Source organism: Blennius ocellaris, assembly GCF_963422515.1.
Source record: "Blennius ocellaris genome assembly, chromosome: 4".
Lineage (NCBI taxonomy): Eukaryota > Metazoa > Chordata > Actinopteri > Blenniiformes > Blenniidae > Blennius > Blennius ocellaris.
In genome coordinates this window covers 5,774,477-6,062,834 of record NC_137653.1, presented here as the reverse complement: position 1 = coordinate 6,062,834, position 288,358 = coordinate 5,774,477, and the positions used below count along the sequence as shown (strand labels likewise).

Genomic DNA, 288,358 nt, shown 5'->3' with positions numbered 1-288,358 from the left:
TGTTGATTGTTATTGTATTGTCTCATAGCAGAATAAGGTCAGTCTCCTTTGAAAAAAGCCCACATTCTCAATTGTTTAGAGTTTTGCAAAGATGCCAAATATAAACACATTTATTTTCTTGTGATATGCAGAGCAGGAGAAAGACCCCCAGTTTTGGAATACATGGGCTCAGCAGACACTGAAGGAGGCTCTGACGCAGCAAAAGCTTAATCAAAACATCGCCAAGAACATCATCCTCTTCCTCGGAGATGGTAAGTCACAGCATCATCATCTTCACAATTGTCAACGGTTGTGAAATACCTTGTGATAATTGGTAGAGGCAAAGTTTTGTTGCTCAGAGAATTCGATTTTAGTGAGCTCAACACGGAAGACACATTGTCAGTGCAGGCCTTGGCTTCCTTTTAAGCAATTTAATTAATGTGTTACTTCAGCTCTCATTGTTTTATTAAAAAAAAAAAAAAAAAAACCTGGTCATGTTGTCAAAAATTAATACAATGTTTCAGACGTTTTCTATTACTGAGGTGAAAGAACACCAGCAAAACAAAACAATCCTGCTGCTGTCAGGTCACTGGGCTTCTCTTTGCGCTGGGTCACCCATTGGTAGCACAAAACACTTTTATCCTCCGTTGGGCCTCCGTTGGCTCTCTCTCTTTCCCTCTGTTTGCACTACAGGGGCAGCGTGGCATTCTTGCACACCACTGCATTCACAGTCTTGTTAACATAGTTATAGAATAACAGGCAAAAAGTATAGAGAACAAGAACTGAGGTTAAATGCAAAGAGGGAGGGATTATCGGACTGGAAAATCATTCTCAGGCCTTGACTTCATCCCAGGAACATTTACGGGATTGTGTTTAAGTCATCAAAACCCAGATGGCTGTAAAATCTATTCCTCTAGGAATCGCAAAACCTCATGTTCTTTGAAACGCGCACAGCTTCAAACGCGTAGAGAATTCCTCCACTTGACCTGGGTCAAAATAATTTGTTTTCCCTTGCGAAGATGATATCCACAAGCAGAACAGTCCCATTAAAAGTGGACCACAAATATTTTCAATCACTGCGACCCTTTTTTTTTTTCCTGAGATGTAACCTGATAATCAGTTCCCAAATGTCTGTACTGAACTGGTGAACACATTCATGTCTTCTACTCCTTTAAAAGGAGTTCAAAATGGCTTTATTGGGGCTGCAATTGTGTCGGGATTAGCAGTCCTGCTTTGCAACAGGAAGGACCCAAACCCAGACCCAGGTTCCTAACTCGGGAGCTTTTTGTGTTTCGATTGCATTTTTCTTTTTATCATTGCTTACTCTAAATTACCTGAAGGCTTGGGTCAAAGTTTGTTAAGCACAATGTAAGCTCTCATGTGGTGCTGACTCCATAGCCCTAGTACGGATGGATGGATGGATGGATGGAAAAATTTAGGTAAACATAGCGATCCTGGATCTACAGTATATATGGATAAATGAACTCTGCTCGGGCTTCTGGGTGCAATTTCAGGAAAAAGCTCATTCCGTCTAAGAAGCTGGTTGTAATTCCATGGTTCCAGCTTATTTAGGATGGTTTTAGCACATTTAAAACTTTACTATTATAAAATAACACAAGCAGAAGTCATAAAACTGACATTTGTTCTGATTTGACTAGTTACAGACGTACAGTAGAAGGGGATGTTTTTCTTTTTTATTGTTTTCCCAACATGTATTTCTTAGAACAAGAGGTTTCCTCTTACTGGCTAATGCGTGTCAGCTTTGGTTATGTTTGTTGTTCTTTCTTCTTTCTCATCTTTTTTTCTCTCACTTTTCACACAGTTTTTATTGTAACGTGAATCTCCGAAAAACCCTCTGCTTGACAGCAGTTGTCTTGATCTAGAATGTCTATAAAAGCAAAATGGCTTGTTGTGTTACAAACTTGAGGCTGCAAATGAATTGATTATATGCTTTGTTCGTGCTGAGAACGAAAAATTGATCCTGAAACCCAATGTGATTTTGATGCTTAGGGATGGGCATTCCCACGGTCACTGCTGCTCGAATCCTGAAGGGTCAGCTGAACGGACAGAGCGGAGAGGAAACGCAGCTGGAGATGGACAAGTTCCCTTTCGTATCTCTGGCCAAGGTCTCCCTACTACACAGTATGGCAAAATGTATTGATCTTGCTGCGGACATTAGTGGCTTCCCGATAAGGTCTGTGACCGTGGGCAAGGTCACATGCCCTGAGCATTATGTTACAGTTTCCACAATAAATACAGACACAAATCAACAAATTCTTTCTTCCTACTGAACGTAATCAGGCAACAATGTTGTTATTAGTTGTCCCGTTATACATATAAACGCTTGAAATTAATAGCCAGGGAAGTTAAGTCTTCCCTCTGGTGTAAACTGAGAATAATGTCCTGCTATAATCCTGCTGACACAAACTGTATTGGGATTATATAGAATGATTAGTGCTAGAAGATTTGCTCGTTAACAAATGGTCTCACCATACAAACTTGGAGCCCATAAAAATCGCACAACAGTCTAAAGTGACTGAATCCAACCTCGTGACAAAACTGTGCGTTTCTCCAAAGCAGTGCGCAGTGTTTTACTGATCAATTGATTAGTCTTTTAAGGGGCAGAGATTTTCAGCTTGAGTCAATTAAGTATCCAAACAGTTTTTTCTTTGGACAAGCGCTCCAAATAATATTGACTTAGCCGCCAAATTTAAAAAGCTAAACTTCTTTACTTTTTTTAATTAATTGATTGATTGTGTTTGCACATTTAAAAAAAAGAAAAGCTTTTCACCTATAAGATATATATAAAAAAACAATAATTGTTGTATGAGTCAGTATAAATATGGAACAATAATACCCAAATTTCTGAATGCAGTGTATATAATGTAAGACTGGAGAGCCACAAAGAGCGAATTGAAGTAAAAGAAAAAAAGGAAAAGAAAGAAAACGATGATATAGATTTGGAATATTGTTTTGCTGGCTGGCCTTTTTTTTTTTAATAGTTTTTATAGTAGTAGTTTTACATTTTTTAAATATCTTTTTTAATAATAACTTTGTCCTTTTTTCTTGTTCTAAGAATAAACCCTGTGAACTATCTGTACTAAATTACAGAGATCGTTCACAGGCGGAATTATTACAAACTAATCCGACCGTATGTCTTTCGTCATTGCAGACGTACAACACGAATGCACAGGTGCCCGACAGTGCCGGCACAGCCACGGCTTACCTCTGCGGGGTGAAGGCCAACGAGGGCACGGTGGGGGTGAGCGCAGCCGCCGTCCGCTCCCAGTGCAACACCACTCAGGGCAACGAGGTCACTTCCATTCTCAAATGGGCTAAGGATGCAGGTAAATCGACATTAAAAATACTCAAGAAAAAGAAACCAGATCAAATAGTTTCAGTTTTTTTAATAACTTGGATGTAAGTTTGTTATTTTCCAGTTGTTTTGGATTATGAAATGTCATGCCAGTCATGACTGAGGTAACTCATTTTTGCTTGTAGATTATATTAATGTGAAGTAAAGTTTGAGACTCAATTGCTTGAGGGAAATACTTTGAAGTGCATTTTCCTTTTTACACTATTTCTACATTCTCAAATATATATCCTTTGAACCAAAGGACCCTCGAGAGAAATTTGTAAACATAATGTACTTGACCAGAAAGGTTAACTGGAGAAAGGAGATGACTCACTCATAATTTTTATTTGACACCTTCTCTTTTCTGCCACGTGTCGTCTGCATTTCATTAAAATATTGTATTTTATTTACTATTATGTGAATAATGTTAATAATAAAATGCTTTCACATGTGTTTTATTCAATTACAAGTTAACTGATGTATCGTCGGAGCTTGAAAAGTAAACGGCCTCTGATTATGATGAATGCTTTTATCCATCAAGGGTGCATATAATCACTTTGAACATATGTTGTGTAAATGAACACTTTTTGGGACAAAACACTGCATGTCGGAGGCCAAAACCAGGCATCAGCACAAATGTACTGCATGGCTGAGTTAAGCATTAATGTTTTACTTTATTCAGTTAGTAATTGACAGAAAGGCCATCTGTGTGGTAACAATGATTCATCCATTCAGCCTTGGTGGTCCCCTATGGTGGTGTGCATCTCAGCGTGAAACTTCAATGCCTCTTTAACTAAAATGATGCAGCTTCCCTGAGCCTGGATTAAGAATAAAGGTAGATATTTTACGTCCCCTGCAGGCAAGTCGGTGGGAATAGTGACGACAACTCGAGTCAACCATGCAACTCCCAGTGCCTCGTACGCCCACTGCGTAGACAGGGACTGGTACTCTGACGGTGAGATGCCGCCTGAAGCCCTGCAGGCCGGCTGCAAGGACATCGCCAGACAGCTCTTTGAAAACATTCCCAATATTGATGTGAGTCACATGGCAGCAAGCATCGATTACTTGCTGATTTTGCAATTTTGTCTTATTATAGTTGTGCTGCCATTCTGTCTGTGAAAATCACAAATGTTTAGCTCCATATATCCTTCCATCCATCCATCCGTCCATCCATCCTTAGTACCATAATGATTGACTATATTGTTTGTATTTATAGTAAATTCTTGGAAAACTACTTGATAGTTTTCCCATTTCAATTTAGGCAAAAATTGATATCAAACTCAGATGGACTTGTGAGAACTTTTTAATCTTCTACATTTCTACTCCAACTTTGTCCATTTTCTCTTTGCATGAAATTAGGAACCAAGATTAATGGCTTTGTACATCTGTGTTTCCTAATCTGTTTTGTGTAATGACTCATTTCTTCATGCTTTTTATATAGTTACTCAAATCAGCAGGTTGCATTTTGCAAACTGTCACTGTGTGTAAGTACAGCCTGCTGTGGCAATTATTTGTAAATCAGACGACATATTAAGCAATATTATTGTTTTGAATATAATGTTGGAGTAAATATATTTTATTCATACATTAAAAGTGATTGCATTCATTTGATGTTGTACAGTTCTGGTCTTAAAGGGCTACTATCATACATGTTTAGTACTCTCTTTGATAAAAATGGCTTATTATCGGGGGGTTTTCACACTTAATGTCAACACTTTCGTTAGATTTAGGCATGTTGGAATAAGAAACACCCCAGTCTTGCAGAAAGAGTCACTTCCAGAATCAGGATTGGACAACACTGTCATGATTATTTGCAATACAAGTTTTCTGTGTATTTTCAGTTCAGCTGTGTTGTGTGTGTTCTTATGTGACGTTAGTACAGTTTTACCTTGTCACCCACTTTCATGCAAATACTGAACTAAACATAAAGTGTAACTACAATATAAAATTGGTTGTAGGTTTTTAGTGTTTCGTGATTTCAGTATAATTTTTTCCCCCATTGCATACAAAGCTGTATGGGCTTTTAGATGTAAAATTATTGCAATTAAGTTGCAATTGTGGGTTTGTTTTTTTTTTGTAATTGTGACTCCATTTGGGAATATTTCAGGTGATTATGGGTGGCGGAAGAAAGTACATGTTCCCCAAAAACCAATCGGATGTGGAGTACCCTAACATACTGAAGCATAGCGGCACGCGCAAAGATGGGAGGAACCTGGTGGAGGAATGGATTGCCAAAAAGAAGAATAAGGTGAATTTTAATCCTTTTTATTTTCCCATTCAGCCTTTATTTACCAAATTACATTTCATATATTAGTGAAAGTTCAAAGTGCTGCACATGTGTGTTTTTTGTTGTTGTAGAAAGCCCATTATGTATGGAACAAGAAGCAGGTCTTATCGCTGAACCCCAACAACGTGGATTACTTACTGGGTAAGTCTCCGTGTCATTATGAAACTTGCCATTGAAGTGTAAATGAGGAGCCGTATGTGTTTGCATGTGCCGTAGGCTTATTTTAATCGGTAATATTTTGCCTGCACCATCTATTATTGAAGGTCTCTTTGAACCTGGAGACCTGACGTACGACTTGGAGAGAAACACTGAGACGGATCCTTCACTGACAGAGATGGTGGAGGTGGCCATCAAGATCCTGAGGAAGAACCCCAATGGATTTTATCTGCTGGTCGAGGGTGACCGTTTAAATCTGTTTTAGAACTGCATGGCTGTGTTCTGCTCTGTGGCACTTTTCTACAGATGTGACCAACTGATGTATTGCATTCAAAAAGACCTTGACTTGAGTATCACAACCTTTTTTTACTTAAAAGACAAAAAGCAAGACAAACCATGCCATATATGTATATATTTGTTTCTTCATTGATGTAGTCAATGTTGTTGATCATCTTTTGTTTATAATTGGGGGTATGAGCCACAATTTTCCTGGTTTTCCCAACCAACTCTCTCATGTACACGTGCACTTCGCCAATTTTGTGGAGGTGAAATCCCAAGCTGAGATTTTTAACTCTACTGTTGCACTTTTCGTGTATGAAACAGAGATGTGATCAAATTAGTTTGGAAAACTTTGACACTGTAAGACTCAACTGCAAAAGTGTACCTCTTTGCCAGGTGGACGAATCGACCACGGACATCATGAGGGCAAGGCCAAGCAGGCTCTGCATGAAGCCGTGGAGATGGACCGGGCCATCGGGCGCGCACATCTCTTGACCAGCATCCATGATACACTCACTGTTGTCACCGCAGACCATTCTCACATGTTCAACTTCGGAGGCTACACACTCAGAGGAAATACAATATTTGGTATGCAACGGCATGGACGTGACAGAAACACTGCATACTTTATACCTGTGGAAGTTCATGACTTGTGAATTTGCATGCGCCGTTTCCCACCCGCAGGTCTGGCTCCCATGTTGAGCGACGTTGACCAGAAGCCATTCACCTCTATCTTGTATGGGAATGGACCAGGTTACAAGCTTGTCAGCGGAGTGAGAGAAAACGTCTCTGCTATTGACTACCGTGAGTTCAATATTCCAGTGATCATTTATGTGATGGAGAACAAAGAAGAAAAAAGTTCCCACTCTGTGCACTTTGGCATTTCTGGCATTTCCTATTTTCCCAAAAGGTTTAAAACAAAAAGTCTGCTGGACATCTGTTGGGATATGTGTTGTGAGACAAAACTTCACAGACAAGACTTTGTGCTTGGAAAAATAAATGTTGGATCGTCATGCGGGGGATTTTCCCTGCTGAGAAATCACCAACCAGTGTTAGCAGTGTAATACGTCATCATAAAAGCAGAAGATACTCCTCTCGTAGGCACATCAGTTTCCAGTTACTTCTTTTCAAACCTACCACATCACATGTTTGGTCTGTTTAGAAGTCTGAGCTGTGTTTAGTTCCTCTTTAATTCAAGCCACACCAGTTTGGTTGGAAGCAGACTGAGGCATGCATTTCAAACTGACTTGGCCTGCTTGTTTGTAGCACTCTCTTTTCTGTAAAAAGAACAACCTGTGTGTGTTATGTCCGCCAACAGGAAGAAACGGCCCCACTTTTAGTTAATTGGAGAAAATAGCAGTGATTCATTTGAAAATGTATGTTGTCGGTTGACTTGAAGAAAGCCAAGTTACATAAGGTAAACAATAACAAAAAATAGGCAAAAAAGCTGCTAGTGTAAGACAGTATTTTACTTTTATGAAATATCTAGTAGATTTTAGAATAACTACTGTTGTGAAATTTTGTGAGACGCATCCAAGGTGTCGATCCACAAGTCCCAATCCCTCTGAGGTTGACCAGACAGTGACACATACCTGTCTGTAGGTGTGTATGTGTGTGTGTTTTCATGGCCTGACCTTGGCCTGGTCAGTCATTCCGATTCATTTGTCATCATGTCGGAACTTTTCACGTTAGTGGTCAACCCCGCCACCTTCACAACTTTCTCACTCCTCCTTCCTCCACTACACCTCCTTTGACAGCAGCTCTCCATTAAAAAAAAAAAAAAAGACAGAATCTCCCCACGTCTTTACAGTTACAAAAAAACCAAATTTCTTTCTAAAATCTGTGTCGAGCAACACTTCCACAAACCCAAACATTCAGAGATACAATCACCATCCCAAATAGATCAATGCCTCCTCCACAATCTCAAACCTCTTATCATTAAATGAACCTCCGTCCAGCCACTGAGCCTTCATCTTATCAAACACAACAGAAGTAAAAGAGAAAACAAATCTCCAACCTTGGGCCCTGCCGACCAGCCCAGTCGGTGTTGAACTCATCAAACTCTGAAAATTCTCAACTAGATTGAACAGTGTACTGGGTGACACGGTACACACCTGTGCCGCATTATCTGGGAATTCGGTTGCACTGGTGTTGTTGGCGGATTTTCAATGTAATGTTGTTTTTGTTTACTAGTTTTCTCTATCATGGACTGATTCTTTTCTATTAACACCAACACCAACAACAAAAACAAAAACAACACCACACGAGACAACCACATATCTCATTCACAAAATGAATAAATCTTCCCAGCATCTTGACCCCCTCTTTTTAAAAAATTAAAAAAATCTTAAAAAGTAGATTTAAGTTTTTCTTTAGCGTGAGAGAGAGTGAAAGTTACAGTGTGCGAGCTGATCTGCAGTATCCCACTCACAAATGTTTGTCTTCAACAAAGTTCAAGTGGACCAGCCTCATCACTAGAAACTCTATTCCGACATACACGCCTGTGACTCGAATCAGCTGGTCAACTCGAATCCAGTTCGAGAACTCAGAATCAAAATAAGAAAATCCCAACCTACACAGCCACCAGACCAGTCTTTGGCCACTAAGTTTTTCCAAATAACTCCATCACAGTGTGACGCATGTTTTTCTAGAATCTAATTCCAAGGATCGCTTCAGGGTCCAACCCTTCAGTCACAACGGCCCCCGGGGCGGCCTGGAATCCAGGCCCAGACAATAAAACGAATACGTGTCCCTCGAGTCAAATCCGAGAGAAAACACAGTTCCAACCCTTCCCCTATAACGCCCCCAGGGCAGTCTGGACTTGGAGTCTAGACTGGACACTCCTTCGCTTCTCTCAATCACAATTCCAAATGTCAATTGGAATTTTCCAATGTTTGTTTTGAATTTATTTTTGGATGTGAAAGCTGTGTCAAAGGCACACAGTGTCTCAGGGTGACACGGTAGTTAAAACTAATTGAAGTCACAATAATCCATATCAATTACCAGTCATGACAGGAGAAACATTAAAGATTTATCAGTGCTGCCTCGCGTGACCTTCACAGTACTCCATCGACTTAATCAGCTTTTAGTTCTGGAAAGGACTTGGCCTCCTACTCACCCGACCAGGGCTGAATTCTTATAACCAACGTCAGAATTAAAATTCCACAGTAGACACCAGGCTAAAAAAAATAACTGCTTCCTTTTATTTCAGAGGAAAACAATTACCAGGCCCAGGCGGCTGTGCCTCTGAGCATGGAGACCCACGGAGGAGAGGATGTGGCCGTGTTCGCCAAAGGACCTCTGGCACACCTGCTGCATGGGGTCCACGAGCAGAACTACATCCCCCACGTCATGGCATACGCAGCCTGCATAGGTCAAAATAGGGAACACTGTATCTCACATGGTGGAGCAGACGGATTAAAACCCGTTTTGTCCAGCATCGCTGCACTTCTCACAGTCACTCGGTTCCTGTGCTGACCTTCCTCAGATCACCTTCTGTTTATAACCACTTTTTTTAACCCCTCTTACATTTCAAGATTTTGAAAGGTTATTTTTCGCTTTCTTTTGTTATATCATCTTTACACAATTTCAATAATGGGACCACTGTTAGACATTTTTTGTTGTTGCTGTAATACGTAATTGACTGATGAAACGTTCAGTGTATTTGCTTTTGGTAATTTAGCCAAGTCTGTCAAAATAATGGCCTAGTCATCGACTGATCCACTGAGGTGATGAAAGTTTTTTCCACTGATCACCATGAAAAAACAATATCTAAAATTATGATTTGTTTAATAGTTTATTCCCAATGTTTTTTTTTAGGACAATTTCACCTTGTTCAATGTAAACCCTTTTGGTTTTGATAGACTGGATTTGCAGATGTTGTCAAATGTGCAGTTACCAAAAATCTACCTCACAAGCTTTCAAAGGATCACTTGCATTATAATTATGGCCTGTCAAGAATTAACTGTATGGAGTAAAAAAAAAAAAAAAAAGCGAACAACTGAATGTGTAAATGACAAAAAAGTAGAATATATCTGAGTTTCTATTCATCCAATTTGTGCACCATCAGAGAAAAGCCCACTTACTATCGTTCTGTCCAATAACAAGCTGTAAACTGTCATCAGTAATAAAGCAATTGTGTCGGTTTTCTGGACCTCTTGTGTTTTTCTGGCAACATTTTGTTATTTTACACTTTCCGAAACAGTTCTTTCTGTCAAAATTTCTTTTGATTCCACCACAATGTGCTTTCATTTGAGATTTTTTTTTTTTTTTTTTACAGCGACTCTTAGAAGTAACACAAAACACAAAAAAGGGAATGGATTTCAAAAATCGTTCCAGGAAAAAAATGTGTTACTTATTTTCATTTCGTGCAACATTTTAAAGCAAAACAGTTTTCTGTTCACACACGTGTGAGTTGTACTTTTCCATTTCCTCTGTCGAAGGCTGTGTGGAATGTGAAAACACTGGAGCCACTGATTCCTTGGCATCATGTGGACACTGGAATAACAGACGACTCGTGACGGCTGAAGCATGAAAAGACAGATTTTAGCATAAGCATCTATGAAATTAAGTCCTGGTGTTGTCACTTCTGCTTTCCCTAAATCGGCACTCATAAAAGCTTCTTGAGAGGGGGGGGGCACGTCATGCTATTATGTAAACTTGCTTCGCTGATTAGGATTTTGCCACTCTTCCTCTTGGCAAGGACAAGTCGTTGTCCTGTAATCCCGCTATATCTTTTCTACTCTAGATTCCGACATAGATGACGACGGGTATCAGATTGTTATGAATGTTCAAGTAGGGTTTCAATCTGCGAATTCCTCTCGATTTTTTTCATGACTCATGCTGCGTCTTATATTTTAAGTATAATGAAAGCATCTGAAAGCAAAGAAAAAGGGCCTGATTGTGGGAGGAAATCCAAGAGGAAGTGGACCAACATTGCAAATATTTCTGACCAATCAGTGCGTAATGAAGGGCGTGACCAGATTCCTGGCAGACCAGAGTTTGGAGGGGTGAGTGTGTTGTAGAATCTTACATTGCATAAGAGCATTTCCTGCACAAACCGATGAAGACTGGACTCAATGTAGAATTAATTAAAGAATTAAATTAAAGATCTCCCTCTTCCTCCCATTGAGTTTTAGTTTAGTGTGGAGAAGTTGAGTGCAGTTAAAAAAAAAAAAAAAGGACAGGGTGGTGCAAGTGTGAAGTCATGTCACTCTAAGGAGGGAATGAAATAAACGGCTCAATTGATGGGGTTGCTGGAAGGGTAGGAAAATGGCGGCTAGGGTTTTTTCGCGATTGCTCTTTTAGTAAATAAAAGAGAGTTGCTGCAATGATTCAAACCTTTTGCCTGCATAAAGAACCTTTAGTGTTTTAATGGCCACCTTTGATCACTTCAATGCTTCACCGGTGGGATGTCTCTCACACTGAATCCAAAACTGAATTACCCTTAAATTAGTTGCCCAGCACCAAACCACCACTGGCCATTGGTCTCTGCAGCAGCTCTTCTAATTCGATATGAATTGTGACTAAATTGTCTTATTTACTGATAAATAGGTACACACTGGAAAAAGCTACAGAAGCTTAGGGAGGATGTTAAATGTAATGGAAGCAATACACTACAAGTGAGAGTGGCAGCGTAGACCACCATAGGAAACCCTTTCTCTATGTTAGTTATTATTAACACCACATAGTTGAGTTCAAACAAATCCTCAAATCTCCTTTCAATTGAAGATGACTATCATGCTATTTCAATTAAACATCAAATGGAGGCCAGTACAGGGCAATCTTAGAGGAAAACCTGTTTGAACCAGCAAAAGATTTGAGACTTTAAGCAGGACAACGACTAGAAACATACGGCCACAGCTATATTGAAGTGGTTTACATCAAAGAGTATTCATGTGTTAGAATGGCAAAGACAAAGTCCAGACCTTCATCCTCTTGAAAATCTTTGGCATGAAAATTGCTTGTTTACTCACGTTCTCTCCATCCAATCTGAAGAATGAGTGAAAATTTCTATCTCTTGATGTGAAAAGCTGTTAGAGACACATCAAAACATTCACAACTGTGATTGCAGTGGCTCTACAAAGTACTGACTCTGGGTACTTTGTAGCTCCACCGTGCAGCCACCCTGGCTCGCCAATACAAATCCTCTGTTAGCAATTGTATTTGTTTCTCCATCGTAGAAACCTCCACATCCAGTGCAGTAGATTTCTCACTGTGGCCTGTAGATGCACGCTGACGTTCGTTGATGGTCTGCTCATGGGGGCTTAGCATTTCTTACAAAGGCTCAATTGCAGTCCAAAGCTCCTCTCTTTCTTAAGTAATTTCTGACTGCAGGTCTCGGGACAGCCGGACAATATTAGTGCAAACTTTGCGTTAATAGCTCTCATATTGCCTGTCGCTGATGGAGACCTGCAGCTTGGTTGAGTTCAGCAGCATCTTTGGGTGGGATGGTGACGTCTCTGTGTGGCAGGGGAGGTTTTCTCCTGTAAAGTTGCCATTTGCAGTTCACAGAAAACAAACAAAAACCCCAAAGTGTAAAATATAGAGCTTGCCATGATGGACCCCAGGAGCGGAATTCTCAAAAAAAACCAACCCAAAAAACTATGTTAAATTGTCTTAATAATCGCAAAACTGCAGAACAGTGGAGCAACATGTCTTTCGTGACTGATGTTCCAGCGACACATCCAGATCACTTTGCTAAATCCTTCACTGTTCATTCCATCAACAGCAAGTCCAAGATTCAACATGAGGACGACAGCCGCTGACGTCCTCCACTGAAGTCACTTTCCTGTCTCAGCTGGATGGCGTGTCGACACGGTGAAAGTGGCCTCACCAGACATACAATTTTCTTTGCCAAGTTATGGTCTCTTTTGACTTCGTATCACAAAGCCATATTTAAGGCTCTTGCAATTGCAGTTACACCATAATTTTCAAACCTTGCTCTATATGGCTGTCATGGAGCCAGAACGCATATAATTTTCACCATGGATATACGGTGGCTTTTTAAAAATTATATATTTTAGCCCTTCTACCGCATTCCATGCCAGCTTTAGATCACATATAAACATTTTGTAAAGCTTTGAGTTTTTTTTTTAATAGTAACCATAATTGGTCTCTTCAAGGGCAAGAGCTGACTGATTCATAGTGTCTGATCAATGGAGTAAATAATTGTGGGGAAAACTGAGCTTTGCAGAAAGGGTTGAAATCCAGGAAAGGTCTGCATAATTAGCAGGGGTTTCAAGGTACCGGTATATTCAATAATAAAACCCCCCCCCCAAAAAAAACCCAGCTATTGGAAATCATGATTGCCGATGTCAAAAATCTCCATTGCGTTAAATCACCAATGTGTTTGTATAAACAACACATTGGATTTCAGGGATTTATACAGGTGAACTACCTCATGTGCTCATGATTCACAGGTTTGACATGAAAAGACTTAATTGCTTTACTAAACTTTCAGGCTAATCATGATTGACTACTTACTTTTTAATCGGTTTTATTTCTTTAGAATGCTAACAAATGATTAAAACAAATGTATTTGTGTTACTTCAGCATGAAATGTGAAATCCTTTTTACCAGAATATACAGTTTCTTTCAGAGCATCTTTCATCTCAGTGGTATACATAATCATTATAACAAACACCATGCACAGACGAGTTTCCACCAACTTGAAATAGTTCATTTAAGGCCTGTTGCATTATTTGATTAGTTCTAAAGATATGGAGTAAACGGTGCACCTCGGTTTCCTGGATGACTCAGTAAGTTATTAATGGCAATGTCCCCTATATTACACAGTTTATTTTTTGGTTGGGTCTGATTTAAAAAACAAAACAAAACAAAAAGAAAAACTTGCTTTACTTTTGAATCTTGATGGTATTTAATATGTAAATATACTTCTGCATTCCTACGTAAATGTTTGACTAAAACTGGATTTCAAAAGTAAAAGTGAACATGTAAGCTTGTAGTTCTTGAAACTAAAATACATGGTGTAATGAAGGAGTCTACAGATATACGCTTTCCGTTAAATTATTGCGAAAGTGGATGCGAAACTCCTGTTGAAACACATAATGTGGTAACTGAAAGATTCTGAACTGAATGGGAGTGGAATTGGTGGAAATGTGTGTCTGTCCAACCCAGTATTGATTGCAGGTGGAGATCCCACAGTTGGCAATGAAGATTAAAAAGTCAACCAACCCAACATGAACAAGATCCAACAGAAAAATCAAAAATGTAGATAATTTCAAAGAGAAGCTGCTGCAAACTCCTGTCAGACAGTACACGGCACTGTCATTTGAAAATAATACATGTCAATTCATTCTCCATTTGAAGGGGCTACAGTTTTCTCAGCTCATTGTATCAGATATGAAAATAATTATTTCCAGATTCTGGCTTGAACTCTGTCGCTAACTTTAATTAAAATGTGACATTTGCTTGTGTACAGTCCCCGCAAGAAATGGTGGAATGGAAAAAAAAAACACAAAAAAAAACAAAAACTGAGCGTTCTCTGTAGATATGGATCTTGATTTATCTTGAAAAGTTCTGCCAGTGTCATCAAAGTCTCGCTCGCCCTGAAATGAGTGACATGAAATTACTCATCAAAGACTTCACTGTGACAGTTCAATACTATGCATTCATCCCCTCTGCCCCGCGCTCTTTGAAATGGTCACTTTTACTTTGAGTTCTGATGTTTCGTATCACTCAAGCTTGCTTCTCTCTGTATCAGGCACTGTCTTACAATCTGTGTCATGATATTCAGACCTTTGTTTCACTGAGAGGAGGGCTGGATAATTAAAAAAAAAAAAAAAAAAGAAAAGAAAAGAAAGAAAAAAAAAAACAGGAGCGTGTTGGGATTGCGAGGCTCTGTCAGATCAAACTGAGAAAGCAAAACGAGGCTGACAGCGACTGGACTGCTGCATGAAAAAGGAGCGGTGAGGCTGCAAGAAGATGCTAATTCTTTTCTTTTCAAAGCAGAGATCTTTCTCAGGGGCAAAAATGAAGATGAGGCCCCCCTCCCCCTCCTCATCCTCCTCCTCATCCTCCTCCTCCTCATTTTTGTGATCTGGTTCAGCTGAGTGCGCTTGATAAAAACGACAATGATCCCCACCCACTCACCCAGTCACTATGCAAACGACTCCTCAAAACCACTGTGCAATCTCGTTTACTCTGTCACGGAAAATAAACTTATAACAGAGGGGACCACTCGCAGTTTCGCTTGCAAGATCTTTAAACTACATGATACGTAAGGATACGTGATTCGTATCATCCACAGTTTCCTTCCATATTGCTAGACATGTTTATGATGTCATACTTTCTCATCATTTCCCAACAAGGAAGGGATGAACATTTTCCAATAACTTCCCCCAACAGCTTCCATCGGTCCTCTGAGGGCAGTGACCATGAGGGATAATCCCCATGCAACTAATGAGGGGAGAAAGAATCAGGTCTGGACCCTGACTTCACTTCTACCCATATTTTCATTTGCTCTCTCTCTCTCTCTCTCTCTCTCTCTCTCTCTCTCTCTCTGTCTCTCTAGCCTTCACACAGCCTCACAGTCATGATAATGGCCTGAAATACCCCCACCCCCCCAATGCCCCCACCCAAACAGTGCATGGCATGAAGGCCGCAGGAAATGAATGAACTTGAGAGTGAGACCAGCCATAGTGGTCACTTTTATGGAAGAAAAACTTGGCAATAAAGTCCCGGGAAGGATAAGCTCAGCAAATCTACATCCTAATGAGACGCAAAAGACATTATGCTTTTGACTTGGTGTCTACTACCCGGGCACTAAAAGAAGAAAAATGCACAGACATAAACCATAATGACTGCCATTACAAATTAGACCCATTTACTAGTATTGTAGCCTGGCAGTTCATCTGTGTGTTTTTGGGGTCTTTAATGAAACAAAGCCAAAATCTTTGGGTTTGTTGTAATGACAGTGAGCTGCAGTGATTATACAATATATTTCCTCTGTCACACATTGCGACTGACTTGCTTATAGTTCCTGTGTGTCGTCTATACTTGTGTCACCGGCTGCCTTCGCCATCACAACGGTTCTCCACCTGTTCCTGTTTCCTCTAGTTCCTGAATTGAATTAGCTTTATAAGAGAGAATGTATGTCTTCTCTTTGTCTAAAGTACAATCTAAAATCACAATATGATGCAGAATGTTTTTTTTCTTGTTGCAACAGGCAGATGGTTGCATCTCTATGAAGCCAAAGATTTGTACTTGGCCAGCAATGTCTCTCGTTTACTGATGTTAGGTTCAGACACCTGATATAACTTGCCTGTGTAATTACGTCCAGTGAACCAAAAACTACAGGCATTCTTTCACCGACGGACTCATATAAACAATTTTTTATGGGAAGAGCCTTTCATGTACAAACACACACAAAAAAAAACAACAACAACAAAAAAAACCCATCAGAAACTAACTCAATCATAGCATTGTTGTCACTACAATTTAACTGATATTTTTAAATCAATTTAACTTTTTTATACTGGAGTAAGACTGTTACTTGATTTCACGTGTCATTTGTATCTGCCATAATTCCTACAAGTCAACAGGTTGAAATACTTACAGGCCATATGAGCAGCCCTCATTATCAACCATCAGTTTCCGACTGAGAACTAGATGGAATCTCTCTGGCATCTCCAGCTCTTATACTAAACTAATTTGTTGTCCATTGTTTCTAGTGACACAAGCTGTGGCTACAGGTCACTTGATTAAACACGTATCCAAATAAAATTCTGTCATGTAAACAGTTCTGACTAAATTGATTTTGTTTATGATTCGACCAGAAACCATATGAAGCAGACATCAGATTACAGAATCTTTTCCATGATTTTCGATCGGTTTGCTGTATTCCCATGATTCCCTCTCATGTCAATGTAGACCAGACACTCTCACCTGGCCTGCTTTCCCCTTTCCCATCTGCTGCATTCCCTCGGCTCCCTTGACTCATTCAGCTCATCAGCTGCAGTATAGATACTCACAGCCTCCCACTTCTCATTTGCCAGACTGTTTTTGTTTGAGTGCTTGAGTTTTCCAGCGATCTGTTGAACCTCCTGATTCTGTTTATTCCCTACTTTTTGCTGCATTCTCAGCCTGTTCTAATGTTTGTCCGCCTGTTTTCTGTTCAACCTTGAACTGACTTTTTAAAATCATATAAGAAGAAAGTTTGCTTCCATAAACTGTCTATTGTATCTCCTATGAACTGACCTTCAATACTTTGCTGTGGAACTTGCCGCTGCTTGATTTAATAGAGGTATCTAAGTATTATGTTGGGTCAATAGTTGACTCTGTCTGCAGGGGAAAAGTCATGAGGCGTTTGCTCAATTTCTTAAATTTATATTTCTATATATAAAGCAAACCTCACAATACTTTGCATGAATGTTGCATGACATTTTAATCAACTCCAAAAAATGATGAGTGGTGGAGTGGAAAAACCATTGGCAAAAGAGTACTGTATATGTTTGCAGCCTGTAACACAAAAGTGGCCATTGGATGGTAAATAATAATAATAAATAATGTACAGAAGGCCTGGATGAAGAATAATGTATAAACTGTTCTTTATCCAAAAAAAGACTATGAGCTTCAACTTTTCCAAACTTGAAGGCAGAGCTAATTTTCCCCTCAATTCTAAACATGAAATATCAATTAATACAATATAATAATAATAACAATCAAAACAATAACACAAATTTATGTAAGACAAAATTATTGATTACGTATTGATTATGTATAACAGAAGTAGTTGACCTCTCTTTCAGAAAATGTCAAAAAGCCTTCTAGTCTATTCAGTAGTTAGTTTTTTTTCTTTTTAATGATTTCTATATGTAATTGTTATTAAGAGGATAAAGTCACAAGCTTGTGCGCAGTTGTAATGTTTGGTTGTGTAAACTGTTGATTTTCCTTTAACGCCAGAGCTGGGTAGAAATACAACAAAGAATGAAGGTCAAAAGGTTAAATATGTATCAGCAGGTGCAGGATGCAGTGATCAGCAGAGTTTTTATGTTCCGATGATGGGGGGGGGGGGGGGGTGTCGGCAGCTGCTGAAAGTAACTAAAAAGTAACTTGTAATCCAAATTAGTTACTTTTAAAAACAAGTAATCAGTAATTGGATTCGTTTTTGAAAGTAACTGTGGCGACATCGGTCACAGGCTGACAGTGTGAATGATGAATGAGGCTACACAATGACGGTGAGACTGAAAGAAGTGTGAGAAAATGCGAAAGAAAAAAAACCTGATTCTCTTGTGTTTAATTCGATGTAGAAAGGAGATCAGTGTTTGCGTTGATGATGTGTCGGGCTCCAGCTCCCTTCCCTCCCAATACCACATGCAGACTTTTAAGTATTTACTCTGCTGCTTGTTGGCTGCCTGGACAGTGTGAATGAACCCAAACTAGCAAGTGTACGTTTGATTTAAGACCCCGTGCATTGTTCTCTTGTTTCGTCTTCCAAAACACGTTCTTGGCTGAGAGTGAACTTCGGACACTGTTTCAGTATGCAGTTTGCATTTGCCTGTGTTGTGTTTGTTATCTGGAACTTTTTATGTTGGCTCTGTGACTTGCTTTTCCTGTTTGTAGATCTTGTGTCAATAATCTTTCTGTTCTTAAAGCTTGGCTTTTTTTGTTGTTTGTTTTGGTTTTTTTTGTGTCATGCACTGGGGCCTCTCTTCAAACACCATATCTAATCAAATACAGACTTTCAAAAGGACTCTTTATGTTGATCTTTTTTGGTTTGATGAGTGACATTTTTTTCCAATGCTGTGCAACAACTATTTTTTTGTGTGCATCATTTTCAGTTTTGCGCCAAATTTCACTAAACTGTGTTGTAACATTGAAATTCCCACAAAACCTCCACTCCTTCCAAAGTAAATGCTTGACAGTTTACAAGTCATAGAGAGAAATTATATTTTGCGCCCACAAGATGAGAAACACCAAACCACCGAACACAGATCTTATCGAAGAGTCCTACACAACGAGAAAATTCTAACTTGTTGTTCTTTCCATGACACATCAACAAGTCATGAGTACAAAATGCGAAACAGGTGCAAGAAACTTTCTTTCTTTCTTTTTTTCTTTTCTTTTTTTTTTTTTACATTTATCGGTATGGTTTGTATGTTTCACCCCTGCACCATTTCATTTTTTCCTCTCACGTTCCCAGAGAGCAGAGCTTTAAAATGAAGGCGAGGCTAATCTCTTTTATAGTCTCCTGGCTCCCACAGACCCCATCTGCCCTCTCATTTCAGTTCTCCGTCACCTCCCCCACCCAGTGTCTTGACTCCCCTCCACTGCTGCATGCATAAGCTGATCTCCAGTGAATGCGGCACTATATCCCTCTCCCCCCCCTCTCCATACACCTCGACAAACCCCGAGGTATGGAGGACGCCAAGTTAACCTTTAATGAGCTTCTTAAACCACATTAAAGAGGACAGATAGGAATCTAATGAGGCCTGGCTCTGGAGCACATTAACGATTTCAGGAGCGTGTTCATCTCACTGGAGCTTTTCTTTTGAATGAACTGCGTTCTACTGTAAACAAATGTGGCGTGAAACACAAAGCTCAACATCACAGCAAGAAAACGACCTCATAAACGTCGAAGGATATCACACGTTTAACAACATAAACAGCAAGGAGCACTCCTCCACCAACATAGAATGTTTTATCTGCCTGAAAGCAAATCCATCCATCTTCTTTTAACCTCTTTATTGAAGCTAGGGTCATGAGGAGCTGGAACCTATCCCATCTGATGTTTGGCTAAAGACCGGATATAACCGCAGACCTCTTACCAGCGCATCGCAGAGGGAATCACAGTAAACACAAGGGGAATCACAATCGTCTTGTTGCAACAAGCTCACGCTACTGAAAAACAGTCAAGAGAATGTATTACAGGTTGTGGCTTAGCAGATTTATCCGATATAGATGAAGTGACCTTTTGGCTCATTGAAGCTTTACAGCAGCAATCCACTGGGGGTTTCTGGGGAGGATCAGCTACAACAGGACAATGACTTGTTTTTAAGCTTGCGTGTGATGTTTTCTAGTTCAGAAATAACTTGACTTTAGTCAATGAGTTATAGCTAAGGTGGGACTTTGTCCTGTCATGTAGTCAAAGAAAGAAGAGTTTTAATCGCATCTCGACACTGATCTCAACAGAGGTCTTCACAAGAGAGTATCAGGGGCTTAAAAGAAAAAAAAAAAAAAGCAATCAATCATCCTCAGGTCCCTCAATGCCAACTTTGTTCCAGTGAGTAATCACACATGTCTGGATCACAATCTGGATTGCTAGAGTTCAGATTTGTTGCCACATAGCTGGCTTCAACTTTGGCTGATGTCCCAAAACTGCAACGTTAATCTGATGGTTGCGGGAGAAAATGACTCGCCGAATACAGTTGGGTCTCAATTAACCTGACTGGTGAACCCAGAGCTCGTTTTCCAGAGGCTTCGACTGTTGTTAATGCCCCCAATTAAAAGACAATATTTGAGGCCTTTTTGCATTGTCACATGGCAATTAACAAAAGGCCCTCTTACTCTCCATTTGCACGGAGAGCTCCTCGTTGCTCATTCACTACGACGGCGTATGAAAGACTGCTTGAAATGCGGCTGAAACAGAGGATTCTTTGATAGGCACTAATGAGTCGCTGCTGAGGATCCACCAATTTCAGAGCCAACCTCGAGGGAAAATCACCATACGGGCTTTCCTCACTTCGGTGGTTCAGGAATCATGCGTGAAATCAAACCACCAGTTTTCTGTCGAACAACCTTCATAAACTGCGGCTGACATCTGTTAGTATTGAACCCTCTGGAGCATGAAGGCTTCATTTTTATGGACGCCAAAAGACTATGGTTTAACCCTGGAGTCGGCCTGGTTACAGCAACCTAACCTATTGTCAGTCTAACTTCGTCACGTCCATATGAGTCAAAAAGTAAAAGCCCAGCGCAAATCAGTATTTATAAAGAGTGTTTTCGATCACAACACTGGAACAAACACCCGTCCCTAATTTGTCCATCGGGATATAAGTGAGATTAATGAGACAAAACGCTCATGATGTTAGTATGCAAAACAGAGAAGAGAAAAGGCTGAGCACATCAGATTCCCGTTGTTTGCATTGACTGAGTCAATTGATTAAAAATAAAGTTTCATTGGTATTCTTGACTTGTATTTGCATATGCAATTTTTGTGGAGGGGGGAGGGGGGGGGGTAGAGTTTCATTTACATTAAAAGTGGGAACAAAATATTCTCTTGACTGTTTTCTAAATTCCTCCATTTTTCCAGATACATTTTCAGCACCGTAAAATGAAAGAACATGTGCGTGTGTTGAATTTGAGACAGAAATCATAAAAACCTTCTTTGAAGTCATGACTCATATTGACATCTTTCAATGCGTTGTGCATTTCCCCGAAGATCATTGTCATTATGCCCCATTCCCATCACAGAAGTCGTTTGGGAATCATCACAACCAGGATGAGATTTGCTGGGAGGGATGGGATTGATAGACCTTCTGGTCTGCCTCTTTAATCTTGCCACTGCGAAAGGAAACAATTTATCTCCCTCTCACAGTGATCAAAACTAATTCCCCAGCAGACCAGACAAAAACACACCAGATACATGCATTTTGAAATCCAAGTAAAGCAACACTGTCAACAGTGTTTTGAAAATTATTGTTTTCTATGTGGCCGTAGTGCAATGATGTTTTGTTTTTTTTTCTTTCTATTTTCAGGTTTCAGTCTGAAAATGTTTTTTTGTTTTTTTTGAATTCCACATCAAATGGAATTTCACACAAAGCTCACAACTGATGAAAATGTGAAGTGTTCGATATTCATGCATTCACTCATCTTCTATACTTCATCCACACATTGATTTTTTTGCAACTCTTGGCAATGTTGCGACTGTGATGTGTTGTTGAATGCAACGGAGGTTACAAAAGTTTGACTTGCATGTGTCAGTTTTATTGCTTAAATGCGCTCACTTTCCCTGTCATCTTGGGTTTCGGAATAACCTTTTGTATTGAGAAATGTGTAAGGAGTGGGAACAGGGAAAATGGTGTGTGTGGTTTCCTCAAAAACTCGCTTTCTTGTGTCTCTGCTGTCCAATCCTGACGAATACTGAATAAAGTTGCTCATTCTAGTCAACTTGAGCAAAGTTTGTTTGCCAATCCAAATATGTTGACTTATTATTTGGAGAAACTGAATCACACAATATCTGAAGAGTCCTTATAAAGAAAAGTATTCTTTATTTTAACTTCAACTTTGAACTGCACAAAAAAAAGTGTTTTAAAATACTGATGTCATCATCTGTTTAAGCTTCTACCTTGTGCGTAGCTGTATATGCTGTACACATACGCTTTCTAAGAGTCAGCCTCCAGTCTCCTCTACTTGGTCAAAAACAAGGGGAAATTTTCCTGCGCGTCAGAACCAAAAATCAGAAAAGGACATAAAAGAGCATCATAAAAAGTCCCTCTGTGATGCCCAGGAGCTTTTCCCAAGACTTCTCTGTGTTGTTTTGTTGCTGCTGCTGCTGTTTCGTGCTTCCGGTTCCCTGGAAGACTCAAGCTGGCTCCTATAAAGTAACTAAAGACATCTTGCCAACGTCGCAAAGTTATATAAGACCTATTCATGCTGGTGGTCTGTGTCAGCTGTATTTATATAGCACTTTAAAACAGCTGTGGCTGATGCCAAAGTGCTTCAATGAATAGACTAGTAATAATTATAAGAGTAAGCAATACAACTGTAAAATACAGTAAAACAAAAAATAACCTCATGGTTAAAAGCCAAAGAATAAGAATGGGTCACAAGATTGATTTTAAAAGTGGACAGTGAAGGGGGTTGTCTGACAGGCAGTGGAAGCTCATTCCACAACCGCCAAAGCTCTTTCCCCTTCTGAGCTTTGGTTTAGACCTTGGTACCTCCAGAAACAGCCTCTCTTTTTCCTGTGTTGCCCTTGAATGTTGATGATCTGTGTGGTTTATTTATGATTATCTGATTCCCCGTTGGTTCAGATTCCCTCCCTGCATGAACAATGAAGAACGATGTGATCTAATCTTTTTAATTCAGTTAAGTATGTTTTGTTTGTTTGTTTTAGTTATGCATGTATGCATTTGTTTTCCTTACTTGACTGTGTAGCAGTGTCAGACAGGTTGCCAGTACATGTAATGACTCATCTATAACACCCGTTCAATCTTATTCACTCGCTAAGGGGAGAGGACATTGTGTGAAAGGCGACAGAAAACCACATGTACACCTGCGGACAATTAAGAGTCAGCAATTGACCATCTCTGCATAGCTTTTTATGTTAGGAAATAAGAATAAGAAGACACTCACAGGAAGCACGACTTTTATAATGAAAATTCCCAAAGCCGGAAGTGAATCAGGCGAATCAAGAGAGTTTGTTTTAATATTATATAATTCAACCGTCCAGTTCCTATAATAGTGTATCTACTGGCTGACATTAGGTGAAAAGCAATGTTGCCTCACCAGTCCTTTTAGTGATAATTCAGTCATAATTAGTAAGATAGTGAAATGTTCAGTACTCTTAACCAGAAATTAATTAAGTTTTCATGAAAACCAAAGCTTGCTTTAATCTCTTTCAGACTGGTTTGACTCATTTGGTAATTTGCCAGCTTTTTAGTTCACCATTTCCTTTGAGTAACGGTTTCCACTGGGAACACAATGTTGTTGTTTTTTTCCTGTTCCGTATTGTAGATTCCTGAATATCTCTAGGTTTCCTCAAGTTTTACACAACATTCCAATGATCATTCAAGAACAGTATTTTTGTCACCTTGAGATATTCAGGGGAGATTTTGAGTTGGACAAAGAGGGAAACGTCTGAAGAGGTCAAAGCTCCAACTATACTTGTAGCATAATAACCTTATTATTAGACCATTGTGTTTTCAGGTGTCGAGATGACCCTGGTGAAGGGCACAAGCCAAACCCACAATGTTAGTCTAATAATAGCTGCTGTGATTCCTCTATATATACTACAACCGGGGTTTTGACCTTTTGTGATTTTGAGATGAAATGTTGCACTGACATAATAAATAACCTTTGTAATGAAATGCATTTGCTTTAGTGTTAAAATGTTACAAAAAGGTGGAGTAGGATCTAACGTTCTGGCCTCACAATAAAAAGACCGGGTTTCAGAAGGATGTAGGTGCAGGAAGTAACAAGCACCAGGTGTTTGGGTGAAGTGAGGGTTTTATTAGTAGTACTCAGGTTTACAAGAGTCAAACCGAGGCCCAAGACACAATAACGATACAACAAAGGAGTGCCAAACAGGTAATGCCCAATACTAACTATACAATGATTGATTTAAGCTAAAAAAAAAAAAAAAAGGCAGCTTCTCTTCTACAAAGCCATTAATGAAAGGTTCAAAGAACACGGTTATCACACAAGTGGCAAAATGGAAACAAAAAAACCCCCACCTAATTAACTCAAATCAAAACAGCTGGTCCCTTCACCAAACTGCTGGACGACAGAGCCTGTTGACCAAAATTAAACTAAGATGCAAATATTGTAAAGATCGGAAGTGGCGCTGAATTCAAAAGATCACAAACTAGTCTAAACACACTCCAAGGTTCTCTGTGCAGACTGCACACCAGTTTAAATGGCCTCAGCTGGTGGGCGGAGCCGAGCCAATCAGCAGTCATCTTCCAATCAAAGTGCTCTACATCAGGACAGGAGGAGGAGGAAGTCGGTGAGGAAACCTCTGTATGGTACAACACATGGTAACAAACAGGGCTGGATGGATGGACGCTAGAAAAAAGAAATGAAGCAATCATCTCCCAGATTAGAACTCAATAATTTGAGTCTGATCAGATGTGCTCTGTCAAAACACTGTGATGAGTGTGTAAAGGTCGCTGTCAAAACTCTTAAGCTACTTTGGGAACTTTCAGGATCCACATAAAGTTGGGCCTATAATATCACGGTTCATTCCTCCAACTTGGAGACAGGGGCAGAACAAGACACGGCGCATTTGTTAAATCCCTTCTCCGAGCAGCATTTTGTCAATCACAGCTTAGAAAGTTTCTGTTCAGACAGCCTTAAACTTTGTATTCCTGAAACCCAAATGTGCACGAGGCTTTACGGGGTGTATGATTCAGTTTATATCATTTCTACAGCTTGTCAGTGTCTTTAATCTCACAAACAGAGCTGCTAGGAACAAACGCAACAGTGTGTTTTTTTCTGCTTTCACATGCCACTGCAAAGGAAAAGCACATTGTTCAGCTCAGCTAAAACATCAAGGTGAGTATATAGGAAGACAGATGGTTTGCTTTTCATGCACCCTCATCCTATGCATCCTATTCAAGTCCAAATACAGTTTTGTGTTTCACTTCCTGGCTTTGGCGTCATGAGTTGGTCTGTTAGAAAGGCAAACTTTCCCACAAAAGAAAAGCAAGTTAGACGGTCTGGGAAATATGAAATGTGTGAGAATTTGATGGTGAGTTTTCATGGTTACGTATGTTCATTGGCCCTTATAGAGCCTTTCAGTGTGTCCTTCCATGTTAAATGAAAAGGCCCCAGCAGATTGACCCTGAGCCAGAGGAGACGTACAGCTCAGGAATTGGAATTGTTTCTTTTATCAGCCTTAAAAAGTAAAGAAAAAAATAAACAATGTTATTCAGAAGAAGTCAAGGAGTTGAAGGATGTGTGTTTTCTTATGGCTTCTTGAAACAGGAAACAGGAGCAATGTTACTGTGACCTCTGATGTGTCATGGTGCACTCCTGAACACGATGGACGTTTTTTTGTCGGGGCTGTAAACTGCAACATGGAGATGAGGCTAGTATGCAGAAATGCGGAAGGTATTATCATAGATAATAAGAAAAGCATGCTTTGTCCAAAAGGCTCCTAAGTAATTGATTATTTTCAATTACCTGTGAGACTGGAGGTCAGTCCTGCAACTCAAAATATGCAGAACAAGCTGCAGCCACATGGAGAAAAAGAGCAAATTCTATTGAAGCTGACAGAATATAAAACATTTATAAGTATTTTGAAGTAGTAAATGTCTTCTTCTAAACTTTTTCAAGCCTTCCTATTGCTATTTTGCATCAGTGACTTGATGAATAGTCTTGCACAGCCTATTTGTTTATATTTTACAAACACTATGAACAAGCAATATACAGCATCACCATCAAGTTGCAATACGTGGTGAGAAAATATATTTGTAAACTGTGCCCTCTAGTGGACAGGAGACGGAATTAACAGGATGATAATAAAATAAATACACATAGAGTACACAAAGAATATACAATATATTATTTCTATTCTATTAAATTGGTCCAAGTATAATTACTGACAACTTATCCAACTACCAAATTCTAAAGGATGATTATTTTATAGCCTCAAAATCTTCACGTCACAGTTGTAGAAACACTCCTGATTTATTGTAGACAACAGACGGACATAGAGTGAACTTCTAAATGAATATACTCGGAGGTAAACGAAAAGAGGTCATTAAAGATATGACTACTGTTTTATATTCAACTCAAAATGAAAATAAAACTTCGGGCTCGTCCGGGATTTGAACCCGGGACCTCTCGCACCCTAAGCGAGAATCATACCCCTAGACCAACGAGCCACACGACCAACCCTAATCAAGATATGAAATCATAGACAAAAACTCGTAATGACCACGTCGATTTTATGAATGGTTAAATCAGCCACGTCGAATTCCAACAGGAAACCGTGGTTGAATACCTTTTTCATTAACAAAACAAAAATCTTTTTCAATCACTCGCCATAACTTTCTATTTAACGCCTTCAAATGAGCACAAGAGGGCGACATTTATCAAGGACGAAAAAAGGAGCAGTAGCAGTCAAAGACGCATTCATGCAGAGGATAAACTCTTTTGTACTTCCGTTTTCGCTTTTTAGCCCGAAACACTGTAAGTTTCCTAAATTAGAGATATTCACAACACGCAAAGCATATAATCTCCGTTTGAAAACACTGGTGTTCGTCCATCATTTAAAACACATTACACTTGAGAAATTCACCATGTATTTGGACAACTAAGTGCAGACTGCAGCCACAAAATCCATAATTTGTCATTATTAAGTTCTTCATGACTTCCAATACAAGACTATAATCAGTGTATTCAATTATTTATATTGCATATGAAGCATCCACATTAAAGTTTTAAGGACATGGTTTAACAGCAATATATGTAGGCTACAGTGATGGTGAGGCACAGATCTGATTCCATCAAAATCTGTAACAACAAGCTGTATTGTGTGCTACTTTAGCGTCCTCAGAAGTTAGGAATTTGTTATTCATTGTACAATGATTATTCATCCGTTTAGAGTGAAAATTAAGAGCACCGCCCTCGCTTTATTTTATCTCACTCTTTGTTGTTGTGTCTTCTTTTCTGTACTCTGACGGCAACAGTAACGCGTTACTGTCAGAGTCGACCATGTTGCTTGTTTGTTATTGTCCTGTGAACTCTGTAAAGTAGGAAATGGTACCTAACTAATTTGAAACTACCATCACAGCATTATTTATTTATTTTTATTTATTTATTTTTTGGGGGGTATAATTCAATTGAGGGTTGTGTTATTACATTAATTTCTATTTTTGGTTTGCACAATTCATTACCCACTGAAAAAAAAAAAAAAGTAAAACATTACCTTTACAACTATATTATTCAGCCACACAAATACGCACACTAGCCACGGGGACTCTGAAGCTGTAATTGCTGTTGTTTTTCACCTCCATTTAATCAGGCCATTAAATCTTCCATTAAAGCTGCATTTCCAGCAGATTTCTAGGTCAATGGGGTCAATTTAGACCAATGTGTGCAGAACAGGGTGGCTCTCAGTGATGGAAAATTTGGCTTTGGTGATGTCTGCTATCTACATGTGACAACTTTGATGACTGTAAAACAGTTGAAGTGGGAGGTAGGTTGTGATGCCAGAGGTAATATAAATTAGTGTCTCTGTCTGTTCATCTGTCAAAAGGAATTTCAGCCCATCATGTCAAAGTCATGTTAAATTACTGCCACAACCACAAAACTCAATACACTCACTCAGAATTGTATTTATTTTTTTGGACGGGGAGGATTTTTAAAAATCTTTATTGACAAGTGACTACATCAAGACCAATCAACAGATAAAAAAAAAATAGGGAATAAGTCTGGCCATTACACAACTTCTTTCCAAAAATCCAGTATGTTCACTGCTGAGACATGTTGCCCACTGGGCTCGGCTGCTGGGTGATAGGGCTTGCTTTGTTCGGTTCGTGGATGTCTCATGCATAGAGATGTGGAAAAAACAAAACAAAAAAACAAACTATAGAGGACGATGCCCCAGAGGGTCTCAGCCAACATGGTTATGTGTATAGCAGATGGCAGCCTCACACCAAGCATCCATAGCAGGAGGGGTAGGCACATATTTCACAGGGATCTGCAGGCGTGATGATATACACTACGAAGCAGAAAAAGAGTGGAAAGATATTAAACAACATTCATCTTAGCTGAAACTCATTTTGTTCTCAGTTTCATGCAATGCCGCCACCATCAGTGATGATCGGGGGCCGGTTCGGTCTCGGTTGGGCAACAAGTGTGTCGTCTGTGTCCTTAGAGGTTTTTAGGGCCCTCGGAAGGACAATTTGTTCAGTTTTTCACGGTCCACATATCACACATTATCATCCAAATTGAAAAAAATATCATATTCACATAGGGACTGTTTGAAGAAGTTCACTGAGGCTGGATATGACTGTATTTATTAAAGCTCTCTTTCTTTTTAAACCTTAGAAAGTGAACATGCCTGATCACTTGGTCATGTCAGACTCGGGAGACACCATTCTGCCCTCCACGTGTTTCAATGGAGGTAATGGAGAGGGTCAAGCATGCGCTTGAGCGACAGATGGTCCTTGAGATTTGTCCACACAATCAGCCTTAGATTCTTCACGTTTTTGGGAGTTCTTGCTGGGGGGCAGGGATGAGCCTCTCCTCCAGGTACCAGGGGATTCTGGCCTCCTGGAATCTGTGCTCTGCTCCTCCACTGGGCCTCTCACCATTCCAGGGTGTTCTGTGACACCAACCTCCTCTGTTCCCAGAGGCGGGGGCTCCATCTGCTGTGGCTTTAGTTCGACGCAGCCGACGCATCTGAGAGAGAGCTCACCAGACGCTGGTCCAAATCCCAGTGTCTAAAATCATCAACGGCTCTGTTGAGAGGCTTAAGCTTCCTCAGACCTTGAGGAATCACCCACCCTTCTATGTCAGCCATCTGAAACCTGTACGCTCCAGCTTTCTGGCTCCTCCATCACCTCTCCTCCTCCTCCTCATCCGCACATCTTGGAACTACAACCAGCATTTAATTATATCAAAAAAACTGGTGGCTGTTTGCCGGATAGGGCGGAGACTGCGGTACCTGGTGGCCTTGACGAGGAGTCCTGGAGGACATTCTTGACCCCCAAGTCATAGCTGACCTCCATTGGATATATCGAGATGAGTCTGGGCCGTCAGGAGTTGATCAGCAATGATGTATAGGTGAACATTAAAGGACACTGGATTCCATTAAAAGTAAAGATATTTAAACAAGAAATTAGATGTATTTGTGTATGTTGTAGCCCTCTTTGTAAAAGATATGACTGTAAAATTGGTTTGCATTTCTGTAGCTTTATAGCAGTGTTAAAGATGGGAAGTATAAAATCGACTGACCAACTAAATATTTATACAATGTGGAAATAGCATTGTTGGGCCTTTTACAGAAATCCATTCAGAAATATATCATAATTGTTCATTTCTTTTACCTGGTGTGTGATAATGATCCATTTTAATCTACCTGATAGTTCTGTCACCTTTAAATGCCACAGAGTCTTTATATGCACTGACTCTAAAATAATTACAAAAAAGTATATACATATATATATATATATACATATGTAACAGTACAACTTCACTTAAATCATTTAGCTTCTCAGTTGCTGCTAGGCATATTTTCTTATATCAGTGCAGAGGTGAATTCCAACCTTTTGTGCATTAATTAATCAGCTGCTGGATGTCTTGCTTCAGATAAGAAAAAAATCATTGTGCTGCTCTATATTCTCATTATCCATAACAAACTTCATATTGGGCGGCTGATTTCTACAAAACTGAAAAAGTAGTGAGCCTGCAGCAAACTGGCTGATGTGTATGATGATGGTCAAAAGTTTTCTTTTTAAAAAAAAATCCCCATTGACTGTTAAATCTCTGCTTATCTTATAACCGCCAGCAGATGCGTAACGATGTAAAGCGCTTTAGGACTGCACAGGCAGTTCAAAAGGTCTATATGAGCGACATTAATTTACCATTTATCATTTAATTTGTTCCATTTGAGTGTGCGAGTGCCAAAAAGCAGCACTGCTATTCAGGGAAATTACTCTACATTGCCATTTTGTGGGGAAAAAAAAAAAAAATCCCCATTTCTTTTTACATTTACATCACTTTCAGGAACAAGAGCACCCAGATCTGTGCATTATAAATAGGGAATTTAATGACTGACAGAGCAAGGACTTATCTTAGAGGCAAGTTTTAACAATCACTTTAGCAATCCTAAGCCCAAACATTCCAGCTATAGTGAGCAAACACAATAGTGGCGTCTCCACTCTATACATAGAGTGTTCCCAGAAAGTTACGTTTTCCTCTATTTACATGACGGTGGGAGCTGTTTTTATAAAGTTGTGTTGTTGTAAGTGGCTTCGATCCACCCAAAACGCAATGGAAGTTTAGCATTTTTACATGAAAATGTCATATGAAAGGCTTTTTTTTGGAAGAAAAAAAAAGTTCCAGAAGCATATTAATGTCAGCAGAATTCCACTGATAATAATCAACAAGAAATGTTCCAATTGCTCCAGTATGCTAAATATAGCTGTGCTTTTACTTTTTCTAAAAAAAAAAAAAAAGTTCTTTCAGAAAGTGTCTTGCTTTTTTGTCCTTGATGTTGTTGTTTTTAGATTTGCATGATTTAGATCATACAAAATCTGAGGATTTAACATTAGCATGTCAAATTTGTATCACTGTGTAAACCGTTCTCTATAAAAACACAATTTAAATATAAACAATCGTGCTGCTAATAATAACAACCCTAAATCGCTTTTGTAAAACCTTAACCCTCCATAATTTTAGAGAATAATCTTGTGACAATAAAATTGTGCCAAGTGTGCATTCAATAAAAAGGCAAATCAGTAAAATGAAATAAAAGGAGTAAAGACAGTTTTCTCAGAGGTTTACCAGGACAATCTTAATGAAGTCAAAGCACTTTGTAAACAGTTTTCAGTGTAAATATTAGGTTTCTACATGTTTGTGTATTAATGCACTTTTTTTCTCCAGTTTAAGATTTGCTAAATACAACAGCTGCTGAGGGAGATTATGTTGTTTTATGAAAAGTGAAGCTGTGTGTGACATATTTCAAAATCTTTACATCTCCTGTGGGGCCAATGCCTTTGTGCTATTATTGGATAGCGGAACAGGAAAGTATTGATTGACACACACACACACACACACACACACACACACACACACACACACACACACACACACACACACACACACACACACACACACACACACACACACACACACACACACACACACACACACAGCCTGCTTCAGTCACTCTGTGACTTATTGACAGTAACAAAATGCCAAAAATACCAATCATGTTTATACATTATTGATTGATGACGGAAAATATGAGACATTATGGTGTGATCAAACTGTCTTTAATTTTTTGGGGTTTAAAAATTTGCTTTAGTGCTGCGATCATATTATGACTGAATATCCAATATTGCACCAACATAACTGCTTATCCAAATATCACACATTGAGACACGCAGTCAAGAAATGAGCCGGTGTTTTGATTTATATGTCAGCATCAGACGGAGCCCCGGGAGGAACACGTTCTTACCTAGTCTTGACAAAACAATTCCAGCTCCTTTAGCCTGGCACACTGGCTGAAACACCTGTGGTAGCAGAGGGTTGGCGCACACAGCAGCAACGCTCGTCTCAGAGAGACCGGGGCTGACACTGTCGTCTAAATCCATCAGCTCCTTCAGCTGCTTCACTGCCTCCAACGGGAAGCTCCTGTCTCCAACCTGGAGGGGGAACGACGGGAGACGGTTTCAGGCAGGCAGAGAAGGGACATTTGAACCCTTTTGAAAAGAGAAGAACGAGCTTTTGTAACAGGAAGCCTCAAATATTTATTTATTGGTGTGAAACACATGAATGGACTGGTAATTATACATAGAAGCAGAAATGAATCGCAAGAATAGCAAATAGCAAGAATCAAAAACAGAGAGAGCGAAAACAATAAAAGAGCCGTGTGTGGGTGTGTGCGTGTCAAGCCATATTTCTAAGAACAAGCTTTACTCACCTTCACCTGCACACTCAAAGCTCCAGTGCACAAACAGATCGCCAACACAAGGCCAACACAGAGCGCTCCCATGTTCAGATGATGCAAGACGTTGTTCAGCCCAGAGTTGTGTTTCTCCTGTGGTCACTGTATATCTATGTGCCCTCTTGTAAGGATTCGAACTGAGCAGTTAGTGATTTATTAACAAACAGAACTCAGTGTGAGGAGAGTAAAGATAGGAGCCCTGATCAAAGATAACAACAGCCATGTAAGGGAATGTTTTGAATCTTCTCTATGGACGAGCCACATTGCTGTAATGCATTTACAACATCCACGTGCGCGTTGTGTCCTCTTGACAGGGTGAAAAATCATTCTAGACTTTGGGTTGAACGCCAGCGGGACCAATGCCTCGGCGGCACTTTACAAACACAATAAAACACCTCGTCTCTCTCTCACAGATATTCATCACAAGCCGTCAGATAACAGAGTGGCCCCACATAAAGCTGAGCTAGATAGGTCACTTATTTCAACAGCTGCTATATTTACAAAGGATGGCACATCAGGATAAAGGTAGCAGTTTCTTCACAGTAAAGACAATCTAAAAACAACAGTTCCTCTGTGTTTAAAAAGTTGGAATCATTTTTCACAAATTGTAAAGGTCATCGCAATCCTTCATCCATCGTCTCAGATCCGCCGTACCGGATGATTTAAAGTCACTTTTGTTTACATGCTGTAAAATGAAGTAAGATTAATAAGGCCATATCATGAATGTATTTATCTTTTCTGATGTAATCAAGTGAGTAATGATGTTGCTTACTTCTAATCTGACGGGCAAACTTCCAACAGCATGAAACAATATCCGAAAAACATAAATAAAACAAAGATTTACTAAGATTTAGACAAACAAAATGAGGGAAGCTGAGTCAGGCTGAGAGAAAAGGTCGTTTGTAAGTGAATCATTTTTCTCAATGATTCCCTGTGATCTGTCAAAGGATATAAGATATTGAAACACTCACATATGCAGACACACGTGAAATATCAGTCAATAAAAAAAGTAATAAGTAACTAGACCAGCATTGTTTGGAAAGAAAGAAAAAAAAATCTGCACCCATTTTCCATTGACATTTCTATAAATAGGCATTATGTAACTTTTAACTGATGGCTGGTGTGTGTTTCAAAACGCTTGGGGCACACGCCGTCACTTTTTAAAGTAGAAGCTTATAATGGTTTTATGTTCACACTTGGAATTCAAGAGTTTGTTGTCTGCAACGGGAAACATCAGAGAGAAGTTGCCAGAGTTAGGTGGTGGCTTCAGTTTGTGTGATATCGGTTTGACTCCACGATGGAGCCCTTATCTTTGGCATGAAAGCCAATATGTTTGAGGTTTGTTCACTTGATTGTGAATATAACATCAAAGGATGCTGCTTCCTATTATATACAAAACGAACGTGAGGTACTCAAGTCAATAAAAGTTTTGTTGTGTCAAGGAATAAAGGTGAAATATGGTCATTTCCACTCGCATTAATCAACCAGAACCACAGTTCGCGCCCTCGTGGCGTCTCATTATTACTTTAATTATGGAATTTCAGGCACCAAGAGCGTTGAGGACATTGTCGATGCAGAAGTGGTATGCAGTGAGTCCACTTCTACTCTGGACTGACTAATGAGCTGGGTTGACTGCATGAAATAAATTATTCACAGTCGTGATCATTGACATTCTGTGCTTTTGAGTCTGATATGAAGGTGAAGGGGGCTTGACGAGATATGTGTGTTGTGTTCCAGAGGTATAGGCCAAATGCTCCAGAAATAACTCGTGAAGTGGATTGGAAAAAAACAATAAAGGCAAAAAAAGAAAAAGAAAAAATTGCAGGTTTAAAGGGGGCAGTAGCATTAGCCCTGCACACACAGGCAGGACTCATCAGGGTGTGGATGCTACGCAAACTAAACATGCTAAATAAATGGACATTTTGACATATATTTAAATGAGTATTTGTCATTGGTGCTATATAAGTAACACTGAATTGAATTAACTTGTGTCAGCGTTTATCTTTAACCTTATACCGTGTGACTGAAAGATCCGTCTATCAATGCATTGTCCTTTTCATCCCACTTGGGGTCAGGAAGTTGTTTTTTTAATGGTCAAGGTGAGACACCCTCTGACCGTAATCTACATCTTGCCATTAGTGGGAAGCAGAATTCAACACTGGAACCATTTCTTTAAAAAAAAAAAAAAAAAAAAGAAGCTCAACAAGAGTCTCTAATCACATTCATTGAAAGGGATATTTGCAGGCAGAAACATGGAGGATTGATATATTTTTGTCAGATCTTGACATCAGAGGAGAATACTGTGCAATTATAGACTCATGAAACGCTTTTCTCTCTCTAATAATCGGCATCGAACTGTGACACATAGTATCTTTCATGAGCTGTTTAAATTTGTATTTTGTAAATGTGGAATAGATGTCGGTATTTACAGTCTGTTTTTTTGCCTTTGCTGTTAATGTCTTTAAGTATTCATTCAACAGATGAGCGGCTCAATCATTTTGCTGAAGCATACCAATTCTTTGTTCAGCTGGATGCATAATCAACATGTTCTTGATTGCCATCATGTTCGAATTAAATTATTCAGCTTGTGGAATACATTTGTAAGAGGGCCTCTAGAAGGCCACTGTATACAAAAAGGCAGGGTATTGGAACTGGACATGTATAATCTCCCTGAAAGATGAGGGTGCTTATCACAACAACACTGTGTACCCCCAGTCAGTAAAATGCTATCAATTTATATGATAGTTTAAATTTAAGGATGTATTTTGAGTATAGACCCTTGAGTATAACATGTCCTTTGGTTTTTCACAATATCTACTTTTACTACACTTTTATTCCCCATGTGTCCGCACCAAAGGCGACTAAGACAACAAAGTTCTTTTCCATTAATGATCCAAAAACCAGTAAATATGATTGACATTTTCATCTGGTTACAACAGACGCGACACATTGTTGTACATTAACATCTGTTTCTGACGTTTTTTCAGGCCCGTATTACATTTCCAAGCCATAATATGCAACGGAATATTCTTTCTCCAGCTTATAGTGTATGAACATTAAAAAAAAAAAAAAGTGATAATAAATGAAATCAGAGGATGAAAAATCACAATGCATGATTTATGAATGAAGGCTTTTTATTCAAAAAATGTTAATAAAAAAGAAGATACTTGCAAATAAGAAAATGTTGGTTTAAATATGTAATGAAAGCAAGGCAAGGTTCAAATGTAACAAACAAATATAAAGTCTCAAAATATAATGTTTCATACAGAACTGTAAAATAAAATGGCGAATGTACTACAAAGTAACAGTTTTCAAAACATTCCTAACTTTGTGTGATTGTTTCTTTTTTTCTTAGTTATTTTTGTTTTGGTTTTTTTCTCGACATTTTGGTCAATTGTGACTAAAAAGGGCCGTTGGAACTGAGACAGAACTTCAAGGATAAAGTCCTCGTTGCATCATTGCAGGCTAAAAAAAATAGTCAGTAGTTAATATATCTTTGAGGGTTAGATGAAAATTAATCACAAGTCTGAAGCTGAGCAAGAAGTGTGGGGTTTGTCGTGTCTGTTCAGCAGCCAGCGCAGGCAGCAAAAGCGCAAATCTCGCAAACGTCCATGGGAACCAGAGCTGAAATGAAATGAAAGACGACACATCAGCTCTGCAGTCACCCGAAGTATTCATACTCATCCGTAGTCATGTCATGTTTTTCTTAAAAGTTCAGACAGGCTGTTAAAATTCATAATCCTCTCACCTAGTCTGGCGAGTGATGCAGATGCTCCTCTCTGCTTGCACAGTGGCAGAAACTCCTGCGGCAGCATGGGGTCAGCGCAGAGGGAAAAGGAGCCTGCCCTCATTCTCGGATTTTGTTGTCCTGTGACGTAGTAGCTCTCCGTCAGCTCCTGAAGCCTCCTGACGGCTTCAAGTGAGAAAGACAATCCATTCTCCTGCACAGAAAATGGGTAAATAGTGACATTAAAACCCCTCCGCTGAACTCATCGGCTCTGCCTGCTTGTAGATTTATTTATGAGGTTGCATACATATGAAGGTGGAATTTACACAAGTTTACAACAGTCTGAGATTAGCCAGAAAACATAGATATGCAGGCTGCACAGCTCCCTCTTCTAAACGAGCAGAATGTCATCATGAAAACAACAGTCAAATCTTGAAACTCACTTGGACTTGCACGGCTTCAGAGGTGCAGCTGATGGCCAGGACCAGAAGAGCAACAGTGGCGATCGCGGCCTTCATTGTGATGATGATGATGATGGTGATGCAGATAGCAGTTTGCCTTGAAGTGCTCAGCAGGTGCTTGGCTCGGTGTGTCTGCCTTCCCTCCGTCCACAACCCTTACCAAAAAGAAGTATACTTCAAGTATGTAATATCAAGTGTACTTAAGTATACATAGTATACTCTACCAAGTATACTTATATTTGCACTAGAAGTTTACTTACAAGTATACTCCTTGGGACTAAATTGGCCCACTTGTAGTATACTACAAGTATACTTTAAAGTATACCAAAAGTATACTTAAAGTAATCTTTTAAGTTTACTTGTAGTGTACTTCTGATATGATTGAGTATACTTTTATCTTTGAAAGTACACTTTTCAGTATACTTAAAGTAATCTTTTAAGTTTACTTGTAGTATACTTCTCTCTTTGAAAGTATACTTTACAGTATACTTAAAGTAATCTTTTAAGTTTACTTGTAGTATACTTCTCTCTTTGAAAGTATACTTTACAGTATACTTAAAGTAATCTTTTAAGTTTACTTGTAGTATACTTCTCTCTTTGAAAGTATACTTTACAGTATACTTAAAGTAATCTTTTAAGTTTACTTGTAGTATACTTCTCTCTTTGAAAGTATACTTTACAGTATACTTAAAGTAATCTTTTAAGTTTACTTGTAGTATACTTCTCTCTTTGAAAGTATACTTTACAGTATACTTAAAGTAATAATACAAGTTTACTTGTAGTGTACTTCTGATATAATTGAGTATACTTTTCTCTTTGAAAGTATACTTTACAGTATACTTAAAGTAATGATACTTACAAGTATACTCCTTGGGACTAAATTGGCCCACTTGTAGTATACTACAAGTATACTTTAAAGTATGCCAAAAGTATACTTAAAGTAATCTTTTAAGTTTACTTCCAGTGTACTTCTGATAAAATTGAGTATACTTCTCTCTTTGAAAGTATACTTTACAGTATACTTAAAGTTAAACTTGGTATTACTATTACTACCAATACATTTCAAGTCCACTACTTCGTGATACTTCACCTTTATGCTGAGAAAATAAAGTTAAGAAAGCAGCAAAGCAATTTTGTTTACATTTATTCAACATATAGAGAATTGTAGAAATTGAACATTATAACAACAGATTTGTTCAACAGGAGGAAACAAACTTGAGAACACAAACTATTCTGAACATGTTTTAATTGTCTGTTTTAAGCATTTACTTGCTTGCTTGTTGATGCTTTTTTGAAGTTTTCGTTGTTGCATTTCTTTCTTATTATTTTTCTCACATCTGGAACGCTCATAGATGGAAACTTGGACTGAGCATGCCCTGTGAACACACACACACACACAAAGAAATGAACACTTGTACTGTTAGGTGAACTCTGACACCACAAAATCTTAACAGTTCATACTTCAATTAATAATACTGATGTGAATCATTTTTTTGAATATCAGATTAAGCAGACTTTTAAAATTTGATTGATCACAATAGATAAGTTAATTTTGATGTAATTAATTAACAATAGGTAAGCATATAATGCTTTAACTGTACACCCATGATGGAAAAAGGTATCGATTGTCAAATATGCAAAACAAGCAGCAGGGTTTATTAATTTTAGACAAGACTTCTATCTTTTAACACTTTTCTTTATAGCAAGTCAAAATGTCTGGATGTACAAAGTTAAAGTTAGTGCACTTTGAAATGCTTAAAATGGTCTTAGATTTTGTATGCAATGAAAGAAACGTGAGATTTCCATCAGAAAACCATCCATTGGTACTTTTGATATATATGTGTATACGTTTATAAATAGTCAAATAATAAAATAGAAAAGTGCAACTATTTTAGCGAACTCCTAATATTGTATCATTGATATTTTCCTGACGACCTCCAGAAGTCCACATGGCAGTTTGATCCTCCTGGTTTAGACCAGTGGCTCTCAAATTGTGAGGATAACGTCTGCATGTCTCCTGTCACTTCTTCCTGTTCTCGCTGCTCCTTGTACACACAGTGACCAACACATGATTTTATGTGGAAAGCTTTTGTAGCTACTCACAGGTGAATTCCTCACACCTTTTTTTGCTTTTTGCTGCAGTTTTCCTTACTGATTCTGCAGACTTAACCCTTTCCCTCCCGTGCTGCATCAAAACAACAATGGAGAACTAAGCAACGGTGTAACGTGTTAGTACAATTTATTTTGATATTTAAAAGTAGTTAAGTACACTCACCAACAATGGCATCAAGTTTTGCAGCATCAAGTTGTGGCTTGGACTCCACATCTTTATGTGCTGCTGACTGTCTTCCGGTCAAACTTGAGCAAGCGAGCGTTTCTCTGCCGAAGATAAGCACAGCAAGGTCGCCGATATAAACTACTAGCAGCCCCAATAGATTGCCAGATTATTTCATAAATTAAACAAAAAATATACAAATTACCTCCAAAGCTTGCTGTTCCATGAGATCCTTCTTCAACTCTTCAATCATTTGATTTGCAGGACAGGATGAGGATGCTTTTTTTGTCTTTTGCTGCCAAATAGATATTTTGCATGTTAGTATTTGGAAAGTATGAGTGACCGGCCGATATTATCAGCCGATTTTTGTAGTTTTTACGTGTATCGGCATCAGCCAATGCGGGCTGCTGTGTATGTCGATCTGCATTATTTACAGAGGTCTCCACAGGCAGCTCCATGTTGCTGGAGACGCTGCATGTGCAGTCTCAGACCATACAGAGATGACATGAGAGACTCAAAAATCACTTGAATATAGGAAAGATTTACTTTTCATTTTCATGACATGAGGTGTATGATTAATCGGTTATAGAGCTTTGTATGTAGTCATACTTTTTTTTTTTTTATAATGTTTTACCTGTTTTGAATGCCTTTCGGTTGCTCTTTCTCCATCCACTTGCTGTTGGCCGTTCTCTTTCGTTTCTCATTATCGTTTGGTCTTTTCCAGATATCTTCTCCTTTTATGAAGTCCTCTCTCTTTTTACACAGGTCAGTGTAATTGTCTATGAGAAACATTAAAAGAGTGCAATGAGACACAAAAATGCACAATAATGAATATGTCAACTCAAATTTTTCACATGCAAGAAAACGTCACCATAAACTTGATAAACTGTTCACACATATAACTTTAGACAATCATATTGGTATATTTGATTAACTTAAACAGTAAAAATTATTGAGCAATGTCATAATTTTCCCAGAAATCTACATTTATGCCAGTTTGAATGCAATTTAATGCTTTATAATGACATTTAAGGCCTTGATTTCAGCCCAAAAGTGCAATTGACTTGACAAAAACCGTGTAATAAGCCGAATACGCGGTGTTGTAACATATTTTTTTCTGGAAAGGTATTTTACTTAAATAAATATATAAAAGATAAATCATACATATACTGACCGCTGATCATTAAAATCTTCGCTGGAAACGTCCTTTGGCCGTCTTTTTTCCCCTCACGTCCGCCTGTCCACTTGACGTTCAACCAGCCATCTCCATCCTCCAGATTAGGGCACTCGTTAAAAGGTTTGGATGACAGTTGTTTTTGGTCGTCCTCCTTCATCCATTGTATTGGTCCCACCTCTACAGCCTTGTCTTTAAAGTAATAAATAGCATACGCCATATCATGGTTTTAACACACCTATCTCGTCGACGAGCTCCCGTTTTTCTTTTCTTTTTTACTTCACCTGCAAGCGCGCGAACGTTTGAAGGAGCGCGAATGAGCTATCGCGAGATCTCTATGCAGCGAAGTTGGGTCGCACTACGTGTAGTACCGCGAGACTACCGTGTCGAAATGAATGCTGGGAAATGAGAAGGCAGAGAGAAGAAACGTGAAGCGTAATGGAGGATCGTGGTACATTTTTGTAGCGAAATCATGGCAAAACGTTCGGGACCGTACAAGAAGTACTTGGAGGATGGCACAGAACAAATCCCGAAAAGAACACGGAACAGATGCAAGGAAGCAAAGGTAAGTTATGAACGACAGGTTACTGTTGTCTTGCAACTGTGTAGCCTACTTTGTTTTTTACTCTGAAGCAAAGTGAACAAATACGCCCATACTTTTTTTTTAAATTTATGTCGCAGGCTTTTTGTCTAATATGTTCACAAAGTGACCCCCCTCCCCCGAGAAGAAGGCACATGGGCGGGATCTTCATTGTAGACTTGACCCTGGCCGGGCGTGTAGTTCAGTCGTAACCTCGCCTTTGGCTCTGATGCTTATGGGATGTCAATCAAAGTTAGACCCTCTTTAATATACAAGCATTAGAAAGTGTACCTTACGAAAACCCGCCTGGTTTCTTTAATTATACCTAACACATGAGGGGCATGCTTTATCATATGTGTTCAATAAACTTATATTTCAGCAAAGTTAGGAGTCATACTATGCTTTGGGATTTGAAAATATGATGTATAAAAATATTTTATTAGTGTTTGTTTTAATCGAGTGGCTCTGTGGGATTGGTAATTCAAGAAAAACGTTTTTTGCCCAAACTTTAAATATGTCAACTACTAACATTTTGGGTGTACTCTCTTGTCTAGGTCAATGAAGATGGGGGAGATGCTGGTGACAAGCTCTTGTATCCTGGTCCTCCGGGAACTAAAGGAGAGACTACTGATGCTCCTGTCCTTCCGGTTGTGGCACAATTTGACTGGTGAAGCAGTGACTCATTTGCTTGAAATGCTCAACATTGCCTTTCCTGGTTTGATCCCATCCTCCAATTACCTGTTCCAAAAAGAATTTGGAAGCTCATCTACATATGAAGTACACTTTTATTGTGAATGCTGTTTGAAATACCTTGGCATTAGAGCTGACTGTCCCCGTGTATGTGATACTTGATGCAGATGAACACCTGAAAAAAGGGATCTTTATTCTTGTTATAGGGTATAAGGATTTGGTCATCCTCCATGGCAGGTAGACATCCTAGCTTCACATGGGCTTGCCATTGGAAAACTATGTGAAAATCTAAGTAACTGCTTCTGGTATTACAGGCGTATTTTGGTTACAGCTGTTTTGTTTCACAGTCTGAAAGTCTATGAACGGCTGAAAAAAAGATTCAACAGTGCTGTATCTTTGAATGATGGTAAATTGTGTTTAATTAATGACTTGGTTGTCTTTAAAGAAAAGTGTGCACATGAAAACCCGGGATACTGTGCATGTAGCAAACATTCTTGTGTGTTGGTAGAGAAGCTGAGTAAATCTAACAGGCCATTGTGTAAAGATTCAAAGATTGATGTAGAGAGTACTTTCATTCATGAAGTTAAGACTGGAAATGTGTATGTCATTTGCCCTTATAAGATATTAAAGAAATGTGTTGTTGTTGAGACTGATAAACTGTATGTTGTACCTCTGCCAAATCCATATGAACGGGATTGAAAGAGCTCATTGTCTTTAATAAATGTTCCCATTTTATGAGCATTAATAAACTACCTGATAAGTTATTTTTCTCCTTTTTCCATTGTTATAAAATAGGTGGTTTTATGTGCCATTTAAGGGTTGGAAGTTGTTTGAAATAAACAAAAAAAAGGTTATGACACTATGTAGACTATGAGAAACACCAGGTTCACTTAGGCTATAAACTTATAAGCCACATACATACTGACCTTTTGCCAAAAAAAATCAAATATCGGATCGATATGATTTGGATTATCTTACAGTATAGTATAGTACAGAAACAATCTAGCAAATGTGAAAATATATTAAATGGGCTACAGTCAAAAATACAACTGCAAATAGTTTTATATCTTGTCATATTTCATTTTAATAAGATATACTCAAGAACAAGTATTATCTAAATGTAAACTTTAGTGTAAGTATACATATAAGTATAAAAGTATAGCCTAAATTTTAATATACTTAAACTTTACTTGGTGAAATGTACTTCTGATAAGTACAAGTGTAGTCTAAATGTAAGTAAACTTTAGTATAAGTATATACATATATAACATTGGCATAATTATGAGTGTACTTAAAATATACTTGGTGAAGTATACTTCTGATAAGTATAGTCAAGTACAAGTATAGTCTAAATGTAAGTAAACTTTAGAATAAGTATATATATAAGTATAATTATTAGTATACTTAAAATGTACTTGGTAAAGTATACTTCTGATAAGTACACTTAAAGTAAACTTGAAGTATACTACCTTGATTTTTAGTATACTTGAAGTATACTTGAATGTACTTCTTTTTGGTAAGGGAAGCCGCCCTTTTAAACCCTTGTCCCCCTGCGGCTCGGCCGTCATGTGACCCGGTGAGTTACAAATGGGAGCAAAGTTTTTCTCATGGGTTAATGAGTAGTTGCATGACTTTACAAGGTTGTAAATGTGAAATCATAAATTTTACTTTGACCTCATCAACTATCTGATTGCTTTTTTTACAGCCCTTTTGCTAACTTCTGTTGTTGACTTTGGTCAATTGATCACACCTACGAAGACGTTACTTCAAACTTCTGCGATGACGACTGAGCCACGCCAGCCCATTGCTGAAAAGTTTAGTCACTCATGTGAACTTCATCTTTATTGAGTTTTGTGTAATATGAAGAAGTGTCTGTCAGTAGTGAAAGGCATAGTAAACCATTTGATCATCTCTGGCTCAACCTCAGTTATTAAAGCATTACTGAACAAAGTACGCTTAAAATTTGCATCTTGTTTTTACTTTTGTGAATAAAATAGGGCATAATCACATAAATAAAAATAAGTACATCTTTACGATTAAAAAAAACAACAAAAAAACAATCTTAAACAGATTTCTAATTGGTCTTGTACCCTGATTGAGTTAATGAATGGTGTTCTTAAAAAATATTTAAATAACCACCCATACATCCACGAATGACTTTCAAATGCACTTAAAACACATTAGAGTCACACTTTAGTATTCTAATGAACATTATATGATTGTACGTTATATAATATTCTTTTATCTTAATTTGTTTAATCTTTCAATGTCTTCTTTATCAACAAGGACTGTTTTGCAAAGAGTCATCTGATTATTGATCCAAACATAACAATAGAGAAACCATTAATTTCTCAGAAAAAACACAAGATAAGAGATAAGACCAGGTTCTATTAATCACATGTGGTTAAATCGTGCATTGAGTAATTATTCAGTAAAATAAATATTCACTTGAAATGAGGAAAAACACCATTTTGTAACTGTTAGTTTTTTTTTTTTTTTTTTTTGGGGGGGGGGGGGGGGGGGGGGGGGGGGGGTGTTGCATCTGCTTTAAGCTCCACAACATCACACAATATGTTTCATAAAACAGACGAAAAGGTTTATTAAATTCATGTGAAATACATTCCAGTCAAGACATTGTCTTCAAATACAATAACGTGCTCAACTGCACCCCACTTGACTAATGCAAACCGTTCAATCTATATGCAAATATTATTCCATCCTGTACGCCTGCAGCGTTGTCATTAGACTGTGACACAGAATACTTGAATGGTATTTACTGAATACAGTTTCAGCCAATTGTCTGCTGCTCCTGCCGGAGAAAAACATCAAATTATATTGATTTAATTAGCCCCCCGAGTCTAGCTGAAACTAAATAAATCATTTGTTAAAGTATTAAAAAAAAAAAGTTTCATGTGTGAAAAAAAATGAATTTTTTTGTTGTTTAATTATTGCAATTATGCAACAATGAATCTACAAATGCACCACCAGGTAAGTTGAAGTACTTTGCTTTGAGTGATCTACAGCTCTTCACTACATATAAACACATCAGTTGTCGCAGCACCTGTGACCTTCTATTACTGAAACAATATCTGATCATAACACATCTCAAGGGCAGAAGGGGAGCTGTGAGAAGAATCGATTCAGTTCAGTGTCTCTGAACACACACACACACACACACACACACACACACACACACACACACACACACACACACACACACACACACACACACACACACACACACACACACACACACACACACAATAGAGTGTGGCTGTGTGGGCTGCCGAGGTCAAATATAAGAAGATTTTAATGATCTCATCAGACAGGATTTCACACACAGTGTGTGACAGATCTATTTACCTGCCCAACACAATCAAATTCGCTCAGCAGGTCTGGGGACTGCAGGCACCTTATTTTTACCAAATTTTATTGTGCACTGTGTAATTTTTTTTCTCTTATCCTGCTTTGCCGCTACTGTGACATTGTCAATTTCTCCGTCTGTGAAATTATTAAAGGATTATCTTATCTTATCTTCTCAGGCTTAAAAAAAAAAAATGTTTTCATGAAAATGTGACGACTGAAAGTCAGAAATCTTCTTGTGGGAGGCTTGGAGACGTAAGTTTGTAATTATCTGTTAAATCTGAAATGACATGGCTAATACATTTGCATTATTACAGTACATTGAAATCACATCGTAAAACAACACTGATGTATTTGATCATTGCATTGGACTCAAATCCAGACTGAAGTCCTGCATGTTTTCTTAAGTTACTTCAGCTTAGTCCAACCAGCCAAAGAGTTAGGTTTACTTCGGTTAAGAACCTCACAACTCAGACTTATTGTGTATATTTTTGATAAACCCTGTGGTTGTCCAAAGGTGCGCCATGCTTTTTGCCCAGTGTTAACTTGGATTTTCTCTCTCCAGAGCACATGCACAGTGAGAACATACAAACTCAGCACAGACTGGGTTCCTTGTGATTAGAATAAAACAGTGCTCTTCGAGAATAGTTCTCTTTCTTGATATGACAGTCAATTCTTTTGGACAAGCAGATAAACTCAACATTTCAAACTGGTTGGCTTTTAAAGTAATATGTTGATGATACAACATTGTAAATACAGAACAGCTTCAGTTCTTCTAGCCATGAGAAACTGCTAAACCTCGGTGTGAATTCAGTCAGTTCCACTTCACCGGCTGTCTAGTCATTGTTTATGACAGTATTTGTTTATTATCATGATCCAACTGTTGGCATCAAACTTTATAGGAAGTCCTATTATCTCACCTGCAGACTTTTTATGGGTAGAGAAGAAGGAATATTGCATTATAGCACTTTGTGATGAATTTATGTGTTAACTTTCATTTGCACATAAATTCACTGGAGTTGATGGATTTATGCTTGATGGATTTTTTATTTTTTATTTGACATGTTTATTAGCTTTATGCACCTTTTTCTCAGCCTGAACAGCTCTAAATGCTTTATATAACATCAAGTTTAAACACTGCCTAATTATTTTAAAAAAATCAATAGGCTGTTTGAAAATGTTTAGGCTACACAGCTGATGCTCATAGCTCATACAACTTGATGTATATTAAAGAATGTTTGGGAGTCAATTCATGCCATCACAATTTAGAATTAGGTTTGCAGAACTTTAAAAGTGTTATTGATATTGTTTCTAGGTTTCTTTTCTCTTGCTTTTTATATCTGAGCGTAAGGGACTACATTGTCTTTGGTGTGCACTTTAGTTTAGAAGCGGGATTACTGACTGAATGTTACTTATGTGAAGTGGGTTTTTAGTCATGTCAGGCGCTATCTCCGCATATGACAAATGGCAGTGTTTCAAAATCAAGTGAGGAAAGTGTTATGGTGATCAGCAGTCAGACTTCATACCGAGATCACCCCGCTTTGCTTTCATATTGAGGCTTTATTGGAGAATTTACATGCTTTCTCTACGTGCCTTTAAGTGCCTGATTTACTGAGATCCGACATAAAGTGTGCTAATCGCAAAATAGATTTCACTTAGAGTATGTGTGCATTTTTCAGCTGATTCACTAAGAATAACATATATTCAGAAAAGCAGAATAGATAGGGTGTGTCATTTTGGGTGTTGTAATTTGCAATGGCATACTGACAGTAGATCAGCTTCCGCAATGTTTGGTTTGAGCCTCAATATTAGGTTTGTTTTAGTAGGTCACCCTCTAATATGGCAAGCAATTCTGAGAAGAAGCCCAAGATTTTGTTTGTGTATTTGTTAGTCCTGGTTTTAGTAGTTGGCTGCTCAGGATGTAGAATACCTGTTGCCTATGATTGGCTGAGATAGCCTCTGACATCCTGTGACTCCAACTTACTTAAAGCAACTGAAGCTGGATGGATGCAATATAAATTTAAATGCCTTGGTTTACATAATGATTGAAAAGTTTTAATTCAAGCTATTTTCCGGGGGACTGTTTTCCTTTCCCATCTTTGGAGGAGCCTGAAGGCCCGTAGTTGCTCATGTACGGCTCTGATTATCAGAGCAAAACAAGTGCTAGACCATGAATAGTTTTCAAGCTATTTATCATTTATTGGCTCAGTTCTAAGTATTCCCTCACAGTGTGATAATAGCCCATATAAATTTATGTGGCCTAAATCAGGGATGGGCTGCTTTGCTCATTGAGAGGGCCTGGCTATGACTGAGCACTTTGTATTAGGATTTTAGAAACAAATTCCTTAATTACACTTTTGATATTTTTCAACGTAAAGTTAGTGACTATTACAGGAAAATACGCAGTGTTGATATCTGGTTCAAATGTGGGTGAAATAACCTTCCTTCTCAAAATCCCCAGTGACGTTTGTATGCATGCATTGCTCACGTCCGGTCTTGATTGTCGAACTCCTGCCCATAGTGCCTCTCCCCATTTTACGATGGCCCCCTGTGACCCCCGTCAGATAATTGATTTATAACACCAGAAGAGCTCAAATAAGGCCAGCGTCATCCTCTTAAGTGTTAGTCATTTGCGCATCATGCAGCTCAAGTAGACATGTGGGATCAGTGGAAGAGACAAAGCTGAGTCTGCACAGTTAATCAACAACCTTTTGTTTCGGGTAACAAAGATTTACCTCATGAGTTTCGAAATCTGCAAAGAGGCTAATGTGGCGGAAACATGTGGGCGGTACAGTGTCACGTACAGATAAGGTAAAAAAAAAAAGCTTGAGATGTACATTAATAATAATCATATTTTTTATTCTTTTTTAATATTTATTAAAATACATTTTTGGCTTTTAGATTATATGATATTTTGAACAAACTATTGGGAACAGGTTTAGCATATGAAATTTGACCAAGCCTGACATTTTGCTACACTCTGTAATCTCCTCCCAGGGGGTGCCCGGTGGTCAAAAGCTAAACATGTTTGATTTCATTCTTCCTTATATTGATTTCAAATGAGCTTTTGTTGACACCTGTCAAAACACATTTCTGGCGGCTTCATGAGGTGAAAAATAACCTCAGAGCCATGGGAAAGGGCAATCCTCTCGAGAAGCAAGACTAATGACAAGTGTTTAAGGGCAAGGGGAGTAAATCATCAGCCAAGGGTGTCAACAGAATATCTTTGACTTTCTAGCTGACCCTCCTTTATCACAGATGTCTTACTGCAGGCAGTGTCTGCCACAGTTATTTTATTTTACTGTTATGATGCTTGATTTGTTGTTTGGAACAAAATTACACGTTTGCATTTTATGAAAAGAAAAGGTGTGATGAGTGTCTGCTGCCTGGAACAACGTGAGGCCTGAGAAAACTCACAACTCGTCATATATTTTCTAAAAGGTCAGTAGACTGCATACTGACTGAACCTCTTCGACCTCCTTCCTCTTCTTCTCTACTCCTTCCTATAAAATACAAAAAAATCATTTTCACTCTGAGGTTAACTGCAGTCTCAGAAACATTCCATCTACATTACCTGTCTGCTCACAAAAAATGCTACAACAAAAATAGATAACATGAAGAGCTGCATGGCTCCTACCTTTTTAAGTTTCAGTTTTCAAATTCTGAACTGTTGCACCTCTCATGTTTGAAGATTGAATATGCAACTCGGCGAAGGTAGTTTCATTGTCATAACACAGAAGACTTTGGAGTTAATGACTTTGTGATTTTGCCGGGGTTGTCGTGTTTACTTTTGGCATGAGCCTACTTAATATCTAATAATTTGTATGCCGAAGGTGGACTCTAATCAAGGGCTAGACAGATAATAGCAAACAGCATGCGTCTGACCATGTTTCCGCCCACGGTCCAAGAACAAGTGTGTAACGTTGATTGGTGACCCTACGTTTCCTGTGGGTGTGACTGTCTCTCTGTGTTTACCCTGCGCTGGAGTGCCAGCCTGTCCATTGTGTAGCACGTCTACACCTTAACTGAGGTCAGCTCCTGGATAATGATGGATAAGGATAATGAATGTATGGATGAAATGCAATAAATAGAAATTGTCCTTTTAGAATATCAAACAATAAAATAATACAGTCACGTGTACAATAGTCACACAAAGCTATACTATAGCTAATTTAACAGTAATCGATGATTATTTTTGAGTAACTTTCTCAACTCATCTGTCTGGGAAATGTAATGACTGTCATCGCTATTACACTCGAGAGTTTAGTGATGTTGATATATTGTTACCAGAATAAGGCTTGTGAGCAAATTGAACATCATAATCCTGCAATTAGCCAGCTGGCAAAATTTTCACTCACACAGGCCACTTCTTATCGGAGTCTGTGTTTAAAAGAGACTTTTGTTGACACATCTGAGGCTGTAAACAGGTCGTGCCATCCCCGTCTACCAAGTTATGTCACAGCGTTACCAATAAAAAGATAAGAAACTTCACAGTGTAATAGCCTGATACACTGGGGGAAAAAAAATATTGTTTAATCTTTTGGACCAATGAAAGCAACACATGGAAAAAGCTAAGCGGCAGCAAAAACATTAAAAAATAAAGTAATTTGACAAGAAGTGTGAAAAATTATCGCAACAAAAGTCCAATGTAAAAATGTGAATACATGTGGAGTAATTCACCTTTGATTATTATATCCTACCTTATATTCTTTTTGTGCAAGGATTGTGCAATATTATCTTTGTTCATAACTATTATCAATAAATGTGCAAAAGTAAAACATTTACTGAGTATTTATGACTCTGTTCACATTACTTTGCTGTGCTGCTTTTTCACAAGCAATAAATACAATGTGGACTCTGGTAATACATTTATTGTCACAATGACTCCTATTTAGTCGCTGTTCGTTTTGCTCACAACTCGACAATTATATCAACAACGAATTGAATGTCGCTACTTGAAAAAAGCCATTCTCTCAACTTTATTGAGAAGGCTCACATTCCCACTGGACATGTTTTATTGGACTGGAGCCAACAGTCGCTTTCAAAAACATGCAGTGTATGACAGGAGCTAGTGTTGAATTTATTCCCAGTCAATTTACCCCTGCCTAATAAATCACTATTGTTTGTTTCACCAGCAGCCTGGGCGTCATGTTCTTCAGAGTATCCACTGATACTGTCCCGAGCTCTTTACTTTTCCCCTCATATCCTCTCTAAAATCTCACGGGTAACAATGCAACATATTTTCTGTAGATGACTTGTCATATTGAAACGATGTTACAGGATTTTTTTTTCACTTACAAACATTATAATGACAGCTTTTGTCACAAAACCTTGGTGCATGGAAATTATTGGCAACAACAAAAACAGCGAAAAAAGAAAAACAAAACAGACTAAAACAATTTTTAGTCTGTTCATTGTGTGTATATATATATATATATATATATATATATATATATATATATACGCTCCGGGAGAATATACCAACTCCCCAACCAGAGATTGGGAACAGAACCCCAATGAGTGCGGAACCAACAGCGCTGAGCGAGGCAGCAGCTGACCTGAAAGATAAAATCATGGCGAGAATGAACACAAGGCAACCCCGACACCGATTGCAACGGCTAAGTGAAGTACCTTCAGAAAGTCTCCTGGAAACTGTGAATGCAGCAGTTAGAGCGATCCCTACCACAACAATCACTGAAACCAATGAGCTGATATACACTTCAGCAGCAGTGATCCTAGAGATGCTTGGCTATAAGAGCAACCATGGGAGCCATGAGAAACAACACCCACCATGGAAAAGACGGCTGGAGGCTAAGATCAAGGCAACACGGAAAGAAGTGAGTCAACTGACAGAGGCCCAGAGAGGTGCAATGAAAAGGCCGTTACCCAAGAGGTACACCCAGATGCCCATACCTGAAGCACTCGAAACTGCCAAACAAAGACTCCAAGCCTTGGCCAGCCACCTAAAGAGGTACACGAAAGACATTGAAGCCAGGCGAATAAACAGGCTGTTCGCAACGCAACCTGCGAAAGTGTACGCTCAGTGGCAGGGTAATAACAGCAGAGTAGACCCACCAAGGCTGGAAACTGAAAGGTACTGGAAGAGCATATGGGAAAAAGAGGCAGCACATAACAGCGGTGCTCAATGGCTGGTGTCTCTGAGAGAGGAGCACAGCAACATCCCTGAACAGAATCCAGTTACCATCACAGCGGCAGACATCCAAGAAAGAGTCTCAGGTATGAAAAACTGGACAGCACCAGGCCCTGACATGATCCAGGCCTACTGGCTAAAGAAACTCACAGCTCTCCATGAGTGCCTGGCAGCACAAATGAACCAGCTGCTCAGAGATGGGACTCACCCAGAATGGCTAACCGAAGGGCGAACAATCCTGATCCTGAAGGATCCCACCAAAGGTGCAGTCCCATCCAACTACCGGCCAATAACCTGCCTCTCCACAACATGGAAGCTCATGTCAGGCATCATCGCGGCTAAGATGAGTGAGCACATGGATCAATACATGAGCAAAGCACAGAAGGGCATTGGTAGAGATACCAGAGGAGCCAAACACCAGCTCCTAGTTGACAGAACAGTCGCCCAAGACTGCAGGTCCCGCAATACCAACCTGTGCACTGCCTGGATTGATTACAAGAAAGCCTACGACTCAATGCCACACACATGGATCACTGAATGCTTGGAGCTGTACAACATCAACAGGACTCTAAGAGCGTTCGTTGCAAACTCGATGAGGTTGTGGAAAACCACCCTCGAGGCCAATGGTAAGCCACTTGCACAAGTGTCCATCAAATGTGGCATATACCAAGGTGATGCTCTGTCCCCACTGCTGTTCTGCATAGGTCTGAACCCCCTAAGCCAAATAATCAACAAGACAGGCTACGGATACCACCTCAGGAACGGGGCCACGATCAGTCACCTCCTCTACATGGATGACATCAAGCTGTACGCCAAGAGCGAACGGGACATAGACTCCCTGATCCACACCACCAGGATCTACAGCAATGACATTGGGATGTCATTCGGGCTTGAGAAATGTAGTAGGATGGTAACAAAGCGAGGCAAGGTAGTCCACACTGAAGGGGTCTCACTCCCAGAAGGAACAATAGCAGACATTGAGGACAGTTACAAGTACCTGGGAATACCACAGGCAAATGGCAACCTTGAACAGGCATCAAGGAAAGCGGCAACGGCCAAATACCTCCAGTGAGTGAGGCAAGTCCTAAGAAGCCAGCTCAATGGCAAGAACAAGTCCAGGGCAATAAACAGCTACGCCCTGCCAGTGATCAGGTACCCTGCGGGTATAATAAGGTGGCCAAAGGAAGAGATACAGACCACGGATGTTAAGACACGAAAGCTCCTTACCATGCATGGTGGGTTCCATCCCAAATCCAGCACCTTGAGACTGTATGCTAGCCGTAAGCAAGGAGGCCGAGGACTAGTGAGCGTGAGAGCCACTATCCAGGATGAAACATCCAAGCTCCATACGTACATCAAGGACAGGGCTCCAACGGATGACATACTCAACGAAAGTCTCAGACAATGGCGAGATGAAGAGGTGCTGGAAGAGGGACCATCATGGGAGGACAAGCCCCTACATGGGATGTACCACCGGAACATAACTGAAGTGGCTGATCTCAAGAAGTCCTACCAATGGCTAGAGAGGGCTGGCCTACAGGACAGCACAGAGGCCCTCATCCTGGCTGCACAGGAGCAGGCTCTGAGCACCAGAGCCATAGAAGCCCAGATCTACCACACCAGACAAGACCCAAGGTGTAGACTGTGCAAAGAGGCACCTGAGACAATCCAGCACATAACTGCAGGGTGCAAGATGCTGGCTGGGAAAGCTTACATGGAACGCCATAACCAAGTGGCTGGCATAGTGTACCGAAACATCTGTGCGGAGTATGGTCTGGTAACCCCAAGGTCACAGTGGGAGACACCCCCAAAGGTGGTGGAGAATGACCGAGCCAAGATCCTGTGGGACTTCCAGATACAGACAGACAGGATGGTAATGGCGAACCAACCAGACATTGTGGTGGTTGATAAAGGGCAGAGGAAAGCAATCGTGGTGGATGTAGCAATACCAAGTGATGGTAACATCAGAAAGAAGGAACATGAGAAACTTGAGAAATACCAAGGGCTCAGAGAGGAGCTGGAGAGGGCTTGGAAGGTGAAGGTGACAGTAGTGCCCGTGGTAATCAGAGCACTCGGGGCAGTAACCCCCAAACTGAAGGAGTGGCTACAGCAGATCCCTGGAACAACCTCGGACATCTCAGTCCAGAAAAGTGCAGTACTTGGAACAGCAAAGATACTGCGCAGGACCCTCAAGCTCCCAGGCCTCTGGAAGAGGACCCGAGCTTGGATTAGAAAAACAGGTGACCGCCCGTGGAGGGCGAGAGGGGATTTTTTAATTTTTTTATTTGTACCTACATTGTAGGTTTCCATACCTACAATGTATTCAGAGAAACAATGACACAAGTCAAATCAAAGTGCTTTTTGTTGCTTCCCAGTGAACGTGTTTGATCTGTTAACTGTTTGGGTCTAAGAACTTGCAGATCCAGTTGTACTTTCAGTTGGTTTTGATGTTATCTTATCTGTTACAAGAGGAAAAGAAGGAAAGAGTTAACGCCAACATCCAGCAAACACAAAACTATGAAGTCTGTGTTTATCTGACCAAGTGAAGTAATTTATTAGTGGCACTGATTAGAAGTAACAAACTGCTTCTGCACGTGCATCACTTATAGACTCCAACAAGTTGTTTCTGTTTGGGTTTGTGTTGATTGTATGACCTACATATGAAAAAAAATATCCTAGCATATGACTTAATATGATAAGGAGTGCCGACCTTGTTAGGACTTTGAGATTTTTGACCAGAAAGCTAATGAATTGTTTTAATATTAGTGAGAAATTAAATATGATGAAGAACAATTCCAGCTAAATTGTTGTGTTGATGATGTAGCCTACGGGGGTTTAACATTTACAGACAAGGGATAATTAAAAACATATTGTTTTTTTTAAAATATAGATTGATTTTCACACATAACAATTCAGTAATATGTCAATCATTTTATGCCACAGAGAAGCATTTGAGTTGACTAAAACAAGCAGGAAAAACATAATACACGATCATTACATACTGTTTGAGAGAACAAAATATTGTGAAGGTGAATCTATCATCTTAAGCAGCCTGCAGATATTATGTAACACTAGGAATTGAAGTGCAGTTTAGCTCAGCTATCAGAGCCCCTGAAGCTATGTTCGGACCATGACCCACAGTGATTAGATCAAAAACCTAATGAACATAACCAAATTACTGCATATAAAACTAATAAAAGTCTCTCTGGCATCAGCCAGAGGGTTTTCAGACATTTAGTGGGCTAATGCATGCTACACTCCCATGATAATGTGGATATAAATGTCACATCTAAAGGTCAGTCTGAATGATGATATTAAAATTTGCCCACTGCGCCTTTAATTGTCTGTTGGGATATTCACATTACACCCAAAGCACAATAGTTTTGAAGTACAATTGGAGAAGATGAAAAAAAAAAAAGAACAAGTGGAAATGTTCAACTAAAAAGTCAACCTTAAATGATTGAAAAGCATCAATCTTTTTGTCCACGTGGAACCACGGTGTTGCCGCCGAGTGGTCGGCTTCACTCTACATTATATCGAGGCACTCAACTCATCAGGAGAGCCTCAAAGTCGAGGTGCTACTCCTCTATGCTGAGAGGAAAAGGTTGAGGTGGTTTATTAGATTAAAATGCCCCTCGGTCACTTCCAATTATTGTTTACCAGCCACGTCCCACTGCGAGGAGGCCCTGAGGTCGGCCCAAGACTGCTGGAAAAATCTTATCCTTTGTTTGGTGCAGTCGCTGAAAGATTTGGAGGAAGTTGTGGGTGGGTGGGTGGGATGTTTGGGCTTCTTTGTTCTCCAAACTGCCACAGCAACCCCATGTGGATGAGAAGAGAAGAAACTTGAAGGATGAATGTAGTGTGAACAGCTCTATTCCGAACAGCTCTATTCCCACTGAGACGCTCATTGACATAGATAATAAATTCTGCACTATAACAGAGAATCAGTTATATTTTCTTAGTATAATAATGCCTGATCTAATAGTATAATAAATTGTGCTTCATTATATCAGATGTCTATGGTTTATACAGCGGGAATGTCCATCATGTAGAATTATTTCAGCTGGAGGCTGAAGAGGTGAAAGTGATCACTGCTACCTCTAATTAAAACCAGTACAGTGAATCAGGATAAAAAAAAATACATATATATTTTCTGTATTTTTTTTTTGTGTATTTCAGCTGCAGTTCTGAGACAATGGAACAACTTGACATAGCACAGATTTCTCGATCTTGTTTAAATTTTTTTTTTTTTTTAAACTATTACTTACTTTGTGTATAGCAATTTAGTTCCCTGCAGTTTTTTTTAATGTGTTATAAATGAAGATAGATGAGATTTAACTGGATGATTAATGAATGCAAGCTGACAAACTGTCTCTGAACATTAAAAAAAACTCCACACTAATGATTGGATATATTTGAAAATTGTTCAATAAATTAATTTTGAAAAGTGATTACTCATCGAGCTCGAGTCATGTTGTTTTTTTGTTCTAACATGTAAAAAGCCTTGATAGTGTATGAGTGTCTTGATTTGCAAGAAACAGCTATAGAGATACTGTTTTATTTATTTATTTATTTATTTTTTAAATGCTGTCAACCTTTTTAAGAAGAAATGAGTCAGAGATACCTTTTCAATTGGAGACTGAGATCAAGGTTTTACCGCCAGTATATGATCTGGATGGATGGAAACACACATTTCATCTTGTGAAACTCAATCATTAGCAGTATTTTGTTGAGGAAACAGTGCGCGGCTTTATGCCATGTAGATCTGAGCAAACATCTCATTTTCTCTCCAGGCAGAGGTTCCTGATTGTTCTTCTGTAAATCATCACCTCAAAGCAAACATGGGCTTTTGATTTATGTCTTTGGTGTATTTTAGATCCTCTTTTCAAGGCTACCTGTGAAAAGATTTGTGTAGGACAAGGCCAACATATGATAAAGATAAGCGTAACTGTTGTGAGAAGGCCTGTGAAAGATATATTATGTCAAGATGAATAGCCTTGCTGTATCTTCAATGCATTATGCTGATAATAATAGTGCATTCATTGCAATTATGTGAATGAAGCTTTTGTATGTACGAGCTTGCTTTGTCTTATTTCTCACAAAGAGATAGGATAAGATCGAGGCTATTGTGTGCGTGCATATCTTTAAAGTGGCTGTCAGGGTCTGGACTATACAGGGGGAAAGAAACAGACAGGGAACAAGGTATAAAGACATCACAGGACTAAAATAAGACAGGAGACAAAGAAACTGAAGACCGACAAAGACGCAAACAGCCTCAGAGTGAAGTCATGAGATAGAAAAGACAAAAGAGGTGAGGGAAGGAAAAACAGTGCAGACCTGCAACGCAAAATCAGATACGAAAGAAACGTCAATACGAAGACATAAACTGTTAGAAACAAACCCAGCAGAAGTGTGGTATTGAAGAAGAACATGCATTTGATGGCAGTGACCTAATCACTTAATGATTATCAAGGCGGAAATACATCATAACACTATAATGACTGAATCGACAAAAAACAAAAACATTTGAGATAAAAATTGTATCACACACTGTATTTAATAATTATGGAATAGTTGAACTTCATATATGTGTGTTCTCAGTTAGCTTGTGCCATTTCTGTAACTGTTCTGGCCTTGATGAAAAAAGAAGGTTCCTTCACATCATGCACATCACAGGACCCCGGCACAGCATGAGGAATTGAAGTCTATTCTAAACAGTAGCTTCGGCAGGTAAAGTACAAACAAACCCCCCCCCCCCCATACCTCACAATTTGTTTTGTTTGCTTGTCTAACGAATATTTATATAAAGACTATTTCATATCGTGAGACACATTTGAGAGTATGCTGCTCATTTCAATGCACCCTTCAGGCCTCTATTCAGCCACCATCCATCTTACGACAGCCGCCGCTTACTCTCGATTCTATCAAGGCTGGGTATGAATTGAAGTTAAGTGTTGTTTCCAAGTTCTTGTGTTTTTAGAGAACTGCTCAGTGGTGTGTGTGTGTGTGTGTGATGGTGCAGATAGAATATAAATTATTTAACCAGTGAAAGTGGCTGCCATGCAAGATGCACGATACATCCAATGGGGTTCAGTCATGCTCAAGGACATGTGGACGTGGAGAGATCGGGAATCAAACCTGCAGCCTTCCAGTGGAAAGACAAACACTCTCCATCTGTTGCATGCACATTTTAATCAGTGTATGTCAACGAATGTACATTCCGAAGAGGGACAGTGGATCAGTTTGTGATAAACCATGTCTTGAAATGAGGGGCGACTTTTCCTCAAAGGATGCTTAGGAAGACTTTGAAGATTCCAACATCTAACGTAGCCTATATTTCACAAATTATTTTCGAGAATGTGGAAAAAAAACCTCACAAAACCTTGTGTTTCAGAATAGGTCCAAGGTTTGTGTTTGATCTTCAAGCTCTCTAACGCCGTATTAGCAGCAGACATGATCCTGTTGCCCAGGAATACCTCCAAAAACAAACACTGCCCAATGTTTAATGCTAATTTCATCAGTTGAGCAGCTTTTATGTGCTCACAAATTAAGAACAAAATGATAAAAATGCATGTTTCCTAAAATATGGGTGTTTTTGTCTCTGGCAAATGGATTGAAAATGTATGAGTCAGAGCAAGCTACAAGCACTTATGTGTGAGAATAATATGATGCAGACGAAGACATGTATATACACTGAAAGGTTGATCGGTCAAGATGTTTGCGTCTCTACATGTTTGTAATTTATCTCAGCTATTTTCTTTTATTATTATTGTTGTTATTAGTTCATTATTCCTTTTCTTTCAATCTGTGTGAGAGCCGACAATACTCCCCATATCAGCGAAGAGCTTGTGTTTGAAAATATAATAATGAATAGCTACTTTAAACAAATCAGAATCACTTGACAAAATTGCACGGATAAGCATTTCTCTCACAACTGAGGGATGTAACTTGGTAATACATCAAAGCTCACAGTAAAGCCTGTAACCTTTTGTCTCACCACTTGAAATAACTGAAATAATCTGATCTGGAAGGATCAAAATTATAAGACAACTTGATAAATAACTTTGAATATGTAAATAAATGTAAAAGTCATTATCTTTTAGTAATGTGAGCAGCACTGCATCTGTGGTTTGAGCTCTTTGTGACGAGGTTCCCTACTCGGACAGATACAAGTTGTGCTGAATGAATTCCTCTATGATTTGATTTTTTTTTTTTTTTTGGACACACAGAGGTCTCTGGTGCCTGTGTCACTTGAATTTACTGCGCCCTCTGTTGGCTGCCTCAGGTATCGGGGCAATTGCAGCGCTTTTTTTCCTTTCTGTGCATTGGCAGAAAGTTGCAATCAATAATAATGTTTGCACCAGATAGATTCAAGGTCATCGTCACCATGGCTGAGTTTCCCTCCTTATCAAAGACAGCAAATGGTGTCATCGGCTTGTTTTGTCAAAACTGACAAAATACAGTACTTCTTAAGCTGTATTTTGAATTGTACGGCTGATGAATGAAGACATCCTCCCAGTTTTATTAAAAAAAGCAGTTGTCACTGGGCTGCAGAGTGGTGTTGTTATAATTTAACATATTCATTATAAAATATCCATTATATAAACAAAGAACATAAATAAGGAAGTTCTGCTTGACAAATCTTTGAAACCGGTGTTAAAGTGGGACCATATGGATATTATAATTGCTTTTCTTTTTTTTCTTTTTATTAAGTACGGTGTGTCAAATGGAGACTGTGAAAAATAGGTGACTGGCAGTGACAAACCTTCAGAAAAAGAGAAAAAGCAACACCTGACTCGATCATTAGTGTTCTGGCTTCACCTCGGCTCATTTTATTTTGTTCTTATCTTTTTTTAATGTGTTTTTTTTTTTTAAGCACTTGCATCATTAATTCAAAAGCCAGATGGACACTAAATGCTCTAACAGCAAAGGACATTTTAACTAGTTCTCAACCAAATGGTGAGCACATGTGAAGCATGTTACATATGCATGGATGTCGCTCCCCTTCTGCTTCTATGGAAAGAGTCCATGTATTGCCTGTTTTGACTAATAATATTCACAATCCTCACTCATTAAATGTGTAAAATTTAAAGGAAGCAGTTCTACAATCCCACTGCAAAGCAAAGCAACAATGTTCAGAAGTGGAAATGTTTTTTTTTTTTTTTTGTTTGGCTTGTTCTCTTTTCACAAGGGCAGAGCAGTCCTCCGGGTAACAGACGTTTTTTCTTCATCCCTTATTTTATTGGCAAATCCTAACAGCATCAAGGTGCACACAAGAGGGTGCAACTACACACCTTCACTTGCATCCTGAAAACCTCTTTCCTGGTTATTCAATGGTGCTCTGCCTTTTCAACATCATTTATGTTTTCTCCGACTCGCATAATTTCCCATCATGTACAATGTTCTGTCTGGTTCACAATACATTTTTTTTCTCCTATTCTGTTCCTTTTTTCAAGGCTCATTACCACAGACTACATCTTTCTTTCTTTCTTACAAAAAAAATCAATCTTTAAAGGTTTTCGGTTTAATACTATTTTATTGAACTACCAAAGCAATAGGCAATGTTTGATTATATCAAAGCATTTCTACAATCTCACCCAATAACCGATTTCTTTCTTTGTCTACTCAGCTCAATACTGAGTTCCAATGTTTCAATATAACAAAATATACCTCTGCCACACATCACACTGAAATGGTAAAAAAAACAAAACAACAAAATCTTTCCTGCTCTCCAGTCACACACACCTGGTCTCATTAGCCTGGAGGCTATATTTCCTCCTAATTTCACCCCAAGGTCTACCTAGTGGGTTAACAAAATAACTGCACAATATCCAATAATATTGATTGATTGATTGTTACTTTATTGTCATTGTACAGGTACAGGTACAGGTACAACGAAATTGCATTCACATAGAAAGTTTTGGGGAAAGAAGGACACATGAGGTGAGGAGAGGAGGGAAAAAAGGCAGATTAAAGACTGTGTTCTGAGGAGCACAGTCTGTAATTGGGAAAAAAACCCACCTCGGGCACGTTTAGCATCAACACAGACAGGTTACATTTCTCGAGACAGCATTTGGGATACATGAAGGGAAGTTCTGCAGTATGTTAACATCCTGAACATTTTTTTTACGAAACTGAAGCTCTACCTGCCACAGTGGATCTCTTGTTGCTTCTCAGTCTACAGAATTTCTTTCTTATTCACGGATCATTTCAATGAACCTCTATCCTCCAGAACAAGCTAAGGGCCTGAGGATAAGTAGGTTAAACTCAATCTCAGTTTTGATTGACATTTCCTGTAGCAAATATGCATATATGCATATATACTCTATTAGCAATCTGAACAGTTCAGACATTGTAAAATAAAAACACACACACACAAAAGAAAACAATGTACTTTTTATCTCATGGGACCATTTAATAATGCAATTCGTGTCAATGTGACAAACACACAAAAACCAACAAGCAAGTTTGTTTCCTACAGTGCACTATTTTCAAATCTCCACAGATACATGCACCCGGCGTTCTCTTCTTCATGCCAGAGAAACCCCAGAAGCCTTGCTCGTCTGACAATGTCCAAGTTCAAGAATCCTCATCCTTTCCCTGAGAGGGCAATTAGTTCTGCAGCGTGTGAAATTAAAAAGAAGACATATGGTATCCAATCATGGGGCAACAAGCAAAATAAAATTACCCCCCCCCCCCTCCACAATTTATTTAAAAGAATGATGATGACAAAGAAAAAGACATTTTATGCATTTTAGTCCTGCATCTGGCCTTGACATGGTGGTGGAGCAGGTGTAGAATGTTTTCTTCCATCAATCTAGCTTCCTTCACGTAATTCACTCTAAACACTCGTCATTAAGGGTGGGGCCGGCGGTTTTTACGCTCAACAGTTTATTCTTATCCCTAAAATAAATACAAGTCCCGAGAGGCTTGATGAAATAAATTTCTAACTATTCTCATAAAAGTGGAAATCCAGATTTAAGTCAATTAAGGAGCTTTCAATAGAAATACATAAGTCGTCTTTTAAAGCGAGTTCACTTGGGTTTCAAAGGTCAGTTTGCCCATCGACAGTTCATTCCAGGTATTTGTATCGATTTACCACTTCCAGAGCTTGGACACAGATATTGTTCTTGAATCAGTCTGATCCTGAGCTCCTCCATAACCAGAATTTTAGAGTTCACGCAACAAAGCAGACGGACACAATATTTTCAATAATCAGTCACGGTCAGTTCTTTCAATTGTCGTTTGGTCTCGTAAGAATAAGATGGAATTAATGACAGAATCAAAGAGGTTAAGACCCGCATGGGATTATTCTCACAATAAGTACCCCATTAAGAGGAGAGCAGGTGGTGTTACTGATTTTAAAAACAAAAGCTTTAGACATACATTTCATACCTCAGAAAATATGAATGCAAGTGAGAAAGAAGTTATCCATCTATTTCAGGAAAATTGGGAAGCTATACTGGCGCTGAATAAAAATGACATCATTGACTTATATCGTCAAACACATTTTTTGGAGAGAATAAACTCAAAGTAAGTAGGTTGTTCGTGCTTCATTAAATGCAGACACAACCGGAATAAATATTCAGTCTGAAATGCTGCAGTTTGTTTCCATAAAAACAACCTAATTTGTAAATGTTCTGTTTTTGTGGGTGATGATGGTCGCATTTTATTTCCAACTGAGGACGGCAAAGATTAATGCATTATGCATGAAGCCACGTTTGTGAATTGACTTTGCTTATGCATATAACCTTTACTGTGAGAAAGCGAGGACAGCGGATCCAGGGCCGTATCAGTCGGGGGCTCGGTGTCAGCGAATGTCAGTCAGGTAGGTTGCTGGAGTATCAAGGTGTGATATGGAGTTCGTCACTGTGGCGTCACATTCACATTGTCCACAGTTGCAAGCCGACATTGGAACAATGCTCTTTGTGGAACATTTGCATTAGAAAAATAAAGTTCTGCAGTTTTTTTGTGTACATTTTTGGAGTCATTAAAGGTTTATTTTTCCAAACAGTAACATCTCCGTCTCAAAGGGCAAAGGGCATTTAGTTTTGAATTGTTCTGATTTAATGAAGATAAGTCTGGTTTTCAGGGACAAATTGTAGACAGACTCACACACATAATGATGTGATACTAAATGAATCCCTGCACCAAGCCAGATTTTTCTTTAAAAGATGTTATGTGCCCTGTATTTGAAACAATGTGCAGACACATCTCTTGCAAGCATGATAACCAATTTTTATTCACAATGTCCAATTTTACACAATAGCATTCACAGTATGTTGTCTGACTAGGTTTATTTGTGTTCGTATTCGAATTGAGACATTGTGGAATTGTTTTATAGAGTCAGTGTGGTCAAAATTAACCATGCATTTATTCATTAGAGAGATTTCTTTTTTTATACTGGGGCTGTCAGCAGTGTTTTCTGTTAGTCCCCACCAAAGGGCCAGTCTAGAGTCACAGGTGATTTTTGGAGAAAAAAGAAAAAAACACGTCTTTGATTTGGAGGAGGAACTAAAGAAAACTTGAGGAGTCGAATAGGGAAAATACAAACCTTGTTTTTCCTTCTGCGAGGTGACAGTGCAAACCACCGCACCACTTTGACAGGGTGACTTTATTCAGATCTTCAATACATAAAAATTGCATTGACTTTACCCCTTTCTTTTGCCCTCACACAGTCAGGCAACCTTGGCCGGGAGTGAGCAGGAATGCTGCATTGTGGGTTTTACCATGTTAGAACAAATTGTCAATCCATCTCCTGTCACTGAAAAAACAATTACTATCATCAGGAAAAGTTGCATAAGCTCATTGGACACTTGCCGTACATTAAACTGTAAAGACACAAGAGTGGGAACCTGGATTGGCAATAGTTTCTGTTCGTTCAGCATGAAAGCACATGTGTGAGAAAGAAAAACGATTTAGATTCCCTGCCTATAATCACAGACCATCAGACAGCATGCTGAGAGTGGAGTTTATATTGGCACTTCAACATGTAATAGGCATGATGTTTCAACGCAATAAAAAGCAGGGAACACTAAATGGACCGTTTTCCATGTAAACTGGTGACTAACTCCAGATTGCATGAATGGATGTTAATAACTAGTGAAAATGTAGTATATGTGTGAGTATATATATAGTATATAAATAAAAGGTTAGGAAGTTTGTCAAAGAGATGCAGCTCCACACACACTCTCCACACTTCTGCTATTTAAACATTCAAATCAGAAAACTGCTCCGTTGAGGAAACCCACGGCCCTCGGTTGCTGAGAGATGTTCTCTTCTTGGCCAGTTTCTAAGAAAGAGCCCCACTGTTGATGTAGGCAAGGACTGAATTCTTATATATAATATGTGGATTTATTTTAATTTGCTCTATGTATCCCAAAGAGGCCACATAACTGCTGTGTAAGAGTTAAGATGGCAGGCTGTGGACTGGCGGGTGATATGTGGATCTTTGGGATTTTATAGCAAATATACTAAATGAATTCGAAACGTTTGTGGCTCTGGAGTGAACTGGTAGAGATGAGCCTTTACTGTGGGAATAGTGGAAAACTGATGTCTGATCCTCAGCCAAGATGTTGAATTTCTATTAAATTTTTCTACTTTATAGGCACTTTATGCACATCTTATTTCAGACTGTCCCTGTATTGCTTAGAATGACTGCCTCTGAAGGAGGACTGAATACAAATTGATGTTTTATACATGGTGATTCTAAATTGACTGTAGGGGTGAGCAAGTGTGTTTGTCTGTGTTCACCCTCTAATGGAGTGGCAGCATTGTCCCAGCCATTTTTTTTAAACACTGATGATACCATTGACTTTGGATTGTGATTCAGAAATAAAAATAAATTGATACAATTGTGAAATGTTTTGGTTTTTGATAATTTTTCAACATACATCCAGACTCACTTTATTCATACTAAAACACATGACCTCAACCGAACGTTAAAATAAATTCATAGGCTGCACACAATTTTAAAATCCACAAGCAAGGACCACTACATAGTCCTCGACCTGTTTTAACACCAGCAGCCACTGATCGGAGGAACACGTCGTCTTTTAACATGAAAAACAGTAAATCAAGAGTCGACTCCAGCTAACAAAGGTCATAGGCAGGTTCCAACAAGGTCACCAATACACAGATACAGACTCAAAGTGGTCCCTGATGTGTGACGTGAAACCACGAATAAATGATTCAAGTCAACAATTTAAATATAGACAGGCCAACCAGAGATATATCTAAAAGCTATTCTGGACTATGCGGGGAAACCAGGAGAAGAGTATGGGAGTTAGCTCTTTAATGTCCGCCTGGCATGGGGAGGTTTGTGAAGGTTCTTTTAAAAGTCTTACAGGTGATCAGATGTCAGCATTGGAGATTTTAGACCCAAGAAGTCTGCACCCCAGGCAAGGACAATTACATTTGCCACAACTGCATATCCAATTATTTGTTTTATGCCTTAGGCAGTTTGCCCAGTTAGTAGTTAATTACTTATAACCTTAAAAACACACAGTTCAAAAACTGTTGATTGTTCCATCTCCAAGTGTTCAAATGCCGTTTAACATTAACCTGTTCTACATGCACAACACATACCAATTTATACTGTATCATTCTATATTTCTAGAAGAAAGAAAAAATTGAATCACACTTGCTCAAACAAAAAGCGTTACTTCATTCCAGGTCTCCCCTACATAAAAACAAAACAAAACCATGAAGACAGTGGGAGAAAAATAGATTACATTTACCATTTGCAATTTACCTCTAAAACAATTAAATGAAAAATGCAAATAATTCAATGCAAATGCAAAGAAAACAAACAAAAACCAATTCAGCAAATAGGTTGGATGTCAACATTTATGAAAACATATGGAATTTAACTTTTGATGATGAACTTGCTCAGGTGGTCAGGATGAAACAACCTCCTCTGCGATCCTTGAACTTCGAATGTGAGGACAGACTTCTTCCTCTTAATCTTTATCCATTAATCTTCCTTACAGCTCTATCCTGTTTAGAAGCAGGTCGCCAGTCCATCAAGCGCGCGCGCGCGCACCCACACACACGCGCGCAGAGGTTCAGATCTGGGCAATTGATAGTGACAAATAAACCTTGTATGCATTTTTTTTAATACAATAGCACAGGGAGAACATGCAAACTCCACACTGGCCTGAGGCGCACGCCACTGCGCCACCACGCGTCATGCAAGAAAGGCTTTTCTTCTTTACTTTTTCAAAGGTCCTACAGCCCTGCATGAAAAAGACCAATTCATTTCAAGAAGCTGCAACATGCAACCGATAAAATGTGGCTGGTTTAATATCGTCCTTCTGGCCTTTTGTCTTTATGAATGACTGCTCCTGCACGCATGGATGTTGTGTCTAATTGAAAGCGTCCAGGTTAGATTAACCAGCTTCTCTCTCTCTCTCTCTCTCTCTCTCTCTCTCTCTCTCTCTCTCTCTCTCTCTCTCTCTCTCTCTCTCTCTCTCTCTCTCTCTCTCTCTCTCTCTCTCTCTCTCTCTCTCTCTCTCTCTCTCTCTCTCTCTCTCTCACATCTGTGTGGTGGCTGCAGCGCACTGACAGTCCTCCTCTTGTGTCTCCTTTTCCTCTGGATCTGCAGGACACGCGTCAATCAGCGTCTGTTGTCACCCGAGCATCTTTTGTGCGCCTCTTTTGCGCTCTTCACTCCCTCATGTCCTCATCATGACCACCCGGAGAGCGCCCTGTAAAAGAAAAAGAAAAAGCAACCTGCAAATCAGCAGCATAGAGGTGAGGATTCAATTTTAACGCACAATTATGTTGAACTGAAGTTACAGATGTAATTTTTTTTCTGCTTGAAAAACTGTTATAGCGTTTGTTTAGTTTTTCACTGATGGTTTTCAGAATTTACTAAACTAAAGCTTGTTTTAATTAGTATAATTAGAACGTTAAATTTCGGGCATTTTTCAGCATGTTTTAATAACTTCGAATTGAAGTAGAAATCTTAAAGGGGTCATGCTGGACAGGCTCAGTTTCATTTTCACGGTGGAGCTTATGCCATATAAGTCACATAATCTTGGCTATACAGGGCTATGCATGCCATGTTGGAACATAATTAACCTTCCAGTAAAAAAGCTATTAGCAGCTATCAGTCCTCTGTCTAAAATGTACGTAATCCTCAGTCTCGGATGAGAATGATTTCAAGTAGAATATTGTGGCAGTAACGGTATTATTCTCCATTCAACTGGGTTGACAGACACCCTCATAGAAAACTAGCTTTCTTTAAGCAGAATTTGGTTTCTTTGAACCTGTGATATTTTAATGCAAAAGTGACATTTGTTAATTGGTTTTATTGCTGCTGTTTATCTGGATGTCTCCTTAAAGGAAACAGAAAATGAAAGTTGCTGTCATTGCACATGTTGGGTAAATAAATAGCTTGTCCTCTTTGCAAGTAAATACAAAATAAAGAAATTCAACCTTTAGTTATTCAGAAAGTCATTTATGCAGCAGGTGTTCCTGACATTATCGGGTTATTATGCTTATGCATTGAGAACACTTGGCTCCCATGTTGCCTGCAGGTTCGCATTTGCCTGAAACACCTGTTGTTGCTGTTTGATACTACAAGTTGGGTTACTGAAGTGTAAATCTGAAATAATTAGTACATTAATGGCTGTGCTGAAGGATCCAAAAAATATTGACCAGATATTGTAGATGTCATCATATTCAGATTCTCAAAATTGCTGCTTTTCTCTATGAGGTGATTTAAAGTGGAGAGCTGAAGGTTTGAACTGACTTCAATAGTACATTTACTAATATCATCCGTTTTGAACTGAAATAAAATAGAATTAGTTCATTTTATGAAATGTTAGTTGCAGAAAAATTTGGAGCTGGTCAAGAATACAACCAGTGGATAAACAAACAATCACATCAGTCATCAGTTGCAGTTGCAGTGCTTTACTATTTCAACAAATCCTTCATTTCTCACGTGGAAACAAATAAACAATACTTCAATAAACAATAAAAATTCAAGGTAAGACATAATTAGGCATCAAGCTGAATCAAGTGAAAGGTTATTTGTGAAAGAAGAACAAGACCTCCAATGAGCTTTATATCCTGGCTTATTATTCTCATTCTTCTTTTCCAGCTGGTCTCCAGAGGATGTGTTGACATCTGACGTTGCTCCTCCAGCTTTCCTCTCCACAATGGAGCGCTCTCTGCAGAGCTCCTCATTAAATGTATCTAAATTGTTCCACAACACCAGTGTGCCATTGAATGACTCTGCGAATTACACCAGCGAAGAATTCTCTGAAGTCAATCTCTTAGAAATACTGGGTCCAAAACGATCTCCCTTTTTCCTCCCAGTGACCATCGTTTACCTCTTCATCTTTCTCACTGGCCTGTCTGGAAATCTGCTCACATGTGTTGTGATTGCGAAACACAAGAAGATGCGCAACCCAACCAACTTTTACCTGCTGAGTTTGGCCCTGTCGGACCTCCTGGTGCTCCTGTTCGGGATGCCCTTGGAGATTTATGACCTGTGGCAGAACTACCCTTTCCCCTTTGGAGAAGGGGGTTGCTACTTCAAGACCTTCCTCTTTGAGACTGTCTGCTTCGCTTCCATCCTCAACGTCACAGCGCTGAGTGTGGAGAGGTACATAGCCGTCGTCCATCCGCTCAAAACCCGATACCTGTCGACCAACCACCACGCCAAGCGGGTCATCACCATCGTGTGGGTGGTGTCAATGGTCTGTGCGATTCCCAACACCTCACTGCATGGCATCTTCTACCTACCAGAGAGGATGGAGGAGTCGGCCATATGCACCGTGCTCAAGCCCCTGTGGATATACAACATGGTCATGCAAATCACAACGGTGTGCTTCTACTTTGTACCCATGACGATGATCAGCATGCTGTACCTGGTAATGGGCCTTCATCTGAGCCGAGAGAAGCGTTATCCCAGCGAGAACCTGGGAAAAAACTGCTCCGGCAACACCAGAAGGAAGATCAGCTTGGAAAATGGGCGTAGAAGGCAGGTCATCAAGATGCTCTGTGAGTCTTTTTTTTTCCTTTTCTTCTTAGAAAGTATCAATTGCTCTGGCAGGATGTTGTGAATTGGAAGCACATTTCCTCTAATCTGTGCTGTCAGTGCCAAGACATGTTCCCGAAAGACGATGTGTGAGAAAAAAAAACCCAAAAACATTGTCAATAAAGACACAAGGTCGACAATTGCTCGCATGAATGTGTTGATCGCTAAAGGCCTTTGTTTGAGTCACGGATAATCTCTGAGATTTCTTGTTTGCTCCTTTCTGAGAGCATTCAGTCAGCATAATCCAGTGCACAAGCCCTTTATTCAGAGCGATAGATAATCTTTCTTATCAGCTTTGCATGGGGAGTTTCATTCAAGGCTGTCGTGTTGTGATGAAGTGATTATAAATGACGTATCCTTTGTAGTATGGCTCATTTTGATGAGTCGGTTATGTATTGGTTATTTTCTTTGATTACTTCTCATGAGTAGAGGCTTTTTTGTTGGTGAATGTATATCTATATAAGTACTACGTCATTAAATCATTCATAAAACGAGATGTGACTTTGTTATAACTACACAGCAATAAAACTGTCCGCAAAATCGGGAAAATAACCTTTGAAAACATATTGGATGACAGTGATCCATTTTCCTGAGCACTGATGTATGAAATTCATAATGAATTATGTTTTGCTCCACCTGCAAAGACTTACACCACCTTCAAAAAAATATACCACCCGAAGGTCTGAAATTAGGTTTTTCAAGTGTGTGTGTATATATATATATATATATATATATATATATATATATATATATATATATATATATATATATATATATAAAATTTTAAAGTTCATAGTATAATTAAAAGTTAGATATCACACCCCTGAGGTTCTAACAGTTCACACATGGTTACTGTCAGTGTTATTATAATTATTTTCCCAGTTAATATGAAGTTAAGCATGGTCTTCCCTTGACTGTCCATTTTTTTCTAGCCCTTTAGACAGTTGAGGGTCAGGGGTGGGGCTTGATCCCATCCCGGAGGACGATTGGCAGGACACCATCACGAGCTCATCAAAGAACAAACAGAGAGAGACAGACAAACCAACACACTCACATTCACATCTCCAGGCAATTCCGAGTCACCAAATACTCCATGTATGTCTTTGGACAGTGGAAGGAACCTCATTAGCTGTGGATCAGTCCTATGACAGAGTCATTATTTGATTTTGATTTAGCCACGTCAGTTAGTTGGAAGTGCCAATGCTGGAAGTCACCTTATTTTTAGCCTGCAGATTTTTTTTGTCAGGTGTTGTAAGTAATGACAAATTAAAATAATTGCATGTTCAAGAGAGCATGGCCTGAATACAATATTAAAGGACAGACTGCAGTGAGGATGAAGGACGAAGTCAACAATATAGAAAACCTCTATTGCCCTTGATGAAATAATCATATTTTTTATAATCATTTCCCTTGTGAATACTGATTAGTCAGTCTTTTCTTGTCATGATAGCAGCATGGTGCGCAGTTGATGACAGTCATTCTTTGTAACATGCGGGATGCTATATACCGCATAGAATTTTTTCATACAAAATTAAGTTCCACAGTGCGATGTGAGTCCTTCCACGCAGCCAATACACGATTCATTCACATTCCCAATCACATTCATTTGAGTCACATTCCCATTGCACCATAAATATTCATTCAAAGGAATAAAAAAAAATACCTCCTAATTACGACCCAAGACTTCACTTTAACCTCCAGTGCTGAAGCCAATGCTCTTCTATGGGTCCCCTAAAATGTTGACTGTTTAGTCTGGAAACTAAATATATGATAATGTTTGTGATCTACAGCAACTACATGTACTTGCCAGGAAATGCTTCTCAAACATTTACTGCTTCAGTACACTTCTTGCAGCACATGTATTCCAATGGGGGGTCAGGGGGGGCTATTAATTTTCCACTAGAATGACAGGAAAAACTAGAATTGCTTTAGAAGACCAACCCTTAAGCTGAACTGAATAACAATTTTTTATAATTGAAATTAGCTTGTTATGTGGTTTTTAAACTATTACTTCCACTTGGTCCCCAGTCGTATTTCTTAATATGTTTTGTATGGTAATGGTAATTCAAATATTCATGCTTAATCACAACATAGCTTTAGCATGGATTTCAGTAAATAGATCTCACCTCTGCTTTGGCATGTGCTGATCCCTTGACTACACTCTATGCAGCAAGATTCTTGCTCTCGAACGCGCGGTTAAACAAACGTGTGTAAACACTCCTATTTCCTCCTTGATATCTGGAGAACAGTCCAATTGCATAGCATAACCTCTTGATATAAACAAGCATGTTTATGTTTTGCCATATACTGTGTATATACTTTATAGTATTGATAATTTGGCATGTGCATGTGTGTACTAGACTTAACATGTTATCTGTATTAATTGTACACACTAAATATCCTTCAGGGAGATAACTAGTTTAGATTTACCCTCTGGATTAGTGTGGATGTGTGTGTATGTGCATGTGTGCAAGTGTAAATCAATTGATTTATGTTATCCATGTAATACTGACAAAAATATAATAAACATGCGGGCAAAAACAGGTTTTTGAGAAAAAGAAATTCAGACAAACCTGTCTTCTACAATAATTTTATGTTACATTTATTTTAATATGTTAAACTGAAAAAAAAATTGCTCGTTATCAGTAATACTATTCCTTACAGCTTTATCCTGTTTCAGGTCACAGGTTGTTGAAGATAATCCGAGCTATTTGTGGAAAAAGGTCACCAGGTCACTGCTAAATCAATTCATTAACATTCTTTGAACATGATTCTTCTACTCTGTAATATAACCCCTGGATGCTGTCTGAAGGATTTATTTCAGCCTTCCCAATTTCATTCTGTTTGCATATTGCCCTTTTCACCATGTTGTATGACATCTATGAGAGGGAACGTATCTGTGTGTGTGTTTAACATCCTGACTTTTCTATACAGACCCACCAGAATTTTGGAAAAGAGTGTAAACAGTAATTTGTCAATATGACCATGATTTAAAATCAGGTCATGTAGTCAAACCTGTCGGTTTCTGATAAATAACAGAAAAGCTGCCAAAGTTTCCAAACTTATAAATCACCTGTGATTGAATTTGTTCTCATCCATAATGAAATATGTGTTTTCATTTTTGCTGAACTGTGCATCCACAAGTTTAGTGAAAATTAATCTATGACAGAGTAAATAAAAAAAAATGATTGAAAATGTAAATTTAAGTCGACTGTGTAGTTGGGAAAAGAGGGAAAATAGGTGTTTTATGTCTACGCGTGTGCTTGGCAGTGTGTAGTGCCATCGAGATGCCAACAAAGCAAGCTTGATGCCATATGTCTACCGATGATAAAAAAAACTATCTGGTCTACCTGCTGCAGTGAGAGCTCCCAGAGAGCATCATGCAGGAATTATTGGAGGACTGTAAGTGTGATCCATCACCAGATGAAACTAAATATCCTCTGCTGCCCAGATTTAAAGATTTACGATTAACTTTGAATGAGAATCAGTTTTTTTACTCTGTGTCATCAGTTTTATTCTTCATTTGTAAAAGAAATGCAATGGGGGAATAATTTAGGAGCTTTTGTTCCATTATTGGACCATTAGTGGTTGGAGGTTTGTTTTTTGCAGAGTTGCGAAAAGTACTGTCAGAAATATTGGTCTCTGTGTAAAGAGAAAAAAAGTATTTTTGATCAATTGAACAGCATTTAATCAACTTCTTAAGTTAAGTAAAAAAGGAAAAAGAAAAGGTAACCTTTTTTTTCAAAGCATTATGATTTTTTTTTTTGATCGAGTGAGGTTACATGCCCCTGGTGCATATGTGCAAATTATTGTTGTTATTTTAATACCTTTTTTGGAAAAAGGAAGTATTGTCACTGACCATGACATGAATTGATCCAATTCATCCCTCACAAGGACAACAATTACCATTGACTGCTGAGTTGTCCTCTGTCGTGATAAAAAGAAAAATATCAATTTGATGCAAGGACTGGGATGTACAGATGGATCATGACCCGAACCTTAAAAGTAAAAGATCTTTAAATAAAATATCAAATTAAAAAAATTGAGCATCAGAACCTGAAAAATTTACTTACAGACACGAATAAAATACAAATGGTAATTGGCCTTCACCTGTATAGCACATTTCAATTGTGTGAGCGCCACCAATCCCATTTTAGTTCATCAATGAGAGCAAAAGTTTAACATTTGCTGCATCAGGGTTGTAGTTAGAGATAATCACAGAGGAAAAGCATTTGCCAGTTCAATCAACACCACTTAGTTACAACCTTTTTCTGTCCTAAAGGTTAAATTCCCTGTAAAATGTTTGATAAGGTGGGAAAGGCAAAAAAAACAAAAAAACACTTTTAGTCGAAAAGAGCTGTCAAACATCTGAGTGATGTCACCGATTGTTAGTTTCCAACACAGAGAGATCAACAAATAGAAGTTGAAACATTCATTTGGCAAATTAACCTATTTTGTATCTTTACTTTGAATTTATTCCAACATAACTGGTAAGAGTCGAATAAGTCAATTGAATTTTCGGTATACTCAACATTCAGATAAGGGTTATTAGAATTTGGTTTGCATTAAGCAAAATACAACAAATGCTGTTCTGATTCTTGTCAGTGTAGTAACCCTCAGTCACTGTACCCAATGGATGCTTTCAGTATAAGTCATGACACAGTTCATCATCACTGTGAAAATAATTTCATTATATTAAAACATGTCATGTGTCCATTTTAACAAGTCAGTCAGTATTAAGTCTAACACTAAAAGTACAAATACCATGTTATATTATAGGATAGTAGTAAACTCAAAGGTGTAAAATACATGGCCACTAGCCTAAACAACGTTTTTAATAAATTGAATGATATACATGTGTACCATTGAAAGAAATTTGAAGGTCATAAATTGCAAAGTAAACATGGATTAGGGCACTTTTCAATGGATAAATGTACAAAATATAAATCTGAAGTAATGTCACTTTGTATTAGATTCAGTAGATTAAACTTTAGTACACACATCCACAGCACAACACAGAGATCCATGAATGATACCTATGGTTTCCTGTCAACAGTTTATGGTAAAAGTGCTTAAAGTCGTTCTCCATACTGGACCTTTAACGATGGAACTCTTTGTCTCACCGTCCTGATCCCCAGCGATCGTGGTGGCCGTGTTTGGAATCTGCTGGGCGCCGTTTCATATCGAGCGCCTGCTGTGGAGCTCCATCAGCCAGTGGACCGACCTGATGCACAACGTTTACCAGTACGTCCACATCCTGTCCGGCGTCTTCTTCTACCTCAGCTCTGCAGTCAACCCCATCATCTACAGCCTGCTCTCCACGCGATTCAGGGAGTCCTTCCGAGAACTCATGTGCCCCCAGCCAGAGGACACCAGCTCTATCAGAGGCTCGCCACCTTTCCCCAAGATTTTACTGGATCCCGCCATCTCAAGCTCAAGAGCTCAGGCGGAGGCTAAGGACTCCAGCGCTTTCATCCCGTTGTTCTCGCCCAGCATGACTGTGAGTTTGGACACTGCCGTGCGCTCGTGTGCTTGTAAGGACTCGTCACTCTGTTCTGAGATTTGACAGTCATGGGTGGACATTTGGGATCAAAAGTTAATTTACTGTCTGGCAAAGGCTTAGAGAATTATCTTCATTTCTGTGTAATAAATGTGAAGCGACCGCCTGGAGGCTGTTCGCTTAGCATTAAGACTGGAAACAGCTAGCCTGCTTAACATATCAAAACATTATGGAGATATAAAGAGTTCAGGCATGATTTAGTGGTTTTACAGTATGAAATAAGCAAGAACAAGGTTGATTCCTAAATCCACCAAAAGCCCCTTTATTCTTTCATAACTCAACATTCAAATAATGCTTTTGGATTGGTTGTTGAAAATATGTAAATTATTAACACAAACATAAGGTGTTTTAATCAGCAACAAAAAAAACCCTGCGTAAATGGTCACTTTTTTGTTTGTTTGTAGCTTTAATGTGGAGAATTGCGACAGCGTGGTTAAACGAAACTATTGACACTGATGGAGATGTCACATTGTCATGTTGTGGATGTCGTCTGTTTGACAGTACAGCCTCATCGTTTTTGCAAGTAACACTATTTCCAAAACCAAACGGTTAAACTTGCAGATCTATTACTTTTTACGTGAAACAGAAAAGAAACAGAAACAGGAGCAACAGTGATGCTGAAGTCACTGTGGCTGCAAAGATGATTATAAACCGCCATTGAGCGTAACCATTGTTCTATGCAACAACCTCCAAAACATCAAAACGTCTTTTCGTCAGGTTGATGTGACTGATGCTAAGTTCTGATTTTTCTTCATCCCAGTAACTTGGAATAACAAATTAACACAATATGTCATACAAATACAAATGGAGATTTTTTTTTTTTTTTTACTTCAGGCAGAACTAGGTTATTGTTCACTTGTTATTATGATCTATAACCATGCCAAGCCACAATAACTACCTCCTGGCTCCTGCATCATGTTCAACAGAAACAAATGCGTCGGATAAATCACATTTTTCAACTACTGACAAGTAAGTAAATAAGCTTATATGTCCAACGACTCTACTGAGCTTATTTAGTGTATATAAAGAGCTTGTATTTTAAGTTTGACTCGTGTATTCGGCTGTTGCTGTGAATAAATATCGTTCAACGGTGCCTGTATTTTCCAAATGCTGTCTTATACTGTAGCTGCTGTAATCAATGCCTTAGCAGGAGGATCAAGTGGGAGAGAGTAACAATTGAATTGGAGGATAACATGATGTACTCGCTCTTATTTGAGAATCAGCGTGATGTTTCGCTTTGAATTAGAAATCAGTTTGATTTTGATTTTTTTTTCTCTCTCCGTTGTTCGATGAATCTTGTGAACAAAGAATGTAAAGCTGTACTCAGAGATTTTGCTTATCTCATTTCGCCTCCTGTTGCACAGCCAGTCATCATGTACATGATTTGAGTAACAAGTAAGCTCTTGTTCAATGTGATTGCAAAGATGTTAACTGTGGCTATTGTGTTTGATTGAAAAATGGCACAAATAAATGTTATGCTGTCCCTACAGAGCAATTACATGTTGATAATATGCTAATGTTTGTTGTTAATAGTTTTGTTACTTTGATGGCTTTTCTGAACGTACCATAATTTCTTCTCTGTTTAAGTGTGCAAAAAAACCCTCATTTGACGTCAGACCCAAAATAACACAACTCCACAATAGCTCAGGGTGAATGCATATTTTAATCAGCAAATGGTAGCTCTGGTTTGGCTGAACATACTGCATGAGTCAACTGACTTTTTTTCCCCCTTTTCTTCAATGAACATTCTCAAATCTGTCTGCTGTAACAGCACTGCAGTGGTGAGCATAATGCAAATTTCAATATTCAATCCATAGCTGGATGAAGCTGATGTCGTCAGGAACTTTGCATTCAATTTCTCTTGATTTCACCAATTATGCTGAATGATTAAAAACTGAGCATCTCTACTATTTTCAAAAGCCCTTCAGGCAGGGTGTCTGCAAAAATAGAAGGTAATGCGTCAGCCTTTGCATTTTGAAAACTTGTCTTGTTCTCATGAATTTTCCACCAGCAGTCAGAGGAATATAATATTATCACAAGTTTGAGAGGTCGGGATAAATAGGGAGTCCATTTCCAGGGATTAAACAGCAAAGTGTCACAGCAACTGGAAGCCTTCCTGTACTTAATCACCTCTTGAGTGCAAAAACCAACATTAATTTGCATCTTGGAGGGATATTCACGCTTGTCACATTTGGGGCGATTAAAATGAACCCTGGTGTGACTGCTGCACTGGAATGGTTGAAGTGTGAATGTGGCCATATTAACCATGTTGTGCACCAAACAAGTGGATTGCTTACAAAACAAAGTCAGGTACAGTTTAATCAAAGTGTGAATGTGGCACATACAAAAGAGCTCAAAAAGAACTGAATGTAACACGATATGGGCTTCAACTTGGGCTTGTTATTGGAAATTCAGTGTAACCATCATGCAAACAAAACAGTTTTCTCTTATTTGCTTTCTGCTTTGTTCCAATAAATGTAATCATGAACACTGTGTGTGTTGTTGACATTTCGTCTGCTGCATTTCCAGCATAGCAACATTCCTATTCATAGGTCCTGTTCTTTTTTCCACCACTAAATAATTGCGATTTCACCTGAAGTGGGACATTACCAAGAAACTGAATATGCATTAGCCAGAAATGTTCCCATTTCCAATGATAAGTCAACAATCCACATTGTGATGTCTTCAAATATTAATGTCCTTCAAGAGACATGTTCTATTCTCTCTGATGAAAACTCTGGATCGGGAAGGGTCATCTTCATCTGAGAGCATTTAAATTGAAGGCAGAAAAACACAAGCAATGTATCACCACAATGTAGGCGTCCATTTAAGAGGCATAATGGAGCAGGAAAGATATCTGTACACATCATTCAGCTGAGAAAAATTAATTCATTTTCTGCGACAGACATGATACAGCTGGATAAACATGATGCTGTCTTCCTCAGTCCTCTCTGTAATGCTGGAATGACCTCAATTTTTTTAATGTTCTCTGCATCCTATTTGTTTAAAATCTGTCACTCACACGGAGGATGCACCATTTGTCTGTATCCGACAGCCAGCACCGCTGCAGCTTAAGTGGAGAAAGTCGGCCTTCTGGCTATTCTGACCACATTATATGTGTTTAGTCCGGGAGCATCAAATCCAGGGGATAAACCCTGCTTGTCAAACAGGTAGAAGTTGAACAATTGACCATCTTGGGCTTCGAGGGACACTGAGGCCGTGCCAACTTGTAAAACGCAAGGGTACTCTGTTTCAAACACCACCCGGAACACCCGCTCAACCAGGTAGTTGAGCTTTATTGTCCTGTACTTCTCCGGGATGAGCTCTTCGATCTGAGGACCAAATTGCTGCATGATCAAAACTCCGTCTGAGCCAACTTTGATCTCATAGAAAGTGATGTTACTGTACGTGAAAAAGCCAATGTAAGGCTCTGGATTCGGAGGAGCAAAGAGCACTTTCTTGGCATCCCTGAATGCTTTTTCTATGGCTGGCACGATGTAATTGTAAGCCTTAGTGACTACATCCTGGCTCTGGGGACGAGTGCCTGCCATGAGCACCACGAGGCCGAGCTTCAGTCTGGGAACCAGGGAGAAAGTGGCGGAGTAGCCGTCCAGGTCGCCGTCTTTACGCAGCAACTCATAACCCCTCAGTTCATTCACTTCCCATGGCGTCCCAGTACGGTTGGCAAAATAGTCCTTGTCGCACTTGAAGAGCGGGGTGAGCATGGTCTTCACCGAATCGGGCTCCAGCAGCTTGCGGTGATAGGAGCCGAGCAGCATCATGGCGAGCTTGGCGAGGTCTGCGGCGGTGGAGAACATCTGACCCGAGGGCCGGTACCAGCCCAGGTCATAGAGTGGGGCCGGTTTTCCATTGGAGTAGACGCCCACCGCCAGTTGGCTCTGCAGGCCTGGAGTCAGGTCAAAGCCGGTGTCCTCCATTCCCAGACGGTCCAGGATGTTGTCGGTGACCCATCGCTGGTACTCCACCCCTGCCACTCTCTCCGCCATCACGTGAGCAAGCAGAGAGAAGGCCAAATTACTGTAGTGACATCTAAAAGGAATTAAAGGAGAAAAGCAGAATATTAACGAAAAGCAGTAAAAAAGACAGCTTGTTTGACCCTGCTGGAGGTAAATCAGAAATTTATAAGCACCTTTAATTTTGTAGCAGGTATTGTTCTTGACTGTCTTTTTTTCTTTTATTTCTTTTTGACAGCGAGGAGAAATTTGATCCACACCAGAGCTCACAGTTCAATGCAGTATCTGAGATTTCATTTTCAACAAAAGAAAGTAATTGAAAGCCTATAATTTGTACCAATGCATTTAAAGGCCCATTGTGTGCATAAAGGCGATAATTTCAACCTCCTCCTCCCCCCAGAAGTAGAAAGGTCGCTCTCAGGACATGTTTCTATGTTAATCAGACAACACGAGTTTTGACAAACTCTAAATTATATGCTGTAATTCAAATGCCTTCCATCAAATTAACCAAGCGTTTCTTTTATAAATAAATGTCAACATGACAATAAAAGTATAATAATTAGAATCATGTATAAGCACAGAAGCCCAATTATATATATATATATATATATATATTCAAAATAATGCAGAACTCATAATATGCTGGAAATGTGGCATTTATAAAGTTGAAGTCAGTAAATGAGTTGGGGATTTCATACCTGGTCCCTGGATCTGCAACCAGGACATCATCTTGCAGCAGATTGATTGCAGACTGTGTTTTTCCTTTCCACAGCAGATTTGTGGCCCGGAGTCTCCTGGGCAACCCTGGATCAAAATGGTAAAATGATGCTAAAATGCTGAACGCCTCATTATTCTTCTACTGTCTGTGCTTCACGGAAAGATCTCATCACCTTTTACTTCTGCCTGTTGGTAAATTTATGAAGTTTTTTTTTATTGTCTTGTCAGTGTTTTTCCATTTCCTAAATTATGAAGCATCCTGAAACTCTGAAATGATTCTGTTTTAGGTAAATATGAGTCTCCATGGACATCTTCTAATTGTTTTGATTACACACAACAAAGATGCTCCATGTTTGATATCTCTGCCTCTCCTCTGCTGCAGATAGTGCATGACACTGTATATATTATTGACAGCACCTTGATGGCCATGCATACAATGTCTTTTATGATTTAGGATGGAATAAGTGGAATTTGCATAAACATCCAGTAACATTTTTAATGATGTCTGGAGTCTTTCTGCATATTCATTCGCGGTCCCTGCCTTGTTCGACAGTTAAGCTATAAATGTTATCTGAGAATATATCCATTCCTGCTTTAGGAACAGGCAGAGATCGATTGGGATTATCCTAACCACCCCCACCCCCAACAATAAAAAAAATTATAAAAATAAAAGCACCAGGATGGTCACACATTTGTAGCCATTTAAAGCATATTGATTGTTTTAAATGCAAGTGTCAAAGCAGGTAAAGCCCATAATCCTTTCTATGACTCACCTCACCATCAAGACGTGAGCACAGCTACAATTCCCTGTGACCTGGTCAGTGTTTTATGAAATGCACTGAAATTGTGTGTTTGTTCATTATGCATTGATTAGTACACTTACTAATTTGAACATTTGTTTTTATCTCTTTTTATACCTTTATAATCATGATGACAAGGTAGTAACACATTTTATGTTGCCACTGAAGAGTATTATAAGAGTGACACAAGTTACTTCCCAAATTTAAACCAATTTTAACTTGTGGTATCCAGTAAAGCAACTCCATCACTTCATGAAGATATTACAGGGGATTGTAATCTATTACTATTTTCCAAGAGCACTGATAGGCACTGAATTACTGTTTTACCAAGAAACCAATGACCAATGTGACTAATGTAAATTTTAAATCTAAAGGCGACATTGAAAACTGATATCATACAACTTTTTAAATCAGTAAAATTGAAAAGAAAATAACAAAAAAATGAAAATTCTAACTTTAAATATTTTCGGCATTCATGCTTCGAAGATATACTCTTGGCCTTTTTTGAAATGAAAAAAATGACCTTGTATTGTTGCAATGCTGACTTAATTTCAGAATTTAGACTTTTGTCATCGACAGTGGCAATCACACACTTGAAAAGAGAAGAACGTCAGTCAACTTTGAGATTAAAGTCTGAAAAAGAGAACCAAACATCATTCTGGGGAAAAGAAAATTGGATTTTGTGAAAAATTTTAAAAAAGAAGACTTTTTAGAGATAATAAAGTGAAAATATTTTAGGTATGCCGTTCTTCCTTTTATCCATACATTGAGAAAGCCCATCACTATCAGAAAGATCTGCTACAAGACTTTCTTTCTCTCTTCCTTTTTCCTGCAACACATGTTAGATTCACAGTGATGCTCACTTGATGTCAGGGTCAGCTCCTGTGACATGTCTGTATTAAGCATTTGAGATTTGAATAAAACATATCTCCTCTGTCTTGGCCACTGCCTTGTTTGCAGATTCTGACTGAGATGATTTATTTTTTCTGAAACGGAGAGCCCAAAGACCTAATCAATGTAATCAAACCTGCAGGGAAAATAATGCCCTTTTTGATTAATTAGACCTCAAAGTTATTTAGCAGCAGTTTGCTGCCTCACTACACAAGGAGGGTGTCTGGAGCTCAGGGGCAATTGAAGGCAGTTCACTAGAATCATACCTGAGAGCTGGCTGGCCATCCTGCGCAGGGTGACGGAGGAGGAGCGGATCTGAACCTCCCCGCTGTCTAGAAATATCAGGCCATCTGTCACGTACTTCAGCTCAGAGTCTCGTGTCTTCCCCAGAGGGTTTTTGATTGTGAAGTTCTCCACGTACTTCTCCAGAGGGTCGTCGAGGGATCCGATCTTCCCGTCTTCCCACAGTTTGTACAGCATCAGAGTTGGGAAGATTTTGGACAGGCTGGCAATTCTGCGAGAGAGATAACAAAACAACGTGCTGAAAATCAATCAAGGTTTTTAAACGTCATTGGTTTTTGCGTTCGCTTTTGTTTTCAGCAAATGTGTCTTTTGCTTTTCTTTTCTTTTTGCCAAGCAAGTGTAAATAAATAAAAGACAAATGAATACACAACAAATATGGCACATAGAAAATGTTACTAGATGATTCATCCATTCTAGGATCAAAGCCTTTTTCTTATTCTTATGTGTTTTGTGTGACAACACTAGTGTTCTTGTGCTTCTCAGCATCTGTCTGTATTCTGAATGTATTCCCAATGTTGCCAGCTGCAATTGTTCCTGTGGTATTCTTTCATGTCATTTAATTTCCCTCATGCTCCCCATTTTTATTTTTTTTTTCCATTTTTGCACTTATGATGATTCTGTGAATCGCACCTCTCAGTACTTTTTGACACGGTCTGGCAGCCATGCCAACTTCTAATAAAGGCAGCAATTCTTAGAACAGTTTTTACTCTTGCAACAGGAAGAGACCGACATTGGAAGGCTCTCAATCACATCATATTGTCTGCCCAAGCTGCTGAAAACAACAAGGGAAAAAAAAAAAAAGAAAATAGATATTTCCTCTCCGCATATGGAATAGGAGCCTTTAAGAAACCTGGGGCCTTGTTCATCAACACTGTACAGTCTTGGTTAAAGGTCAGCTAAATTATGTCTGAATTCCAGCCTCACCTATAGACATAAACTTTGGGTTATAACTAGAAGAATGAATGAACAGATTGAAACGTCAGAGCAGAGAAAATCCAACAGAGGAAGCCCGTCTAGCAGTGGTCTCCACGGCCTTGAGTTAATTAACTTTGTCTCTCTCTGCTGTTGTCTCTGCTCTCTCCTTTCTCTCATCTCTGTCTGCCTTCCTGCAGGAGATAAAAGTTCACGAATTGCCGTGTCTTGCCCAAATCACTTCCGACATGTTCACTAATTTACTCCAACTGGTGAAGAGTCCAAACCTCTAGGAGGGAGTGGAAATCGAGTAACAAGTCAACATTCAGAGAAGACATTTGAGGCGGTATGGACCGCTGAGCCTAGGATTAAGATGCTTTCTGTTCACTTCATGAAGAGATTCACAGTTGTTCTAGACTGGAACAAATCCCTGATCTTGACCGAGAACTGGCTTGAGAGGAAATACCTCATGGTTGGTGTGGGTATGCTTAGAGACTCCCAGGACAGTTGTTGGAGACATGCACATCAGTGCTTCTGTGCTCTCCACTCCGCCAAACTAACCCCATGTGGACGGGGTCTTCAAGGCAAATTCCCACAAACATGTGGAGGATGATTTCATTATTGATTTATATCTCTTGTTGAGACTTTATTCTAACAAATGCACAAATACTTTTCTGGTGTCATTTTAAAATGTCAGTATATTTTAAATATGATGCTACTTTATTCACTGTAGATTACCTCGACACACACATACCTGTAAAATATAGATACAAAGGAAAAAACAACCACACATGTTGATTGTGCGCGCATCAAAAACTACTACTGCACATCTTGTGTCACCAGAAAAAATAACCAGGAAGCATGAAGAACCATCATTGGAGCAGCATGGAGTCAATATATAAATGAATAGACTAAATGCAGTGTTCTGAAGGGAGACAACAGGTGAAGTGAAGTTGACACGCTGAGGGACCGGTGAACTTTTCCTTTTGTCTTTGTCGTGGAAATGATAGAAAAGCAGGATGGATGCAATTTGTAGAATAATGGCTGCCAGTGAAACCGCAGCAGTAAAGCAACTCGAATTACAGTACTAAACAGTGTTACTGATTACACCTTTATAGTTTTTAGAATTATGTTGCGTTGAGCTTTCTCAGACGTCAAAAACACTTTTTTCTTTTTGCGTTAAGAAATAAGTAACAGGAGAAAAAAGCGGAAAAAAAAGAAAAGAAATAAGCAACAGACAGAATATAAAGGGACACATTGCTTACACATTTACATCTTTAAGGTATGTGCATTCTGGTCGATTGGAACATGCAGCTTGTTTTAAACAAGCTTTGCCTTACTGTACTGAACAAACCTGCCCAACGTTTGATTATTACAAACCACAGAATTAATGTCTTTGTCAGACCTTTTGGAACAACCTGTGAGTCGGTCAAAGCACTTTTCAAAATGTTCAATAAATCCTTCAAAACTCACTTTGGAATGCAACCTTCTTCTAAGTGCTATACATCTATTCTGTAGTACACAAAAGGCTGTAGACAGCTGCTGTGCTCATCAGGAATGTGGGAATTGATGGGTTAATGAAACCATTTATCAAATTTGATGATAATTTACATTTTGGGAAAATTCAATAAACACTGCAATTAACTATCCAAGCACATAAAGAAGAGAATTTGAGAAGCACAGAGGAGTCAGTCTTTTGTGGCTTTTGGAAAAACTTTCGAAAGAGAGAGAGAATAACCTCTAATCGTGTCATCAGGCTTTTCTGTGATGGAGTTTGACATCTTTCAACTGAAAGTCTGGCTTAACGGGCTCAAGCCAGAAGAGTTTGAGATATGGGTGTTCATCAGGCAAAGAAAGTTTGATAAAGTACATTATCACATTGCTTCTGTTAAGGCGGCTACACACCGTGCCAGTTCGTCGGTCTCAAATGAAAGACGAGCAATCTGCCGTCGTGACCACCGACAGCATGCGTTTATATTCTGACAGTGTAAGAAAGCCAACGGTGGCGGATTCACCACACCGCACATCTCCCACCTACAGCTACTCACCCACCCCTCAAAGTAAAGCTGAATACAATGCGACGATCAAAACATCAAATAATTTCACATATTGAAATGAAGGTCAAATTCAAAAGATAACATTGGTGTGATCCTGCAATAGAGCGCAACACATTAAAACTATAGAAGTCGCCAATTACTATAATAACTGATATACTAAAGGTTTGCGCATATAGAAGCATGCACAGTCATGTGAAAGCCGATCGACTAACAGGATAATTGCATCTTTCTTGCCTTTGCGGTGTGGACGTCACCTCTGATTCGACGGTTTACGTTGCATAGAAAAACCTGATTTGATTCCCAGGTGTCTGGAATCTGCAAGTGCGTCAAGCAATGAACTTACAAGATGGCTAAATTTGTCCGGCCTGAAACCTTTCAAGTGATTGAATTCCCATTTGGTAAAACTCAGCTTATGCTTCACTGAGTTGAGGAACATCATGCCACTTTGAATTACTAAGGATAAAGAGATAAGAGAAGCAACAAAAAAAAAGAAAAGAAAAAAGTTGGTCATGAAATTCTTGTGCAGTGTTGCACTCTCGGTTTGTGAGCTTTTCTCTGCAGTGCGGATGACCGTGAATGTCATTTGGTTTGACAACAAAGAGATGGATGCATACTGACAGTGTGGTGAGCGTTTTCTCACAAGGTTTTACCCACACACACACACACACACACACACATACACATACACACACATGCACTGTCACACATGGTGTGAAAGAGTAAGAAGAGATTTTGAAATATTAGCAACAGTCAGTGAAGTTTCAGTGAGCGTCTTACTCATTACTATTGTCATCAAGAAAAACAAGTTGTAGAGGTGAAGAGCTGCTGTAGCATTTACCTGCACTGAAAAGCAGGTGTGTTACTATCTCTACTAAATATGTGTGTTATATTATAGATGAATAAAAGTCCTCTTCATCAGAAGATGGGAAACATGGCTATAGTGCACAAACTAAGTAAATAAAAGTTGGTAATAAACTAAACATCACGATCGCATGTTGGTGAGCTTATTGTAAGTGCAAAGTCACACTGATGTGAGCTTTTGGCCTAGTAACCATTATATTGTATTTTCTTTTTAATACCACATAATCTGGTGACTTGGCATGCTGGTTAATGCCAGGAGGTTACTGGATCGAATCTGCAGGATACGAGACTAAGTTTGAGGATTTCACATGTTTCTCCCTGTGACTGTGCAGGGTGTTTTTTTTTTCTTTACACAGGCTTCCTCCCACAATCCACAGACATACTTCTTATTTCATAACATGGCTGTTATTGTGAATGTGCATATGTGTGAATTGTGTAAAGCCTTTCTGTTTAAAGCAGGTAGAGAAGATGAAGCCCCCTTTTCTCTGTCAGTGATTCTTCTAAAACAAAAGGTAATCACCAGTCTAGAGTAGTGATGTGCGGTCAAGGGACAAAAAAGAAAAAAGTACGTAAAAAAATGTAAATATTTTCCACTGATTTGTGTTAAAGATGTATATTCAGTATGACTCTACACATTTTTGACATTTTATTAAGTAAAAGTTGCCGAGTTTGAGTATTTGCCGATCACATCCAGGGCAGAAATCCCGGGTGCGGCGGTAAGGCCATGCCAATATTGACCCCTCTGGGCGTGATTGAGAAAGAATTGTCAGAGGCACACTGCAACATGGGGGTAGTTACTCAGGTTGTATAATAATCTGGCAAGTTAAGCATGAAAGTGAGTTATCCTGCTGTTCTTCTTTGAAAAAGGGGTAAATACCCTAAATTGCACAGGATGCCTCTTTTTACTGCAATGATTCCAATTTTTTTTGTCTATATTTACATGTCTTTGTCATAAATAATTTCTTTTTATTTGTTTTTCAGATGTATTCCAAATACTCACGTTAATTTTTTTCTGCTCTTAACACAAAAAAATAACAGAAAAAAAGTAAACAAGATGGTTCTTTAATGAGTTTTAATACACTGTGATCTTCAATCCAGCAGTCAAATCAACTCAATCACATTCTGTGCAGAACAGTTATTGTTCTGGTTGTGATGAATAAACATCACAACACAATGTTTTTCTTATGATGGGAACACTCTGCTCCCACTGTTGCACAGCATACTGGGTGTGTTTCAACATGGTTTTTTTTTTCTTTTTTTAATCAAAGGACAAGTTGACAAAATGAGTAGATACATGAGCAATCATCATTGAGAGAAAGACCATCTTCCGCACTGTTTCAGGGATGTTTGCTTTTCCAGTCATTTAAAAAAATACTTTTTCAATTTCAATATTAATCAATTCTAATATTTCTGAAGTCAGTGTACTCCGATGTAGACACTTTTATGCCAGGTCTCAAGGCTTTGTTCTGATTTAATCTAAAAATATCACAGCTGGTGTCAGAGCGGTTTGCACTGGTTGCCTTTTCAGTGAGAAAATCACCAGTTTGGTGCAAGACCTGCATGTTCTCTGTACTCCAGTTAGCTCACAGAGCTTAATATTTTTTTGTATTTGCTTCTGCTAAAAAAGAATGGTAGTTTCATGGTACATATTTATCTGTTATTATTCAAATCAATTTCAAATCTTTCTTTGTGCCTTTACATGATCATCTCTGTGTTTTTAATTACTTATATATATTTTTGTGTTGTTTCTGTTTTGTTTTGTTGGTGAGATGCACTTTGAGTTGCCTTGTTATTAAATTGCTTTTTTGTGTGAATAAACAAAGTTGATGATTTTTGTGCCAATGAAAGACTTCAAATCAGCACTCAGCATTCATGTTGGGAAATTCAATAATAATACAGGTCCATCGCACCCAAGAAACATTTGTAATGAACCAGACCATATATCTCTATCAATGCACGTGCATGTTAATGAAGTTTCTTTTGCTTATGATGGAAAATGTAATAAAAACGTGCAACAATGACATAGTGGTTAAAGCTGAAAAGTGACCGAACTGCTGTCTAACCATCACTGCTACAGTCCCGCTTCCCGCTGCTCATCGCTTTCAATCACCTTGATCTTTTACGGACACAGATCAGTGACGTTTCTTTTTATGTAGCACTCACCTGTAGATTGTGTACTCGTTGGGTGGAGCAGAGAGCGGGTCGCTGCCATTCCGCCGTCCAAAGTTACCGGTCCATAAAACGGTGTCATTCAAGATGACGATGGCGGAGAGAGAGGGAAGGCTGATGGGGTCGATGCTCTGTCGGAGCATAACGTCCACCTGGGAGACACAGAGCGGGCTAGAGGAGTCCAAGCAAAGATACGGTATGTCCAATTTCAAAATATTTAAAGGAAGAATATTGAACATGCAATACATTTAATACAAAAACAGACAAAAAAAAGAAGAAACTAATGATGATTGTTGGTTTTCAGAGGATGTGTGAAACTGAGGTGGATTGAAAAAAAACATGGAGTTAATGTTGTGTTCACGTAGATAAACAGTTAGCTGAGAAACTTTCCAGATACTTCCGAATTCATACTTCCACTCCACGCTTTAAAGAAACATGTTGCATATTGACGTTAATACAGATAATCCGATTCATAGCTTTTATCACTGGGCACTGTCATAAGTTTATGAAATCTGTGATATAGTTTTATTTCTTTCATATATGTACGACATCTGTGCACAATCCAGGAATACAGTGATCCACCTCTGCCCAAATTCAACCCAGTGTCAGGGTGTTATGTGTTGTGTAGAGTGTTTGCACGTTGTCCTGTGTGGGTTTTCTCAGGTTACTCAGTTTCTTTACACTCTGGAAATAAATTGTCTCTATGTCAATGTGAGTGTGTATGATTGTCTGTTTCTCTGTGTTTGCCCTGTGATGGACTAGAGACCTCGCTGTTGCCCAGAGTAATATAGGATCAGATGCAGCCATCCTGAAAAGATGGATGTGAATGTTTATGTTTATGAATATTTCCTATACCTCCGCACTGCAAATGGAGCATTTAATTTCAGGAACAATCACATGAAGCTATGCTTCCATGGTTTTGTTCTTTGATAACGTGGTAGTTGTGGTAAAAGCGACACAGTCTGTTAGACTAAAAGGCATCTTGTTTTTTTGGGTTTTTTTTTCTTATTACAATTTTAATTAAACAACTGTATTAATTTATATATCAAACAATTTTGACAGAATGACCCATTAGTATTATTAGTAGTAGCAGCCACCCAGAGCTTCGGTCACGAGGCAGGAATTATTACAGCACAACCTTTTGCGGCAATTAAATTCAACCAGTGTTGTTTCTCCTTTTATCTCTCAGCTCGGGGTTTTGTGTTTGTCGGCTGCAGAGATGAAAGATGACTTTTATTAAGACGATGAAAGACTAAAAACTGATGCTGATATGCACGGGTTCCCTCATTCGAAGTAGGCACTTCGTAAGAACCAATGTGCACGTAATTCTCCATTTCCAGGTTCTCCCATGAGCGCTCCAGTGCAGCTCCTTGAATGTAGGAACTCAATCTTCCACTCAGACTGACCCTCATCTTTTTTTATCCACCATATCTTTAATCTCCTTCTGTCAACTGCACCAACATTTGGCGTCAAGGATTACCAGCGAGCCAGTATATTTTCCCTGGACTTGAGTGGATAGGATGGTGTAAGAAAAAACAACAACGCAGACATAGATTTCAACCTGTGCACAATGCTCTACTCTCACCTTTTCCAGAGCCTCTTTCAGACTTGGGATGGGATGCGCCAGAGGAAGAGGCTCAGGGTAGCGGGGACACATCATCTCTGATTTGGAATTACGACGCATGGCTTCGTCTGGATGGTGGTTTGCAAATGACAAAAGATGAAGAAAAGGCAGAAAAAGGGACTGGCAGGTGCAGAACATTGTATTCCCACTGCTGTTTGAGAAATTGGTGGAGCAACGACACAAAGGCAAGCATATTTTGATGTAAATGGGTTGAATTTCCATTAAATGACTTTGCCTACTGATGAGCTCCATTGATACACTCTGACAAGGTCTACGATATGCAGGCCACTTATAGAAAGAAACGTGGTCTGTTCATGCTGTGAACTGCGAGAACACACATTTTTCAATATGATTCACTGCAGCTATCGCCCGACTATACATGCAATACGAACAAAAGGCATCAGTGAATGTTAGCGAACACAATTCAGACCCAGCAGGGGCGTCCGGTGTGCATTTTGCCAAAAAGCTTAAGTAACATGTATTTCCCTTTTTAGAATCAAATTGGGGAAAACAAGCCTCTCTGGGTTTGTGGGGTGTTTTTCTCTGTTTGATGATGGTGATGATGACGTCTGGACACCGTATGAGGTGCTGCATTGACGTGACGGAATATAATTGAATCGAGCTGACAATCAAAAGCCCCACTAGTCCTTAATTATGCCTGTGTTACAATGTTACCTATAATCTTTAATTTTCAAAGGAAACTTGGATTATAAAATGTTCCTGTTCTTCTGGACTCAAACACAACTGTATGCTGAGATGTAGACAACACCCTGCCAACTGAGAACATGCTTCCCAGTCAGCCAATTCCTCAATCTAATAATAATGAGATAATGATCATACAATTATAATTCATGTCTTCTTTTATCTCTTAATTGTGAGACCTCCGCAATTAAGAAACGCCTCCAGCCAGATCTGATAACAAAGACTTGTCAGAGTTGCAGCTGCAAATTAACAGTTATGCATGATTGTACTAAACAAGAAGGAGCTTGTGGTTAATAGATGGCATATATTCACAGTCACAAAGATATTTTGTATTATTTGAGGACCTGAGAATCTCTTTGTAAGTATCACAGTTTTTGGAAATCTCATGTGAGTCAACACAAAGAGAAGTAGAAAACTTAGAATCTCTGAAAACCTTTGATAGAAAAAAGAATGTAGCTTGTTTGTTTTTTATCCCCCCCCAAAAAAATGTCTCTCTGAAGTAAAAAAAAAAAAAGAAGATTTAAAAAAAAAAAAATCCTAAAACTTGTGAAAGTCACAGCTTACAGTCAAAGTGGGGTGAGATTAATCCCAACGTCTGAGTGGGTCAAACTTGTTACTGAGAGTGGGGTTCACTTACCTGGTGGCAGTTTTGGCAGCTGGTATTGCCAGAAAAAACATCCTGTCATGACCACTGAGAGGATAAGGAAGAACACCAAGCCCAGCTGGCTGCATTTCACCTTCATCTTGTTGGTTTTAGTGAGTCCTTCAAATTTCACAACCGCAGGAGCAGCCACAGCAGGAGAAGCAGCAGGAGAAGCAGCGGGAGAAGGAGCAGGAGCAGGAGCAGGAGTTGGCTTTTGGAGACAAGTGTGCGACAACACACAGTAGGTTAGTTCTACAAGTTTAAAACATTTGGGTTTGTGCACACTTCAACACAGTCTCTTATATCAAAGGACAGAATTTTCACTTCAAGTTGATTTTAATCCCATAAAAGAGCTCAGATTCTGTTAGTTGGATCATTATTGACGTGACACCTCTCACAGTTAATGGTACTCACCACCTGATGCTTCACAGGTCAGAGCAGGATTACCAGAAACCTTCTTATCACTCACTTAACATCCCAAACACGAACTGAAAATTGCCTCTTTACTTTGTGAGCTATCCCTACACTTTAAAGGCAGTAAATAATGTCCCGTGGATGTTTTCCCGAGCAGGAGAAAGGCACAGACACGGACTCCCATCTCTGATTTTTCACTGACTGCACTGTAATCCCGGGCCGTCGGCACTCCCGTCCCTCACAATTCAATTTCCTCCCTGGCAGCCATAGGCTGTTGACATCATAATCCCCAGATTTACTCCACCAAAGCAGCCGGGGAAATCTTAATCCCTAATCCCCATGAATCAATTCACTTCAGTCCAGCTTCTCCCTTCAGTGAGTTGCATGGGCCGACGAAGATGGCTCTCACTTAGCCGGCACGGGTTGCATCGGGGTGTCACGGTGCACCTTTTAGCCAGAGCATGAGCTGGACAGTGAGCTCACTTGGTTGCAGCAAATCAGGGTCAACCGGGTCAGGATTGAGAGACAATTTGGAAATGATCAAGCAAAACATGCACGAGTTTCTTTATGGGTAACACTCACAACAAAAATCACCAAATCACACAAACAGAGCATGGTTTCACAGCACTGGAGGTATATGTTCACAATAATCAACAGCCCTATGTATATACTGTACATATGACTAAATCCATGGTTACATTTGAAACTATGCACATTACGGTTCAAGAGTAAAGACTGGTTGTTAAACCTGTTCACCACATCCGGCACTAAAAGTGGATCAAATCATCTTTAGCACCAGTTGAAGATTTCGGACAGATCGTGCCAAAGTGGCACATGAATCCTTTAAATGTTTCTCATAAGCTTTTGATGTCTTTTGAGACTGAATGTATCTATGACCAATTATTATTTTAGTTCAGTAATATAGTGCATTTGATGAGTGGTGGAAAAAAAAACTATGAATGAAACTTACCCCACCTTTTGAGTGGGTCCTTCAATTTGAAAGATGCCTGGAGATTTTATGTTTCCGTAAACCTTTTTCGAGGTGAACATATGTAAATGTCGCTGGTGAATGTCAAAATTGTAACTATTTCTGCTTCTTTGAGTGACTCAATATGCATGCAGCATTCTTGTTTGGAAAAGTTGTACTGCATTAATAAACAGAGTAAGCTGGATACCTTGCTGATTTAGTTAAAAATTATGTTATTATGTAAAACTAAATTTAGTTCAGACTCCAAATAGCAATGACTCCAAAAACACATTAATGACAAAAACGTTATTTCCGTGGAAATAATTACAAGTACAACAGATTTTTTTTTTACATTTTGCATACTTTGTATAAAAGATCTATCATATTGATTCACTAATGCACATTTTCTGCATCTGTAATTTTGAGAGCATGAAGATTTCAGCAACTATTTTACTTTATTTAGCAGTTACCTTAATTAAAAAAAATGTATTTGATTTTTTCATTTAATGTCCCATTTGTAATTTTTTTTAATTTGGTTTGGTCTACATGTCGCATGTTTGATATGTCTGCTTGAAAGTAAAGTAAAACTTTAACTGAAGTAATGCATTTTTTAATGAATTGCTGAGCAGGAATGGTCATTTTTTTCAGAAATAAATGTCCTTATTTAAATTAAGTGAACATTTCTGCCTGTTTTCCCAAAGCTTTTGTTGTGAATGTTTGAGAGTGTATTAATTTTTTTTTTTTTTTATCATTCTTTGAATGGGTGTGATTTTGTAATTCACTCAACAATCATCCATAATTGTCCATGTTTACCATAGATAATAGAATTTCAAGGCTTTCTGTAACATTGTGGTTATTTTTCCCTCAAAATTATTTTTCAATGATTGCCCAAGATAAGCTATTATCTCTAGAAGTTGTTTGATTTGACCTGTCATCTTCGAGCAGACAGTTTATATAAAGACCAGAGTGCTTTCTGTTCATCAGCGGGTACATCCAGTGACTGCTTAATCACTGGATATTACTGGCTGAAATAGTTTGTCCAAAGCGCCGTAATGTGTTCTGATGATTATAGGTATGATGATGTGGAAAGTGTGAAAGCAGGCAAAGACTGATCCTGGTTGCATAACCTGTGATAGCTGGAGAGTACAGCAGCTGGCCCATTTCACTAGGACACACACACACACACACACACACACACACACACACACACACACACACACACACACACACACACACACACACACACACACACACACACACACACACACACACACACACACACACACACACACACACACACACACGTACTAACACATATACACACATACACATGCGTGCACACACACCACCGAAGCACAGTAATGTGTTTCTACTTAAATGTACATTTTTCAGCACTTTCCACTAAATTCCTGTGTGTGTGTGTGTGTGTGTGTGTGTGTGTGTGTGCGTGTGTGCTGCTTTTACCTGTGCCTGAACCCCATCCACAGGGGTTTCTCTTAGAACCTTACTCCCCACCTTGCCCATGTTTTCACTGCTGCACCGAAAAAGAGAAAGAAAAGTGTTATTGCTTCAGCACAAAACCTTCGCTGTTTTATTACTCAGGCATGTCAGATTTGGAGGAATAAAACGCTTGCAGAGGCGTTGGAGCAGCCTTAAGTGCTGTAACATAACAGAGGAACAAATACTACAAGATTTGTACAGAAGATGTTTTTTGGAATGATTTTCTTTTTTCTTGGAGTGACTGTTTTATATCCAGCGACAGCTGGGTTGTGTACGCCTTTGAGATACTACAGTCTGGATAATCCCCCCCCCCCCCCCCCCCCCCCCACACACACACACACACCCACCCCACCCCACTTGACCACGAACAGCTGTAGGAGCTCAGCAGCAACGGCAGTGTACAGTGTGTGGAGCAGTGACCGACAGGCACACACTAAATAAAATGACTCCTGCTGCATGTCAGACAAATATTTCACAGTGAGATGACCTTCTCCTGCAGTAGGACCGGGAGGGAAGGGCAAAAAGACATCAAAAAGCTGCAGATCCTGTGCTCACGCTGCGTCTTTGAACACAACATCAATCAGAGCAAACGCATCACTTTTGCCATGAAGAAGACCAAAGAAAGGTTTGTGCTTCTACAGCGCAGGTTTCGTGAGGCCTGGGTCACCACAAGAGGGAACACAACAGAGAGCACAAACATACGATCGGAAGAGGTCTCCAGGAAACAGTCGCTTATTTTTCTCAACTACACAAAGAGGCAGTTTCAAGTTTCTGTGTTTAATGGATGGTTTCTGAAAGATGAAAGAAGCAGCTTTCTACTCAAGAGATGGACTTAGGAAAGACAGAGAAGAAGGAAATGGAAAAGGCCGAAGGGACGACCAGTATATTGCACAGAATGACATGAGCTCACATTTCAGATTAAAGGGCAGCCTGAAACCTTGTTCTGTTATAATTCAAGTATTCATTTGGGTTTGTAACAAGAAAATACTATTTCCAGGACATCTATGTGATCAAGATATTAAACGATGCCTTTGATAGTGCAACTCACATTTGGATAGCAGATTTTTCATATTTTATAGAGGTTTTTTTTTGTTTCATTGTTCACATATTATGTTACAAGTTAGCAATGCAGAGCCTGTGAGCATCACATAGTCAAGACAAAATCCATCAATGCCACCCATAAAACTTGTTTCACCACAAACCACTCTGTGTTTTGTCTGATCATCTATTCATTTGAACTTTTATCCGTTTCGTGAGTTTGACAATATAAAACTTAAAGGTATACGTGAACTGGCATAACACTGGTATTCCCACCAGGAATGTTGCTCGTCTTAAAATTTAGCTTCATTAGACAATTTAGCTCCATTGTCTAATAGGAAAATCTTTTTTTTTTAAGTGGAAAATACTTGGAGAACAGGCATACTGATAACTGCAAAAACATTCAGAACTAGCAAAAGTCACAAGTATGAAGCAGTTTATATATTATGTGATATACCATTTTTATATATATATAAAAATGGTGTATATATATACCATTTTTTTTGTTTGAATGGTGGTCATGTGACTACGAGGCTAAATGGACTGGTACATACCACCTGGGACCTCTAGATGGCACTGTATGGCAGCATAATGTGGCTACAGGAACACAGAAAAACCATTATCAATGAGAGTACCAGGAACGTTAGGAAAAAAAAAAAAGAAAATAATATAAATTAAGAAACATATAGAGTGGAAAACAAAGATCCTAAAGTGTGACAGAGACTTGTGAGAGACTGAAGAGAAATTGTCCCCATGATGGGAAAAAAGAAAGGCCAGGACATGTATATATGTATATTATACTACATGTATATTCAAAACTATTTCACATGTCTGACATCACAGAAGAACATTTATTTTGGGCATTTATTTTGCCCAGACGACTTGTGGGGAATGAGCGAACAGAAAAGAGTGTTGCCAGTCTATTTTGACACAAGAGAACATTAATACTTCGAGACAATTTTTAAAAAAGCCGAAAAAATATGTCAACCCTGATGAAGGAAAGAGTTGATAACTATTGAGTAATTCAACCAAATGCTGAGCATGCAGTGTGACCACAGAAAAATAGCATGAGCATGTGATTCAACACTTGGCAATTTTGTTGCAACACTGGTTTGGCATGCCAGATTCCCAATAAGCCAAGAGCACGTATAGCCTAAATTTCTGTCTATTCATGGCACATAGCACAGACAGAAATACCTCAGAACAACAGATCAGAGTGACGCATAAAGTACCAAAGATCAGAGAATTGAATGTCAGTTGAAGCTATGAGGCTTCCTTTCCTCCAAAACGAAACAAATGCTGCACTTTCTCTCCTGAAATGACCACATTTTGTGGTGGTTAATGTGGATATAAAAGACTTTAATCGACTCTGTGATACAGAGATTTATTTTTAACACGTCTTTAAAGAGAACTGAGACAGCTGAAAAAAACTTCAGCGTTTTTAAATGGGAGACAAACAAACAAAAAAAAGATAGAAACTAATCTAAAAAATATCCATTGGATAAAATTGTTTTTTGTTGTTTATCATTATGGCAAAATGAAAATGATACAATTTATCAACACTATTGAAACTGATCCCAGGATGTTTACCTTTGTAGGAAGAGTTATTGGGAAATAAACTGCCTCAGAAATACGAGCAAAGGAACTGTTTTTTGCACATGGTCCACTGTTGCTTTATTTATTAACTGTTTTCTTTTCCCTGTTTACTCTTTCTTAACATTTTTATATATGTATATACATATATATATATTTTCTTTTTAATTCAAGGTCTGTGCTTTTATCAAAAAGAACATGGGTTATGAAAGGTTCTGCTGCTTTTTGTGAGTCATCCAATAATTCACATAATGAATCACACTGATATTTTCATACCAGAGGATGGTTTTATGTATTCTGAGGAGGATGCAGTACTATCCAGCTCACACAGCGAATGCTGCACAGGATAATTAATCACCTTGATATACTGGGTGTGAACAAAAGGTGTATTAGTTTAATATCCTTATACAGTCCTCAATGTTTCAGTCATGTGATAAATTGCAAAAACACTGCAGAATTTCTGCTTGACTAATTCACTTGAAGGACATTTGATTTTTATTTTTTTTTAACGGTGCCTGACAGTCAAATATTATTCAGACTTTAAAGCAGGGAAACACAATGCAGCAGCACAAAGGAATACTTATAAAATGATGTGAATTAGAATGAGATGGCTGCTTCCTCTTTAGGGCTCTTATGTTTCTCTGGCTTCTGTCGATAAATGGGCCAGAGTGAGTCTTGTGTGCACCTGATGATTGTCAATCTTGAAAATATGTTTCAAGCGATAATTGAATTTGCAAATATGTTTTCGCGTGGAACTGATTTAAGAAGTCTGTGCTTATAAGTTTTGAAGGTGACGCATTCGCGCTTTGAGGTGAACATTGGTTTATTTTCATTGTCTAACAAAGCATGAGATGGAGAGAGAGAGAGAGAGAGAGAGAGAGATTGCAGTTTGCCCTCCATCTCTTGGTCTCCAGACCAATTAAAACTTCATCAGATATTCCTCAACAAGCGGAAACCTGACCTAGCACTTCGGTGCTTATATTATGCTAGGGAAGTGAGCTGGGGGAAAAAAATATAGCTGCATTATACCGCAACATTATTTTATCTTGAATATTTCAGAGGGACATTTTCATGTTCAAGGCACAAGAAGGATGTTTTTTTATTAGTCTAACGCTGAGGTTGATCACGTGGGTAAACAAGTCAGTTTCAACAAACATCTTTCACCCGACTGAACAGCTTTTATTGGAACTCACCACCAAGAATAGCTGCGTCATCATTTCAACCCTGCTGATATCAAAGACATAGGGGTAGAAATCGTGTTCATCAGTCTGTGTCAGTGTCAATAATAACGCAAACTAAAAAAACAAGTTTCCTCATTTCTAATTGAATCCTGTCTTTAATCATTTGTTTGCATCAAATCACATGAAACAAATGTTTTGTTTCCCATTTGTAAACAATGTCAATAAGGGGCTGAGTGGTGTGGTGGGAAGAACTTCTCATCTGAATCCAGCTTTGTTTGGGGGTCATACTAAAAATTTACATACATATATACATATATAAATACATACAGTAAGTACTAAGTTTTTCTTCTCACAGTGCAAATAATGTGTTTGGGGTTAATGGCTGTCTATGAATGTATGTGTTACTGTCTGTCTTTCTCCCTGTGACCTCTGGGCAGAGCATTTTTGGCCATAATTAGCTCAGATTGGCTACAATGGATTGAGAGAAGCTGTATTTTTTGAAGATTACGCAGCCCTGGGACATACTTCAGTTCTTCTAAATTGCTCTCTTTGTTATGTTAATTTTTAGTATGGTGACGCTGGAGGCAGATTTACATAATCTAGTCATACTATAAAATGCTGGTCCAGCAGCTGCATCATGATTGATTATAGACAGCTCTTAAAGCACCAGTGACGTTTTTATCATCCTCGTGACATAAGTGACATGCTGGCTCTCTGGGTCAAAGGCATAATTCAAGCACTGAGAAGAGGCCCTACTGGCAATTTAGTGGCTCGTAAGTTCTTATATGTTCTTCAAAGACATGTGTACCACTTGTTATGGCAGCACCGTTATACGAAGGTTAATTGTTCTTATTTAAGGGATAAAGGACAAAACTCTACACATCTTAATGCTGAAGTGACCGAGCAAACTACACTCAGTAATATACAAGACAATTCAACATGTGGTGAATTAGAGACAGCAGCATGACAAAGTTGAACAATAAGTAGTAATGTTTTAGTTAGTCAGGCCTTGAAAATACTTGTTTCGGTTCAGGAAAAGATACATTTTAAGTCAAGTCAGTCAAGTTTGTGAATAAATAATTATTATAACGACAATCATGATGAACAGGTCAGCAGAAATGGACATATCTCACTCAAACAAAAGAATCCAAAAGAAGAGGATCACGACTGACTAACAAGATACTTGTTACACTGATAGTACTATAGCTGCATTATGTCCTATTTTAATGATATTTGGCCATTAAATCAATCAAACAAATATAATATTTGCCTGTTTTGTAAATATTTGATGGAAAGTGAAAACAACAACAAATTTGTCATAATTTAACTCGAAGATGAGAAGTTAATTGCCATTAGATTGTAAAAGGATGTATCTGATAAATGAGTCTGGGCTTAAAATGCTGCAGTATGGCCATGCAGCACACGTGTTTGTGCTGCATGGCCATAGTTAATGCCATTGAATCTAATTTGCTCTCAGGTTATTTGCTTTGGAAACTGGCTCTACACAAAAAAAAGAAAACACACCAATTGTGAATATGCTGAAGAAAAAAACAAAACACAACCTCATTACTATGACTGTGTGGTTAAATGTGCTGACATTTAGTAACCTGACTCAATGGAGCGATTGGCTTGAAATGTTTAGATGAGTATAAAGATGTTCGTCATGACCTCATGCGTCATTAGAACCATTTTGTATAATGTTGAAATCTCATACTGGATGATTTCACTTTGTGTTCACCATTTGCTCCACTCTTGAACCTCCATCTGTGAAATCTGCTGCTGCAATAGCCTCATTTCATTAAATGCATGATGTCCACCACCTTTCTCTCAGTTTTTCCCTTTTTATGCCATTCATGAGGAAACCTGCAGCAGTCCTGTGGCCTTGCAGTGAGATCAACAAATCTGTATTGAATCTCTTACTGAAAGTTAAAAGCTCAGAGAGCACAAGAACAGTCATCAAATTTACCCTTTAGTCAAAATCTTTATCCCTCAAAAATGTATCAGATGAGTTCTTAATTTTAACGTATGTCATTCATGCTTCTTTTTCATCTCGGTTAGATTATTGAAATGTTTTAGCAGATGTTTATCACATATCCTATTGTCAACCAGTGCAGAATGCTGCAGTATTTCTATCAAAACATTAGAGAACAACGCATCAGTCCTGTTTTAGCGTGCCTTCACTGGCTGTGCGATCATTTCAGGATTAACTTTAAAATTTTACTCATTACCTCTGCAAGATCTGCTTAGCTTGGCCCCAGATTACATTTCTGAACTGTTGCACCACAACATGTGCACAGCCTGAAATCTACAGGAGTAAACCAGTTGACCATCTCTTCTGGATGAATCAAAAACAAAAATGGAACTAAACCAAGCTTTTGAAACTGAAGTTGTAAGAGCATAACAAAATCCTAGTCTTGATCTGTTTTGACAGTTTAATCAAATTTATTGTACTGATTTCCAGTCTTCTGTCATACTGTGTCCTTTCTGTGTTTGGTACGCGTGATAATAAATAAGGGAATGATAATTATTACAATATAGTATTTCAAGTGATAAGAATAGTCATGGTTTCACATTACAACGTGATCATTTAAATGAAAAACGAACCACTATAATTTCTTGCAATCTGTTGTGATTAGTATAGTGAATTAAGTGTTCTACAGTATATGTTGCAGACGTAATTACTGAAGCTTGACAATACATTCAGCGTTTGAGGATGCAAACAAGTCTCCTGCGGATCACTAACAAAATACATTATTCATGAATCCCAGGGAATATACATAGAAACCTCAGGAATGAAGTGCTGCGCCATTTGCACAAAGCATCTAGGATGCAGGCTGTGGGAAAACATGTTACATAAGCCGCAGTGTATCCAGCGCTGCAATTCTGGGCCACGAAGCATCCTACATTTGATTAAGTCCTTGCACACTTACCTCAAGTTCTGAATCTATTAAATGCTTCCCCACTCCTCTTTATCAAGGATGATAAGACAAAAAGTACTCCGTTCTTCTGCTGTCTGCCTGCGGGAACTCGGCAGGGTATTCTGACAGATGTTAGTATCATGGTTATGGCTAAATCCTGCTTGTATCAAACCCAGCATTCTGGATTAACCATCCCAGCCAATGGCCACATCTGCCACGGCACAAAAATAGTTGCCCTGTCACTGTGTGTGGCATGCTTCTCATGGACATTTGTGCCTCTTTATTTTTTTATTTATTTGTATTTGCATAGCATGTGTTTTTTGGGTGTACAAGGTCAGTCAACAAAATCCAAAATCTAACTGGAGCTATTTGTTGAGCTTAAAATGTTTTGTTAGTCACAAACGATGATTACAGCCCATTAGTGACGTGTTGCATCTTGAGTTTATTTTAAGTACTAAGTCTTAAAAGGTTTAAAAATATTTAAACGTATCCCTTGATTTTTTTTAAATTTGCAAATCCACAAAAGTAGTTCAGCTGGCCAGGCATGGAGATTATTATTATTATTAGTATTATTATTATTATTAGTATTATTATTATTAGTATTATTATTATTATTATTATCATCATCATCTTCCTGTAAAATTTTGAAAAAACATATTCCTCTGCCTGATGATTTTGGAAGCGGTTCTTGGAAAGCACACAAAACAAACTGGCAAAGACGAAGAATCACGAGACACCCAAACTCTGTCACCTGACTCATAGATTCTTAGACGAATCTGACCTAATTATCGCCGATGTTCTTATTTCATGTGGAACAGGAACACGGACAGCATTGCACAGGTCAGATCCATTTTAATGCAAACACCGATGGACGCAGATAAGGTGCTCAGACGGGGGCTGTCGTCCATGACAACAGTAATGTAAAAAGTAGACATGCTGTCACCTTGTCAACCTTTACATGCCTACAACCATGAAGGAACATGGATTTGTACATTTTAATAATAATGAAATACTGTGGGGGTCCTTGCAGCAGAAATACTGAGGGGATGAAAATGTGAGCAGTGCACACGGCTTATTGCGGGGGAGCCATGGGCTTATTGCAAGCTGTGCTCACTGGCTCTTTGATTATGTACAAGATCACTGATAGAGTATTAAATGGTCAGTATAATATGAGTGTTACACAATCCCCACATAACAGTAATACCTCATCTCCATGGGAGATATGATTTTAAAGAAGGATTGATTACATTAGTCCTCATGGATCTAAAGGAAGGGCCGGTTGGTTGATTTTATTAAAAATGAACAAGCTGCACTACTTCCTAGGTGAAGCGCTTAAGATAAGGTGAAACATAGCTTTCAAATGCCAAACACACATCTACAACCAACACAAGAAGAATCATTTCTTGTTGTGACCTGATTGACTTTACTTCCTTCTTAATTCAGAGCTAAGTAGACTATTTTCTAACAATGTTCCTTGATTTTTTTTTTTTTTTTTTGCTCCTGAATCATCAAATCCACCTCTGTGCACCACTCTACTTAATTAATTATGTCCTCACTGGGAACTATATATAATGTATAATTACAGTTTGCTTTTTCCATCTGACGTTATTAATCCTCAGCCATTAACATTAAAGCCACTTCAAACTGAAAAAATAAATAAATAAATACAGTAGCACGCTGTTTCCCATCAACAATCAGAGACTGCAATCATGTGATGTCTTGATCTCTTGAGTGGTTTATTAGAAAGACCCATTCAAACTGTAATTCATACACAGCTTTGCTATGCCGTAAGACATGAGAGAGTGATTAAAGCAGCTTATTAGATGGCTGAATGTTTAATTGAATAAAACATCTATGTAAATTAGAAATGATTTGCGATATATGCATGTTAGGCTAAGTGTTAACAGTATCAATATGATACCATACAATACAATATCATACTTACAGTGGTATAGTGGCTTGGACCTTTACCCAACATTGAGAATATTGTGGTTTGGTCATGGGGATTTTTCTTGTTGGAGTTTGTATGTTTTCCAAGTACCCTGGTTTACTCTCACAGTAGCAACAACATGCATTTGAGGTTATTTGGTGACTCCATTATTGCTTGAATTGGAATCTGTCTTGAACCTGCTTTTTCCTACATAGTCACCTGGGATTGTCTATAGCAGGTTTCTCCGTGAGCTGGCAAAACATTTTGTTCTCCCATCATCTCAACAAAACTTTCCCCTTGTGTGACTGAACAGAAATTTGAAGTGGACACGGTCCATGCAGACCAACAGTCTGCCTTTGAGTTCCTCATGAAGCACAAAACATCCCGGCCAGAACAAAGACTTGCATGTATCCACATTACTTTAGTTAAAACAGTATGAGATGTGAGTGGATGGAAATCTTAATAAACTAGTATTCAAAGGTCTGACAAGTGAGGGGAGTGACTGATATGAAGAAGTATTTATTTTGCAAATATAAAAATGCTTATTTGTGGTGTTATGTGCACATGGATGAGAGAACGGTAGCAGATACACATGGATACTAAACAATTCAAAAATGTCCTGAGGTGAAAAGGAAATGCTTCAGTCTTTTTCATTCAAAGTGAGCACTTCTGGTACAGGAGGGCCAGAATCCCATCTGTATTAATATGCCACCGGTTCAACACACTGACTGAGTAGCTCCTTATCAGGCTCTCTGTAGAGCTTCTTGAATATGCAATCCTTAAATTGAACCATTTTGAATGAGGCAGAAATTAAAAACGTGCGGTATTGTGGCCCTGCAGCACCAAGAGGGTCCATTTCTCTTTTATATGGCATGGAAATCAGTGAAACTACTGTTAAGGGCATCTCATCCCCCAGCCATTCAATGACGTGGGCCCAGTAGAGGCGTGGAATCCACCAATCTTCATGGAAAGAATAAATTATATCATTTGAATTTTGAACTTATTTTGCAGACTAATTTTAGAAGCTTGCACGTGTAATTGCTGCCAATCAAACTGTGCCAATCAAAAACAATCGGTTCATATATTTGTGAACCTGATAATGATGGAATTCAGTGTTTCCCGAGGCAAGAACCTCAATGTGCATCACTGCAGCCGTCACTATGCAGGCAAAACAAGAGAGGCCTCACACTCAGTTTGAAGGATCATTACAACTGTAACTTGTAGATGGATCTATATCAGTTTACTGGAGGGTTGGCTTTTTTTGAGGGAAGTTTTTAAATTATGTTAAAAAAAAATGTTAAGGAGACATAATAAGGGAAAAGGCAGTGACAATATTTACTGGTGATTCAAGTTTTGGGGGTTCTTGTGTTTAAACTCAGGGCACAAAGGAAAACAGAGACAATACAGATCCTCAAACCGGCTGATCACTCTGATTATCTGTATGTTTTCATCTTCTCCCTATGCGGGTTTAATTTTTAATTTGAGGAATGTGTGTTCAAATAGGACTGTTTTTGAAAGACATTTACACATTCTATAATGAAGAATAAAGTTTTCCCATTTTGACAAGTATTTTTTTTTATGGAAACAAATCTTTTTCTAATGTTTACTTTGTGTTCGTGACACAGGACTTCAGATCCCATTCAGTTTCATTTTATTGAATCCAATAGCTTACTCCTTAGGCAGTACAATCCTACGCCAATTTTAGTCAAAATACTCGACTCTTGGCCTAAAGTTTACCCACTAATCTATCTTTTAGTTATGTGATGAAGCTGCAAAACCCCTATAGACCCCATGTAAACTCCAATCAGAAAGGCTTTCACCTGGAACTGAACCCTGTTCTTATTTCGATGACGTGGTATCGCGAACCATTACATGGTGGACATTTGGACAGAAGTGTCAGGTGGGCTCATCTTCAAACTGACAGGGAGGTACAGTATATTTATTCTTTATGTTTTCAATGTTCAAAACAGCCTGAACATATTTAGCAACTTGCATCTTTTGTGAATCAGAAACTGTTCCATGGCTTTTATTTCTTACACTTTATGCACCACATTCATGTCAATTTATCCTACACTCAGTGAGAGTTAAGTCCACCTTCAGTCTGTCTTTATTTTCTTTTGTCTGCTCCATCAGTGCGGTGAGGCCACTCACCTCGTCTGTGAAGGCGATCAAACTTCTGCTACAACCTTTTAAAGGCAGTCATTTCCCCTCCACAGTCTGAAAGCGTCCATCTCTCTGCTGCGGTCAGCCATTATTTCAGTGCCAGAGTGATGTCCCACCTCACATCGCAGCCAGTTCACAGTTCCCTGCGCTGACATCCATTCATCACCACTAATGACTTGACTGCCTAATAGAAACACTTATTTCTAGATCTGACAATGATGAAACACGATTTGTGTTTCATCTTTTCATCTTTCTGTAAATCATTTTAATGACTGTTACTTCTTTGTCTCTTAGTGTTATTTCCAGTTGAAGTTAAAAAAAACAAAAAAAAAACACAAACAATTCAAGGTATTGAGTTCTGAGGGCTCAGCTATTGTGTCACACATTGAGAAAGGCTGAATTTAGAGAGACCATTCAAAGACACACACGAGTAAGTGTTCTTTTAATGTTTTATATGCAGTAAAATATAACCTGAATTAATCAATGAGCTTGTGTTAAAAAAATAAACACAAAGTCAATTGTACTTGTTTGAAATTTACAGTCAATTTTCACATCATTTCAATTCTAACAAGTTGATTATGAAAATGATTGGTACTGCACAAAATAGTGTTGTTTTATTTAGTAATTTCTGCTTTAATAGATAACAAAATGAGATGCGACAACAAATATTATTTGCCATTTATTTACATTTGAAATCATTTATTTAGACTTTTACTTGTGTTCAAACAGAGTGTGAGTAGGAGTGTTTGGAAGGAGTCCCACCTCGAGTGAAAAGTGTCTCCTTATTCTTAAGGGGAGGATAATGAGTCACATTTGTGAGTGACCGAGGTGCGATGATGTGGCACAACATTTTCAACATGAATCTTCCAGTGATTGAATCTGCATGAAAGCAGGCAAGGCATTGTGTTTGCTTTGTGTCTCTCGGCTCAGAAGTAATTGTTCAGTGACGGCATTTGATGTTTCTGTTGTGAGAAGCAACAGGTTCAGGCTGAAACACCAGCCTACTGAAAATGGTGCCAATCGATTTTGAATTGCATCGGGCCTCTTGTGATTCCAATTTGGCAAAGGAGTATATCATTTGTATGCACAAAGCCTTCTGATTTTGACATGCAAATTATTTTGGAAGGGACAAAAACCACTTTCTGCAGATAGATACATCAATATTGGATTTTCTTGCCATTTCCAAGTCTTTTGCTCTCAAGAAGCCATTTAAAATGACAGAAAAAACTATTTTATTCTTTTTATTAAAACAATATTGCCTCAGTGTTGAGATTGCAGGTGAATAACCAAAATTTATAAATGTTGTGGGGCGATGTAATAGTAGTAATCCATTACAGGCCATTTTCAGAAACACGGTACTCATAAAAATCCTAGATGTTTGAGCTCCCTGGATCTCCAGTAGATAACTGACTTTGTTGACTGGAGACTTTCGCATGAGTGTCTACAGGACACTCATGCGAAGGGAGGTGAAGACCTGTCAACTGATCAGCATCTGAGGCTGGACTAAACGACACGTAATCAGATGGCACGTAACACTGCAAGTCCGACCCACCAAACATAAGCATATTGTGAGTGTGTATTGTAATACAGAGGACTCTGTTTGGACAGATTATCACTCCCACCCCCCATGTCCTTCTCCCATGTACCAGAGGGAGTTGGGGATATGGAATTTCAAGCCTCCAATGTTGATTTGGCCTGGCACAATTGTGGCCAGAGGCTTCTTGGTGCCAGGGCAACAATGCAAGGACATGCTGGAAGACACCAGAGGTCCAGGTTGAGCTGTCAGCCTTAAAAAGGATGCCTTTGGAACCTAGTTGGCACAGCGGATAACTTCTTTAGCAGACGGGTATCAGCAGGCTGAAGGGGCTTCAGTGGTTTGCGGTTGCAGAAGCAAAGAAGAGTGATGAAGAGAGGACTTTTTGTCACCAACGGCGTCCAGCGTGCACTGCTTGAGATGTGCATCGGCACCTTCACATCAGAGTCCTTCAAAGAAAATGATTGCATGCTCTGTCACATCTGTGCTACAGATTCTGACAGCAGGCCGCCGCAATGTGGTTGCTGCAAAGCTTTTTGTTTTCAATAGATCAGCTTCTTTGGTGATGAACTTTGGGTCGCAACCAAAAGAATGACAGAGAAAATAGAAGCAGGTGAATTGACTGAATTAAGATTTTTTTTCCTTCAGATGGCAGGTGGGGCTCAACCGTCCGAGAGGGATTTAGAGTGGAGCCGCGACTGTTTCACATCAAGTTGAGCCTGTTGCGGCAGTTTGGCAATGTAATTAGGTTGCCTACTATTAGAGCTCTACCAGGAATATCCTACTGGCAAGCGGACATCAGGTCATTCCAGGGTACACTGGAGTGATTATGTTTTTCATTTGGTCTGGGAATCCCTTGGGGTCCAAGAAGAGCTGAAGGAAGATTATAAGTGAAAGTATATTTTGGATGGATGGATGGATGGATGATGGGTGGATGGATGCTAATTATGTTAACTTTTTTCAATCATTGTGCCTTCCATACTTTCCCCCCCCAAAAACCAACTTTTAATTGCAAAAACAAGTCACTGTTGAGTTTCTAAAATCTCCAATATCAAAAGATTGAGGGTGTGTAAAAATGCAAAACATAAAAGATAGGAAAATGCAGTACAAGCTATTTTGTTGATCCCCTTGGAGAACATTTCTTTCCCAATCTCATTCATAGTTTACATTAAGTACACATAGCTGCAAGGAGCAAACGCAGGCATATACTGCAGTAACCTCAGTGGGATTTGAACCACAAGCTTGTTTCTCGAGGCTCGAGGATGCAACGATGCTCAATGAAAAACATTGCCCCTTCTCAACCATTTGAGATGGATTTTCAGCATCAATTCCAATTTGTATATGATTGAATGTATTTAGCTGACAGCAACAATTTGTTGGTTTGTGAGATGATAGTGTGTTTATAAATATAAAGTAGATTTGCCTTGGGTTTTTTTTCTTGTTTGTTTTTTCTTGTTTTTCTTTGTATTGCATCTTAACATTAGTGTGGAAGGAGAAGGTAGTTATGTAGAGGAGGTTGTGATCAGACGTCACAGGTGTGAATCCCACTGCCTATTTTTTACTGTGACTGTGTCCTCAAATGTAGGGGGTATTTTCAACTGTGAGCCTTTTCTGAAGCTTTTTTTCCCCAAGGTGTACATCTCATCAAACCTTTATACCTTTTAAAGTCAGTTGAAATGACAATTGTTAATGGCAGTTTAAAACCCACCGAAGTGTCATAACTTATATATAACTCCCTGGCGTGAACAGGAAGTGGTGCTATTGTGACCTGCAGATAAGTTATTTTCTGAAATCATTAATTTTCTGAAGCCGTTTTTGAATCATTTTGCCCACCGATGCTGTGCAAGAGTTTTTCTAATTTGTATCAATCTCTTTATCTCTTATTCTTTACCATTTTAACTTCAAACACCAAATTCCTTAACCACCACCAATTAAAGTTGGAAATGTGCAGAAGTCCCCCATACAGAAGGATTACAGAGGATTGATAATGTTGAGGCTGTGAAATGGATGGCAAATTTCTGCTTTGGATGGATTGTAGTGACCTCTTGTGGGCAAAATACTTACGACAACGTTTTGTGACATTAAAAAACAAGGTATTTATAGGTTTAGTCTGATATTTTATGTCATTTTTTTCAATTGGAAGAGTTGAAAACGTGACTGAAGCGAGGATGCTTTAATTACCATGAACTTTGATCAACCTCAAATGTCAGAGCAGATTTATCTATTTGAAATTCCTTCTGCTTCCCGCGGATTGATTGATCTGCGTTCCCTTTGTGCCCATCTGTTACTGTCTCATCTTCTACAGGCTGCAAAGACCGATTAAGGCTATTAGAAGTTATAAATGGTGCCAATAAATTATTTCCAGTCTCTCACCATACTACAGTCATAAACAATTTTAAAGGGATTTTTTTTAATCACAAAGAGAGAAAAAATAAATTAATATAGAATGTAACTGTATAAGGATTGGTGAATGATGAGCTGATTTAATAGACAATAGTCTCTTTTTTTGCTCCCTTTTTTTGTTGTTCAGTGCAAAACTCCACCAGACTGATACTTATTTTAAGTCTAATAGTTTTCCATTATGTCTGGAGGAAGTCCATAATAGTTCAGATTTGTATTTCTAAATGTTTATGTCAGATATGTTTTGTCAAGATATTAAAAATTCAATTTTGAAAGTTTGAAATTCAAACAATCTTTAATCAGTACTATCACATAAATCAAAGAACTTTAACTGTCTATTAACGGGTTAGAAATCGAAAGGGCACATGAGATTAAGTTCCTAGGTATTATGATTGATGAACATGGACATGGAAATCACATATTAATAATGTCAAAGTAAAGGTATCCCAAATAATAGCTGTGTTGCATAGAGTCAAAGATTCTCTAAATAAGAGTGCTTTGTTTTTGTTGTATAACTCATTGATTGTTCCATATCTGACCTATTGTATTGAAGTGTGGGGAAATGCCTGTAAAACATACATTAATCCAATTTTTCTTCTACAGAAAAGAGCGATTAGAGTCGCTAGTGGAAGTGGTTACAGAGACCATACTAATCCTTTATTTAGACAACTAAAAACACTGAAATTTAAAGATTTAGTGGAGTATAACCTTTTAAAAACCATGTTTAAAGCTCATCTGGAAATTAAATTAAATTATCAATGTTACAGAAATACGACACTGCGGAGTAGCAGATCAACCTTATTTATTTATTCTGTGTTTGATGTTTTGGAAAAAGACAGCTGCATGTGACAGCTCAAATGAAATGAACTGGAACTGTAAATGATTTTGTGTTGATAAGGGGCAGACATTATAAGTTTTGCTTCTTTCTGCTCATTTTCATTCATATGAAATGCTGTTGTTGCATTGTTTTAAATGAATGAAATAAATAATAAAATGAAAAAAAAATGAAAATGAAAGAACTTTGCGTTTTAAAAGATCTCATTCACACATTTGAAATGTTCTTTTTTGCAGAAGTCAAGTGTGGCAGGTACAATGAAAGGACTGCACAATGTTTAAGTGGTTAGTACTTTCATCTGCCAGGAAGAATATACCCAATGACAACCAGAAAAAGGTGCAAGAAAGCTGAGAAAAACTAACATCATGCAGACATGTCTGATTGAAGGTAAACCGATTGATGTGAAACCTCTGATACAGAAGCAGGACAGGGACTGCAGTGAAAGCCAAGTTTGATAATTACACATACAATAGTATGGGGTTGGTAAATGCTGGGTGAGTCAACAGATGCACAACAGGGATCATTGGAAACTCACAGGAGGGGTTCACAACTGGGTTGGTGACAGTTGAAAATAAATGGCATGAACGATTTGACTTTGTAGTTTGACCCAAAACAAAGGGTAGCAGAATAAAGACTGGTTTTAGAAAATTACATAAACAAGACAAGACCTACACCATGTACAAGTGCCAGGCCTAATAAACGTTGACACTTAGTCAATTACTAAATGTCATAATTGTGGATTAGAGTTGCATAGACTTCAATCTAAAGTTTAAAGTCTTCAGACCTGACTCGATTTGAAACTTTCAACTTGAAAAGACTTGACTTCAATACATCAATATAAAAAAACAAAAGTGTATAATAACTCAATTAATTTTCCCTTTTGCTTCTTGTCTGAAAATCATTCTAGGAACTCCCAGGTATTTTAAATGCACCATCAACAGCCTCCTATGATTGGACAGGTGAGAACCACACAGATTAATTTACTTCACGATGACGTGTGAAGACTACGCACGCATGCGCACACGCAATACGTTTTAAGGAGTTGGGCAAAGGAAAATCCAAATCGAAAAGTGACACCGGTTGTGATTTGTTTTGATTACAAAGACTACGAGGTTGCAAACAAACCGTGTGTGGAAACTGTGGACAGTAAAACTGACCGAGATGCAACAACTTGTCAGGCAGTTAAAGCGGCACAAAGAGGTAAGTCACACACATCTTCTCTAACCTGTCGTGGCAAGAACTATTATGGGGCCTCCTGGCTCCAGAATGATGATGAATGAAGTATATTATTAACATATAAAATATATAACATTACTATCTAAACTGAATGCAAACTTTACACACACTATATAATGTAGTGTAAAATGTCATTTGGGCAGGTGGAGGCACGGTCAGGGAAAGTGTACAGCAGAATTCTCTGTGGCAGTAGCGCTTGCCACCACCAGGTTCCCCCACAGAGTCACGTAGTCAGAACTTTCTGGAACAATTACTTTCTAGTGAATAAAAACGTACATAAATAAATAAAAACAAACAGACGCACAGCCTCCCCCAGACTCTCACGTTGTGTGTCTGGGCGGCTCCTCCTTTAAGGGCGGAGCGGTGAGGCAGCACACCTGATTCACATCAGGGGATTAATCACCTCACCTGCCACAATCTCCAACTCCAAATCATCAGCGTCAATGGCATGCATTGCTTGCTCTCAGTTCTTGCAACTTGCACTAAGCTTGCCACTCTGTATCACCTGTTGCATACTTTTTATTTGAAAATAGAGAACTGTAGAGGACGAACAGTTTACTTTCTTATTTTTGATCATTCCCCTGTTTTGGGAGCGATTTTTTTAATTATTATTTTTTTAATGTAATGTAGCAACGCACAGCCACATCTTGGAGCCCCGCCCACAGCACACAGGTAGCAACGTACATTAGACATCCAAACCACTATAAGTTTTCCCCAAACCACAGTTTTCTAATTGAATGCACATCATTGCTTTGGGACAACAGAGAGGTGAATGATAGTTGTTTGATCTTATGATGAAAATGTTAAAATTTGAAAAGATTTGAAAATAATTTTGTCAGATTCCCTGAGGAAGGTTGAGATAATATGATATCTATTTTTAAATGCTGTGCATTATACCTCCAAAGACATAACTGTAAAAATAATAATCCTATTGCGGTTCTGGTTTATAGCACTAAAAACGATTGTTACAATGTCAGCTCGAATTTGTTATGATCATTTTCAGGTGTACTTATTTTACAGATTTGATAATATTAAATACATGTTAAAAAATCTCTTGAGATTTGTGTAAATGTATTATGTTACAACACAGTCAAAGTAAAACATTTTTCCATGAGATGAACATTATAACTTTAAATGTAGTGACTTAGTCACAGCTCTGCTAATTTCTAATCAATCACTCATAGCTATGTTCCTGCAAAATCTGTTGTTGTTTCGAAAACCTGGAGAAAACCTGCTGGCACAGCAATAGCATGCAAACTCTATACAGATGAAGCCAGTCTCTGATTTCAGCTTGAACGTTCTGCTTGTTTGAAGGTCATTGGATTGACATTTTCTGAGCTATTTTGATCCCATCCATTTTCCAATCTTCAATTAAGGTCATTATCACATTGTAGTGTCAAAATAGACGAGCTGATTTTTATTGTTGGTGACTGACATGTTTTGACAGACTCTGGATCTATGCTGATAAATCTAATGAGAGCGGACATCAAAAAGCCGTCTTGTGCCACAAAAATAACATCAATTAAAGCTGCAAGCAGCTTTGAACGGGTCCTCATTACTTGCGGGACTCAGACGGAGAATGTCAGTCGACATATGTGTACCGCGTGTGTGTCGCACAAAGAACGCGTAAGTGCTGCGAAGCCCGTCCATGAACTCGATTGGCCTCAATGTGGGCGGAGTTAAAATTGATGTGGGTTGGGTTTGAGGGAGACGTGCTTGGGCATCATGTCACCGACTCGCGTTCAGGCCGATTCGTACTCCACAAGAACAAGAAGAAAGTTCTGCACTCAGAACAAAATTTTGTCATTTTCTTCGGCCAGTTCCTTCTGAATAAATTTGGTTTGGCTGTGCCGACCATCTGGTGCCGCACTGCCCGAAACTTTGGCACTGGCGTGTGCTGCGCATGCATGTTCCAGCTCGCTAATGACTAGCATTCATAGGATCTAGGTACCTGAACGGAGGGGTGACGGAAATTGTAACCGGTGGCTACTGTTTTTTTCTTCTTCTTTTATTTCATTTATCTATCGAGTTGCTTCAAGGAGCATACTGCAACCTACTGTACATCATTGTGTAGTGTCAAAGGCCCACCTTTATATTCTGCCTATTAAATGTGTCTTTCTCAGGAAGTTAAACAATAAATTCTTGACATCGCACACTTTTTCTTCCTCCCCTTCTGTTCCGAGAACGCTCGCCAAGCTCCAGTCCCGTTGTGCTGCTCTGACTTCCCCTTGAAGCCTCTTTCTTTCTGATGCATATTCTACACAGCGTATTATGATATGTCCATGTGTCATAATACGCTGTGTTCGACTTATTTGTGTGTCTTACGGTGTTACATGTGTGTGCCAACTTCCATAGCTCTCGGTGAAACGGGATCCAGGGGCTGAATTTTTTGAATTTTTCAGGGGGCACCGTTGAGCCATTTTTCCACTCACATGTGCGATTCCTCCAAATTATCACATTTTCCACTGGGCCTGATGACTGTGCAAAGTCTCACAAAAAGTTATGTATGTTTAGGCCCACATTTCTCCATAATGGAAAAAAAGTTAGAGTTAATAATAATAATAATAAGAATAATAAATAAATTCAATAGGATAATTTGCAGTTTTTTCAGTTTTGTCAGTGCTTTTGTCAGTGCTCAGACCCTAGTTACAGGAAAACATCAACCCTGAGGTGCCAGATCTCTTGGGTACGTTTTCAATAAGCTATAGTTTTTAGACAGAACAATACATGACACTGTACAAACAGACACTGGTATTTTGAAGAAACAATCAGTCAAACTGTGGATGAAGTGTATTTTTCTGCTTTAGTTGTCACACTTCAGTTGTCATGTTGGTGTGTTTATTCACACCTTTGATGTTGGTGGTTTGATAACCTTTCTTTAGTGTTTTTGTGTTCAAGCCACAAGCTTTTCCCAGTGAAAGCTGAGTATCTTCATTGATGTTTGGAGAAAGGTCTATCTACAATATATGCATATTGACATTTATTGTGTTTTAGACTGTTTCAAATACCAAACTGGAGGGGAGATGGTTACCAACTTGACAGAGTGCATATTTTTGCAGCTGTGTGAAGTAATCAGATTCATATATATTTGAGCTGAGAAATGGTGAATATCTGGCGGGCAGGACTGCTCCTACTGTACAAGCGGAACTGTCTGAATATCCATTTTAAAAATCCTGACTTGTGTTGACACATACCGTCCACCAGATAGCGTCACTGCTCCACGTCACCATCATCCTCTGTCTGCCTTCACTAATCTTCACATAAGACATAGTTCAAAGTAAATGTGGGGTTTTTAGAGCATCTAAATGGCCCGAACTGGCTCACACTACCATACTTATGGTGAACGCACGTAAAAATAACCATATGCGATGTGACAGAAACTCTCATTTAAATATGTTGGTAGTCTTACAGCAGTGGCGCTGACTGTCATGTGTTATCCTGCAGGGAGCAAAAACACTATTAAAGTAAATAACACTGTTGGTTTGTGTTGAATCTTGGCTTTCAACAGTAGTTTTCTTTAAAAAAAAAAAGATTTTGTGTGCCAACTTTCTGCAGTTGTTGCCAACAGTTGCCACCAACACAAAACCCACAGGACTTTTCCATCTCTAATACAAGATTGCAATCAAACCTGATCCCCAGGGAAAAGTCACGATTTGTGATGTCCTGTGGATGGGCGAAGGGAAAAGATGCTTTGCTGTGTGCCAGGTTCTGAAGCCAGGCGCATTAGAGGAGGTGGGGGGGAGTGGAAAATTAACCGGTGTAATTGCCAGAAAGCTCACGTGACTGCAACACATGGGAACAGTGTTGAGGACGGTTTTTACATGAGGTCCAGCAAATGCACCCAACATGTGACACTCAATTACAGTATCGTTCACATTTCCATGTTTTTTTTGTATTTTCTTTTCTTCTTCTAACTACGAGAATTATCCACTTACCACACTAAAGGTCAGACATGATAATGAAACTATTACAATGAGTTACGCGGCTGTTATTACAGTAATAAGGAATTTGAAAAGAAATCCACCAAACATTTAAAAAAAAAAAAAAAAAAAATTGAAATAGAGCAGAGGTTTTATTTAGAGACGTCGATGGAGTGATCAGCAGCCGGACAGAGGAATCCACAGCAGAAGAGCCAGAGATAACCAATTTTCCTAACAGCAGCAGCCTCATCACACAAGAATGTGATGAGGCTCTGGGTATTTTCCTGCCTCCACTGCTCCCACAAAGTTCATTTTTTCTTTTACATTTAACAAGGAGAGACTCCAAACACACTTAAAAACAAACAAAAAACATAAATAACAATAAGAATCATAACAGTAATTACAGCATGAAAAAACAAAAAAAATCCCTGCAAAATAGGAACAAATTCCCCTAACTTTTTTTAATTACTATGATTTAACATTTCAGTTCTGTCCTACTACTAATAATAATGATAATAATAATTTTGTCAATGCCGAAAATTCTAGAAAAAAAAACTGTTCAGTGATTTTTGGAACTCAAACTTATTATGTTGCATAGGAATGAATAACACCACTACAATCCACTGCATGACTTTTTCTTTTGGCTGTTTGATACAGGATTTCTCTTTTTTCTGTGCAACCAACATTTAAAGGATTGTAGAATCCGTGTGTCTGCAGTGAAGATCTGGATATTTAGAAATGCAGCCCCCTGCTGATCCATCGATTTCCTCTCCTCTGCGAGAATCGACTTAGACTCTTACATCGCCCTTGCATGTGCAGAGAAAGCAAGCAACTTCTATAAACTCCTCCTTCTGTGTACCTTCAATGGCTCAGTTCTCTGTCCTCCTTTTACACAGTATAGTCCTTATTTTGTGAGGTATTGAGGTATTTTTATTTAACCTTATTTTTAACTTGAATGAAAAACAAGCAATTTGATATATAAGCCTGTAGCATGCATAGATTCATCACAAAATTTATGAGTACTAAAACTGTATGCTTCAATTTTATATTTTCATTTTGCTCCAAAAAAAATGTCATGCCAAGTTACGTACTCCTCTTGTATGAGTAATAGTTTTAGTCATCAACTTTTTACTTAATCGCTGAGCATTACAACATTCCCATCATCTTCACTTGTGCGGTTGTTGCTGCCGCAGATGCATCGTATGAGGGTGTAGTTGACAGAAATATACAGATATACTCTCACTCATGACTTTAAAGACCATGAAAACAGGCCGACTACAGCTTGGCAGAGGTTAGGAGACCACGACACACAACCCTCCCTTGTGTGTGAGTGCCGGAAAACTACTAAGAATAAAATAAGGCTTTTTTTTTCTATTTTGAACAAGTCAAAAGTAACCTAAAACTTTATGCTTCAGCTGAGAATTAAAAGGAGGAGATGCATCTAAATAGGCACCGAATAAAAAAACAGCTTGAGGGGACAGAATGAGAGAAAGTCTCCAGAGAACAGTCACATGGGAGAAAAGAGAACAAAGTTTGAGAAAAGGTGGAAGAGAAGGCTACCGACTATCCAAACCAAACCTGAACTAAACCCATGGAAAATATTCAAAATCCAGAAAGACCCCAATGTCTGGATTAATCTGGGAATGACACCACTGTGTCATTTCTCTCTGCACTACTTATTTTGTCAGCTGAATTGCTTAGGGGAAAAGAAATAATCTTCTACCAATCTCATTTGTTGAACTACTTTTTGTTGGTTTGAATTTATTCATATCATTTTTCTGAACGTTGCCTGAATGCCACATGGCGGATGAGGAATGCCTTCTGTCTACTCATTTCTAATAGTGACCTGTGTTTCCTCCATTGAGCAGTGGGGGGAGACACACTCCTTTTCTGGTTGTGTTCCATTTTCTTTTTCACTTCACATTTGGTGGTTTGAATTGTCCTCGAAAATGTTTTCCTGCCAGTTTGCATGTTGTTTTCACATGTCAGGTCATTACATAATAGTGTGCAGTGCGATTTTTGTGTTACACCTCTTTATTTATTATATCGAGTTCAGCTTATAAAGCATACATTCACTTACTCGCACATTTACTGTCAAACGTTTTACCGTAGGTAAACACAGTTTGCACACAGACACATCTTCATCCTGGGTGTCCTTGCACTTGAAGTGATGAATCCCCCCGCTGATGCGTCCCCTGACTACAGCCGTGCAGTCGGGCCATAATGCTTTATCTCAGGACCATAGAACAGCATAATGTGTAACACCGGGTCTATCATTATACCTTCAAAAACCACTTTATATCAGACCTCTGAATCACTCACTAATGAACATTTCTGCAGCATGCTGAGTCCGTGAGCGAGGGGGGGGGGGGGGGGCTCTGTCAGCTTCTCTGCCGTGGTTGCTTGAGTGGACTTGAAGGTTCACGCCGGTGGTGTCACATATGTGGCCACAGACAAGCCAAGCCGGCCGCAAACATGCTGCCCAGGCTTTTTGTTCCTCCCGTCAATGCCCGTTGCTGTTTGTGTGAAAGCTCTTCTCTCATTGTTTTTGTTTTTTTGTTTTTTTTCGCTGACCTCCGACCCATTTTCACCTCACAGCAAAGAGAAGGGCATGCGGACGCGGCGTTCCCACTAAGAGCCGCTCAAACAGCGCCGTCTATGTAGGTCAACAAATGGCCCTCAGTGTCACTTGCAAACCACAAACAGATCAAGAATGCATGAAAGTGTGTGTGTGTGTGTGTGTGTGTGTGTGTGTGTGTGTGTGTGTGTGTGTGTGTGTGTGTGTGTGTGTGTGTGTGTGTGTGTGTGTGTGTGTGTGTGTGTGTGTGTGTGTGTGTGTGTGTGTGGTTAAGGGAAACACAAAAACACAATTAACTAATTGTAGGGGTGACGAGCAATTCATGGGACGCCCCCTCACTCTGGGGGAAATTTCGCTCCGGTGCCAATACTTCTTCATGCTTCATGCTTGTTTAGCCATTCACATGGGTCGTGTGATTGTTTGTTTTCGATGCCAATAAAGCATTTTTTTTACATCATTGTATTAATAACCAACTTATTCAATTAACAATTCCAACGAAAGGAGAGACGGATATTTTTAGTCACGTTCAATCAGGATGGAATGACTTTCTGTATAGTCAAAGTTGACATATTTCTGACTTGTTTGATTTGTTGTTACATTTCAAGTTGAAACAGAATCTCCTGCACATCCAGTTTATTCCCTTTGTCGTACCACTTGTAATGTTCAGTTGAATTAAGTTGCATCTTGAATGACCTTTCGTAGTGGAAGTGCATAATACTAGCTTCTGTCCATCTAAAACTTGTTTCATGTTAGTAAGGATTGCCGGGACTCGAGCCTTTCCAAGCTGACACTGAGCAAAAGGCAGGGTTAATGCTACATGGGTCACCAGGCCACTGTAATACAGAGAGACAGATTATCATTTATACACACATTCAGACCTATGAGATATTTATCAACAGTCATTTGGATTCATGGGTAGATGCAGGTGTACTGGGAGAAAACTTGCATATAAAATGTGCAAAATCCCAAAAGTAGATAAAGAAAGGCTTGTCGAGACAATGTCTCTATCCTCTTTTTCCACTTTGATGCCTCTTGTTTGTTTATAGCTTTTTTCAGATTTAAAAAAAAAAATTGTTAAGAAGAGTTTTGAACAGAGACATTTTGACTTGCCAACCACTTTACATGGTTGCATTTGCATTTGAGTTATTTTTTTTTTGATTATTAGTGTTTTGAAAAAAAATTAAAAAAAAACACTGAATAATCTGGAAAGAAAAGAAAGAAATTTGGTGGAGCAAAAATTGTATTATTAATAATAAATAATGTTAAATATATTAAATTAAATAATAATTTTCTCTTGTACTGATTTCTTAGACATTAGACAGATAAAAAAAATGAACATATTTTAATAGTTGACATTCTCATCCAATACCAACATGTAGCTTAGAGAAATACACAATGAGAAGACATTAAACAGCGAAGGAAATACACTTTGTAAGCGCATCCTGAACATTGTTGAAAAATATTAATGATGTTAGGGCATCACAAAGGGGTCATTCAATGGACGGTTTTGTTCCTGTCCAGTTCTACCCTGTTTGTTTCACACTCACTACATTCTGTCGATTGTGATTTGCACATCTCAATTACTGTGCGTGGCCTATCGATCAGCCTCCACCATACAGAAGCGAGCGCCTGATGCCGCTCATGATTCTGCAGCGTGGAGAAGACAGCACTGGGTTCATGCAGTTTGACACAGATTTAGCGGGCAGCAGTGCCTCGAGGGTTTGTGAGCATTGATGCTCACATGCTTCAGCTAACATTGGAGAGTTCACAGGGCCAAACTCTTTGTGACCCCTGAGTGACACTCCTGGTCGAGCCAGCCATGGCTTATGGAAACTCTCCACTATTCAGTGCTGGCTATCCCCACATCTCACGACTACAGCCAACACACACTGCATGCTTCTAGTACGTGTAGTACATACAGCGTGTATCAGTCTAAGAGTAGCAAGTGCAATGTTTCTGTAACTGTTGGAAAGTTACGCTCTTTGTTGTTTCTCAAATCTCAATCAAAATTAGATTTGCTTAGGAAAGTGGTGAAAATCGAGATGGTCCATTTGCTTTGTGTGAATGTGTTTATGATTTACCAGATTTCTAATAAAACATAACTGAACTGCATTTTTGAACATGAATGTAAAGGTCACATTTGCAAATAAGGGATGTGTTCTATTGTTTTGCTAAATGTCTGTCCATTTGCGAGAAGGCGCTCCAAAAATGAGTGGTGAAACTGTTTAGCTGTCATACCAGTAGGCTCCACTAGGCAGTGCTACATAGCCACCAGACAGCAGACCCTCTTTCAGGTCAGTGATGAGTCGGTGGTGATTGAATCCCTCGAAAAAAGACATGTCAATGAATTTTGTCTTAGTTATAATTTTTATTTGGTCAAAAGATACTGTATATTAGTCACCAAGAATTTCCAGAGTACAAATTGCAAAGTTTTTATTTAGACATGAAATAAGGGTAGACATGAATTGAATGGGTAAACACATTGTGTGACTGCAGTGGAAATCATGACAGCCCCATCTTTCTGTCTTTCCGATTTTTTTCCTGTATATACACTGAATTTGTTTGCAAGCACCTGTTGCAATGCTAAATTCTTAACTGGTAGGAATAATTTATCAACAAAATGACAGAATAAAGAAACCAGTGACCATCAAATGTCATATTGTGGATATCCATATATGCAGGAGACTTCAGCCAAGTTCTCTGTTTCCTCCTTTTCAATATTTTTCTGTGTCCAGAAATTCATCTTAAGAAGAGCCGAGAACAGAGGCTCTGTTCCCACGAGCCAAAACAATCTTTTTTTCTCTCCGGGGTTCTTTAAAAAAATTAAATCCTGTCCAGATCTCACTATGAACACGCTGTAGTACATATGCCAGGCCTTTAAGGAGTGCCGTAACTCACCAAATACACCAAAATGCAAAAGAAGACACAGAAAACAAGTGGAATACTCCTGCTCCTCCTCATATTTGGGAAATCTAACATACTGCCTTCTTAAATCTACAGCAGAATGAGTTGGTTGACCTGGAACACACATTTTTATTGAGTGAAATCACGGAGCGCGCTGCAGCAGGAGGCGATGACATCATCATTTTCTGCAAATAAGCGTCTTTGCCCATCCACACATCAACGCAGAGCCAGCATTGTAAAATGTCCTCACTCTGGAACTTGCGTTTAAAAAAATCAGCTTTTCATGCTCCTAAAATGTCACGCCATATGGATGATTGGCCAAAAAATGTTGTGTTTACATGAAGCACCGTTCTCATGTGGACAGGCCCCGACAAGTGACATGTGAGTATATGAAGACCACTCTGTCACCTTCGTCTTCCCACCACCGACCACAGTTGTCACGTTCCCTTGTGGTACCTGGAATGAAAGCCCATTGACAGCAATCGATTTTAATGTCGACAGCTTCGCGCCTTCGTGGGCCGACTGAAGGGGCACTTTAGTGGAGGCAGAAGAGCTCTAATCTTAGAAATTACACTCTGATTGTGGCGCGTTTGTTTTGTTTGTTGACCTTTTTGGGCTACTTTTTAACAGCAGAGGGACATCTCTTCCAGTATCTCTACACACGCCATCCTCCCGTAAAACATTTTTCATACAAGGCACATAATTCGATACACTTGGGCTATTGAAGGAGATTGTTGGTTAATTGGACCACTTTATAGTGAAGAGCATGCCATGTTTTAGCCACTGATTCAGCCTGTGAGAGAGCTGACATATCAGAAACAGTTTTCAAAATGATGCACTGTGCCCTTACATTAATATGTATTTCGACACAAACATCCATTTATTGCTTGAAAGCATTTGTTGAAAGCTGTGATTAGCTTTTGTGGCATTGGAAAAGGCTTTTGATGGACAAAATGTGATTTAGAAGCGACATTTAGAATAACAAAATCACCTGAGAACACGCTTCATATGCGGCACAGGCAAGGACTTTGTGAGTTACTATTAAATCTGTGCCATGCAGGTTGCTTATACACATCTGTGTTCTCCACAGGGCATCATGATGTTACCTAACAGTGTCCAGGGAGCTCACTTACGTATACAAATAGAACAAAGATCTGTGTGTGTGTGTGTGTGTGTGTGTGTGTGTGTGTGTGTGTGTGTGTGTGTGTGTGTGTGTGTGTGTGTGTGTGTGTGTGTGTGTGTGTGTGTGTGTGTGTGTGTGTGTGTGTGTGTGTGTGTGTGTGTGCGCAGTACCAGATGATGCCTCAGGAGTTTTTCCCACTTCACTGTAATTAGTGTGGTACGAGTTGCCATTCACTCCGTTCTGCTTCAGGAGATACCATCCGGGTCTACCAGAGCTGTCTCTGAATATCAAGTTAATTTTTCATGGGTCCAAAGAGCTAGGGAACTGATTTAAGCAAGTAACCTCATTTAAATATGTCTAACAATTACTTAAAGCCCTGGATCCCCTTTTTAATTTCATTTTATTCGATGACAACTCATGAGATGCTTTGTTATCCTTTAAACATGTTGAGGAAAAAAACAACCCAAAATAAACATTTTGACTTGTTTGCAAATGTAATGTTGAGAAATTGCCTTTAGTACTGGAAACTTTTTGAACTTAATGGCACAGAAAACTAATTATCTATTCACATATATACATATCCCAATCTCTTGTGTGCCACTATCCTATTTAACATAGTTTTAACTATTTCTGCAATGTGGAGCTGCTGTGATGACTGAATTTCCTCATGTGGGATCAATAAAGTCTGATCTTATCTTATAAACTGCATTTCACTGCTTCCAGGTGCTCTCACACACGGCGAGATGGGGGATCGAACCGCACTACCATTTACCTCAAGTCTCGGTCTGTGGGAAACAAATGTAAGTCAATAGTGTGCGTGTGCATGCGGGCGTAGCGAGGGGTTAAGGCTCAGATGTGATGGGTTAAGATAATGTGAAGGCAAAAAATGTGTTATGTGCTGCAATGTCAGAACCACGGATGTGTGTATGTGGAAATATGGGTTAGAGTAAGTTTTTTAAAATGTATTTATTTAATCAATGAAATTTCAAAGATTTGAACTTCAACTCTAAACTATAAAGCCTGATGGAAAGGTTTGTCCTACTTCTTTTGTAATTTCACACCTGACTTGACTCTTTCTGCAATTAGACTCCGATATAGTGTACTTGCTTCTTTTTAAAAACCACATTAAGACATAAAACAATTAATTATGGGTTGTTTCACTTGTGCCAAAACAACAAATCATACCACTTACTTTTGACAAAAAAAATCCTTTTTCAAAAGAAAAAGTCCTCCTTCAGTGCTGACCACTTCACCTCTCCTGGAAGGAAACGCACCGGTGTAATTAATAACGCTGATTAATACCGGCGGTAAATGGGCCGGCTCCAGGAATGTGCAGAGCTTCTGCAGCATTAATGTTATTAACTGCACCTGTGGTCCCGTGGCTGCTTCAGGCAGTGGTGCCAGCGTCTGGTGGACCAAACACCGGATCCACTCCATAAAATGTGGCACCCACCCACTCATTGCAATGAAATTTACTCACCCAGAGCAGGCAGCAACACATTTATTGGTGGAAGGCAAAGCAGGATTTATGCACATGAGAAGACATTTATTTATTTATTTCCTTTTTTGGGGGGGGGGGGATCATAAAGAACCTAAAACATTTTTTTTAAAAGCCCTCAAATATGTGGTTGAATATGGTGGGATAGTAGATTTTCGATCCTTTCCTCCCATTCAGTGAGTAGCACCTTATTTGCATTAATTATGCATTTCTCTAGGATTGCAGTGTTTTCGGAGCTTTGAAAGAGGGCTAACAGAAGTGGGAGTACCCCGGAGAGAAGCCGTTTCCAAAGGCTGGCAGTTGTGTTTTATCTCTGAGCATCCCTGCAGGAAAGTTGATGTACAATATAGGCCGTTCATCGGTCTGCCCTTTCGAAACTAACCCCCCCCCCCCCCCCATTCCCAGATCACTGTCTATATCCGGGCCAGCCTCCTGAGTGGAGCCCGCTCTCATGTTCCAGATATTAAATTACTCATGAAATATTTGCTTGGCCTTCAGGCTCGGCTGCAGCTTGCTCCGAAACCTCCACTTAGCCCCTGAAACATCTCGCCGTGCAGGCTGGTGTCACCTCTCCGTGGAAGGTCAATTTTTCCAATTTAAAAATGGGGCATTACAGGCAATTTCAGATTGCATTAGTGTCACAAGTTCTGCTCTTGTCACCTTTTCTTGCCGCCTTCCTTCGCGCCATACCTCTCCCCCTGCATTCGCACGGGGCCGACTGCTTTCCTAAAACAAGCGGTCTGAGGGGTGGAACACTGCATGATTCAGTAACAAGAAGAGCCCTGATCACTCATGCTGTGCGCGTTTGACTGTACCAGAAAGTTCCATCAAGCTCGGTGAACCTTGAAGACGTTTTAAAGCAACAGCAGCAGAGTTCAGAAGGACGGCGCGAGTGATAGAAACTGTCTGGACGGACATGCTGTCGCTGAACCTGATTGCAAACAACTGCAATGCTATATTTATCAACTTTCAGAAGGAATTTGCACACAAAACAAATTGTGGCCTGCATCATTGTTAATTTTACAAATGCTGCCAAAACTATTCATGTTTTTATTTCTCAGAAAAAAATACACCCTCCTTCATTTTGCTTCCAGAATGTACAGCAAACATTTTTACTATTATAAATATCATAATCACGTAGTAGATAATTCTAAGTGCAGCTCTGTCTGTAATCTCATATTCCCATTTTATTTCACTTGTTTTACTTAATTTGACTACTTGCAGTTTAGCTTTTAATAGTTTCTTTCTGATCAAAATGGAAAGACTTGATACAATGTGTCCATTGCTTAAATCTTTGCCAAAATTAATGGCAAAAAACTCATCAGAAAAGAAAACAAAATTGATGAATATATATTTGGAATAGTTTGCACTCTGTGTGTTGAGTATATTCTCAGACTGCTTTGCTGATAATGTTTAATATATTACAGAAAAAAAAAATATTTTAATGAGCTCAAATGGTGCCTGTAATTCACTTGAATTCTGTTGTTTTAATATATCACACAGATTGTTTAATTTCTAAATAATAAAATGCTTCTGTCCTTGATAAGTGAGTTATGCAGCATTTTGGTTGTGTGTATGAGATTATCCCTACGGCATGCCAGTTTCCTTTATTCATGTTTATTTAAATGGGTTTAAATATATTAGCAAAATTAAAATGACTGTGGCAGAAATAAATGTTCAGGGAAAAGAAATGAGAAATTCCCAGCATAGTGTTGCATAGTGTGAGGACAAGCAGCACACAACGTGTCAATGCTACTTCGGTGTGTAGTTTTATTCATGCTGGAAATGAGTAATAGATTCAACTTTCATTTACTAATAATCCCCCTCCTCAGTAGGCTTGATTACTATTAGGTTGCATTGCAACTGCATTTCTTCACTGAAATGAAATTGCTAAAATATAGTTACATACTCAAACACTGCCTTTTGGACACACACACACACACACACACACACACACACACACACACACACACACACACACACACACACACACACACACACACACACACACACACACACACACACACACACACACACACACACACAAAATAAATAAAATACGCGCGTGTGTGTGTGTGTGTAGTATGGCTGCAGACAGTGAATAGATTAACACCTGTAAATGCTTTACTTGAATATTTCAAGATGTGTAAAAATTACATTTAAATCCCTGTTTGGACCATTTAAGTTGTTATTTCTATTATTTCCAATGAAACCCCATCAGAAACATTTACTCTTCATCAAAACAATGTGCATACAGCTTTTCACTGGGATGCTATGATGCATTTAGAATTTCCTTTTTAAAATAATAATTGCAGCAATTCTACTTAATGTAATGTGTTATTTCCTCAAAGTTGGAAGTATATCAGAGGCCGATAAGGCAACGAGAACCAGATGTAAAGATTCCTCTGACTTCAGACCTCAAGCATTCCCATATGGCAGCTGAAGGTCTCACAAGTGTAGCTGCGCCTTCACTTATGGATCGCAGGAAGAAAAAGAAAAAAAGGTGAAAATCCAGTCACCCATGATTATTACCAGCTCACTCATGAAATCGCAAACCACGGGACAGTGACAGAGCGGGGAGAGACGGGGCGAGATCCAGAGCAGCTTTCTATCAGACACAGATCGCTTCTCGTTGATGGAATTGCTGCAAACAAACGAGTGGTGCCAACTAACGACACATAAACAAATCTATATATTCATTCAATAATGTTTGCCTTTAATATAAAAAGAAAAATACTGCGGCAAATGAAAACCAAAGTCGTTCCTCTCTTCCATAACTAATACTGTGTTACTTTAAATTCACACCGATGAAATATTTATATTCCACAGAGAAGCTTTTCCGGAGACTTCCATTTCCTCCAGCATTCTGTTTATTACATCCAGATTAAAGTCTGTGGTTGTTTTTTTTTTTTATCAGCGTGAAGCAGTCCATGGAGAAACACGGCAAGCTGAAACACAAGTGTTTTGAGTGAGTTACATATGAGGAGGAATTTATATTACTCCTCTTCGCCACGCTTGCCAGGTGTTATTATTTTTTTCCCATACACAAATCATAGTTTTATTAATGCATAAGTGAGTGTTAAGAATTTAGATGATCCAGACCATGAAGCTGACTTGACCCAAACTGGAATTTAACAGGTCTCAGAAAATGGAAGTAGATCTGAAGCGCCCACATTTGTGCGTGCGTGTGTGTGTGTGTGTGTGTGTGTGTGTGTGTGTGTGTGTGTGTGTGTGTGTGTGTGTGTGTGTGTGTGTGTGTGTGTAGCCTTTACAAAAGGCACATAAAACTATAAGGCCCATCTGACGTTGGCTATCCACACCATCCCAATCCTCCAGAAACACGGCGTAGCCTATAAATCATTCATATCATATCTGTGTTTCTGCCGCACGGCCGCCGGCTTCTAAATCTCACGTCCTGATAAAGTGCTTCCCCTAGAATTTCTCGCACTGATGACTCTGCATGAGGTCGGAGGCATGAATAAATGCGTGTGCAGAAAATGTTTTGACAATTTCACCGATGGATTTTATTTCCATTCGATGGGGAGGTGCACTTTAAATTTTTCCTTCTTTAGCAGACAATAATTTTTTTTTATCTTTATGCTTGGGATATATTTTAAGCTGTAAAATCACACATTAGAAAATGACCACAAATACAAATTGTTTGAAGAATAAATGTCTGATCAGGTTTAAGTCATTCGACCCACAACATTTTTGTTGAAATATTTTCCTGTCCTGAATTACTGTGTAAATGATGCAAAAGAAAAAAAAATCTGTCATTATTATTGATTTATTTGCTATTTTATCAATAGATTTACTTGCTTGTGGCTAAAATGTCAGCTAAGATGTCACTGTTTCCCCAAAATGTCTCACTTTTGGGGAAAAACAAAACAAAATTGAAAACATTTTAAAAAAAATTTATTTGGAACAAAAACCTACATTTTTTGTTGTTGCTGCTTGACTGGCTCATTAAATTGTTTTTCCACATTTTTTTTATAAACCTTTGTCAGGTTACAAGAAAGAAATATCTGGTTATACTTGGATGGCAGTTAGGATTTTATAATAATAAGATTTAAACAAACAAAAACCTGCAATTTTTTATTTCAATATGATAATAATAATAATAATAATAATAAAAAAACAACCCCCCCCCCAAAAAAAAGAATGCAGCGTGATCATTTTATTCTAATCAAATTAGTTTTTATTTCTTTATATTTCTGAACACTACATTGCAGATTCAGGGTCGCAAAAACAATATAGTGTATAGTTGTGGAACAATTTCAATATTGTTATACTTTGATGTCAAGAAAAATATAAATTATGTGTGATTTATTATACTTTGCTTTCTCTGGGCGTTATGAACCGTTGTGATGACTGCAGATAGAGAGGATCTCTGCAGTGAATTGTCCTGCTGCCCACGGTGTGCTTCTGAGCTGTTTATGTTACTCAGCTCATAGCTCAAAACATACAAATTGTTGACATACAAATTTAATGGGTCACTTCATCAAGTTGCCACAAACACATCCATTATCATTCAGTTGAGCCTGCTGATGAGATAAACCAGCTTTCCAGTATAATTTATGACTCTCAAGTCAAGCCAGATTAGGCCTGATTGGATCGCTGGTGCCATATGTGACCTACAATCTGTGCTCCACTTGCACCGCCGGGCGGGAGGGTCAGTGATCTCCCTGGGCAAAGGTTGCCATGGGAACGACCCCTGGATGCTCCGCTCTGCTCTTTGCAGCCCTCACACATCTTAAGGCAGAATTATACAGGATTTCTTTATGTCAGGCCCCTTATTCTTCTGCTCTATTTCCCAACTCCGCTCTGCAGTTTTCAGCTCCCTCTGTTTCCTCTCCAGTCGCACAGACAATCACGTGCGGTGGCATTTTGAAGCTCGCGCACACACTCGCACTCGCACGTGCACCGACGCCAACGAGCAGCGTGTCGTCTCTGGGCCGTGCCAATTTCTACATGTCCAATTTCTTCCTGTGCAAGTTCTTGCTCGCCATTTTTAACTATGTTTCAAATTCAAGAAGTGAGGCTTTACATGTTTGGCCTCAGTTATACTTCTGAGAAAATGTAGGCCTATAGTCAAATTCTGGTCCACGGAGAGCATTTCTGCTAGCAAGCAATGAAACAAAACAGCCACAAGCTATTGGGTTTGGATGGTTACCATATCTGTTCATGCTGAAACTTGATGGCTGTAGTCTCCGCAAAAATCTGCAAAGAAAAATGCCCGCCCTCCGGGCTTTAAGTTGCACCCGGCAAACCTTAAAAGGCAGAGGCTGGTCGTTTATAGCATGGACTGTATAACAGCTTGTTAAATAGTGATTTATCTCGAGCACTGCTGTCGCAAATACAGGAAAGTACTTCTTAGCCGGTCATACTGTCCATTAGTTTGAAATTGCATTCACTGGATAAGGAATATAGAGGTTAGACAAAGAGTCTGTAAGGAAAATACACTTCTTAAGTCTCCTGATATAAAATCTGAAGAGGAAAGAAAATACAGTAGGGCAGAAAAGATCTTGTTGCAAAGTCATTATAAAGCAGAGAACAGAGGAGAAAATATAATTGGGTCCCCCAGGAGATTCAGAGTTTCTTTACCTCCTTCCTCGCGGGGTTGAGGTTAAATACAAAGGAAATACAATAAAGAGGTAATGTCCTTCGGAGCAGCAACCAAGTTAAATTAACCATTTTTTATGTTTTCCAACAGTGAATGCATCAAACATCCAGACCCCATGAAGTCATTAAATGACTGCAAGGTTTTTATTGCATTTTTACTGAACTGTGCAAGCGTGAAATACCTTCACGTTCACCTTTAAGGAGCAGCCCTCGTGAAATAACTTGCACAACATGGTTTGGCAAACACTGAAATGAAGATGTATGTGTTCGTAGTATTCATTAATTACATGCACTATCTTACTGGTAAGATACTAAAACAAAGAAGGAATGGGTGAAACTAGTCTGAAAATCACATTTGCAACACTATTTCCCATCCATTGGTATAACAATTCCTTTTTAATCAAAATAAAATAGAAACTCTGCCAGTAAACAGCATAAAAAGGACTTTTCAGGCATACAGTATGAAACTGCATTTTGAACTAAAGTGAAATTAATGTCAGTGAAATGTATCACATTTTGGAGAATTTTCCAGAAAACAGTGAACAAACCAACCTGGGCCGGGTTACCTCAGTCAAAGTTACAGCCTCAGAGTGCATTTGTGTGTAGAAGGGAGAAAACGGCTCTTCTTTCAGGCAGTAAAGATGGAGATAAAACAGGAAGGGTCAACATGTCAACTTGCTTTGAGTGCCACGAGAAAGAGGCAGCACTCTGAGGGCGTTCTGCGCATTGAATTTATCTCCTTTTTTTTTTTTTTTTTGTCCTGCTGCTCACCTGAATCGGTTTTGTTTTCTGTCGTACAGCCTTAAAGACTGAGCTGAGAATGACCTCAGTGCTCCTCATCTTCATCCTGTCTGACCAGGTTGAGCGTGATTTATTGTTTAAAATGAATCACCATGCTGGTAAAGCTTTCGGATCAGCTAAGCCATGAAGAAACACATGTGAGGAACGGGTGAAATGAATGCAAGTTAGCACCTGTTACAATCTCATCTAACCTGCCAATATTAGAGAACGGTTAGATAATATATTGGGACGAGGTGAAAATGATAAAAAAAAGGTGGGGTGTAGAATTAACTTTTAGGAGTTTACATAAACGTGTACAGCAATGATTCACTACCATTCAAACTCTGCCAAACACATTTTACCAATACGCTGCCAAAAGAGAGGAAAATACTGCCTCCTGTGAGAAAATTACTAAAGTGCAGTCGACACTGAGCCTTTTAACGCAGACAGAAATCTGGCACATACCTGTGAGCACTGAGTGAAAGGTCAGAGTTCACAGACTTGGGCACTTTCTAATCCCACCTGCTTGCTTATTGTAATGCAATTCACAGCAGCTCTGATCAGGGGTTTCTCTTGGACGAGCTGGTCAAGACAAGCAGTGGCAGGTTTCCGGAGGCTTACGCGACGACTCTCTACCACTCCCAGTAAGCCAGCAGAGCTGGGTCACGATGAAAGAGTCTGTCCTCACAAAAAAAAAAAGTCTGGAGAGGCAGGCGAAGAAACAGGAATCCTCTTAGTGGTAATATCCTGTTGTGCACCTCCATCTGTTGCTTTGTGATGACCGGCAGTCGACATGGAAAGAGAGAAGAAATGAGATAAACAGGCGCATTTACAGTGTTGATTTTAAATGATTCATTACTTATCACAACAAATCATACTGTTCGTAGGGACACTCATATTGCATCCACTTGTTTTTATGAATAATTAACACTGCTAAAAACATTGTCGCAACAAAAGATAGAATTATTAATTGATTAGGAACATGACTAATGATTTCTTTCCACTTACACAGACCAACAGTTTACATAGTGTCATCTAACCAGCATGTAACGGTGAAGTTGTGGCCATTTCACAAACAAACATCTAGCTCTTTACTGCAAATTGTTATGGATGTATATACGATTATAAATGACAGAAATAAAAATAAATAAATAAAAAAAATAGATTCCTTCAGAAGAAGTTAATACAGTGCAGGTTTTAGGAAATCACCAATGAAAGGGGTCCCATTTCAATACTAATAATACAAAAAAGAAAAACAAGCTGTCTAATTCATCACTTTGCACACCAAAGTGAGAAATTGACATTACTGAATAGGTGCTTTTGAAATGGAAAACCTTTTTTATTGCTCTCTAAACTACTGGAGGAGCAAACTGCGAGAGCAGTGAATGATCTCACTCATGTCGATGTCATTTTCAGTGACTTTCTGCTCTTACTTATGGAGACTTAACTCCAACAGTGGACGGCCAAATGGTGCCTGACGTACGTGTTGGGTGATTGGCCGAACATGAGCCACTTTTTAAAGTGGCATTTTCACAAATCTGTGAAGAATATTAACAGTGTGAATCAGGAGGTTGTGAAACATTTCAATAAAGGACCTCCTTTGAAATAACTTTGCGGCCAAGTTGCCCCTGAACTGACCCAAAACTCTTCCAAAAGAGTAAATTCAGATTTAAATATGGTACAATAGAGCATTGTCCAACCGTGTGTTGACTTTTTGTCATTGTGGAAGAATAGACTTGTCGCCTTTAAGTGAGAGCACTGGGTCATATCTACTGTTTCTATGTGGTTTTAAAGAAATGTATGTGTATTGTCATAATTATTATATTCATAAATTCATAAAAAATATGGTATGGATTTATTCTAGTTTGATTGTATCATGTGTTTAGCATAGCAGATAACAATAATAATAATAATAATAAATCCACTACTTTCTATTACTCTGAAGTATCTCTCGGGATGCCAATGGTCAATTAAACGATCCAGAGAAAATTCTCATTTTCTGCTTTTCCAAGATGCAAATACAACAAGACGAGCTCAAAAAGCACAGACCCACAGAGGCAAACCAACAATAAATATAAACGTATGTTAAATACAGCAAAACCAACACCGACATATCATGGTGTACAATAAATGCAACGGACACAATTTTATCCAGAACTAAAATATTACCCAAAGAGTAGCAAAAAGATTAAAGCCATATATAGAAATGTCAGAAAAGGACAGGTGAATACAGTCATCAAAACAAACAAATCTGGTTGGATCAGCAATGAAGTCATGAACACGAAAAAGCAGGACACACAACAAAAAACAAACAAACATTGATTGTACTGAACATTGGCAGCTGTTCAGTATTGTTCACCTCTGTCTATCAGAATTAAGCTTGTGGTGGTCTGGAGCTGATCTCTGCTGACTCCAGGTGAAGTCTGGGTACAACGTGGAAACATCACCAGTCCATCACAGGACAAACACAGACAGACAAGGACAGGAAGAACATGTAAGATCCTAGAATGGCCCCCAACGTGTGAATTTTCTCCTTGTGAGGCGAGAGTGGTAACTACTAGAACACGGGGCGGTCTGGGGGAAAAAAAGCCTTTCAAGGTGAAAAAAAGGGGAAAAAAAAACCCACAATGCTCCTAATTCAGCTGCTCCTCTCAGGAAGTAAGAAAAATGTGACTGTATCAGTTTGCATTACCTGAAAGCAATGTTAGGAAGGCTAATAAATGCTAGAATGTAACGTTGGCTTCACAAATTGAGCAAAACACAAACAGGCAATAGCAGGCAAACACAAACCATGACTCTACTGAATATTCCCCTCAGAGGTTCGTGTAGATTTTACCTTCAAGGTAAAAACTATAAACATTCATCAGCTCCTCTCAGGGAGTCCCCACAACGGTTACTGGATGTATAAAGTCCAGAGGGCAATGCACTCAGGAAATAGGATGAATGGCAGCAGCAGGAGAATCGATACGTCTACGGTACTTTCATGAAGTTTCTCTCATTACTGTTAATTTTGGCAGCAAGCCTTTTCATTCAAATAAACTCGGCAGTATTTCACATCTTCGCAACGGCGTTTATTTGGCAGCCAGTTCAGTATACGGCTCCTTCCAGACTTTAAAAAGCGCTGACTCTCATTTCTAATAGTGACTGAAGTCTGGAAGCGAGGCTATTTTTTTTGAACAGCGACGCAACGCTCCCAAGGTGGTGAATATATGGCACATGGACCAAAACTGGGTCCGCCACAGGCCCCAGACTTTTTCATTGAAAATACCTGCTGTTTTTAACTTCTTCCCCGGGTTATCACGCTGTGTTTGTAATAGCAGACTGAAACCCGAGCTCGGACATCAGAGACGCAGCAGCGAAGGCGCACAACGCAACGGCTAACAAAGTAGCATTAGTGCCAAAGCGTGAGATGTTACATTTCTGAAAAAATAAATGCTGATTTTGGAAAATGTATTACTTTTGAAAATGTCCTTAAAAATATTTTACTTATTAAGGTTTTGTGAAGCAATATTTAAACAAATGTATTGTGTTGCGTACTAAAATTAGAAAATATATGACCTTTGATTTAAAATGAAATAAATAGCATCCTAAAAGCAAAGATGCAAGTAAAGTGTATGTCTTTTATTGGAGGTATCAGTTTTAATTAGCGCTTGTTTTAATTTCAAACGTTTTAATTGTTTTGCAGAGCAGTTGTTTCCATGTTTTCATCAAAGGAAAAGTCGCATTTTTGATCCACCGAGGCCACCGAGGCCGAGACCCTGGAGTACCCACTCCAGGGTCCGGCAGGATAGTTCCCATGTAAAAGTACCATAAATGGAACGTTTGTTTCGAAAAGCAGTTTGCAACCTGTGCCAACTGGAATTTAAAAATGACCTAAAAAAAGATTGTTTGAATTACTTTGTCCAGTCAATACATTGGAAAACAGCAAATGGACAAACTATTTGTTTTGCACTCAAGTATATTTATTCTCAAATGACACTAAAGACTCAATAAACACAAATCACATGCAGACCATGCTTTTGTTTAGAGCATTTTTATGTTAAACTCCCAAGTTCAGAAATAAAACATTTTACGTTGTAATCGATTCATATTTGTCAAAATAGAAAATCACAACATTTAGACGATTATCCAGGACGAGACAGTCCTAATTTTCAGATTTTTGCATCCTCATATTGTATCATGTCATAAAGAAAAAAACCATAACATACGTCGACTTCAGAGAAAATTCATCTTTGGTCGCAACCTTCAAACCGCAGCGTCAACACACACAGCAGCTGATTTATGTGAAAGCTTCATATCAATTAGTGGAGAGCTTAGAGGAGATGTTAGCATCCAAAACCAAAGCCCTGATTGATGACAGCCATTTGATCGAAGCATTCATTTCTCAATGACTGTCAGCCCAATCACTTTTTTACTGGCCGTGTGTTTTATGGCAACAGTACTTAAGATTTATTATGATGATAAAAAAAAAAAAAAAAAAGTCTTGTCTGCCCTCTGACAAACGTTCACCATTCAGATGACTTTAAACTATAGGCCAAGATCCAGAGAGCACAGATTTCAGTTTTCAGTTCGATGGATGTAATTTGGGAAAGAAAATTCACATTTGTGTTTAACAGTGTGATGGTTAACAGTGGCAACAAGAGAGATGATGAGTGTTTCCCTTTAGGTAGCAGCAACAGAGCTGGAGGAAGTTCTACTGTGTCTGTAAAGTTCACTTAACAAGAAAGTAAATTAAATCCTGCCAGGGCTTTTGGTCGATTTAATTAAAGCTGGAGCAACTTAGTGGGATTGAATTAAATTTTTGGCAGGGGTAAACCAATACGCTGGGAAGGTGGTGGTGGGTGTGGAGGAGACTATTCATGAAAGATAAGCAGTGAACCCATCTTTATTTCCCCCCCCCCCCCCCCCCGCCGCCCAAATCTTTACTGAATATTTTCTTTCCAAAATAAACAAAAAAGTATCTTTGTGTCCTCTGTGACTGTACATATCAACAAAGTACACAGAATAATTATTCTGTGTACTTTGTTCTTATTCAAGTGAATAAGAACAAAGTTTGCCTTCTTCGCCGCAACATTACATTGAAAAACTAAATAATTTGGTGCCCCCGATCCCGCCGTCCCTGCTCAGCCGGTCGGTGAAGACGCGAGCCCGGCGGGGGTTAATCCACGTGCTAAAGGTCTCACGAGATTAGAGGAGTCCGTCGCTCTTTCTCAGCACAGGGTCAGGGATCACACACCAACTTTTATGGAGAGCAGGCCAGTTTATTTCCTCGCTCTTTATCCAGCTGCCGATGCCGGCCGGCCGCAATACTTCACCGTAAAGCCCCTCTAAGACTCAAGGTGAAATCGATTCCAGCCCCGGAGTGGCCCTTCTTGAATGGGTTTAAAACGCAAGCTAAATATTCCAGAGGATAAGAATAGCTTATGAGCTGCAGGGACTCATTCTCAACTGGCTTCGAGTTTACCTCCGGCTCCCAGGCAAATAATAGCATGTGTTCAACTTCAGATAACAGGGTTCAGTGACGAGCTGGGGTCAATTACATTTTAATTTCGGCTGTGAAGCCTATTTACGTAAATAATTACATGGAATTTTCCTTAGAGGGACACAAGTAAATCATTATTATCTTCAATGTGTTTGGAAAATCATTCAATACTAATTAACATTAATTAATTTAGCACCGTGCCCAGCAGAGGAACCTTTTCATGCCTCTCTTATTACTTTTAATTTGATTACAGTAATTTTTATTTTAAAACAATTTTTAAATGAAATTTTAAATTATGTTTTTGAAACTTTAAAAAAAATTTCCGATTTAATAACTGAATCTCATTCCAAGTTAATGGCTTTCATGGAACAAAATATCCATATTAAAATGACAACTTGTTCTTATAAATGGGTGTTTAATAAAACGAACAATTAGTAGAGTATTACAATTGATCTGAAAGAAAATTAAATCAGTTTATTTTATTTATTCATTAATAAATTATATACAATTTGAATACACTCCATTTTTTGTTTTGGGAACAGACACTGCTTCACAGTATCCGATTGTGTCATTCTCATGAAAAAAAATATATCTGTAAAATTATACAGAAATTCACAAAACACACTGGTGTGAACAGTAAATAAGTGTAATTTTCTACCTGCCTTTGGAAACAATAACATGTCTCTTTAATTACTCAACAATACAGCTTTTTATAATTCCTGATAGTACATCAGAATCAGAACTGCTAGTTATTAGAACATATTTGGATACAGAACATACACATATATGGAGATAATGGATCATGTTGCATTAAATAAAGTTTAGTTTAGTTTTTTTTTTTTTTTTTAACAAATAGGATAACTGTGAATGTTCCGCTTCTGGCCTCTGGGTGGCAGTGTTGCTGCAAACACTCTTTACATAGGTTGGCGTTGAAATCTTAAAACAATTAAATACTTTTTTCCCCATTTCTGCTCTATTGGGAGGTCAGCAAAACATCGATTTGTTCATTTCAAAATTAAATAAAAAGAAAAAAGAAAAATAAGAATCATTTTCAACTGTATGTATATTGTGAGCATGGGACTGAACATGAACAAGTCATTTTAATTGAAACAATATTCTCAAGATTAATAGACTACTTATTTTATGCATTTACAAACCAATTTATATTTTATATGACAACTAAATTAGTTGGAATGGTTGGACAAAAGAAAAGAAAATAATTTTGATAATATAATCTATTTATTCAAAACAACATTCAATCATAAAAAATATAAATTCCACAAATATTAAACAAAAAATCATACATGTTGAAAAAAACAACACAAATAACTAAATTCTGAACTGATTTTATAATAAATTCTAAACTCGCATTTCAAGGCTGCTAAAATATTGCTAAGCTGTTTAAATTACAAATTTATTAACAATCTGGAATAGTCATCATTTATGTCTCCTGATTTTTTCACAAAATTATTATTAACAGTTTGACTAATACACCCCCCCCCCCCCCCGCAAAAAAAAAAAAAAAAAAAAAAATCTTGTATCAAAATGCTACACTAAAATCTATTTTGTGATTTAACAGGGACATGTGATACTTGTTTACAGAGATACAATGGTTTCAATAATAATTTAGTTATTATAATTCTTCAGAATTTTTTTTTAACATGAAATGAAAGTATTTCCTATTTGGCATTTTACAAATGAATTATGACCATTATTTTGATTCTTATAGAATAAATAAATCATATTAAGCTGTGACTTTAGCAACATGATAATCAACATGATCTTCATGATTCCCACTGTTTAGTCATTATGCTTGCTGCACTTTCTTGAGCTCAATAGGGTAAAAAAAAAAAATTCTCAATGTACAGCATATGCATTATTAAGGGGTCATTTGCATGTAATCTGTTGCTTGAATTATGAATTATGTTTAAAGTGTACAGCCTTAGTGAAAGCGCTGCACTGTTTCGATGGTGTCACGGCTGACGAGCTTTATGTTTTGCTGTTGTTGTATCATACAGTCACAGATGAACTTGAGAGGATTTCTGCCACGTACAGACATTTTCTGCTTCGCATGAAAGACACTTTACGATGGCCATCGCAGACGTTGCTGCTTTTATAATATAGTCTGGCAGACTGATCTCTGCGGGCAATGTTGGAGGAGTATTAATATCATCTCTCCCAACATCCTTCACTTCTCTTCTGGCACAGGTCAATATTGAGCTTGTATGGAACTCATTATGGTAAGAGAAACGTGGCTTTCTTGGTGCCTTGCCGTTTTGTTCCATCTGTTTTGTAGTCACCTGAACATGATCTGGAGTCAGCCAGTCAAGTGACCTGGAATCAATACAGTCCAGCCTAGTGGAGGCAAGTAAATCAGCCTGGCTCACTTAACCCGTGAGAGTCCCGCTGCACAGCTACAAAGCTGTGGCATGTAATAAGAAAAGCATGTTTGATTGACAAACAATTTATTCAGAAAACTTGTTTCCTCGGCCAGTTTTGGTAACTTCATACCTCACATGGAGGAGAATTGCCTCTCAGTGCACATTTAACTGTTTCTTTTGCACAGTTAATCATCGGGAGCACATCTGCGAGCCAGCTTTATTGTCTGTCCCTCAATAGCTGTCACTTTCTTGGTACATAAAGCTACTTGACATTTTTGTGTATGCTGGCATTTTTTTAATTTATTTTTATTTTTTTTAAGAGTGAGGCTTTCTCCCTTGGTAACTTTTTGTGTAAATCACTGCATTTGAAACAAAGCAGTATCTGATATTTTTGCAGCTGCTTCAGACTCCATGCCTGTCATCGTGTCATATAAAACCAGTCTGCGTTTTATTTTTCACACAACATGCATAAAGACATTGAATTTTGGTTTCTGCCCCCTGGATCTGGAAATGGGGGTTTATTGCTGCCACTTTAAAGAAGCTTCAAAATATTGAACACAGCCATCACTGACAATTTGGACAAGCTCAGTATGACTAATCTCATTTAAACAACAGAGAACTCATTAAAAAAAAGTGCTACAAGTATTGATATGCATAGGTTTTTTTTAATGTATAGCATTTATATTGATTGTTAGGGAAATGATTGCCAGTAATGGGGCTGCCAGACTCTCCCTTGCCAACTTAAATCAACTTAGTGCAAACACAGCTCGATATTAATAATTCTGGAAGATTAATTGTGTCACGTTTTGAAAATTCAAAGCACTGTGAGCCAACATCACATCAGCTAATTATGGTTTTATGAGGATTCGTGCACAGGAAGAAAAGTTTTTGTGAGCCGAGTTTTGCAGCCCTGGGTCTCTGGCTCTCATAATGGAAAATAACTGCTACCCAAGTTTTACTAATTGAGAACGAGGCAAGTTCAATCAGAGGGATCCTATAGTGCAATGCATGAGAGGGGAATATTTAACACTGCCTAAGAGAAGCTGAGTAAATGTACTATCTAAATGCATTAAAAAAAATAATCTCCAGCTTGACTGACGGAATGAACAAAAAATTAATTTGCAGCACTAACATGTATGTAGATTTCTGCATTTTCAATGCTGCCACAAATGTGAATATGGAAAATGTTTATTCGTCATGAATAAACTGGTTTTTCTTTTTTTCTTTAAACTGATACTCCTTCAGAAATAAACCGCTTGAACATGTGCCAGGAAGACATTCATCTGGTTTAACACATTGTTTGAATACCTCTGTGACTTGTTTTGAAAGGAGCAGATTCACACAACGAAGACAGTCAATCACAGTGAACTGTGGCTCATTCACATATTGTTTTTATACGTCCCCGTCAATTTTCTTTGATTATGTCAGTAACAGTGTGCCAACGTCATGATAAGTTTTTAAGCTGATAGCCCTGAGTGGGCTAACAGAAAGAAATATTCTCGTTTTCTAATTGTGTAGATAGTCTAATACAAAATGTATGCCACTTGCGAATAACATACAAGTACTTCATGAAAGTTATTACGAATTATGCACAATACTCGACAAACAAACAAACATACATTGTAGCATGTTTGTAAAGCGAAACAGCACAAACAAGACTAATAACCACTTTATACCAGCATGACTTCAATAAGATATTCGGACTTGTGTTTCGATGATAAAACGCGAGAGATGACGAGAGACAATGGGTGAAACTCGTAATACAAAAGACAAAAACATAAATAATAAAAGAAAAGTAAATGTTAAGCTTACTCTCTCTGTGTCTCTTGGTCACCTGTTACAGCGCCTGAAATCCATGAGCACAGGAGCTTGTCGGTGAAACCCAAAGTTTCTCGCAACTTGTTCTGTTAAGAAAAATAAGCTGCGTGTCCTTTTTGAGCAGCGTGGTGGAGGAGGGAGTAAGTCGCTCCATCCTTGATAAATGCCCCACATGGTCCCCAAACACTTAATTATCGCTAGGTAAGGCGCTGTGGACCGTCGCTCCGTCGATGATTGACAGCTAGGTGAATCGAAGCGTCTGCGAGGGGGACGGACGGTCCTCAGTGACGAGCCGATGCACCAACGACGCCAATATTCAAATGTTTTTTGTTGGTGGAATTATTCCTAAAGTCGTGATTTTAAGATGTACGCGAGGCTGTCTGGGTTTTCGCAGCGTTGAAACGCTCCGCCGTGTTGCCGCGCCGCTCCGTGCCCCCCCTCTGTCTGTGGTTTTTTTGGTTTCGCCCAAACTTGGTTGAGATTTGAGTTGGATTTCGCTGCTATCTGGGAGCGCTCTGGTGGAAGTGAAGGACTGCCTGTCCCCTCTCTGCATTCTGCTGTCAATGGCTATCGGGACTTATTTTATTTGAATGTCTGGGCCCTGCAAGTGACCAATAATGGATATTCTATGGATATTATGGAGCATACCGGCCGTCCTAGCTGTTGAAGGTAAGCTAGTGTATATTCTCATCCAGGCTGCTGGAGCCGCATCCTTCTCGCCGGTTATGAGTTTTAAGACAAAGCGCGTGTATGGCCGTCTTTTCTTACCCCCCCTCTCCTCTCTCGCTAAATCACTCCCTTTCTCCTTTTATTTAAATCCAATAACGTGTTTTACCAGTTAAAATTCCCCGTGCTTGAATGGAAGACGGAGTCAGCTCAGGCATGAGGTGATGGATTGCGGGACGCAAAAACACGCGCTCCCCGCATCCAGCAGGTCGCCGCCGCACGGACGCGCTTAGAGCGTCATCAGCGCTAATTAGGGAATAAAACTGCGGCTTTTGTTTGTCGCACCCTCACCAGGTTGGAGTGGACAAATAATTATAAGAATTATAATAGCAATAATAATAATACATTAAATTAAATAAAACGTGAAATCCCAGTGAGACGCATCCAGTGTGTGTGTGTGTGTGTGTGTGTGTGCGCGCGTGTGTGTGTGTGTGTGTGTGTCAGTTGTCAAACGTTTCATGATAAAGAGAAAGAAAAACAAGGACGCGTTCTTCAAACCTGTTCAGGTGTGTGTGTGTGTGTGTGTGTGTATGCGTGTGTTTGTGTGTGTTTAAGAGTGAGCGTGTAAATAAACATCCACTAGTTTCATTCACTGCGTCTGGTCACACAGCAGCTACTCGGTGTAGCTAAAAGCACAATGAAACAAGTTGAATCGTGAAAACCTCCATTATAGGTGTTTACTGTACGTCCAATGCTTTGAAGTAACTATAATTTACATCTTACCCCACATAGCGCCGCTTTGTTAAATCATGTTTGGTACACACAAGGGCCATATAATCACGAGATGTGCCCTTTGATCTGCCTAAAAAAAATATTCGTGCATTAAGAAAGCCATGCTCCCTTTTAATTTTAAGGATTTCAGTCTGTACTTTAAATTCTAATTTACTGGTAATTTTGTTTGGAGCTGAACTCGTTCTGGCCTGTGAGAGGAGATGATACTTTTACCACACAGAACAGTGGAAAGTGTTAGCCCAGTCATTTATTTAGTCTATTTTGAGAGACAGAAAACAAATGCATGTTCTTCCTCTGGCCGACTTAACTCAACCTCATAATTACAGGTGGAGCTAACAAAACTATTTCGAAATCTCAACCAAAGAACAAAGAAACAAGGCGGAAGAAAAACAGGACATGAAATATGCACAGAGTTGTTTACAGTAAAGTCGTTTGTATGTGCTTGATGAAATCTCAGATTTGTTGAGGGTTATGGGGAGCTGTCAGGTCCTATGTAGGACTGGCGCAGACTTTGACAAATGTCGAGTGTATTTATGCAGGCCAGTCAGTGACTGCTCCAGTTTATGGTTCCAATTTAGTGACAGACCAAAGACTATAAAAAAATATCCGCATGGCCAACATTACATTATTCACTGGAAGTTTTTTAAATTTATGTAATGGCTTTGAAATTTGGGCTTTAGTTCTGAACAACAGTATCAGTTGATTAAAACGAACGTCCTTGTATATCTAGATATATAATAACTTTCTAAACCCATCATGCATGCATTTCGAATAAAATATAAAATAAATACATGCAACTCGTATTACATTTGGTATATAATAGGTGTTTATAATGATTTCCTAAGTATGTGTATTCACAATTGTCACAAATTATTTTCATTTAATTACTGATATGATGGCTTCATTGCTTTATAATCATTGTTTATTGTTTTTTTCATTTAATCCAAACACTGCTGGGTGCAAAAGCAAGGGAAAACACAGGATGTGACAACTGCCAAAAATAACAACAAATTCACACTACACGGTGTTCCACTTCCTCTCGGTGTCTCCTTCTTTCTACAAAAGCAAACATGGCTACAGTTACTGTTTGCCTACTTGTAAAAATTTACTGTGCCGTATATGTGTAAGCTGAGAGCATACATTTCCTCAAACACCGGTCGGCACAATCCACAAACGGCTATTTCAGTGGATTGAAGCGCTTCTTGTTTGTTTAACAGCGATGCTATTGAACGTGTTACAGGAGCGCAGTGCGCCTGTTATCCGAAACCGTTCGGGCCTGCGGCGTCTGAGATTTCGCGACGGAAACCAGCTCGTCCCATCGCCAAATGACTGCAGTCCACCCCCTCCCTCCATTTTATCCTGTGAATCACCCTAGTGGACTGTCCAATGAAGACGCAAGGACGGCTTACGTAGGAGAAATAAAGGGTTGAAAAAGAGGTCACGGCTCCTCTAATCCCGCCCCCCCCCCAAAAAAAAAAAAAAAAAAAAATCCCAGCATGCAACAGAAACGAACCCTACAGTGGATTGTTTTGACACGTTTAGTGCCACAACGCTACATTTCGTCCTTTGCTATTTCTGGGTAATTGAGAGTGACATCTCCATATACTTGTATTCTTTCTTCTAAAAAAAAAAACGACGATTATTAAATGTGAAATAACTCATATCGTGCCGTTCAGTGTCATTATTCGTGAATCGCCGAATAACAACATTTAGTGTACCATGAGAAAAAGAATTGATGAGAAAAGAATTTAGTTCATTTATTAAACATAATGGTCATGCTATTACGCTGCATTCAAATGACCTCAGAACCTGAACTAAGCTAGGCAAATATCAAAGGGTGACTTCTTACACAAATAATCAATGAATCAGGTCGGGCCCGCACCAGAGAGGATTAGAGGATTAAAACGGGGGCCAAACTTAGGAAAATCCTTCTTGTGCCCTCAGTGTCTATTTTGCAAGCTGTGCATCAAAGTAAAGGACACACTACTGTAAATGGGCCTTTTTTAGATAAGTTGTGTTTGGGTTCAGATTTTGCTTCAGCGCCACTCGATTCAGAGCACTCCAGTCGTCGACCATTCGCCAACTCAACCCTTTCGCCATGCTGGACAGCTATAAACGTGTCCATTCATCAGCGGCAACCGACCATTTCTCAAAGGCAGTTAATTTGCCCCGTGGAATGTGAAACTCCTCCAAATTGTTGATTAGTGTTAATGTAAGCCAATGCCATGTCTTATTGGTTTAGTTAACAGGAACAGACAGGCTCCTTTCGAAAAAATTAATGGACGCAATTCTGCCAAGGAAATTAGCCTAGCTATGTCAAACATGTCTATGAAAACACACTGTGGATTTATCCCTTCATTAGTTTACCCATTCATTGTCATCAGTGCTCAGTTGACAGCCACGCTAACAGCAGCAGCACTCATCTAATTCTCTTGAGTGGAAATTCTCAGATTCATCCCCGGCTATAAAATTGTTGTAGCCTGTATTGTTCGGAGCAGATGAAATTTAATAGATGGATCATTTGGCTTTTCTAAACCCCCCCCCCCCCCCCCTCTCCCCTCCAACCCTCGCCCCCCTCTCGTATTGTGGTGTTACAGTTGACGCTGTGCAAACACGGCAAACGTTTATTTTCTGCGGCGATTGTTGTTGCTATGATGCAATAACAGCCTCCTCCAGACTCGTATTCAAGCGTTGTCGTGGTCAGTGGCATGATAGATCACTTTGATACGTACATTCTTTCCCCTTTTTTCTTTGAGGGGGGAACATAATGGGACAGAAACCACAGTAGAGGATGGTGAAGTGGGCTCGAATGAGATCACAGCATGATGTCTTTAAAAAAAAAAAATGTCTCGCAGATTTGATTGAATTTCAATATGCATTGCATTCCTTCAGCCCTCTATTGAGTTCATTCAGTCAAACGTTGGCACACGGCAACCAAGTTGATGTCTGACTTTTTTTTTTCCATTTTATGTAGTAAAAATTGAATATTGTGCATTTTTTTTTTTTAAATTTGTTATTCTGTTATTCAAGAAGTATTTTTTTTTCTTTTTAACACAGCACAGGAGTGCCCGGCGGCTTAAAGACAACACATGATTATTAATGTGCAGTAAATCCTGCCAAGTTTGGTAAAGATGCTTTCATATGTAAATCCAGTGGCTGTTTCTGACCGGAATTGTTTTCTAAGGAAAAAGACATGCGAGTGTAACATGGAAGCATTATGTTTTGTGGAAGAGTAACAAAAGACAGACGGAGGCGGGCTCTGAAATGGGATTAGATAAAGGTAAAACGAGTGACCGTATACAATCCAGTGTTTTCTCAGTCCACCCAATGAGCAGATGCAGGGAGCTGGCCTGCACGCCAACCGCCACAGTAGGCTTTCACAAAGAATCTGTCTCTATTCAAGCCTTAATCCATGCTGCTGAGGGCCCGGGCATTGTCACTTTGCATGCAAAATTTCAATTAGTGCTGGTACCAGTTGTTTCACTTGACGGGGGGGTGTCACATTTCAGAGACATCTATGGCTACCTTTAGGATGAGATTAAGGCAGAAGTATCATTGATTTACTGAAGGAAAAGTTTTGTTGTTCACTGCATTGCATGAGGTTTCCGACAGTGGGACTGAGTCCTTTTTAGCATGGCTGTGGATTTTAAAACCCAGACCTCAGCCACAGCACCAGAGGAGAAGTTTTCTTCTTTTTTTTTTATCTTAATGTTAAGCAGGAAATAAATAAAGCCGGATGTTTCCCTTAAGTCGGCTCTGGTAAAACCTCCACACGGGGGATTTCTGGTTTGTTGGGTTTTGGTCCCAGCTGGCTCGGCGAGCAAAATAGTTTCATACGTCGCTCCTGGCTTTGAGTCGCCCAACCAATTTAACCTAAGTTTGTGCTCAACATGTGATGGGACTGTTTTACACTGTTTCCATGTTTTCAGCTGCTCAGCGCCGACTGCTGTGGTTCACTGTCACGAGCCAACTCTTCATTCTCTCCTGCTGTTAACGTTTCCAGTCTAAACACTCGGAAGCGATGCCGAACTGAACTTTTAATTCCTGGAACATTCTTCAATCAAATAGACTGAAAAAGGGAAAAAAAAAAAAAAAATTCAAATGTGGATTCAAAACTTTTAAAACCAATATACAGGCCAGGTTGGCACTTTTATAGCGAGCGGCCGTTAATCCTTGACAAGCAGTCGACTTCACTGAACCAGAGGGAGGTGTAAATAATGGCATGTTGACAAAAGTGAGTCATTTGACGGAAATTCACCAGTGTTTATGATGCAATAGGTTAATAGGATATGTCACCATGTCCCAGTGTACAGTGACATCTGCACAAACCTACACAACTCACCACGTTAGTGTTTTAGTTGTCGTCCCCCCGCCCCCCCCCCCTAATACAAGTCCCCTGGACTCACCGGCCCCGGATTGTGTATCGCATTTAAGTCAAGTTCATTTATGTTGAGTGCACTTCACAGTGAAGAGTGGAAGTGTCTAAGGATCAGTTTACTTGAGTTCTGAGTTTAATAGGCACACTGGGTAGTAGTACATTATACTTTAAAAACACAGTCTAACCTACCGAACGTCAGTCGGCAACCTAAAAAGCTCGTGAGTCACGCTTTGCACAACCCTCACTGAAATGAACACGCTGATTTATTACGTAGATTTAACACCGCGGTGTAGATGGCGTGCTGAAAAGTGGTCCACAGTGAAGTCATAATTGCAATAAACCCGATGTTTTCACAGATTTTTTTTTGAGGGATGACTGTATCAGAAACCTCCATCTACCGCTGTCAGACTGCCGTCTTAATTTTCAAAAATGTCTGTTAAAAAGAACAGGTGTCACTTTGATCCATAATCGGGCCTGATTAGTTTGCGGGGACCAGATGGTGAGATACGGTCGCTTCTTGATGCTATCTGAATATGAAAATATTTTGAGAGTCAACAGGTGTTTCAAATCTTTCAATATGAGAGCAGAGCCGCCGGCGCATGTCTAGCAGCTGGAAACAGCCCGTCCATGCTTGGGAATAAAATAACACAAAAATAAAATCTTCACCTCTGAGTTCAGTTTGAATGTGAACGTTTGACCATTCTGCTGTTTTTGACATTTGATAAACTCTTTATGCTGCTTGTGCTTATCAAGTGTTTGATGTTGAACTGTGCAAATTTACTCCCACTACAAGCCTCGATCAAGGAAAATATACATATTATATACGTAGAGCTATTTTTTGCATCCATGTTCTCTATCAATCATCTTCATTCAGAAAACAGTATAATGCATAGTCTCATAACATGCTCTGCAATGAATTCCTATTTAACTTGCTTCACTTATTATGTCAGAGGCTCTGTTTATTATAAATAGTGAAAAGATGTGTTGCAAATTGATGTATTATTTCAAAGGGATCCGCTGAAATATGGGTCTCAAGATAAAAAAATTTTTTGCTGCACTTTTAAAGACAGTCTTTGATTGAGCGGCTGTAATAGTTTCAGTGTGTAGCTGGCTAAACAATGTGGTCAGAAAGTCAAAGAGTATGACTTTGGCTGTCATAACCATGCTGCAGTGCAGAACCGGCGCTACTAATCCCAACGGTTTAAAATGTGGCATAAATAAGATCAAAGTTAACTCCGTGCTGTTGAGCGCCTATCTCTGTCATAACACTCTTATGAAAAGCATGTGTCACGTATATTACCTAATCAGGTTTGCAGACAGATGCAATCAATTAATTCAAGCACTTTAAATCAGCAGTTAATTGGAGTTCGTGCCCAGTAAGTCTGGTTCAGCCCTGTGGAATAAAGTTTGCAATATGGTGTTTTTGCTGCTGATTGGAAGAACCTCGCATGGATAGTTATGGTTGAAATCTACTTTACCTTGCCGTAACCTTTATGATATTGCACATAGGAATCTAGATCAAGGATGGTTTTATATCCTGCTATCTTAATTAGCATATTAATTGGCAACGTGCAGTCTCTGGGTAAGTCATATTTATCAGGGAGAAACTGATTCATCCCAACCCATTGGGATTGGAAATCATTAGGGAACAGTGACATGTATTTTCAGACATTCATAACAGGATATTTGTAAGCACTCGCAGCCAAAATGGCCCTGCAACATCCAGGCCTAATTTGTGTTTTGTATTCTCTGTGTCGTTTGTCTAATTTGACGGAAAGTCTCACACATTATGTTAAAACCGAGTTTTTCTGGTTCTGTCACTGTTTATATTCCCTTATTTCATCCAGCCCGTAGAAATTCACTGGTCGAAAAGCGCAAGCCGCGCACAACGTTGGTCGCTGTCACATCCTTCATGTGAACGTTGAGTCATACGCATTAACAATATGGCGCCTCTAATATTCGACCCAGCACAGCCAAGTGCTCCGTGAAGACGTGGGGAGGAATGGAGACAGAGGGAGGAGGAGGAGGAGGAAGGAGGAGGGAGAGTGTACCCTGAGAGAGGTCAGACCTCGTTTCAGAGACCCCCCATCCACACACACCCCAGGTACTGTGACACTGCCTTTATGAGTGCGTCTGAAGAACACAAACCCAGCGGATTAGTGTCTGTCGCTCAATGTCCCCGGGATCAGAGCCCATCGGCCCGAGACAAAGCGGGACTGATTGCGTTGTCATCTGCATCACAAAGGGAAGCCTTTCCTACCTGAACCACTGCCTGTGTGCCACGCTACGCATCCTGTCTATCAGCGACTCCAGACCCACGTGACATCTGCCTTTTGTTTTGTTTTGGGTTTTTTTTTTTTTTTTTGTCCATTTCTGTCTCCCCCTCAGCCCATTCTCTTTTACTGGCCCACACCGTCTGTCCACCACTGCCCATATCAACAGCAGACCTCCACCCTCCCCCATTCTTTCTCAGTGGGAACCGTCCTCTTAGTCTTGTCATCAACGCTGTGGTTTTGCGGTTTTGCCCGTAGGTTTGACACCGTGTGCCTCATCATTTCTCATTACAAGGAGCCAGCAGCGATTGGTTGTCTTTCCTCTCTCGCGCTGTGTCTGGCCGGCTAGCTGTAACCCGGCTTAGCTAGCAGGCATACGCATAAGACAAAAGCCCAGCCTCCCACTAACAGACCTTAACGGGTCCATCGTTCTGACTTGGACCGAGTGAACGCACTCGACGACATGCGGCCAGCGAGCAGATGTGTTTCATCTGATTACAGCGCTGGACAGGCAGGATCTAGTCCTTTTTAACTGATGACTGTTGTCTTGTGTTGTGACCGAGCCTCGTCGGTCAGCCATAACAGACACAGATCAAGCTTGCCTCCTCGGATTATCCTCTTACTGCAATAAATACGAGTTCATCATAAGCCTTGTAGCTTTTATATGCTTTTCTGTATCCCACCATCATCACAGAAATTGTTCTTGAAAGTGTTGGTATTTATTTGTAATTATATAAAGGGAATGAGCTCGCTTTCTTTATCCTAAGAATGGCCCTCATTTTTAGGACGTTAAAGCCATCTTGGGCATTATAACTGAAAAAGAGTGTATTTTTGCTAATTTCCTCTTTAGGATGCTAGATGAATAAATTCAATATATTAAACAGGGTGTGACATTTGAAAAATAGGGGGAGCAAAAAGGAGAGAATGACTTTTTGTATCCTCAAGTGTAATAGTTGGTTTCTATTCACAAGTAATTGCATTAGCTCAGAGAATAGGGAATTAACACGAGGCAATTAACAGATTTGGCCTTTGGCTGTGACTTGTCTGGTTTTGGAGCGCCGGAGCTTCTCCTGCGTTTTCATAAGATTAATTTGAAAATTGCACTCAATCATTTGCAGAACCTTGTAAACCCTGCATTGTGAGACGCTGGAATTTGATGTAATTGAGCGAAATAAGTGAGTAAACTCAACGGCGGTGAGCGCACGAGCAGGCGTTGTTCATTGCCGTAAGATTTGGTTAATAGTGATGAAATTGTGGTAATGGTGAAATGCGTTTTCAATCTGAAAACAGTCAGATGAAGGGATCAGATGTGAGGTTTTTCATCAGCAGGGTAAACACTGCTTAACTACCTGTAGTCCAATTATGGATAAGCGCAAAGCCTCCGTGGCTGAAGGTAAACATGAAATGTCACCTGCTCATTTCCACTTAAGAAAGCTTTTTTGTTGTACTTTTTTTCACTCATGAGTGTCTTTGTCACATTTAATATGCAGAAACCTCACTGACTCATCATTCCCTAAACAGCCCACAGGAATAGATGCAGGAGCAAATGCATATCTGCTCTGTGATAAGTACAAAGAGACATTTGTCTGTTGAAACTCATATAAGTACTATTGAAGACCAATTTGAGTAAAAGCATTTTTTAACAGCTGAATGTCACTGGAAATATGAAGACGTTTAAAATCCCAAGGCCTTTTACCTAATTTATTAGCTGAGAGTGGAAATGGTATGAGCTCAACTTCATTAAGGCTTTTCAAAGATGGTAGTGAGTGCTGATGAGCTGTATGGCAATATTCAAAGAAAATGTTGAACACATGGGTGTAGCCTGTATTGATAGCTGACTGAAAGCTGGGCTAACTGTTCACTTTCTTTATGCAAGCTTAAAAACAGTACTTGTGGATTCACAATATGCACTAAGGGGGCAAATATGTTTACTGCAAAACTCCCAATTCAGCTCAACCTGACCATATTTTACTTTAAAAGCATTTCAATGCTCAGCTCAAAATGCCTCACAGTCAGAAAATAAACACACCAGTGAAGTGGTTAACAGTTTAAAAACAACATGGTAAATTAAAAACTGTTGAAAACCTAGTCGTCCCAAAGTATGTGGTGATGCATATCACTGTACAGGAGTTGAGGGTTGCAAAACTTTAACATGCTGTAATTGAGATATTGTACTGTAATGATTTTAAAATGAATAAGCAGGACCAGGTTTTGTGCAGCTCAACAAAGGAGTCTCATAACAATTATCAAAATGAAACAAATGTGTTGCCTGTTTGCTGCTATGTGGTAGCAAATACGGTGCCTTTTTAGTTATTTCTTGCCGAGAAGAAGAAAAGAAATGAGGCTTGACATCGAGGAAAGATTCATACTGCAAAGATTCAACTACTGACATTAGACTAGTTATAAATGAAATTTATTTTGTTTTATAGAAGTTGATACACTCAACTAAAATGTAATATTGTAATGGTTTTATATTGACTGAGTGTCGTGAAATAAAGAAAATAAAATAACAGTGCCAGCCAGCTAATTACTGTTACAGTTGCTTGGGTTAAATAACATGCATCGTCATTTGTGTAAAAAAAAAAAAAAAAAAAAAACTGGAGGTATCATATTTTTCCTTAAAGTAACTCGGCTCAATCCGTTCATAGCCCTGCAGCAGATTTCAGGTTACTTGGGAAACAGGTGGAGCACACAGTGGGAGACTTCCCATGGCTTTACCGTGAGGCTTTTCATTCAGAGGCATCATTTGAATTGATGAAAGGCACTACTTTTTTTTTTCTCTCTCTCTGATCTCAAACCACTCCCATTACTCTACTTCAGATTACAGCTCCCAAAAAAAATCAATAGCTCAGACTCGGCAAAGATTAGAGTGCTATGATTGTGTTTATGGAGCCCCATCAATTGACACTTCATTGTATTCGCTCGAGAATCAGCAAAGCCGGTGATAAATGCACCATTTGGGCAGCGAAAGCTTACCTGAATTTACATAATCACTTGTCTGGAAGTGGATCTTGTGGGAAGAACAATCAGCAGCATCTGCCGCGTTCATACTGGTGGGAGCTCCTGCTATTGCTTTAACATCTAGTCCCCTCTTGTTCTCACTAACAATTCATTGTTATTTTAAGTCTAATTTGAAGCCTGCTAGAGATTTCCAGTAGGACATACTATCTCTAAAACACATGCCTACCATTCTATAGAACTGCCAAGGAGAGACCGATACACATCCTTCGGGGTCAATAAAGCAAAGTCTGGATTCACAATGCAGCCATGAGGTAACCTGACTTACAAAACGGGAGCCAGGTATATAAGGAGATGGTGAAATGATGACTGTTTTCCATGCCTTCTTCTGGCAGGGGCCTTTTGGGAAAGAATCACAATGGATCATTTGGGAGGGCAGCTGGAAAATCCATAGAGACTCTCCGGAGACCTGCTGTGCCTGTGAAATCAATATAAAGATCCAGCTGAGACCATTAAATGAAATGAATCCCACATCATAGGGTTAATTCGTGTAAAATATTATTATTCATACTGTCCAAATAGGGTTTTTCATTTGCAAATAATACAAGCAAGCACAGATTGTCTTGTATTTCACACACTCGTAATGTATACTCCTAACACACGATCCATCCTGTCTCTGACCTGTTGTTAGCCTAAAAGGCAGAGAGAACAAACGGAAGCTTTTGATCTGGGTTCTGTTGTTACTCATTTCCAAATAAGATCAGTAACTGCAATCGGGTACCTCGTGCTGTCAGATATAGGAGGGACAACAATGCCTTCAGTGTTAGTTGACTCGCTTTTGGCCTCCTTTATCTTTATTCAAGGAAAACTCAGATGCTTGTATCATACTTTTTTTTTTTTTTTTTTATTAGTGTCCAATTCTTTTGTGCACAATATTCATTTTGTATGCAAAATAATTTCCAAAGCTCAAGGTCACAATTTGAATTTTAGATTGGTTAAATTCATCAGTACAACGTTTGAAAATACTCAACAAGGTTTATCAGAGACTTTTTGGAATATTTATTTTCCAGAAAAATTAATAGATCATATTGTGTGTGTTTTGTGTGTCTTGAAGTGGATACACACACACACACACACACACACACACACACACACACACACACACACACACACACACACACACACACACACACACACACACACACACACGAAAATTGTGCCATGCTGAAAAACCCAATCAACTAACCGCTTCGAACAAGAAAACCCTGAAAAACCTTAAACATTTTCCACTCATAGTATTTTGTTTTTGCATTTTTTTCCCATCACATGTTCAATACCAACCGCGTTTCAGAAGATGAACAGTTTGTTGACGTTTTAATAAATGTTTTTGAAATTTTGGTGCTTCTGACTCCTGCCTCGTGGCCACCAAGTAGCGTTTTATAAATTAGTGTCACATTTTTTTGTGAATTATTCATTGTTCATTGCACTTTGCTTTCATATTTCAAATTCTGTCGGTTTGAATTTGCTGATCATGAATGCACAGCGCATGGAGAGAAAAAAAAGGGGCTGGAGTTCAGCCAGTCATTGGAAACATGTTTATCATTTTGCTGTTGTTATTACAGCGAGAAATTCACAGGCCCACAACTGAAATGATTCATAAAACCTATTATTCTTACTTTTCAGTGTATCTGAAATATCCCAAAACATGTTGATATGAAAACAATCTGTTGTGCCCCCAACAACCCCCCCAAGTGGTCAATACACATGCGATATTGTGGCACAGACATGTACCTTTTATATATTATCAGTTAAGTAGAGCAATGTCTATATTTGGCATGGAATTCAAGCATGCATGAATTGGTATTGATTTTTTCAGTTCAGAATCCAGCATGAAAGTGAACATTTATCCCAACCCCTAACCCAGTCCAAGTTTTAGTACAAACATATTTTGAAAGAGCAAAGACTTGATGTTTATAAAAAAAAATTCTTTTCCAAATTAAAAGTGCAGAAATATGTGTCTTTTGTGGACACTTTTATCGAAATTGGCCTCCAATCCCCTGAAGGAATAAACACTTCTGCGGCATGTGTGGCCCCAGCAAAGATCGAACCCCAAAAACGTGTACAGTTACTTTCATGCTGCGCTTACTGTGGTAACACCTCGGCCTCATTACACGTCCTCTGAACACTTTTCATACTTCTCACCTTCACAAATGGTTTGGCACTTCGTAGCGGTCAGGCGGGCGCACAGCACACTTGTAGTCCTCCGTTTGGGCTGCTTTCAGGATACCGGGCTGTGTGACTGACTGAAATAAGGAAAAAAAACCCTGATTAGGATTTAAGGCTTGTCCTCGCTTTTTTTTTTTTTAGTTGTACCACAGTACTCTCAGGGACTGGCATGCTGTTGAACTAGCGGCTAGGTATTGTTTGGCCTCACTCTGCTGACGCACACATTCATACATCAAAAAAAAAAAACGCATCACAAACAGATTTTCCCACATGACATTGCTAGAAAACACACTAACAACTTTAGTTTATTCTCCAAGTTAGTGGCGAGCGCTATTTCTGCCGCCAATTAGGAGAAATACGTGAAGAGAGATAATTTAAGTCTGTGCTCCAGATGTCTCTTGGGCATGCTGAATTCAACAGTTTTAACACAAAGAGAGGAGCAATTGTTTTGACTTAAGCTTGAGTTTGGCTCACTTAGCAAAATGCAAAGGCTTTGGGTCGTTTTTACTGCGTGACTTTAAGTTTTCTTCCTTACATAAAACAGTAAAACAGCACATTAAGCAAAAAATAAACCCAGATTCCCTTTGATCTCCATGCCTACAGTGATATGTCGGGTTTTTTTTTTTTTTTTTGTGAGAAATAGAAAATGAGACTTGTAATAGTGTTCAGTGGTTTCCTCCTTGCAGACAGATTTTTGGCACGGGCACGTACTAATCTGTATTTCACAGATACTAGCATGCTCATTTTCTGTCTCTCCACTTCTGTCTGTCACATACGTATGGCTGTATTTTAGACTCCACACCTGCAGGGTTGGGCTTTCAGGATTTTTGGGGCATTATGGCATTAACTGTGAAACCAGAGGCCTTTAGCTGGATTAGTTAGAAGGTGTTAACATAAGGTTAGGGGGAAAAAAGGGATTTTTATGTAATCTGCTGTATGTCCTATTTACTTTGAAGAACTTAGCTGAATATGTGATGTATAAAAATAAAAGTAAAGTAACTTTTTTTCCTTCCTTATTCCTCTTCTGTGTGAGTGTGAAGCACACGGTGTACCCAATCTAGTGGACGATGTGTGTATTTATTCTGAGTTTTTGTATGTATGTCTTCTCCTGGAGTGCAAATTTGATGTGAATCTCACAGGTTGATAGTATAAAAGTATAAGGCTGCGTATATTTTAGACATAAGGCAAAAAAAAACCATTTAATATTGATAAAGCTTTTTGAAACAGAATAACAAATTTGACATGTGAAAAACTTCTCTAAAAACCCAGACGCAGCTTTCTAAAACTGCTTTTTAAATAAAATATTCTAAGAGCCTTTTAAATGTTCGAAGAACTTTTGCAGTTGACACTGAGTCAGTGGAAGAGTTGTTTGAAATACTCCCTAGTCATTTCAACAGACATATTCCTTCTGATGTACATGTCTATTTTTTAATGCATGTGTCTCCACACTTCTGTGTTGTGGCACTTAATATGAAAATCATACACTGTTATCTTCAACAGGACAGGGGCTGCTCCTTTATATTCACCTGACTGGAAATAATGGAAAGGTAATGCAGGAGTGTGAACATTTTAGAGCTCTATAGAAACTGATGAAACTGATTTCTTATGTAAGAAGTAGGAAAACATCCTAGTAGGTTTTTATTTTGAGACTATCTGCATTGAGATCCACAGTTGCTTTTATTGAAAAGTTTGCCCCTTGAGGGTGGAATTCCAATTTTGTAATTCAGTCCAGCTTCAAAGAACTCAGGTTCAGTTTGTAACTCATCTTTATGCAGTGTGACATGTAAATAATTGTAATTTTAATATTAATATTTAATCACACTTAGGCATTTGTGATCATTTTAAAGACACAAACTACGCACCTTTGCTGTCATGTTTCTTGTGAATATGAGGACGTTCCACAGTACCTATGTCAAAATAAATTACGAAATTAAAAATGTGACTAGAAGTTGGTGTGATGGTGCCCGCTTTCTCTCCACAAAGAGCGCGCCTTTCTTTCAGACTCGGACTCTTCTGTGTGGAGTTTATGTGCTTTCTGAGTGGTTGTGTAGGTTTCCTCTGGGTATTTTGGCTTCCGCCCACAATCCAAAGACACACTTGTTTGGTGACTCTGAATAGCTAAGGCGTGAGTGTGTGGATGGCTGTCCGTCTGTCAGATGGGTAAGGCTTCACACCTCATCACTGGTTGCAGAAGATGAATGAAGGGATGGAGGGACCATGACGTTTAACTGCAGTAAGGAGTATAAAAAACACCAAACCAAACCATTGGTGAACACCATGAATGTATCTTTGTTATTGTTTTCAAGCAGCACTGCACAGACCAGAGGGGTGACATGGTTATTTTGGGTTTCTATAGAAACACCATACAGCAGCATTGAGGCAAACATTATTGTTTAAGTCCAAACCAGTTCATAGATAAAAAAAAAAAAACTCCCCACAATGAAGCGTGGTTCTCAAGGTTCATCTCCTCCTGTATAAAGTGGGATTAACAATTCACATCACCTAATCCCTCAGCTGACAAAAGAAGTGCGCTGACCTCACACACTCACGTTAGGAAGGCATACAGCACTCCTGAGCAGCTTCCTCTTAAAGCTTCTGTTCAAAACACCTCACATGCTGCCATCTTTATCTCTTTTGTCCTACACCCGACCCGTTTTTGTCAAAGGCAGCTCCGCTCAGCAGCCCGTCTTCGACCAGCCGCCACCTGTCATCCCAATGCTAATGTGAAACATTAACAGTCTGAGAGCTGCGGATAGAAACACACCGCTTCGTTGAAATAGATTACCTGTCTACCCTGTCTCTGGATTAGGACTTCACCGGTGCCAAATGATTTAAGGGCCTTTTGCTGGGTTGACAGGAGAGACATGATTGTGCCTGTGGCCATAAAGAAACATATGTGCTGGCTTCTTTTTTTTTTTAAGGGTGTCAGGCAAGCAACACCAGATGTGTATGGTGAATGGTGTTGAGGGTTTTTTTTTTTTTTTTTCTCTCTCTCCTCACTTGAGCGTGTGGCTGACGCTGTGTACAGCTGCACGGAAGAGTTAAATCCGTTTCACAGGGAGTGAGGAGGAGGTGAGAACCAGCAGGTCTAATTGAAGCGGTTAATGGGCTGTCTGAAACCATCACTCTCCCCGACACTGCACGTGGAGAAGCTCTTCATCACGGAATTAAATCTGATGAAACAGCTCTTATTCACCAACAAGCCATTGGCTGAGATGGGGGGGGGGGGATGCTCGACGATTTAAACATTTCTCAGTGCCATTTATTTTGTCGGAAATGTGCACTATTTATGGGGAATGAAAGTTGTTCTGTCTTCTTTCTTTGAATGTCCTCTACTCAAAGTTCTTGCTTTTCACCTGCATTAACAAAATGGCCAAAGCAGTTTTACTCATGAATCCACCCTTTGTACCGGATTTTAGGGTTTCAAGTCAGTCTAGTACGACACACACAAATACTTAGACTGAACAATATACTACAAATGTTTAACGTCAACATGCACAATATATAGGTTGCACAAAGACTGGCTGACCTACAATAAATTGTTTCCATGTGCTGTGTATTCATGCTTCACAAATTCAAAGTGACAGAATATTAAATATGAAAGAAAAGTACAAAGTTATGATTAATACGCACAACTATGGGACTAACTAAATGAAAAAAAAATGATAGACTAATAGAGAAAGAGCTCTAATATTTTAAGGACAAATCTCAAGTGCATCACATGGTTGCGTGATATCATGCTGCCTGAACACACACACACACACACACACGCACACACACACACACACACACACACACACACACACACACACACACACACACACACACACACACACACACACACACACACACACACACACACACACACACACACACACACACACACACACACACGAAAAATTTACATTCATTGATTTGGATTGGGAAACAAAGCTGGAGTATGTGTAAAAAAAAAAACAAAAAAACAGGCAAGGATATTTTAATTCAACACAAACAGACCTGGGCTCTTTCAGTTGTGAGGCCACAGTGCTAACCACTAGATAGCTGTTGGTCCACGTATTATATCATAAAAAAAAAAAAAAATAATGTTTCTTTAACCAAATTAACTTTGACATAATTCAATTTGCTTTCAGTAATGCCTTGTTTGGAGTTTGTGTAATCTAGTGGTGTTGTTCTGTCAATAGAGACGAGCAGATCTTTTTCTTTTTGAGTAATTCAAACACATATAAATGAGATTTGGAAACTCCTCTGCAGAATTAATTTTCTTGGTCACATTTGAAAACACTTTTTCAATAAAAAACAGCTAAACACACTGATAAATAACCCCCGCATTTTTTTTTTTTTTTTTTGGTGTTTTCCCAGCGATTCTTTGCTTCAGCCTTGTTCCAACCACATCCCTCCCAAGCCCCATTCCTCTTTTGCCTGGCCGTAGTCCCAGCATAGTCCTTCTTCCCAGCTCTATCTGTGTTCTTCCCGCTGCAGCCACAACCCAACTCTCCACTCCATCTCCGCTCCAACACAAAAACACACTTGATGGTAGAGAGGCTTTATTCTGTGTGCACACACTGAAACATTTCTGTACAAGTTGTTTTAGTAGGAATTTGCACTGATTGCCGTTGAGCAGCTCCTACTGGAGCGGTTAGGAATTTGCGTCTTGCTCAAGGGCATCTTCTTGGAAGCTGGAAAGAAAGCGCTCCTTGTTCGTTTAAATAAAAAAACGCAACTGGTTTTTCTAACCATGCGGCTACCACTGGCTTGTTAAGAGTGTAGGAGTGTTGGTGTAAGAGAGCTGGGAGCTGCAGAACAGGTGGGTTGGTAGGTTGGATATATTTTAACGTCTCAGACAAAGAGAATTGCTCCTTGGGGATGCACGCTGGAGAAGGTGCAAGGTTATGTCAGAGGCAAAGTGTGGCTGAGCTTAGTGAACAGACATCCATTATGCCAAGGCTTTCGCAGCTGCATCGCTTATTTCCCAGCAACCCTTCTGCCGGTTCTGTCATGGAGGTCCACTGGGGACGTTTCTGTCTGCAAATCATAGCTAAATATGTAACGGGTGGACCAAAGAACGCAACATGCCTGAAAAAAAATCTTACTGTATGGATTGAAGCGTATTTTTCTAAGGAAGAAGACAGAATGATGAAGTTAAGTTGTACAAGATGTTGCCACATTTATTTTCGTTTCATGGTCGAATACTCCTTTCTATCGACAAACTATGTTATAAACTGTTTTTTAAGAATTAAGTAATGTTGGGGTTTTTTTTTTTATGTCCATTTTCAATATCAGATATATCCAGTTTAGAGTCGAGGCGAGCTGGGGACGATGCAAACTGAGTCCAGGAAGTCGGAGCACTCACTGGACAGAAAGCCAGATGGCCACAGGGCTAATGCAGACAATTCTGCACTGACGCATACAATCATACATTTGCATGGTTCAATCTAAACTAGGAAGCATTTATTTATTAATTTTTTTTAATTGTGAGAAGAAGAAAAACATGCAAACACCCCTCAAGCTGCCACAACACTGATGTCCTATTGCTCTAAAGCGAAAGAGCTTCCCATTAGACTACCGGTATACCACCATTTTATTTTAATGGCAACACGAATGAATGATTAAACAATGAGAATGTAGATAACATTAATTCATTGTTACAGAAAGTCTCGACCACTCAGATACAATTCAGGCTCAGCACTGTGGCCAGACGATGCTTTGACCCCTGTGTCTGGCTCCGAGATGTGGAGGATCCCGGCTCTTATTTCAGGAGTACACTTTAAGATAACAGGCTTTTTTTTTTTTTTTTTTACTTCATTTTTTTGCACTATAATCAGTTTCAAATGAGAGCCAGGCGTTTGGCAGACGTCTCATGGCAGCGTTTTGATTCAGCCCGAAAGCCTCTTACGAAGCGCATGAATAGTCAGTGAGAGTTCATTCATACAATCTCGACGGCAAGTGCCACATTACAGAAGATGATTTAGAATTGAATTATCAGCTCCTTTCTTTGTGCTTGTTTCCACTTCCAATCATTTGAATAATTAGATATTTCTACTATGAAGAACTTGTCATTGTGCTTCTCAGCCCGACCTCATATTTATCCATTGAACACTTTGTGTAGGCAAAGTAAATGTTACTGTAAACAGTCATTCTATACTGCTAAGCCCCCCATTACAAAAAATCATGTTAAATTAAAGTCAGATGGCTTTAATGGCGAAGTGGAATAAACAACATTTGTAACTATTTGTGCGTGAAATAAGTTCTATATGTTTTAGCAGAATGAAGTACAGGCAAAACAAATACTCCTCTGTAGGAGAGTTCAGTGTGTCTTTAATTTTATTCTTCTCTTTCCAGTTTGCTCAATGCAAATTGTGGCGATGCTGTTGCTCATTACCGTCCACTGCTTATGCGTGGCTTTACAGTCCCTCAGCCAATGCCAACAGGAGTTTACACGGCTGAGTAGGAGTCGGATGTGATTTTCAACGAAGACCATCTGCACGGAGGATCTTTCGCTCGTGCAAGCAGCATATGCTCCAGTATGTAGATAACAGGGCTGGTAAACACGCTCGTTTCCTGAGTGAATTAACCTGTCAGGACAGGCTCCCTGTTGTCCTCCATCTTGGTACAGACTATCTTGACAGTGAGGGGTTGAGTCCCGATCACCCCCCCCCCCCCCCCCCCCCCCCCCCTCCACCCCCCATGTTCATTTCTCTCTCTTTTTTTAAATAACACATCTTTGCATACACATAAAGCATATCCATCAGCTGAGCATGAGTCATTAGTTCCCTTTTTAGCTCCCTGGTCATTGGACTCAGACTGATTGCATTTGCGTGACTCGGTACTGGGAATTGCTGAGGGACTTACTGCAAACAATAATCACATATTTTTGTTGGACGACAAGTTTCTGAATTGACTGCAACCAAATGCCGTTTCCTTGTCAGCGGCAGTATTTAAAGCGCTGATTATTGAAGCCAGCCTTGGCAGTCCAGGCAGTATTACACAGACGTGATGAAGTTTGGTACAAGAACTATAGGGGGGGAAAAAACCCCCAACATAATCTTCTCATTAAGATGGCGAAATCGGCATGCCATTTCTGTGACGTCGCGCGTGCTTCTTCGACTGCTAAATGGCAGCCGGCATCAAGAGATGAGCTCTGCAGGCTTAGGCTGCCGGTCGATTTCGGACAATGGAGGCAGATCTGAGTGTGCACACTTTTGTCCTGATCAGCACATCAGCTGCTCCTCTCAACAAATATTTTAGAGAGGTAAGCAGATCATTTACATGTTTTTCACAACCGAGCAAGTTTAAGTATTCAGCGTGTTCGCAGGAGACTATCTACAATGCCTATAAGCATGAGATGTGTAAGGTGGCAAATACTAAATAGGAAATAGGGGGCTTGGGGGGGTGGGCAAGAGGCTGTGAGAGGAGCTTACACGGTTTTCTGTCCCATAAGAATATATATGCAAGCATTTTTTTAATGGCTTCCATCATTTGCTCCAGATTAGATTGCTGGGTTGATAAAACCAGGGTTCATATATATTATACCACAATCCACTTGAATTTTTGCAAATCTTGTACATTTCGATGACCTTAAGGAAAGGAATGCATTTATTATTTTGATACAGGCAGACCGTATGTAAGTATACAAACCTAGATCATTTTTGAACTGGTGTAGGGAAATTAAATGAGAAAGCTAAAATCTGATTTGGACTGTGTAAATGCATTTGAAGGAATGGAATGGATTTAGTTCCAGCACCAAAATCTCAAAGAGAGCTTGATCACGATGATTCATCTTTACTGTGTTCTTTTCTCCTCGGCCTCTTTCAATACAGTAAGTGACATATCTGCTGGGGTTAAAATAAGGATTTTTTTTTTTATCCTTGTTTCTCAATGCAGAGCTGCTTTCTTTTTAACTACAAGCTGATGAGTGCAGGATTTGGCCAGACCTGCTTCATCACTGCCCTGTATAGCACTCTTCTTGGAACCGATAACGACACTTAGGCTGACACGTTTATGATTCTCTGAAAGAAATCTACAGATTACTGCAGAGATTTTATCTATAAGCCAGAGTGTCTGTGGAAGGATCTATTATCTTTTTCCTCGCCAGAGTTGAGCCTTTGCTTTGCTCATTTCCATATTGTTCAGTGGCTGGAGAGACCGTGTATAGGTTGTGCTCTGACTTTTATTGTGCTGGACAGCTAATCAACAGCCCATTTGGTAAATTTAACAACATTTCGGCTATTTCGCTAAGAAAATAGAAGAGCAACCTCAGTAGTTGATAAGTAGTTTACAAAACAATACTTTGGTTGAAACAAGTTAGATGGACACTTCAACTTTTTTCTGTATTTTGCATGATTCTTTCATTACTGTCATAGATTGAAGTTATTAGCATATTATGAAAATTGTCTCTGATAAAAATGCAGAACTGTAGAGATTAGTGACAACTATCACTTTCCATGGCGTGTCTGCCAGAGTCACTCTCATGATGTGGAATTAGTGAGGATTGCCGTGTTATCCTTTGACCATCATGCATTTTTAACGTTTACTTTTCAGCAAAATTCAGGATTCCTGATTTTTATTCTGTGTTTTAATTGGAAAGTAGATAGACCATTAGAGTGATCAATGCAAAGCGAAGCCTTAACCCCACTCAAGTCGGATTGTTCAACAAATGTAATGGTGAGCCAGGAAGCACATGGGTTTGTCTGTCAGGCTATTCAGAGACACATTCTGCTGATTTGGCTTCCTGGTATGTTGGATTCTCTCAATTCGCAGAAACAGCGCTGGGCTGCCCACACAGCAAATCACTGCATTCAAGTTCTAGGTTTCCATAATTTTGTCGTTTGGTGTTATGAATATATTATGTTCTTTTGTCTCTGGCTTTCTTGTTCATACCTTTGAAACAGTTCAGCCTTTTTTTTTTTCCTTTTTTTTTTTAAATGTGTATTTTTGAAGTCAAGTAGATACTGGAAGACTGCCAGGCATCAGTACGTCTGACTTGCTGCCCCCCGATTACTTTGAATGTCGATACAATCCTATCTGTGGTGTCTGTCCCCTCCTCAGGCCAACAGTGCAGCTGATAAGTATGTCTTGGCATCTGCATCACAATATTAGCTCATGCATCATTTTATGCGCTTCTAATGGAAGCGGTTTTAATTAAAAACTAGATGTTGCTGGCAACGTGATGAACACGCACCTTTAAACCTGCTGCAGACTCTTGGAGCTCACGCATCCTACCACATCACTGCTGGTGCAATGATTGTCAATAGTTCTGTCATTTTATGTCATTGCAATCAAGGATTGAACAAGGCTTTTCTTGTCAGGGTGTTTAATATGACACAATATGACACTTTCAGGTAAAGCTGTTGTGGAGGTCTGCAAAAACAAACACGCTAAAAATAGCCACAGTGGTAGAAAATATATCCTCCTCCCCTCCAGTGAACAACCTTGGTTGCGCCATGCTGTGTCTCTTTCTTTGTTCTTTTCCACATTTCAACAAAGAAAATGAGGGAAAATTTGCTGGAAGAAGGCTGATAGGGATGTTGTTACATGCTTGCGTCTAACCATCGTTTATCGAATGTGTGTGTGTGTGTTCGCCGCAAAGATGATAGAAAATGTAGTCAGTGAGTTTGGACATCTCTCCTGGATGTCAGATATGAAGTGAGTAGATTGGACAAACCACGCCAGATTGACCAGTGAGAACAGAGGTGATGACATGTACTTGGCTTTGCCACTTTCCGGATGATACTTGTGGCTCATTGAAAATACGCATAGTCATGTTTGCAGAGGTTTCTGGAACCTCAGACCTGCAGCACTGCTCTACACATTTAGTCTAATATTGACTTCATCTAAAATGAACATTAGTTGAGTACCTTGCTGTTTCTGAATGATCTCTCCCCCCTTTTACACGCTGCTTGCTGTAATAGCCAGTATCCACAGAATGAAAGCATTTAACTCCAATCAATGGGATTTATGGCTGCTTTAAAAGGCAAAGGTGTCTTTTCTCTCTTGAAAGTGCTGTTTTGGCTGTCTTCCAGCTCAGACCGGACCAATAGCTGTGCATGATGAATTGTTATTATCTTGGCCGCCTGCTTAGGATTCTCACTTCTCTCCGAGTTTGAAAGGGCTGCGGCATCTTCCCGCATTAAGAAGCAGTGAAGCGGATTAAAGCGGCGTTTTACCTTCCAACTGTATGTCACGTCTTACTCTACAAGGATGAGACCGTGCAAAAAATAAACCAAACAAATGCAGCCGGAGTGAGGGATTTATGACACAGCGTGCACACTTCCCATCCTTACTTTCCCGAGCTTCTGTGCTATCTGTCTTTGGATGCATGCCTCTTAAATTCTGGGGGGAAAGTTACGGCATTCATGAAGCCATTAGAGAGTGCGCTTTTCCCATTTTCGTATAGATAAGCTCACACAAGCAAAATAAATTGGGAGCAAGTGTCAAGGACTGAGTACTGTCTGGGTTCACAACAATTTTTGCTCTGGCTCTTCTCGCGCATGAAAGAGGGGGAATGTACATCAAGGTTAATGCCAAGAAGATTGAGAGAGTTGGTTTATCAACTTTTTGGGGGTAGTTGTCTCTGACTCTGGCATTCTGGAGTTCATATCTGTCAATGAGTGATATGTGTGCTTTTTTTTTTTTTTTTTGCAAGCGCGCCACAGGCAGCGACTGTTCTTTTGATCACTTGTGGTGGCAAATGAAATATAATGGTGGAAGCAAAACACATGTTTATGGCATTTAATTTGGAGTCAAGCTGAAGGCAGGCTATAAATTGTAGTGACGATTGAAGGGAAATCTCACTTGAGTGGGTTTTCTTGGCAGTGAGTGTGTTTATTAGTAAAAAGGGACCTTGAACTGCAGTCTTTTTAATTCTTGCAATCACAGGATGTAAAGGAATCAAAGCATTATTTCATAGCATTTTTTTTTTTTTTTTAACAAGGACAGGTAAATTCTCAAATAGAAAATTTTACATTTTCTTAAAAACGTAAGCCAGTTTGATCCACTTATAAGCAGCATATTTTTTTGGGAAATAGGTTTTCCAGCCTTTATTTAGAGTTAAACTGCCTTAGTCACTGTCATATTGTTTACTTGCTTCTGTCATTGTACTTGAGCAACTCCCAAAAAAGAAGTAAACAACGATAAAAGCAGGAAAGGCCATTTTCATTTGTATCGGTATTGTAAACCAGTAACCATTTTAAACATGTGCGTCGTAATAATCACAACATGCTTTTGCCACAGTTTCCTACCTTTTATGATGCACATTTGTTTGCTTTCTGGCCCTTTTTTTTTTAATAGCCAGCTGGTCGGTCTGGTCGTGGCTGAAAGAGGTTAAACTATTGGAAAATCCAGAAATGTGTAGGAAGGTAAAAGCAGTAACCAGCATCACATCACTCCGAAGCTCAATGCCATATTGTGTCCTTGTACAACTGTGTAGTCTGGTCGCTTTCCTGAAATGCACATGGCTGGGATATGGTCCAAGCTGGGATATGGGCCTTCAGAATATGAGATTTCATTATCTGATAAGAAAAGATTGGACTTTCCCTGCAAACGTATTTATTGTGCTCCGGAGGTAAACTGGAAATGGAACGCTTACAAGCGACACCATCATAAATGAACTGGCTATTTGCAATATGTCGAATCATATCAGGTTTTTTTTTTTTTTTTTTCCCCCCGACTTAGTGCTGCCAACTGCTTCTACCATTGTAAATAGTTCTCTATTGTCCAGCTAAAGTTTGCTGTAAAATGTAGCGTGATAGGTTTAAAACCCATGCATTTGTTTCCGTCCATTAAAATATAAGTTTCTCAAAAACAAGCACCATGAATGGATACAACTGTCCACTTTATAATGTCCAAGGGTACTTTTGGTGCTCTAATGTTTCAGACATTTTCATGCATGAATTACACTTTAAGCACAGCCTGCTTTGGACCATGAAATTGTTAATAGGCCAACAGTTAAAAAAGAAACTTTTCTGTCCTCTGTAATCTTCTTGCAAGCCAAGGGTTTTCCCACAGTGAAGTGCGGGTTCATTGAAATAAGTGAGCAGTAATGTACTATAGCGCGCTGCTTTAGAAATGACAGGAAGTGATTTCAATTGATGCTGAATTATGTTTGCTTTGCATGTGATGTGTTTTGTCGAAGAACCTTCATTTTGTGCTCCGTGAAGGGATTTGGCCCTCCGCTCAAGAATGAGGCATTGTTATCGATAGGGATGCTCATTCAGAATGTGTTGCAGTGAATTAGTGATGGAGCGGTATAACAACAATATTTTTCAAAGACACTTGGAATGATTGCAGCTCATATTCTTTCCCACTTTAATTTCATTTTCTCTGAGGGTAAAATACTACTTAGGTGCGCCGAAGTTTTTGGTGAATGTCAGGATTGATTTGGAAAAGCGAGTGGGGTCGTGGCTGGAGTCTATAGACTGGGAGCTCATTTGCCTAATCTTGGGAACTAGAGTGGAAGCTGTGTATAATGAGGACTAAGGCTTGTCTGGGATGGCGATGTGGGGTTGGGGCTGGCGGGGGAAGAGACTGTGAAAGACATGAAGGTATTAATCGGACAAAGGACAACGTAGAAGTTTATGCAGATAGAGAACGCCTGTGGAATGGTCAAGCATTTTTGCATTTTGACTGCCTTTGTGTGAGTGCAAATCAAAGAGTGAGAGAGAGAGGACAGAACGGAGAGGAGCATTCAGGGTTTCTGGAAGCTCCTCTTGAAAAGTTTTTTTTTCTTTTATTGTACAGCAGTTAGGCTGTTTTTTTTTTCTTTTTTCAGAATATGCAATGTGCACCATTCCGAAAGGTTGGTTCCTTGAAAGTAAGGTTTAACTTTATTCATCCAAGAAAGAATGTATGTGATTGGAAATATATATTTTTTCCCTTCTACTGAAATACACACTGAATGAGTTTAATAAGATATGTTGGAATCATGATGTTGCACAACTGTTCACAGTGGTTGGATTTCAATGTGAGGAGCCAACTTTGGGGAAGGTATTTATGAAGAGATCCAAGGCGTACGGAATAGATGCAATTGAAATAAGGATGTGTTGAATGTGTGCAGATGCTTTGTCTCAGACATGATGGCCTGTCTTTTGGGATCGAGTTGACGGCCTTCAGACTGCATGACTCCTTTCAGTGTCACACAGTGGAACATACTGTCTTTCATGTGATGAAGGATGAAGGTGTATACAAGAGGTCAGACCAACTTGCATGGGGTTTAGATGGGAAAGTGACAGTGGTCAGTTCTTCTTTATCGATCATGCAGCGCTTTTCAATGGCATATTTAATTATATTTTTACAAACCTGTGTTTTACAAACCTAGACACTTGAGTGCCCGAGCTCAAGGCTATGTGACACTGCACCACGGAGCCTGTTTATTTCACTAACATAAGTCTTTGTAGAAAAATATTGGTTGTTTTTCTTTGCGAAGCAGGCCTCCACTAAAATTCTAATTTCACTCGGAATGACTACCAGCATCCTTGAAGCCTAATTTTTAGTTCAGTTTAGGTACTGAAGCAGAACAGCTTGATTCCCAATTTATCATTTTAAACTCAAGACTCGCATGTCGTGGCCCGTAGGAAACTACACAGCATCATTATCAAACTGTTGTTTTTCACTGAGTTATGCAAGCCATTTGCCAGTGTGTGTGTGTCTGCATGTGTATAATTAAACACAATTTTCCTCAAGGGCAGTAATAGCGTTGCACACAAATGCACTTTGTTGTGTGTAGTGACACTTGCCCCTTGATAACCACGCCATGAACACGGCCTGCCTAATTTTGTAATGCTATGGGCCGTATCCAGTGTAATCTATCAGTAAATAATCAACCCACAATCCCTCGCTGTAATTTATACGTACTCGGGCGCTTTCCACAGTGTCCAGCTGTGAATCCGAGCTACTTTTACAATGGTATGGATCGGATAGTGACAGTCATGCAGAGCAGAAATTTCTGTCTCCATTCAGAACCAAAGAGTTGCAGTGCAACACTATATAACCTTGGTGAGGAAAAACCTGATCAAATATTCACTTAATCGTTCGTTTGCATAAAATCTGCCAACAGTGTGAATGCATTACTGTGTTGTGTCCTATTGCCAAGGTCATTGTTCATTTCAAAGTAGCTCACAAGTTTCGGGAAATTAATTCACCCTCATAAATAAGAATCACTGGCAGGGAAGTTTGACTTTGCAGTAATTAGTTTGAGAAAATGCCCCTAGAAAACGTGGAGAACGTTGTTTAAACATGACATTAGGCAGCTTAATAAAGCTTTATTGGTGATGGTGAGTTTCTTTAATTGATATAGATTTTCATCAGTTTGTGTAATAATCAATGATTGGTATGACGTCTGAGGTGGTGTCAAACTGCAATGCTTTCGTAGCAGCATCAAACAAGGAGAGAGCACGCAGTGATGATCGTCTCATTCGGCTTCGGGGTGTTGCACTGGCTGTTTGCGTGCAGCAGGCTGACAGAGAAACCTCTGAGTCGGCCAAGTAATCCAAGATTAAAATGTATATACAGCCATTATCTAGAAAGAGCAAGAGAATAGGCCAGGCACCCGGAGCGTTAACAGCACACGGCAGTCACACATACGGGGACACAAGGTCACAACACTGGGCTGGCAGAATGTGCTCAACATATGCAGGCACACACCCCAACTGAGAGAATACACTGGGAAATTAATGCACACACACACACACACACACACACACACACACACACACACACACACACACACACACACACACACACACACACACACACACACACACACACACACACACACACACACACACACACACCCTCTTCCAGAGATAAGCTGTGGCAGCATGTCGTCAGGGGAACTTGGCCCTCCATATCATCAAGAAAAAAAGAAGCCTCCATTAACATTTAAGCTCCTGAAGACTTGAAGCTTATAGACTATGACATTATATTTGTAATTTCTAGTATTTATTTGCTGCTATCTCAAGAAGAGCAATCCAAAGAAATGTTCCCGCGTTCCTGTTAAAGCACTTGAATAACCGACATTGTAGCAAAACATAGATAATGCAAGTCGAGCTCGAGCTTACCTGCATGGCACTCACACTTTAGAGAGCGGCAATGCTCTGCATATACGCAGTGGCTGACAGACTGGCAAAAAAAACCCATCAAAGTATTTCCAGAAATAATTGACACAGGAAACAGGCTGAGCCTGACAAGAGGGGAAAAAAAAACTTGAGAAGTTTACCCTGGTATCAGTGTTAGTCAGATTATAAGAGTACACTCTGATCCCTTTGACATCTGCTTGTCTCTTGATGTAAAGTTTGGCATGTCAGGCCAGTCAGTAACTTCAGATTCAAACTTTTGTTCTAGAGTTATTCATTTTCTGAAAAGTTCAGGGGCTTTTGTTGGCAGAGGGGAACCTATGTCCTCCGAAATGCAAAACAAAGTCATGTGAAGAAAGTAAAATCAGAAATGGCAGACGAGAACAAAACTAGAATTTGACAAGAGAATCTCACGAGCAATTTGAATGCGAGAGCCTTTCCTGTCTGGGCTATGGTGTAACACGAGAGCTGATGTTTTGAAATTGTTTTACTTGGAGTGTATGCTGCTTGAACACAGTCCCAGAGTGTTTGACTGAGTCTGTACAGTCTCAGACACATTTTTTTTTTTTTTTTTTTTGCAGATGTGGTTAATTACATACTGCTTTGGACAATTAGTAAATGAGTCTGACAGTAACCTCCATGCATTAATCACACTAAATTACACAGAGGAAGGCACAGCACAGAGGTTCAATTAACCTTTTAGCCCTTGTCTGAACGTGGCGGATGGCGCTGGTTATTCAGGGGAGGCCGTAACACTCTCAGGTCACCGGCGAGGGAGAGGCGCCCGTTGCCACTGGAGGCTTTACGGGAGACGCCCACTCAGTTCCTCACTCACACACCGCCTCTGTCCGAAGCCAGGCCCAGGCTCCACCCTTGGGAATCACAGAGCTGTCTGGAAATCAATGTGACTCTTGTGTCTTGTGTGTTTTTTTTTTTTTTTTTTTTTTTTTTTCACAGCTGTGGTGGCATTTCTATTCAAAAAGATTTGAGCCAGAATCCCCCCCCCCCATTTATTTTGTTTAATTTAGCCAATGGCTGGAGCTGACCTTGTGATAACCACCAGCACTACCTGGCAACTCTCCGGAGAAATCAGCGGGCAGAGTTAGGGATTCACGATGCTATCTAGAACGATATCTTTAGCTTACGGTGATTGAAAATATGAAAGGCTTTGCTGTCACTGGTTTGGCTGTATGTCTCAGACCGACAGTTTATGCTGCGGCTTCTGAAATGTAGCGAAAGCCTTGTGATGCATGCCTCATTCGGCAAACCAGATTGGTCAGAGATGTGGCCGTGCTATCAGTATGTTTCTGCTTTGCTTCTCTAAAGACGCTGTGGTTTTGGGAGTAAATATGTGACGATGTTCCCTAGAAGCTACCACCTAGAGCAAGACACTGATCCCCAGTTTATGGCCGACTTTTCAAGATTTGAGGTTCACCGTTACTTTCCCGAGTGGCTCTCCCGTCTACTGGCTTTTAAATCAAAGTATTTTCCTCGTCACTGTGCTTGGCTAACAATTACCTTTAATAACACTTATCACATGGTTTTAATGCTACCCTGGGTAACGCTGTTTTTCTTGAAATACGGCTCTCTTGCCTTCTTTCACTTTGCCATGGAAGGAATGCAGTTGTTTGACGTGAGACCAAAGGAGTAACTGGAGGATATTAAATTAGCAGTTAGTATTCATCCACCTCCATTTCAAATTTTTACATGCTGTACTTTTTTGCCATTGTAGGATTTACAACCGTACACCGGGCAAAGCTGTTGAGCCATACAAAGATTTAGAGCAAGAGGGACATTTTTTTCCCTCTCTGTCCTCGCCACAAGAGACAGACAGCAGAAGTAAACAAATGATGAGCCTGAGACAGAGGAGACATACAGACAGATAAATGAGGAGGAAATACTCTTCGCCGACGCAGAGCGAGTTCCCAGAGACAAGGCAGCACAGTGCTGCCTCTGTGCTGCCTTGCCTCTGCCAGTCCGGTTTGTGCCTGTGTGGAGTTGCGGATGTTTCAAGATTGATTTGTCTGCATTCAGCATTGAGGCACCCTGCACAAACAATGAAACAGGCATGCGGCCCTAACACGCTGCCCTCTTGTTTCCGACTGCCCAGCGCCTGTGTGAGAATCAGTGGTCACATGACCCGGCAAGGCGTGGACGAAGCGGTGTGTTGGTTAGAGGCCGGGTGGGGGGGGCCTTCACCCCAAAATCGCTGCTCCCTGGGGCCCACAGCTCCCCCCTCTCATACAAATGCTTGCTAAAGCACTCTGTTCCAATGCCTTTGTGTTGTGCCAACACACACTCAAAGTCTATTTCAGCACATACAGGTTCAACACATGCACAAAATCCTCATATACACATTCAGTCATGCATACACCTAAATGTACACACACACACACACCCTTCCAACCCCTAACATGACATGTATGTGGGGCCACCCACATGCACAACAGGCACGACGGACAATATGACACAACCTTGGGTTCGCAGATGTCCAGAACAACACGACCTCTTGTCATCCACACCAGGACTGTTTCCTCTGCGGGGAGGAGCACCTCTCAAAGTTGAAACATGATGTTATCCCCTAAATCTTCATCCCAAAGCATTAGAGGACCTCACGTAGATTCCTACCCACACTCACATACACACCAAACCTTTACTTACCTCTCTTTTATCTCCTTTATGCCCTTCGATTCTCCAGAGTGTAAAATGAAAACATGTTTTCCACTTCTGACCCCCCTGTGTACTTTATAAGTGAATAAGTCTAAAAACTCTCAGTCTATACTTTATTTCCTTTTTTTCCCTAAAGGTCAGCTTGAAATACACATGCATCTGAGGTTTGTACGGTAAATTACTGCTCTAAAAATAAACATTTCTCAAGGTCATCACTGTGGAAAGTCAGAAAGGTGTGACAGTCCTTTCCAAAATCCTGCTACGATGTAGAAAAATTGTGCTTTTACCAGTGTCGCAAATATTTGTACATGAAATAGCCCACCTCTGACCTGTTGAGTATATAAAACCTCTCAGTTTTCACTGGAGATGTATCTGTTTGAATGTCGAGCTTCAAGTGTTCTTGGGGAAGGTAAAGTGTCCTGCTTTTCTTGGAACTGAATATCTCTCCTGAATATCTAGTTTTATAAACGACTGCGTCTTAGAAAGATGTGACTGTCCTCGATTTTTCTGGTATCCTGAGATACGGTGAAAAAAGAGTCACATTTTACCTGCACGTTATACATCAAATGATCCACCCCTGACCCTGTATGAACAAGTGTGAGTAATAAAACCAGCATTATCAATACAAATGTATTTTTTAAAAGGTGAGCTTAAAATACACATTTTGTTTACTGCTGCTCTTGAAATCCAATATTTCGTAAGGTTTTGTTTTTTGTAACCACTCTGACTGAGAAAGATTTGACAGTCCTTGATTTTTATTACTCTGATCACGTTGGATTTACTGGTTTAAAAAAAAAAACTATAGCAGTACTTTATTAACCAAGTAAAACGAGTGAGGTAATGTGTTCTTGTTTTCTCTGTGTTTTTCAAAATTTCTTTCACAAGCGGAACACAGGATGAGCGCCGCAACTCAAAATAGAACCAAGTGCAGCTTTTTAATGACCATTTTTTGTAGTGCACAACTAACAGCCCCCCCCCCCCTCCCCCCCAAAACCTCTCTTGTTGCCGCTCGGTTGGAATTCCTCGCGGATCACTGCCTTCGCCCTCTTTATTCCCATTCTGTGCCTTCTCCGACACCTGGCCGTTGCCCCCCCCCTCCCGCTCCAGGACCTCTCTGCCCTCTCCCCGCTCTCCCCTCCAGTCGCTCATTAATCGGCCCTGATATTGATGGAAACTGAATGCTGGCAAATGACTGCTTGTGAAGCCCCCTTCACACACCCGCTTCTCACCCTGCCTGTAACCCCATACAGGCTTGATTTGCATGCCAACTCTTCACCATGCTTGTGAATCAGTGCCTCTATGCTTCAGCTGGCTCCATCCTTCAATCTATTAGTCTTCAATCGGTTTATCTACATCATTTTTACGCCCTGCTTTCCCATGTCTGTGCCTAATGTGTTTACTCCTGTCAAGGCTCCTGGCAGTTTCATTGTTTCATCCTTGTGTGCCTTTGTCACTGTTCCCTTTCTGCCACCTGTTGATGCCCCTCTATCTGGGAGATTTGTAAGGACCCGGCACACAGTGAAGAGTGAAAAGGCACAAACTTGCTCAAATAAGCAAGCACAACTGACATTTCAGACTCTTATCTTCACAATGTAATTACATCAGCGGAACTCAAATATCAAGCGTAATTGATGTTGAGCTTGGGTAATTTCTGCTCCCTGATGAAGCAATCAGTGGGTGCTCCTGTCATTGTTGGCTTTCTAATGAAGTAATTCCTGAAGTTTAACAGCAGCAGCCTTTTACCAGTGTGACGCACCATCACAGGTGTGAGTATACAATTATAATGTGTTGCATGAATGCACAGACGCCCAATTAGGATTTCGACCCACAAAGCAGAAACCATCATCATGGGACAAGTACTGAAACAACCACTAATAAAAGCAGCAGAACTTCTGTACGACATGTGTTTATTCAGTTGTTCTTGTAAGCATTAAATCCAAATGCAGTTTAAACATATTTTGTAGCACTTTATATAGTTATATAGTTTTTAACAGCAATCTCTCCTCAAAAGATATTTCTCGCCTTGCATGTATGAATGAAAATACAACCATATTACAAACTTTAATACCCACAGAATATTGAAAAATCCACAGTGCATTGGTTTCTACTGTGTTAACTGTGACCCAAAACAAACCTGTGTTGCATACAAGGAGATGTTTTCCAACTCTTTTTTTTTTGTTTTTGTTTAATCCATAACCTGATTTATTAACAGATATTTAAAAGGCAATAAACACACATGTATCAATAAATAATACAACCCTGAATGGATAATCCAAACTATTGGAACCTTTACCACAATGTACCATTAAACCGCTAACTGTCACATCAATACACAGAAGAATCATTAAAAGCATCCATCCATATTTAGATTTGTTTTGTTTCCTCGTATGTTTTTTTTTTTTTCAATAACCAATGTACTGAAATGTCTTGAAGAGCAAAACAAGATTTTCAGATGGTGTTTAATGAAGTGTACTTGAAAGTGAAAAGAAAATAAACAAGAATAGAATAACTACTTTTCTTTCTCTGTTGCTTTTGCTTTTAACCTCAGACTACTGTTTCCTGCTGTGCTATCCAGATGGCATTGTTTTTTGGTTAAATCACACCCCCCCCCCTTGATATTTAAATACCTGGATGGTGAGACGATGCCCTCTGTGACCGTGCAGCTCAGCTTTATCTCTCCTCTGATAACCAGTTTTCTTTATTGCCCCCTCCTCACTCTTGCCGGGTGGTGTTATCTTGACTTGTGGGGCGGTTGAAGTCATCCTTTATCGTTAATGGCATGCAGCCCCTCATACCTCGGCAACACTAGTTGCTCTGTTTTGTTGACAAGAGTGTTTTCTGATGTTTAGGTCACATAAGGGAGATACCTCAGACAGCCATGTGTTTCTTCGCCTTTGCTTTTACCCCCCACAAGTTTGTTTGGATGTTTTTCTTTAGTGCTCACCTGTCAGACATAACCCTCAATGCTGAAATATGCCTTTTGTGTTCTTTTTTTGGGGGGGTTTGGAATAAAAACCATAAAGTCAGTTGCAGACAGACGTTCCCCCACCCCTTTTTATGGTCGCTTGCTCAAAAGCAATCTGTCTTTTGATCTGTGTCACAAGTAAACACGGTGATAGGAGTTAAACCCAAGGTCGAACAGACGCTGAAAACACTTATGCGTTTTAGCTGTTGAGGAGATAAGGGAAACAAAGTACTCTGTCAGGCTAAGTGGCTGTAATGGCTACAAAACAAACAGGAGGAGGGTTTGCTTCTTAAGAGCAAAGAAGGACTTTGCATTCCACAGAGAACCGCACAGCATCCCTGGACTTAACTTGAGCCAGCCGTGGTTTGTTTACCTTGCAGGTTGTAATGCAAACATTTATCCTAGTTTACAGGCTGATGGCCAAGTCTGGTCTGCACCTTCCTGGTCCGGACATAATGCCACTTGACAGACAGACTAAGCCAAATTGTTCAGTTGCAACAAAATCCTAATGGGGAATTTTTGAAAGCTGAAACCCTCTTTTTTTGTCATTAGATTGAGCCTAGCAACTTAGACATTTGTATCAGGAAAAACAAGTCTTGAACAACATGAAATGGGAAGTGAACAAATAAGAAAGTACAGAGATTTTAAAACGCATTTGAAAGGATGAAATGTAATAATAAAATCACCTGAATGTAAGTTTTGTGAATAAACTTTTTGGTTACAATCAGATTTTTCTGGCCATACAGAGTGAGCAAAGCATTTTTTTATTCAGGCAAACTTACTTCAACTTACACTTTTCCATTGAAATTCCTAATGGGGGTAACTTTGAGCTTTACACTGAAACCACAATGCTGTAAAACTTTTCCTATTCCTGCTTGCATCGTCTTACCCGGTTCAAGTCTATATTTTGCCTGAGGAAATATAGATTTGCGTCCACATCACAAGTCCTCAAAGACACAGAGAACAGCCTCGCTGTCTGGTGTTCTATCAATAAATTATGGATTAGTCTGCTTGTAAAGGTGTTATGATTTTGCCAAACAAGGACTCAAGTTAATTATTATAATTTAAAGCTGTGATGAAATTCATCACCGTCTTCTTCACGCTCAGTAATTTAACATCCTGTGACTTTTACGAAAGGTGCAATGGGCACAGTCCTTTAAAAATCCACTTTGAACTATTTAATTCCCGCCTGCTGGCACTGATGGGAAACATAGGGTACATACTGTAAATGCTCATGGAAAGAAGTGTGGTATCCCCCTCCGCCCAATGCCAGCAGCAGTCTCCCAAGACAGAGTTGATCCACTCCACCTTAATCACCTTTCTCCCTCCTTCCCAATTCTTTTTCTTTTTTTTCTCCTCGCTTTTACTTTGGTTTCTGTCTTTTTTTTCACAGCTGACCACCATGAAACCATTAGCCCTGTGTTTGTGCCCCACTGGTGTCCAATATCTCCCAGTGTATGTTAGTTTGGCTACCAGTAAGTCCTCAAGGTGCCTTAATGGTTGGCGGCACAATTTCCATTGTGCAGTGCAGTGCTTGATTAAGAGGATGTTGATTGCTGGGGCTTTAGGGGTGGCGGTATTGTAAGCGATATTTGGGTTATTCTGTGGTCTGTTGCTGCTGCGTGTCTCTGTGATTGGATGCGGTAATGGTCCCAGCAGTGAAGCAGGCAGGCGGTAAGGCATGTGTCCGAGGCACTGGCTTCCACTGCCTTCCATTTGCTGCTTTTATAGACCTCCAGGGGGTCGTGACCCCATCATAACTCATCCAAAGCCAGCAAGGGAGAGCAGCTAGCTCATGGGCCTGGAATCCACCAATGTGCCTGAGCTCCCGTGTGATCCTTTGTGCCTCTCCCTTGCATGAAATGTGTGGTCCTCATGAGGAAAAGCCTAGTGGAGACAGATCGTCACGGCTGTTAGAAGGTACACTCTCGTCTTCCTTGGGTCAGAGAGTATAGCGAATTGGAGCTGAAAATCGGGTATGCATTGTGGTCGTAATGAAGCAATGCCAGGGGGGCGGCGGGGAGAAACAATACCTCTGAGCTTAAAATAAGGTGAACAAGAATGGAAAATCAGGTGGGCGAGAGATGGGGAGAAAGAGATATAAATTAAAAGAGGAGGAGTCCAGACATGGTGCCTATGGTGCACTGCTTAAATGAGAATAAACCAGCACACCTCTTTTCCCATTCTTACGTGGCCGTAGGCATTGTAAAATACGCGTAAAGACACCTATTAATGTGCATTATTACACCCTTACATCTCGCCTCCCTTTTCTCAATGATAGGTCTGAGTCTTCCCTAACAGCACTGTTTTATTGCAAGCCACTCAACCGCTAAGCGAAGTGTCCCTTCTCCGCACCTACCTCATTGCTTTTTAATGCGCATGCATTATTTAGAGCTTCTCGTCTTGAGTATTATTCTTACCCCAGCATCAAGTGAAGAAAAAGTGAGAAAATGTATTGCCTAAGTACACCACACCATGCCACTGATTAACTATCGTGAGGTCTTGGGAGGTGGATGGACTGGTGTGTTTGTGCAGATTTGTGTGTGAGTGTGTGTCTGTGTGTGAGGGAGTGGGGGCGGGTGACTGCAGTATCTGCCCAGACAGAGAAACGGCTCCAATCTGATGACTTTCTTGGCAGACAGGCGGTATCGACTGGCAAGAGATCAAGTCCCCTAATTTGACCTCTCACACGTCAATAATGCTGTTCGAATTCCTCCACATGACACATGGGCGTGAGATGTTGTACCTGGAAGCAGCAGAGATAATGAGTCATATACTGAGAAAAAATGGCTTCTATGCACATATGACTCCAAAGAATCAATTTCTTGTCTTCCTCTCTTGATATATTCGATGTTTAAATTACACCTTTTTATGGAGACATTGCCAGTTTGAGTACTTCCCAGGTTTTATTTAACAAAATGCATTTTAAAGATGCTTGTTACTCCTCTGTCAAGTCAAATCAAAGTGGAGAATTAAGATTGAGCCGTATTTCAAAATGTTCCAGCCCAGAAATTACTGATTACCAACAAATACACACATGCATGCACAGGCTTTTTTTTTAACCAGTTTGATTATTTACCAAGTTAATTTTTTTGAAGTAACAGACCATTAAATTAGCAAAATTAAGTGCTGGAAATTGCCTAACAAATCTGGGTGTGTGCACACATGCACGTACGCACACACAGGCATGCACGCGCACACACACACACACACACACACACACACACACACACACACACACACACACACACACACACACGCACACGCACATTCACGCAAAAGAAAGAATGTATCTTGAACTCACTGTTCAGTTTTTCACCCAACACGCATAAAATTGTTTCCAGTTTTCATATATGTTCTGAAACACGTATTAATTTTCCAGATGTTGAGTTTGTCCATTCATTTTCTATACTTGCTTTTCTTTGGATTAAGATTGGCTTGAGTTCTTCTCAACTAACATCCAGAGGGACCATGAATAGATCACAAGTCTATCACAGGAATGCACACACGCACACACACACACACACACACACACACACACACGCACACACGCGCGCGCGCGCGTAGAAAAAGTGGGAAATCCACACGGACTCAAAGAGAAGCAAACTCCATGAAGCAAGAGTATTAATCACTACACATGACTATTACTGCAGGGAGAATATATTTTTTTTTATTCTTCTTTTTTATTCCTTTTTTTCAATTGGAAAAGACCAGCATGCCTGAATCTGGACGGCGATTCTTTAATTCCCCAAACTAAACAATATAACCTGCTAACCTTAAAAATGACCTCCTGTACATAGAAAAGAGCATGAATAGGGATGTGTCACTTGGTGAGCATGTTCATTCCCTGTGCTTGCACTTCACAAGGCCACATTTTTAACCAGCAATCACCGTCCTTGTTCATTCAGCAGCATACAGTGCATGAGCTACAAAAATGTCATGAAAAGATGGAACACTAAAATGTATTATAAAGTTATGCTGTTTTTCTTTCTTCCCCAGACTGCGCCGGTGCCGTGAAATCTGTTATTGCTTGATTTCACGAAAAAGGGACTATTTATTATACAACACATCTTCACGCGCACAGTGAGGGCACGCAGTTTGCGTCCTTGATTGCCGGTAATCACAACTTAGCCTGAGACAAATACCGACATCTCTTCAGCAAGGGGAGCTACTCATTTATTTAGATTTTGTGAAACATTTACAGATCCAGAGGAGTCACATTTATCATTAAACACAAGCAAGCATGTTGTTTTTTTTCGCTTCCTGCCCTTAAGTACCCAACCCAGAAAACTCAGTGTGCTAAAATAAAAAGTCAAGTTTAACACCTCAGGTGTTTTTGAGACAGATTTGTTTGATACTTGATGATGTGCAAAACTAATTTGTTAAGCTTATGCTGCTGGTCCTCAGTTGTCATTTGCAGCAGCAGGGCGCTGGTAACAGTCTGAATGTCTCATGTACGGCACATGATATTCAAGCTTTAAAAGGCTTAATACAGCTAAAACGTGTTAGTCCGGGCAAATAAAGTAAGTCAAAGTTGAGATTTAAAGGACTTGAAAGTAGCTTCACTGTCAGACACCTAAATATTCTCTCCCAGTCTGTTGCTTTACTCCTTTGGTGTTACAGATGTTACAGCAGGTCATGTGAAACTATTTAGTCAGTAATGAATATTTAGGAGAGATTTCTTTTTACTTTTGAAAATATCTGTAAATTTGAGCTTCACATTTACAAGATAACTCTTATAAAGCTATTACACTGAATGCCAGGGCTGCTCATCCCTATATCAACCTATACCATGCTTCGGGCAAAGGGCCTGATGCATTATACGAGCCTTGGCTGGTATGGAAATTCATAATTCTACCTGCACCAGATGTTCACAAAGTCCTAAGCTTTTGCTTGTGATGCACATAGAGAAAATGACACCTGTCGTCCTGCTCCAATCGCGATTGACAGAATCCATCCGATCAGTGACTTTCTAAGACTGAACACAGGCAAAGATGTGGCTACCAAAAGACATTTTTTATACCGCATAACCTTAAAATAGAGAACTATATTCAAGTGCAAAGTTTGAGCTAGTTGATTCTGATTTTAAAACTTTGCATGTAATTGGAAGCAGGGAGGTTCCATGAAATAAGGGCCCAAGTTTGACCAGGAGCAGCTTAAATAATGGCACTTTTCTACTTTCATGTGAGGCATCTCGGCAAGTTCTTTTATTCCCTTTCAACTTTTGTCCATCCTGTAGTCAAACCTGTGTCGCTCATTGCTTCCCTGATTTGTAGAGACATTCATAAAAGTTTCCCTTTCATAAAAGTCTCCCCGAGAGCTGGCTGTTGCCATTCGCAAGTTTTAATATAAACTTTCCACTTTTACTTACTTTAGCACTTGTGAGAAAACTATCCACCTATCTTTTGGGGGTTTGCGGTTGAGAATAACTCCAATGGTAATATTTTCATTAGTTTTCCTGAGAACTAATGAAGCTAAAATGGCAGTTATGCTTTACAGGGTTACTTTTTTTTTCTTTTTTGCCTTGTAAGAGGTCTTATTTTATTTTTTTTACGTTGGTGGGTGTTTCATTCGGTGATAGTTTGTCAGTCTCAGACTGAATTGTAGCTCTGAACCCTAAAAGTTGAAGCGTATTTCCAAACTTCAAACGACCGAGAGCCTCTGCTTGAGGAATTTACAGTGCGGCGTAAAGCATCTTCCCGAGCTTGAGAGGCAATTTAAAAGGATGTAGAATAGATCGTAAATGAGATTTGTTTGTCAGACTTTAATGGCTTTACTTGGCTCATAATATGTGGCAGATCCTTTGTTTTTTTTTTGTTTTTTTGTTTTTTTATCAGCTTAACAAAGACAGGCCATCACAATAAAACAAAGAGCCTGTATTTTACACACACGCACACACAAGACGGTGCATGTGCCTTGTTTTTTTGCCCCAAAATTGACCTCTTAGGGCTTCTCCGTGTTTTAAATTTCCAGATTTGCCCTTCCTTGTATCTTATCTCCGTTACATTTCTGTCATTGTCACCCACTTACTCCAATACTCCACACTGTGCAGAATGTGCCAATCAGAATCATTGGCATGGAAATAGCTGCTCCCTTGACTACCACTGACATAATCTCATGGAGGAAAAATTATGAGGGGAATTCAGTCCCTTCACTCCCTCTCTTTCACTTGAGTATCTTTTAGGCTGGGGGGAACATCTTGTCTTTTGGACTAATAGGAGCATATCTCTGTTGTGCCCTCCCCTCCCCGCCCCGACGAGGCCTCCAGGAAAGAAAGAACGTGGAAAAGAGAGCAAAGTCTCTCATGTGAAATGTCGGACCGTATTTGTGAAATGAAGGATCCATTCTTGTTCTTGCGTGAGTTTTGCGCATTTTTTAATCATCTGCCTTTCACTAATGGCTTGTAGGCAGGGCGTGGGAGGCATGTGATGATTATTTTCACTGTTTCCATCAAGTCACTTAGTGGCGATACCTAAAAAGCTGTCACTTTGACGAAAAGAGGTTTGTGCGTCCCGTCTAACTTTGCTGCAGGTATTTCAACTGCACTCATAAATGAATGCTAGAGTGCTCATACAACACTTCAAATGATTGGATTGGATGGATGAATGTCACTTGTATGGCCTCTTTTTTTAGCCACATGCATGTTCTCCTCAGCTGCAGCTTTTAAAAATGTGGGAAGCCTTTTTTTTTTTTTATCACTGAATTTTCCACTGCAAAATTTAGAATGTACCGATCTGTAAAACAGGGCCCATTGGGTTGTCAGGGATTTGGAAAATATGTAAAGCGTACTTGTAAATCCTCAAACTTGTGTTACTGGCCAGGTTTCTTTCACGCAGCTCGTGATTGGCCAGGTGACTGTTTCCACTTGCAATTTATTGCTTGGATTGACGTCCCTCTGCCATGAAATATGGTGTCACTCTGAACTAAGCTGTTTTAATGGGTAAAACCACACTAATGATACACTTACAGGTGTAACTAATAGTAAAAACATATTTAGTGCATTGTGGGGAAAAGCAATACTTTAAGATGATTGGCATGACCGTGAATCTATATTCCCTACATCTACTCCTGTAATGGCTGCTGTTAATCACGTATGGTTCTGTAGCAGTTTGTACTCTTCCTTCACTGTGAGAATGTTAACGTTAAAGTCCATGCTCACAGTTAAATTTCAATGTCAAGACATTAAATGGGTAAACATTCAGGTTCTCTCTCTTTTTAGGTCAATTGTAAAGCTGATATACAACACAGAATTAGACACCGGCACGACACTGGCATATTTTGCAAATAACTTTATTTTGAGCAACATCAGTCCGTTGAAAACAATCATTTCCGTACTCGTGAGGTAGACTCACGTCCTCTGCCTGCTGACTATGTGCCTTTGCTTTTTCTTTTCCAGATGGTGTAAATACTCATTAATATAAAATCACACATCATCAAAACAAGATTTGTGATACTATTGTAGACACTATATATCACACACCTCTAAGACTGAAGGTGAGCAACATTAAAGACTTCTTAATAATACAGCAGTTAGCTGAATCTTACATCACAGCTCAAGTGACTTTTGTGGAAACAGTGTCTTAAACTGAACTAACCCTCTAGTGTAGATGTAGATCCAACTGATTAATGGTTCTTGGTTGGCACATTCAAAACAGCAATATCAATAAAAGCAAAAAATACCTGGCTGTATCTACTCCATTTGCCAACTGAAAACTATTGAAGTTTGGATTTCAGAGGTTCGACCCAGCTGACACTCGACAATGTCAGAAGAAAGGCAGACATGCATCCAAAAGGAGTTACAGACCACTTAGTTGCTAGAAAAAACTAGATGTTAAAATGCATGTCTTTGGATTGTGGAAGAAAGCTCAAGTAAACAGAGAACGCCCATGCCAGCGCAGGAATAACATGCAAACTTGCCTGGAAGACTTCTGTTCTCATTGTGAACCAAGTAATCAAACCGCTAGAACAACCCCTGAGTTTAGGGGAAGTTGAGCCATGCCATATGCCACATGGTTCATGGACAAGGCACATTTCTTCAAACAGTGTAACATTACCCAAAAACTGAGTAAGAAAATATGCCAGCTGAGGTATAAGGAGAAAACACACTGCCACATTTTTGCGGAGGTCTGTGTTTCTTCAACGCTCGTTCTATCGAGAAAAATGGAGCAACATGGATATCAAACCCTTAAATATGGTACAAGGTCAAATTTTTCAAACATAATCTGCCTTAAAGTGTTTGATGCAATTAGGGCATAAAATATGGAAAGTAGTCTCCATGTTACATCGCCGGCCTTAAGTAAGAGGTGCATGTAATGAGTAGTATCGTTTCATCCTCAAGCGCTCTGAAAATGAGATCAGACCAGAGTTAGTTAGGAGCAGTTACAGTTCTGTTGGAGGAACTGACAGGGTTTCAGCCATATGTCAGTAGGAAAAAGAATGTTTTTCGTTTCTCTTAACATTTGTTTGGTGGCTGTTGCCCCCTGGCCTGGCCGACAAGTTCAGTTTCACTGACTGATAACACATCTTGGCTGTGTAGGGATTACTGTCGTACATCTCGGTTGTGTCCCCTGGGACCACCGTGCTGTATCACTCTGTCAACAGTTACCGCTCTCAGAGTACTCTCCTTTCTGTGTGTCCGTGTTTGTGTGTGTAGTATTATATTTCGGACCGCACCGGGCTGTGCCAAGATCAACTGCCCTGCATCCTCCCCCATCTTTCTTTTCCTTGGAAAACCCAGTGCACTACAGCCTTGGCAAGGTGGGGCTGAACTTTGAGCTCAACCTCATTGCTCTCCAGAAACACCTACATCATCATCCCAAGCTCCAGCCCTGCCTTCTCTGGGTTACAATAGTAACCTCCACGCCGTATAAATCTCTCCGATGTGTCGTCTAACCACTGATACACCTGGATAGCCAGGGTTGCATGCCAGTCTGTCGTTGACACTTGGAAATGGAGGGGAAAAAGCTGTACTTGTGGGGTTTGGGTCAGCGCCACATGGTCCACAAAGCCTGTTTCATTGTAAAAGCGGGATTAAGAATTCATTTAACACACAAGGATAAGCTGTTATGTGACAGTGCTGGGAGCTCGACTGCACCTTAATGGGCCCAGCTTGTGCTGACAGATAAGTTGAGCTGAGTTGCTCTGGACCAGGGGCTCCATCCACTTCTTCCCTCTAAATGAAACAGACTGTTATTATTTCCAACAGGCCATACAGTAGCCTTGTCCATCATTAAAGCTATGAATCACGTCTCTGCACTTGCATTCAGTCCCTCAAGGGTATATCATTGCCTTTCCTCTTAATCTGGGCAGATTTCCGTCCCGGGTCCACCATATAATAAGTCCGTTTTTGGCCCAATGAACAGCTTGCTCATGTTACTCTGCAACTGTGGTACACACTGCAGACTTCCCACATTTGCTATCAAATGCTGTGGTTTCAGGTGTTCAGAGAAATACAATTTAATGCACATGCACCATTCGACAGTGGTAAAGCTGAACTTTTCACAGCATGGCTTTTGTGGAGTGGATGTTTAGCTGATTTTTTTTAGCCCTGTGAGCTGACATTATCACAGCAAAGGCAAGCATGTGGTTTATGTCAATGTTAAATTGAATGGAGAGTGATTTGTTCCACAGAGAGCAGAGGCTACAGTTATCTTGGCAAAAAAAAAGATAAAAGGAAGTCATGCCTCCAAGCTGTTTCACGCTGTTTTGGAGGTCAATTGCTTCTTCAAAATACCCTCATTAAACCGTAGGACCTAAATATAGGCCACTTTGTTGGAAAATTGGTATATTCTCTTTGATTCTGGACCATAAGTTCATTTATATGCAGTATTTTAACAGTGATGCAATATGTTGCAAAGCAATTCTTCAAATTGGGTTCTTCATGCTGCAGAAAAGAAAGTCAAGAAGGAATATCTCACTCCATAAAAACGCATGAGCATGTGCCAGCATGTGTGCGCTTGTAATTGAAAGCCAAGAAGCGTACGTCTGCTTGAGCGGCAGCACTTGTTTAGATGCCTGTCCTGGGAAAATGTGTACGAGGTTAGTTCAGAGATTACTCGTGGCGGTAGAGACATCCATCACTCAGGCTGCGTGGCTCTGTCGGTCTCCTCTGACTAATTGGCTATCCTTCTGTCAAGCCCAAACAACTTCTATATGCCCTTTGGCAAGTCTTGAATGGTCAAATACCAACAGCAGAAGCTAAGAAACAAGAGTGGCAAGAAAAAGAAGTAAACAGACTTTTGTGCGGAGAAAGTGAATGGATGAATAGATTTTACACACAGTAAGACGTCTGAAATAGAGCACACCCAGCATGTTAATATCGAGGAGCGATATCATTGATTTTCCCCCGTGTCTCTCATTTGTTAGTGCTTGAATACAATAGCTCGCAGACAACTTTGGGTATTTGTGCACATTTGCATATGTAGAATGTTTATTTTCCAGCCCTGGTTTGTTTCATCTAAAATGCCTGTTCTTGTGAACAGCTCTTCTCTGTATCCCTCACTGAAAATACTGCTGCTTTCTTTAGAAAGCTGAGATGAAGCACTGACCCCTCTTAGAGAAGAAGAGTGTTGTTATAGTACTGCAGCCCCCCCCCCCTCCCCTTCACTCCCCCCGCCTGTCACTTCAGACAGCCTCTCACTTGAGAGCCCTCTCTCAGATCAGCACTAAACTCTCTCCTTAGTCTCAGGAAGTGTTGGAGGAAGCACTCTCAGCCTGGTAGGCTTTTCTTAGACTCCTAGGTCTCATTGCATATTCATAGCCCCCTTCACAAGTGAGGGTATCAAGTTTAAAAAAGATACAAGGCATCCAGAAAATTAATAATTTACTGTCATATTGTTAATATTCTCTGTACTTTTTAGAACCCGAGTAGCTTCTCACATCAATGTTTCATTGTTGAACACATTTCTTTTGGTTCACACAGGCGGTGAAGTATCATTGATGTCTTTGACCACGAACACAGAGGCTATTTTCCCATGAGCTCAAAAACTTTAAAACGCTTTTATGCATCACTTCACCGCCACACAGATAAAGCAGAGACACTTGCTGCTTTAAGTGGCGAATTAAGAGACTGCAGTTTGTCATTGAATCTTTGAGCACTGGATGTTTCCCTCTGAACAACACACTATAGTGTTACTTAGGTCCTTCATCCTACAAGCTGCACAGTCTGGTTTTTTTTGTCTTTTTTTTGAAGCAAAGAGCAAGCTCTAGAGGACTGTTTTAATCGGTTTTGCATTAAAGTGAATGTCATAGTTTCCAGTGTTTGAGGAGCTGCGGTGAAATATGCTAATGTTTTGAAATGAGGTCATTGACTGTACTTTTGAAAAAAAGGACATTTAGCAAAGTTTTAATGATTTTTTTTTTTTTTTCCTTGACAAAAAAAGAACAGAAATCTAGAGCTGATCATAGCTGATTATGGTAGAAGGCCGGGTTCCTGTTGCCATGCCATCCCAGAGCAAACAGAGCGGGAAAGACAACTGAACACTCTCACTTTCATACCTTCAGGCAATTTTGAAGTCACAGATGAGCCTCAAACGCATGTTTTTAGACTGAGAAAATGGAGAAAACCCAGGCACAGAGAGGACAGCCAAACTCTTCAAAGAAAAGGGCCACTTCCAGAGTTGAACCTGGAATATACCAGCTGTGAATTAAGAGTGCTCTTCAAAGTGAAACAATTTGACTTAATTTAATTAAATGTTTTATTCATATATTTCCTATAATTTCTCTATCATTATAAGTTTTTTCCAGTTTGTATTTTTATGCTCCTCCCATCCACTGTACCCATTGTACATAAAAAGTTTGATTCCATTTTGTTTACAAAAAAGAAAAGAAGAGAGAAACACTTTGCCACTTTTACACTTGATGTGTTCTTTGAGTGGCACAAACTACAGGAATGGGAAATGTTTCTCAGGCTGCAACACATGAAAAAAATGATCTCTGTGAAAGCTTGTTTTTGTTCGGTGTAATTATTTTAAAAGCCAACTTAGAATTACATGGCTTAATTGACTCAGTTGATAAGTTACACCTGTTGCTGTACAGTACAATATGCATGGACCATTACCATCTTTCATCAAAGTCTGTTTTTCTTAATCAAGTCAAAATGGATATCCTGTGAGGTCTGGAAGGCAGTGTGAGGTAACATACAACCCAATTACTTAAAGCCCTTCAAAATGTGTTTTTTCTTTTTTCTTTGTTTTGCCGGAAGAATACTGTGTTTCGCTTTCGATGACTGTGTCGTTTGAGTAGTTGAGTGTTGAAATAACCTTTTCCATTGGGATTGCAACCTATTTTTCACAGTTCATAGTGATGATGTTCATAACCCAGAAAAAAAGTAGACGCAATCAGTGTGACCAACGACAGCTTGGAGGTGCCTGAGTTGCCCAAAGCGTCACACTTTCCCATTGGGGAATCCCAAGTTTGACAGCAATGAGGTCGATTTCCTCTCCTTGGAGGTCAGAATTTTCCCAGTTACTCATGAACACACCTTCAAACTTGCAGGATAGAGGTCCACTAGAACCACGGCAATTGATTACACGCTTACAATTTCAATTTACTATGTTGAAAGTTGTCATGCAGCTGGAAAAATAATAGATTATAGGGATCATTTAAAAGTTTTGACAAACATTTTGACTGCTTACCACTGAATGTCAAGCTTTGTAATTAACTGATTAAATGTTATGACACAATGTACTTCCTGTGTAGATTCCACCAATAGGTTTTCCAGAATTCTTTGGATTGTTTACATAATATTCCATTCTCTATCTATTCATCTAGGTTTCAATGCTCAGCTTTTGATTTTTGATTAGTAACATAAATACATTTTATGGATCAGTTGGTGTGGTGCAGTGACTTCCAATCCCAATTTAGTGGTTTGATTGTCACATTTCCATGTAAATGGATCAAAGTGTCCTGGGTGAAAGTGCTGCAGAGGAAACTGCCACGGTCGGTGTGTGAATGAGTAACTGTAGCTCATTTAAAGTGGTCAGAGACTGCTGATGTGGTAAAAGCTCTCCTTTATAGGTGAACTTTATGTACTATGAACGACACTTTTCCTTTCTATAGACATCACTGCCAGTCCCATGAGTGGCAACATCCAAGTACCTTCAATACACTGTAAATAAGTGTCCACAAGGAGGGAAAAAAAACAAAGATAGGAGGTTCCTGTGACTGGATTCAACCCAGAGATTCTGTGTCATGTCCGCCTCCTGATTAATGGCTAGTGCGTCTTGCTGGGCAGCCATGCTCGGCCACGGTTGGGGGTTCAGACTGTGAAGGAGGCAGCGGCTGACAGTGGTGAGCTATGTGGTGCTCTGCTCCGCAGGAGGTAATGAATCGGTGTGGCTGCCGGAACTGTAGTGTAGACGGCAGGAGGAAGAAGTGTGATCAGTCTTTCAGAGTGATGCGCTACTATTTCCAGCATGTGTACCACTGATAGCAAGAGAAAGAGCATTTAAAAAAAAAAAAGAAAAAAAAAAGAGGAGGTCTCTCTGAGAGGAGGAGGTGAGAATGAGCAAAACAGTACTGTGTGTGAGGGTTGGTCATTGAGTAGCAAGGACATGAAAGAGTCATGGAGAAAAAGAGGCAGGGAGGTTTGCTCCTCCAGGCAGAGGAGGAGAAAGACGAGGTTAGGGAAGGGGTTGACCCGTCATTCACTCCGTGTTAACATTCCTCGGGAAATCTGCCCCCCAATTCCCCCACAACACTTCCTAAACCACCACACAGGGGGTTCATTATTCTCACTTTACTCCTTCACTAATTATCGTTATCATTATCGAGGATAATTACCATTTCACTGCCTAACACCCTTGTAGGCTGCTCGGCTCTGAGTCACACACAAGGTTATCAATAGCTGCTCAATTGCAGCCTGATCTACCTAATTATACGATTTGGGCTTTGTGATAACTGAATAGGATGTGGAATCTAGTATTATGTCTTGTGAGTGCTGGTGAGGCACTGGAAGGACCTGAAATAAACCATTGCGTGTGGAGCCTGTTAATTAAAAGCTGTGGCTTGTGCTGGAATATAAATCAGAGGAAATCCAGGGTTATGAAATATCTGGAAGTCTCTGAAATATCCTGCAAACTGGTACAGAGCTGACTGTGCAGAGAGTCTTAAACAAAATCCTGCAAGACATAACTTCAAATCCTCCTTCTTTGATTCACTCACTCATTACCTGTAAAATAACTTTTGAATTTTGTGTAATCTTCGGGACTCCCATTTTATTTCCTCTCCCTGTTCTGTTTTCATTTAACCAACGCTAATAGCTCCAATTCTAATCACAGCATTAATGAAGAGCTGCATTGTGCAGTTGTGTCCCGGACCTGTATTACAGTCTCTGACTGTGACTTATGTCGAGCTTAGTAGTCGTGTTTGTCGAGGGGGTTTCTAAATCCCTCTGTGGCATTTTGGAGTTGCAGCTGACGCCGTGAACCTGATGAATGGTCTCTCCATCTGCTGCAGCTCAGCACCGGAGCACAAGACTGACACAGGCCTAATCAGCGGGAGAAATTCATTAGACCTGCCCTTCGCTGCGCACAGACAGGAGGCAGAGCTGAAAGGAAGTTGCGGGCGGAAATGCATAGGCAAGGAAGACACGGGCCGCAGAGAGCAGGGAAAGAAAGGCAAAGAAGGTGACGGCGTGAATGGCTCAGTGAGCATATGACGGACATTCGGGGCCAGGCTGGAGGAATGCGTGCCACAGAGGACCTCATGACAGACAGGAGGCACATTCTCTTTGACCCCAATTACCAGAGGTGTTTCTTTCCACTAGCTAATCTGAGGCATATAGGGCGGCCCCTCCTCTCTACCATGGAGATTTGCTTTACTGGCCTCTTGTTTACCAGCCAACTAAACACACCATAATTGGTTGCTCGGGCTTTGTCTCACCTGTTATAGAACCACAAGTAGGATTATATTTGACTGTTTTCAATATGAATTATTTTGGATAAAACCTTTATGTTGTCTTGATGTAGAACAATTTAATAAAATCATACCAATGATAAAAACTTCAGTTTATTCAACCGTCATTTAAGTGACGAATGTGTTTACTATTGGTGCTACTTTAAAATTATCACTGATGTCTTAAATAATTGCCCGCTGATCATAATGTGCTTGAGAACATTGATTTTGAGCCGTTATAGATGTTATTGGTGATAAAAAACAAAACAAAACTGAACAGTATTTCAGAAACAGTAAGTCAATGTTATGTGGACCTCTCAGCACTCTACCTGTGTAAACTGCACCATGCCAAACAGCCAAAGGCTCATTTATGCTCCCTTAACGCATGTAAACTGGTGCGAGCGTTTCTGCTGCACTGTTGCCGTCAGCACTATCGCCTCGAAGCAAGTAAGACCCTGGTTCCAGTCCGGGTTGGATTTGGGGGTGGGGGCTCTCTGTGCATTGCACGGGTTTTGCTGCAGGCAGTCTTGTGTCTAACCGCAGTTCAAAAACATGCATTTCAGGTTAGTTGGCAGTTCTAAACTGCCAGTGGGTGTTAGTGTACGTTTGTCCTGTGATAGACATGATGTACCCTGCCTTCACTAATACTCAGCCGGGATCTGCTCCAGCAACACACAATGCTAAGTTGGACAGAGTGGAATTATATTTTGTTCCACAAAGTAATTCCTGCAAAAAAAAGTATAACTAATCAATATTACTCTTGCCGTCATATAAAAAACCCCCCAATGCTTTCGCTGTATTTTCCAATGAGTAATGAAAACAAGCAAAAAAAAATGAAACCTGTCATCAGCTCTCTTTGAGGACATTTATGTAAATGTCTGCATAGCTGAATTTTGTGTTTTTCTTTTTCGACTTTCATGGTATGTCTCAAAATGTTTCGTATTCGCCAAAGTGGTTTCTGTTCACCCGCAGCAATATTTTCATGTCGTCAGCAGATCATCTGACCACAGTCGCTTCCTATGTTCTTTTCACAGAGACACTCATGGACTCCACCACGGCCACGGCGGAGCTCGGCTGGACGGTCAACCCTGTGTCAGGGTCGAGTGACAACAGTGTAAGTGACCCGCTCCACTTTCGCCACCGTCGGCTTCTCCTGCCAGAGCATTAATTGAATTATCATTTCAAGTAATGATATACACGCAAGTTGTTCTCGGCTATTTTCACTGCATCGGAAATTAGGTGGTCCTTTCTTTGCTAATTGCTAAAGTGCTAATAATATCTAAACTTGCTCAGTCCCCTGTGAAAGGTTTATTTGAGTTAGTCGTCAGTGTTTTGGTTTCTCACTTTAAGGTCAGAGTTCAGTCAGACAGCTGGCTCCCCCGAGTGCGGTCCACTTAGTTTTGAATAATTTGCATTCAACAGTGCTTTAATGTCCTATAAACCTCAAACATACTTTGAAGAAGAAGAAAAGTCATTTTATGGTGTAAACTACTGTTTTGTTTTGCTTTTTTTACCTCAATGTGTAAATAATCTTAAAATATCTTTTTCACAATTGTCCCAGATTTCATCATTTCATTCAATCTCGGCTGCGTCTGAACTTTGTGACGCATAGCAAACATTGAATATTAAAAGAAAACTTAAAGCTAAATGCATATCTTCTTATGCCAGACTGGAAGCAATGTGTTATACAGGGCTTGTTGGTGTTTGATGCACAGTATTTCCACATGGTCTGCCAGGGCATCGGTTCCTCCTGGCCACATGTGAGCCAGGCCCACTTGGAGCAGCCAAAACCCAAGTCTCAGTCTCCTTCACTTTTTTTCCCCCTCCACCACAGGATTTAGGCTTCTAAGGACAGGCCCAAAAGAGAGAAAAAATAACAAAAAAACCTTGTAGACTTATTTGCTGGTGCATTTCAAAAAACCACTGCTGATTTTATTCAATTATTTATGCTTCTGTGGTTTCTATTAAAGATGGTTTGAATTATCCTCCGTCACGTTGTGTCTTTTTGAGCTGAAAAAAAAAATGGCAGAAAAGAAAACTAGCCTTCAACAGTTCCATAAAACAACTTCAAAGCTGCTCAGCAAAAAAAAAAAAATGAGGACAACTCCGTCTCTCACAACCTGAGGGTACAATGTCTCCTCCCTGCTAATTTTCACTATCAATACCAAAGCATAAAGATGCTTGGTTTCCTTTTCTCTTTCCAGCTCTGGATCCAATCTGCACAGAGAAAGAGAGAGAGAGAGAGAGAGCAAGAGCTGAGTGAGACATACTCCAAACACCGTTTACATCATATCTTTCTTTCATCTCTACAAAATGTTGGTTTCAGCAAAACATTCACTCCGCATTTTTCTTAATCACAATTAATATTAAGTGGAAACTTTCAGAGTGAAGAGGAAAATCTGAAAAGGTCATTGCTGTTTTGTGCAGTAAAAAAAATGTTGACTCTGGCCAAAGTGGAGTTGAAATTAGAGTCGAAACATCAAACTAAAGAGCTCTAAGCTCTTTGAGGATCATCTCTGTTCCAGCAATATGTGGTATTCTGCCTGATTCTGCGGTCGCTCATTCTTCCAAATCAAATAGCTTCACGTTCAATTTTTTTTCCCGAAAAGATTTATACATGAGGAATTTAGAAAGGATGCAAGTTCCTTCTTTCTGCTTTTGACCTCGGATAATTTCCTTTTCTTTATTGAAACCTCCCGTGCACAGCTATGGTATATCCCTCTCCTGGAGCACAATGAAATATAAAGCCCTTAAGCCGCTGGATTTAGTCAGGTATAGGTTGGCCTTATCAGCGTGGGCAGCAAAGTTTTTACGACGGATGTGGCCGCGTCAGTCAAAATGGCCGGTCCAGAGGAGAGTGGCGAGTGACGGCGATGGAGATAGCTTGCCCCTTATGGCCCAGGGCAACAGGTGTGGAAACAGCGTTCCCTCTCACTCCCAGTATAACAGCAAGAGGTGCTTTACAGAAGCTATTGTCTTACACACATATATGCTCGGCTTCACGGGCTTAGTCAGTGGATCAGTAACGTCCAGCAGAGCGCCGCACCAGCAGTTGGCTTTCACTACTCTGTATAGCCTCATGAAATATATCCTAACTTGGCATGTGATACATTTCAGCACAATGGAAACGCAAACAAGTAAGAGCACGACGCTAAGTCGAAAGTGTTATGGCAGTTGGTGTTATTCCAGTCTTATTTTACAGGTTATTTGAATAACGCCTATCAAATCGTTATCATAAGAAACATCTTTAAGCGTACCTATAAAGTCATCCTCCCGCAGCACATTTTCGGGGCTGATTTATGCCACGCACTTGAGCTCGTTTAAATCCAGTTTTACAACCCTACTTGTGTATAGCCGTGCAGTTTCTCCTTTTTAATTATGTTAAATGACAGTCGGGCGCAGTTTGTCCTTTAGCAGTGCAAACAGGGCATCTTCATTATTCCTAATGGCACAGTCAAAAATCACTGAGAATTAGTGTTAAAAACCTAAATTCAGCCTGGGGCAGTGAGCAAGTTTACTGTATTCTCACTAACGCTCTCAGGTTCTGGCAATGAGAGACACATTTCACATGCCCCACTCCACCCACACTGGAAAACTGGTGCAGGCAGTGTTCAACGCTAACACATACTCACGCGCCTCGAGGCAACTTGGTTACAATCTGCCCGGTGGGTACAGGCTCAACAATGGTAAAACGTGTTATTATTTGAAGTGACTTCCCATTTTGATTTGAAATTCATTGGCCTGATGAATACATTTAGATATAGCTTCATCAGGAAGGAAAAACAGCTTTCGATTGCATTATTTTGAACCCTAAACATCTCTAAAAGAAACAAATGTAGTTACCTAAAACCTGTACTCCCATGTGGAACTTATTTAGATTTTCCGCATCTTCCTCAACTTGGTTTCACGTTAATACGCCAATGACTTTAATGATGGGTGGTCTAATGTATTCCTCTCTTGCTGCACTGGTGGCTCGGGTATTGAAGTGCTTGTCACTGAGTGCATGTTGTCGACTTTGCTATTTCTGTACAGTCTGTGGGAGGTATAAAGCCGCAGTTCCCAACCTGATGGCCCAAGCCCCTCTGGGAGTGGCAGGGGTCACAAGGCTTTGCTTTGGTTTGGTTGTCAAAAGTAGACAAGCGCCTGTCAAAGAATAACCATCATAAGACACATTGTAGAATCTAAAGCAGACCCGGTCCTGGTTGTGCAGATTGTGACAGACGGCTTGGCTGCCAGCGAATGTCTTCACGGTAAATCAGAGAGAGAGAGAGGGGGGGGGGGGGGGGGGGGGGGGTGCTTCAGCAGCACTGTTGAGGGGCTGTGTGAATAAAAATAAAAGTTTAGGAAACACTTACACATGGAAATAAATAAAATGCATGTCCTTATTAATTATGCTATCTTTGCTCACAAAGTTGCCCACAAAATGTCAATGTTTATTAGAAATGATACATTACTGTAGAGTTTACACCAGCTGCTACAGAGTCATAGTCCAAGTGTGATAGTTTGGATTTATTTATTTGTTGCAGGTCATGACATAGAAAGCAAAGTTGTTTTATCTCGAGGTGCCCCCCAGTCTAAATTTGTAATCCCCCCCCCCCCCCCCCACCCCCCCCCCCCCCCCTTTAAACAGTAGTTTCAAAATAATTTGTGTGTGGCTCCTCAAAAAGGAATTCTCACCCATTAAGAATCTGCTTCATGAAGCGACACCGGCTGCCTGAGTTGGGTTAAGTGGTCAGTGTGTTCATCTCAAGTGGAGCTGAGAGACGTTTTAACATCAGGTCAGACCTCCTGACCTGTTCATTACTATTATGAAGTGCTGACAACAGGCAGCCGTTTAGGAAATGGACTTGTGGTAACAAAGCACTTCGAGCTTCTGAAAAAAAACAAAACAAAGAAAAAACGAAAAACTGAGGTCTTCTGCATAGTTAGAGTGCATAATGAGGTAGTGTGTGTGTTGGTTGGATTATCCTTTAATATGTGTCATGATGTGGTCCAGGACTGGGATATATTTCATGTCACTTGGGGACACACCACATTGTCAAGTTTTTGCAGAAAAAGCAATAAGAAGCTGCAAAATGTTAGATAAATCAATTCCCTCTGACTCATCAAAGTTGAATTGCATATTGTATTAAAATTCCTTTGGAATATGATTATGGCTGTTTATGTGTAATTGTGGACATGTGGCATACCAACAAGGCATACCAACAAGCCATTTTTTTCTTTTTTCACAGAACCTTTTTTTTTTTTTCTTTCTTTCTTTACAAGTAATTTGTAAAACACAGGGTCACTGGAAAATTGGCCACTGATTCGCCGTAACTCATAATCCCCAGCATGTGAAATTATATTTTGCAAATGAGTCAACGAAACATGCAAACATAGTCCACATGCAACTGGAGTGAAAAAAAAAAAGGGGTGGGGGGGGGGCGAAAAGATGGGAGTGTTCTTGGCGGTTCACATGTTGTGCATTAGTAGTGGACAGTGGTAATTGAAGCTGACTGGAGCAGACAGTTCTACTTAAGGCTGTGTGTGGGTTAGCCTCTCCTCACTGCGAAGCCTGGCCTCCTGCAGGATTTGGCTCCCATGGCCTCTCTCGTAGTAATTGAATGCAGAGAGAGGGTGTCATTTGTCCTGTGTCCCTCTAGGGAAGCCACTCTTGCTCTGACAGATTTCCCACAACTGCAAATGGGGCAACTGCGCCCCGGGAGTTTTCCATTGGGTCTCTCTCGCTCTCTCTCTCTCTGCTTTTGTGTGAATAATTTATTTACTCCTGTCAGTGATAGAGCAGTGATATGTAATGTGGCTCAAGCCCGTGAAGCTAGTTCAGGTTAATTCAAACACTGCAAGTGACAAGAAGTGATAAATACTGGCTCCATGTTCTGTCAAAACAATGAAAGTGTTAAACGTTTGAGTGCCCTCGGAGTGCGTTCACACTATTGTTTGACTAATGTTTCACTTCGCTTTTTAACATTTGTGGCTTTTTCTTTGAAAAGCTCTGCCTTTTGTTAAGTGCAGCTATAGGCTTTCATGCCAAGACTTAAAAGTTTACGGCTTCACCAGTGTCTGTTTCTGATTAAAAGACAGCAACCTGCAGCATAGCCATCGATCTTGATGGCGGGAGCCGTAATAGATTAAGTTGTTTCGATTTGGTTTGATTTCACTTCTGGTCTCACAAATACCCATTGTGCAAGCTTTGAATGATCGTAATGACCATCGGCTAGTCTCTTGCTTGTGTTTGCCAGGTCAAGCTATTTGTCAGAATTTTGACAGGACTTCACCACAGCGATCATGAGGAGTGTGTTTGTGGTCAACATTTTGTAGCGAGCAGAGTTACTGACCGTCTTGATTGTTGCAGAAGCTTTCTTGCTCGGGCATATTTGTAACGGAACCTTAAACGCTGACAGTTTCATCATTTCGCTTGTAGTTTGAACACGCCGTTGAAGCCCCACTGGAGAAATACAACAATTGATTTATGACCAGCTCAGCATTTTTCTGCAGATTTGTAACCGTTTTTTTTTTTTTTCCATCTACGAAACTATATTGCATATCCTCTAGCCAATTCCATTGTCACAGCAGAAAAAGAGAAGAAGTGCAAAAAGCACAAAGTGTTGGTTATTTCAAACAATCTTCTTAATTTAGAAGCAATAAAGTGCTTGTCTTTTTTATTATTAAAAGGTAAAAAAAAGCAGAACAAAGTATTTTATTAATTCAGAAAAATCAATGATGGAGCCGGTAGACGTAGCTGAGGTGTGACATGAGATCATATGTGTAATATGTTTAATCTGTCTTGTTGCATAGAAAGAGAGAGTCACCTGGGATCAGCTTCTGTCAGGGTCCAAAATTCAGGACAGTTTTCTTATCATGTGACTGCTGCTGCGACTATGGCTACTTTCCAACCAATACAGCAGGAATCCGTTGGAGTTTAACTACAACTCATTGCACTTTGACAGAGAAAAACCCCATCATTCCACCTGAGCAAGTTCACTCCAAAAAGAAAACTCCCTTTTACCAGTAAAAGACACTAAGGTAGTGGCTTTATGCAGAGAGCAACACATAATTAACACAGTTGATGTTAGAAAAGTTAATCTGCCTGCTGCTGATGTGATAAACGCAGGAAAGTCAGGTAACAAACTTCCACTTTAATATTTAAGAGATCCTAAAGGAAGCTACAGAGAGGCGAGATCACAGGATAGAGACACATGATGTTAGTGATGTGCAGTGGTGATAGCTGAACGTATGAAGAGTGAGAAAGTTTCTCATGAGTCAACACTAGTGCAAATTCCCATACAGATCAAATGCATCCAAATGCTTCATCTCTTCCTCCCACTTTTCCTCCTACATTATCGCGACATAAACAATTGTTGGACCATTTACGTATGTCCTAATTGCAGGGGATGATGTTTATCATGTCATAGCAGCCATTTCAGTCATTGTTCAATCTGCACAATCACTGGGCTTGTGTTTAATTTGTTTTGTTTTTTCTCCCATTTAAATCTTTTAGTGGAAGTTTTTTGTTGTTGTCTCTACAAAGATAAATCCAGAACTGCAGGTAGGTGATCTGGGACTTATTCCCTTGGTGCACCACATGAATGAAGCAGAAATCTGTCTTTAGTGAATTGTCTCAGCTGCAGCTGTAACTCCAGTCTATAATTCAGCCTTGTCAGTGCGTTCCGCATGGCTTTACAGATAAAGCAGAGAGACGTATGGATTACAGGTCAGCTGAACTTTTCTTTCTCTCTCCTCGACTGGCACAATCGATTTTGAACCTCATTCTCAGTAAGCGTCACTGAACCGTAATGCCTCATATAACTCCAGAGGAAGAGGGGAGCAGCTGACATATAACATTCTCTCCAGTAGTCCTGCACGCTGTAATAACTTCACATTGGTATTCTTTGCAGCAGTTGCCTTTCAGTCTTACTGCTTCAGGCTCATATAAATTACACATTGTATAGCTGATCATTATTGGACACAAACGTTATTTTGTCAAAGTATGGATGGCCTGACAACTGCTGTGAGGCGATAAACAGTCTAGTTTGTTTTGGGAACTGTGCGATGGCGGTTGAATGTCGCTGTAATCTGACTTGCACTATCTAAACAGCAGGCTCTGACTCTTATCACACAAATTCAGTCTACTATAAATCCTAAATGCTCATTCAACCGAGGTTCATTTGTATTGCCGCTTGCAGAAAGTCAAATAAATAGTTTACAACTGTTTGCATCTGTATTTCATCTCAGTGTTTTTTACGAGTGTTTGCACACAGAGACATGTACATACACATCTTCCCGAAATAACTACGTCTCCCACAGTCACAGTCTTATTCATATTTTACCGACTGGAAAAATATCCCATGCAGGTGCACTATACAGGGTCTCTCAAAGTATGGAGGACATGATGTAGTGTTGTTTAAGCTGATCACATTTCCTAATCTTTCTCACATTGCACCAATTTTACTGGCTCTTGAAATCCATGATAGAAAAACAAAGCTTAAATCTTCTTTTTAGGTGCTCAAAATCTGAACTATTTAAAACATCTGAGTCTTTATGAACAGTCGGCAACTGTTGCTATGCTAATGGTTTTTGATCCATATGCTATTTTAATTGATTGAGCTTAATAAACCTACAACAAATTCAGTAATAATTTGATGTAATAAAGAAATTCTTTATGTTTTTACCCTTTGCAATGCAAAGTATCCTATCAGCATTGGTAATAAGAGCTTTGGTATTACTTTATTATATTAGATCTAAATAGAAATAGCTTTAGCTTCAGCTTTCGCCCCATATTCCATTTAATAATATCACATTGCATCATCATTGTAGTAATTTACATTTTGGTGTCATTCAAGTGACACTATGCCGGGGTTTTTAAATATAACAAAAGATCCAATCTAGTTTCATTTAGAGGTACTATCCCAGCCGGCTCTTCAAATCTCAAACGCTGGTGGGTTCCAGTGCCGTTTGTTTCAGTCCGTTTGCCTGAAACTGCTTTGTGTTTTCATCTATTGTTCCAAACATTAAAAATTATTTGCGTGACCCTGGGACTCCATACACCAACAACAGTAATTAAAACATAAAACAGTACGCTTTTGTTCAGAGCCAGTGGCGCACTCTGCTTCACAACCTTGTCTTTTTTTCTTTATGAAGGCTTGTTTCTCTGAGGAAGAAAGCCTTTGTTGCATGAAAAAGAAAAAAAAAAAAAACTTTTTCTTATTGTTTCCCTTGCAGTTGTCTTATGTCTAACAAATTTGAAAAGTTACTCAACATATTTCAGAAGCACAACAGAGCTCTGTAAAATACTAACTATGCCTTTGGTTAGTAAGAAACCTCTTTGATGATCCTTTTTATTATACATCTATTTATTTATTTCTTTTGTCCTAATATTGCACTGTTCAATGCACTGAGCCCAGGGCTGTTGACAACAGGAAGAACAAAGATCTTTTTCCAAATGGATCAGAATTTCAGTTGCCATGTTTGTTTCCCCCGTCCTCTGAGTGCAGCTCCCTCTTTCGAGTTAATCTATCCTGACATCTACCATCAGTGTTACCTCCACCTGCCATACTTTAAACACATGACCACCCCTTTTTACTGCACTCAGTAAAAAAAAAAAAAACAGGGGAAAAGCTGTGAAAATGAAGACGTTTCTTCTAATTTCACACTCTGTGCTTGATCGTTAGGCTCTTATTATGCCCCATTTGCTTCCCTCCAGTGGCTCTGATGAAAGCGGGGCAAAGAGGCCGTGACAGGACAAAAAGGGGCCCTTCATCAAAACACATTTTGTTTGGGGTCTTTTTGAGTCGGACTCGGCCCTCCCCTGCCCTCCGCCCCCCCCCCCCCCCTTCACGTCACTGCTGACACTTTCTCCCGGAGTTTCCCCTGTCTGCATCGCTCATTAGCAGCAGCCCCCACCTGCCTCTTGGTTCGTTTTATTAAACTGTGATTGTCCAACGCTCTCCGCTCGCCACAAGCAAGCTGTCCACTTGTTGTTTAATTGGCCCACAGCTTCCCTACCGCTCCCCAGCAAGTGGGAAGGTCAATGGCTGCTCATGACCTACGATGATGATGTCTGCCAGACCTGGGCAAAAGACAGCTTTTCCCTCAGACCTTAACAACTTGGACCCGCAGAATATATCACCATGGCTTCACAGCTTGTTTAAGTTGTATGATTGCAAAGCTGCGAGGTGGAAAACGCCTCTTAAACCTGCATCAACATGCAATTTGGTACTCTGCAGGAGCACAGTTAAGATGACATAAATATAGATTGGCCTGCTACGCGTCAATTTCTTCAGTGTGACTGATATAAGTAGAATAAACACAATTCAATTTCGTTTTGTTTGTATACCACCAATTTCAACACGACCGTCTCACGACACTTTATATTGAAAATATATGTAGAAAACGAAAACAAGCCATCCTCTGCGAGGCAGCAGTGGAGGGAAAGACTCCCTTTTACAGGGGAAGAAACCTGGAGCAGGTTGTGACCATCTACCTGGACTGATAGTCACAGAACAACAATTCCGCATGTTTTTAATTCAACTGAGTATTTCCTTCTAGAGAAGAACGGGACAGAAAATAACCATAAACAAATTAGGCTGACAGTGCAGTGTTCCCAACCTGAGAGCCTCAAATTCCCTCTGAAACAGGCATCAAACTCTCCTTCCAAACTCTGATTCAAACATTACTGTGAAGCTAAATGCTTATTCAGATAAACAACTTTTTGTAGGGCGATTTTTGTTGAATGTACTTTGGTTGCACATCAGACGTTCCTGTTTAGGTTGGCTCCTGTGATATTTTGGGTTTGTTCAAGCCAAGCGCCACACAAGCGAGGGATTAATTGGGGCATGGGAATTACAAACTAAAGCACGTTTAATTAGTCAGAGTGTTTGATAAGCTGCGTCTTTGTAACAAGAGGGGTGACTTTCTTCTCCAAACCCGTCAAAATCTGTCGGAATCCTCACTAAGTGGGCACTAATTTGAGAAATTATATCAGCTGTGAAGTGAAGAGTGAAGGAGCTGGAGGCAAAACCGGGGAAAGTTCGGACCATGTAAAGTAGCTCGGGGAGGGTGTGTGAACGGGAATTCTTCTTGGCTGTGATGTCGAGGTCAAGGTCATGACCCACTTGGCGGTTAGAGCGCATGGTGTTAAAAGCTGGTTTGATCTGTAGCTCAGGGGCAAGAAAACCACAGAGGGTGCATCTGGACTCTATATTGTGAGAGCGAAGACTCAAACTGGTGTTCAATAATGGACTCTGAAGTAAAACAGCCTCTCTCAAATGCCTAGAATACAATTTGTGACTTAGTTATTCTTTATATGATTACCTGTGTAATACGATTATGCCACTTTAGTATGACTTTGATTGTGGAAAATCCATGTCATGTTCCCTCAATCCTTGACAGTAGTTAAAGCAGCTTTCATGACAATGTCAATAACCCATTTGACTGTGTCTATGAATCTGTCCTGTTAAGACACAATAATAAATGTCCCAAAAAAAAAAGAAAAAGAAACAGTCGGACACACTGTCACATAAGCCAGAGCTTCTCTGCTACGTTTAAGTGACTTGACGGGACGTTTCCAGTCCCTCTTAGAGTGGTAAAGTACATGAGAGAGCATGACAAGAAGGCCAACCTCACATCTGTGCTTTTTCTTTGACGTCCCAAAATAAACAGTCAAATACTATATTTAAACCTTTGTAGCATCTTGACTTAATTAAAAAAAAACAAAAAAAAACCTGATTAATGCTAAAAGCCAAAAGAGTCTCCTGTGACCACTTAGTGCCAGATTCTTCCTGCTGGCTTTACCTGTCAAAGTAAACCATGGTACAAAGAGCCGGATAGCAGATGACACTCACAGTTCATATTCTCCCCTAAAATGTCCTAAATATAGGTTTCATAAATGATTGAAGTGAACAACAACAAAAATACAAACCTTCCAAATACTGAACCTGAAAGTGCAGTTGTATTTTCAGCACACTATGTAAAAGCTAGCACAGCTTGTGTTCCAAAATGTCATAAAGAACAACTGGAAAAGGTTAGGTGCATAAAGTGATAAACTGGAGCGTAATGTCTACGTCAAGGTAGAGTTGTTACTATGTTGTCACTGTTGTGACATTTTTTATGTATCATTTCCTTTTTCTTGCATTTCTTGTATTTGATCATCTATGACACAATAGTTATTTCTGCAAAACATCAGTTACAGTTAGGTGATCAAAGTTCAAAGGTTTGTATTTTTTTGGTCACAAGTACAAATACAGTGTTTATTAGTTATTGCAATGACACTTCCAAAATTTCCAAGGAAACAAACTTCAGGAAAACAATTCCATGTTTTTTGTTAAAGTCTTACAAAGGTTATGTTAAAGGCTTTATATCAGTCCTTTTCAATATCACATCCAGAGCAGGTTTATCCAGGGCTTGTTCTGTTGACTTTTTGTGGTGTTAATTACAGATAAAGAAAATCATTATGAACAAGTATCAAGCACTGACTGACAGGCTTTTGTCAGATAGATGGGATTAGGGTTGGAATTAAACTCCTAGGTAGCCTTATGTAAACCTGAGGGAGGACATCGTATCATAAGCGAAGCATAAGTGAAGAGAGGCATTTTTGCTTCTAACCTTTTTAGTATGCGAGTATGTGTGTGACAAATGGGAGGACATGCTGACAGTAATGGTTCTTTTTTTCTTTTAATCAGCTTAATGTATCCTTGAGGAGTTATTAGGTGTATTATGCCCTCTTCCCCATCTTGTGTTCAGTTCAATCAAAATATTATCTTAAGATGATTATTCTCAAATAATCACACGTATTTTGAAAAAAATAAAGACATATTGCTAGGAAATAGGTGTCTGACCGTTTATTTTAATAGAAAACCACTTACTGTTTTACAACTGAATCTGAATTAATTGAATGAATCACGTTACCTTTTGTGCCTCAATTACTAAGCTTCTCTTTTTAAATGCAAGAGAGTCGAAGTAGAGAAATGGACCGAAGAATGACTATTTTCTGTGTTCTTGATCAACAGTGGGAGGAGGTGAGCGGTTATGACGAAAACATGAATACCATCCGGACATACCAGGTGTGTAATGTTTTCGACAACAACCAGAACAACTGGGTACGGACAAAATACATCAGGCGTCGTGGAGCGCAGCGGATCCACGTGGAGATGAAGTTCTCTGTGAGGGACTGCAGTAGCATCCCCAAGGTACCGGGCTCCTGTAAGGAGACTTTTAACCTGTATTACTACGAATCGGACGCTGACACAGCCTCCAGAACCTCCCCAGCTTGGATGGAGAATCCCTGGATCAAAGTTGATACCATCGCTGCGGATGAAAGCTTCTCCCAAGTGGACCTCGGTGGCAGAGTGATGAAAATCAACACTGAAGTCCGCAGCTTTGGGCCCGTGTCACGAAACGGCTTTTATCTGGCCTTCCAGGACTACGGCGGCTGCATGTCGCTTATTGCTGTCCGTGTCTTCTACCGGAAGTGTCCGCGTATAATCACGAACGGAGCGCTGTTCCAGGAAACGCTATCGGGAGCAGAGAGCACCTCTCTCGTGGCTGCGAGGGGTGTTTGCATCCCAAATGCGGAGGAGGTGGACGTGCCCATTAAGCTGTACTGCAATGGCGATGGAGAGTGGATGGTACCCATCGGGCGCTGCATGTGCAAGGCTGGGAACGAAGCTGTGGAAAACGGGACTGTGTGTCGAGGTATGTTTTTGCTATTTTCATCACTATTCCTAAGCCCTAATGAATCAGCGCTGCCAGCACAACAGATCAATTCAACCACAACCAATCTGAGAAATGTTTATGTCTGGCAATGCACTCTGCACTCTGTGCTGTTCCAAGATCTATTCATTCCCACTCAGTCGATCATATAAGCAGTGGATAAATGCATAAATCCAACGCATAGGTTATTCAGCTGCAGCCATCATCACATTTCCATGACAAATACCGTCACTGCAAGCGTTTGCTATTTTCTGACTGAAATGCACTGTGAAATATGGCATTTCATGTGGTAATTTTTGCCAGGGTTTGATCTGAAAACACACAATGCCATATGGAAATTGTAGCACCAGAACATATTTAGTTGAGTACTTCTGAGCTGCTATACAAGCAGAGGAGTTGCTCCACATTGGTGTTCTATGTGAAAACTCCTTGACAAAGAATCATTGGTTTCTTTTCTTGTTTTTAAACTTGCAGCACATTTATAGTCAGTCCTGTGGTCCATTTAAAAAGAAAACAAATCTTTCAACCTAGCAGGCATCTGTGATATTTCACGTTGATTAAGGTATTTTTTTCCCCTTCTAAATGAATAAAGGTAGCAAAGCCTATGAGTCTGCTTTTTATATGTATATATATAAAAAAAACATAATACATATAATTAATTAACCATATTTCTGTCTGAGAAGTGTCTTTTTCTGGTTGTTTCCATAGTAGTGACACATTTTTAGAGAAAGTATATCTCATTTGTTACCTTGAACTTGAAAGATGAAAAATTATTTGAAAAATAATCCACTATGCCACAAAGCTTCAATCTAAATGTTCAAAATCTTAAAAAAAAAAGTCTGTTCTTTTAAACAAGCTTTTTTCAGTTATCTGGAAAAGTGATGTGGTTTCAGAGAAGCTGGTTGAATACCCTGACCTCAAAGGTACTTTGTTATATCAAAAATGGCTTAAACATTTCATTTAACCTTCACAGAGAAGCACATATCTGCATTTTTTTTTTTTTTACGAGAACTCATGCTTTCCAGCTATTCAACAGGAACATGATGCACCGTTTCAAATCAGCAAAATTCGGTGCTAATCTTTTGTTGGATGCAGGCCCCCTCCTATTCAGCCAAATTGCCTGCATTTTCCTGTCAATTGGAGTCCCTCACAGGCAAATCGATTTGGCTTTTCAGAACATCAATGTGCCCAACATTTACCTGTGCCATGCCCTATCCGCACTCTGGCAGGTGGTATTTGGACAACGTGCTTTGAGATCTTGATCACTTGAAACAGCACGACAGCGTGTAGCCCGCAGACTGGAGCCGTGCTGATCAAGCCGAGCACAACAAACCACCCACCTGCGTTTTAGATCGGTGTGTTGCAGCCTCTCTTATGTGTGCCTGTAATTACAGCACATCCCCCAGTGTCTGAGTGCTGGGAGGGGAAACGTGATGGGTGCTGCCTCACAAACACTGCCAGCCCCGTTCAATGACTACTAATGAGGACAGGCACCAGCTCCTTCCTTAAGGAATACAGGCCAGTAAGAGCCATATGAAGATATAGCTACTTTGGTGCAGCAAGCGACTCCTCATCCGCATCCCCGCATAATTACACAAATCTGCTTGTTTTGTGACCTACATGTAATTCACTGCATGCGATGGATTGAACCATCTCGGGGGTGTCCTCTTTCATAGTGGTTTTTTTTGTTTTTGTTTTTTTGTGTGTGTGTGTGTGTGTGTACTAAATAGGATTATACAAATAAATGTTGTCTGTTCAGGGAAAGCTTATTGATCCACTTTGTATGCTCACAGCTGGGCATGAGATTTCTCGAGGTCACAAAAGTGGCAGTTCACCTTTTTGTTTCAAGTGGCTTTGTCATCCATTGTCCACCGGAGTGAAATCATCACTGGCCACATGCTCAGTTCTCCACCAGCCCCTGCTGCATTGGTGAAAGTGATGGATCTGTGCACTGCACCTCTCCTGACAGAGGCACATGTGTACAGATTCTGATCGTCCTCGCTGGTCCTCTCTGTCTTTCTCAATCGTGTGATGCAGCGACTGAATATTAATGCTTTATGAGAAGGAGGCATTATCTGTGAGTGCAGCTGTGGGATGCAGCAAAACGTGATGCACGGAGATAGGTTGTAATGCTCCATACAAGAGTTATGAGCTTCACCAAAAACAGCTGACTAGTTTGTGTTTCACAAAGACACAAAATAAAACTGCTACAATTAAAAAAAACAAAAACAAAACAGGATGTATATATTTATATATAGTGCCCCCCTCCTTTGTTCAGGAGTCTGTCTTTTGATGGAAGGCTGCCATGAGTTTGCTTGCTCTCGGTGTGTCTTCTCAGAGAGTGAAAGCTGATATCAGTGCTTGAAAGTGTGGTCAGCCGCCGCCTCTCAGCTGCCAGAAGTTGTATAATGAATTGATCTATGAAAGATGTGCCTTTGCCTGCCGATATTACAGGGTAATGAATTGATTTGTGAGAGTTGCCCTCTGAGGGGTTTTGAGCTATCTTCTTTCTTGGCTGGATTATGGAGCCTCCGAGACAGCTTAAACCAGCCTGGATGAAAGACACTATTTGTACTGTAATACTAATAATGCACCCAATGCTTTGTTCCTACGTCTCCTCAACTAAACGTGTAATTACGCATGTAACAATTAAACCCTTGGCAGGGATCCCGGCAAATAATTACGCTGTCATGAAATCTGTCAAAATATTGACAGTAGGAGGGGGTGCTTACATGAAATTGCCAAAGTCTTTTCCTCTGCAATTGTCTTACAAGTGAGATTATGTTTCTCCTCTTAAGACGGACAGAAAGTGAGGGAACTATATTGAGGTCTTTCGGCAGAAATGGCCCTGAAAACAGAGCTCCGATTTCCCCTCAAAGCCTTGGAGATGGCGCACCACACAGACACATGAGGTCCTGTTTGCCGTCGCTGCTCGCTCCAGAAATGAAAGCATTTCTCTTCAGCTAGGCACAATAAGAACCATGTTCATGGGTGGAATTGCAAACTCTGTTAACAATGCCCATGTGTGTTTTTTCAGCGTAATCTGATCATCTAACCCCATGCTATTGTAGGTTCAAGGGTCTCGAGTGGGGGAGCGTGGCTCATGTTATTGAGCAATGGAGATTCACATGGAGACGATCTGTCACAGCGATAACAATTTCATTTATGTCTCAGTTTTGTTTAGTTTTTTTTCCAGTGACTGTATTTAGGAAGGAAAAAGAAAAACACAAGACAAGCAGCACCTTTGGTGTGGCGTTGTGGCCCAGATTTGTTGGGAAAAGAGTCACCAGATAACATTAAACAGTGAAACAGTGGATAAAAAACTGCAGCTGTTCTGCAACACACTCGCAATCATCTGCAGTGGGAATGATGATGTGGAAAAGATGTCCTAGATGAAAACTAAATACATTGCTTTAGAAGTGGGTGATTTGAAGAGTTCTCCAGAAAAGAGAGGTTTTTTTTCCTTCAATTTGATCCACACCATCCAGCTGGCCCATTTAGAGGCGCCAAATCACCTTGACAAAAACAGGGACATTTCAACTCTGCACAAATCGTCCAGTTGGTCACCTTAAATTATTTTAAGCACTCTGTTTTTCCAATTGAGATATTTTTCTTGGATTACACTGTCCTGCGGCGTTTTGCACTCTCACCTCATAGCAAGAAGACCCTGGTTCAATTTTGGGCCTGTTCCTTTCTCTATGTATTTTGCATGTTAGATTTCCTTTCGCAGCTCTCCCTTCACAGAATCTGGGATGTGCTCCAGCCCCCTGGTGATCATGACTTGGATTAAACACACAGAAAAGATGGATGGATCCTTACGGGCCTGTTTTTACGTGGTTCGTGTTCTTTTCCCATGTCCTTCTCGAGGATTCTCTTCTCCATTTACACTTATAGGAAGCAAATACCATCAATTCTTTAAATGTTTGCTTTGAATGATACTGCTTTAAAAGCCACCTGGTGCACTCTGCCTGGTTCAAGAGTCTTCAGGAGAAAACAATTCATGCATCAATCAGGTCTGTTACTCGATATTGAGCAGGCGCTGAATACAAGGTGTCTAGTTAGGGGCACTAGTTCGGTTGCTGTTATCATTGTTTCAGATCCTCCATAAATACAGCAGAGTAGACAGATCACAATGAAAACAATGAAGAGTGAGTCAATAGCCGAGAAAATAAAGATCACGATAACTGCGCTTGTTATTGTCGGTCGTGCAATAAAATTGTAAGTAAAGAGCCAATACGTGATCAATATGCTTGTTCCACAATCATAAATACAGGTTGTGGGCTCTCAAGACATAGAGTTTTGAATTCGCACAGTGCTCCAGCTGAAACCTCAAAGCTAATCTATCTGTTGAACCTTGGTTGTGTTGTGTCTTGGAATTTGGCAGATACCTGTAAACATGCTTGCTGTCCAAGGCATTGAATTAACATCAGCAGCAGAGTAATAATAATAATAATGGACTGTGGCTCAAACTATTTGATAAAATACACAACCTATAAAGACTATCAAGTTCAAAGCAAAGTTCATAGTTTGAATAATATCCTGGCATCACATATTCTTATGTTTTCTCCACCCTCACAGAAACACTCCTCCAGTTTTTAGACACATTATATGATCAACATAAATTCTTCAGAAAGTTCACAACATGTTCCCCAGTACTTGCAATTCAGATGGATAATAAACATTTTGAGGTCTCTAATTTCTGTCTCTCGGTGAAGTCCGTGTAAGTGGCAGTAGGCACTCAGGAGCAAGGTCTTTGCAGTTGCACCAGGGCAATTAGATTAAGGAAGCCAAATGTGGCTGCAGATCAAGCGAGGTGGGGGGACTGAGTGCAGAGGTAGGTTCCGTGCAGACATGATTGGATAGACATGATTGCATGGAATAGCGGTGGGGAGGAGGCGAATGCAGGAAATGAGTCCCCCTAACCCACTGTCAGAATCCCAATTATTGCAGGCTCTTCGTCTGGAGAGGGTTTAAGGATGGAAATCAGCGTAGCACAGACAAATCCGCGCCGCTGCCTTTATTTCCCTCGGTGCCTCTGTCTTTAATGGCAGCTCTAATTGACTAACAGCGCATGTGGGGGGAAACAGCCACGCCGATGACTGGATGACTGTCTTCTGTGCTGGAGCAAGACACAAAGCAAAACAAAACAAACACACCCCCTCAAGGCTTTTGCTGCATTGTTCATTGTGCAAACAGCGATGAAGGAAGGTTTGCATCGAGCTGCAGTATCAGAAAACACAACAGAGAGAGCGAGTGAGAGAAAAGAGCAAGACCAAACTGCCAAACGCCACAACATGTACACAACATTATGTTAAAGTAAAAGCCACACTTATCCTTGTAGATTGATGGGTGCTTCGGCTGCTGTTGAGAACGGTTTAGTTAAGCATAAGGAATACAAATTACAAGCTGAGCAGATGTTCATTACTGCAACATTTGCCTGTTAAATGGCATCACAGGCAGCATGACTCAATATCAGCATCATAGGCAACAGTCCTTGATTTCCATCAGTGATCTTTTCATTTCAACCCAATAAAGACCTTGTGATGTGTGGTTGATAGAGGCGGCCTCTTTGGTCTGTACACACTGTAGGATGTTCTAACAGCAGGAGGGGAACAGGCAAAGCCTTAAGACGTGTCATTCTGTCCACAGAGGCCCCAGGGAACATTCAGGAGCCTTTATTCCTTCTTCCCCACTGTGATGGGATTTCAGTATGGCCAGGTGCTTTTTTTTTTTTTTTTTTTTTTTTACTCTGTCTGCGGTCTGCTGTTTTTCTGCCTGTTCTGCGCCATGCACTCATCCATACAGCAGGCGAGAGGCAGGAAGCAAGAAAAAAAAAAAGACTTGGGGAGCCTCTAATGAGAGGCAAGAGTCTAATAAGAGAGAAAAACTCAAATTAAACAGACACGTACAGCCTCTCAAAGTGTGCAAATCAAATTACAGTGAGCAGTCGTGTGTGTAGAAAGGAAGATTCATACACAAACACTTTATCATGCTCATTTTCACAGCACATTCATCATGTGCAGACGCGATAACGTGACCTGTGATCCCTGCGAATCTCCCTGAACTCAAAAGATCATGGCCTGTTAAGCCTGTAAACGTTTTCCACATGTTTTTGCACATGGCGGTCTGTGCTCCATATGCCCCTCCGTCACTCTCCTCATTATCCAGCACCATCTTTTGAATCTCAAATTCAGACAGTTTGACCCGGCATAATCCCACCACCTCTTTTCATATTATTGGTCATCTCATTGAATGCTGGAGGCTTCCTGTGGGTCTGGTTCTTTCTTATAACACCTTTGCCCATTTTACTGTTATCCCCAGCATACCGCAGGCAGCTTTCTGGTGTTACTCCACGAAGGTAATACAGGCAGACCTCATGATTTTTGTCCAGGATAAACTCTCCTCAGACAGGCTGTTCTGGAAAGCAGAGCTGTGCAGCGCAGAGCTCCTTCCATATGGGCCTCTCTTTTCTCATCAGGGACAAGGCCGGAGCTTTGTCAAAACATCCCCATGTGCTCTCTCAGATGTCCTCGACTCGTGTCCTGCTAGAGGAATCAAGTCTCTGTCGGCTAAAGGAGACTGATGGATCAAGCATCTGTCTGGATAAAAGATGAGACGCAACCAAGCTCACTGTTAAAGACAGGAATCCCTCTTGAGTATCGGTGACCTTGTTTTTTCAGTGATGCATTAGAACTCGGTCAACACAGAGAGAAAAATGTGGCGTCTTGTGTTGTGTGCTGTTGACCTACATCAGAGCTATTCTTAAAGTAAAGAGTGGAGAGAAAGCATATTCTGTAGCTACCACGTCTGTGAAATGAGTGATGCTGTCCACACGCAGATCAAGTGAACCTCATAATGACTCATAAAGTTCCTGAATTATGCCGTTTATATTCTGCAACATGCTTGATGTCTATCCAGTCTCGTGCAACATCTCATATCGTGATGAAGTTTTTCAAATGTAATGTGACAGTTTTCAAATTGTATGCTTATAGCTTGATAGCTTCATAAAATGTAAACCCAGTCTTTTTTTTTTGCAAACAATATACATCTGTAACTATTCTTATTATATACGTAACGTTTATGAGTGATGGAGAGTAAAAAATAATTGGACAATCATTTTGGTCAAAATAACAGACAACAATAAAGTAAAAATTTGGAGTTTAGTTTTATTGATTCAAGGAACCAGTACAGTTAAATGTATATCCTGACAATGAAATGAAACTACAGCTTTAAGGTTTGCCTGGATATAGCACTGCGTGTGACTTACCTTCTCTATCGTTACCGGCCAAACAAAATGCATTGGAAAACAACACAGCCCATGGCAACAAAACAAGATGGGCAATTTTTCAAAAGCTTACTTGACGGCACAGAAAAAAAAGGACGACTTAAGAGACACTTTCATTTCATACAATCCTACGCAGATATTAACAGATACTGCATTCCTATCAGTTGCCTTTACGACTGCTGTGTTTGAAGTAACAACTTCTAGCTGTGTCCTATTTAGAACTGTGACTGGGGGTTCAAAGCAGAGAATTAAATGTCACTCTGTGTACTTTTGACAAATTACGAATTATCCTCGTCTTTTCAATGCACATATGGGCGAGGGTCATACGGTTCACATCTTAGTATGCTTTTGTGCAACAAATGTACAAACAAGCACCTATTGTTAGTATGCTGCAGCAGCCACCCTGTGAGAAAGCATTTTGCTCCCTTTATTTTCTGTGCCTGATATAATTGTGCCCACCCTACTGCTGCATGGAGTTGAGAGACATCTGTTTGTTGTATAATTTAGAAGCTATTCGTTGTGGTGGGGATTGGTTCATTTTAATTATTTTATAGTTGGATACTTTGAGGAGAACTTGTGCCGCAGCTTTTTATGTAGCTTTATATCTGCAGTCTGCAACACTTGTGAACCATAATGGGCTCTAAAATACGCAACATGACCCACCAACAAAGATCCTGCCCATGGTAAACTTCCAGTGATAAAAGATTAAATGGTTGAATTGATGAGGGCAAGAGATGGGAGAGAGCTGATAGAGTTGCGTGGGGTATTAACAGGAACATACTAAGAGTTTCTGTCTTCTTATCTGCAGCTTGTCCCGCTGCTTGTCAACATACCACACTAATAACCAAAGTAGCTCATCTCCTTCATACAGCCTTAAAGAAAGACATCACAGGGAGAGAAAATTATGGCAAAAGATTTTCCTCACTACACTATTCTGTGATTTGAAAAAAAAAAATTCTTCTTAGGATTAGGGATTAGCTAGATATTTCCACTGAGGAGATTCCCTGATATTGCTGCCTTCTAATCCCCATGTGATAATTTCAGAAGTTGTGAATTGTAGGAAAACTTGCAAGTAACACTACCAAAAATAGACATCTATTGTAACACTTGTAACACTTAACAGTGTTGAAACACTGCTAAGTGATGTAATTAAATACTTTGTCTTGTGGTATGTCTTCTATATCATCTGCCGGACACTTGAAAGTCCACTTTGCTTTGTAGCATGAGTCAGTGCGAGCTGTAAATCTCCCCATTGTCGATGTGTCTCCCCGTCCCGGTGTCACAAAGACAAATTCCTGTGCATTTAATTACTTGGCCATGGAAGTGATTTAGATTCAGAAAGTGCACACTACTGTTCTCAAAGGAAAACAAAAAGACTGAGTTTAATTATCGGCCAATTCCACTGCCTGAGAGCAAAACGGAAGAAGCAACAAACAAAAAGTATCCTTGGATTCAAGGGCAACGACTCTTTTAACCTCAGCGAATCCCTTTGTGCTGATTGTGTCCACATATTCTCTAAGCAGCCCCAGGGGCCTCTGTAGTGTTTGAGCAAAAGTCAACAACCAAATCAAGCAGTTTATGTTGATATTTATTTAGTTTTGGGATTTAATTCCGTAATGTTTAGAAATCTGCTGCTAATGTCAACTCAAAAGTTGGAGTGGTGTGGCTAAAGTTTTCTGTCATCAGTCTCCCCGGGAGGTTTCCGATACGTGTTGAGCTTGAAATTGAACACATGCCTCTAAAGCCCAGTCGATGTAACGTTAAGCTCTCCCCTGTCTTGAGCCACCGCTACAGGATTGTGCTTTGCTTTCTTTGCCAGGTTACTACCTGTGTGTTCCAGGCGTCTGGGAGCATCCAGGTGAATAATATTTTGTTGAGTAGGCATATTACTCGTGTCATTCACTGTATCAAGTGACGAGGCCCCGGAGATATCGATGAAAGAGTAACGCCTGCACTGTGAGTTCAACCCGCGAGTTAATTTAAACAAAGATTACATCTCAGTCAGATCTCGTTTAAGTAAATAAAGAAAGCCGAAGAGACATTCAGTCTTTAACAAGACTCTATAGCCACACACGCGGCACTGAGGGTGCAGTTAAGCACAGTGGCAGGCCATCATCCGTTTAATATCAATACTCACATGCTGATGTTCAGTCGTTTTTATTTTACGTGTTCACCATCTCAGTGATTTGCATTGCTCCCAAATGGGTCAAAACACAAAGTGTGGATAAAAATAATATAGATACACTGGTTAACTCTGAGATGAAGAAAGGGGGCTCATCATGGGGTATAGGATAGCACGCTTGTCTCATAGGTTGCCAGGTTGATGTGATGGACTGGCAAATCTGCCTGCACCGGTTAGTCAGCTGGGATGATCTTCACTCCCCACATGCTCATCAATTGGATAAAGCGGTTTAGAAGATGGATGAAGCCGATCACAAATTCAAATTATGACCCTGATGGGGAAACTGAATGAGAAGTCGCAGCATCATGGGATCAACAGTTGATCAACATCGTCCGTAATTGAAATAGTCACCAATTAATGCATTTCTTAATGATATTTACCGTATGTGTTGCTCAAATCCACCTCGTTACGAGATAAACTGATGCAGATCAAATCTGGTACTGTTTTAGCCTGAATTCAGTGCAGTAGATTTAAAAAAAAAAAAAAAAAATTTTAACTTTATAAAGTGGACCTTGCCTACTGCATGTCAGTACCTGTCCTTGCTTCGCAGACAACCTCGACACTTGATATTAGTAATATCAAAAATAATTTGATAACACTTGCATTTGCAAATGGTGACGATTAGCAATGTCTGCTCAAATGTACATTTGTGAATGAAGTATCCATCTTTCTTATCTTAATTATAAATCAGCACACCATTTAAACAGCTCCACGCTAAATGTCAAAGTATATAGCTAAATAGGAGCAATTTAATAATTCTGTGAGTCATTACCTCACTAAAGCATTTCAATCACCTGTCAAAACACTACAGCCCCTCAAATGGTCATTAAAGATATTGGAGCTTTTCCTTCAGAGTGGTTTCAATGAATGGGCCAAATTTCCAATTACTCTAATCAGCTTCTGTTATGTTTCACTTTCAACTTTTACTCAAAAGAAAAATCACCTCAAGCATAGCACTACAGGAAATCTGGAGTAGACCAAAGACCTCAGGACATATTTCTGGTGCATTTGGTATGTTTGAGGTATTTCAGACCCTGAGGGAAAGCTCTGACCAGCATCTTTGATATCGGCACACCATTTTTCTTCAAACCTTCGTGGCTTGCGCAGGTAAGAATATTTAAAGTTGACACTCCGATTACAAATTAGACTCAAAAGACAGTAACTTTTTGACACATAACTGAGCACCAATCATTTCATTTTATTTTAATTGTTTGAAATCACATCACTCAATTAAGACCATAATTGTGTAGTGTGAGTACCGCTGATGCCAGGCAGGAAAACAATCCTGGCCTGGTTTAATTGTTGAAGCTTGGTTGAAGGGGGGATGGTGTTTCATAGCTGCGGGGGACAGCTTCAGCTTTGTAAATGGACTACTTACAGAATTTTCTGGATGTTAGAACTTTTTACTTTCCCTTGGGCAGCTGCTAAGCAAATAAATTACTCAATGTAATGAGCTGTTCCACTCTCCTGTGGAATTCCCAAGCTTTCGGCTAAAAGGTAGAGTTCGACACGGTTTTTCCTCATTCTTATAGGCCTTGTAAAGCACCGGGTTCATCTGGAGGATACGGATATTTTTTTTCTTACACCACGCTTCAGAAGATGAAAGGCGGCGCACAATCCAGCAGGCTAATCCTTATCTAGTCAGTTGGACTATTCCTAACAGTGTATTATAATATGTACCAGTGGGTGAGAGTGATCTTACCATGGCCCCCTCTCCTTCCTGTTCTTCCTCTCTACCTCGAGGTCTTTTGAATTGTGATTAGAACTATTTTCCCACAATTTATACTGTAAAGCCTTCAGGGATTCTCTGTTTATGCAAAATTTATATGAATAAGGAGGGGGTGATACTGTAAACATGGAGCTAATGAAAAGACTGTGGAAAAATAACATGGCTTCCTCACAGCATGAGCTTAAGTACAACGATCAGACATTATCAGTCATGTGTTTAGGTCCCCCATCACGTTTGGAAATTAGATCATAATTAGTTCTTAATTTGTTATTATTCAGGTGAACTGTAGCCTTGTAATTCCCTGTAATGTTCTTGCCAAATTAAAGTATTCGGACTGTGCAAAATGGAAAAATAGCATAAATAAAGCAAGACCAGAATACTTTTTTTTTTTCCTTTTGGTTCACTGAAGTTCACCTCTCAAAACTTTTGTATGGTGTTTTATTTATGTCCTGTGGTCGTTATTGTGAGGAAGTGATTTTAGAGGTGGTAAAAATCCATTACCTCCACAGTAACTATTGGGATTTTAGTATTGGCAAAAATAGAGAGAAATAAGAGGTTCCTAAGGTCAGGAATTGATTTCCTATTTACAGATAGGATACTCACACTTCCCTGTACAATGCTTAGATCCAACTCTATATGGCTCAAAGAGAGAGCGGTGTTGGAACTAACAGGCGCTAAAACAGAGACACAGTCAACAGGATACACACAGAAATCACGTACCCACCTCCTCCAGTTTGACATTTAACCACCCGCTAGTGTTTACTACAAAGCCCGGATTGGTCTGGGAGCGTATTGATGCCTGGGAAATGCTCACTTCGTGCTGAGACCAGTGTTCTGGTTTATTGTGGTCATCTCGAGGCTGTGTGGTCTCTTACGGAGTTATACTCGCTTTTTGGGTGGCGGGGCGTGTGTGGAATGGGGGGTGGGGGCGGTATTGGCGGTGTGGGTATCGCGCGCATTTTCATGTGCAGGGTGTTTTCATTACACCCCGCCAGCCGACTTTGTATGGCACCGTCTCAACACACACCGGGGCCACCTCTGCCTCCCCTCGAAGTGCGGACATCTCTTCTCTGTGAAGTAACAGGCTTAAAGAACGGTCTGGAATACATTAGTCACAGTTATTAATGAGGCCGTTTTGATTCTGGGCTCCCCTTGTCTTAGCTTTCCACCATGCAAAGTCAAAATGAGGGTGAGGACTCTCGCTAAAACCAAAAGACAGACCCTGTCAGCTTTCGGGGAGACGAATAGAGTTAAAATTGAACAGTGCAATGGGGTGATGAAAAGACAGGAAAATGTGTTTTTGAGGGAAAGATCATGATACCGTGTAGACTTGTGCTATGTTTCTCTTAGCCACACTGTAAAATGTGTGCTTGGCAGGAGGGCACATCCCACATTGGTTACAGCAAGATATGAATTGGCACACTTGAGGGCTGTCATTGGCATGTGTTACCTTAAATGATGAATTTATGTTTGTCAGAGTTGAAATGCACCATGTGCTCTTTGTACTCATGCACGCACACGTCTCGGGCACACCGAATATTAGGAGCCTGTCCAGCTATTTTGGCTCATGTAGTTGCAGCATTGTTCCAAAGAGCTGATGTTTTTGGATACTGAAGTAAATCCAGAATGTGCTCGGAATGTTTTTTCAGCTCTTTAAAGTTAACAGTCATGGACTCTTTTCTCATTGTGATCATTACATTTTTTTAAAGTGATGAATAGCTTCGTTACATTGGAGTAAAACATTAAATGTCACAAATAGCAGACTTAAAATCAAAGCAACATATTGCATTACTATACAGGCACTGGTACTATACATGTGAACAATACAGTGTCACAAAACAGATAAGTGTCATTGCAGAACCTTCAAGATTCATGCAGTGACATTGACATGGAGCAGACTGTGACATTTTCAGCCACCATGAGGGGATATCTCACGACTCCGCAGAGAGTAACCCTCACTAGACTAGACATTTCTAAGCCATCTGCATCTAAAATGAGAAGCCCCCCCCCACTCAAGAACAGCACCGATTCACTCATGTCATTCATTCCTTGCAGAGGGTTGATAACTCCTCCTTGCGACCTTCTTACTAAATATAGCAATTCACGTATTGATTTGGGGACGGCGGTGCATCCGCAGCATGCCTCCACCATAATGACCTATTTCAACAGATTGCTTGTAGTTAAGTAGTTTTTTTTTCTTTTCTTTTTTCTGAAGTCTTTGTGTCAATTCTGGAAGGAAAAAAAACACAGCCAAAACCTCCTGAATCTGGTGAGAGGTATGCTTCATACCCCGGCTGAGTGAAGTCTCAAGTATATTTTTCAGAATCTTGATCGGAGCATTGAATTTGTCTTTCTGCTCTGAAAGCCTCTGGGAGACGTTTCATCCCTACACAGTGCTAAGTTGTGGGATTATGAAGATCAATTGAGAACTGCAAGCAGCGTGACTCTGTGCAGATCATTCACAGTATTGTACCTCGCTGCTATTAAAGTGTGGCAATAGGGAGAAGGGCCAATGAAAGCTTGGCAAAGGAAGGCTTGAATTCCATCTGCGTGTGCTCCTTGCCAACGGGCAGTTTTCCCAAACTTGAATGAGTGACTGTGATTGAAATCATGGTTCTGACGTGCCTTGTTACCCGTCTGTATAGTGTTGCAAGAGGGATGGGCATCAACAGGATCACTGTTATCCTGTTCAGAGCAGCTGAGAACCAGGAATACTGTCATTGTTTTACCAAAACACTCAACATGCCTAAGCACATCACTATTTATCTTGTTGCCCTTCCTAATAAAACAGCTGTCCTGTCAAAGACATGCTGTAACTATCTAGCCTTGTTAGTCAATTCTCAAGTGTGCGAAATCAAAAAATATATATGTAATACAAAGTATCTGTTCAAAAGCCTTTCATTTCAATCTTATTAATCAACACAATTAGCTTTTTTCTATTACACTCAATTTGGCATTTTGAGCTCAGAGGAAGTAATCCAAAATACTTTCTACAGTGGTATTGTCATTCAGCTGGCAGATTGCTATCGGCCACGTCACAAAACCCCCAGGAAACACAAATCCTTCCCTCTTCATTACCAATTCCACCAACCTTCCAGGCACCATCACAATCGGGCCTTTGTGGGCTTGCCTTGTCTGTCATCTCCCTGGTTCTGTTGATATGGGCCTCGTGCTGAGAGCATGGTCTTCTCATACATTGCACTAAACGGTAGCTAATTGAGCTTGTCCAGCTAGAACCTGTTAGTGTGCTGATAAGAAGCTTTTTGACCTCGCGAGAGACCTCTACTGGTGCCCTAAGGAGTCTATTCTCAACATCTGTGATTTCATTCCTTTTGAGAAAAATGACATCTGTCAATGGGAGGATCCTTTGGAAGCGTCAATGAAAGCAATCTTATATAGAATTACCCTTGTTTATTGGCACACTGTGTTTAACCTGAACAGGGTTTGGGCATGTTGGAAAAAGTGTGTCAAAAAGGATTAATAGCAAATGTGAAGTTGAGAGATTATCATATCAGTTAGATTGGCCTCTTGACGTAAGATGCACTTATCAAAGGCTGTTGATGTCGTCTTAAAGAAAGAGCCCATAAAAATCAACACCCGTGATTAAAAGTAGGACTTTCCCTATTTAATCGATTGCTTATGCCTCTGCCTAGGGGTGGCAGGTGGCCACAAATCGAAGGTCTTGAATGGATTCCCTTCTCATCCGCTCATCAAACTTCCATGAAGCAAAGCAAGACTGTCTCTTCACCCCGCCTCCTTTTCTTGTTATGCCTGATGTACTAAAATAGTCCCTACCTCATCATAGATAGGGAATCAAACCTGTAACCATCCGATTGCAAAACAACCCGCTATACCCTTCGAACCATAGCAGCAGTGATCTGGGTTTAGGAAACCCAAATCAACCACGCATTTTGATTGAGATTGTTTTGGCTCTTTGCTGTAAACCACACCTATTTGGCATTTCTGCCTGGAGTAGACAGCCCATGTGTCAAGACTATTCCGTGGTATTTCATCTACGTGTGTCGCAGAAGGGGATTTTAGTCTGAATGCAACTGACGTGGACCCCAATCCCCCCCCCCGCTCCCCTCACTAGCCACCCAAGGATAATCCCGCTGCCTCCAGGAACCCAAGACTAATCTGCCCGTCGTTTTTTTGCATGCCCTCACTCACTTTCAGCCGCCTTAACTACTTTACCACCTTCACTTTTATGGCCACAAAACTGAATTCGTAACCAGATTTGTGTGTGTTTTTACCATATTCAAACATGAGTGTTGAATACTTCCTGTCTGCTGACCACTGCTTTAAATTCCTGTTGTAAACTGGGTACAAATAGATAGTTATGGTGACTCACATGTTTGTCAGCTTAAGGGGTAAATACAGTAGCTATCCCCCAGAAGATGGAGGCATCTACTAAACCACTATATTTTTACAATGACAATGATGATTTTCAGCACCTAGGCATTAACGTCAAAGATGATATGTGGTCGCCGGTGTGGATATGTCAGACATGCTGTACAGGAATGTGCCGAGTCGTGCCACGTGGAAAACTATGCCTTGAGGCTAGGTGGGTTACAATGGAGTTATGTGCGTAGCTTGCATGAAATTTAGTCATAGAGCTAATCCTCTCTAACTGAGGATGATTGACAAGCCAGACTCCTCAGACCGTTACATCCATCTATGACTCACTCTTGTCTCGGTCACGTGATACATTAACGCTAATATTAAACCCACAAGCTAGCAAAATGAGTACAAAACAGACGTCTTTGGAAAGTTTTTTTGCAAAGGGGAAAAGGCCCAGTGAGGAAAAAGAATAACATACAAGTAAGTAGAAAGCCGTACAAGTGCACAGTGAATTCACGTTTAGTATTATATTTACAAAATACCACAGTTTTTGTGTTGGTCATATCACTTTATTCTGCTGTATTTATATGCCACACCTTAAACGCCGGTCCATGAAAATATTGTCTGACATTAAACCGGTCCGTGGCGCAAAAAAATATTGTAGGGCCGCTGGTGTAGATGCCTGGAGGCTGATATATATATATATATATATATATATATATATATATTAATTGGAAATACACAAGAAACTGGCTTTCTACACACACAAAATCTCAGATGGTGGAGTCTAATTTGAGAACACTTGAGAGCATTGTCAAGGAGAGCCAGCCGTGTGCAACATAAACAAAATAAAAAGGCTTATAGAAATTTCCAGGAAAGTATTTTGCTGAGGTTTGTCACTGTTCTGAGAGAAACATCTTCAGTCCACCTTAATAAAAACAGAAGTTTCAGTGGATGCAGTAATGGGGAAACACGTGAAGAGTTCCTATCTCTCCACAGCCCCGGAATCAGCCCGATCCTCCTCTGTGTGAGCTGGGTACTTAATTTCAGTGACCCCCCCTGGGTCTGGGCTTAGCAGCCGCCATTGATTAGAACAAATGGGACGGAGGCAAGGCAGACAAGCCCCTCCTTTATCAGGGTTAAGGATATAGTCATAAAGAGGGAGAAGATATAGAGCGGGCACATGAAAAGCTTGGGGAATCTTTGTTTTAGATGAATCAATGACATATTTAAACGCTAATTAGTCGATCTATTCACGCAGTATAAATTTGCTCGGGCCACCACCTCACTCTGCAGCCATGATTGGGCTATTTAATGTATTCAACCTCTAAATAGCAACCAATAAAACCTTCAAATGAATCTCCTCTCAACAATACCTGCCCGTTCAGGTGCAGGTGTAATGGCGCTGGGAAGTGGAGGTTTTTTTTACGTACTTTGCGGAATTGTTCATGGAAAAATTCTTATTTTGATGCTTTAAGTTGCAGTTTTAGAATCCAAGTGGAAATGTCTCAGTGCGTTGAGTTTCCAGTTACATGTCATGGCTTGAATCTTTCCTCTCATTTCAACCTGATTTAAGTCATAGTATCAGATCAGAGATTTTAAAGTTTAGCTTTCATCCTCACTTTTTCCAGGTTTCATTCACAACTTTTCAAATTACCCTTTACTCCTTTTGAGTCCTCAAAAAGCGCCATAGTTGTCAAAGACTTTATGAAAATTGCTGTTCAAAAGGAAAAATGTCTCTCTACTTACGCCGTGTCCCATACCTGTAAGCCGATTTGTTTTTTCCTGACATATATGAAAAACGTTGGTCAGACTTAGCCCACGTTCAGATTTCCACAGTTTTTCTTTTTTCTTTTTTCTTTCTGAGAAGTAGTTTGGACACAACTTTCTATCTGAAATCAACATTTGACAACCTTACGACCCTACAACTACCTATATAGAGGACTTGTTTAGTTTGATTTTGGCAGCTTTAATCGCATCGTTTGGGCCTTTATATCACTAGAATCCTTTTTTTTTTCTGAATTCTTGCGAGCTGGTGGGCACTTCTGTTTGACACACTGTTTGGACGTATTGAAAATTAATTCCCAAGTGGGTTGTGTTTGTATGTACGTGCTCAGAAATTCGTGGATGTGTGTCTTGGGGCGGTGGATGTGTGCAAAATTGGGGGATTACACAGTTATTTTTTTAATCTTGTAAATGAGATGGATAATAGAATTTACTCCCTGCGCACTTGCTGCGCCTTCATTAAATGCATGTGTTGAGAATAGTCTATATAATCTTTAATAAATAGACTCTCGGGGGAGACGGCGGGAGATACCGAATCTGGCCTCTGAACATAATACGCTCAGTCCAGCTCCAGTTAACTGTTTATCTTCTCGCTTTTGTTTGAGGTGTGTTTGTATGCGTGCATTGGAGGGTTACACAGGGACAGTGACAGGATTCAGCACCAGCTGCTCCTTGCAATTCCCTCCTCTCCCTTCTCCTTCCTTTCTGCCCCTGCCCCCCCTCACCCCCTTCCTCTACTGTGACACCCCCCTTGCCCCTCCTGACTGGACAACATGCAGGCCCTTTATACCACCTGTCCATCAGCCAGACTGCACCTCAGGGAGCCTCTGTCGTCAAGCCCAGGGCTGCCGCTCGCTGTCTTTGTTTGGATTCGGGTACAGCCACCCCCCCCACCCCCCACCCCCCTCTCTCACTCTCAGTTTTGCTCTCTGTGCTGTCCTTTACAAATACAGACAGACAAAAAAGACATACAGACATGTGATTGCCTCTGTCAGCTATTTCCTACATCTGCCTGCAGGCACACGGACTCCACCGCCACTACCCATCTCATTCAGCTTGCCCCGCTCACCTGGGCTGGTCATGATGACAGCGACTTGTGGCTGCTGTGTGTGTGGGGGGGGGGGGGCAGAAAAGCATGGCTGTTGAACCAGATAAGGGAGATTGAATCAGCATGAACCCGATGATATTTTACAAATTCCAGCAAGCGCCAGAACATTGAGGCAACTTTAATGGATAGTTTATTTCACGGACTGGTCAGTATAATTCCCTGAGTATTGGCCCTTATCTCTGCCAAGAGAAGTATGTGACTTCTAGAGCAAAATGCTGTATGTCTTCAACAGGTCATTGGGGTCATTTTTCATCCATCTTTCCATTCATTCCATTTCTTACCTCCCTCTGCTCTTTTCACTACTCATACTCTACCTTCCCTCTCCCTGCTTTCGCCATGACACCCCACTGTCATCAGCAGTCTGAGGCTGTGATCAGGGCTGCGAGGTCCGGGTGCAGCCTGTGGAACGGAGCGGGGAAGCTGCCTTACATGGCAATGGAGCCAGTTGCCCTGGCAACCGTCTGTCCTTGAGAAAAGGGCACGTTTGGGGGTTTTTGGAGGCAGAGGCAGAGACAGCCTCAGTCAAAACTCATAAAGAGTTCAGACACATCGATTGGTGCATCGAGGAGAACTCGCTGTGTAAACAGACCTGTCCAAAAATAAATGTACACCTATAAGCCATAACATTATAACCACTGAGTTGCTTATAATATTATGTTATGTTTCATAACATCTCTTAGTAGACAAGGTGCCCGGGCAAAAGTAAAAAGAAAATTGAGCAAGTTTGCATTGTTAGAACTGCAGGTTATGCCGATTCCCAATCTGTTGTAGTTGCTGTCTGACAAAAGGTATTTGAAGAAGAAAGGGTGGTGAACAGGTCACCATGGGTGTCCATGAATCTTCAATACATTTTGGCCACTTCAAGCATGATAAAATGCTTTTTGATGCAATAACTCATTTTAGCTCCCAGTGAAAAATCGTTAGTCACACATGGGCAAGTTTTCTCACTGAGGCTGCGCCAGGTGCTGCATTCCCATGAAGATGAAGGAGTTTGGAGGCTTCCCACATTCTTTTGTTTGAATCAACAATAATAGCTTAACACCCTGACATCTGATCACCGTTATTGCGCCTACTTTACGCCTGGTCTCGGTTTCCAAAATCTCTGGGCACGCCCTATCAGCTACTGGCTGAAATGAAAGACATCGTTGTTTTTCCATCTTTCAACCATCGGGAACATCAGACAGCTCTACAAATACAATAACTGGCACTTGGTGTCACATGACAGAGAGGGTTCGGTGTTGTTCAGCTGACATGCAATGTTAAGTAAGGCCATGCTGCCTTAGCTCGAGGGACAAGAACTCAACAATGTCTACTGACTGGGTAGTGGGCTGCTGGTGGGAGGTTAAACTAAAACGATTAACACAGCTGTGTTGAGAACCAGTTCAGCTATGGTGGGTTTTTTTTGTTTCTTTTGGGGGGGGGGGGGTTACATTTCAGCTCATTCACACAATGGTGGTGAAGGGGATCAAACTTGCCAACTTGTGTTTGTTTTTGTTTTTTTTTGTTTTGTTTTTACTAACTCTCAGCCTCGGCCCATTTGATTTTTAACTGTACAAAATATTTAGGCTGACGTCATTTGAACAAAGGTATTTCGTAATAACTGGATTTCTGACATACGTCTGCTACTCCCATCTCTATGCAATAAACGACAGCATTTGACAGAATTAATTACCCCTTCTGAACACAGAAAACTAATTATTGACCAGATTTTAGAGAGGCATGCTATAATTCCAAATTCTGTACCATTACTGTGGACTAACTGACACTTTTTCCACCCCTGGTAATGATCCGTCATTATAAATAATGGAATACAATGTATCCAGCTTCGGTGTGATGTGGATCCTGAAGGTTGACAAGCCATCTTAAATGGAGATTAATGCCGACAATGGGGCCTGCCTTCTGCCACACCCCAGCCATCTGCAACCTAGTGTACCGACAGGGTCCACCGGCAACCTGATTGGACCCCTGCATCCTCTGGAGAGCAAGCTGTCAAGTGATCTGCCTCCATGAAATGACCCTTTCCGGATTATTCCCCACAACCGCCCACCCTCCTCGCCTTGTTCATATTGCTACCCTGCGCGTATGTGTTGGCTCGGATGCCTGTAATTTCACCATTCCACATTTGTGCCTCTCTTTTTTTTTCCTCCCATGCTTTAAAAAAAAGTGGGAAAAGAAGAAGAAAAGGAAGAAAAAAGAGCGGCAGTGAAAATTCCAGACGTTATTACTGTGCTGCATTCGTGGCTCCAGTGATACTCTCCTTTCATCTCCGTTTCCTCCCTTTATTGACAGATGGTAGTTATCACACACTATGGAAATACTGTGGTTAAGATAGTTTTCACTGATGTTTTTTTTTTTCCCTCCTTTGGTATTTATGACCTGATGATCATCATGCGAGCATTGTGGTCTCGAACAGAGAGGAACTCTGCCAACGTTGTTTGATTCAAGACACTAACATTCGCCACATGGAAATGATAATCTGAAAGGCTCAGTGTTGGAGTGGTTACGTAGTGGGCTGTGCAGAAGCATACTTCATTATACCGCATATCAACCTTGCTGTATAATTGATGTGATTAACTAATTACTTAAATGATGATGCATTACCCCATAAATTGCTCATGGCATTCGGTACAGAAAATATAACTATTTCCATCTGATCAAATATAGAGATTTCATCTTTTTTTGGTTAATGTACATTTTAACAAAGAGGAAGAAATCAGAAGGCCGTCTTCCAGTTTGACTGTTTAAATTGCTAAGAGCTTTATGTGTTTTTAGAGCCGTATGCCTTTTTATAATAATGTAATTGATGCGATCTCATACTAAATCACCATGTACAAATAAGAATTCTACTGATTCCTCAAAGTCAAGTAAAGATTTTCAGTATGTTTTCATTTTCAAGGAGAAATGAAGCTTCAGGACTACCAACATTTTTTTGGCCATCAATCAGACAGTCTGGCCATAATCACCATAACACCTCACCACCGTGTTCGATAGGTGGGTGTTTCAAATCCTGCTCCGAGAGAGCCACATGTTATTGATGTTGCCCTCCTTCAAAACGTCTTGATTGTAATGAGCAGCTCAGGATTTGTTGCCGAGCTTGATGACAACACAATCAGATTCAGGTGTTGCAGAGCAGACACAAACCCAGGATCTTTTCCAATTACATGAGTGTGAGCTTGAGCCCCCACCTTGGCCTGTCCATATGTCAATGTGCCCCTTGGGCAGGATGCTGAACCCCAAATTGCTCCCAACGGTGGTCGAGTGCTGCTCATTGCAAATGTGTGCGAGTATGCGTGTCAAAGGACGAGGTACTGAATATGTAATAGAAATGTCCATTTGCCATGCTTTTTGTGCAATGTTGATTGCATTGCAGTTTATATCTCATGATATTTCCAGGCCCCTATCATATTTCTCTTTCTCGTGAGTCTATAATTCTGTGGAAATCTTATCACAAGTTAAAAACATGGAAAATAGGTGGATTAACAGATTTAACGCCACATCTTTGCTGTGCGGCCTGCGGTGGTATTTATGGACAGGGTTAAGGAGATAATTAGAAATAAGGTCAGTAAGTGGGAAATTAATTTACACCAGTTGTTACATGACTAATATTTCCCTTCGAGAGTATTTTTAGCTGCTGCTTACATTCTGAACAGAGCCCCACACTTCTCTCTGTCCTTGTAAATACCAAACCTTGTGATGGTGTGCCCTGTATATGAGCCACATATATGAGGTTAAGCCCTTGCAGCGTGAGCTGAAATTGTCCTCTGGGCAGTGTCCAGATGGGGTTTATTAGTAGCTTTTTGCATTATGCTGTCTACTTATTAATGTGTTGATGTGCATGTGTCGCAAGGAGATGGACTTAAATGAGTTTATAGTGTGTGCGTGCTACAGTTTCCTGTGTGTGTTTGGACCTTCACGGGAGCGTGGACAGCGCATGTCATATTCGTGTGTGTGTGTGTGTTTTCAGCTCTGGCCCTCCCGAGGTGCCAGCGCCCTCAGAGCTCATTTCCCAGGTGTCCCACATTTCCAGCTAATCTGCTGCTCACTTGGGCTCCTAATCTGTCTCAAAGGAGCCCACGGGAGGCAGGAGGATTGGGGATCTGAGCACTGTGACAACTGCACAGGAGTTGCAGCTTAGAGCAAAAATGCTGAGAGACACATCGGGGCAGTGTCTCGCTCCAATCATCCCGCTGTCCTCCACGTGGTCTATGACACAGAGTCCCCCTACCTCACATGAACACTTAATCACAGTGGGACTCCAGTTTGCATGGGTGTGCATACGTCTGGACCAAGCAACATGTGGGTATATAGGGTTTGAGTGACAGAAAGAGATTGTTGAGGTGGTTTTAAATACAGTTGCCTTGTCAGAGTCAGAGACTTGAACTGATGTAAATTGAGATTTTTATGAGTTAAAATAAAGCCACCACAGGAAAAACTTGTAAGCCTTTTATTTCAAACAGTAAAACTGAGTAAATACTTTTTTTTTTTTTTATCTCTTGTGTTCAGTGGTTTGGTAATAGGGGAGTGCTGCCCTAGTTCCTCTTAAGTTGGATGTGTCTCATTCAGACTGCCCGCAGATCATTAAAAAAAAGTTTTAAAACATCCTAAATTTAGCTGCTGAGTATCATGGTCTAAAAATGACTCGAAATGCCTTGAATTATAGGGGCGAGGCATTAGAGTTGATGCAGTTAGGTACTTGTCTAAAACCAAGTGAAATTACAGTCCTAAACCATTCTAAATGGAGAAGAAAAGGAGTCACAAACCAGCAAAAAAACCCAATCCAATAACCAGCCTGAAACCTGTGTCATCCCTGACTGAGTAACCAGCTGAAACCTATGCCAAACATAGTCAGAAATCAGTCCACACACCTTTTAAAACTTCCATCCGAAATCTTTCAAAACCCAATCCAATGATCAGATAAAACCCAGAGTATTGATGTTAAAGGACATGACTCAAAGAAACTGTTGAAAGCTTTCTGAAATCTGAGTCAACAAAGCCATAAACACATATAAACGTTGGAAAAAAAACCTCTTAAAAATAGTATGAAAGCAGTTATAAATACAAGTTCAATGATTAGGCATTACTTTCAATGCCAGACATCGTAAATCAATGTTAAATTGTAGGTTAAGTAAAACCTGTAATTCAAATACTGCTTCAACTACAACAGGTGATGCTTTTTTTAAATAATTTTTATTCTAATTAAAACTGTAGGATGTCATGCTTCTTATTAGTTATTACTTTCTTATTTCATGCTGTAATTTGCTATCAATTAAGCGAAATTTCTATCGTAGTCTCACGGATGTAGAAAATAGAAAATGACCCTTTAAAATGACCCTGTGCTATCCTTGAGTTTGAAACTCGTCTGATTTACACCTTGTAGTTCATCACCGGTTGCCCTCACACACTGACACCGTCCCGGCTTACAGTGTGAGGAGCCGTGCGGAGTCCCAGACCTGTTAATTGCACCAGACATGGAAACCTAGAGGGAGAAATGAATATATCATTTGTGTGCCAGTGTGTGTGTGAGTGTGTGTGTGTGTGTGTGTGTGTGCGTGTGGGGTGAAGCGAATGCCAGTTGTCTAATAGCTTTCACACAAGCCTGATTGAATTAGACGGCCAGGAGGACTGTGTTCCTAATTGAATTGCGGAGACCCTGTGTTGCAAACAGTGCAAGCTAGTGTTCCTCGTGGAAGTGCTGAGGCGGGGGGGTGGCTTGTCCTCCCTCCCAGGAACAGACACACGACTTGTGTCTGGCCTCCTTTGGATCCACACACAACTTGTATGTGGGCAGTTCAAAGGCCTATCGTCTTATATAGCGTATTTGTGACGACCGCACAGTTGAGGTAATGAAGCAACAATTGTAAAAGCTAACACTTATTTATTTATTTATTTTTAATCACATTTTCTGAGTGGTCTTTCTCGTAAAAGAAGCTCATCTATTTACAATAGCCTCCCCACAATGATTCATATAGTTTTTTACAGGCTACAGCAAAACAAATCGAGGCCCAAACATGTGCGTGGCACGCTGTAGCGGCCTCTTTGGTCACAATGGAACACACGGAAATACCCAGTACACACACACACACGCACGCAAGCACACGCACACGCACACACACACACACACACACACACACACTCACACACCCTCTCTGACGCTGCCCATTTTCACTGCTTTCAGCACTTTTTCCTGCTGTGCTCACAAAACCTAGCACCTCAGATTTTTTTTTCTTTTTTTCACATCGAGTCTTTTCTCTTTCACACCTTGAATACTACACACAGAGACACACACACACACACACACACGGGTACGCACACACACACACACACACACACACACACACACACACACACACACACACACACACACACACACACACACACACTCAACCCTTGTCTCTCTTTGTCTCCCTTGTCTCTTCTTCAATGGTGTGTTCATTAAATAAAGCAGTCCTGTAGGGTTCTGGGTTGGGTTCTGAAAAGAGGAGGGGAAATCAGGGGGAAAAATGGGTGGAAAAGTGGGGCCTGAAGGGGGTGTGTTGCTGTGATGCCCCAGACTGCTGGACAAAGAGTATCCCTGTTGGGTGGCTATAGATGAAGGGAGGGCAGGTGGTGGAAACTGAAAAAGGTGTTCGAGTTTTTTTTGGTTTTGGTTTTTTTTTAAAGCAAAACAGTAGATGTGGCCTTACACTGGATTACCTGGTATCAGCTGGCATGTTTGTCTGGTTGTGACCACATTGCCCACAGCACCATGATGGAAATGTCAAATGCCTGGTTTTTGTTTGCTCTCCCTCTCCCTCTCTGTTTGCCTGTGTGTGCGCTCTGTGTGTATGTGTGAACTGCTGATTCGAACAAAGCCGCTCGGCCCGGCTGTTCACATCGCCATCACCACTGAAAACGTCTCTCTTTTTGCCATCACTCCGTGCAGCTCTCTTTTCACCCTTCACACAGATGTGCATACTTTCTTGGATTTTTTTTTTTTTTTTTTTTTTTTTTTTTACCTGCAGGTGTTTTCCTCAATAAATCTTTTCAGCTAAAACATTCAGGAAACTTTTGACACAACCAGCAAATTCTCTGCTGTAAATCCAACTTGCACCGTCTCACAGTAGCTTAGCCTACCTAACAGCTCTTTGAGTACTATTTTTATTCTGTGAGTATTGCATAAAACCTCTAATTAAAGCCTTTGTGTCACACTATATATTATTAGAAGTAATAAAAGTAGGCAGACACAAGTAGCTATGTGTGTGTGTGTGTATGGAAATTATATCAGGTTCTGTTTTTTTTTGTTGGTTTTTTTAAACTCAGTTTTGGATTAAAGTAATGCTGTACTAGCTCTTTAAACAATCAGACAACATTGAAAACAAAACGCTCTTCACCCCCGCAGACAGAAGCTTTCACTTATTTTTCAAATATAAGATGTGATAGTGAATGCGCCTGCTGTGTGCCTGGAACCAATTTGAGGTGATCTGGACCTTTTGACACAGCTACTCCTAAATTGAATCTGAAGTGTTTATAAATTCCCCTTTAAAAAAAAAAAAAAAAAAAACTTCTCTATGTGGCTTTTGTTCTTGACTTATTGCCACATTTCATTGTCTGTCCCAGTTCCAAAATGTCCTGTCTGCATTTCCCTGAGATTTAACAGAAAAAACATAGCCTTTTTTTTTCTTGATACTATTGATGATATTAATAGCAATGTGACGTTTTTTTTTTTTTAATAAGTGGAGCAAAGGGGCGACAGAAGAACTGTTGTCAATTAATATTCTGGCAGTAATTAATTCTTCCTGCCAGAAGGATATCTGAAGTGAGAGGAAACATCCCCAAAAAAAAAGCCAACCTTTAGTTTTCAGATGTTGAGCAGGACTGCCAACACGATGATCAAACAGCTCAACAGCAGCAATCTGGGCAGGCGGGGAGGTAGGGAATTAAGTCTCTGATCTGAGTTTTAATCACTGCTCTCCATGTCTCCGCTGCTCTACATCTGACACCACACAACTTCGTAACTCTTAAAATCTGTTATCCAAGTATGAACTGGAAATTCCCCAAATATTTCCCCAAAATGATGGCTTTGGCAAGGCACAGAGGACTGCCAAGGCTGGCTTGTCTTTACTCTAGACTGTGCCACAAAAAGACGACACATCACAGAGAACAATGATGTTAAAGGTAAACAGTTACGCGTCCTCGAATATCAATGTTGTTTATTTATTTGTTGAAGAGCTTTGTACTTGGCACTGTTTGTACTGAGCGGGGGCCACACACCTGGCTTACCTGACACTGCATGCCAGATGAACATGTTACAGAAGAAAGTTATTATTATATTCATGGAAAACAGACGTTTTAAAACAGATTTTTCTATTGAGCATCGTCATGAATATTATCGTAATAAACAATTGAGCATTAAATGTAAAGAAATGACAGTCAACCTGAAATTTGACATTTTTACCACATAAGGACAAAGTTGAAGGATATTTTTCTTTTTCTTTTTTTTATTTGCTTTAAATAATTAAAATGGTTGAGGATTTCTATGAATAGCCAATAATTAGCCGACAAATTGAACTTATGATACCCAGTATGCAAAAAAGAATTCAACAATTGCTTTTATTGTGCTCACTTTTGCTTTTTTATACAACATAGATACTGTTTTCACTCTTTACAACTTTAATGATCAACTTGCTTTTACTGTTTTGTGCATTAATTACACCTTACACGTTAACCATAGACAAGGGTGATCCGACGTGTACATATATTTTCTGTATTAGGGAACAGTTCATAGTTAAGTAAGTCTTAAGCAAGTCCCCACTCGTTTTCAATAACATTATAAAGTTTATATTACTTTTCCCAACATTCTTAAAAGAATAATCTCAAATGATATTTAGATTCACTTTTTAAAATTAAACTTCATGTTGATAATAAAACAGGCTGTTTTTTTTTTGTTTTTTTTTTCCCTAAACAAATTGAAAATTTGTGGGTTGTTGTTACATCCAGCTTATGCTTTCTTCATTTTACCAGTCCATTGGAAATGAGATTCAACAGGGCTGTCTGTGGCTGCTGAACTAATCTAAGTTTGACTCTGTTTTCAGTGTTTGGTGGGAAAGTGTGTTTTTCCCCTCCAGCGTGCCATCCAACACAACAATTAAGTATAGCCGCCATGGTAGCATGGCATCCTTGGTTTTTAGTAAGTGTTCATCAATTATAGTCCTTGACTTCTATCCACATGCGGTTTTAAAGTCATTGTTAGGATTGTTATGCAAAGTCTGCATACTGTCAAAGTCTATACATTCATGGTGGGCACAGTAATGCACTGAATTCCCTCTACCTCTCCCCTCTCTCTTGCTCTCTCTTTGTTTCCATCGTTGCACACTCCTCCCCTCTACCTCTTTATGCCGTGGCGTTTCCTTTGGTGTTGCTTCTCTGAGCCGTAGTCTCATAGACCTTGCCGCGCCACCGAGGTTCGATCCCAATTCCCCCACATAGCTGTTGCCTGGGCCTCATTCACAGACTCTGTTGACTGGCAGTGTGAATGTCCAGGCCTCATGTTTCGCTCTGCACCCAAAACCTTTTCCTCCATCAATCATACGGGAAGAAAAACATGTCAAGGCTAATACCCCGTGAGGAGATATTTCAGGATTACTTGAGATTTATCTGGGAATAATTGCCCGCCATTGACATTTGTGATACTCAGAAATCAACCGTAATATTCTCAGACAAGACTTTGTTTTTAGTATAATAGAAGTATTAATTAGGGTGCGTTTATCATTTTGGTGGTTTAAAGAATCTGTTGTTCAGCTGTGCTTCAGCCAACAACCTTGACATAATATTACAACCAGCAAATTATATTCATGTCGCTTTTCACGCTCATCAAGCAGTATAGTTTAATTATTCAGACGTTTTTAACTCTATAATTTGTTTTCAGCCACAGAACATCATTGAAATCATTAAAAGCAATTTAAAAAGTACTTAAAGATTGGTTTTCACCCCCAAAAGGGGCAGTTATTAGATCTGATGTAGAAGAGCTTCCACAGCGGAGCCTAAAAATATAAATATTCTGACATCCACATGCATCATGATTAAGTGTCTGACACGAGACTTAACGTACATGATGGGGATATTTCAGATGGAACAAATAAAGTAGAGAAAAAAAAAGCTAAAAAGTGAAGCCGGGACCACCCACTTATGACCACTATGTCATCAAGTTAACATGGACATCAATAAATATGCCCACACACCTATGCACATTTCCACCACTTCTTGAATATATTTTTTTAGTCTCTGCTTTTATCTTCTTTCATTGTGTCCTTAGTATTGTTGTCCAGATGAATTTTTTAATACAGTCTTTCGCAACAGTCATTTATAAAACTGGTGTACAGTTTATGTACTGCTTAGGAAAAACAAAGCTTAAGATGGGGGGAGGACAAAACATTTTTCATTTTCCTTCATAGGCATAGTAATTCACCGTTTATGTCAGTGCAGACTGTGATTTACATCACTGTCACAGCGCGTCTTAAGCATACAATATGTCAGCCACTGTCTGGTTCATAAAGTGCATCTGTCAGAGTTGTAGGATGATGATTTAAACGGTGATGGTGAATCGACTTTGACTCGTTAAAAAAAGGGAAAAGAACATTAATCTGTGGCCAACAGGGTTTCCGAGTACAGCAATGTGTCTCTCTAATACAAACATTGGGATTGGACCCGGACTAATTCTGCGTTGTGCTTTGACCTCCATTAAATGGAAGTTGCAGCTGCTGATGTTGCCCGACTCCAGATGCTACAGTGGAGCTGTAATTGCCAGCTCGGTGCCAGAATGAAATAATGACTGCATTTTTCCCCCCCTTATTATTACTTCACGGTGTAAAAATAAGGCAGTCATGTAAAAGTACGTTTTTAGAAGCCGGTATAAAAACAGGAAGAACATTATTTCCACTGTGAAACAGATGGTTTTTAAATAATACTTTTAAAAAACCAAGTAATTAGTGCATACATAAACTTAATTTGTTTGACTTAATAATGCATATGAGAAAAGGACATTTTAGATTGAAGGAAAAACCTCCACCAAGCTTAAGATTAATTTTGCAGGTACAAAAGAAAGACAGCAGCAGTGAGAAGCCTGAGGAGTTTCTGCTTCAGAGATGTTGTGGGTCCCTTGTGTGAATGTTTTATGTTACTCTACTCCCAGCACCTCAGTATTTTCTCCTCTATCGGCGAGGCAGGTGGGAGCTGGATTACCTGAAGCGAATCCATTTTTGGCCCAAGATACCAGGAAAGCTCTTGACATTGTGCAGGTGCAAATGCTGGAGAGAAAAAGGGGTTTTTAATATTATTTTTTTTTTTTTAGCAGCCAAGGTTTAGGGAGAATGTGAGTGGAGAGGGGAGGATAAAGGGATTTCAGAGACAGCCATGTTGGTTTGTTTATCACAGCACTGACTGGCAGACACAAACAGATTCACCCTGTGTGCAGCTTGTGATTCACTTGCACACGGTCAGATGCACAAATGCTGAATTTAATGGCAGCTGCTGTGTGTGTGTGTGTGTGTGTGTGTGTGTGTGTGTGTGTGTGTGTGTGTGTGTGTGTGTGTGTGTGTGTGTGTGTGTGTGTGTGTGTGTGTGTGTGTGTGTGTGTGTGTGTGTGTGTGTGTGTGTGTGTGTGTGTGTGTGTGTGCACATTCATCGTTGTCTGTGTGATGAATCCAGCTCTCTCCTTCCAGGTTCCTCAGAAAGGAGGGGCCCTTAAAAGGGCTCTTAACAGAAAGCAGGGCACTTCAGAGATTTCTCAGGCAACTACAGCACAGTGAATAATTCAAAGCAAAGTTACAACAAGTTGCATTGTTGCCCTATCTGCAGCCAGATGCTCACATGCAATACTGAGCGAGTGCGTATTTGTGTTGCGCTGATGCATATTCATGCCGGCATAGTGTCCTGTGTATGTGCCCTGAACTGTGGTCACTGGTCTGTTGTATGACACAGTGTATACAGAAAGCCTCAGCACAAATCAGCCAGTGTGTGTGTGTGTGTGTGTGTGTGTGTGTGTGTGTGTGTGTGTGTGTGTGTGTGTGTGTGTGTGTGTGTGTGTGTGTGTGTGTGTGTGTGTGTGTGTGTGTGTGTGTGTACGTTTCACTGAGTCACAAAGAGTGAGACATTCAAGAGTTTAAGTCAGCACAGTAAGCTTATAAACCATATGTAAAGAATACTTAAAAAGAAAACCATGATGACATTTGTTTGTTTATTCTTTTAAGAGTGTTGGTGTGTCAACGGCAGTGAGAGTACTACATCTCGCCTTTCATTTACTACGTAATCCTTCAACATTGATACATTATTACAAAATTAAAGTGAAATTTAGTAATTGCTAAGAAATTTAATTTCCTGTCACTGTGTGGGCAAAAGCAGTACTCTTCCATCAGTGTTCACCTTTTAAATATTTTTTTCATTCAAGCGTAAACACAAAAACAATTTTGTGAAATTGAGCAATGTCGTGTTTATAAATACTAAATCTTCCATACATAAAATGCAGTTTAAACCGTGGACAAGAAAAACAAAAGAAAAGAATATCATCAAAGTGAGAAAAAAAAATAAAGCATGTACGATTTCCAAATCGCTGGAAATGTATTGCACACCCTTTTCTTTTATTATGCAAGTCTCCTAAAATACTTCAATGATGGTTCTGAATCAAGTTTATTCACCAAAACTTGCAACTGATTTTGTTTTTCCTCCTTTTCTGTGAGGTTCAAAGTCCAGAGCTGCTTACTGTTGATTTCTAAATCAAATTGTTTTCTTGTTTTATGAGGCTATAATCATATTAGAAGCAAAGCATGATTATTTATTTCGAATTACAGTAGTAATTTTATTGGTTAAATACACACTGCAGTACTTCAATGTGCTCCCAGTGGTAAAATAATTAATACAGTAAATTGTTTGATGCACACAAAAAGACACACTTGTTCAGCTTTTTATAGTTTTTTTTGTATGTATTTCAGTCCAAAATCCTCAATGCTTTTCTTCTTCTCTTCCTCAGCTTGTCCTTCGGGATCTTTCAAGCCGACGCAGGGAGATGAGTCCTGTATGCAGTGTCCCATCAACAGCCGTACCACCAATGAAGGCGCCATAAACTGCGTTTGCCGCAACGGATACTACCGCACCGACTCAGATCCCCTCCAGATGCCGTGCACAAGTACGTATCGTGCGAGCGTTGTTACTTGTCAACGTTCGAGACCATCACACATTGCGCACAGACGTGAATAGACACTCCGCGGTTTCCTATATGAACCCTTTGGTGCGAATACGTCTCACACCCGCAAGCAGAAGAGCCCTGGGATCAAAGGACAGTGGTTCGGCTGTGTAACTCCAAACAGAGAAAGCCTGTCAGAGCCGTCCCTCACATGAACGCGAAGCTGACATACTCATAGTGTGGCTGTCCACGGATCTGACCCGACACACACAAGGCGCGGCTTCCCCGCCTCAACATCACACGGTCCGTACTCCAGCCCAGACCAAGAGGTTACTGGGCCAGGGCGCGGAGCTTTGTGAAGGGGCCGCCTCGGAGAATGAACCGAGGCGAGACTCTCTCTTGTCATGCCAATGAAGCTGTTTCAATTTGAATTTGAATTTGAGATTGACACTGAGGTTGGGAGAGAGAGAGAGAGCGAGAGAGAGAGAGACAGACGGAAGGACAGACCGAAGCAAAAGTGAGCGCGGGAGGGGTGAAGTGTGAGGGGATAGACATGTCGAAAGAAATGAAGAAGTGGGGGATTTAAAGGGAAATGGAAAAGGGGTGTGTAGGAGAGAGGCAGAGAATCAGTGCAAAGAGTGTGGTCTAACTAAAACAAAATGGGGGTGAGTGAGAAGAGAGGGGGAGAAGAAGAAAAAAAAGAATCCCCTTTCAGTGTTTGAGTAGTGTTTTTTCCTCACTCTCCCTCTCTGACTGTTGAAAGGCAGAGAGGAGGGAAAAGATTTGATGGTCTCCAACAAAGGAGATTTGCATAAGCCTGGCTCTGGGAGTTGAGCAGCTGTTGTGAATGAGAAAGCAGCAGCGTCACGTCACCCGTATTAAGCGCAGCAGGGCCCGGCCTGATTAAAGCAAGGGAATGGGCCCATCAGAGTGGCCCGCCAGCTAATGGGGGGGGGGGTCGAAGTGCTCCTCCCGAGGAAGAAGATGCCAAGGCGGAGTAATGTTTCCTTGTATGAGAGACACCAAGAAGGGCACTCCAGTGGGCTTTCTTCCAGAGCCAGAGATCTGTTAATTGCAGCCAATTAAAAGGAGGTTAAATAAGTAGTGATCGATTCAGATTTAGGATGTAGTGGGCGGAGTGGAATTGTTCATCCCATTAGTCCTGGAGGATACGTCGGCCATAATTAGGCGCACATGCCTGTAAAAGATAAACACTCCCCATTGTTTGTTTGTTTGGCCTGTCACTCAACATGTAGCACCATGTGGAAAGTTTCCACGCTGTAGTGCCGAGCCGCTAAGAATATCTCAATAAGAGAAACAGTAGGTTTCTCTCCGCTGTGGTAACTCTATATGACAGTCCATGAGAAAACTGTCAAGAATAGATGTTAAGAAAACACTTGACAAAGCGGACACCAGCGTTGGAAATGAAAGGAGAAGGAGCGGGCATCCCGAGGGAAGAGGCAGTGCCAGCTCGGAGCGCAACTCAGCTCAGACCTCAAAGAGGTTATAGCATCGTTGCGAGCCTGCGGATTTCCCCCGTCTTCCTGCATAGAGGTTATTTGAGTGGAGATTGTAATTATGTCCTCCACGTCATCAAGGACGCGGCGCAACTTCCATCTCAAAATTACAGCCGTGCTGCAGAATATGTGCCGATAGGTAAACTGTCCTTGACGTCTTGGTTCTTGTGTGAGTGACGGCCGTATTTCATGATTCGTCTGTCGGAAATTTTACCACAAAAAAAACCCAACACGGGGTTAGAAGAATTATATGTTTCAGTGTTCAATCGCATTGTTTTATGAATAGGAAATGTCAAAGTATGTCCTCTGGGGTGACACCTTGAAACATTTCGGGTCTGATGCACATACCTGCACTTTCAAAGATTTTATGCCACATAAGAATGAATGTCAAATGTTCTGCTTTAGTCATTTTTCATTGTACATTTATAGAGCAAATGCACAGTTTATTTGCGGTCCCAAGTTTGACGCTTAATCTGTATTCCCTTGGTGAAGATGCAACGACATCAAAAGCTGCATTCATCTGAAAATCTGAAAAACAACTATCAAAAACACAACTGAAAGAATAATTCAACAGTTACAGGATCAGGGTGCGGTAAGATATATGATGAAAAAAAGAATTTTACAATAAGTTTTGAGTAAGAATTAAAGCTTTTGGAAAAGATCATGTTTTGTTTTAAAATAAGTAGGGAACAAGTTGATGTTTGGGAAACATTGAGTTTTAGGTTGCAGTGACTGCTTTGTTAAAGGCAGGGGGGCGTCATCATCAATAAAGAAACACATGGTTAAGGTTATGGAAAGTTATTGGAAACAGAATCTGGACAACAGTCTCCTGTGTTAAAGCCTGATGTACTGTTGACTCATAAATCTCTGTCAGCTCTCTCTCTCTCTCTCTCTCTCTCTCTCTCTCTCTCTCTCTCTCTCTGGACCGTATGTCTCCTACAGCTGCACCTTTATCCCACATTCTCTCCTGATTTCACGTGAATGTGCAGATATCATTGATTCATTTATCTGAATCAGTAACCGGGTCATTTTCCTGGAAGGCCGTTTCAGATTGTTTTTACAACTATTGACATATTACATTCTTGTCTTGTAGAGATATGTTTCAAAATGATGATGTGGGCCAGATTTTCTATATTGTTTTAATAAATGTCGTCATATCAAATTATAACCTTCAAACATGCACCTATCTGGGTGAAACGTATGGTTGTGGCCGGTTACAGCAGATCCCAGCTCATTATAGTGGAAGGCAGGGTTACACCCTGGACAGGTTGGCAGTCCATCACAGTCGGTCTCACACACTGATATTCACACTGGGCAGGTTTATAGTCACCATTTAGCTTTAAATGCATGAAACAAAACAGGAGCACCTGAAGAAAACCAACACAGGCCCATGGAAAACATGCAAGTTCCGCACAGAAATCCCCCCCGAAGCTACCCTGGACTTGAACCAGTGCTAAACCACTGCAAGCATGCATGAAAATAATTCATTTTTACACATAACGTGAAATCTAGACCTGCGCTCTTCAACCATTTTTCCCTTGGAACCATCAAAGATTGTCTCCAAGAAAAACAAAGGCTGCTGGCTCCTTCTCCTGTGATTGATAAAACATTAAAGTGAAGCCAAACAGTGGGAGACATGGCCACTCGCACGAACACACAATAAGGAGCCTTCAAATAAATGCAGTATGTGCTGTAGATTTAAGATAGTGTCTCATTATGACTTTATTTGACATATACACATATAACTTTTGACAATCTCGTGTACAGGTAGGTACAGGTCTCCAACTTAAGAATCTCCAGTGTAGATTATTTCTGACCACTGGATTAGCAAGGTTAACTTTGACCTTGGGTGCTGGATATAAGGATATAAGTAGGGATTTGTTTCCTCCATTTGTTGTAATGGTGATGAAAGCAATGGGGGTTAGCAAGATATTGTATGTCTTGATAAAGTAATGTCAAACTAATTCCCTGTAATGTAGTGGAAAAATGTTGTTGTTTTTCGTACAGACTGAATCTGTGAGATACAGCCTCCTTTTTTTCAATAATTTACAAGTAATCGATTTGACTGTGTAAGTACACAACTGCATTTGTGACTTCCACTTTCTGTTTGTCCGTTTGTGGATGAACTCACACTCTCCCCCCGTGTCTCTTCCAGCTGTCCCATCAGCGCCGCAAAATGTGATTTCCAGCGTGAATGAAACGTCTGTGATGCTGGAGTGGATGCCTCCGCGCGATTCAGGGGGCCGCGAGGACGTGGTCTTCAACATCATCTGCAAAAGCTGCGGCGGCGGACGGGGAGGCTGCACCCGCTGCGGGGACAACGTGCAGTTTTTACCCCGTCAACTGGGGCTGACAGAACCCCGGGTGTACATCAGTGACCTGCTGGCCCACACGCAGTACACGTTCGAGGTGCAGGCTGTCAACGGAGTGTCAGATCAGAGCCCCTACTCTCCTCAGTATGCCTCAGTCAACATTACCACTAACCAGGCTGGTAAGTGGGCCCATCTGTCTTTCTTTGCACCTCACATTCCCCATGTGGATCTCTCCTCTCCTCTCCTCTCCTCTCCTCTCCTCTCCTCTCCTCTCCTCTCCTCTCCTCTCCTCTCCTCTCCTCTCACCTGTACGGTGATGTATGTGGACGAAGGGCTGTGAAATGGGAAGGAGAGTACCGTTGATGATGTGACAGACAAAATGTGATGGCCCGCTGGTCTTAACAGTGTGAGACCTCATCACCATGTATTTCAGACTGCGACCAGCCGAGCTGCTGTCTCTCCACTTCATGAACTGTTCAGTGATCACAGATTTACACTCTTCTGCTCCCTTGGCTCATGAGTTACGTAATTTGGGGTGTTTTTTTTCAGAAAGAGATATGTGCAGTTAATATGTCACTTTATTTTAAGTCTTGACACATCTTGATAAAATCAGAAACTACATGGGATACAAGAAAAAAAATATTTCCAGACATTTAACGAGGCTCCTATCATCACATACAACAACAACCAATAGAAGTGCAGCAGGATTTAACACAACAATCCCTGAAAAGTGGTTTGCAAATTCCCATGGAGGTTAAATGATATATTGCATCCACATTCTATCATTTTATCACTTCTTTTTTAGATCTGCCACAAAAACAAGATGTATGGTTAGCTTTTAGCTCTTATTTCCTGATGCCATTAGCAGCACACATAGAGGATGTACAGTTTATGATGAAGTTGTCATTCTTGCACTTTGAAGTACATGTTAAGTCAGTAGTGGTTTGTTTTTGGGGGTTTTTTGTATCTCAGATTTGCTGTATGTTAGTACCTCGGTTTATTGAAACAAAGTTAACCAAAATTTGAAAATAAATGAGTAAATAAATTCTGGACTACGATAAAGTAGTGCAACTTTGTAAAGTTCCTGAGCTCCTTGGGAGTACTTAAATGGTTAAATCTTCTCAAGCCTCCTTCCTGCAGTTATTACAACTTTGCATGCGTTCCACTCTGTGATCATGGCTGAGGTCGACGTCTCTAATTGTTTCACCGAGTCAGCAGCATTGATTTGCTCTTTAATTGTCTCTATGAAACGCATCATTTGGTGCGCTAAGTTTCGCTCCCCCAAGCACTGATGAGCGGGAAGAGGGGGTTTGGGGAAGCGTGGATGAAGGGATGCAAGCCGGACTTTATCTTTGCTCGGGCTTTGCATCCCATTGGCAACACACTTAAGTGTCCTGTCATCTCTCATCATCCATCCCCCCGGCACAGAAAGCAGTCTTATACTCTGAGCTGCCCAGAGCGCTGTGTTAGTGTGCTTGTTTTATTTGTGTAACTTTGTTCAACTACAGTTTCGCTTTCTGGAAATCCCAAATGTTGAGAGGCTGACACCGAGGCCGTGGAACAGAGATTATATACGAGGGAGATGAACACACATGAAACTGATTTCTTTACAGGAGCCGATATGCTGTTGCAAACTTAACGGTTTACACTGATATATTAGCTTAAAATAGCCATAAATTATTCAGCCACAATGCTGAAACACAATGTCACACCGAAATGGAGGCCTCTATTCACACGGCGACCTCTTTTTATTGTCTGTTTTGATTTGAGTCACTGGTGTGGCGGGTTAATGAGGGCCTGTGAGTGCAGTTAAGCGTTGTAATGAGGCCCCTGCCCCACTCGGTCTCATTGGGCCACAATAAGTCTGCCACCCCAACCCTTGGCTTCTCCGCTTCTCCTGCAGAGGGGACCCGGCGGAAATTGGGGGGGGGGGGGGGGGGGGGGGCTGCACGCCCTCTCCACTGAAGTGCCCGTCACTTTGGATTAGGCGGCGAGAGCTCCCGTCAGGGGGAGCTGTGAAAAGAGCTCAACTCTTTCTCGCACCCCCAACTCCACATTCCCACCTTCCTTCCCCCACGGCCCCCCATCAGGCATCACCCTGCTCCCCCCCTGGGACGCGGCGTTGGAGCTTTGTGGTGCTACGCTACCGAGCCAGGGTCAGAGGGACCAGGAGCCCATAATTGCATCTGGTTTGTGAGGCTTGGAGGTTACATAAACATCATGTCAACCCTAATTACCTCAGGCAGTTCCGTGCCGGCCTCATACATCGCCAACGAGAGCATGAGGCAGGGAAAAACAAAAGGCACAGTTTATGAAATTTCGTATACTTATGTGCTTGTTAATCAGTCACTTAGTTAACTTGCTCGGGGCCACAAGCTGGAGCGCTCTATGAATGAAGACAATAAATGAGTTAATTTAAAATGAGTGGCATAAAAGCATGTCTTTTTTTTTTTCGTGCGGTTGGATGGCTGCCTCCTCGGATATGACTTGTTGGTGTGAAAGGTGGAAGGGGAGGGGAGAACGGGAGCAAAACTTCTCGCTCTCCATACCCAATCAAGCGCCCACCACACTCTATTACCCACAGAGCTTATCCTCCCACTCCGTAGGTGGTTGGCGACGGTTCCTCTCTGATAAAGGAAGTGATTGCCCTGGAAAGTGTGGCGCTTGATTACACACTGTAATGCCACACAAAAGCAAATGCCGTGCTGAATGGCGTTTGAGCTCCTTTTATGAGCATATGACTAATTCTCCAAAACTTGTATTGTGTGCAGCACGCAGAAGCCTTGAAAATGTGCCAATGAGCCCTTTTTACAATAATGAGTCACTCTTAAGCCATCGACTGCAGCTTTGCTCTGTCCATAAAATGTTCCTGTTATGTTACATTTAATGAAAAGTAGGGAGGGAGACGGCAATTTGGATATTGGGATGTTTAATGTTAAGGATTGCTGGATTTTCAGGTGTAACAGTAATTTTAATGTGTGTGAGAAGTGAATTTGTTGGTGAAACGCCAGTGTACACACGATGACATTGATTCTTCACATTGTAGTGAATCATATATCCGCAGTTCAGTATTATTGCAAATAAAATCAATTAGAGAATAGAAGGCAGTGTCAAAAGCACCAAGGACAAAAATTAATTGGAAACTTTTTCTTGTGTATTCAAGGTCTAATGCAGCTTATTCCTCTTTGCTGTTGAGCTTTTCATTCATACAAAAAGCCTGAAAAACATCTACATTCATAGGCTGCATTGCTGGACTGTGATTTTCTTTCTTTTGTAAGAACTGTAGTTTCTTTCATGCCGAAAATACTTATTGGAGCAAATCTGTATTAATCCACCCCTTGTAATAGTCCACAACAAATGTGCTTTTATTTGCCATAAGTTATAGTTGTCGGTATAATAAATTCTACAGGTCTCAGTCTGAAGAAAAAAAGGTATATATTGTTAACAGCTATTTAAAAAAGCATGTCCTGCTGCAAGCACAGGAACTATTGAGTTACTTCCAAATGTCTCTCCAACTGCAGCAACACTAACGTACATTTTAGACAACATTTTTACCTCAAATGCTGAAGATCGTTCAGGATCTTGAGACCCAGGTCCTCATTTGGAAAATCTATATCAATTCCTGCACAGCTGTCCATTCATCTTCTGTAAACAGTTTCAGGAGTGCAGCTTGAGCCCGTCGCAGCTCACGATGAGCGATTGGTGGGATACGTTCTGGACAGATTGCCAGTCTATCACAGAGCTAACACAAATAGACAGAAGCACTTGTGGTTCAATTACAGTCACTCATAACCAAACAAACATGTCTTTGGAGTGCTGGAGGAGGCCGTAAAGAACCGAAGATTCAAACATGGAGCCGTCTTTCTGTGAGGTGAGAGTACTAACCACTGTGACACCATGCTGCCCCAGTTAGGGCTCCATGCTTCACATAAGTGAACCAAGACTTGTATTTTTATAGGCACTACCAGCAGGAGAGGACTGAGAGGTAAAATAGACTCTAACCATGTGCACATTTAGTTCTGCAGCAAAAAGGTATCCGCGTTCTGCATTGCATTTAGGATTCTTTATTTATATATATATATATATATATATATATATATATATATATATATATATATATATATATATATATATATATATATATATTACTGTTGTGCAAAAGGAAGTTTAAGTCAAGGTAATTTATCAAGTTGTACAAATAGACAAAGGCCCAGTGTGTTTGTTGATTCATCATCCTTTGTTGTGGTGATGATGTTTATTTTTAAAAAATGTTCTTTTTCTTTATTATTATTAGCTCTGGCTGAGAAGATTATCTACTCAGCCAACATGTATGCTTCATTACTGATGACTGATCAAACACTCGGGTCAGGAGAGGAAAGGTGAGATGCAGCGGTGTGCAATATTAAGTGTTGTATATTGTGATGTTATAGAAACCTTCAATCTGTTGTTCAGGGGCAAATATCATCTGTTGTGTTCATGAGGCGGTAGCACAGCTTCAGTATTTCACCAATGTATTGCATAAATAAATGAAAATATTGTGGTTTTAGATCTAGATTGTGTTGTATTCTGCTCCTATTTACATTGGATTTGAGTTAAAATGTCGCGTTAAATACCTCAAAATAAAAATACCTGAATATATTTATATATTAATATTTGTGCCTGGACATGTGAAATCTTGTTACCAGTTAATATGCTTAACTACTTTTTCATGTTTTATTGCTCCCCTTCGCCACTTGGCCTGAAGTCATCAATGCATCAACTGCAGCCGTGGCTGGAATCACACGGACACTGTGAAGTTTAATCAAACATTTCTGACAGCTGAGTCGCACGATGTGATTTGGCTCTAATAGACCTCACAGGGCTATCCTGCCATTTTATCTTCACGCAGCCAGACACACGTGGCAGCATTGACGGGTCGTAGACGCAATCAAGAGCACCACGGACGTATAAAAATGAATCCACGTATTGTGCTCACACGCACGCAAGGGTTTTGATTTCATGTCCGCTCATGCAAGCCTGTGTTTAAGCTGTCAGTCAACGTTTGAAATGCATTTGTTCCGTTTCAAGGTGGCGGGAGTGGAAATTCTAGTCATCGCTGTGTGTCGTTCATGATTTTATGACACCATTGTGTATTTATTTTGTCTCGACAAGACTGTTTGCTTAAATTGTGAGGGCACAAACAAATAAGCGCAGTTGCCAGATATTTTCTGGTTTTACTTTAGAGCGGCATCTTCATTGATGCACACAATAGCATACATGGATGATGGCTTGCAGTATGATGTGAGAGAACGGTGCACTGCACAGCTGATGAATCAGATCTCTATGTATGCGGTGTGCATCAGATTCTTGACTCGTTGAGTGTATTGGATTCCAGAGGACATATTTGTTTAGGCATTTCATTACCTCAAGGTGAGCTGCCGCGGCCACGATCGAGAAACACAGGGTCTGAATCGGTTTTCTTATCAGTTGAACTGGTTGATTGTGGAAGTGAACCACATTACTCAGAGAGAGTGTGGCGTTGGCAGCCTTTTTTCATATGGTGCAGAGAAGATTTATGGCTTAATTATTGTCCAAATTGCCCTCGGTCCAATGTTACCAGGCTACCAGGGACTTTGCTGCTCCACTGGGCCATGGTGTGAAAAGCACTGGTACCCAGCCAGGTGGGTCTGCCAGAACGTGTCAGTGCACCAGAGAGCTAAATGTGGCCACGACACTGTTGACTCAAGGACGGTGTCAAAAGGACAGATTCTCATTGGTCTGCTGGTGAAACAATGCCTCTTTAACATTGGCTTTTCCAGTTGATCTGTTTTCTTTGCAAAGGAATTAAGATTTTTTTTTTTCCCTCTGTGGTCCTCTAAGGTGAAAAGAAACTACAAGAGATGGATATGGTGGAAATAATTAGAATAAAGTTTTGATTTTTTTTATTTCCTTTTTATTTTGTTTTCCATGCAACATTGCGTCTTTATGCAGGCATATGCTCCCTGATTAACAAACCACAACATATGCCTGAAATGAATTTCAGCTGCCTTATGAAATAGATTAACTGGCACGTTAAAGACGCCTGTGGGCAAGAGATGAATGGAACCTACGTTGAGAAAATGAGTATTTACAGTGGAGCAGCAATAACACCTCGGTTGGGTCTGGCGCATTATCATCAGGCCTCAGCTCTGAATACATAAGCAGCAGAGATTCAGGCTGAAAGATAATAAGTCTGATCGACAGAGAGTCAGGCGGGGACCACCAGTACACAACGGCGTGCCGTGTGACAGTGACAGAAGGTGTGAAGAAGGCCACATATGGTGGGTGCCAGTGTAGGTCAGCCTGGCAGACAGACAGGAGGTCCCAGCATGCACCTGGAGCTCAGCGCTGACGGAGCCTTGAGAAGAGGCACCTCTGGTCGTCGGCCAGCCAGGCGGCCACACACACACACTCTCCACTCATCGTGGGCTGTTGATCGCGAGCAACCTGTTTACAGAAACACAGAATCGAACACCGCGGAGGGAGATAAAGAGAGAGTGAGATAAGCTGAGTGATAAAGGGTGTGGTGAGCCTGACAGTGGGGTTTATCAGATGACTTTATATAACCTATGCATACGATATGAATTTAATTATGACTCCTCAGAAGAGAATTAGCAGATGGACTGTCACAATTTGTTAACTAATTGATCGTGTTCATAAATCATTAAGTGGCGCTGTGATCTCTTCCTCCTTTTACACAGATCTCAGCCTTCTGGATGAGATCTGCGGGTTCACATATACATTACAAAACAACTAAACCAGAGCATATTTAGTTGCATGTTAATTGTCTATTTGCATTTTCAGCCAGCTGGTTACATTTATTCTAAAATCTAAAATCTACATTTTTGCTGTTTTCAAAAACAAACAGTTTATCAAGAAGAAGAAAGGAAAGTTACATGCTGGAAGATTTTAAAATGCCTATTAACCTGGAACCATACATAAACATTATATATATAAATGGTTCTGCATACTTTATGGACAAGATCCTTTTTTACAAATGTTGCTTTTCCAATTAAAAAGGGGAGTTTTTCCTTTCCACAGTCGCTTATGCTTGCTGATGTGGGATTGTTGGATTTTCTCTGTAAAAGTGCCTTTAAGTGACTGGGTTTTATTTGGCACTATGTAAATAAAGTTGCATAATTATGATAAAATAATAACTTTAATATTAAGTAATTTTACAAAAAAGCCACAACAGCTAAAAAAAAAATATCTGACATTGATTTAACAAAACTTCAACATCTAATAACATAATACAAATATGACTATACTATACTATACTATACTATACTAATATGAATAGAGAATAGTAGAGGGGAAACGACTGAAATGATTTCTAAAGCTGATCACATGAGAATGAAACATGAAATTGATGTATAATTGATTAAAAAAACAAACAAAAAAAGCAAAGACAGAGGACTCTACTCTTTAAAAGTGCATCTCATTTTCCAGGCTATTATATTTCCATATAAATGGTTAAATATACAAATACTGAAGTCAAGCATTGCTTTTTTTAATTTGACCAAGAGTTTTTTTTTTTTAAGAGTGTGAGCCAGAGAGGAGGAGTGGAAAATACACATCGCCTGCATAGGAATCTGGGTTAAAAGGCCATGATCTTTTGGTCCAGTGAGCTGTAAAAGGGAACATAATGTGAAATGTACAATTAAATATTGTTGAGTGCATTAATTTTATATGGAGAGGCTTAAATAATTGACCTGACTTTAATGCTGTAATTTATTTACTCTTTACAAGCATGACGACAGTGGTAATTAATAAAACATAATAAATTAAGGTTATGAAGCAAAAAGGGATCATGACCTGATCAAAAAGTTTTCGGATTCATTATTTTGTCTATAAACTTTATGAAGTTAACTTTGCCAATTACGCAAATGGATGTCTGTGATAAACACAATGCTCTCTCGTCTCCATATTATTACTCACCTTTGTTGTGTTTGCCCAACAAATCTGAAAATCCCCTTAACGTATACATTAACTATTCCTTTGAAGGCTGCTGCGAAACAGAGTTGTCATTGTCTGAGCGACTGTCTTGCCACCGTCTGGAATTTCTGGTTTGACCGAGACAAGCTGCCCCCCACCCCACCCACACACACACACACACACTCCGACTCAGATGTCACTAATACCTCTCATTTTTTAATGTAGCCTTTATTCGCTCGTCTTACCCATCATGCGATCTGCATCCACCATCATCCCCCTTGGAGGTTTTATGTGTAAATTGGGGTCAGGAACTTTATAAGCAGAGATGATCTTTTATAATCCTTGCCATTGTGGGCCATTCATTCCAGCACAGATAAGATGACTTCCACGTTAAACCGAACGCCATCGCTGCCCAGTGAAACAGAGCCTGAGTGGACGCAGTGTGGTCTGTGTTATTTACACATCGAGCTGATGTCAGAAAAGTGCTGAACTGAACTCCTTCCAACGTGAGCAAAAAGCAGAAATCAGGACATTGCTTATATTTTTCTTTTAAACAAGTGGCACTTGTGCATTCTCAAGAGGTCTCAGAACTCGGAGGATCCAACGAGCACGGCTTCTCAAGTGTTTTTTGTTTGTTTGGTTTTTTGCTCATTTTGTTGTCGAGACTGGTGAATGTATTCTCTGAGTCCCAATCTTTTTTTTTTTTTTTGCAAAACCAACTAATGCACGAAGACATTATTTGCACTGATGTGAAATACCAGAGTTTTTCCGACACCAAGTAAAACGTTAGTTAGTACCACTCAACTTTGTTCACAATCTTATCTTTCGCCAACATAAGTCTTAAAATGTCTTGCAAACACAGACCATTCTCTCTTTCGTTTTTCTGATTCCACATATTTCACAAGTCGCATTGCTGCACTTTTCAGGGTGGAAAAAGCTCCACACATCACTGGTTTTCCAACATACCGTCCTCGACAGGCATCTCAGGATCTGACCCGGTGATCTGGGAGCGCAGCTGCTGTTCGTGTTACAGTGATAGGCGGAAGAAAAAGTAGCTCAGCTCAAAACGAATAGGTCTGATACTTCAGTTAACAAATTATCTTCTCTTGTGAGAAAAAAAACAAGAAAATATTCCCAGACAGATATATATGCTTTATCTGAAGAAGGAAATCTATATCTCTTTTTCAGTCGGTATTATTATTTCACTCCACAACAGATCAGCAGACTGAAGCCCACGCTGGTCTTTTTGAACCTTGCAGACTATAGACACGCATTCTGTGGTCTGGGAAGTTTTTTCTTCCTGCAGTTTGAAAGTTGTTTGAAAGCAGAAAGCAGCCTGCTGATTAAACACAGTCCAATTCTCCCTCGAGCTGCGAGATACAAAACCTTCACTCCACATCCGCAGTGGCAGAGAGCTCAAACATGGTCTCTCCTGGCTAAATTGGCCCGGCGAGACTACAAGACCACAGTAGATCTGTGGAGTGGAAACTGGAGTGTAGAAATTCATCTAAAGAGTTTATAACATTTCAAAGAGCTCTTTTGGTCCAGATTGATGATTTTTTTTGGGGGGGGCGTGTGTGTTTGAGACAAAGGTCTAATCATTTGGTTCAACTGAGGGAGTGTTTTTGATCGTGGTTTGGCAACATTTAGATGATCATAACTCAAGCTGACCACTGATAAAGACTGTAGCAGTACAATCGCTATCACAGGTTTCACAATTTGATATGTCCCAATATACTGCAATGCTGTCCACAGGAAAATGCATGGCTTTTTTTAAATTACATTTTTGGAGAATTCATAATTTAAAAGTTAAGTACAACTACAGACATATTGTTTTGGTATCACAGCAGTGAGATCTGCTTCTTTTTTCTAAATCTAACTTGAACTAAAGTGAAGCGTATTGCATACATACACAAAGGTTAAAAAAATGTTTTAAGCAATTCAGCCACATTTTTTGTGTTTTTTTTCCTTTATTAGAAATGCACATTTTCACAATAAAAAAATGCTGGCTTTTTTTTTCTCCAAATAATGGCATGTTCAGCAAATATAAATAATACTCTAGGCAAGTAACCTGTGTTTTTGCACTTTCTTAAAATCTAAAGACAAAATAAAGTGAGCCTGAAATATTTCTGCAACTATAGGCTTTTTCTAAACAAGAGCTTCTGAAACAAAGTCATTAAATGTTAATCAAACCTGCATTAAAACAAACATGAAATAGGTCAAAATAAGGGTGTTTTGGTCCGATCTTCACTACACTTCTCTAGAAATGAACTGCCCTTATAAATGTAATTAAAGTGATTCCCCGTTCAGCTGCTAGGTGGCAGTGTTTCACACACTGTGACGGTAACCTCAGTATTATTAGCATATCAGGCTAACAAGCAAACACGGGCTCAGAAAACACACAACGAGAAGGATGAAGACAACAATGAAAGTTCAAGACCCAAACTGTTGTTCTGGAGATGGAAACACACTGGCCCAACACAATATTGCAATACCTCAGTGTATATTTTGGTGTTTTATTTCACCCTTCATTGCGAACGGCTTTTTTTTTTTTTGCTGAATATTCGTAAAATACAAGAGTAAAAACACAATATCATCTTGGTGTTATTCTCTTTGTTGTTTTTTTGACTGTCCATTATTAAGAGACAGAGACGATAATTCACTACTGCAGTTCTTCTTGATACATACTGAGTGCCTCCGTCTTGTTTCGCATTGTTGTCTCCACACATTTTAATCTGGGCTCTGTTTCCACCCAGATCTCCAGATTTGCCAGCTTGACTGAACCTCGGCAAGTAACTCGTCAAAACCCCCGAAGTGCCTATTTTAGAATTAGCTTATGGCGTGTGTTTGAGCGTATCACACTCCCCAGTGTTTTCCAGTGCAGATGGTTTAAAGCTTGATGAACTGAAATCTCACTTTTGTAAGTTTTTACTCCGCTGGAAAATCTTTATAGATGTAAAAACCCACAATCCTTTGCAGCTGGGGAAATGGGGGGCAGAATGCCAGCATGCTAAAAAGTACATGCAAAATGTGGGGCTCTCTCTTTAAGACATCTCGATGTGCTGCTCATAAATGGACGGCAGTCAGAGAGTGGAGCTCCGGCGGCCTGTTTTTGGAGACTGCCTGGTAGAGGACCAGCTGCTTCAGGCCCATTGGGAGAGATTGCTCTGCGGGGAAACTGATTTTTACAATGAAAAGGAAAAGGGATTTACAAGCCCTGACCTGTTCTCGCTACCTCCCCCACCTTCTCCAAATCATAGCATGGCTCTCTGTACCAGAACGTCTAATCAAATCAGAGCCACATGGTTGCAGACACAGTGAGATGTTAAAAAAAAAAAAAAAAAAAAAAAAAAGATGCAGATAAAAGGCCTCAAGCATTTACTTTCTTGGAAGCATGTGATTCATGCACCGGCAAATGTTAGAGATTTTTCACCTTTTTTTTCGCTACGCACATTTCTGTCAGGACTGATGGAGGAGCAAAACGAAAAGCAGAAAATCATCTGGTGGTGTTGTATGTCAGCTGCTCCTACAAACATGTCTGTATGTGAAATGCACCGTGGATCCCGACGCACCGCATGACCTTCTTTTTTTTTTTTTGCAGGCTTTAAGTTTTACTTTTTTAACATGTGCGCCCCTGAAAGGTGCACCGTTTCTGTTCACCCACAGTGGTCTCACTTCATGAACCTCACTTAATGAAGTGCCCGTCATGTTCATAAGCAGCTCTTATTAAAGCAACCAAGCTATAGAAATAGTGGCCTCCAAAGCAAGGACACGCTCAGAGAGACAGTGGGGAAAAAAAAGAAAGAAAAGGTCCCACCGAAAGAGTGCAGTATTATTCTAAAAGATCCCAGAGAAAATAAATTAATTGAATGGATGAATGCCTCGCGTCTGTAATGATGTTAGCAGAAGCGCGCCCCATTAAATTGACTTTGATTTAAATGAGTGGGAATACCCTTGTAAACTCCATCTTTAATTGATTAGGGGAGTCACTAGGTGTTCAAACATGACAACATTAGAGATGTGGAGCAAAACAGAGCCTTTTGTGTTCTGTGTTGTTGGGCCAAGGCCAGAGTGTCATGGTAGAATAGACTCCAAAGCACCGTCTTTCATATCAGATCCCGGGCTGAGTAATAATGTGGGGTCTGAAACCCAATTCTCTGACAACAGCTGGGGCCTCCCATCTTCTCTCAATTAAGCAATGTGATACCCCTCCTCCTCCTCCCAGACCCCGACATTCTTCATTATTCGATTGGATGGTTAATATCACAAATGCAGGTAACTCTGTGTGATTTGAGGATAAAACATCATCGTCAAAGTAGTATAAGATTCTTCAAACTTACCGGTATACATTTTAAATGTTGTTTTACCTTAGGCTTTCTTGTATCCAGAGTTTGTTGTGCTTTGAATAAATGTTACTGTGAATTGTTTTTTTTTATCACTTGTTGGACAAAATAATCTTAAGAGATCATACAAAACGCAAAATAAATCTGTGTTATAATGTAAGTAAACGTCCTAATCGGTTCTGTATTAAAACATATTACTAACTGTTTGGAATTGATAAGGCGTTAAAAAATACTTCTTTTTTTTTTTGCTCTTGAAGGCATGTTAAGTCTTTTTGCAACTGCCACACCTGCCGCTACACAACTTTTTACCTGAAAATCCAGTTATAAAATGTGTTTTTATAGAAATTGATCTTTTTTTTTTTTTTTTTTCTTCGACTTATTGCTTTTATCCTGATTTGCTCTCAGAAGCTGCACAGGAGAGAAAAATGTACACATCCTCCTCTGGTATCCTCACAAATCTCACCGTGCTCATGACTCGGTCCGCTCTGTCACTCCTCTGTGGTATATATGAAACTCGTAAAATACTCCAGTGACTTTCCACCATTTATCTTACCAACTCAGCCATCTAATTTAATTATATGAACTGACAAACCTTGTCCTTGCCCCCTCCACATTCATTATTCAGTTTGTTATTTCAAAGTTAAAGCAAATAGTTGATTTAAAAAGATATATAGTTCAAGTTTAAAAAGAATTTAAATGCTTATTTTATGTTACGATATATTACCATGCATCTTTTGAAATGCATGGTAGTAAATAGCAATTTAATAGTGTTGGAATTTAAATATATTTACTATAACCCTGTCATTACTCATCACTTATATTATTTAATTCTACTTTGTCCACCAGTAAGTACGTATATCATATGTGTTTCGGATTGAAGTAGAATCATACAATTTTTTTGTTTTGTTTTTGAGACTAAAATAATCTCTTGTGCTCCTCTCCAAAAGTACTTTTCGATCCAGCCTTCAAATATAAATACATGGAAATTACAAACTATACTGTTGCCCGTAGTATTCATTACCATAATCATAATAATCTGATCAGAAGTTGGCTTTTGTTTACCGGTCAAATGTGGATTTGAAAATATGTATGTAATATATGCTTGTAAGTTAAGTCATGTACGAAAAACTTCTGCACTGAAAAGATTATCCTCATACTGATGTTTTTAATATTGAAGACTAAAAGAATATATCATGTCGTTCTCTGCTGTCACTCCTCTGTGGTATATGGGAAAGTCATAAAATACTCCTGTTCCTTTCCACCATTTATCTTTCCAATTCAGCCATCTAATTTAATTACATGAACTTACAAACCCTGTCTTTGCCATTATAGCTGCTTCATTAGTTTTAGGAACATGAATAGAGCATCCACTGAGGAAATCTCTTAAGATATAACTGTCCCGCGAAAGAACAGCTCGCCCACTTTGTGAAAATTGATCCTACTTGACATTGGGTTGGCTTGCTTAAAGAGGAGGGAAAGTTTAAAAAAAATTTGTGTGTGCGTGTTTTTAATTTCTAATTGTTTTTAATGGGGTACGATCCGCATGATTCACAAATAATTACTGGAACAACAAAGAAAGTGAGTTGAAACAACTGCAACATGTATTTAGTGGCACAGCCGGGTGACTGATGTTGACACACCGGAGACCAAGTATTTACTCAACCCCGTTAAATTATAGAATCAGTTGTGGGGGGAAAGAATCTAGGTACATTTGAAGATTTGCAGTACAATGGAGACTTGTAGATTTGGAGTACATAAATTAGATGTACGAAAATGGTTTTCATATGTGGATCAGTGCTGTAGGCCTTGCTGCAGTGAAGCGCCGCCTTGGCATACCACTGCATTCCTCGGTCAATTGGTGGAACGTCAGTTTTGCCTGAAGTGCATGCACCGAATTGACTCGAAACACACAGCACAGCTGGATTTTGATTCAAAGTGTATTTTTTTTTTTGTTTTCCCTACATGCCTAATGTTTCAACACTTCATGCTTTGTCCTCGGTGTTTACCTCAAACAGTCATGTCTTCCTTTAATTTAATCTGGGCTTGTTTTGAGTTACACCACCCCTTATCGGTTTCTTGGGTCCAGACATGGCGACTGCCACTCTGGCTGTCTGGAAGTCGTCCTTTAGCAGAAGAAAACCTCTGTGTTCTCCTCCAACAGCTTTTCATGTTGGCATGTGTCCATCCTCTGTACATGAATACATGAGCAGCCTTTGTTTCTCGGTGCTGGTATCGGGTTACTAGGCATGGCTCTGCCGTGTGTTTAATGGTAATGCTATGCAGGAAAAGGCCATGTGGCAGTCTTGAATATATGCACATCCGTAATGGGATACTCGTGAGTTCCCCTTAGAGTAACTGTTTGCCTTATTAAGCTGTCGTCTTGTGACTGCAAACAAACTGGCGAGTACTTTGAGATGGAGGAGATTCCTGAGACTGGTGTCCTGACGGGATACGGTATGCATTACTGTACCTCCGGCTGTAAGATACGAGCGCGATGCGTGTGCATCGCAGAGTCACAGGCCATCGTGTGGAAGTGCTTTGCTCAGATGAAATACAGAGCCACTATCTGTTATCTCCTGGCAGCAGCTCATGGGGACATAATCGGCCTCTTGACCGTCGCTGTTTATGTGAGACGTCATAATTTGTTGCTTCTGTTTGGTCAGAGGACACGCAGAACTTGGCTGATAAACTGATGAGGATGAGAAAGGTGATAAAAGGCACTTTTTTTTGTATCATTGCTTTAGAAGTGCTGTGGCTGAGTACGCATCCATATTTTCTCCCCTACACTACTATAAGCAACGATGGCATCTACGTGATACCCGATTCAAAGCATTTCTTCATGTGTTGAGTAATAAGTCACAAAGTCGAAGTGGAAACCACACACATGCAGCCTCACAGTCTTAGATTATAGAGGCGTGGCAGTTGTAAGTTTTCCAGTCAGTGGGTTTTCCGTAGAGAACGCGTGCCGCTAGAAAGACTTCAGACTTTATTGGTGGGACTCTGTGTGTGTGTGTGTGTGTGTGTGCGTGTGTGCGTGTAACACATGGGCCTGTAGGGGATGAGCGTGGGGTTTGCTCTCCATAAATCTTGGCCAGCTCCCCTCCTTCTCTGACACCTCAACACACCCTAACCCTTTCACGCACACGCACTGAGAGGCTCACACACTGAGGCCTGCAGGCCTTGCCAGGCTTTCCAGACAGAGCTTTTTATCCTCAGCTTCTCTTAGCTTTACACTGACCCTGAACTAATCTTAATGGTTGTTGGACAACTTGAGGTGCCCTCCCCCCCCCCTTTGACCTGGCAATATTTTAGGTCAGCGGTCTCTGTAAGACTATAGCAGACCACCCATGTAGTAATGAGTAATTCAGTTTATTCCTGAGGCTTGTGTTTATTTTAAAAATATGTAAAATGTGTGATTTAAATCTGCAGCAAAATACACATTATTCTTTTTGGGATTTCATTTTTTTTTTTTTTTTTTTTTTAATTCTTAATAGCCTACAATATATCTGTCAAACAGATCATGAAAAATTTGAAATCACAATTATGACAAGCCATTACTTTTAGGGCAATGTTCTTTCTTCCTAACTTTAATTGTGATTATTACCAAAAAGTAAATCCCCCACTTTATAACCCAATAACTTTGCCTCACAAGTTAAATTTTAAGTCTTATTGCAATCATTCACAGATGTTTTCAAATTTCAGAGTTGGCGACATTGCTCGAAGAGGTTTAGCAGACATGAGATTCATAGCATGAAAAAAACCTCAACAGTTGGCCTAATATGCTGTCAACTGCAAGGACGTACGCATGGACTTAATAAAGTTCTGAAGTGGAGGGTAGGAACAGTACAAAAGACACGCTGTGTAGTGTTAATGTGGCTCTGTTTGTGCGGCTGACACGTTGTGCTTTCCTCATGTAATACATGGTGGTCCTGTGTTCTTCAAGTGATTTATTTGCCAAAGATAGTCTGTTATCAGCAGTGTGACAAGTGTAAATTAATCCTATTAAAAGTCACAGTTGATTCTGGGAAGTCCCAGGAGGCGGCTGGTGTGGTTTAGCCGGTGTTGCGACTTGCCAAATTGTAATGCACGCCGAGCCACGAAGCCCTCAGACAAGGGACTGCAGTATATTATATGGATTTTTATGGCATTACACCTTTGCGGAAGCCAGTGTTTGCCTGCGAGATTAAAGATGCTGTAAAATTCTCTCGGCACCGCTTGAAAGCCAGTGGTTGATTGATTTGCTCCGTACTTAACATGCTGCTTTTGTCTCCCTCACAGCTCCATCCACTGTATCTATAATGCATCAGGTCAGTCGCACTGTGGACAGCATCACCCTCTCCTGGTCCCAGCCGGATCAGCCTAATGGAGTCATCCTGGACTATGAGCTGCAGTATTACGAAAAGGTACAGTTCACTGCATGGTCCATTTAAACACGCCATCCCGTTGTCGCCTTAATATCAAGCTAAATAGGTCACTACTTTGTGCAGTTCCGGGTTCATCCACACACTTTCATCAGTCGCAATACTGAAACGGGAAATCGTTTTGGCCAATAGATACACACTGGGGGAGTCACGTGGTGTGGTTTTACATTTGAAACTGAGAATGCCTCATGCTCGTTTGTGCTGCAGCAGATCCGACGAGGCATGTAGACGCTGCTTCTGAACACTGCTTGGAACCTCTGCCCATTCTCTTTCAATTATAATCACGGTCAGTCAGTGGGAAAGGAAACCACGCTCGACCCTGCAGCAGGGCCACTGGGGATTGATGCGCACAGACTTGTGGTTGAAACAATGGTCCGCTGACTGCTTTAAAAATAGTTTGTAAGGGGAAAGCTCCGCCAAATCTGCATACTTTCTCACAAGAAACACTTGCACAAATGCACTCTGATTCAGGCAGCGGTAATAACTTAAATATGGATGGTTGCAGATATAACGACGCACACGTGCACGTATACGCAGCATTTGTCAGGCTTTCATCCACATGCTGAGCTATTCCATTTTCGAGCATAATTCCTTTTTCCTGACACTGCTGGAGAGAGCTGTCAAAACAATTGTCCTGGCCCCTGCTGCGGCTCAGAAGTGCGCACTGAGCAGCGTGTTGACGGGAGCAGCTAAAAAAGAGTCTCAGGCTCCGCTCTCAAACCTGTCAGCATTCTCAAGTGGAGGAGTGCGGAAATCCAGCTCTGATCACCAGAAGGCGCGGCTCAGACTGGCCGCCTGACCTGGAACTGCCACTGAATTTACCTTGTCAAGTGTACCTGCTGGATGTTTGGCACTTTCAGTCACACTACCTCGTGAACATTTTCCTTTTGGGGGAGCAAATTATTCATATTGGTTCAGTTGACATTACTTGCAACAAATGTTTCTTAAATAGGTGTGAGACACTTATTTAATGATTTTTTCATCTTATATACAGTATGCTTTAAACTTAGTATCTTGAAGTAACTCTGTATGATGTATTCTCTTAGAAATAAAAGGAAAAAATTACCTCCTACTGCAAAGACCAAAACCGTTCTTGAATTCCTTTTGGGAGTTCAAGGAGTGGGAGTGCATTGCTTAGTGATACTGTTTAATCATTTGTACCCTCCTGACTCTTACTTTGACATAACCTGTAATTTATTCATGTGGCATTTCATAATTGTTAGCCTTTGCAGCTGGACTGTAATTACTAATGTGCCTGGGCTCAACGTGTTGTTTTTTTTTGTTCCTCCCAGGACCAATCGGAGTACAACTCCTCCGTCGTCAGGAGCCAAACCAACACGGTGGTCATCCGCGGCCTCAAGCCAGGGAGCATCTACGTGTTCCAGGTCCGGGCGCGCACCGTGGCCGGGTTTGGACGCTTCAGTGGCAAACTGTACTTCCAGACCATGACTGAGGGTGAGAATTCAGGCTGTGTTCACCAGAGCTCACCGAGCTGTTATCACCTCTCATGCGTGGCCCGTCGACACGCTGGAGTGTGAATTCAGACAGCTGCAGGGATGAGAAAGAAGCATGTTGTGGAATAAACATTAATGCACAATATCACATAATATGTCCTCATGATTTTTGTCAGTATTAGGAAAAATCTAACTCGTGAATTTTTTTATTTTTTTTTTATTTTTATTTTATCAAACCTGAAATCTAACAAGCATCAGCAAATTAATGCACAATTACTGCCAAAACACAAGCAATGAAATCAAATTAACATGTGGAAACAGGGTTTGCGGTCTTTCTTAGAGATACACCTAGAGTGCTCCAGAGAAGAGCGATTGGAAATATTGATCTAGGTGATTGCTTGATTCCCGCAGCCGTGTTCGGTCCCCATTATATTCCCATCATTCAGAAGTAACTGGTCATGTTTACAAGCTATCTAGTTCTTTTCAAGTGTTTAATCTACAAATATTGCCCCTTTGAAATGATCCCAGCTTGCCACAAATTGACCTAAGTCATTTTCTGACGTTAATGTTTTTGAATCAGCGATGTGGTCATAGGTAAAAGTCAGCGAAAAGCTAAATAAATACATCCTGAAATGATAGCTGCTTGAAAAATCGATACGCTACACTCAACTTCATGTTTATCTTTCAATCTACTTTACCACTTGATCCAACTTAAGATTGTGGGAGGCTGGAGCCGAAGGCAGGGTACACCCTGAACCGCAAAGTTTATTTATTACACAAACCTCCCATTCAAAGAAACTTGTCTTGGCAAAAAGGGCTTTTTTGCTGTTTTTTTTTTTTTTTTTGTTTCATTTTTGCCACGAGTCAACAATGAGGCCAACATCATCTTATCTTTGCCGTTTAACAGAAGTGGGAGAAGATGGAACGTTCAGTAGACATCAGTGAAGTAGGTTGATGTCAGAGACAGGCCTGGGTTTTCCCCCCCTCTGAACATCTTATTTCCTTCAGCCTGCAGTGCCCAGGGCCATCATTAGCCTGAACTCTCATACAAACATCCTTGATGCTGCCACACGCACAGATCTCAGCGCTGAAGATATGTGAGACTGACTCATAACTGTAAATATAGTGTGAAGGGAGCATTACACAAGCCTTAACTGTTTTCTCTTATTCCCTGTTGTGTTCCATGCCACAAGGAGACTCTGATTAATTTAGTTGAACGTGAACAATGCTCTTTTTTTTTGGGGAAGTTCACAGGACTGGAAATGCTTCAGGTGTTTGAAAGTGAGGAGGAAAAGGATAATTAAGGCTTGTTGAGTGAGGAAAAACTGCTCATCGTATGTGTTTAACTTGTAGTTTTGAAAATAACTATGTTTAAAACATATATTTTTAGTTATTTCCACATGCCTTTGCAGCTTTATTTCTCAAATTCAGCCCATATCTTGATGATATGAGTTAGTTTTTTTTTTTTTATTATTACGATTTCACCAGAGAGGTGTCACAGAGACCAAGCACAGCAAAAGTCACCACTAACTAATAAAATACAAATAATTAGACCCATAATACTCTTTTAGGAAAAAAAACATTTTCTGTCAGTTCATTGTTAATAATGGATTTATTCATGGAATTGTTATTTCCATCAGATTGTAAATGATCCCACGAGAAGAGTTCAGTTAAAAAGGCGTATCTGTTAAAATGAATACAGATGTAGAAGCATGTTAATAATCCAACAGTCTTCATCAGAGTTTAATCTATTTAAGTAGCCCATCAGTCTTCTTCAAAGATTTCAGCAAGCTGTCAATCACTTGTAGACAATTTATTCATGAAGCCCCATTTTTGATAAATATTTGAGCACTCCAGTTCATCGTAACTTGTCAGTGGAGTCGGTAATACTTCATCTCTCACATTTGAGTCTTTATGAGCAATCAAAACAAATGGTGTGCTTTTTTATTATAGTGACAGAAGTCACATGAAGTCACCCTTTTTTTTTTATTCTTCTTTTTTAATGCTTCCTTATTGCCATAATTTTAATGGACAAAGGTTTCATGGCACAACAGAACATTTCTAAACATATGAATGCTCCTATGTGTTTCGTTTTATACACCAATCAAATACGCACATTTTTATTTTATTGTTATTTCTATCTATATCGTCTATAAATTAAACACAACCGGAAAAAGTGATATAATACTTGAATGATATACGCGAGATATTGTGAGGAAGTGCTTTATTTTGGAATTTGTACACTTGTACACAGATAGGAACACATTTTTTATACAATTTTTACCCCCTTAAAATTCAAAAAGTTGCCTATAACTATAAGTGTTTTCCACATCGAGTGCAATAGTCTTGCAATACTTCATTCAATGCAGGTAAACTGGAGAAATCGCAAACATCATGAAGTCTTGTGTCATTTGTGATACTCGAGGCGAATTTGGCTTCTTTTTTTTTTTTTGCCCATTCATTCACTTGTTGGCCATTCTTGGCTGCCTCACCGGTCTGGGTCTCACCCAAACATGCTCTCTTTCTCTTTCTCTGTCTCCTCACTTCACACACTTACTGCCAGATGATTTGTCCGTATCTACAGCATCTGAGCAGATTCAGTGTGTGCTTTGGAAAATGGTCCGTACAGCCAGTCAAGATGCCAAGGCACTCATTTGTTCACCCAGCCGTATGTCTTGTCTGTCACCCATTGCTCCCTCCATACGCAGTGGCGGCTCAGATGCTTGCCCATATGTTTCAGCTTGAGGCTCAGCGTGCGCGCACTTGCATGTGTGTGTGTGTGTGTGTGTGTGTACAGTATGTGCGTGGGTGTGGGTGTGCGGATGATCGGCATCATGTTTATCCGTGTGTGTTTCTGTCTGTTTTGTAGAGGAGTACAACACCAGCATTCAGGAGAAGCTGCCTCTCATCATCGGCTCCGCTGCTGCTGGGCTGGTCTTCCTCATCGCTGTGGTCGTCATCATCATCGTTTGTAATCGGTGAGTGAGTCCTGTCGCCATCTTGATAAAAACCGCCCGCCAGTATAACATAACTGTTCCTGCTTAAAAACAATAATAATAAAAGCCACCCTTTTTTCCTCAAAGCTTTGTTTTTATTAAATAAAGTCACAGGAGGTCCGTCGGCCTCATAAATGTGAGTTGTCGATATAAAAACACCCCGGTTCAGACATATGAATTCTTAATACATTCCAGTCTTTCAGCAGCAGAAACAATATATAAAAGTCAGCTTTTCTTAGATTCAAGCTCTGTGGCTGTTTCTATTCAATGAGTATCAAAAGTTTATGGCTCAAGGTTAAAATTTCAGTTCCCACCAGGACCTCTCGTATTAAAAGCATTGGTCAGCACCTGTGCAGCATTATGATTGACAGAAGCATACACAAGAAGTGTTTCTCAATGTAAGTGAGTTGTTTTCCAGATTAACCCTGGTATTTTATTTTATTTTGGTAAGTGGTAGAAGGTCCGGCTCTCATGCAGTTTATCACCATATGAAATCATGACTGTGGGCTGGGGGAAAAATGAATGACTCTGTGGCTTTAGAAAACTATTATAAACCAGAAACAGAAAATGAAACGAACTTGTGAATAAATTCAGTAAACTAAGAGCTGGAATGCGTAATTGATCTGAATCTGTTTATGAAATAACTGTTTTGAATCTTTTTAACATTAAAATTCTCAGAGTTAGACTTCAGAAAAATGAACATGCCAGTAAACTGAATGTTTGGGTTGCTGATGGTTTCTTCTCGGCAAAACAAATCGGCAGTTTCAGCTTTGGGAAACACAAGTTGACAAAACAAAGAAAAAGAAATGTTTGACAGATTAGTCAACAATGAAAACAATCTTAAGTCGCAGCCGCAGTGAGAACCTGTTCTCGCTTTTAAAGATCTTATTTCTGTTTCGGCTTGATTTCTGATCCAATATCACATCTCTCTCTCTCTCTCTCTCTCTCTCTCTCTCTCTCTCTCTCTCTCTCTCTCTCTCTCTCTCTCTCTCTCTCTCTCTCTCTCTCTCTCTCTCTCTCTCTCTCTCTCTCTCTCTCTCTCTCTCTCTCTCTCTCTCTCTCTCTCTCTCTCTCATAATCTCATCAGTATGAATGTAAATTAATGTGACTCCTGAGAATCCCTCTGGCTTAAAGTGAGAGCTTTATTGTGACAAAGAAGCCGATTTAAAGATAGATTGGTTACACCGGATTGAAATCGGCTCCAGAGATATGGCATCACCCGACTTTCGTTCGCTTCATTTGTAATTATTTTTTCCTCCCGTCTGTGACAAAGCGATTCTGACTAATAGACATTTGTTCTATCCTGCTTCAAGGACTAAATCATAGACTTACTAATACTTTCGCTGCATGTTTGAGCAGAGCCTCTGGGCAGTTACCGGGCTCGACCACAACGTGGTCATGCTCCCCACGTCATTAACCCGTCTAAAGGAAAATTAGTAATGTTTTTGTCCATTTAGAGTCATTAGTGATAGTACTATCACCACCTAGTATTAACCTTTTATTGGTGAAGTTCTTTATGCCTTTTCCCAACAATTAATGGTGAATTGAATTGATTACCGCCACAGAATACATGAAGCAATCACGTTCAACAGTGGAAAAAGGGTGTTCATGGATCAATACTGGAAATGAAATGAAATTGAGCAGCGCTTTTGATATATAAACACTTAATGATAAACAGGCCAATGTAACAACTGCTATGTTTTAGCCCTTTGCTTTGTCAGATCATTGTGTAAGTGCTTTTAACTGATTAACATTTATAGTTGTTATCCACATACGACCTTCCAGCTGAGGTTTGTGTGTGTGTGTGTGTGTGTGTGTGTGTGTGTGTGTGTGTGTGTGTGTGTGTGTGTGTGTGTGTGTGTGTGTGTGTGTGTGTGTGTGTGTGTGTGTGTGTGTGTGTGTGTGTGTGTGTGTGTGTGTGTGTGTGTGTGTGTGTGTGTGTGTGTGACCTTGCGTGCGTGCGTGCGCCATCGTATACCTTCATGGTGGTTTCTCCGTACAGCAAACCAAACCAAACAAAGGCTTCCTGCTAAGCCTCGCCGTCGCTGGCGTTTCTTAATCGAAGGTAGACCAGAGGGTGTTTTGATCCACGCCTCTCCCCTTCCTCCTCCCCGCTCCCCCTCTTCAAACCAGAGCTAGAGTTCTTTGTCTTTCCTCCAGGAGGCGTGGCTTCGACCGGGCTGATTCAGAATACACCGACAAACTGCAGCACTACACCAGCGGCCACAGTGAGTAAAACCCACCGCTCCTCCCTGCCTCCGCTCATCACACATTAAGCCCCTCCACTGCCTCACACACCTGTCTCCATGGCTACCACCTTGCATGCTGGCGTCCTTGGCTATGGTGTATTCGCCCGTCCCCCCACTTCCCAAGTAATTTTGCCTGTTGTTTGACACCCCCCCCCCCCATGAAACGAGTTTTAACCACATCGCAACCACTGTGTGCGCTGCAGCATCACGTTTCATAGTTAACTAAATCAATTGTAGTAGAAATAGGTCAGTCTTCTCTCACGTTCAGGCCATTAACATGCTAATGTGCATAAGTCATTTGGCATTGTTAAAAAATTCAAAAGACTTGGTGAATGAATGGAATTGCTCAGTGATTCTTTCTCTGTGTGGTACAGTAGCACAGAGCCTAAATGACAACAATGCAGATGTGTGTGAGAGAGAGCTGAGGAGTGATTCCCCTGGGGATTCATTGAAGATATTAAACCTCGTCCGTCTTTCTCCGGCCTAATTTGAAATCAGAAATGTCTCCATCTCCAAGATTTCATGACCTCATATTCATTTGTTGATCTCATTGTAGAATTGCCACCTTTTGCACACAGACAGGTGCCGGCAATGCTATCTCTGTGAGGCCTTCCCATTGAAGGAATGCGTTCCCTTTGACCAAAATGATCCTAATTAAGGTTTAACGTAATTGTAGTCACATCTTAACTCCCAAATATACACATAGAGACAAACTCAAGACCACATCCATATTTGTAAAACTTTATGGACTCGAGAGAGGTCCTCACAAGGTCAATTGGACACACACACACACACACACACACACACACACACACACACACACACACACACACACACACACACACACACACACACACAATACATAGAGGCACAGCTACTAAAACCAGAAAAGATTGTATAGTTTAGTAAGGGGGGGGGGGGGGGGGGGGGGGGGGGTCGCCATGATGCTCTCCATCTGTTCATCTCTGCAGCATGCCTCCGCTGCGTAAGTGTGCCAAGTTTTCTGCATATTCTTGTTTTGGAGCAGTATTAGGCATGAGTTCACTATCCATTCAAGTAGCCTCAGGCCTGATGTGGAGGTATGAGCCGAATAATCAGATTTAAAACTCGGGACACTTAAGTCCCTGAACACTTAAAGGCCACCTTAAGCCAATTTACCTGGCATCGGGGCTTAAGATAGCCAATTTATTTCTTGGAGTGGAGCAGAGTGATGCTGATATGGGCCTAGGTTTCTCTCCTGAGTGTTAATGGCTCTGTGACCCTCTCTCTCTCGCTCGCTCTCTCTCTCTCTCTCTCTGTCTCTCTCTCTCTCTCTCTCTCTCTCTCTATATATATATATATATATATATATATATATATATATATATATGTATATATATATTTATGTATGTATGTATGTATGTGTATATATATATATATATATATATATATATATATATATATATATATATATATATATATATATATATATATGTATATATATATTTATGTATGTATGTATGTATGTATGTATGTATGTATGTATGTATGTATGTATGTATGTATGTATGTATAGCAGAATGTGCGCACTCAGTAGCAATGAGATACTTATAATCCCTACTGTTTGTTGTGATCACCCTCCGTCCTCCATCTTTCAACCTCCATTGTCTGAATGTCACCCAAGAAATCAGATAATCATAGAGAAGTGTGTCGGTGCAAGGTGAATCAATTGTTGTGTGCCTCACTGCGTTTGACTGCGAAAGCCCACAGACCTGCAAGCGTGAGAGCAAAATACTTTAGCGTCTCTTTCCTTTTTCCAAGTGACTCCAGGAATGAAGATTTACATTGATCCGTTCACGTATGAGGACCCCAACGAGGCTGTGAGGGAGTTTGCCAAGGAGATTGATATATCCTGTGTGAAGATCGAGCAGGTCATTGGTGCAGGTAATGGGAATATCTGACTGAAGCATGGATCAAATGCACTACACAATAGTTTGGCCGTCAGCTAATTTTCTATATAAATGTAAATGCAGAATATCCTACTTTTAGTTGCTCCTTTCACTTTAAGATGATAATGTGCTGCTCTTTGCTTTTCACGTTTCCCTGCTCACACAGGAGAGTTCGGGGAAGTGTGCAGTGGAAACCTAAAGCTACCCGGTAAACGGGAAATGTTCGTGGCTATAAAGACTCTCAAGTCCGGCTACACGGAAAAGCAGAGGCGGGACTTCCTGAGCGAGGCCAGCATCATGGGCCAGTTCGACCATCCCAACGTGATCCACCTGGAGGGCGTGGTAACCAAAAGCAGCCCCGTCATGATCATCACCGAGTTCATGGAGAATGGATCTCTGGACTCTTTTCTCAGAGTGAGCAAACTTCCTTTACATATCATGTGTTGTTTTTCTAGGTCCTGTCTTCAGCAGTACAAACAGTGGATTTCCTGAGCCAGTGCTTCATTAGTAAATATTGTGAAAATATCATCAGTGGGTTCAACCCATTTCCTCAATAACGTCCTCCTCTTCCAAAAGCTTTGCACCATCAGTGCCTTGTTTATGAAACAGACTATGAGTCTGAAAAAAAAAAAAAGAATACAAATGCTTTCCTGCAAATCTGTTAAATCCTTAACCAGATTTAAGATGAACCAGGTTTTTGAGAGTATGTAATAACCACAGGATGCCATTGTAGTCACTCTGCCCTGAGTGTTCTTGACAAGTCTGACTCACATTGCAGTGATTTAGTTTTTTTTGGCTTGTCTTCACTTGGTTTTTATGAGTGATTAATTCTGACAGTTTATGATTGAATCTTCCCTTTCTATTACTGTTTCAATGTCACCATTTTTGTCTGTGTCAGAATGACTGTTTTTTCCCTTTTATTGTTAATATAATGTACTCCAGCAGTGCCCGTACTCTCTTTTGAGAAAAAAAAAAGAAATGCTTAACATTCATGGTATGACTCTGGATATATATATTAGTCTGTAGATTTATAACAGTATATATTATTTTTGATTCGTCCATCTCCTATACAGCTTGGTCCATCTCAGGGTGGTGGTTTCCAGCTAACTAAGGATGAGGATTTTTGCTCGATAAGTTGCAGAGTTGGCCATGTAACGGTGTGTGTGCTAACGCACAGTAATGACAGCCTGACAGGACAAGCTGCTTCAATTCTTTGAAGCTTGGAGGTCTCATTTCAAGGCTTTTATTATAACCCGGGTGGAAATTGACGGAACGAGCTTGGCGTAATGAGAGTTTCTGACGTCGCTGTCGAACATTGTCACTTTCACTTCAGAGGACAACTGAGGAGTTACCCACTCACTACCTGTCAAAAAAACTGACGAGAGGCAAACACCCCTGCTATATTAAGAACTTATTACTACCCACAAAGAAAGTCAACCTCTTTTCTTCCTATTGTCACACCAAACCAGGAAACTTGAGTATATTTACTAAAAACAGTTGTTAGAGAAACGAGCAGTTGTGTTTGAAATTTAAATGCCACCATTATTAAATCCTAATTATGGTTGTCTCGAGTTTGTAAAGTGCACTCTTTAAAACGCCGATTTACTTGTGCAGGAATACTGATTCCTGCTTATTCAGGCGACCGTCATCTGAAGGTTGATGTTAATATTAGCAAACTATGTCGGTTTGTTGAGTATTCAACACGGGACCAAGTCGTTGACTCGATTCATTTCACTGTCGGCTCACTTTCACCAGAACCGTCAGAACTCAAGTGCCTCCCACTTAAAACTGCCTGTAACTCTGTCATTAACTTAATAGTAACCTCAGAACAAAAACTACGTCTTCTCATCATTCCATTTCAAGTCCCAGCTGGCTATGGGTGAAGGGTACACCCTGGACACACACACACACACGCAAGGTGAGAGTACACTACACTTGTAGGGTTAGTCACTTCGTCGTGATGGTCAAGATCAGGATAGGAAGCTGAGGGAGACATTAAATTGATTAACGTCCATCCTTATCTTAACCTCACTTAGCTCAACCTTCAAACACATCTTCACCTGAAAATTAAGATTATTTGCTCCATAGTGACTCGCTGTTTTATTATTTTCTGTGAATTATGCCGCACAATGTATGAATGCAAATAGAAATTCCACCTAAGCTCACCTGCCAGACATGCAGTACACATTGCTCACACATTGACTGGATTTTTATGGATTTGAAACTCGCAAAGAAAAGGATATTACACCAAGGAAGCCTCGCCAGACTGCTCCACCCCACCCACCTCTTTACGACCTGCATTAATAATTCAAATACTTTGCGGGACTTAAAATGAGATGTCAGATGTTTAAAAATGGAACTGGTTGTGAGATAAAATGTCAGACTAACTATCACCACTGGTCCGGGAATGTTTCTATCGGGCTTACAGTAATTTATTTTACTAAGCTTTCATCTAATGTAATTGCTCACTTTGCATTTCTCGCATTTGCAGAAAAGAGCATGTGATTTATAGAAAATGTGAAAGTTGAATATTTTCAATAAAAGCCCTTTTTAGGTAAACAACTGATGATATATGCGTTCTGTTTAAAATGATAAGTACCACAACATTGCTGGATTATAATTTAAGCCTTTAAAAAAAATTGCGTAAGCACTGCTTTGTTGTTAATGCATGTGTGGGAAATAAACAGTAAACTATGCATGCAATTAATAAGTCTTTCTTTTCTTTTTTTGAGAAGCACTGTAACTGAATAATTAAAGATAATTACGAGTCTGCCTGCAAATGTCTCCCTCAACATAATTTCTGCCAGTTCAGTACCCGCTGTAGTAGTCGTTTTAAGCTTCCTACTCCTCGACTACGTCAAAACCAATCTGAAGGGAGAGAAACGACGCTCCTGTCAGTACGCCGTTCAGGGTTCAGTGTCGTTATTTGCATTCTGCCTCCAACCCCTGAGAAGCAAAGCATCAGCTCTTTTTGGAATTTGATCTTGCGGTGAAAAGTGTTTGTGTATATGTAGATGTTTGCTAAACATATTTGACAGCGCATTGTATTCAAAACAACAGGGAACGTCTGCAGCACCTCACGGCGACAGTGTGTGACAACATTTGCTGACAGTGTCGAAGCCTCAGAGCGTGGTTTGTGTCTTCACAGAGGTGATTGGTGGGCCGTTGTTTAAAATGGTCACTGCAGACTCTGTGCTGTGCTGTGTGATGAAGGATTGTCTTCCCTGCTGCCTTATGCAGAAAAACCCGCGGGGTAGTAAGAGTAGGAAGAGATCGATCAGAGCTGGGGTGGTGCCTGCAGACATAAGCTGAGAAAGTAAAGAGAATAAAAGTCACTTCTTGATGTAAAACATTTACATATAAGTTACCATAGACCTTTATGTAGAATTTCCAGAGTTATTTCCTGCAGCTGATCTGACCCTGAAGACTTTAGAGAAATTTTTCCAATTAAAGTATATGCAAACATGGCGCTCAGGTTGGATGGAGATGTGTATTTGTGAAAAGGGGCTCATGAATAATGCATTCTGCTTAATTGCTGTGGTTACACAAGGAGCAGCAGCTTGATGTGAGAAGCTTCCACTCAACTAATGAGCAGCAAAGCGTTTGAAAGAGCGATAGGCTGGAGGTATTTGGCCGTGCACGCCTGCCCTTCCAATTCCCCCCGCTTAGTCTCTGTGTCTGTCCACACCAGGCCCGAGCTCCTATGCCCCATTCTCTGGAATCCTTTTGTTTTTCCGGGCATCGTGGTGGGTGGTGGGGAGAGTGCAGGTGTGCACAGTTGGAAGCACAGCTGCACTACTGCTCCAGACGCTCCCCGTGTATGGGGTAAAGCCTTCCCCAAACTGAGGAGGGGGAACAGCTGTGGACTGCTGGCCAGGCTCGGGCCTGGTCTCACCCAGCCCCACCAAGTTCCAGCGGATCATAAACCAAGCTTTTACTGTTGGGATTCTGCGGGGTTTCAGTGAAGCTAATACTTTAAAATAACTTTTCTATGTTGATCTTGTTAAGGCTGTATTCCAAGCACACATTTTTAAATGAATTACTAGAATTTGAGTCACCTCAGTATTTATTCTTCATACTGATCTGAACGCAAGCTGACTTATCTTTTCACCACATGTTCTCCTGTAGATCACGGCTCACTTAAGCATTCGAAGACGCTGAAACAAAGAAGTCATCACCCGTCAAACTGCTTCTAACTTTAACCGTGATAATTGCATACATCTTGCTCAAGGTGTTAATTAGAGGAAGGAGGTGAAGGCGATGTGTATTGCGGCTTCTGGATTAATTATTACAGGAAATTAAATATGCAGAACAGGCAAAGGCTAATGTGTACATTAATATTAATTCTGCTTAAGGTGGGCAGAATTTGAGGATGAATAAGGATGTACCTTATTTTCCTTTGTCCCACGTTGGCTGGACCACCTCCTTTTAACAATCAAATCATGCACAAAACCATATCATATAGATAAATCCAAAAGATAGAGGCATTGTTAAGAGCAATAGTTACAAGCTCGTAGGGGATGAATATATCCATATTTTTTCCCCCTGTTCAAACACATTATATAATAAGATTAATGTGAAACTGGAACTTCTGTTATCATAACACTTCCTCTATCATTAGATTTATTTATTTTTATACATTAGTTTGTTTTGCTGCTATATTACTTCGATATATAGAGCGACAAGGAACGCACACCGAAAATGATTTTATTGATATAAACATCTGTGCTGGTAAGATGTTTATGTATGTTATGGGTCAGTAGCTGCAGAGGATCTTCCCTGCTGCTCCGTGCTGTGCAGCTCTGTAAGGCAATGTGTCTGTTTTACAGCAAAACGATGGGCAGTTCACCGTGATCCAGCTCGTCGGTATGCTCCGGGGCATCGCCTCGGGCATGAAGTACCTGGCCGACATGAATTATGTGCACCGCGACCTTGCTGCCCGAAACATCCTGGTCAACAGCAACCTTGTGTGCAAGGTGTCGGACTTCGGCCTGTCGCGCTTCCTGGAGGATGATACATCAGACCCCACATACACAAGCGCTCTGGTATGAAAGATTTATTTTTTATTATCACAACATGATAGAAAAGATGCCAAAGGTCGGCCTCACTCGAAAATGAAAGTGATGTATATGTATTGTTTTTTTTATATATATATATCTTACTTGAAGATCTGGCTCATGCAGTGTTTTCAGAGTTTAATTGGACATGTGAAGGGTTAATCCAGGTTTGAGGTATACACTAAAGTGCACTCCCACATTTGTCTCTCTATCAAGACAAACAACACCCTTTCACCTGTTCTTCTCCTCCTCCGACTAGAGTATTTAATGTACCACACTTTACTCCCAGGGGTTTTGTTATATCCATCTCCCAGTTTGAATTACCGCCAGCATTGTAGCCGTGAACGGTGTCTCTCTCTGAAGCCAGGACACTGTGACGGTCGGGTTTCGGTCTCGCTGCCCTTGCTGAGGTTGCGCCCTTTGTGTTCAACAGGGAGGGAAGATCCCTATCCGATGGACTGCACCCGAAGCCATCCAGTACAGGAAGTTCACGTCTGCCAGCGATGTGTGGAGCTACGGGATCGTCATGTGGGAAGTCATGTCCTACGGAGAGAGGCCTTACTGGGACATGACCAACCAAGACGTGCGTATTCAAACAAAGTTTCAAATGTTGCCGTTGATTCTTCATTCAAAGTTTGCCCTCGAACCCTTTCTCCATGAGGCCTCGCTGCATTTCTGAGTTTCATTGCCGCCTCAAATTCCTCCGAGATGCAATTTGTCATTATATCTGCTTTTCTTAGCTAAACAGTGGCTTTTCGCACATGGGTTTTATATGAAATTACCCCACGCTCACCACAGAGACATAATCAGACCATTTGCAATGCACAGCAGTGCTCAGTGGACAATTTCTGCTCTTGACTGGAGCCTCCATTTCCTATCTCCCTCTGGGTAGTGGAGGAGAGCGAAAATTATGGGGAGAGAGATAATGAAAATAGTTTCAAATTGAAAGTGAGAACACTAATGTGCTAAGAGGGACTGAGGACCTCAACGGTTATCTTATTAGCAGCTCCAGATAGTGTTTCTGCTCCACCGGGGTCCTCGTTTGGAGGTCTCAGGAATGAGATTAATCTAGGTCTGAATGGAGGTTCTTTAATGGCCCCGATAATGAGCGGGGGATTGCATGTCCTCGTCACAAGTGTCCTCTGGGTTGTTCCACTCTGTTAACCGAGCACCACCTCTGCATGCTCCTTCGACCAACAACATCAACGACTTGAGCCAGGCACATCTTTAAAGGTGACTTTATAGAGAGAGTGCATTAAATACATTGTAAAGGCCCAAGATGAAGTCAGCGCCTGGCAGCCTGCGAGTGGAAATGTGAAGTTGGTGGAAAAAGGTTTATGTTCTCTCTGACCTAACAGTCTTTCACAACTCCACACAGGCAAAACTAATGTGGTGATTTGTGCACAAATATATGCCTTTGTACTTTTATAAGTGTGGGCGATAACTATAATTCAAAAGTTTGGACTCTTTGGGAGAAGGGCAGACTATTATTGCTGCAGCAGTTTCAGAACAAAGCGGGTGGCACCGGCGCTGTTTTCCTGTTCATCACAGTAGAGAGCATCACTGCCAATTTTTGCCTCTTATTAAGTGTGACTGTTGTGAACTTTACATAGGTTACGGGATATAATCAAGAGAAACGCTAACATAGTGTAGTTATTATGAAGTTATGGCTTTAATGCAACCTGTGGAGAAGTTTCCCAGCTGGATTGAATCTGTGGCGGAGAACTATTTCAGTACATTGACTGAAAACTCTGCAGGAGTCAAAAAGCATATGTGCTTTCCTCAAATTTTACTGTACAGGTGAATTTCACAGAAATCTATTATTTTCTTTCTGTAATGTGTTTCAGCTACTTTTACCCACTTATATTTTACACTGTGCATTAAAATATGATGAAGCTTTCAAAAACACTCCAGTGCTTTATATGAAATTGACTTGATTTGTGACCTCACAGAAAAGCAGCGTCTGTTTGTGGCCTCTCAACATGTTTCAGGTTTTATGAGCACTTTTGTCCACCACAGACATATTTTCTTCATAAACCTCCAGATTTCTTTTAAGTAGTTTGCATAAAAATGGGAAATATGACATAAAAAAAAAGCCAAGAACAGAACACTAGTGTTCATGGTCTCCATCTACATTGCTGCATTAATCATGTCATGAAACATTTGCTTTATCTCTCCTTTGGAGGAAAACCAACACTCGTTATTGGAATACCGACGAGTGAAACCATATACAAAAAGAAGCTTTCACTCCTGCGTTTTACACATTTCTGATTCACACATTTCTTCAAGTTTCTCCATCAGAATATTTTCTTTGTGATGCTTTACTGTTGCCAAACTGTACTGTTAAATTTACTTTGTCCTCTTTGTGAAGCCTCAGCTTGACCCTCAAGAGATCTGTGTCTCCCCCTGCAGGTTATCAACGCCATAGAGCAGGACTACCGGCTGCCTCCACCCATGGACTGTCCCAGCGCGCTGCACCAGCTCATGTTGGACTGCTGGCAGAAGGACCGCAACAACAGGCCCAAGTTCAGCCAGATCGTCAACAACCTCGACAAGATGATCCGCAACCCCAACACGCTGAAGGCCATGACCCCACTATCTTCAGGGTGAGTGACCTGACGCCTGATCAAATTTGTTTTATGTGATTTAGTTTGGTTTGCTTTGTCAGCAATGGAGCAGCCACAGAACGTGCTGCCGTCTTGCGTTAAATGTATGATTCTTTCTAGTCTCCTTGCTTGGCTCATCATTCTTTCTGTGTGGTACCAGCACATGTCTTCGATCTGGTCTCTATAGGCGTCCTACACCAGAGGCCTTTAAATTCAGCATCGTTTCACGCAGCGGTGGATAACATCTACGCCAATATGATGTGTCTGAGTGTCTCTCTTTATGAAGACTTTCCTCCTACCAACAGGAAATTCATGCTCCTGCCACTGTGTCATCCGTGGCACGGTTCACTTTTGCCCAACACAAATGTCTCTTGTTTCTCCTGGCGCCAAGCGGTTATGTAAATTAAAGCCTTTCGGTTTGATAGATCAGATGCTCCCCACGAGTGCTCCGGGCGAATCCGGAATTGAATCAGTTGTGCAATTTTCAAAACAAAACATTTTCAAGAGCTTTCTGCTCTGGGTGTTGGCTTTCTTCGAGGAGCAGGGTTTGCTGATTTCCATTATGCCCGTGTGTACTTTCATTTGTGGTGGAGTGCAGGAGCAAGGGTCGGATTTTCCGCAGACACCGAGTGAATATGTTGGCTCCCAGCAGCCTATCACTTCATTTGGAAAATGCACTTTACGGGGGATACAGTTTGGAAAATAATAGTTCACGGATAAGGCCATTGGGATCCTCTCAAGTTCCATCCAGCGTTTTTGAAAATGTAATGTAATAATTCATGTCTGAATCACATGCAGGTGGTCCGGGCTGAGTATGATGTTAGACCCGCCATCTCATATTATCTGTCTTCTTAACGTCTCCTGCTTGTGTGCTCCTCAGTGTTCACCTCCCTCTGCTGGACCGCAGCATCCCAGACTTCTCGAGCTTCAGCAACGTGGATGAGTGGCTGGATGCCATCAAGATGGGCCAATACAAAGACAACTTTGCCAATGCTGACTTCTCTACATTTGATGTGGTGTCTCAGATGACCATGGAGTAAGTGGCAAAGATTTCTACATTTCTGGTTCTGATAAGCACGATGGAAACGATCACAGGGAAGTGAGGCTGTCAAGTCTGGTGTTTCCTCAAAACCCCAACGAGCACCAGACTCTGCCTCCGGCTCATTATAAAAGACACGAGTGCTGCATGCAGATAGCAGATTGAAGCTCCTAGTTTCAAGGCTGCGGAAAGACAGCCTTTATTCTGGAGTGCAGCTGGAGATATTTGACCCCAGTTTAGTTTTCGTTATAAAGCAAGTGACATGATCAGTAAAGGATCATGGAATCCAATAGATGTGTCCCATCTCTGGAGACAGTTTGTGACAGATTTAAGGTCCTTTGTTTCACAATATACCATTCAGCCATAACATGCTAGATCACCACCTATTATTTATTGTGTAGTTCCACTAGATCTCTGAAGGCGTCCTGTGAAATCTTGCACAGAGATAATCAGCAGATGAATTCCTCTAAGTTGGGAAGTGGGAGTCTTTTGGCCCATGTATTTAGAAAAGCTCTTACCAAGTCATGAATCATCACTATTTTTCACTTTTCAATATATTTCATGCATGAACAGGTTAATGTATTTATTATTAGACTTGTTAGTACTGATATTGTTGTGGCTGAGCAATCTATACGTTTGTGATAGTAACATTTCATAGCATGTGATAGTAGATAAATTCAATACAGTGGGACACTATACACTGTGAAATGTGTATGACATCTGCTTTCAACACATTTTGTTATATATATACCGGGGGGGGGGGCATTTACTTCATGAGTACAAAAGTTAGTACCTGATAAAAACAAGAGGATTAACATGTGTTTGGGTTTTGTTTTGTTTTGTTTTTTGAAATCAAAATAGCACATACAAACAAAAAAAAGATCGTATTTGTAGATAAACACATACAAATAATTTCCTCTCAAGTTCTTGAACAAAACAGATGGTAATGTGTGATCTAGCAAGTGTGGTTACTGCTGGGATTCAGCACAGAGACCGAGGAATCCCATAGTTTCATGGAAAGGAAAGCCTTTAACAAACAATGGCTGGGTGATGTTTGGGCCTCTGTACAACGTGGAGCTGTTTATTTGAACGTACAACCTCTGTGACGAATGTCGCGTCTGTGATGGACTTCACCGAAGGAGATGTTGTGAATTTGTCATTTTTGGGGTGGGGGGGCAAGTGGGTTTCACCACATCAGCCAGAAAGTTCCAGTCACAGAAAAACTGACTTGCGCGACATTTTTCGGGGATTGTATACACTCTCTGTGGCTCAGAAAGAACGAGATGTAATGAGCACACAACTGTTTCCAGTCAGGATGGCAATATTATACGTCTGTCTTCTATTACTGTCGTACTGCACGTCAGGCTTTCCTCTGTCATGTCTGATGTTGTTCCACGCAGCGTTGTTGCTCTGGAGGCTGTTTTAGCGAATGCCAGGTCATCGTTGTATAGACGCATGCATACAGGAGGTGGATGGAGATGGACAGATGGGTCCTGAACGGCTGTTTATCGCCCGTGGTAGCATCAGTCTGACATCTGCTTCTGTCTACACTCACAGTGACATCCTGAGGGTCGGTGTGACGTTAGCGGGCCATCAAAAGAAGATTCTCAACAGCGTCCAGATGATGCGGGCACAGATGAACCAGATCCAGTCGGTGGAGGTTTGACCCTCGACGGAACGAGCGCGGCGGATCAGGAAAAAAAAAAAATCAAAAAAATAGAGAGAATAAATAAATGCGGCTGGGATGCAGGGCTCTGGGCGCAGAGGATGGCGTGGGTGGATGTTTTGTTTTTTTTCGCGTGACAGTGTGTCTGGTCTCCCCACCAGGCGACCCATTCATCCCCCTCTTCACCTCCCTCTCTGTCCTGCTCTCATCCGCTCGCCCCGACCCTCTCCCTCCATAAAGGGACCCGCTGTGAAGAGTCCTGAAGCTACAGATGGCCCCCCACAGCCCGACCCACCTTCAGAGCCAGAATCATGGGACGGGAGAAGTGACCAGCAACCCATTTTTTTTTTTTTTTTCAATCTTCCACCTTTTTTTTTTTTTTTCATTTTTCATTTTTCTTTGGTTTGTTTGTTCTGCTAATTTTGTAAAGAATTTTTTAAAGAAGAAAAACTGAAAAAAGGAAAGGAGTTTATCTAAATTTATAGATGATATAAGGTTGTACACTAGACGAACTGAGTAGGAAAGCTACCCTTTAAAAGGGCATCAAAAAAAAAAAAAAGGAAGAGTTCAGAAGATGTTCAAACAGGTGTGGATATTGTATTTGTTTTGTTCTGGGGTTTTTTTTTTATCTTTGACATCACGTTGGAAACAGACGGGTCTCCGTGGCCTTCTGAAAGGCAAACTGCAGCGGAGACTGACGGACTCCGCCGACAGTGTCTACAGGTAACAGTGAAATAAAATTAAAAAAATAAAAAAAGAAGAAGAACCATAAAATGGACAGCCTTTGGGATGAACTGATGTCACAAACAATCAGACTGACGATCCAGACGGGAGGAATCCACACTCAAAGAAAAAGAAGAAACATTTTTATTTCTAATTGCAAGTCATTTTCTATATTGTGTCACAGTTTGCGATAAAGACTTCCTCTCACCATGCTTCCTCTTACTGAAGACTGCCAAATAGGACTTTTTTTTTTTTTCCTCCTTTCGCCCTGGTCATGATCGAGTACTGTACATATCAGATGCACTTGACCTGCCATAACGTGACGACTCGGGAGAGGTGGGAGCTGACAAACGGGGAGGATTTACACTCTGGTTTACATCTGTTTCTCTCTTGTCTCTCTTTTGTGGGAAGGGGGGGGGGGGGGGGGACAACAAAACAAAACAAATAGAAACCGCTAAATTACTTCCTGCATTTATTCACCCAAAAGGAAACAGGTTCTACTGTTTGCATCAGTCCACACTCAAATCCGAGGTGCGATCCTCCCTGCTGTCGCTCGTCTCTACGTGTCGCTCGCGCTCACCGAGACGCTCCTGAAGCGTCGGGACTCGTGTTTGATCGCATGCTGAGTGAGTGGTTAATTTCACAGTGCTTTGATTTGCTGCAATTACTAGAAGTCTGTTTGGTGAGAGCTTGGATTTGACACACTTTAACGGCTATAACCTGGCTGCATTATATTCTGTGTTTAGCTTTCAGTTTTTTTAATTTTTTTTATTTTAAATGGCTTTTTTTTTTTATGTTTAAAGTGTTCAAATCTTGATACCACAAATGGTTATTTTACACACACACACACACACACACGCACACACACACACGAAAGCGTGGGCATGAATAGACTTTACAGGCAGACGTTTGTTGAATGAAAAACAAGTAATGCAATGTGTTATTTTATTGCAGTTAGTCAGTATGGGTATTATTGAATTATTATTATTACTTTGAGGTTGTTTTTTTTCTGCACTGAGTCTGCTCTCAGACTCCCAACAAACACTCCGCATCTTCCATCAGAGCTTCAGATGTATTTTTGAATCATGCACAAACCGTGTAGATAAATTCCTGTCCCTGCAACGAGGCCTGGGTTTCAGTTTCGAGGCAGCAAGCGCATTTTCTGTGTGAGGTTTTTCTGTGAACAATACTGTCTCTTGAGTACAGAGCTGTCAATCATTGTTTGTGTTATTGTCGGTAACCTGTTGGAAGGGTTACGTTTAGAGGGGATGATGGGAGTTTGTAGCAACGCAGTGTCTCCCCCAGAGACGGTGGATCAGGCAGTTTTATATACACAGCCAGTAAATGATATCAGCAGCGCCGGGGCCCCCCCGCCACGCTCCGCCCTCAGACCCTGAGACCTGACGGCCCGACACGGGCACCCAGCTGAGCGCCATCGGTCAGATGTGTCTGGACACAGCGGGGCGGCCGCACCCTGATCACAGGCCCTCTGTCCGGGCGCCGCTTCCCTTCTCTTGTCCTCTTGAATCAAAATACGCATGCCCCGCGGGCCACCTGTCCACCGCTTCCACTGATCTTCACACAGCCGCCCCTCACCAGTTGTCCCGTCTCGTCTCGCCGTGTTCAAAAGCATCGGCGGCGGCGGCAGACGGACTGACACTCATCGCCGGGTGCACTTGTGTCATGACTCGTCTCCCGCGTATGTGAAAGAGATTCCTCCGGACTGGACAATGCCTCCACACTCGCCTGAACCAAATCCTCAGAAGCTGACCTGAGTTTTTTTTTTTTTTTTTTTCCTCCCACTACACACAGCTTTAGCAGCGAAAACCTCATTTACTGCACGGCTGTGGCCTATCTTTCACTACCCCAGAGCTCAGAGCCAAGAATGGAGGGATTTTTTTTTTTTTGGAAATTCCTCTTGTGCTCCACAATCCTCTGCTTGGTTATTTTCATCTGCAGCCATCAGAACAAATATTTCCTTGGAAGCTTTTTCATAACATATGAAACTGGAGGAGGAGACTCATGAGCTGCTAAGTCATATAACCAAGAAGCGGGTGAGGAGTGATGCCATGACCTAAATGCCACTGATGCCAGCATGCAGTTGAATTTTTTTTGGGGTACTTTTTTTCTGAGCTTTAGATGATCTTTCCATTTCTCAAAACTTAACAGCTCATCAGTTTTATTCAGTGAGCCTGCACGTCTTCTCATGGTATAGCAAATATCCCGTCATCAGGAAAAACACTTACTGCAAGGAGGAATTAATCTTAAGTACACACGATGCTCGGTGAAGTTTTTTTTTTTTTTGTACTTCCAGGACCATTAAAGCTCATTCAGATGCTTGTCCACCGATGCTGCCAAGACTTGGGAGTTATTAATCAAGCAATTATCCTTGACATTTTCTTCAAGGAGCTACCTTAAACAAGGCGGACCGACGCACTTATTGTGCAGAAATAGATTTTTATGTTGCAAACTTATCTTCTTGCATATAGGAGAGCATTTTCTCTCTCTTTGAAGGCTTGGCCTCACTCGAATGTGCACAGTTTGGAAACAGTATTCTGTGATTACGATGGCAGGAAAGAGACGCGTGTTCACAAGCTGAAGGATGACGTTCAGCCAACTTCCAGAAATATTGATGAAAATGTCTAGAAACGAGTTATTAATTCATCTGGCGCAGTTTTTATGGTGGCATATCTCTAAAATAATTTTCACTCAATGTGATTATTCTTTTATTGCCACTAAAATCAGATTGAAGATTTCATCGTAGGGAAATTATTGTCCATTAGTGTAAATGGGTTTTCTCGGTGCGGAGGTGCAGTTGGATATATCTGAATATTAGATCGCAGGGGAAGAATTTGTATATAACAGAAAGATAATCGTGTGCTTTGTTTCAATCACCTGCCTATTTCCCGGTTTCAGAGCAGCTGTTTATGTCGTCACAAACTGTTATTTAACTGGACAGGTGTATTTTTCAAATGAAGCTTTACAACAGCCACCGACACGAGTGGACTGTGTTGTAAAGCTTTTTTTTTTTGCTGTTGTTTTTATTCCTCCGGTAATTAAAGGAGATGCAGTGCGGTGTAACCACTGATGGTTTCACACAACGTTTTGCCAACTGAAATTTTTTTCGCCAAACATATTGTACTTCCTCCTTGTACATCTGTGGAGTACGGAAACCACTCGGCGGCCCTGCCCCTCACGGTGTGCCAATATTTCTGAAGGACGGAGGGAAGAAAACGGTTAACTGTGTTACAGTTACAGGATAGTGTGTGTGTGCAAACACAGGCTGCGCCAGGCCACGCCCACCGGGCTGCTTCTGAACACATACCTGCAGTGTGGTCAGACTGAGAGTCAGCCCCCTGTGGCAAATGGCTCCAGCTCCAGGGCGCCCCCTGCTGCTGGGGTGGATTTTTTTTTTTTTTTTTTTTTTTTTTTTTTTTTTAGGTCCGGAGGGCCAGTGGAGGCTTCAGTGTTCGGGGCAGGCTGCTGATGGATGAACGCTGGCTGCTGGTCAGAACGGGCCTGCCTCCTCCTCTCCTCTCTCCTCCTCCTCCTCCTCCTCCTCCTCCTCCTCCTCCTCCTCCTCCTCCTCTCTGTCGGACAAACTTTTGTACCACTACGGCATCCTGCCACTCGTGTTCCCCCTTATGACCCTCGTGTACTCCTTTGTTTCCCTCCAGCCTTTCCTTAAACACGCCCCCTCCCCTCCACAAAACCACTCTGGCTGTTATTAGTGCTGGCAGGGGAGCCCGACGTGTTCCCCTGGTCCGTCGAAGGCCACGCTGCAGACCAGTGCCGGTTTAGACCACTGTGACTGATGTGGGAGATCCTGTATTTCTGTATAAATGTATATTGACTGTAACCCTGTGAATGATGTAACAATTTCATTATTTGTAATATTGTCATTGGTTTATTTTCTAAAAATGGAAAGCCCAACTTGACTCTCCTCAATAAAAAAAAAAAAAGATCTGGTATAAAATGAAATTCTAAGCAGCACTTTATTTCTTTAAATCCTCTTAAAAAGACTTTTTCATTTCTTAAAGCCAACAAAATGCATTATGTCTGCAGAAATGCTGGCATAGTTTGCAGATTGTCTATTATTAGAATTCAAATGTTGATCAGCAACATCATCCAGCAACATCTTTGAATTTAAATGTAAAAATGTTTTTCTTTATGTTATTAGAACACAACTCCACATTACTTGAATCTGCCTTGTGAGGCTAACTTTATTGCTTTATTTTCATGGTAGGTGCTCACAAACAACAGAGGAGTAAACATCCCAACTGTTTTGATGTTTGCTTAGTTTTGTCAAAAGTTATGTTTGATCAAACTGGCACTTCTAAACTATATCTTGAGCTCCTATAAACAATGAATACATTTATTTATTGCCTCTTTTTCTCAGAGTTTTTGACAATAATCTAAACTCAGTATGTCGATTTTCTTTCTTCTTCTTTTTTTTTTTTTTTAGAACTGTGGCCATAAATTTCATTTCGGGGAAGTAAAGTGAAGCTGAAAATGCATAAAATTGATTCATTACACTCTTTTTTTTGGAAACGTAATCCACCAGAAGTCCTTCTCCTGACTTCTTTTCACCTCTCACTCTCTGTCGTCACAGGCCCGACTGCTTTACACTGGTTGACTGCGCCATAATTTAGCCTGGCGTCAGTTTTCATCAAGAGGAATATCACAAAAAAGGGTTTTAAAACCTGCTGGTGTTTGCACTTCCAGCTTTTCTTCAGCTCACATGCAGATTTGCGAAGAAAATCCTTAAGAGGCAACACAAAGTCCTGCAGTGGAAAAGTGTAAGCTTAAAAATGTGATTCACTTTTGCACCGAGTAAAACACGTAGCTAAAAAACGTATTGAATACCTTCATGCCGCATTAACATACGCATCAACGTGGACTTACCAGACAGCAGCTGCAAATCCAGGGATACATTGTGAGGTGAAATGAAACACTGGGGTTAGCATCACTTCTCTCAGTGTGTCCGCCGCACCGGATTCCTGCACATTGTTGTGTGGGTTTTATGTCAGAAGCGATTTGACTGCGAGTGCTGCTGCCTCTCGCGTTCTTGAGTATGGGTCAGGCTCCTTTCACCTTGTTCTGAGATTCTGAAACCTCATTAGCAGCCGCCGCGTGAAAGGCTGGAGACCTCGGCCTGACCTGGCAGAGAATCAGCGCGTGTGTTAAAAGGTTTACCCCCATGAGCAGCGGGGAGTGGAGGTGGTGGAGGTACACGGGGGGGGGGGCTTCAGGAGCTCTGTGGAGGGAAGTTGTGTGTGTGTGTGTGGTGGGCATTCAAACCCTCCGTCGACCACCCATAAGTTCCCGCTACACCTTGACGCGTCGGGGCCCAGCAGCACTGGAACACACTGCGAGGCTTTTTGAACCGCGAGGATCAAAAATGTGTGTGAGGAGGGCCGAGCGTGAGGGAGATTACAGGGTGTTACGTGACCAGTGGCAGTTTGTTTTTGAAGCTAAAAGCTGCGGCTTTAATTTAAGGAACATGAAGCATCAAGACAATCTATAAAAACATTTTGTCATGGACCGAAATGCTGGACGACCGGGGGGGGGGGGGGGGGGGGGGGGGGGGGGGATCTACAGCTACGGCCTTGTATCTGGGTCATTTACACTTTATTTGAGTCTGAAGTGTGAATAAAATCTGCAAAGCAGGTTTATTTATGTATGACACCATTCAGACCCAATTAAATAAAAAAAAAAACCAACCAAAGTGCTACTGATTGCTAACAAAGGAAAAAAGCAATGCAGAAATTCCATTTAAAAAGCAAGAAAACAGTAGATGCATCATCAGAAAAATATTAAAAACAATTATTATGTCATAATCCTAACAGTAGGTAACTTTTACTTCATTGGTAAGCTTCAGTAAAATGTTTTCTCATGCAGCAAGCAAAGAAATACTGTGTGCTTTTGTTGATTGAAGAAAATCAGCTATTCAACAACTTAATAACAGAAACTGAAAGCAATTCCAAATATATACACAACAGAATTTATTTGTGTCTTTCAAATGATCAATAGAACATTTTTTGTGATATTACAATGAATAAATATATTCATTAATCATGCAGTATACATTATATTAATAAGGATTTAATTTATACATTTGGGTGCACCCTCGGTGGTCCGCCACAGAAACTGCTGGAAAAAACATTTGTGTTTATTGTTCCCTATGACAATAAAATGGTATTTCCATCTTTTTCCCACATGCATCATTGTGCTTCCAGCGATGCGGAGCTGAGTTTAATAGGACCTCAACACAACAGACACTGATCTGCTTCGTCTATTCATCTCAGAAAAAAAACAAAAAAATGTCATCAGCAAATAATTTAAGGGGATTTAATGAGCTATTTTCATTTTTAAAGCCTAGTTTTGCATTGGTTAGACAGCTGCGGCCTTTAATTATAATTCCATCTAAATTACATAACTATGCATTATTAGCGGGCGTTTATTTCATTTTCCCTCAAGTGTAAATGTTATTACTGCAATTGATGGGAAAACTCAAGAGAATTTCCTCCAACGAACAACAAACTGGGTTTTAGGTTTGTCAAAACATCGTCAGGAGCTGGTGGTGAGAAGCTATCTGGTCGTGGCTGAGCGTCTGCGGAGCATCTGGACTGAAACGTGGGCCAAACAAACCAGGAGTGAGTCATTTTTACAATGCTGATTACACTTTACGCTCTCTCATAAACCGGCAAGCCAGCAGTTGGAGAAAGTTAATAAGTTGTAATAAAAGCATTTTGATCTTGATGCCATGACTTTCAATGTCTTCTGAAACTGGGAAGGAAAAAAAAGAAAAGAGAAAAAAGAAAGTCATGTCATTAATGAAAGTTTTTTTTTACAACTCAATTAAAAACCATCCAAACAAAGAACTAATGAATTCTGAAGAAATAGTCGGTTGTAGTAATGACGTTGGGATGTTTCTTTCCCGGTCACCAGACAGTTTTGGCGGCAGGGCCTCACTTGCAAATTTTCCATGATTGTGGCCGTGAGATGAAAACCGGCATGTGGCCACCAAGGGCATTAAGGCCAGTGTGAGTGAGGAAGAGTTCACCAACTCACGTTGTGCAGCAAAGACCTCCAAATGGGTCACGACTGTCACAAGACATTCCCGTCATGTCCCGCCTCCGAAACATGATGGAAAGTGGAATTAAAATGAAATAAGACATAGCGATTCCTCCAGGCGGTGGACGCATGGATCTGCTTACCATACAACTGCCCTTAATTGGCAAGAAGCTCAGAAGTGGGACCCCAGGAGCCAAAAAATCTCGGAGAGTTACGAGACAGTGGCTAATGCGGCGCAGACTGCTAAAAACAGCCCTTTTTGCCTGAACTGAGGAATTACATGCGGCTCTAACTGGACGCTGGCTCGGGCCTAACAGAGCCCAGCAGGTACAGTAAATAAGACTGAGAGGTTAATGCGGACCTTTCCAGGGCTTTGGCAGCGCATGAAAGTCGTGTTTGTACCACGTTGCTCACCGCTCCGTTTTGGCAGGGAAGCTGAAGCTACTTTTAAACAGGAGCCATTACTCAAGGACAGACAATGGCTTTGTTTCTTTTTAGGGGGGAATACCGACAAGTTTCCAAGTTCTGTACTCTTAAAGAATTCACAACAAACGTGTCTTTTCTCCCCTTAATTTTGCGCCGCAGGTGAGAAGCGTCGATGTGCCTTCAGAGCTAATTGCACGGGAGCTGATTTTCATCGTTGACTAATATGAATATTCATGTGTGTGGAAAAAATGGCAAATTCCTCATCATGGCTGCAAAATAATTAAGAAAGACAAGCAGTGACACGATGACATTTGCTTGGCTGCACCTCGCAGGCCTTCGCAGTGCAGACTGAGGAGTTTCGCTGCAACGTGGAGAGACGTGTGAACTCTCCATGACTGCTTTTAGAGTCCCTCCACCTCCTTTCTTCCTCATTCCCTTCCACTTCAGTTGCACAACCCACAGATGCCACACAATGTCGGGTACAACCGAAGGGGAAGATCATCCACCCCCCTCGTCCCCCCCCCCCTCGCTGTAATGCTCACTGGGTTCTGAGGCTGAGATCCGCCGTCGGCGTGAGTAAGCGAGGGCAAATCACATAGCCAGTAGGAAGACCGAGGACAGAAAAAGGGGGTCATTGTGGAAAAGAAAGAAAAAAACACATGTTTTTTTTGTTCACTTTGTCCTTGTACTGCCACTGTGTTTCATTTGTGACACAACTCATTGTTTAAAAGACACCATTCAGCTGATCGAGTGCTGCTGTGTGAGGCCTTTTTTTTTTTTTTTTTTGGAGCATTTAAAAGCACGGACCTTGAGCGCCACCTCGAGGCAGAGATATTGAATCACATGGCGTCTATGTTTGCAACTGGCAGATTCACAGGTTTCCCATTTGAAGTGTTTGATAAGAGAAACTTTGATTATTCACGTGAAAGACTAAACATAGTGTGTTATGGTAAAAATTGTATTTTGACACTTGATCAAACCTAGAAAAACTTCAATGATACACTTGTGATATATATTGAAAGAATATCTCTCATATATATATATATATATATATAGAAAATAATTGTATAACAATAATATTAGTATTGTTTATGCCTAAAATTATCTCTTGTCAACAATCAATGGGACAAAAATGAATAAAAAAATCAGATTTATGTAAGACTGAATTTATTCATTGAGATTTTTCTGGCTGTAGAATTGTTAAAAAAAAAAGAAAAAAAGAAAGTACAATGACTGAGAGCTCCCCCCCCCCCCCCATTTCTAGCATGATTTAATGTTTTATTAATGGGCAGGTATTAAATATTACTGTGTGACTACACTGTAGAATTTGTTTTAAAAATATGTGTCACACTGGAGAACCTGGATTGTGATTGGACGATGAGAAGGTTCAGAGCTCAACCATAATGACATATAATTGTAGTACTATATGAACCTAAAGCTTCCTTTCTCTGTTATCTGAGAGTTGTTGCTTATTTCCTCTTCTTTTTTTATATGCATCATATATGATCACAAAATTATAGTTGTGAAAAGTAAACATACCAAATCCTGCTGGTGGTGACAGGGTTGGAGTAAATAGGTTATATCTGAAACCAAATGTATCTTAGGAGACCTGGAGAAGGGGGCTGTTGTATGATTTCTTTTTTTTAATTAGAAATGTTGACCATGCTCCATCAGAGCCCCAGTCCTGCTGGTTTTACGGCTGCTCCCTGATCCAATACACCTGATTGCAACTTCTTTTTAGGACCTTCATGTGGCCTGACTATTAGATTCACTTGTGCCGAAGCAGAGTCACATAAAACCCTACAGCACTCTACTTTATTAACCCTAAACTTGAAGGTATCCAACCCCAAGTCCTGATGTAATGTTCTCTCGAAACCTCTTAAAATGAAAAACAAATATAACCCCTGAAAAAGCGCCCCAGCAATCTCAGTCTGTTTATCCATCATCGATTTCCCTGCTAAAGTCAGGATGCAGACAAACACGCACATACACAAACAAACAAATAAAACAGAGGGTTCCCAGACTGAGTTGCAAGGAAATCTTTAAGATTCCGAAAAGAAATGTGCACATGAGCACCAAGCAACAACCTCATCAACCATCCAAACACACACAGGGATTATGTGGTGGGTGCAAAGTCAATGTCATTTATAGACTTTACTTCAACACGCATGGGAATGCCGCCGTGTTCACTGTGAGAAAACGACACACTAATAAAGTCTATTTTAACTTTAACTGTGCTGAGCTTTGGTTTATTACAGAGCTCACAATTAGGAAACACTATACTCTATGCAGATGCATGAATGTCATGGTGGTGAGTGATTAAAGTCAAATTTCCTGCCAAGTTCAATGTTAAAACATTTCAAGTTGGTCCTGAGCGTACTATTAAATCCTCCAGAATAAACATTAAACCCAGGTCTACATCAGGCAATAGATGTGAGAGGAGGTTTTCTCTCATCTACATGTCAAGCTAATAATTGTAAACTATATTTATATCCAACCTTCTTCTTTTTTTTTTCTTCCCAGAAGCAAGAAAGAAGAGTACAGACTGATTGTCCGTCAGCATTTGGTATTCAGATTAGAAAGTGGACAGGTTTCCATTTCATCCAATCACCACTGCATCTGATTTCTGTGATTACACACACACACGCACGCACGCACGCACGCACGCACACACTCCTGTGAGGCAGCGAAATCAGCTGCTGGGAGCCAGAAGAACCACAGCAGACTCACGGGTCATAACACTGGAGCAGAGCTTTGGAAAATGGAGAAACGCAATCAAGAAAAGGTTTCGGGCACAAGCTTGATTGGATCACTTTTCACTCACAGAATGTGTCATACACTTTAGAAATTCGTTTTTAACGCGGTGCAACTAGAGACTTGAGGATGTGGTGGGAGATATTCCTTCTTTAAAATGATCAGAGTTGGAACATGAGACATCACAACGATGTGTTTCTCATCCCAATGAACAAGACATGAAAATGAAATATCATGAAAACATCTTATTAAATGCAATAATCCCACGATTAACCTGATGGTGCCTCAAAGAAATAACTTGCTGGAATCTTGAAACTTTTCATGGAACGTCTTAAGAGATGATTCAAGCGGAGTATACTTTTAAAACAATTTGTATGACTGCAGTTGTGTTAATAATCATTCCGCACAGTGACAATAAATACTGGCGATGTACTTCCTCTTGTGTCATGAACTGCTGCATCTTGTTTGAGGGCCTCCAAGTGGTGAAATTGGGAATAGCACTCAGTGATTCTGAATTTGAATCCTTTGGAAATAAATTAATCAAAATAAAAACAAACTGATGAAAAATAAGTGTCCATTAATAATAGTACAGGTTAACCTCTAAATTACAGTGTTCCTACATAAATTGTAGGTGGACATTTATTAAAACTATGGGGAGTTATTTTAGAGGCTAATTTGAAATTGTACAACTTGAATGTGTGTTTTGCACACACACACACACACACACACACACACACACACACACACACACACACACACACACACACACACACACACACACACACACACACACACAGAGAGAGAGAGAGAGAGAGAGAGAGAGAGAGAGAGAGAGAGAAATCACACACACAAATCAGAAATACCTTAATGAATAGTTTAAATGTAAAAGAAGTGAAAGAAAGCACAAGCATATCTCCTCACCCCAACAAATCAGGTTTTTCCAGAGATTGATGACATTTGACAGCATGGCCATCATAGAATTTAGGCCCGGTTTACACAACAATGGTTCACGTGACAACGCCTAATCCATAAAAAAAAAAAAAAAGTGTTTGCACTGCAGCAGCGGACAGAGACAATGATGTAGTTAGTATGCCGGGCCACAGGAGGCGCTGGTGCTTGATTTTCTAATGAAAATACAGAGACGTGCGTGCAGAGAACATGAAGAAAATGGAGAACACCTGACATACGTATGGACTGATGACGCGTCGGATGCTACCAGCGGTGAGTCGCAATTCCAAAACTACTGATATGGACGATAAAACTCGAATATGTACCGCGAGTTAAACCACTGTGGGTCGCCATGTTTGTTTACAACTGGATGAGCAGAAGGCGGGGGGGGGGTCTGTGTGCATGCGCAGTAACAAGCTCCGTACAGAATCTTTCGACCTTGTGAGCCGGTATAAACACTTTGTGGATACAGTGCACCCGTGTAAACGGAGACCCCCAAAAGGAAAGAAAGTTTTGCGGCTTCACGTATTCGTTGTCGTGTAAGCGGGGCCTAATACAGTCAGACAATCACAACCACACACATGCAGGTAGTCATCTGTTCATCCAGCCTCTCAGTCATGTCTTTGGATTGTTCAAGGAAACTATAAATAACTCTCATTTGTATGAGAGAAAATGCAAACTGTGAGGTAAGAATCCTTACTGATGGCTGAAAAAGACGAAAAAATGCAATGTATTCTTGTTAAAGCAATCCGTGAATTCTCAATCTAGTCACAGCTTCTCTGCAGCTTCCACACATGATTTCCAGCTTCACTGGAGTCATGATTCAGTGTCTAGCTGCCAGTTTCCATCCAGCCGTTCTGGGGGATCCCGCAAAGTTTGTTAACGTCTCGATGAAGGTCGTCCAGAAAGGTGTTTTGTTTTTTTTCTTCTCTTGTGCTCAACTGGAACAAAAAAAAAAAGGCCCCAAAACTTGGATATATCGTATAAATCAATTTGGTTATTTTTCCCCAGCAGACACCAGAGGCCAGATTCATGGAAAACAAACATGTGTCCGACCTTCAGCCTTCACAAAACAGCTGTTTGACATTTTCCCAGTTTTTTTCTGCAAACTGGAGAGAATGCAGACCTTCCTTGAGGCCGCGCATGTGGCGGGATTTCAATAAAAATTTAGAAAAAGTGGTTGAATATGCCTATACCTCTCCAGTCCTCCAGTTTTTACTGTGAAACATCCAATTTCCATCAGCCGAGAACTGATCGTCATGCAATCTGTTATTCAGATGTTGAGTATGAGCACAAGTAGCTTCAGGATGGTCAAATTAATAAACACTAGAAATACAGAAGTAAAGTCAAGTATGTATCTGAATTCATGGATGAAATGTTAACATTTTTCATTTTGTTTGATCGCTTTTGTTTTTTAAGCACAGCTTGAGGTCAGAAAAACAGCCTTTTTTTAACTGTTAAGGAAAATGAAAATTAAAAAAAACAGTGCCCTTCCAGTGCATCTCATCACAATGTGATCCTGCACAGCAAAACATCACAAACCCACACAACCCGAAAAGTCAGAAAACTTTCCAAAGAAACCAACAAATGTCAGACTGAATTTGGTGTGGTATATAAAAAAAAAGGAAGAAAAAAAATGCACAATATTTCCATCTCAGCTGTAAAAAGATGTTGTGTGTGCTGTTGAGTATTATCATGAAGACTAAACATTTTTTTGAAGTGATGCAAAACATGCATCACATCCAAAACAAGGCGGTTTTTACACTCTGAAAAGGAAAATAAATGAAGAAATCGATCATATTGCAAAAGATTAAAGTGATGCTCAGGCGTGTGCGTGTGTGTGTGTGTGTGTATGTGTGTGTGTGTGTGTGTGTGTGTGTGTGTGTGTGCGCGCGCGCGCACAGCGGTTTGCCCTCAAACCTTACAAAGAGAAAGTCCTAGGTTTGAGTCTTTCTGCTTTCTGTGCAGATTTTGCAATGATTGTTATAATGCTTTCCTTCCACAATGTGAAAACGTACATTTGGGGCGAAATGAGTCTAAATGTGCCTGTCAGTTTGAATGTGACCGTGATTGTTTCTCTGTTGGATGGACTGACGTCATGTCTACCGTCCAGGCTGTATCAGCTGGATGTTCAGTGGACATATTCGACCACAGGGGGGCAGTGTTGCAAAGCCAGTCAACGAGTGTCACGCTCTGGAGGACAAAGTCTCCTCCAAGGTCTCCCTGCCAATCGAGACAACTTGCAATTTTCCCCCAATTGCGTGCGAGTGACAAAAACAAAAACAACAAACCTGAGTGTTTCTACCTGAATGGTTTAAACAGACAAACTTTGCAGCTTATCCACAGTTGTCTTGTCTGAACTGATGAAATTTGTCAACAAACAAATGAAACTGAAATTGGGCTTCAAGGAGAAACAAGAGGCACAGATGGGACATCAGTCAGAAGCGGGCTGATAAATGTCAGCAGCAGAGAGGTCATATCTGCTCTCCTCCTCTGAAGGCTGCCGGAGGAGCACTGAGGGAATATTTCAGGATGCAGCGAGGTGCGTCCCCCCCCCCCACTTCTTGGCAGATTACCGGGTTAGCGTGTAATCCAGGGAAGGTCATAGCTCACGTTTAATCTCTTCCAATGTGACAGTACATGAACAGTTATCGCCCCATGTCACCTAATGATTGATCGGAAGTCGTTAATAATAAGGCAGTCTCTCCGTTCCACCTGTTCGCGGCTACAAATAACTGACTTCATGGCGTGCAGGATATTACAGCATGTACTGACAGAGCAGAGAGACTTGTGGGGGGGGGGGGGGGGTGATTTCTACCTGATGTGTATATTTGCACCAATCAAGTAAGAGTTAACGCATATGAAGTCATCCATATCTGAAATGTGCATAGATAATATACAGCTGTAAAAATAGCCAGCTCCAACATGTATAAATGCTGCATTTCCACCCTCCAGCATCTGCATGGCCAAAGAGAATTTTAAATGTGTTTCAGTGCACAATATTAACTTTATCTTTGTTTTCGTTTGTATATAAAAGAGCTCATGTTAAAGAACTTAGAGCACCTTTAAATTGGTTGATTTCAAACCCATTGTGGTTTTTAAGTTTAAATGCACTGTCATGACTGTCATGGTGACATTACAATGACTCTCAAAGGCCTGTCCTAATGGAAATGCATATGCAGCTTGTGTTTCCTCTGAACCAACAACAGCATTGGATATCACATCGAGGTGTATAACCTCAATTCAGTGTTCACTGTTGCCATCTTACTAAACTGTGAGCCATCATGCAGCACTGAACGCCACTTTCAACAAAAGGCACCGCTGTTGCTAATCCGTCCCCTGGGGGTCAGACTGTTTTAGTAAGAGTGGAGGTTATAATTCAGGACAAAGACTAGAACTGACCGGCAAATAGCAGCAACAGCTGAACGATGCAGAGATGATGCAAGTTTCTATAAGTTCAGGTTGCATCATTTTTCTTTAGAAATAGTTGATAAATACTATATTAATCCCACTGTGATAATAATATATTGAAAATGGACTTTATTAAAGAACAAAGCTGCCAAATTGCATATGCAATAAGAGAACATGGTATTAACACAGTGAAATATATGGAAACGTTTGAGGCACTACTAGACATCATGCAAAGCCTTCAGTCACCTGAATAGTTATTAGACAGGCTTTTTTTGTTAATTACTTTACCTTAAATTAAAGAAATGAGTCGACTCGTCGAGTCGAATATTATAAGTCGCCGTCCCAAGTCTTGTAAAAAGAGCTAAAAATGTAAACGTGATCAGAATGTAATTGTCTTTGTTTGTGTTGTAACTGAGGAAAACTTTTGGAGTTTGTATTTCGAGGTTACTTTACCATCTCTACCTGTCCTGCCTCAATGAGATCAAACCAGGTCTCTGAACTGACATGAGATCGACGACCCTGTTTTGAAGGGAAATCACATTTATTTCGTCATTTAACTCATAAATCACCAAAAAGGCACAAAATCGGTGAGATGAAGTCAAAATCGTGGCATAGAGAGTTTTTCTGGATGAAGAATAATAATACATTTTATTTATAGGCGCCTTTCAGAACACTCAGGGTTCGTTCATATAAGCTAAAAACAAAAAACTACAACCAGATCCTAAACGTTTTCATTGAGCCACCATAAAGGGGTGATTCTCTGAGTATATCAACAGCGTCAGCTGCAAGAAGTCAACTCTTTTTATCCTTACTTAATCAAATAAGAAACTACGGTTTCATGAATCTGGTTTTCTGGGAAAGCAAACAAACAAAGCTCCACCTCGCTGGCAGTCCGCAGCCACCTCACAACAAATAATTGTCATATTTGTCACAAGTGTTTCTATCCAGCACTGCAAGCTTCATAAAGTCGGAGTGAACGGAGTGGAGTCCATCCATCACGCTCTTCAGGGCAGAATGATGGCTGAGTGGAGGGGGAGAGGACAGGAGAGGAGGATGATGGAGTGAATTGCTTTGACTAATACAGGCGCAGGGAGACGTTTCATGCTCGCTGTCCTCACTACCCTCGCTGTCCCGCTGCCTCCACATCACCGCTTCAATCCGTCTCGCACTCGGACGTCTCGATGCCCCCCCGCTCACCCACTCCCACGCCACGCATGCACAGCACAGTTCGGTTCAGGCTATGACACGCTGACATTTGCCAGGCAGGAAGGTGTTGTGAATGATAAGGGAGGGAGGCATGAGTGATTGCAAAACCCCTTGCTGTGTCTCCCTCGGAGACATCCATTACATTGGAGGAGAATTGATGGGGACATTTGTCTCTCTGAGCGGAGTTTTTTTTTTTTTTTCTTCGCTGGAGTTCAAATCACAGGGACTTTTAGAGGGGAGAGCAGCCGCGGCGGTGGCGGTGGCGGTGGTGGCGGTGGCGGCTGCGGGTTAGACGGTTCATGTCCTGTCGTGTGCAGCGTCTCAGCCTGTGTATTTCTCTTGACTTCCCCACTAATGAGGCCCTCTGCTGCGTCCCTTCCTTTCCTCCGTCCCCTGTTTTGCATGCTGATGATGCCTACTTGACATTTTATCTCTCACCACATCCTTGTGCACACCAATGCTAATTGTCGTCGATGTTTCCCCGCATGGGGGAAATGATTTATTTTTTTTGCTTATTTGTTTATGTCTGAATGTAATTGCGTACTTAAAACCTGAATCAGCCCGCTTGTAAAGCTGCTTCTTCCACTGCCAATCCCCCATTTACTCTCCTTTCACTTTTCCATGCATTATTGAACACTTAATGAAAACCGTAACAGAAGAGATCTTCGGTAGCGTTTGTCTGACAACAGCGTCGTTGGCACTTTCCGCTCCAAAGTTCAAGTTGGCTGCCACCTCAGGCATAACGTAGATAGATTGTGAAGCCAGTGCAGAGAGTGGTGCCCCCACTTCTACGACAAGACAAGGGGTTGGGGCCATAGCGGAGACGAGGGAATCGCTAATTGTCGAACAATGTCGGCAGTGAAAGCTTTGGAGATGCAGAAATCCATGTTGTCAGAAGTAATGAAAACTGCTGCACAACATCAAAACAGTCCAGGCTGATAGGCGGAAAGCCAAGACGGGAGTCACTGTTACTGATACAATGCTGATATAAAATTCATGAAAACCGGTGGAAAAAAAGGATCTCGAAAAAAGTTCATTAGGAAAAAATCACATCATTGATACAGGTATCGGGCCGGATCCCGTGCACTGGGTACTTGATATTTGAAGCTTGACACCAACTCTCTTGGCAGCGCAGCTAATGAACTTGGCGGCCTAGGTAATGAGA

General features: G+C 40.3%; 6 protein-coding genes across 7 annotated transcripts in view; 3 read left to right on the top strand and 3 right to left on the bottom strand.

Moving 5' to 3' along the window:
• alpl (alkaline phosphatase, biomineralization associated) overlaps positions 1 to 10,209 on the top strand; it is a 15,851-nt gene extending 5,642 nt beyond the window's left edge. Inside the window, exons 3-12 of the mRNA XM_080495906.1 lie at positions 132 to 251; positions 1,990 to 2,105; positions 3,152 to 3,326; positions 4,194 to 4,369; positions 5,442 to 5,582; positions 5,693 to 5,762; positions 5,885 to 6,019; positions 6,453 to 6,644; positions 6,741 to 6,860; positions 9,268 to 10,209. Coding sequence (XP_080352032.1) covers positions 132 to 251; positions 1,990 to 2,105; positions 3,152 to 3,326; positions 4,194 to 4,369; positions 5,442 to 5,582; positions 5,693 to 5,762; positions 5,885 to 6,019; positions 6,453 to 6,644; positions 6,741 to 6,860; positions 9,268 to 9,533 — 1,511 coding nt within the window. The 3' untranslated portion in view covers positions 9,534 to 10,209. The remainder of the gene's footprint in view (positions 1 to 131; positions 252 to 1,989; positions 2,106 to 3,151; positions 3,327 to 4,193; positions 4,370 to 5,441; positions 5,583 to 5,692; positions 5,763 to 5,884; positions 6,020 to 6,452; positions 6,645 to 6,740; positions 6,861 to 9,267) is intronic.
• Positions 10,210 to 28,399: 18,190 nt separating this feature from the next.
• On the bottom strand, positions 28,400 to 32,472 carry LOC308129437 (guanylin-like; the record flags this gene model as incomplete). The annotated part of the gene is made up of 3 exons (XM_080495379.1): positions 28,400 to 28,470; positions 31,936 to 32,122; positions 32,401 to 32,472. 3 exons carry the CDS (start codon positions 32,470 to 32,472, stop codon positions 28,400 to 28,402), a joined length of 330 nt encoding a protein of 109 aa, XP_080351505.1.
• A 3,517-nt stretch (positions 32,473 to 35,989) lies between these two features.
• LOC308129658 (guanylin-like) lies at positions 35,990 to 36,669 on the bottom strand (the record flags this gene model as incomplete). The annotated part of the gene is made up of 3 exons (XM_080495651.1): positions 35,990 to 36,048; positions 36,173 to 36,365; positions 36,595 to 36,669. 3 exons carry the CDS (start codon positions 36,667 to 36,669, stop codon positions 35,990 to 35,992), a joined length of 327 nt encoding a protein of 108 aa, XP_080351777.1.
• Positions 36,670 to 67,011: 30,342 nt separating this feature from the next.
• On the top strand, positions 67,012 to 73,461 carry nmur3 (neuromedin U receptor 3; the record flags this gene model as incomplete). The annotated part of the gene is made up of 2 exons (XM_080495378.1): positions 67,012 to 67,858; positions 73,034 to 73,461. 2 exons carry the CDS (start codon positions 67,012 to 67,014, stop codon positions 73,459 to 73,461), a joined length of 1,275 nt encoding a protein of 424 aa, XP_080351504.1.
• A 3,065-nt stretch (positions 73,462 to 76,526) lies between these two features.
• On the bottom strand, positions 76,527 to 92,013 carry lactbl1b (lactamase, beta-like 1b; the record flags this gene model as incomplete). The annotated part of the gene is made up of 7 exons (XM_080494927.1): positions 76,527 to 77,505; positions 78,128 to 78,233; positions 80,104 to 80,351; positions 86,134 to 86,291; positions 87,725 to 87,831; positions 89,103 to 89,319; positions 91,954 to 92,013. 7 exons carry the CDS (start codon positions 92,011 to 92,013, stop codon positions 76,527 to 76,529), a joined length of 1,875 nt encoding a protein of 624 aa, XP_080351053.1.
• A 45,527-nt stretch (positions 92,014 to 137,540) lies between these two features.
• On the top strand, positions 137,541 to 270,998 carry ephb2b (eph receptor B2b; the record flags this gene model as incomplete). 2 transcript variants are annotated; one of them, XM_080494933.1, is made up of 16 exons in its annotated part: positions 137,541 to 137,592; positions 186,852 to 186,916; positions 198,822 to 199,506; positions 230,955 to 231,110; positions 234,780 to 235,115; positions 251,511 to 251,635; positions 252,946 to 253,108; positions 255,977 to 256,085; positions 258,264 to 258,331; positions 260,153 to 260,275; positions 260,447 to 260,694; positions 265,110 to 265,325; positions 265,771 to 265,920; positions 267,750 to 267,943; positions 268,824 to 268,979; positions 270,540 to 270,998. In XM_080494933.1, the coding sequence occupies 16 exons, from the start codon at positions 137,541 to 137,543 to the stop codon at positions 270,646 to 270,648; spliced, it is 2,955 nt and encodes a 984-aa protein (XP_080351059.1). In that variant the 3' UTR covers positions 270,649 to 270,998. The 2 variants fall into 2 exon arrangements, with proteins under 2 accessions (XP_080351059.1, XP_080351058.1); XM_080494932.1 differs by having other exon boundaries at positions 186,852 to 186,931; positions 258,267 to 258,331.
• Between the last annotated feature and the right edge of the window lie 17,360 nt (positions 270,999 to 288,358).